The sequence below is a fragment of the Lepisosteus platostomus genome, chromosome 24 (genome assembly GCF_059453375.1).
Source record: "Lepisosteus platostomus isolate fLepPlt1 chromosome 24, fLepPlt1.hap1, whole genome shotgun sequence".
Lineage (NCBI taxonomy): Eukaryota > Metazoa > Chordata > Actinopteri > Semionotiformes > Lepisosteidae > Lepisosteus > Lepisosteus platostomus.
The window spans coordinates 11,301,091-11,589,448 of record NC_142634.1 but is presented as its reverse complement, the minus strand read 5'-3'; the positions used below and the strand labels follow the sequence as shown (position 1 = coordinate 11,589,448).

The following is a 288,358-nucleotide window of genomic DNA, read 5'->3' as shown; positions in this document are numbered from 1 at the left end:
TTATGTTCTCAGCAGGAAACAATTTGTTACTCTCACATTAACAATCTGGTTTGCTGTTCTCGTTGAGGAGAAAGAGTTGTTTTTTGTAGGCTTATTTACACAAAAAAAAACACAGAAAAAGCACTGGAGTTTGAAGACCTGTGGCGTTCAAATACCAAATAACGAAGCAAAAATCATTTAAATAAAATAAATAAATAAAACTGCATTTGAATGAATGTGTATATCGATACATCTGTCATATATCTAAATGTGTTCTGTTTACAACTGTTCTGTGACATTGAGTTCAGTAATACTTAACACATGCTGTATTCTGATGTGGTTGCTTCAAGAGATGAAGTATACCAGTGTTTAGTAGATGCATTAAATGTAGATCGGTCTTGCTTGTTCTCTAGAACAGCATAGCACTGGGTCAATGAATTTCTGAGCTGCAATTTATTCTTCTAGTAAATAGAAACCTTGAAATCCTTTGATGCACTGAGGCCCTGTACTGCAGCTTACAGCTCTGCCATTAGTTGACCCTCCTCCTTTGAATTATACGAGAAGACCACAGAGCAAACAATAGAAGAATTAGCAGAAAACATAGAAGAAAGAAAAGGCAAAGACTGCTAAGAATGTGTTTAATCGCCTACTGAAAACAGGAATCCCAATCATTTTAGACTTGAGCTTGCAGACTCATGACTGTTGGCTTCAGTTCCTCACCATTACTGGATAATTGGCATGGGTGCCAGCGAGCTTCACTCTGGCTCTGTTTGATAACAGGTGACAGCTGAACAAAAATAAGGTAAACGGTGTGTTGTGAAAAATGCTAGTTTACTCAGAGAAAGGAGTTTTTTTTTATAACGATTGCTTTTTTTCCTCATATAAAAGAATAGATTAATGTTCTGCTATCAGCCCTCAAGACAAAGTGCTGTAAAAATAGCATGTCAAGAACGCACATTGTTGAATATTGTTCTTATTTCTTGTTTATCCTGTGATTCAATGGGGAAAAGGGTATTTCTGTTTTTATGTTGTTTTTTCTTGTTACTTTATTCACCTGGCACATGGTATCCCACAGTTTCTGGCGAATGGTCTCTAGGCTGAGACACAGGCAGTGTTCTTTCCTCTGGACCTCTGTAATCTCATTCCAGGCTGGGCAATGGCAGCATATATCCAAACACATACCGAGCCTCCTGGAATTTAGTACCTGTCCATGCTGACATTAACCAAGGCCTCCAACCACCCAGTTCAACCGTCTTTAATTGCAAACTAGATTTGTTATAAGGAATCGCTAATAAATGGTTTGGGGAGAAAGAGGAAAAGAGGTTAAAGGACATGAAACCAGGGTTTTAACAGTTGCACACACTGTGAGATTAATATAACTCCCATTAACAGGATTGATTAAATGCTGTAATGTCTTTATTTTCCGATGTTCCTTATTAGTCATTATATCACCACGGGTGGTCTGGTGGCTCTGTGGCTGAGGATCTGCGCCTGTGGCTGGAAGGTTGCCGGTTCGTATCCTGGGGCCCGCAGAGAAATCCTGCTCCACTGGGCCCCTGAGCAAGGCCCTTAACCCCAGCTGCTCCAGGGGTATAAATGGCTGACCCTGCGCTCTGACCCCAAGCTTCTCTCCCCGTCTGTGTGTCTCATGGAGAGCAAGCTGGGGTCTGCAAAAATACAAGAAATTGTATATGGCCAATAAAGTGATCTTATTTTATTTGCAGTAGTAGTCATAGTGATCCTGGGCAATAGAAGCATATTTGAACTAAGACCTGATATGTGTTCACAAATAATACTTGTATCTTGTTCACATAACATAAGAATCATTGCTATCTTGGTTTAGGCATGTTCGTCATTCACATTGATTGATGGGGAATTTTTTTAGTGTATAAATTTACTCCAGTAATATTTTAAGCACTTCATAGAATTCCTATGAATAAACGCTATAACATTGAATAAATATTTTAACATTTGACGGGAATTATGCAATCTAGATAATGCTGCCATTCCATTACTTTTTTTTAAATGTAGCCTCCTTTCAGGAACTTAAGTAAATTGAATGACCTCATATCACTCTGTCCGCCTTGTCTTTCTCTTTAAACCTACACACATGATGAATGGATGGTATAGTATTACAGTGGCCTAAATGTTTTAGGACTGTGGCGGGCTTGGAGAAAGCACTTCAGCTCATCCTTAAAAGTTAATGAGTATTGAAAAGGTAGGACCATGTCTGTTGCCTGTAGCTGTGTGAGCAATGACTCCACCAGGAAAGCTCCAGGCTTTATTCCACTCTCCCCAAGCTGTGTGATGGATATCAACAGGGAAGCACCATTGTGCGTTAAGGTAATTTCACAGTTCTCTTCCCATTTCAGCTCTGTCACCAGATGTACTAGAAATTGAAACAAAGCACTAGCAGACTTAAAAGAAATGGTCAGTTGGATACACACATTATTAATGGGCCTAGGTCAGCAGAAAACGGAGTACCTCTACTACAGTGGCAAAACCTCATTCTGCATCAAATAACGCATTAGCCACCCTTTTGCCAAAAGTCAATTAACACTCTAATACAAACATAGGTTTGTAATGTGATATAGCTAATAGTGCTGCCATTCATTTTTGCAGCAAACATCAGAAAAGACAAGCAAGACATTGATCAAGACAAATAATACAGTTTTATCTAATATTAGGATATTTTTACTTTAAAAATGCTTCTCTCCGAGTTCGTTTCCAATACAGATTTTCTCTCGGAGTGTCTGTTTTTAAATTGCATGCAGTTGCATTTCTGCTCATTTGCACAGTTCGAAGACCTGAATGGTGTAAATGCAACATAATAAACTCCAAAATTATCTAAACTATCTAAATTGCTAAACATAGCATCAGATTTATTAAAATGAACATTAACTGGTTTCTGATGTGCATCAACATGTAATACTGTATGTTGGGGCTTTTTAGGTTTCAAGTCTAAAACCTTTCAGCTGTTGTCTGTAAGCTGACAAATTGTATGACTTCAGGAATGCATGAGGTGGGGGGTTATATCTAGGTACATAAATAAATCTTGAAGCATGCAGCTCAGACTTGTCTATTTAATCAACAGGACATTGAATTAAAGGAGGTCATAGTGGCATTCATTCCCAAAATTGAATGAGTTGTAACACTAGAAAGAATAAAAATATGGTTCAGGCAAACCTGTCCCCGTGCATTTAAATACTATCTTGACAAAAAAAACAGTCCCACAATCCCATATTATTTGTGATGTCCTTTTTTTTATTCCAGATGTGGAGACTAACATATTAACTTATTAGTGAGGGATTTCTATTGTGTATATATATGACCCTCTCCAGGACAAGCTAACAGAAAATTGACAATTGGAGCTACAAGCTTTATGGACACGTGTAAGTCTTTGATTTTGGGTGTTTTCTCTGTTATTAATTATAATGTAGCTCTGAAAGATGGTGCTGGGTAAGAAAATGCACATAGTGTGTATTGTTGTCACAGTTATTCTTACAAGGTACTGTATATCCTCCCTAACATTTTAACATGCTTTCATTTAACATTTTATTGCTGAAATCAATTAAATACCAAAGACCCTTTCAGATTTAGATTGTCATTTATGTAGCATTGCATGAATGATGTGTTTTGGACAGGATAGCAGATCTGTGTCAAATTACTGAAGGAGAGTTAAGTTATCCAGATGTACAATTTGCTGTCTTACTGTATAATGGCTATTCTGTTGTGTTACAGTTTTATCAGCGCATCAGGTACTCCTGTATGTGTGGTTTATGTGAATAAAAAGTAGGAAGGACTAAGAAACCTCATTCACTTCCAGCTGCCAGCACGCTCAGGGCAGGTCTATTATCCTAAAGGATGACACTCAGTCCCTGTGTAATTCCCAAGAGACAGGATTGTACTGTAATCGCTCTGAAGGAGAGCTGCAGCCGATATGCTCCACTTCAGTTAACTTCAGAATGTCACCTGGTTCTTGAAAAGATTCCACTAGCACTAATTTCCCACCCCCACTCTCAGACTTATCTGCAACTCTCCCACAGTGACTAACCTGGGTTTATTACACCTGCCAGGGTGCCACAAGACAGGCAAAACCACTGTGTCGTTTTTCATCCTCGCTGTAGGCCTGACCTTGTCTGGAGTCTTATTTTTATTCATGGGATGTCTGTGTAGCCAGCTCCACTATTGTACTATCACATCCAGGAAAATGTGTGCAACAATTTTTTACGTTCCCTGCATGTAATGTAGAATGTCCTCAATGCAGAACATATAATATCTGATCTTGGATTTATAATTTCCTTTCCTGTTCTCAATTGTTGAAAAGGGAATCAGGGATTTAAGCAAAGCAATGCTGTCTGATGTATGGTATAGCTTTAACAGTTCTCAATGGTGGTCCTAGACTATTTATGTTTATATTCCCCTATGCATTGCTGCTGAACAATGCAATTGCAGAATACCGTTTCTGCGCTGGCAGAGAAACACGACTACATACATCAGTCATAGTCCCTTAAAGTGTTTCTGTGGCCCATTGCCATATAGAGGAGTAATTAGTAATTCCAGTAGGAAATAAAATCTCAAGTTTTATGTGAGGATGTTCAAAGTGCAGTTTAAGGGCCATGGGTTGCTGGAGACTCTTGGTCAAATCACAACTCTTGACCACTATGTGGAACTACAGTTCCATTCAGAAGACCAGCGTGAAGGGACAAACACACCGAGTACACAAGGGCGTAGTAAATCTTACACGTGTTTTGGAGGGTGACCTTGCAGTTCTGGGTTCAGTTCCAGACCTGGGGTGCTATCTGCGTGGAGTTTGTATGGTCTCTCCATGCTCGTGTGGGATTCCCCTGCCTGCTCTGGATTTCTCCCTCAGTCTAAAAACATACTGGAAGGTTAATTGGATTCTGGAAAACTTAGTCCTGGAGTTTGTGTGAGTCTGCCCTGTGATGGACTGGTGTTCTGTCTAGAGTGTATCCTGCCTTGCACCCATTGCTTGCTGGGATAGGCTCTGGCTCCAGTTTGACCCTGAATTGAATGAAGAGTTTTAAAAAATGGATGGATGGACATGTTTTGGTGAGGTGTATCCATGATATAAAGTACAACAGGATGACTTCCACAGACTGCTTTGCAAGACAGTACATCCCACACAATCTGATCCATTGTCGGTAGGTAGAGTAAAATGGGCAGTAACTATAAATGTAAGTATTGTCTATTAATTAATATCTTATTTTTCAGATGAAAGAGTGAGGAGTCCTCAATTGTCTCATTTGTGTTGCAGCTTTTAACCATAACCTTTAATTGCAGATGAAAGTCAGTGTTGGCACAGTGTACTGTGTATCCCAGATAAATACAGAAAGCTTGTTGCACAGATACCCTCTTGACATGTGCTATGAGGATTGTTGAGGGTGCACAGTATAATATGAGGTTTGCTGCCCTCATGTTTAATTATTATTATTATTATTATCATGTGAGGAAATCCATAACATGCGTAAAACTAGTTACCATCAGTTTCTATAGTCAGCATTATTTAAAAATAAATCCTGTTGGATAGGAAAATGCTGCAATGGTTTATTATGTGCTGCTATCTGCTCCTAAATATCTGCCCCTTTTTAAAGAAATGCTTCAATCAGCATAGCGAGTGTGTGTTCTCCGTGCTATCTGCATGACTGTGCTGTAGGTAAGAGAAATGAGACAGCTGTCGGCAGAAAGTCCTCCCTATCCTCATCACCTAAGTCTCTTTTTGTACTTCAGTTGTAGGACAGATGCTGTAGCAGCTCTGGAAGTAACCATAGTTTTTTTGTTATAAAATGTTAACCTTTATTCTCATCAAAATGATGTTTGAAGAAAACCGAAATGAAACAGAAGGAGGGTGGTGGCTTCAAAGAGCAAAAAAACAAAAATGCAAAAACACAATGCACAGTGAAAGCTTGTTTTGGCTCTGAGGCTGGTAGACACCGACCTGTGATTTTTCAAGTAAAGGTCAAAGACATTTAGCAAAGAACCGGCACGGAGTGACACATCAGAGATGAACACATTGCTCTGGCTCTCTGACAAATCATGTCTTTAGACAGAGGGCTCTAAGTGGTCTGTGTGATTCACTGACTGTTCCCACTCACAGCCTCTTACGGCTTTTTAAAGAAACAAGTGGCTGCTTAACACTGTATGGTATGCTGGAAAAAATGAAATGGAGATGTAATATAAGTCTGGTTAGTACTAGAAACGATCTGATCACCTGTTCACAAATACTAAGCTCTTTATACAGTATATGCAGACAAAGGAAAATAAAAGAAGCAAGGAAAAAAATGAAAATTGGGATGTGTACTTGTTTTGTAAAGATTAGGGCTTATGTAAACTAGCTCTTACAAAATATTATTTAAATTGCTTGTGATGTGTGCACACAATTTTTTGAAAAATATAATAACTATATTTTCACTACTTAAATTATTGCAGATGAACACAGTCAGGAGAAGGAGATGCTTGGCAGAGGTTTATAACATCTGCGAGGCTTGCTAAGGATTTTCTGATGTAATGGTGAAAGGTGCTTTAATGAACACTTAGTCGGGTTTTCCACCACGTGCAGGAAAAAAAGAAAACCTCCGATGATTGGTTTCACTCTGGCAGGCTTGTTGACTTGAACTCCCTCACTGGAAATTGCAGCCAAGCTGTCTCTTCTTCTCACCCTCCCTATACGAGATGTATAGGCATGACACCCTCATTCTCCTGATCCTTCATATGACTGTCTGGACAAACCAAACATGCTGAAAACCTGACAGCATTTTGGTCTTTTTTATTGCTAGGGAATTAGACAGATCAGCCAGAAGCTTGTTAGCGATGTCTGATCTGGCCAGCAACAAACGCATTCAAAATAGTGCCATGGTTTGCAGCTCTTTGTGTCTAAAGTTGATTATTTCATGCTAATTTAAAGGGCCTAAATGAGGACTCTGATGTCAGCATTATGATGAAAGATGAGCAAATCTGTTTTGTTTGTACCAGGGATTAGTTTTCTCCCAGTCTGCACAGAACACTACCTTATCTTAAATGAAATGCTTCATTTTAGGTGACTACATGTTTTAAGTTAATAGGGCTGTGTCCATCAATCTTGGCTCAAGAGCCTCTGCCGGCTCACGCATTTGAGAATAAATACTATACTTTGTCCCATTTCAGTATGATCATCTCCCCAAATTTCACATTTGGCAACCGGGAGAGTTTGAAAGCTTAGAATGGTGAAACTTCAGACAAGGTTCTGCAGACTTTCTCTGTTCAAACTTTCATTCCATTGGGTGATTCATGATTTTGTTCTCCGGAGCTAGCAAATGTCTTTGGCATCCTGTGTGGTATGAGTAATGAACTTCAATCCCATACTGCCATTATTCATCCATTGGCAAACTGTTTGCATTTTCCAATAGAAGGCTCTTTATAAGTGACTGTTTTCATCATCAAATTGTAGAATAATCCTGAAATTTAGATCGATCTCACTTCAATTCTGTAGGCATCAAGTGACATTTGCATTTGCATAGGTCCTTAATATCCTTGAAGATAAAATCTTTGGGTGATAGCTATGTCATGGGAGATGATACAGGAAACACCATACTGGATAACAACCTCAGTAAGAGATAAACTATATTTAATTAGAAACAACCAACACACACCAGTTTTTTTCAGAGAGGTCCAGGTCCCTGTGTTCAAACTAGAAAATGGCATCTATTGCCATAGATACTCTCTAGATTATCTAGATACTTGTCCAGATACTCTCTTTTAAGACGTTTACTGACTTGAGGAGCTCTTACAGGTGTGTAGTGAAAGAAAAAAAAATCTGCTGTTGCTCTGTTATAAATCAGAGGGATCTAACTACAGCTCTGTAAACCCATCTGAAAATGAAATTACTTTCAATTGTTCCTGGCAGTAGTGACATGGAAACTGTTGAGTGTTAGAAATGAGGAGGCAGATGTCACAGCCAGCAACGCAAACTACTGATTCATGTGTCACCGATCCATGCTTTCATCGGTCTGTCATAAATGACTTTGTAAATGACAAATCTCAATGCAATGGTGCTGTGCACTGTGCAGTGTGTTGGTGGAATTAATTTAACACATTAGAGGGTTTTTATTTGGTGCTTCTAGTCAGAAAAACATACCTTGACAAGCTAACTGTCTGGGTGCTTTTTTAGGAGTAAGTTAGCAGTGTTAAAAATCCCTGAAAGAGACTTCTGAGTTTCTCTCACCTTCTGGTTATGTAGGAGCATAAGAATGCCTACAAACAAGAAGACACCACTGTTAGGAAGCAATTTCAAGGACCTCATCTAATCATTCAAATAATGTTCAGGACAGTCTTGATGCCTTTACTTTGTACCACATTACACTAATGCGGTAAATCGAGCACTCTGTGGGAACAGTGTCTTTCTGGATTTGCACTGTTGCAGATAATAAATTTGCTGTGTCTTGTCCTTAATCCAGTCAGTGGATTGTGCTAAAGCACTAAAAGCTCAGTGTCTGCTCAAAAGTGTCTTTTATCATGAAACAGTGCAGCTTGTGTCCACCTGCTCATTGTTAGGAATAGAAGCTGTTATTAGTGTAAGTGCCATTTACCCATAAAGTCTAACACTCAGTCATTATCTTCAGTTATGTTTAGTAAATTGCAAAGGCCAAATAAATAGTTTCACCCAATTGCCCTCATGTGTTGTTCTAGCATTCCTTCTGAGAAAATAATGAGATTTGCAGTAGAGACACATGCGTTTTGGATCACTAGAATTTTGTCTGCCAGACCAGACCGTACTGTAGATATATACAGTTATGTCGAACAAAAAGGTATGAGCTCTCATTATAGCTGCTGAAATTAAGACTTTGTTTGATAATTAGTCATAAATAATGAGAACAAAATGCCTGTAATGCTTTGTTCCTGTTTCTTTTTTTACTTGATCTCTCCCAAGTGATTTTGAGACTAATTTTCTCTTTGGGCAAGTTTTGAGAAAATTGCCAGTTTTACTCCTTTAGATCGGTCAGTTTGCCTGCAGGAAAAAATAATGATCATGAAGTTATCTAAAAGGGATAATTATATTTTATGGATATTCTACACTTACTGGAAAGCTATTAAGAGCCAGAAGGTTAGACCATGTTACCATTAATAATTAACATTGTGCATCCTATTTTCAAATAACTGTCAGTAATGAATGTTTAAGAATTTCGGTTAATAATAAGATCATTTTTTAATTTTACATTTTGTGAATGGCACATAGAAAATTCTTCTGGTATAAAAAGTGCACCATATGTTTTGAAATTCAAATACGCCACCTGAAGATGAAGGCAAATAAATGACTGGTATGTGAGTTGAACAATGTTTAAGTGTTTATTTTGATCGACTCCCCTGCCCCTTCTTTTGAAGACGGCGAAAGGATCAATCTTAGTGCAACACTTTGAAAGGTGTTCTGAAACAAATTTGTGAGAGCCAGCATCAGTGGGGGAAGTCTGGGCCTTCTCAACAAAGCCTTCAGGCATGTAGCTGAAAAAGACAGCCTAACGCTTCCCAATGGGATACTGTAGCCCAGGCAGAGAAAGAAAAGAAACACAAATGTCAGCAGAGAAGCCTTCAGATGGAAATGGAGGGGGACAGGAATTGGTCTAGCAGACAAGTCTCATCTTTTTGAGCTTTCTCTCCTGTAGACAGATTTAATCAACAGCATTTTTAAGTGTAGCTGCTTCTCTGCAGGACATTATTTATTGGTGTGTTGGAGCCTAGGCCCTCATTTACTGCCATCGATTTTTTTTTCCCCCTGATGTACCCAGGCCCCCATCTCTGCACAGTGTTAATCACTCAGCTCCACCACAGCCCTGCTCCACGCATCAGGTGGGGGGCTTGAAAGGTTGTGGCGTTGAGTAATATTTCCTGACACTTGACAAGACAAGGGGGCCTAGTTCAAAATGCCTTTCTCACCAAGCCTGATGTTAACCCTTGAAATGCTGGAGAGCCTTTTGTGTGGATTAAAGGTTGCCCAGCCTCAGTAAGTCACAGCGGCTGGATGTACTGTAGATATCTGAGGAAGCCAAGGGGCAATTGATCTGTTTTGAGCAGTGTCCTCCTACATTCACTACCTCAACAACTAATGCCGCTTTTTTCTGTGAGATGAAAACACAAAATGTTGGGAATCACGCACTTCAAAAGCAGGCAGCATCTCCTTGATCCAGCTACCCATTAAAACGGTCAAAAGAAACTTCACATTTCCTCAGAGAACCACTGAATAACACTTAATTAATAAGAATAAGCTCACTCAACTTACGTTTATCCGACTGAAGACAAGCCCAGGGAGCTGTACACTGTGCAGACTATACTGAAACTGCTAAACAAAAAAATCAGCCCAATTTTTTCCCTAGAACACATTGAACTCAAACAATGAGAACCCCCTTTCTTAAACCTGATTGTCTTTCTTTGATGTCGACTTATTACTTTTAGGTCATTTACCATCTTGGTATTCTGTTATCAGTTAAGGTAATCAAACTGGGCTGAAAACAAAGCCTTGGAGTGACAGAATGTCTCCCCTGCACGCAAAGGCAGTAACAAAACAGCTCTTCAACCACTTTATTCTGCTGACAGTGTGTTAGTCAAGTTAAGCAGTTGCAGTGAAATTATACGTTTTTTATGGGCTTTTTTGAAAACTTAGTGATGATCCTCTTTTTTGTAGTAATTTATGAAAGATAATGTCTCCTAACATCATTGAATAATGTGATCAAAAGTAGCCACAGAAATCTAAGCTTTGGTATTTCATGGCTGCAATATGTGAGTGTATACTCATTTAAAATTCCAGCAGTCTGAACTCCCCTGGGAATATAAGATACAGCAACCACTGTTGCGAAATAAATAAAAACATTTCATCTTTCGAATTGCATTAATGAAATTTCACATCCATAGAAGGGCAGCATATGGTAATGTAAAGTTAAACCAAATGTCAGTATTTATTTGTACAGAAATACGATCCTTTCCTGCCCCATATTCTGAATGATAAATGTTTTATAAAACATGCAGTGATGCGTGGAATGTGCGAGATCTGATGAGAAACAGGTGTGTCTCCTCCTGAGGTCAACAATGCTTTTGTAGAGTATGTGGTAAACCAGTCCCCGGCCTGATAAGGATTTCACACACAATCTAAAACAGTATGGCTTCAGCAATGCTTTCTAAAGAAAAGGGCGCAAAACATATTTCGCAAAGACCTTTCTTTTGGAGGCGTTATTGAAATAGTGTGCTTCAATGATGTAAAACAATCAGAGTCCCCTAAAAGCACAGGCTTTTATTTTTTTCATTTTTAACCGGTTGCAAAGATGTCCAACCGACTGGTTGCGATTGAAACCTGTTTGTTTATTTCTTTTTTCTTTTATTTTGAAACACTCAACAATGATGTCCATGTCTTAAAAAAAAAAAAAAGTTTTTGTATTTCTACCATTCTTTAAGTGATTTTATTGACCAGCTTATCTTGTCAAGTTTAGCAATCGAATATCTTAACAAGTCTTAGTACAGGAAACACCATGGTATCTTTTTTTTTTCTGCTGACTGCGATAAGATCCTAACTTTTAACATCCTAAAGATCACCTTGGTTGACATCTCAATATATTACCTTTAAGTACTGACTCAGAGGAGAGCAAAATGGAAGCTATTAATCAAGAGGCTACTCTCCTGTTCTAAAAGCACAGATAAATCTCTTTGTGGGAGTTATATACAGCTCTAAACTAATTTCAGACTGCGGTATAAAGGAAGTAACACAAGGGGATCACATAATTTAGTCATGGATCTCTAAATGTAATGTGATTTCTTTCTGTTTTTTCCCTTTCTGACTCAATAAAAGTACCTGGCTTCAAAGGAGGCTTGAAAATTAATCAGTAAAATCAAATTAAGAGAGTGGGACAGAGAAAGCAGGAAAGGAATTCAGCTTAGAACTCACATTCGAATATCAGTCCTGCACTTAATATCTCTCAATCAGTTTCTGCTGCCAAAGTAATACTTCGAAATATGAAAGCCAGATCCCACAGATATGACAAACACATCTTTTTTTGGTTGCTAAATCTGTTTCGAATTAAAATACACTGCAACAGAAATATTTTCATGCTGCTGTAGGTTGCTGGGATTTAGCTTTCATTGTTCGACTAAAATATCATTAATAATTTAAATCGTATTTCATGACAAAAAATGTTTCTAAAGGCAATCATTTTGTTCAAATGTATGCTATTTGTTCAGAACTGTAATACGTATGGTCATAGGCCTTGCTGCTCGAAGTGTTTTGTCTGAAGCCATCAAAACCAGTTGAGAATAATAACACACAAACCAGAGACAGTGGTCAGTGGCTAGAGGAATTTTATCCAGGCAAGTTTCTCTTTGTTGTTCAATGTGGGATGAGAAACAAATGACAAACCCCAAGGCTTGACATCAGGCATATGGGGTCTGCCCTCGTCCCGTTGCATTCAATTACCAGTCGGTAGGGTAGGTAATTTCCATATTCAAGCCACAATGGCGCATTGGGCCAGAGCTTAAACTGGTTTCCATGGCGGTAAGTGAAACAGAGGACACAAAACAGAGGACTCCAGTCAACCACAGGGCCATCCTCCAGGAAATGCTGATCCCCGTTCATGCAGTTCACTTAACTGTACAGAATGTACAGTACTGTGCCGCTGCATGGTAATTACATTTAGATATGGTAATTAAATTGAGGAAATACATACTGTAATAATCTTTGCAGTAAAGGTCTCGTATCTGGCAGGAACTGGTCAGGGTGACAAGTAGGAATGGCATTTGGATGTTTACTTAAAGTCTGTGCTCTTCATGTACGTTACTACTATACCAATAGAGGGCTGCATTTGTGATTTCTATTCTTCCCATGTTGGCCACATCAGTACAGGAACCACATACCTAGGCACTTTTAATTTTTGCTGGGCAGTGGGCACAAGGTAGTGTTGAGCCTCCCACAATAGTCTCCTGTAAACCAACCCTGGTCCTGGAGAGCCCTGATCCAGTGAGCCTTATAGGTCACCAGTTTTTAGAAATCTGCAACACCTGTAAGCTGTTGATGATTCAACCAAGTAATCTGTTTAATTTAGAGAACTCCAGTTCTTGAGGGTCCAAGAGTAGTCATAGATTTTAGTTGTAGTTCATCTCTAAATGAATTAATTTAAGAAATCACCTGTTTAATTGATCACAAATTTCTCCAGTTCTTTACTACTGAACTAGTGCTGAGCTGGGGTCTCTCCTGGACCTGGCTGGGAGATCTCTGCTCTGAAGGGTCATTCTGTCACCATGTGCTCTTACCAGACAGACTGACCACAGTGTGTACAGCTCAGTAACAGTGTTGTGTCCCTCTCTTGTGTCCTTATTTTTAGATTTATTCTGCTATTTGTCTTCTAAAGCAGGCTATCTATAGGGGGAATCATTTACTGTTTATGGAAAAGGGAGACACAGCACTTTTACTAGATATGGAGAACTGTAAACCTTCACTTCTTGTAAAGCAAGGAACCAGTCATGCATAGGAGCTGCTTTTATCTTCCCCAAATGTACATAATGTATTCTCTTTGAGTCATAGAAGTATTAATGGACTTAACCATGAAGGTTCAGAAAGACCTCACTGTCACCTCAGCAGCCTTAATTCATCATCATTCCTGATGTCATTTCCTAAATAAAAAATAAAAATACCATACGTAAGGCTTTTCTCCTTTGTGTGAATCTCTTGTATCCCTCCTCCACCCCATCTCCACCAATCTACCCATTGGTTAGCTCCTCAGTCCACCTGTGGGATCCAGCCTCCTCTTCATACAGCCCGGTTGTTCGCTATCAGCCAGGCGGGTTCAGTCAGATCTCACTATGGGTAAACACTCAAACACTTCTCAATACATTTCGTTCTTGGGTGGTGTTTATCCCTCCCAAATTGCAGCTCGTCTTACCTGGATATCTTTTGCCTCTTGAAAGCAGATCCCCAAACCCACTTTCATGCCCATGAGAAAATCTTCTGAAACAAATTGTGACGCCCACTGTACTTCAGAAATAGGTGGAATTTGAGTTTAAAATCGTGTGCATTAAGATATTGATATGACTGAGTTTCAACATATCAGCAAATAAATAATGGTATAGGATTCATTTTAAACCACAGGTCTGCTCAAGTCAGACAGTTATACAGTGCTTTTAATATTATCTGAGAAATTAGTTTTTCTTTGTTGGTTGCCTGCATTAATTGGACCATTTTCTATTTTTCATGAATGCAGGAGCATGGAGGTTTTATGTGGCCAGGGAATTTAAAAATAGGTTCCAGAATGATACACAATTACAGGACATACCTGTGAATTATTTATTGAATATCTCTTCACGATGCTGGCTGAATGTGGCATTAAAGACAATATGTCTCACAGCAGCTGTTGTAATTTTTTTTCAGAGCTAGATGCTAATGATAGTTCTCTAAAAAGAAAACAGCTCACAGCACACAATGAAGTATTGTGGCAGTACTATTATCTGCAGTGTGAATGCATAATACCAGGTTTCTGTAGTTTTTAATCAAAAGCATAAGAAGGTAATCAGGGCTGCTGAAAAGAAAGCCCTTTGCAAAGTGAAAGGCATTAGCAGTAATTATCATGAATGCTATGAATGATTTTGCCAGGTACCTAAGAAGCACATACTGTATAGGCCATCTTTATATTCAAAGTATAGTGTCTTTTTTCTTGGTGTTACAGCATGTTCTTATGCAAGTCTTAGGTTTCGTGCTGTTTCCAAAAGCATAAGACAGCTGTTTTGAAGCCTTGATGATGGGGGAAAAAAACGTTTTATCTTAAAAGCTGTGCTGCTTCTAAGACTGAACCCCATTGTACAATGGGATAATAGTATGCTACATTAAGATGCAATGATGGATTATGTTTATGCCATAGTGCAATATGAGTATTCAGTAATGGATTGTAGGTATGGTATAATGGATTATTAGTACACTAATGAAATGTTGGTGTTAGTATTATTTTTGACATTGTGCATTTAGAAGAAGCAGTAATGGTGGTGGGAGGAAGAGGAGTTGACATGAAATTTGAGGTAACTTGAGGCTGGTACAGAGCTCTTGCAGACCCTCTTAGAGGCTTTCAAAAATGTTTTTGTATTTGGAATGTTTCTCTGCCCTTTTATCTGAGAGGATTCACTGACATTGCCAGGTTTAGTCTCCTTAACAGCTAGTAAAATATTGAAGAGCTTGTCATCAGATGCTTTTAATCTTCATCCAATTGTGAGCAATAAGGAAAGCGAGGAGCACTAGCCAACCTGGGGCCACATGCTTTGAAAGTGGAGACATGGTAAGCAAGTAGAGACCATTTGATTCCCACCATGTCCATATAAATGAACATGGACATAGTGCCATTTAGCCCTTTTTTTGAAGAATGCAATGTACACTCTCTGGACAAAATATTAAGAACCCTCTATACTCTTTGAATGGCTGGTAATGTTTGAGGAGCATGAGACTTTTTCATATTTACAGTATGTCCCCTTTCCAGGACAATACCTAGCTCTCAATCTCTTTGAAATGTAGTGAAACAATGTACAGTTCAGTGACACATACTGTACCATTGTGTAAGAAAGGTTAAAGATTGAGAGGAATTCACTCACCCATCTATCTTGTTTAGTTGCAAGTAACCAATAATCCAAGATCTCTTCGAACCTCTTGAAAAAATTAAGAAGTATCATATTTACAACATGACTGGGTAGCTTATTCCAGACTCCCACTGCCATTCAGCAATAGCTTCCTGTTCCCAGTTTACACCTGTGTGCTCTGGTGTGCGTTTTGTTTATGATTCTGGAGAAGGCCATTGTCTCTGTAAATGTCTTTAAGGATTTTAAATATTTGAATAAGGTTCCCTTGTAGTTTTCTCTGCTCAGAATTAAAAATGTTCTTTTAGCCTGGCAGTGTAGAACATTCCTTTCAGATAAGGAATCTGGTTGCTTTTCTCTGGCATTTGTCCTGTTGTAAATTACATCTCTTTTTAAGTTTTGTTGAAGACAACGTCTTCTGTGTTTTTACCATCCCTCTTATTTTGGTATAATTTGAAAACATGACAAGTATAATAACTATTCCCCAATCTAGATCATGTATATGTAATATGTAATATAAATTAGGAAGAGTAGTGGTCCTACAGTAACACAACTTCCTGTAATGTTCCACTAATGACATCACCCCGATTTTAAAATGCGTTTCTTATCTGTAACTATCCAATAGCCATTTCTTTATCCAAATATATGCATTATCTTGGATGTCTACAGTCTTCAATTTAAAAAATACCCTTTTATGTGGAACTATATCAAGTATATTGTCAACTATATTGTCAGTTTCTACATTGGTAAACACTTTAAACATTTAATACCTTTCCCATTTCATCTGCTCAAATGTTCCCTTTATTTTCTCTGAGACACTTCAATTCATCCTTCACTGTTCTTTTGCTGTCATCGTATGGGGAAAATTAAATTTTTATTATTTATTTCAAAAACTCCGGTGCAATGTTCTCTTTTTTGTCTCTCATGTTTCCGATATATTACCTGGGTTTGCAATTTATTATACTCATTCCATTCTTGGATCTTTTAATCATTTTATAAAGCTTTCTCCTTGCATTGTTTCTTAGTTGATTTGTCAAATCGGTTCGGTCTCTGCTTTGATGACCTACTCTTGGGGTGACTCTGCCATCCATTCTGTCCTGCCTCAGAAGCTATTTTACTATTCTCATTTTAGCCTCAGCTGAATGAAATATTACCACAAAACCGGCTTTGGCTTACAAATATTTCAAAACTTTGTTGAATATGAACCATATTCTATTGAAGTTGTTTTTTAATGTTTTGGTATGGGGTTCCAAAATATGTTGACTAGTAAAGTTTATAGACGGCTAAAACCCTGGAATATTTTTGGAGCCATTTTAGAAGACATCCTATTAGTTGGTTACATAAAAATTATGTAATAGGTGTAAACACAGACTTTCTTCCTGCATAAATAAAAATGATATTTTATTTTAGCCTTGGGTTGAAAAAAAAAACTTAAATAAATGCAAAACAATGCTGAGTTCAGTAACTGAAATCCTAAAAGGGAATCAAGATGATAGTCTTTATTTGATGTGTTTTTCTACTGTTGCAGTCATTAATTGAGCTGTAGTCATTAAACTAAGGTTTTGAGTAAAAAGTAGATATGAGATTTGTTCCTGGGCATTGCGTTTGTCTGGGGAAATCAAGAGAGCTGCTGCTTAGTTCTGCTATTGATCTGATGAGCCGTGCCAATGCAGCTTAATTTGCCAATCTGTTGCATGTGTTTTTGCATGACTTAGGAAATTCTTTTTAACTCAAAATCTTTGCGATGTCAAGACTGCCAAAACCAGCAGGAATTGTCCCTCTCCTCACCACTTAAAGAAAGGCAAAGTGCCGAGTTTTGATGTGTGCTGATATGAATTTCGAAGCGTGTAGAGTTTAAAGTGAAGGAAAAAGGAAAACTTTGCAATTTGTGTTTTTTCTACACCTTGTCCTCCAGGCACAGATTTACAGTCCTAATGTTAACAGAGTAACTTCCAGCTTCAAGGGGCTGAGATGTAAAAAAAACCCACTTTGCTGCTAGCTACTGGTTCCCCCAACATAAATAGAAGTTTTGATATTCATATTATTGCAAATCCCATAGTGGATTCCAGCCTTTGCAAAGTGACACGGTTAATAGCTGAGATACAGTATGTGTGTTGGCATGTATTACTATGAAACTGGAGGCAAGTTTTAAGAAAATATCCCCACAGGGATCGTAAGTATCTCTTGACAGACAACAGGAGGACGTTATCACACATCTAAATGACTTTTCATCAAATGGTTTCTTCTCATATGACACTTCATTGGAGTGGAATCTAGAGTAGTAAATGAATAGAAAAAGAATGGGAGTCAATGGGAAATCCCCCAAAATATAAGAAGGCAAACAAGTGTGTGGTTACTGAACGGTGGTGAGAAACAGTGTTTGATCATTTAGAATGTGTTTAAGAAGAACAGAAGAAAACTGGCAAACATGAAGAGGCCATTATACCACTAACTGTACACTATCTTGGGTCCCTCTGCCTTTTAATGTGTGAATCAAGCTTTTGTCTTAACAAAAAGGATTTCTGGAAAACTATATCATGTGATATACTGTAGTATTATCTGTTGTCATTTTCGCTCTCTAAAATGTAGATAACCCTGTCCTTCCTTTTAAAAATTCATGTTGGCTGTCTCTTAAAATGTCATTGTTTTGTAAGTATTCTTATAATTCAAATCTAAGAACTGTTTCTGTAATTTCACCTGTCAGAGAAGTAGGACTGATTGGTCTATAAATTCCTGGTTCAGCTTTATCTTTAGGTAATGCTCCCAATTATAAGTACTGTATAAGCCAAAATATCCTAGCTAGTACATAATATAGAATTATAGGAGTAACAAAATAACAATCCTCACTTCCTTAAGTATAACGAGTAAAATACCCAGTGATTTATTCATTTTTTGGTGCCATAACCTTTGTGCGAGCTCAGTGTCAATTATGCTAAGAAGACTTACAGTAATATTGCTGGAATGTGTTCCATTACATGGGTCATTTTATTGATGTCTGTTATAAGAACATGAATTATTCATAATAGTATGTTTACTGTATTATTATAATCTTATATTATTAATCCTCTACTACCTTGTAAACATTCTGCTTCCATTTATACAGGTCTTTAACTGTTCTGGTACGATGAAATGTTTCCCTCTTTTGCAATATAAGCTTGGTATACTTTTCTATGTTCTATCTTCAGAGTCTTAGGCTCTGTTATATATTCCATAGAGAGCTGTTTCCTTCTTTTCTTTGTTTTTCCTGTTTACATCCTGAAAAAATGATGAAGGAAAATCAACCTAGTTAAACAAAATTTCTAAGGTCCCTACAGGCAAGCAAAACGTGTTCTAGGAGAAAAACAGTTTAAGTTTTGCCTAAAATAAAGAAAATTGCTCCACTAAACATAGTTAAGTTGTGATAAACCATGTTTCTTCTACCATTTACTCCCTGTCTGTTCTACATCCATGTAGATCCCACTAGAAAGAAAGTCTCCACTGCACAGCAAAGTCGAATTGCTCTTCTTTAAGTGCAAGAAGTCCAAAGCTAAAATAAAGCCTTAATAAACAGGGCAGGAGAACTGAGGCTACCAATAGGTCAGATGGAGTTTTATATTTTCTTAAAGGTTTGGGGAGGAGGGATTTTCAGACTGCAGTACCATTCATTGTGTGTGGGTACATGTGGTCTCAGTTTCTTGGTTGTGAGGTACTCAAGGTTTGAGCCTTATCAGATGGTTGACTGCTCTTCCTTTGTAGAACATGTGAACCATCCACCAACCCCTGTGGTGATCTGCATGAAGATCCATCAGTGAGGGCCTGATTAGTTCCTGGGCTCCAGCAGAGAACTGGCACTAACTGATCAATCATCAATGATGGCCTGACACTCCCTCTTCTCTGTCATTTGGCAGAACCACAGAGGTCACTAACATACCATTGGGAGCCATTGACAGTGGGCCAAGAATTGAGCAAAAATCTTAACTGTAGTACTGTATGTAGCACTAGTACTGTTAAATTGATGTTTGACAAAATGTTTTTTTTTAGTTCTGACATGTTAAAATCATGCTAGAGAGTCTGATGATTATTATGTAGGGAAAAACAGGACTTCATGAAGCAATTCTTATGTTATTGATACATCTAGGTTTCACCTTTGTTCACACAAATCCCTGGAAAAACAGGCAAACCGGGATGGTTTTATGACTTGTAAATAGACTGGTTTATTAGATTTATTTGGTTCAACCCCTTAAGTGTGTCTCCTTCATTAAGTTGTCTTGAGCCATGAAATTACTGCTTTCTTGGTTACTGGTTAGTGCATCTTAAAAAAATCTGGGCTAGACAGGGAATGAGGCATTAAATAATGCGCTGACATTTCCAGAAGATTATTGTAATATAGCGTAATAATATAAGAGATTTTCTTAAAAACATACAGTATCTATTCGGTTATACTATATTTAAGAGACAAGTAAACTTCAATTTCCTGTTCTCCTTACGAGCTTCACAACCCATCACTTGACATGGTTGCTAATCCGTGATGAATCATTCCACATTATTGTTAGTAATATTCAAAGCCATGTCTGCCGGTTGCATTTTCTAGCAACAGTAATTATGAAATGATTGTGCTGGCCAACAAAGTCACGAGTTACATAAAAGGCTTGATAAAATCTACATTTTATCGCTGTTCACTTATAGTAGTTTACTTACGTGTAAGGCTGTTAGTTATCTTTTGTTTAGTGAGAAATGAGTTGTCATTCTATCTTAATTAAGGTCTTTAAGAGAAAGTTGATTAATTTTCTCAAATGCAATTAGAGAACAGTGCTACATTTGAAAGCTTGTGAATTCCATGCCATCTAAGGTTAAAACCATACCTTTGATGAAAGCTTTCAATAAGAATTATTTGAAATTGAAAGAGCAAAAAAGAAGTATGATTAATACTCACTTCCAAAAACAAAGTCACATCCTGTATTAGCAATGTACTGTATTTCTTATCCTATGTGTGCTCCACTGTACAGTATATGTACTATTACTATTACAATTGCTTGTATACTTCAAGGGGCAGGCCATCAGAGTGCAGAGTGAAGAGAGCTGTGGTGAAGTCACAGTGCTATTTCTGTGAAAGAAGGGCTCTTCTGTACCATTTCTCATTACTCTTTGCGTTATAAGCCCTTGAAAGATAATTTGATTACCTTGGTTTTTCTTGACAACTCGATTACGCTTGCAGAATGAGTCCTGTCTATTTAGGATTATGTTTTTTTTAAAGGCTACATGAAACGAAAGTTGGTATATATATATATTCTCATGTGCCCCTTTATCTTCGTGCTCTTCAATAAACAAAGACTGGTGAATTAGCACACCTGTCATATTTCTACTCACAAACAATATACTGTATGTCTCTTTTGTTCATAGATGCCTGAAGCACACCTCTGTGGCATCACACAATGTCCTGCTGATTTTATGTTTTGGTGAAATCTACTACATTTCTAGTAAAAAGTACATTTTTAGGTCTTTTTCCTGATTGATTTTTTTCAGTTATTGTTGTTATACAACCACACACTTTGGATTTACCAATTGTGTATTTTCCGTTTTTTCTATTTTTCAAATGAATTGTTCCATTCTATGCAGAAAAAAAAACTTTTATCCCTGTTTTTAAACAATTTGGCTGGCCTTCTTACAAATGAACAATTAAAACACAAGCCTAAAACCCTGAAAAATGGCCAATTCATAATTAACAGTTCTTGCTTTCAGTTGAAAGTCAGCAGAGACTTAAAAGTGGTCAGTGTAGCAAAGGGTTAACCTTCACACATTAGCAGCACTGTGTCATGCTGACTTCTTACTTTGCCTTTTTTATTTTTGTAAAGAACATCATTAATTAACGTGCCATTGTTGAGCCTGAATGCTGGCGAGCCTGAGATTAATGTTCCGAGGAACTGCTTCTGGGCTAAAGGTCGCATCCTGTGTGTTAATCACCAATGACCTTTGCCTCTCTGAGGAAATGCCTGAGAATGGGCATATTATTGCCACCAGACTTGGCACCAATTATTAACATAATAAAACAAAAAAAGAAGCTGGAGACCAGTGAAAGAAGGGAAGCAGACATTAGAGAAAGACCAGTCCAATCCTTCTCAATCGGCAGCTCAAGAGATTCCAGCCCTCATTCAGAGCTGGGGACTAATGCACTAGGAGACAAATATCAAACACAGGGTCAGACACCAGCCCCAATCCCTGCCTCTCCTGTGTGATGGCCGTAAATATGACAATATATTTTCTATTCCTGAGAGATTCTGATGGACGAAACACCTGTTTCTTATTATTTTAAAGCTTGGGTCGTCAAATAGGACTGGGTTTATAACATCTCAGTCTGGCATCCAAAGATGCAAAGCTTTACAGGGTGCAGAAGAAAGGCTCTGCTTCTCCTGAACTGCAGTGTGGTTTTGGGGATGCTCGATGGCTCCACTCCACTTGAGTGAAGAAGGGATCAGGGAGAAACATAGTAAACAAAATGACAGGTTGATGCGATCTGATTCACAATCTGTAGAGCTGCCTCCACAGCTGTTCGTTTGGGGCTTCAAACTTTACTGCCAAGTAAAAGAAACCATTGCCTAATATGGCCAAAACTGGAATCACTACTAGCTCCCTTTTATTTTATGAGAGATTATCAATGTTTCACGACACTCTAATAAGAAATGATGTTCTGTAGGGAAAGCTCAAATCATTTCTGTCGTGTTATTGCAATTAGGCTGCAAATTTTCGGCCAAGATTCAAACAAATGTAGGAAAAACAAAAATCAGGAGATTTAAAAATGTATCGGTCACTCCATCATTGGCCTTAAAGACATTAAAGCAAAATGCGATCATTTTGCCTTTTAGATCCTTTTCAAAAGATGAAGTCAACAAGTCAAATAAAGCACATGATAGTCAGGAAATTCCCAGTAAAAATCAACTGAAAATGTGATTTTGACTTAATAAAATTGATAAAAAAATAATAAAAACAATCATACAAGACAAACTGTACTGTAAACTGTCAAGCATAAGTCTTAACATAATGGTGAGTTCTAAGTTTAGATTTAAAAACAGTCAAAGAATGTGTTTCTGGAAGGCAATGAGATCTCAAAGGGAAAGAAAGCTTTGTAAATAAGCAGAGGAGACACCCTATCAGTAAGGCTAAAAAGGAAAGGATGGCATTAACGATCATGTATAGAAAATAAAACAGTTTGATTCTATAGAACGTTAAAGGCATCCAGATTTAAGTTAATTTCTCGCTGTAAGGAAGAAACACAGTAGGAATATGAAGAGATTTTTTTTTCCGATCCCTACTAGACTTATTCATGGGGCAGTGACCCTCAGGATGGTGTGAATGGACAGACACAGCTGAATATAACAGTTTTTTCCCCTTCCTTCCCCTATGACAACATGGGAATTATTAGCAATTACAACCTGTCAGTCTCAGGAAAGTGTATTTCCTTTCAATATCCTCTCACAAAAGCGAGAGTTATTATTTCTTTATGTGACTCATCTTACCTATTTGTGTCTATTTTCTGGTTAAAGTGCCAGGCTCAGAGAAACGAGCCTTGAAATAGCTACCCTGATCATATGTTCAGATGTGGACACAAAAGAGAGGGGAACATTTGCTGTCATCAAGAAAGATGTGTGGGAAGTCAAGATTTGAGGAACAATTTTATGTCTTTTACTGTTAATTTCTTGAGACGTGTTCATTTGCACATGCCGTACATTTGTTTTAAATAACTAAATCCTGTTGACAAAGGTTGAAACAAATTACACTTGCTATGCTCATTATTTAACTAATTTTTACATTATCAAATCACAATACCAAAAGAAACTAAATCTGCTGACACTGAGTTAGCCTTGCATATTTCGTTTTTCATACTATGGGATGAGGTTTTCACCTTTAAAAGAAAGGAAACCAATAAAGTTGACATTTTTATGTGCGGACAGTATCAATTTCCAGCATATAATAGATGCAGTGAATACGCATAAAAAGAGTACTGAGGATTTAGGAAGATTACATTTCTCTTAAAAATATGATGTACACTGAACAGATAGATATAAACCACCAAGGGAAATTTTCAGTTTCCAATTAATATTTTATAAATCATCGTCTTCAAGCTGGGGCTTCAGGCTTCAGAAACTGGAGTCCTGTTTTCACTCAGGTGAGACATGAGTTGATTTTCAGATTGATTGGTTATGGGGGAACAATATGTATCCACCTGGATTCAGGCCGGTACTTTACCTTGTTGCTGGTTTATTTCTTGTCTCCGGCCATAAAATCATCTCCTGATTAGATGCAAAACACCGCTGGTCATATGTTCTTCCCACTGCACCACAGAGAGTCCTTGAAATCAGTGTTTCAGTGCAACTAGAGCATTAGAACATCTTCTCAGTGAGTTTATCTGGGGGGACTGTCTTTAATGCTCTCCACTTCATTAGTCAGAATACCTCTTGGAGATGTCAGAGGCACTAATGGAGGGCTTATTGACCTTTATAGCTTGGTATTAACACAGATGTGTGGTCAAAGCTTTTCCCTCCATCTTCGTTTTCACTGCTCCTTAAGGTTAAAACGCTCAGAAATGAGGGGCATGACGAAGGCTCCTCAGACACAGTATGGATCCCAGCCTCCCTTGTTAAAGTAAAGACGAGGAGTGGTTTTCTCGTTTGCCTCATAATGAGAACACACCTATTGAATGCCTTTTCATTTAATCTGTTTTGAAAATCTCAAACAGCTCAGAAACCAGAAGCTGAATGTACTGTTAGTATTGTACTCTGGGCATTCCTCTTATCATATCTATTAAATCCCCAGATTATTGCGATGAGCAACAGTACATCAACAGCAGGCATTGTCCTAAAGTTGCAAGGTGTTTTATCACAAGAAATGCTTCCGTGTTTCTGTATTAAGACACACCATTTTACAGTGGTGGCCAAGACACCTCATGCAGGGTATTTTTTGTAATTTTCATACACTCATCTGTGCCGAACTTGGAAAAATCACAGCCAGCAAGTGCAGTAATTACAGTATTGAAAACTAGAGTGAAATGGAAACGAGGAACTCCCGTGGTTCTCCAGAATCTCACACCGAATGGATATGTGAGGCAAATTTTAAGTGTTTACATTTCTCCAAACAACAGAGCAATTTTTGATCAACTGTTTTCCTTGCATTTGAGGCTATAAAAAGGGTTAGAGGATTTTTTTGTGCTGTGGACCTCAATGGTGACCTGTGAGATACTGTAAAGAAATAGTTTGGTATTTTCAAACACACGTGATCATTCATTTTGGAACGTCCTTATATCTGAAATCAGAATATAGATATACCGTTGAACCTTAACAAAAACGTCTGTTCTTTATTTTCCAAAGTTTGCTGTAAAATTTGGAAGATACTGCAAAATAACACATTTTCTTGACAGAACCACAAGGATGGTGTAGACAACGAGACTACCTAGACAAATGGAAAAGGACATCTTGTAAAACTCAGCTGGAAGCAGTCACTTTTGAGAACTGGAAGTGAAGTCTAAGAGACAACAACAATGCGTTATGTTCTTCAGTTTTAGGAAAAAGCAGACACTGAACTATTGCAGCAATGGTGACTTTGTGTGACTTCCCAGCGGATGTACACCTTCACTGAATGCTATCTGTTTAGAGAGAACTCTCCATCCATTATCTGTAAACCACTCACCCTAGTGAAGGTACTGGAGCCTGTTCTGGAAGCACAAGGTACTGGGCTGGATTGAGAGCACGTGACCACCCTCCCCATGAGCAGGATGCCAACCCTTAGCAATAAAAATAACTAGTTTTCATCATAAAGCAATCATTTAGGTTCCTGCTTAATTCTCAAAATTTATTCTGTGCAATATTTTTATTAGTCATACTGTACGTACTTACAGTCTTACCTGTAGTACCCACAGACATATAGCGTCAAAAGTAAATTCCCAGATGTTAGCCCCATATGAAATAACTCAGGTGTAATGCCTTTTAAATTGGAAGCGGATAGGGCTGATTATTATTAATGTATTTATTTATGCTAAAATATGTATCCACTGTGAAAGCATTGAGACGTAGCATCACATTAGCAGGCTTGACCTGTCAGAATAGTAGAAATAATAAAGCTTGGAGGAAATGTGCAGAGTGAATATGCAAATTACACCGGAACTGTACATGTAAATGCATAATATCAATGAGCATTACCATAAAAACAATATGCATATGAACTCCAGCGTGACTTTTTTCATTTCAAAGAAGCAGGGCTGGCTTCTGAGTGTTTACTGCTCTTTTATTATGATTATATTGACATTTAGGGATAATATCTTTTAGAAGGTGAAATGCTTCAAAATGTAAAAAAAAAAACAAAGAAAGCAAAACAGGGGAAAATATCTAAGGCCTTCTCCTTGCTTCCTCCTTATAAATATTTCACCATTATTTTGCAGTTTTAAAATTCTTACATAATACACTTGCTCTTGTTTTTCCATCTTTTCCTGTGGTGGTAGATACTAGGAGAGGTTTATTTACACATCAAACTGTGCTTTCATCCTAATTTGACTGCAGCTTACTCCGTTGTGAGTCTGCTATGGCTTTGGAAAGCTTCTGTGTACTGTTACAAGTGTTTCGCCCACAAAAATCAAGGGAGAACAAGAATCGTACATGGATTCAGTTTTTAAAGCAGGAAGAAGCTTTTTTTTTTTACGAGAACATCAGGACCCATCTAGTGCTCCCTGCACAACAAATTCTGTCATTGGAATTCCAAATCCCCAAACAAATCGGGGTGCAGTGTGTTCTACCATTTCACCCAGACGGTAGCTGGTCCTTGGGAAATTACTGACACAGTAGAAAATGCTTTTCAGAACCCTCAAAGAATGTCCTTCAGGAACAGAGTGCTGGGATCTCTGTAGCCTCCTTGAAGAGCTGGCTCCTCTGTCTGAGGGCTGTGTGCACGACAACAGTGAGTCGTGTTAGCCAAGGACCAAAGCCTCCATCAGACTGTTAAAGATCGTTAAAGGAGATTGTTAAAGGAGCAGAGCTATAGAAAAAAACCGTGACATACAACAAGCACCTAGAAGTCATTTAGGGAAGCGCCGTGTTATCTTATGTTATCTTAATGCTTATTGTTGTATTTTAAGTATCCCTGATATTTTGTAATATCTGTTGAAAACAGTACTTTATTTTTATGACATCATTATTATTTATTGGCTAAGCAATCGTCTGTGTCTAAGGCATCTAAAAAAGCAAATACATAATACACTATTGTAGATGTCGGCTTCATAGACATCTAACCTTGAAATCCTACTGTAGTCTACATTTAAAATTGTCTGTAGCAGGTAATGCCAGAGCTATTATTTATTCATAAACAATACCTTTTCAAGCATAGCAATGATTTTTTGTGCTTTGGTGGTTGCTATTGATTTTTGGACCTTGTTTGTGAGTGTTTTTCCCATTCAAAGTAGAACTTTAACATTTTAGATGTGTTAAGGAATTATAAGTATCTGTTCATAGAGAACCACACACCAAGGGAGGTTAAACTTTTAGCCACTTATTTTCAGTTTTCAGAATGTTGACCTTCGTGCATTGTACACATCACTACCATACAAGGCCCTACCATAAGCGAAGCATGTTACTGATTTGCAAAAATGGCAGATATTCATTGTAAAATAAAACTTTCTTTTAAAAAAGCATATATTAAATGATTCTGAAATTGAATGTTGCTAGATTTCATTTTGGCTTCTGAGACCTTCTTGTCTCAATGCACAGATAAAGTTTATTCTCTGTAATTCATGCAGCCATGTCCTCAAAGCCTGTTCTCCTGTCTCCTAAACGATCGCCTGACCTTTGTTTTTCGAAAAGTAAGCAAAAGCTATTGAAAATCAAAAGCATCTGAGCTACTAATGAGTCAGAATGTTCACCCAGCCATAACAAACCTGTCACTTCATGATTCTAAGTACGAAACTGCTACGGGCAGGCAGTCAAGCATGATGTGCCTCTAACCAGAAAGCTTCCAGCTCCTAGAATAGCCCCAATAGCACTCCATCCCCATTCACACAAAAGTAGCTTGCAGTCTAGAAGACTGAATTAAGTTAAGTTTATGAATTTGCCCCTGATGCGAGGTTACTGCAATGGACAAGCAACTTCAAGGGGTTCACTTATTTACTGTATTTGAACCTATCACTTATTTGTTGTAAACTGAAAATTGGACTGAAAGATACCTCTTTTCTCTATTCAGGAAAACACACTGATGGGACAACGAACATGCAAATGGTTAACATGCTAAAGAGGTAAACAATGCCAGGATTACAATGCAAAGAACATTAAAGATTAAATATTTATAGGAATGTGTTATTTCATTAAACAATGATAGCTGGTGGTATCTGCTCTTTGGTTAGGTCTTTCAAAAATCTAGCTGCTCCTATAAAAATCATCACTGTTTGTTGCCACTGAAATTATATACACACGTGTACTGTAAGTAAGGCTTAGTGATATGTTGATTATCAAGGCATAAAATAAATAAACCCTTCCCTGTAAATATGTATTTTGTCTTACTGAAATGGTCCTTTTTCTGCAAATAGGAGAAGATCTGCTTACATTCACTTACAAAGCATTCACTATTTCCTTTATTGTTTTCACAGCTGCAGAAAAGCACCTTTCAATTATCTGTTTGCTGCTAAAAATACCGTAACTGTCCTATTATAAAAGATTCTCTCCCTTTTATGTGTTTCTAAATTTAATGTGTGCTGTAGACAATAATTACAAACTACGTGGCATTATGAATCATTTAGGCTTTAAAACTAAAAGCTGGTCTGTAAGGTAATCAATTGTGCTTTATTATTTAAAGGAACATGTGCTCAGAATAGAAAAGATGTGGGTGAGTACCAGGTGGATTTGCATTGTGCTGTCCTTGTGAGTGAGTGGCCACAGCCTTTTCATCAGAACATGTAGGAGACATCCAGAGTCTCCCTTGTTTGCTAAGGTCATTTTTTATTATTGAGCTGTAATGAGCAAGCCATGTTTGATCTAATATTGAAAGTATTTTTTCCTCCTATCTCATTTTTATATAGTCATAGATGACGCAGGGAGGGATATTTCAAACAAATGAAAAAAACTACTTAAACTTCATAATATAAATATTGGTGACTTATTTCACTTATATTCGAATTATTTCAATCATGTTGAAAGGTATATTCCTTAATAATGTGGACTTTGTTAAATAAAAATATATATTTGTATATCTGGGCATACTGTATGACCTAGACCTCAGTGGGGAAAAGAAACATCTTGCTACATTCAGCATCTTTAGTCCCTTTATGCCCTTCCATGGACTATTTTGGAGCTATGAAGCAGTCCAAGGTCTGATTAAAGAAATTTGTCAAGTTTAACAGAAGATGGTTATTTCATAATTGTACTACAACACATTTAAAAAACAATGGAAGGTTTGAAATAAATTTGAAATTCCTTGAGTGGACAGTAGATATTAGGACGGTTAGTAGTTACTTTTTAAACATTGGTGAAAAACAATTTTCACCAACAATTGTAAGTTCACACCTTGTTGAAGCTCATGAATTCGTCGACGGTGTTTGTCACAAGTGCAAGCACTTGGTGGTGAAAAACTCCAAAAAGTAATTGCTTAGACTATTAGGCAACTAAGACTGGTGTCTTAGTACTTAAGGAATTGATGTCTCCAAGGCTGCAGGGGTAAAGCCCAGGGCTACAGTTAGCAGAGAGAAGATAATATGTAAGGCTGGCTACAGTACAAGTTCAAGATATGGGCAGGCTCCGAGACATTCTCATACTGCCAGGCACAATGAGGGAGATTTGTCTAAGGCTGAAATACTCCGTACCATTTTTCTGGGAAAACAGATAAACAAGCACGCACAGAAACAGAGAGTGTGTGTAAGAGGGCAAACTGAAAACGGAACATCTCGGTTTTTGTAAGGGTGGTCACCAGGGAATGCTTGTGTAAGCAAGGGAAGATGGAATGTAATTTCACTGGAAGACACCAGAGCACAAGGGAAAGGGACCCATGCAGTTTCAGGCCAAAAACATAGAAATCCTTTTGATCTTTTTGCCAAAAATATGTTGAGATGTGAAGTTGTTTGTCTCTTCATGCTCTCCCGGACCTCTGTGTGTAGTTTTAAAGATGCAGCCGTCAGCTTGTATCATATTCTCTTCATGCGCTGCTCATAATGGGAGTGAAGCTGTTCTAGTTTCCCTGATGTTTAACACCCACACATTCCCACCATGGTAGGTTCACATCTTCAGAACTGTCCTACATCGCCTTTTACTGTTTACATGAATGGGCTGGTTAATTGAACTTTAAACTGAAAGTCAAAAAAGTTCGTCTGAGTTTAAAAGCACTGCATTTCTGTAAGCTTATAGATTTATCCTCCCCTTGGAGTACAAGTGGAAACGTCTTATCTCTGCGTTGTTGTCAGATTGCACACAATCATCTGGGGACTGGTAAATCTCGGTAAACTGAAGTTGCCTCATGTTGTCTCCCCCCTTGAAATGGGCTGGATTTGTGGGACATGAGTTCTGTCTCCCCTGTGGTTCAGTAGAGCACTTCTTCCCAAACAAGGTTAATGTGATTTAAAAGATGTTTCAGGCAAGACACCAGGTTTAACATTAATGTTATTTTAAAACTTAAAGTAATGATTAAAGCCACTTCCTCTTGCAGCTTTTTTCAGCCGGCTATTGCAATAATTAGCGCAACGACTCTACAACGCTGTCAGGGAAAGAAAGTGTAAACTCTTCCTGCAGCTGATGACCATGCTGGCTGCCCATGTCACTGTGGAGTGGTGGTGAGGGAAGTGCACTTATTGATCATCAACTATTCTGTTAGAAAAATGGGCCCCAGGATGATTTGAGTAATTTTGTCTGGACACTGCCCCATTGTACCTCCTTGTGCTCTGAATCTCAGATTTATAAGGATAAGCAGTGGTTTCAGTGCTTGACCTACCTGTACTACTTCTACAGCACCACGTTGTATAGACAGTTTTTTTATTTCTCCATTGTCCTTATTTCATTCTCATTTTTCACACAACAGTTTAGTTTCCCTTCTTGCCATCAAATGGTTGTCCAGCCAGAGGGCTCGGGAAACTGATTTTGATATGTAGATATATAGTTTTTCTTTGTTTTTTTTTAACTGTCACACATACTGGAGTTTGCATAAGTAAGGGATCGAAATCCTATTTTTAAGTTTCCCAAGTCACACAAATGACCTTTCAGTTTTGTTTTTTTTATGTGAGGAGCACAACTATAACCTTTAAGGATCTGAGCCAGACATCTAGACACGAAGGCATAAAGTGATGTCATACACTCCAAAGAAGCCCAAGTTATAAAATAAGACAAAACACAGAACTCCATTATTCTTTTCAGATTTTTTTTTAAAAAGAGGAAATACTATACCACCTCCAAATTCCCTCCTACCTGTGAGAAGTGAGACCTAACTCTTACTAAACCCAGTTGGGTGGATTAATCTGGCTTCGGTCCCATTATATAATATTCTTTAAAGAGGTTTCATGTTGTTTTCCAGGAGAGCCACGCCTTTGTTATTGATGATCTTTGAAATGGATCTCCTTACTAGTTTTACAAAGAGTGAACATAAATCAGCCCCCCAAGATGGTCCGTGGGCATGAATTCAACCTCTCTCTGTAAATGAATACCCATTTCATTATGGTTATTTATGGGAGTTTGGCCTGCTTTTCCCTTTTTCAGTGCCTCTCAACGGTCTCACAGCAGGTGCCAAGTCTTGAGGGGATGATTTCTTCTGTCGCATGCTTTTAAGAAAATCTCTGAGCAGGATGCGGTGACTGTGCTATGTAATGTGTTAAAAATAAGAAAAGACCTGAGCATATAATACAACTAAAGAAGCAAAAGTCACATCTTTACTCAAATCACCTTGTACGGGTACAACTAACCTACCTTCTCATGAACTCCTGGTATAAAAAGGCTGCCAGCCTACACACAGTGCTTTTAAATGCTACGCAGCATAAATGAGTAACTGCACATGAGGGTTCTGATAAACCGGAGCGTTTTACAAGTGCACATTACTGTTATGTTGAGAACTAAATCAGTTCTTACCAAAGATCTCTGTCCTGTCCCCGAACTGTTTCCCCGAACTTCTTTGGTTTCTGAACCACACTCACTACTTTCCTTTGCAGCCGTTTCTTTGTCCAGTTGGCCCCAGTGCGTCTCAGCCCAGGTCCTCATCACCCTGGTGATGGCTAGTTTTCCGTCTAGCTGAGCTCTTGTTTGTTCAGTCATATACCTAATTGAACAAATGATTTCATTGAATCAGGTGGCACAGTGGTGCAGTGGATAGCAGTGCTGCCTCACGGGAATCAGTTAGTTCAATTCTGGACCTGGGGGGCTGTCTGCATGGAGTTTGTATGCTCTTCCCATATTCATGTGGGTTTCCTCTGGGTGCTCTGGTTTCCTCCCATAGTCCAAAGGCATACTGGTAGGTTAATTGGATTCTGGGTAAATTGGCCCTGGTGTGAGCGTGGGTTTGTGTCTGTGGCCTGTAATGAACTGAACTGAATTAACCCTGTCCAGGGTGTATCCCGCGTTGTTCCCTTTGCTTCCCGTTATGGCTCCCCAGCAACCCTGTACTGGATTAAGCCGTTAGACAAAAGAGGGATGGGTTTGATGGAATCGAGCTCTTTCATTGTTTCCAGCGAATAGAGCCTCCTGTCCTTGAGGGTCGCAGTTTCTCCATTTTTCTCTCCACCTCTCATTTTACCACTTCTCTGTGTGATCTCTGGTAATACTTTGTGTATACAAACCTCAAAGGCATGAGGGATACAATGATTTGTGTATTTTTTAAAAGAAAAGCATATGCAAAACACCCACTTCTTTCTCTGAGGCCCTGCGTTTCTCCTTTAAATTTGAATTTAACAGGATAATTTCAAATAACTGTTGATTGAGTTGATTTGAACACATCACAGTAATGGTAAAACCCAGATGAGTTCTTTCAGGAAACTGCACTATGATTAGTTAACATATTTTAGTTATTAAATGAACCAGTTTACTGCCCTTGTAAAAGCTAATTTAAAGCCACATTTTTGTTTCTTGTTTTGTTTGGGATGGAGGGGGCAGTTGATAGCATATTAGAAGACTTTATGTTTTTGTTGCTTGAAAAATCACAAAGGCACATGACAGAAACCTTTCATGATATTGTTGTCAACATTGCAGCAAAGGGGTTAATGCCTCATTGACCATTTGTGTTATTTCTCTAACGTGTTGAAACAACAGCTGCCATCTCCAAAGTATTCCTTAAGGAATTCCCAAATGTGGTTGTACTAAGCTGACCCATGCTCTGTTTATAAGTATCCCCCTTGGTGATTGATTACTGCATGAAAAATGTCATTTGTCTGGTATTTACGGAGAGATTCACCCTGTGACTCATCAAAGTGTCCCATAAAAAGAAATAACAAACAGCCCTGGGTCTTCTTGTAGTCACTTGGTGTGCTGGTGATAAAGTATATGAAGATTAAACAGCCAGAACAAATGAGCCGTGGAGTGAACTTGGCATAATTACACTTGATGGAATTTCTAGGAAAATATCACTTCCCTTGGTGAAGTGAAATTTGGTGCCAGATTTTCAATGTATGATTCACTTGTAAGCGTTTTGTCCTTGTTAGATTTCCATAAACTGTTAAAAGGCTGAAGCAAGCTTTCACTTGAGTGAGGAACGTAAATCTCCTTCAAGTTTCAACAAGCTTGAACTTTCTCTGTAATCTTCTTTGCCTGAGATGGGCACCTGCAGACTTGGAAGTCTGTTGGCCTGGTTTTGAGCACCACTGTTTCTAGATTTTTGGTCGTGTGTAAAGAACCTCTGCTGTTAGTGTTTCTGATTTTCCTTCCACTGCAGTAATTGTTGGACAAATCGGAAGAAAAAAACATCTTTGTTTTTGTATTTGATTAAATGTTTTCCTGTTTTCTTTTCATCTTTTGACACCCTGCAAGTTTCTCTATGACATAGCATTGACTGTAGGAATGGAAGAGTCCTACTCTGTCATTACTACCAGCTCGTAAGAGACAATGCATTTGCAGGGTTGATGTGTTGTTGAAAGATGAATGAGCCCTCGCCAGCTAAAGTAATGCCAACTCTAATCCCAGTATCACATTAGTTCCCACGACAGCTCCAATTCCATTGCATGCTGCCTCTTGAGCAAACTGCCTTCCCAGTCGGCCAGTGGTGTGACACGGGCTCATGGCATCTGGACCTCGGAGCTGTGTGTTTACTTTGAGCAAGGGCCTTTACTGGTTGAGCCACCTGGGAGATACTGAAAGACACTAGAATAGTGTTTCCCAGGATCTTCTTAAGGGAGCAACATTTGTTGGCCAGCTAATTTGACCCAGAGTAAAAAGAATAGAAACTCACAAACACAATCCAGACTTTAATACTAAAACAGCAAATTTGTAATGTGACTATATAATAAGAACCCCCTCCTGATCAAAGAACCCCTAGAGTGGAATTTTATTTAACCAAAGCTGTCAAGACTAGTTTACTCTCAGGTTTATTGCCAGCTTTGTTAAATTTAGTGCAGTCACAGTGACAACAGATTCACATGTGAAACATTTATTTTGTTAAGATTCCCTTTCAGTTGCGAGTTTGCACAATCCATGAGGTAGGTCCTACTAAAAGTGACACACCAAAGTGGAATAAATAAGGTAACTCAGAAAACTGTTTAAATTATTGGTTACATATCGGATAGTTCAAACACGAGTGAAGATGTTTTAAATGGTTTATGTGGTTAGAACTGAGCCCTGCTATTTGGTTTGTTTGTGTCCATTAAGGGCATTTACACATTCAAAAGTCTCAACAGAGCAGAGCAAGGCATGTTTAGAGGAGAGCAAAACATCAGATTACCTCAGCTGCTCCAACGTCAGTTGAGACACTACCTAGCGACTCTTCTTTTGACAAAGTCAAAGTCAGCAGTACCACTTTAAGAGATGAAAGTCAGCCAGAAGAAGGCATTGAACAGGCTGTGTTTGATTTGGCTCAGCCTTTCTATACCTCCGTTGTTTTTACTTGGCAAAGCAGACAGCTTAAGAAGACGGAGCCAGAACAATAACCCTGAGAAAGATTAAAACAAGAAAGTTGGACAGGCAGTGCAGCCAGGTATCAAATTTGTACAGAAAGTCTTCTAAGCAAGAAAATTGAATTCTCTCATGTATTCAATGAACTGAACCAAATGTTTGTGGTCACACAACAGTGTATTTGTTAATCTGTGTAAATCTTCTTGAGTAATTGTATTTTTTTCATATAGTGGTTCCAACTGTGTTTGACAGTGTTTCCTAGTAAAGAGGTGTGGTAGAGGAACAGTATAATTAAAAAGTGCCAGAGTTGTGATGCTGTGTTTCTTTATCCACTCTGAGCCATTGAAAGAAAAGTACTAATCTATTGGCCTGTAACTAGCTTGAATCTATTTTAAGAGATCCACATTGAGGTCTGGTGCTTGGTCATGTAAATAGTGCTTACTTGATAAGCCCAGGGGAAAAATTCAGATTCCTTTCATTATCAAACACGTGCAAACACATCTCCCTTTCCACCTCTGCTGAGGCAGAAACAACAGCAAACCTTCCTGCCGTGCTAGAAAATGCTTCTCCTCCACTGCCAATCTTCAGTTGCTCTTCATTTAAGTGAAAGGAGAAGGCCTTGTTTCCTGTAATTAAAACTGTGGGTGGTGGGAACATGTCGATGTACACTGAATGAGGTTTTACATCCTACATCTTCTGGATGGAAAACAATTTTTTATCTATCTGCTTATGACAGCTGTCTTGGAAGATATTCACGCAATGAGCCTCCTTTATGCTTAGATAAAAGTAAAAAACAATGGTAGCTAGTTCGTTCTTTTCCTAAGACTGTACCAAAGCGGGTTTTGTAGTTATTGTTTGCATTTTCCTTTTGTTAAGTGAAGGTCACCAATTTTTCCACACTGTCTCTTTCAATTTTGAGTTCTGAATTACAATGTTTGATGGCGCAGTGGTTAGTGGTTACCCTGTTTCCATCCAGCGGTGTTATGGTACCTGTATATTCTTCCCTTGTTTGCATGGGTTTCCTGCAGGCGCCCCGGTTTCCTCCGAAAGTCAAAAGACATACTAGTAGGTTAACTGGGTTCTGTAAATTGGCCCTGGTGAGAGTGTGTGCGCGTTTGTGTTTGTGGCTGTGTGCCCTGCGATAGATTGGCGTCCCATACAGGGTGTAGCCTGCTTTGCACCCAAAGCTGCCTGGGATAGGCTCCAGGCCACCATGACCCTGTTTTGGGTCAGCAGTTATTGAAAGTAATTTGATGATGATGTGAATTCCAGTGTTACTTCAATATTTATATCCTGCTGATCAGCTGCAGTCTGATCAACCACAGTAGTGATAATACAATGATTTGCTTGCATCCCCTAACATAAAGCATTCGCTCCTAACCTTTGAAGTGGAGATCCTTACTCATGGTCATGGGGAGTCATAGGATATTTTGCAATTCATTCTTAAATAACACAAGTGGGCCAATAACTGGCTAAAGGCGTCTTTATTAGAATTGCTTCCAGGTCTGTAGTCATTAAGGAGTGTGAGTTCCTTGTAAAACCTGCAGAGTTATAACTTGTCAAGCATATGAGAAAAGAGCACTACTGCAAAACCTAAAATAACCTTTTTTTTGTCAAACCCTGAAACCTCTAAGGCCTTAATGACCACCACAGCAGTGCTCCAGCTTTTTGTGTGTAGTTGAGCCTTCCTATTGTTTTGTTTTTGTTTAACTTGGATGTGCAAAGCAGAGACCCAGAGAGCAACAAGGCTACGATTATGAGGGAGAATAATAAATATACAAGGAACTGCGTTATGTTGCTGGTGCTTGAGCCAATAAATGTCTTTGCTCACATTGGGGCTTTGGGGTGGCTTATGACTCAGAAGAAAGCTAGGAGCTCCTTGGCTTCACTGCATTTTCTTCTACTATCCTATGAACCCAGATCTGAAGGGAAGACAGTGTTGTGTCCCTGTTTAATTACACACTACAATAGGAATCTTTACACAAAAACTGACTTTTCTACAGAGTGAAAAGGACCAACTCAGAAAGGAGATGATTTGAAATGGGATTTTAAAAACACATGTACTGTAGATCTAGACTGATGTATTTTGTGAGGGGGTTCAATAAATAAAAAGCTTGACATGTTAGCTCTCCTCTCTAGCTCATTTAGTATCACACACATAATTGTTCACTGTCACAAGTACGCACTTTCAATGGCTGTACCTAAATTCTTAGTGTAGGAGCAATTACCGAAGTATTTTAATCACCTAATCATCCTTTACATTTTATTAACAGTATCCATATTCTGAATGCATTAGTTTGTATATATTATTGTATTATATAGTATATTTTTATGTATTATGTTAATAGCAAGAGATTGAGTGAAATATATACCTATGAAATGATTGTTTTTCTTCCATCCACATCAAGTTGAGCACTGCATGAGTCATGTACCGTGAGCACAGTGCCCAAGGATTGAATTTAATAATATAATGTGTAAGTGCTGAGCTTAGCTTTCTTCAGAAAAGAAATTGCCCTTCAATTATATATTTAAAGGGTGGTTATATGGGTTTATCATTTCATCTAGGTTCTTTAGCTTTCATTTCCCTTTCTCCGTGTCATCTTTGCTATTTGAATACTCTGATTATTAACAGTTATAATATCTCTATTTTATTTATACTTTATTTCTATGTTTTCAATTGCATTCCAATATGGGTTATCTGAGTCTGTATTATTTCCTGGAGTGTGAAGAACTGTATTTGCCTGTTGTTTACAGTTTGAAATGCTGATTGTTTTATATATGATTTATTTAAAAGAAATGCTGGTTCTTTGAAATACAGATAAAATGCCATCTATTTGAGTCACAACAAGTTAAAAGACAAATTGTGAAATTACACTTCATTGTCTGCTTTGCTGGATGTGCACACGAAGAGAAATGACATGTCAGAAGAAAGGAGAAAAGAAAAGAAAGAGGGACGTATTGATTTGTATCATTTCTGTGCGTCTGGAAGAGATTGGAAGGGCGTCACGTAGGAACACAGCTGCAGGTGGGTAATGATCTGAAATGCTCCTCTGAGTGTAGTGATCTTGAAAGATCAGTCATGCTTCTCGCCTTTGTCCTTGTCCCCAGGAATGAGGGTCAGTAGAGTGGGCTGATGTTCTTTGACTCTGGTTCTGTTGAGAGGCATCATAAGCAACATGAGAAGTCACGTTTCCATGAAATAGTGAAACTGCACAGGTTGCACAGTGGCTCGGTGTTAAGCAGTGCTGCCTCACAGCACTGGGGCACTGGGTTCAGTTCTGGACCTGGGCTGCTTTCTGAGCGGAGTTTGTATGGTCTCCCCGTGTTTATGTGGGTTTCCTCGGGGAGCTCCTCTTTCCTCCCACATCCCAAAACATGCTGGTAGGTTAACTGGCATCTGTGAAAAGTGGCTCCGGCGTAAGTGTGAGTCTGCTTCTGTGTGTCTGCCCTGCAATAGACTGCCACCCCGTCCAGGGTGTGTCCTGCTTTGTGCCCATTACTTGCTGGGAAAGGCTCTGGCACCTTCTGTATGTGAGCCTGCATTGGAAGAAGCAGAAGGGAATGGATGCATGAAAGAATGGTGAAACTGCACCTCTCATTTTGGCATCTGTCACCACATTTTATTTATCTAGGCAGTAGTACTGTATACTACACATCATGGAGAAAAGGGAAAAAACAATTAAAACAATGGCATCTCTCCTGGGGAGAGTACTTTCTTTTTTAGTGTGTTGACAGTCTTTGAAAACCAAGTTTTGGAATGAAACTCCTATATCAAGACTCATTTCAGAAACATCGGCGGTTATGTAAAGCACATTCAAAAGTGGTGATCTGAGACATAATAGAAAGCGCTACTGTATTTTCACCTCAGCATGAGGTATACAGAACGCAACTGAGAAAACCTGAAGATCTGGAGCATCAACACTTTTTCAGGCTGCATTCTGGATTGGAATTAACTCTAATCATTTTACTGGTAATTTTGTTGCCCCTAAGTGTATTCTTGCATAAACAGTCCTTGTTTAAGAGAACAAGCTCTTTACCTTATCAAACAAGTGGTGACCCATGAAGCACAAAACCCATATGGCTGACAGGAGGGGAAATGAGACATTGTTTTACCGATTGAATAAAGAGTGAAATTAACGATAGCCAGATTGGTCAAGCCAGGAGTGGAATTTAGGCAGGACAGCAGAGTTATCATCTCTACTCAAAAAAAACCTCTAACAAGAGAGCAGAGAGCTGGTCCATGGCGGCCACCGACAGGCCAGAATCTGCATTGTTTCTCCTAAACCTGAAATTTAACAGGTGATTGGAAACATTCTGATATTGGCACTGGGAGGGAGGCTGAGGAGTGTGATCCTAATACAGCGGGAACATATCTTCTGGTCCTATTCTTTAAAGACGGGAACCACTGCACCAGTTTGCCAGTCCAGAGCTAAAGTACCCACTTCAGCACTTTGCATCATTTCTTCCAAGGAGCTTGCTGCTGTTGCCTTGCCTTGCATGTTCCGATGAACCCCCATACATGTGTCACCTGTGGCCTAGTGCTCTTGGAAGGGTTTCTGTTGCCCAAAAGGTATGAGGCAAGAGCTGGAGTTTGTTGAACAGCTCTGCAGGTGTGCTGTCTTGTACCGAAGGAATCTGAAGCTTTATGGTTGTATCATCAGACCTTTGGCCCTGTGCTCTGGGTACTCCGATAAAGAGAGGGACAGAGCTGTGAGCTGATCACCGCTTGCCCATGTGATGGTTTGAGGAAAATTACATCAGTCAAGTAGATGACACTATGTGCCTTGAACGCCCTCCTATGCAGGAACTCTTATTGTATCCCAGGACAGGTTTTGTACTTTAAACCTGATGGGCCATGTTTAGGTGTCCTATACTATTTAAAACTACTTTCAATTTTGAATTCTTAAAAATTCATATTTAATAGTGTAATTTCTTTTTCATTCTATGTGGCTAATTGCAGACCTCGTGACATAATCCGTTCCAAGTCATCAGTGCTACTTAGTTATATTTTTCCTAATTAAATTCTGTCATGAATAAAATGAAACTAATGATCTACCCTACTACCTCACTGTGTGACTTATTCATGGGCTTTACATAATCACTTTTACATGCTACCATTTTTTTCAAGATTCATACGAATTCTTGAAATGAAACAGAAATGAAATCCACGAATAGAAGCCAAACATGAAAAAATAAGCTTTAATTCTCCCAGTTGGTCTACTCACTGTAGTAGAAGCTCATATTAAAACCGCACTGAATTAGATCATCTCTTTTGGAAGAAAAATAACACATGCAGTTAATAAAAAGTGCCAAACATGTCCACAGTAAGGCAGGGAGCAGAACTGGAGTTTAGCTAATGTAGCCTATCAAAACGTAAGGCTGTGCAGAGATCTGTGATTCTGAGAATTCTGATTCTGAGAGATTCTTTTCTTGTGCGCAGGGCCGTTGCATGCACACCATTGATTCATTAAGGTGGTGTAGTGCTGTTCTTTAATGCAGGATGGGGCTATTCTCTCCTCCCTGGACCGTGCTTCAGACAAGAGAGAGAGAACTGTTGTGTCTCTTACCCGTATTTGCTGTTTTAATGTGGAGGCTCATGCTCCTGTTCAAGGAGTCTGATGTTGCTTTGAATCCTATATAGAAAGGGGGCCGACTGGGGAAAGGACGAGGAGGAAACTCCATATCATGTCAAGAAAAGGAAATGTAATACAGCCTACCCAGGCACATAGCCTTCCAGATGGTACATTTCGTTATCATGCGGTATTTATGTTGTTATAAGAAAAGTGTCATTCCAGAAATGTTAAGAGCAAATTTTAGAAATAAATTAAGGAATAAAAATAAAGATTGAATCAGGACAGACAGCAGCTGGGTTGGCTTGCACTTGGAAAAAATACATGTACCCTGTAGTCCGATGCTTAGACATTCAGTATTGCTCCGCTCTTTTAACATAATGCTTTTCTTGATTTATTCAGAAACACACTGGTATGGTGATCACTCAGTGAAATTTTAGCCTTTTTTTAGCTAACAGTTAATCCAGATAGATTTGTATTTTGTAGTATGAGTAGCCTTCTACTGTACCTTGATTAATTCGCAGAAAGGAGCACATTATGTTAATTACAATGAACAGCTGACCAGAGTCAACTTACCATTAATGGAGTTTATAACAAAAGTTCGGGAGGGATGACAATCAGACACAGCTGTCAGTAATTAGCAATCACTCCTAACAGTCCATTCCTCTCCCAAACGCTATAAATACCTACGAGATCCTTATCTCTCTCTCTTGCACCATCTCTTGCATCCCATCTCCACCTCTCCAGCTGCCCCTCGGTCACCCTGCATGGGGGTCCTGGTCTCCTTGTCCTGTGGCCGGGAAGCCAGCCCTCAGCCAAGCGGGTTAAGCCACAATTTTTCTCCATGACACTTTCATCTTGGGTGTTTGTCATTCTGCGTGAAGATTTGATTGGTAAAAGTGACAACACTTCATCTTGGCTATTTTTTCTTTAATTGTTGTGATCACGTCTTTGAGTAATCTGAGTTTAAGATTGTTTCATGACAAGCTTGAATTTATCTTATCTTAAGTATACAGTATAAATAACAAATATCTATTAAATAGTAGAGAACACTTGTGGAAGTTTTGTGTAAATTGTTGCTTCCCTTAACATACATACTACTTTTGCACAACAGCGTAATTAATAAATTCCACTTGGACTTTTCAGTTTTCACCTTTTTTATCATTTTATTTTTTCCCCCTTTTTCGTCTTCTCGTAATGGCAAGATTTTCTTCTGGTATGACAGATGGAATCAATTTAAAGTGTATTATTTCTATAGATCTGGAGCTTTGGTTTTGTTGGAGACGTCAAAAGGCATTTGTGTTAGGATTGGCATCTGGGACCACAATCCTAGGTTTCAGAACTCCTAAACACACCATTTGTATCCAACATGCAGAGTGTGAGCACTTTACTCACCAGATTTAATTACTTAATTGTTTTGAAGGGAGAAACGATGAGAACTAAGTGGATTGGATCACTACTGAGTGGCCTGTTTGGACAAAATACAAGGTGACAGTGTAATGTAGCTGCGTAAAAGAGTTTTGGTTTATTTTGCTCCAGCTTCAGTGATAAATGCACACATCTTTCACAACCACTCTCACACAGCCTTTGTAGACGATGGATCGTGACTAATGCAACAAGGTGAGAATTCTTTTTTTATTCATCTCCACAGCACAAAGGCGAACAGGGCTGAGCTTGGTAACCACAAGAATGCTTTTAAAAAGTCGGAAACTCTCACAATCACTTTGGAAGAGGTGAGAAAGCCTTTTGACAAACACTGAATTATAAGTGAAAGGGTACATAATTATATGGCTCCTTGCCAACACCTCCTGTGTTTAACATGGTATATTAGGTGGTCATCAGTTTCTATTTTAATTTAAAAGGATGCTTTTAAATCTTTCAGCAATTGACAACACACACAAACTCCTGATGAAGTTTTATGGTTTTTTTTTAGGTTGGGCAACAACTAACTTTTTAACCCATGGTGATTATTGCCATTAAAAAAGCATCATTTTCAGTCTATTTTGTTTTTGCCCTGCAATAAACCTGGTTCCCATTTCACACTTTCCCAGACAGAAATAGATTGAAGACAACACTAATTTGTTGTTGATCTCTTTTTGCTAATAAAACCAATTCTACTAGTGTCAGAAATTCATAAACTAAAAAGGATTCGGGGTAACCAAATGGTGCTTTTTTCTAGAAAACAAAACCATTTCTTTTTCATTGTTTTGACATTATTCCGGTCTTCTTATACCAACTTTGTGAGTAACAGCCTTTCACGTAGGTTATGAGAACATGTGGGGAAAATATCCAGAAGTACTGTAAAAAAGTTGATTCATTTTATTTTAAAAGCCACAAGCACAGTTAACTGAATGGTCTGTTCTCAACACTCGGGCTGTGATGTGCACTCTCCTACAGATCTTGCACTAGATGAAAAATCAGGCCCACTCCTGGCAAAGCAATTTAGAGTTTACAGTGCATGGGAAACAGCACAGGACATCAGGGAAAAGCCAAAGCCACAGACTCACTAAACCTAAGACCTTAAGTAGATGCACACAAGAGGATTGTGGCAGAAGAAAGACTGGACACCGACCAGTCCAGCCCGTAGGGTATTCTAGTTGATGAATACAAGGCGCAGGAATGTAAAATAACTTCGCTTTACAATTTTCATATGAGACATATGGTTGTAATAAGGCTATCATGGCGACTAAATTATTCTTCTAGAACATCACTGTGGTCAAGATGGTGCTTAGGTATCTACTGCCAGTTGCTATGGTGGTGACGTCCGTCAAGGTCAAAAGCAGTGGCAAGGATTCATAACTACTGCTGAGTTTGGCAGCATCCTGCTAACACCTGGATTTATTAAGTTTCCCTCTTCTTTAATACTCATGTGCAGTTGCCATAACACACTTATTTTATGAGTTCCTGCTGCTGTCACCTAGCTTATTTTAAATGAACTTGTGTGGCTGGGCTGAAGAAATTTAGTGGACTGGAATATACCCAAAATACTTCCATGCAGTCTCTTATCAATGCAAACGTAAATGGTAATTTTTTTGTATAGTTCTGCCTTCTCACTTAAATAAAATTTAGCCAAAACTGTGACGGCGCACACAGCGCTCGAGAACCAAGAGGAATACCTTCTTCTGTCACCACTGCCTCCCAGAGCTCTGTTAATTAGAACCGCCGTGCAGAGAGGAGATTTATGGGGGGGATGAGACGTAGAAAAATGACTTCCTGGGAGATTAAAGTGCTCTTCTTGAATGTTGGTGACATTGTGATGCGCTCTGGTAGCCTGATGAATGAGGAATACTGGATTGTTTGCCTTCCGTCTGAGATGAAAACCCCCAGCTGCTGGAGCAGCTCTGCTGTCGCTCTGAGGTGGATGGGACAGGCTGGCATATTGATACACTGCAGACAAAATAGAACCTGTAAGTGTGTGCAGTTTCCATTCTCTTTGTTTACATTATTCGTTGGGCATGACGGATGAAGGCAGAGCGTGCTTTTCCACCAGGATTAGAGGTAGGTACAGAGAGTGAGCTGCCTCAGCAGGGTGTTCGCAACACCTTTCTCGTTTCAGGAATGTGTGTGTTTTTATATATACATTAAGGCAACATGTTTGACCACCACTATCAAGACCTATGAAAGGGGCGAAATCCATCTCAAAGTTTTTCTTTGTTGTCCTTGTTTGAATTTTCTTACTATTGAGAATATCTTCATAAAAATATAAATTAAAGGACTAGGTAATTTTGAGCCTTTTCTTTTTAAAATACAGGCTATTTCGTGTGTCAGATATTGTGACATATTTATGTGATAGTTGTCTGGATAAAAACATTCATTCTAACTTACTGTACATGCCCAGTCTTGCATTGCCAATCCAGAACATGCTGAGCCTTTTTCAGCCCAGTGGTCTTGCCTTTCTATACCTAGTGGAAACTGGAGAAGATACAGACACATGCAGCTGCCCCAGAGGCCAGAGTCAAACCCAGGAGCCCAGTGAGGTGTGTTTCAACAGCACAAACCGTAACTCTGCTCTGAAACAGCAGCAGAGGTTCAGAAATCTGAAGCCCCATCTTTATTAACCACTGTTTCTCTGGACCATGTGCTGTTCTTCCGTAATTCTGTGCAGAACATATCATAACACTCACTCCCTGTTTTTTCACTTCAAATAGCAATATAATGACATCCGCCCCCTCATTTTCTTGCCTTGGATCAATGAAAAAAACAAAAACAACAGCCACTATTTAGTTACATTTTCATTTGTCGTTGCTGCGGATTGCAGCTGTCACCCCCCACAGCATCTGCCTGTGCTCACAAGGGAATCGGCGTGGCCGCATTTCTCAGAACACATTTAAGTCCTAACTCTTGATAGCTGCGCCTTTTCAACATGCACTGTCTACACATAATGACCCCTGGTACCACTTTCTCCCTTACAGGCATCACTTCAATCTAATTAGCTCTGTTTACACTTAACCAACATCAGGCACTTAATTACATATAATTTCAAATCAGCAATAAACCAATAATCCAGTAAACAAGGGAATTCATTGCTCTTTTCTAAATTCTTGCCCTGTAGCAGAGCCGCTTTTTGTATGTAGGAAAATAAAACATCCTTGTGATTTTCCTCATTTCTAATTTTACTTAAGAAAAGTGTTTTTTCCCAGCTCATCTCACAGACACACTTACTCCTGTTTTCTTAATTAATAGGTTGGCAGATGATATGGACTCGGATTTGTCAACCTTATTGTGAAATGGCTGAAAAAAAAGAAGACTCGGATAAATCACATAGATTAAATATTTAAAAAAATTAAAAAACAAGTTGTTTTTTTCCTCGTTCAAGAAAACAAGGAAATGTTCTTGAATTCTTTTCTTCTATTTGGCTATTCCACTGCAAATGTGTTTCCCATATTTTAATTACTTTATTCGTTGTGCTCTTTTAGCTATGTACTTACAGTAGAGGCCATGCTCAAAGTCACTCTTGATACTTCAGTAAAAAAAAAATGTTTCGACTTTTATGTCATCGGCCATACAGTAATTGCGTCTGCAAGTTTTATCATTCTGATTAACCAAAATCTAGGCGGTAACCTGCTCGAAACTGACTCAAGCCTTAATAGAAATGTGATTTTTTATGTTTTAGGTACTGTTTATTCAATGCATAGATAATCCTGACTGTGGTTCCTTGTCACAAAGAAGGTATCGCTACTCTGGATTCCGTCCAGACGAACAACCAAATATATTATTAGGCTTAAGGAAATGTTCTACACTGAAAAACCGAGAGTTGTGGGAGTCTAGAACAAGCTACCCAGTCATATTGTCAAAGCTTACACCCCAGCTCATTTCATTAAATGACTGGATGATCTCCTTGAATCAATCTGTTACGAGTTGCCAAATGAGTTTAATGCCTCCTCTTTTTTTTGCCGCCTGTTTTATATTCTTTTGTTAGCTTGGCCTGGATTCTGTATATCCAGTCTTTGCATACAGAAACCCATTTTTTTTGGCTTGAGTCCCCTAGGAGATGTGTATTCCTAGAGCAATTGGAAAAGACTGAGTGGTAATTATCTGATATGTGCACTGAGATCTGGAAGGCGGTGTGAGAAAGAAAGCCTGGTGAGTAATGCACGCTTTTTTGCAGAAATAAGTAAAACAACAGGAGCTAGAGACAGATCATTTTTTGTGTGAGTGTGATTCTTTGCTTTACAAAGCAAACTCATTTCTTTCCATTGAGCTGGTCTAATACAATAACATGATGATGCCGGCTTGTTGTTTTTTAAAATCTTTTTTCTTCATCGTTTTACAGTAATCACAGTTTTTTTTTATGTCTTTAAACTCATGTTGTGGAAATACATACCCTATTTCACCTCCTTAGTCCTATAAGGATAAATTATTCTGCTTATTATTGGAACTTGAATGCAAGAATATTGAACAAACTCTTCCAAGGAAAAGGCCCCAAATCCATCCAAGGCCTGTGGGTCAGGTTGAATACAACCAACACATATTGACTCAATCCTGACTCAGAACAAGTCATATAAATGGAAATTGCAGCAAAACAAACAAGAATCCCATCTTCCTTTTATCTATGAAAATGTCACAGGTTTAACATACTTTGGATACTATTGGAGCATACTATGGACTGACAGAGGGTGAACCATCCGTGTACAGTATGTGTGAAATCACAATACAAATACTTTCCCAGTCTTTCCTAAAAAAAAGACTTCTTTCCTATGGCTAGGGCTTTGGCCAAAACTAACTCTGAGGTGTTGTAAATGGATTCCCTTTGCTTGAGAAACTAATTCTTTAAAAAAAAAAAAAAACACACACTGTCAAGTTTCATGGTTCCCAGAAGGAGCAACAGCTTAATGGAGAAGGCACAGGCTGTGTTGCTGTTGTTATCTGGCAGGCTGGGGACGTTCTAATGCCACAGCATAGCTCTTTCAAGACTGGTCATTTATGAGTCAGTTCTGAATTTCTCAAGAGAGAATGACTTAGAATTGTTTAGTTTTGAACAGGAACAATAGCTTCATTTTTCCAACACACCTCAAAAGCCTGTTACAGTATATGTGAGTATATTATACAAATATAGAGTAAGCTGTATGCAGTTTATCTACGTTTATCATATTTAAGAGAGTACATGTGTGTCAATATACATATGGTGGTCATTGTATGATATTTACAGTATATACTGTACCTGTATGTATTAAGTGCTATATACAATATATAAAAAACTATAGCTATAATTGGCATTTTTGAGTACAGATAAAAAACAAGGTAGAAGTAGTGCTGGTGTTATAGATCTACTGCATTAAGAAAAGACTTGTATAGCTACATTTCTATAACTGTTCGTCATATTTAATTTATTGTTCTCTGGTTTTAGATTACTGAATTCAGAACATTGCCACCTCAGACTTTTCTAACCACAGAGGTAAAAATATACCTTACTAAATCAGAGCTGTAAATGCAACATTCATGCGCCGTTAGGGGATTTACTTTGTAGAAATGTGTTTCTAAATGAATAACTTTGTCAAATACAAGTTAATTCCAGCTCTGAATCTTAAATGACTGACAGCTACACTGAGCCATGTCCAGTAACACTTATTACCTGGGGTCCTGGTACTGAAGGAAGGTAATAAATTTGGGGAGAGGGACTGGCATGGCCCACTGGCTGATGGATTTCATGAGCAGGAATTGGCAGCAGCTTTAGCTTTAATTGCTTTAAATGTTTTTAACATATTTCCAAAACCTCTGTCGGCCCTGACTTTGGAGCCTTTAAACGAAAGGGAAATAGCTGTGTGCTGGCTGGGGGTCAAAGGAGCCCCATTTATTTGGTTCATACCTCTGAGGCACAAAGTGCTCTCCCTCCCACTGACTTAACCACATGGACCAGCCTCCTTTCAATTACCTTTGAAACTGTAGATAGAGTGTGAGGCCTGTGTTAACATTTGCTCTACTGTAAGCAGTGGATCTGTGCAGCGTTCCTGCTTCAGCACTTTTCCGATATTTCTTTCTCTAGTATACCCTTGCTCATTCTTGCTGCTTATTACAATTTCTGAAGTTACCTCTTAAATATTTTTTCCAATTAACGGTAGTACTTGATTTCCAAAGGAAATCTGTGGAATTGTAAAATAACTGCGTGCATTTTTTTTTATTTGGAAATTGTTTACACTTTGTAGTCTTTGGCTCAATATTGAATCTATCTGTGCCTTGTGAGTATTAACCCTTCTGAATTCTCCATTGGTGCACATTTTGCCAGTGAAAGAGAAAAATGACATTTTGTGATTATATAATTTATCAGGAGGAGAGAGAATGACCAAGCTTGTATACCATTTTGATTTGTAAGATTCTTTCACTGTACTAACGCAGGATGTACACATTAGACTCATTTCTCAAGCTACAAATGAGGCTAGATAGATTGAATGGTCTTCCCTCATTGGTAATGTAACAACAGAATTGAAATATTAAAAAGAAAGCGACAAGAACCAGAACCCATTGGGTTTGTGCACAGAAACAGGCATGGTATATTGACCAGACTTATAGAAACAAAATATCTGATTGGGGGCAAAAGAAAAAAATCACACTGCTTGCCAACACTCTACAGTAGGTCATCGCTATATCAACAGTATATGCCATCTATCAGATAAATGAATAAAACCAGACAGCGAGGATTTTTCACCTTCTTCACAATTGCAGCTGAAATTCTCATTTGAACCCAGGTTATGAAAGATCGATGATATCAGTAAGTCTAGACTGGAGGATTACCAGAGACATTTAACCAGCAGCCATATCACCCTGCAACTCACAACTGGCAACCCACTAAAGCTAAGCAGGTGTGAGCCTGGTCAGTACCTGGATGGGAGACCTCCTGGGAAAAACTAAGGTTGCTGCTGGAAGAGGTGTTAGTGGGGCCAGCAGGGGGCGCTCACCCTGCGGTCCATGTGGGTCCTAATGCCCCAGTATAGTGACGGGGACACTATACTGTAAACAGGCGCCGTCCTTCGGATGAGACGTAAAACCGAGGTCCTGACTCTCTGTGGTCATTAAAAATCCCAGGGCGCTTCTCGAAAAGAGTAGGGGTGTAACCCCGGTGTCCTGGCCAAATTTCCAATTGGCCCTTACTAATCATGGCCTCCTAATAATCCCCCTCTATGAATTGGCTACATTACTCTGCTCTCCTCCCCACTGATAGCTGATGTGTGGTGAGCGTTCTGGCGCACTATGGCTGCCGTCGCATCATCCAGGTGGATGCTGCACATTGGTGGTGGTGGAGGGGAGTCCCCATTACCTGTAAAGCGCTTTGAGTGGAGTGTCCAGAAAAGCGCTATATAAGTGTAAGCAATTATTATTATTATTATTATTATTATTTACATGAACACTCACGTAACACTCATTCACAAGGAAAACTCCTGGGTCTAAAAGAAAAAAAAACACATTTAAAAGTCAAACTGTTGACAGGTGTGACTGTGGCAAAGCAGGTGACTATTATTCTATATTTTTCATGTAAAGCCAGAATACTGTATGCTTCGCTGATATGAGTTACTTTTCTTCTTGGGCCCCAGATATATTGTACACTGCAACTAGTAAAGGCAATCACCTCAACACATGCTAAGCTCAACAAACATGGGTTCGAGCCTCAGTCATGGCACTAGCTGACTGCGAATGTGATTCTCAAGCAGCAGAGAACAATTGGTTGAGGTTTACTGAGGGCAGGCTGTGATTAATACAACCCATGTGGACTCCAGGCAGCTTCCATTCATACAGGACTGTTGGTGAGAGACACGCCTCTCCTCCAATGAGATCTGAGCCTGCGGTAAGGAGGGCTGTACTGCCTGTGACAAGTGGCATGGAGGCGGCCTCATTCTCCCCTGTGTGCGGTCACGGGGTTTGTAAGCTGCAAGCAAAGCAGAGACCTGAAAAAGACACATCGACTGTTCTAAATTAGATACCTTAAAATAACTGATCATTCTAAAAGAAAAATCAGTACACACCTACTAAACAAAACTACTATTGGTTTTGTTTGTCATCTGCACTCACTGATCAAAATGTTAAGAATCTTCCATAGACGTGACCCAGCACAGCCTGGATCAAAACAAGCAGGTGTTATAAATCACCCTTATGTCACCGATTCTTGAAATCCAAGTCTTGGAACATATCTGAGTTTTAATCAGTTTACTAAGTTAATTGGTCTAGTTAAGTCAAGATTGGAAGTCGTTGAGAGCTACAAGATTTTGTTTTTGCCAAGTCAATTGGTCTGTAAACTGCCCAATACTTTTTTAAGGAAATTAAATTTTAAAACGCTAAAAGAAAGTGGTACTCCAAATGATAAAATCAGTTTTAGTATGATGAATTTCCACAGAACCGCAAAAATTCCACATCTACCAACTGACTAGATTGCAAATTGTAGTCAGATCTGAGTCACAGTGAGAAAACAGTCCAATGATACAACCCACAGAAATGTTACTGTGAAATATTTTGTTCTGCCTAGGCATTATTTTGGTTTGATAAAATCATCTATTCAGTAAATTTTAATTAAAAAGATGCCCAGTCATTTTATGTCATTCAAAATAGCCTGTAAAAGAAAAACAGATTTTAACTATGTCTGCAAGATATTGGAACAAGGATATTCCCTTCAAATGAACTTACCAAAGGGCCTCATTTCAAACTTAAAATAAAAAGAGAAACACAGACAATTCAGACGTGGGGATTATGTAATTTCTGATTTCACTTTGAAACTAAGCAAACAGAAGCGTGTAGAAATGCAGTAGAAGTTTAATTGTGGAGTTTCAGTTCTTAAAGAAAAACATGTGGAACTGATCCGTCAGCCAGTGTCTATATTACTGTCAGCCAGCCTTTGCATTATTTATGGACTCAGTGGGCTGGGAAGGGCAATACCCTCCATGGACTCTAAATCTTTCTGAAGTAACTCATACTTATCAAAATGTGTATTTAAAATAAAGCCAGCTTCCCAGAATTGCGGAGTCCTTTTCCAGATGAACATTGTGTCCGACAACGAACAGACAGTTCTAAAGAAGGCGGGCCAATGTCTCTGTGATGTATCTGAATTGATTAACTGGAGAGGCAAGGACACACACAAACGCACCTTTCAGTAAGACTAATCATTATATTAATAAGGGCAGAGAGTCTCTAAGATAAACACAGTCAAACAAACCTCCTTGAAACTTTCATAAGAAAAATGTGACATGCATTCCTTTTTGAAAAGCTTTGCTATATCTTCTGACATACATTTTGTTCTCTATTTTTTTCCGTTTTCCTCACATTTGCAGTATAAATATAGAACTCCTGGAAATGAAAAACAAAAAAAAAGAATCTTGTACTCGGAACACATAAGAAATGCTCACCTCTTGGTTAACGGCTTATAAAAAGAGCCAACCCCAAGATTAAGCATCTGTTTTACTTGACTTTTCAAAGGTTACGGAAGAGTAATTTGTTTTGCTTGCCAGTTGAAGGTTAGAGAGGAGCTCCACTATGTTTAATGTCAGTGTGCAAATCCAGAGAGCACATGAAATGGCTTTTGACATATTAAAGTTCACTTTTTACCATGCCAGCCTGAATTACTGCTGCTGACTATAGTGCTGAAGCACCATGCCTGTTGACTGAGGTTACAGTGTGATCATCCTTTTACTTTAGTATATTACACAGCAATATAATATAAAATATAATATCATAATTTCAGTAGGTCTAATTCAACTACCAAAGCCACTGGCTTTATTTTCAGTATAAATTAACTATTGTTAGTTTTCGAGTGGGTTCAGAGAGTGAGAATGACTTCTCAGACATCAGCACAAGATATGATGAGTTAAATAAAAAAAAAACATTTTTAATGTCAGTTGATTTGTCAAACATTTCCAATATCTGTAATATGCATGGTATGCACCCGTACCATCAGGTGCTTAAACATGATAAAACAAATAAGCCACTCTTTCACGGTCATAAGTAGGAAACGTTAGGAAAGTTTTGGCCACAGAATGTCCAACTAATTAGAAAAGGGTCAATTGATGATGATCCCATCGGGATTCATTTACTGAAGGTGGAAAAAAAACTGATCCATGCTGGAAATGTCTGACTGCCTGTCTCACATGGAAGCCTTAGGTACCTTGTGCAGTTGGCCTTAATTTCCCACACAATTACTCAGCTAAATGATTTGAGTGATTTGTCTGCAACCACAGGGCTTGTGTACTTATGGGCACCCCTGTATGCTCACATGTAGGTGTGAGGAGCTCATAGTGGGGGAGTATGAATTTCTCTGCATGAGAGGGTAAAGGTTTCAGATCATTAAAGGGGCAAAGCCTGGACATACTTCATTTGCCAAGACCACAGCATGAGATGCTGTGATCTTCCAAGTGCTATCCTTCAGATTAGACACTACACTGAAATTCTGTCTGCTGTCTCAACTTCAAAGGCCCCAGGGCAGATGTAGCAAGACGAGAGAGTGGTTACGCACAATCCCTGGTCAAATGTCTCCCAAGACCGATTATTTCCTGTGCCTGAAAAAGAGAAGTTGGAATCGTATTGTTAAGCCCACAAGAGCATCGCCTGCTCCAAAAGTATTGTAAAGGTGGTTCAATCATTTCTGAATTCTGAAAAATGGTGGCCCATTCCCCTCTATGTCCTGAAAAGTGACCTACTGTAACTATCATTGTTTAGAGAGTTACTTCCTTTGTTGTAGTTGTGCTCTAGACTCCAGTCCAACAATGTGCAAAACATTCTAACAGAACCTGACTGGACCCTGTCAATTCTAAAGCAAAATGTGTACAGATTGCATCAATTCAAGTATAAATCATTCCCTTCTGGAGCAGCTATGCTCAGAAAGTGGTGTGCAAAAGAGAAGAGCTCGCTGTAACTATCTAGGTACAGTATGTGTAGACAGATTGGTATTCTGCTGCTGTATGATATTTACTTTCTTGGGAATGTATATTTTTTAACCTCTGTATAATTAGAGTGGCTGAGTCTGTGCAAGATCACATTCTAGATCAGAATTTGGTACTTTCAGGAAGAGCAATAGTCTACAGCCCACCAAAACAACAAACACATTTACATTTTTAAATTATTTAAAATTGGGCTCCAGATTGCAAACTTTTGGACATCTGAATCAGATTTAAATAATCTGTGAATCCTGACAATTTTAAAACAAATATTTCATTTTATATTAATAGATGTATAACTGTTCATTAAATATTAGGGTCTATGAGTAAAATAATTTCTGGAAGAATTTAGTCTGAAAACATAGAAATGTAACTGTAAATTAATTTACTGTTATTTAACTGTGCTTTTAATTTCTCAAACAAATAATTTAATTGCATTTTTTAAATCAAAGTATACAGAAGATTGCAGACATGGTGGAATTCACTTGATTAAAATAACTGTAGGAAGATACTGTAAATATAAAATCACATTTTATATTTATACTGTATATATAATAATAACACATTTTAAATAAAATTAAACTTTAAAAACTTTTTCGTAACTTACATTGGATATCGGTTTACAGGAAATACATCATTTATTTGCTTTGAGGTATTATTGCATAACTCACCAGAAACAGCAAATAATTGATCTATTGTATTTCTAGGCTGCACAGATAGTCAGTTGTTTCTTTTGCCAGAGCTGCATAACGCTTTTATGTTTAAGCTTTGTGAAGAGTATGTCTAGCGATATCATTTACAATACGCAGTTTCCATTATGAAATCCACTGTGGTTCTCTAGTTTTCAAAAACCAAATTACAGCTGTTTTTGCTATAAGTAAAGAAATGTACTCTTGTATTTGTTTTTCTGTACAGCTATGTCTGTTTTTTGTACTATGGAAAAAATATAACGACATTAGAAGTTTGGAAGAAAGCCCAAGATTGTTTTTTTTTTTCCGATTTCATATAAAGGTTCTATCAGTCTAAATCTCCAGACTTCATTATTTTTCATCCACGCGTTACTAGAAAGCTGCCCATACCCGGTAAAAATCAAGCTGAAGTCTATCCTGGAAGGGTGATTTGGAAACAGACTTTAACAGAAATCAGCCAGCGTGTCTTTGGAAGGTGGGAGGAAACCACAGCACCCGGAGAAAAACGGCACAGACTCTGGGAGAACATGCAGGGTCCACCCAGAAGGTTCTGTGTGCAAAAAATTAACCCAGCGCCCAAACCAATGTGAGGTTGTACTCTGCCTCCACCATAGCACAGCGCAGCTCTGAGACCGATCAAACTCTGTGTGAAACATTTTAACTGGTCTGATTGTTTTCATGATGCGTTCTTACTGGTCCCACAGTTCTTCAACTTCATTCGCCTTTCACCTTTACATACCATCATACAACTTCATGAGGGGTAGCCCAGGCAGAAGAAAGGTCTTCAGTGCACGTGGGAATCCAGGACACAGAATTTCACGCTTAGCTTTGCGAACACAGTATTTTTTTTTATGGTAATCTAGGTAATGTAAATTCCAGTTTTTGGTAATCTAGGGAAAAAAACAGTCCTCAAACACTGATATAGCTATCTAACCCAGAGTTGTGGGGAAGCCTGCACCTATACTGGCCAGCAATGAGCAAAAGGCAGGGCACACACAGACACAGACACAAACACACACGCACTCACACCCGGCTCGATTTTCCCAGAAGCCAATTAACCTACCAGTATGTTTTTGGACTGTGGGAGTAAACCAGACGACCCAGAGGACACCCACGTAAACACAAGTGAGCACGTACAAACTCCATGCAGAGAGTAGCACCCCAAGTCTGGACTTGAACCCAGAGCCCCAGCACTGTGAGGTAGCAATGCTATCCCTAGGCGTGTCTGTCTGTCCTCGGATGGACTGGTGTCTTGTCTAGGGTGTACTCTGCCTCCACTCACTGCTTGTCATGGCTGGTGCCAGTTCCCCTGCTACCATAAATTGGATAAAGTAGTTTGAAGACTGATGGATAAACTTTTGAAATCAGCAGAACGTTGCTTTTACTATACATCATATGGAAATTCAGCATTTTAAAGAGTTTTCCTTATTGAGGAAATGTAAAATCCTTTACTGACTACTGTACACACAGAAACGAGTGTTGATTTGCAAAGCGGCTGACATGATACACAGTGTGTTGCCCCGGGCTGCATGATAAATGAAACAGAAAACGCCTCTCCTGCATGAACAGAAGATGTGGCAATATCCGTAAATCTGGGGTGTGCTGTCCCTTTAAGGGAGGAGTGAACACGGCTACGTCTTGAGTGGTGGTGCTGTTTTGCTAACAGTATTGGACCAGAGCCTTCAACCCCTTCACTGAATCTTAGACGAGGGGCTTGCAGACTTAAAAAAAAACGACCATAAAGTTATTCGACTGCCTGTCTGAGTGAGTGGGAAGAGGGAACGAGAGAGAGAGAGAGAAACAGCAGGAACAGCCGAGAGAGAGAAAGAGAGAGAGAGGCGCACATTCAAGGCACAGACCAGACACGACATTTTCAGCAAGTGGGAGAAAACAGAGCAGGCTGCAAAGAAAACACTCGGATCCGTGGATTACTGTAAAATAATAGTGCAAAAAAACAGATTCGCGAGAGACAAGAATCGTCCGCGGAACAATCGTGGTGGACGAGCGCTTACGGATTTTTGAAAACAAAAACCCAAACGCAACCAAACAGACCACAGAAGCCGGGATTCAAAAATGAGAAGGTCTCCTAATCGGATTTAGTAGAAGGTAAGGCGGAAACGAGGCGCTTTTAAAGGGCGAGTGAGCCTTTTTACCCCTCCCCTGTCGGATAAGTCGCGGATCAAGACACTATTTACAGAGCCACTACACTTGTTTTCTGCACTAATTGTAATCGAAGGATGCTGTGCGGTCTACAGTAACTGGAGAAAGTAGAAGCAATAACCAGTCCCGTGAGTTCAGCGTACAATAGCTTGCATACTTTCCCGTCTTGGCTAATGCCTCTTTATGGGTTTTTTTTTTCCTTCCTTGATGTAAAAATCGCATATAATCCAGATATTCCGACTAGTGTCACTGATTTAAAGCAAGCAAGCGGATTTCGTGCAGACTAAGCGCATGGTTTTAATCGAGGTAGCCTAGATTATTATGAAATCAAACACCACTAGCTTCACTCAGACGGTTTCTGTTGTGTGAAAAGTTGGCGTTTGGGGGGGGGGGTGGGAGGAGATGGTAGTTAAGAGCTCTGTTCCTGAGAACTATGCCCGTCTGAGTGCAGTTGATTTCTCCCTGCTCATCTTTGATACGGGGTTGATCCATCCATTACGGTTGAATGACGGTAAATATCGCGTCTAACCCCTATGGTGTTGGCCGTAAAAGTCCTGTAGCTAACCGCCCCGTCCTGTGTGCAGGTGATTGAGTTTAGAATAAGGGGGACTTCCCGTCGGTGTGCTGAGCCTGGTGTTGTCGGCGCAATATTGTTTCTCGTTTGCTTTGATGGAATTTCATTGTGTGACGTGCGCGTAGTGCTCACCGCACCGGCGGCGTTGTCGCCAGAATAAACAAGGTATGGGGGTTTCTAACTAAACGCCTAATAAACCCGACTCTTGAAAGTTTTCTTTTACTAACTTGAATTAAAAGAAAGCGGTATTTCGTGGGGCGTTTTTTCCCCCCCACTGACGTTTTACTTTTTAAAATCTAGCTAGTGGTGTAGTTTTCAGTTGTAAATGGTAGGGCCTTCATGCGATGATAATATTAAGTTTAATCAAGTATTTACAGTAAGGATTGATTTATATGTTGACTAATGAAACGGTTTGATAGCGCCATCTCCGATGGGGGTAATTGCTCTCATCTGTATTTACGTACCAGCCTGCAGATTTGGTAATATTACATCATTTTTGGGGATGTGCTTCGTAATACTGGGCCATCTGAGAATGTTTTAAAAATTATGAAAAATGGTGCTCTTAATTAAAACATACCAGTTTGTTCACAAAATTGGACTGGTTCCTAAACCATCACAGACAAACTTCACCGCTTCAGCTAAACCGATATGATGAGAAGACCTGATTATTCGTTTTACATGTCTGTTCGATATAAAGAGGCATATCGCTTTTTTAAATGAAGTTAAGACATGCGTGTTTTCACAATAGAATGCAATGCATGGATTCAAATCAATGATCAGGTAACTCTTTACCACTGCTTTTACAGACCGCATTTGGCACTAATTGTGGCCCAACTAATGTTATTTCTAGTTAACAGTCCTAGGGCTATAACTATTTCAGTCGTTACATTGCCATTACTTTCTGCTCCACGTTGTAAAAGATAAAACTTGCTTGAGAGCAGTGATTTATGTTAATGCCAATACTGGACCTCCTGTAGTGCACTGATCTAGGACCGAAGAAGTGCTTCCCTAAACAACTTTGCAGTCTATGCAGAAGGCCCTGGAATGTCAGTATGACCTATTCTCCTTTTGTATCTGTATCAAATGTGTAAGGGGGGAAAAAAAAGCTGACCCATCGCTTTTCGTGCAAGAGATCATTGCTGCTTTTGAATTTAATCTCCCGGACGCTTATTTTTTTCTTAATTAACGAAAGGGGCTGCACAGCATGACACATCTGGCTGGTTTTCTGCCCAGATCCCGTAGCTCCAGGTCTTCTTCTTCTGCGCAGTCAACTGTGTGGTCGATTTCTAAAGCCTGTCTGCTGCAATTACTGTCGATCTTGTAAATATCAGATGTCTGCTTTGTGGCAGGCCTCGCAAAATAAAATCTTATGACCGTGCGCGAAAACATTCCATTTGCCAATCAGGGTTCAGCCTGATTGAACTATTGTGCTGTTCCTCAGTTCCAGACGGCAAAAAAAAAAAAGACATTTGCATTTGGTCCAAAGAATAAGCAGTACAGACTTTAAACTCTTTGATACAATCTACAATCAAAGCTGATTTTTTCTCCCTGTTAAGACATATTGATCTGAAAGCCATCAGTGATATATCCGTTTGTAGTGTTTTAACTGCTGACAGGTGTGTCTGTAGTAAATCCTTGTCTTGGAGTTAGTTAGGCGCTGAATGATGGCTAGATACAACTGCTGTTGCAGCTAGCGACTTTAGAACTCTAAAACAAAGCCGTTTTTGTTTTGTTTTTCCTTGCATTGTGTTTAAAGAATGTTTCTGAGTTATTGTTTATGTTGAGAAATTTGTATTGAAGGTTGTAGTGTTATTTGTTTTTAAGGTGGTAGTTATGTTATTAAACAAATGTATGTTGTTTCCTGTTCGCTCAGGAAAGCTCAAGTAGCTTTTTAAAACAAAAACAAAAACAAAAGCAATACCATAAAACACAGATTTTTGGGGTATTGTGGATTTTAGGAATACCAATTGATCGGCTAAATAAAGGTCTGTCCCTTGAAAACAGAAAAAAATGGTCAATTTAATTGCTAGTGGCAAGAAATTGCTTAAATCAGAGTTTGTAATGACCGAAAAAATGGAATGATGGGTTCTTTTTGGTTTAAGAATGGTCTGGTTTTTCACTTGGTACTGACTTACAAAGAGCTTATATGATCACTTTTAAAGTGTAGCCAAGACACCCCAGTCAATTGGACTTTAAGAGTCTAAATTAGCATTTAACTCCAGAACTTGCCATCAGTGAGTTTTGTGCATCTCTATGACTTGTTAAATTTTAAATATTTCTTTAACATATTGGTTGTGTACAGCACAGTATGTTCTTCATGTTAAAGATATTATAGACCATATCTAAATGCTGTGCTTGGGCTTTATATTCTTTTTCCAATATTCTTTTTCTTTGTATGCATTTCTGTATTTTTCTTAGGTTCTTGTTATGCAGCCAAAACAAATCAAAAACGTTTGAAGATAAATAAATTGTGTAAAATAGTCTGAATCCTAGAACAATGAATGAGTTAAACTACTAAACTATAACTGAATGACCGGTTTAATCCATGTTTAATTTCACCCTTATTTTAAACATAGACAGGGATTCTCCTTGTTCAAATAATGACAAACACTCAAGCCAACAGCAATTAATTTAGACTTAGTGAAAATCTGATCCATAAATAACTGCTCGGGAAGTAAAATCCCTTCTGATCAGATAAGTGGACTTACTAGGCATACACTTTTACTTTTTGAGCATTTAATTTTGTGCCCTATGCTGTATGTGTCCTTTAAATACAGAATAGGTGTCTGTAATGGCCCGATAGATGCCATATTTGCATAAAGAAGTCAGATGGGATAACAGCTGCTAACAAGGGTGGAGAACCCAGTCTACTGTCTACAGAAATTCTGAAATGCATGTAACCACAGAGTAACAGCCTTGGCAAGCACTCACTCTGTGCAAGGCTGTGCTTGTAAGGTAAACTGGTTTAGAAATTGCATTCCTCCTGTGTCACTGTGAACGCAGAGATGTATCCTATGCTGTACTTGGCAGACAGTGTTGGCAAACACTGTTTTCATTATATGTTTCTAAACCTTACAGCCTTTGGCAGTTACAGGAAAACCATTATTATACTGACCTTCACTGACCACCTATTCTTCTGCTGAATTGCCAAGAAGCAAAACCTGAAGATATAGAATTGTAGACATGACAAAGTGCCCTTCTTTTCAAAGTGTCTTTCTACATATCTCTCCTATCCTTGAGGGACATATTAACAGCCTCTTGAGACTGTCAAGAATGTTATGAAAGTGTGCAGTACAGTGTGATGCAAGCAATTATATTGCCTTAAAGCACGACAGCCTTGTGGCTCCTGCTTAGAATTGGTGGATAGTACTCTACTGATGATGACACCCGATTCTAGACAGCCCCAAAGGTTCTATTGGGGAGTTCCAGCTGAATTCCCTGTGGCACTATTCTCTACTTCTGGAATCCATAATGGAGCACACAGGCACTTCTGCACTGAAATCTAGCAATATGGGTGCCCAACAAGGCTGTCTTCCTTCTAAGAACAGATGAACAGCACAGCCCAGCTTTTTTTATTTCCAATCTTGGCTGCTTAACCAAAATACAGCCTGTCATCTGCAGGAGGGTGAATACATTTGTAATTTCACCTGGACACCGGGCCAAAGCCTTCTGAAGTTCAGCCGTCATCACATTGAAGTCGCGTTTAAAAAATGGTTCGCACCCCAACTGTGTATGTGTGATTATCCCACATTGGTGATATTCTGAGAGGTGATACATGCCCACTGCTACAAAAACTGAATTAATGGGGAAGCCAAGCTTGTAAAAAAAAAAAAAAATCTATTTGCTATTAGCCGATTGGAAATCGGGCATAGTGTGTGTATCATGAGAGGTCTTTGAAGGAGGGAAAGGCCGGAGTCTGTTAAGCAGCCGCTGCAGTCTTGTTGGTTAATGTAATGGAAAGTTAAATTACTGCACTTGTCAGTGTGGGTAATTGTACTTAGAACTGAACGCAGCCTTTACATAATTTATATATAGGACAATCCTACTCCTACACTGTTTTTTTTTTCTTGGCTGAAATTAAAATCCTTAATTGAGGTGATGTGGGTAGAGCTTCTCTTCGGGGGGGAGTGGAGGAGGGAGAGGAAATAGTGGGCCTGTGGGGGGTGCTGATTTTTCTGTAAAGGGTGAATTACTGTGGCGGGCAGCAGCCTAAATGGCCTGTCTTATTAATGTGCCATGTGCCGTTTCGCTCAGGCTGAGGATTGTGATGAGGAGCATGTGTTGTCCCTCGGGGAAGTGGGCTCCCCCCCTCTCTTACTGCTCAGCCAGGCTGAAAAGTTCCATTACAGCTACAGTGGGCTTCACTGGGGCTTCGCATCTCGTTAGCAGGCGGGACCCCTGACATTTGTGACGAATATTTTCGGGTGTGCTGTAGGGGGGAGGGAAAAAAAAACTAAGCTTTTTAACATTAGACCTTTGTTACTGCTACAATAAAAAACACCCAATCAATGGCTTAAAAACAGGGAAGTTCCCTTCGTGGTTGTCTAAAATACCATATTTGTGTTTGCTGTTGTTTTGTTCAGTGAACACTCGATAATAGATGAAAACATATTAGTTGGTGATGTGTTTATTTACATTCTTTACTGTGAAGCCATCTTTTACTTTCGGATTTTTTCCAATCTAATAGACATCTTTTTTGTGTGTGTCTCGGTATTGCTGCCTGTATATCCCCTCCCTGAGAAATGAGTGCTAGAATTCAATTAAAAAAATCAACTGGAAAAAAACAACATCTTTTATAAAGAATAGTGGAAGGGTGAAGTGGTGTATCACTGTGTATTTGGGTTTCATTCTGACCTGGCCTAAGCTCTGTGGAGTTTGCATGTTTGTGTTGTATTGCTCCAGGTACTCCAGTCTCGTTCTGCTTCCCACAGACATGCTTGCTGGGTAACCTGGTGTGGCTAAGCATGTGTGAGTGAGGCCTGCCTTGAACTAGTGCCCAGTCCATGGGGAAACCCGACCTTGTGTCCTGTGGTTGCGGGATAGACGCTGGCTTCTCCCAACCCTTATCAGGAATGGAATAGGTAGAACAGTTAGGTAAGCCAGCAGCCATATCGCCATGCACTCACAACTGGCAACCCACTGGAGCTCAGCAGGTGTGAGTCTGGTCAGTACCTGGATGGGAGACCTCCTGGGGAAGCTACGCTTGTTGCTGGAAGAGGTATTAGTGGGGCCAGTACGGAGCGCTCACCCTGCTGTCTGTGTGGGTCCTACTGCCCAGTATAGTGACGATCAATATATACCAATCATGGCCTCCTAATAATCCCTTTCTATGAACTGGCTTCATCACTCTGTTCTCCTCTCCACTGAAAACTGGTGTTTGGGGAGTGTACACTATGGCTGCATTTGCATTATCCAGGTGGATGCTGCACATTGGTGGTGGTAGAGGGGATTCTCCATTACCTGTAAAGCGCTTTGAGTGGAATGTCCAGAAAAATACAGCTATATAACTTTAAGGAATTATTATTATTAGGATTGATGTCGGTCCTTAAGATTCTAAAACAGAAATGCTGGTAGCTGGTAATGCCTTAAAATTGAATTGGGCTTTCTTTTTTAATATACAAATAAAATTTATTTTCTTTGTTCAGAAATAACCATAAGAGGTGTATTAGACGTATTTTCCTTATAAGGTTTATCTCATGAGTTGAATGTATTTGTGTATGATGGGTAAGGATTGTGAGAGTGTGGAACAAACTACCCAGCCATGTCTTTAAAGCAGATACTCTGGGTTCGTTCACGAAACGAGTGGATGGGATCCTCAGATAAATGAGCCCAAAGTGACCCCCTCTCTTTTGTCATTTTTTTTATGTTCTTATGGTGCTCTTCCTGTAGTCTAGTTGTTTCTTTGTCAGCACCTCTGAAATATGCTGGTTCCATAGTATATTGGTTCCAATCATCTGGTGTGTTCTTATTGCCATTCAGTGTGTATGTACTACTATATTCACATCAAGTCCTTTATATTTCTGTGGTTCAGGTACTATAAAGTAATGCACCACTGTAATGAATGAGACCTGTATGTGTCTGGAATGGAGAGACGTGTTGATATGCAAATGCCACTCTATTGATCCCATAATTAGCTGGCAGCATTAGCCCTGCTTCAGATTCATGACTGCTTAGGTTCTACATATTAATTAACCAAAACGAATCCCTTCATGCCTCTATAATCGTCCGCCTCTGGAGGATAAGGAATCTTTTCATCTTCACTTCTCAGACTGCGCTGGCTTTTGACGGATTAGATTGGACTTGGAACATGACAGTTTCCTGATGCTGTGGGAGCCTCTTACTGAATGTACTGCCACTTTCCATGTTTAAATTCTTTTTTTTTTGTTTGCTCTGACAAAATATCCAAAATAATAACGTTGCTTCATTTAGAACGTCCTGGGAAGAATCCCATACCCTTGATTCAACACAGCGTTCATCATGGGAGGATGGGTGATAAGCGCACGTCTGTTTAGCCTATTTCTTTATTTTAAAAAAAGGTATTTTGCTCAAGTCAGCTTAAGTGTAGTAGAATTTCAGGGTGCAGGAGCTTCCTAGTCGTTGCTCTCCTATTTTCCAACCTTGTAACTTCCCACTAATCTTCCTCATACAAGCATTACAGCTGGAGATTTCTGAGGTTTCCATCAAACAACTGTATAGTTGTGGTCTGTGTTACCTTGAGGTAAGAATGACCTGGAATACCAAGCAGGTTGTTAGTAGGATCTGTATTTGATTCCCTTCCAGTCGCAATTCCCTAAAAAAACACATCTATTTGTAAACTGAAGTGCATGTTTCATCATGTTTAGCCCTATCACAGGGTTATACGTGCATGCTTATGGGGCTGAAAGGGTTAATTAATTAAAAGACGCGAGCTGTGCGATTTTGCAGGTGGCTCATGGGAAGGACGGGGTTTCTTCTTGTGTTGTCGGAAAGTTTGCGAGAGGAAATTCCCTTTCCTCTGTCATTCCAGTGGCTGGTCAGAGTCAGGAAATGTCAAAAATGAAGCAAGTGGCCCAGAAGGAGTGGTGTTAATGGGATTCCTCTGGTGGTTCAGCTAAGCCCTGGGTGTGACGTCCCTACCGCACACAGACCATGTCAGAGCTGAGCTTTGATGCCTGGAGTGCGAGCATGCGGTGGCCTTCTCCCTAGTGCCAGCTTGTGCTCAGTAATCAAAGCAGTAGACTGGTAATCCTGTGTGGTGCTTGGTGCCAGGGGTTGGGTTTCTGGTTTACTCTTGCATTATGAAACCTGAAGCTGTTATGAAACAGGCTTAGGAATGCTTCACTGCGCACTGTATATGTAATTGTTCACATTTTAAATAAACTGTCGGACATTAGACATTGTCCTGGCTGAAATGCAATCCTTCATGCTTAATAAGAATAATGCTTTTGCCATTTTCCATGAATACAGTTCTTTTTTTTATTTGAAATGTCATTTAACAAAGGTATTGATGGTGTATAATCTGTTCTGTAACATCACATGCATTTCTGTCCAGTAATGCACTCCAAGACGAACCAGAGTCGCCGTCGGAATGTGTTTGTTAAAACTCCGTCTTTGTACTGTTGCCCTTTGAAATTGGTTGTCTTAACAATGGGATGTATTGTTCGGTGAAGAAAGAAAGGGGGCCTGCGTGTGTTGTCTGCACGAGTAGGAGTTTTCAGTTATCTACTGGCAATTGTTGAAGAGACGTTAAAGGAATATAAAAAATACTCCAGTGTTAACCTTAAACCCTGAGCTGTTTCCCTAATGAGCACAAAGCACAGACCCGGATGACATCGACAAACGAATCCCAGAATCCACTTGGAAGTCGTAGCCAAACTGAGAGAGGAGCTGATATTATTATTTTTTTTGTTTTAGTCAGACAAAACAAAAAGACGAGGAGGCCTAAACCTTCTCTTTGGTCACCTAGACCGTTGTGTGTGGTGACTTAAGGGGTAGCTGCAACTTCACAAAGCTTGTTCTCACTTTGGCCTCCAGTGTTTCAGGAGTAAAATGTGTGGCTGTACAGGACTGCTGTAGCATGACTCATGTTACCTGCGGGTGAAAGTAATTTCCCTCTAGATAGCAATTCATGCAGTATTTATCGCCTCCTGCTGCTCTTTATGTGGCTAAAAATGATTCCACTGTGGCTTTCAAAATCCACATGGCGTCTCAGTTTGCTGAAGGGTAATTTACCTCTGTTCTTTCCTCCTTTTGTTTGATGACCATGTCAGTTTGTGTATGGGGACAAACTTCTTTGAGTTAAAATGAAAACCGACAAATAGGGATGCTGTTCTTGGAGTGTCTCAGTTGGAATATTTATTTCATTACAGTAAAAGGGTTTTCACTCCTAAACCTGTGATTGTTACCCTCCATTTTTGTGGTGAAGGGCATAAAAGATGCAAGAAATCCTTCAATGAAAAGCATTTCTACCTACCCTTTTTTTAACTTTAAACACAACTTGGTCTTGTCAGAACCTGAAACTTATTTTTCTGTGTTTTTTTATTTCCTTAGTTCTAACTTCTAAAGGATGGGAAAGCAGTCTCTGTTGTCATTAAAAATGCTTCTAACTTAAACTGGTCCTCTCTACCCTGTCTCACTCCAGTTCAAAACAGAAACAATGTTGCAGCTCATCTGGGATATAGAAAGCATTATATAACCGATTCAGCAGAATTACTTGGGTATTGCCCATTTGAACCACAACAGCAGACAAAAAGAAACAAACAGAAGCAAAGCTTAGCAAGCAATTATTTTTGACAAAGAGCTGTCATCACTCACACATGAGTTAACTTTCCCGTTTAATTTGTTTTGCATCCAGGACGCCCAAATGTGCCATTTGCCTGGAGGTGCATTAAGTGTGTGAGAGGTTACTTGGGCTTGGGGATCTGGCTAAAAGTAACAATGTGCTGATGCATGCTGTGGACAAGGGTGTGTCTGCAGCCTTTCATTTCCTCTTGGCTTGTAATCAGGTCATAACTGGCTTAATTTGACTCTTTTACCAACTTTTCCCTGCTCTTCTTAGGATTCTTCTGCTGTGTTTCAGACCCTCAAGGACCACAGTTGGTCCACCCTGCTGTGGACAGGAGTACACCAGATTTTCTGTCAGCTCTTTGGCCACTAATGTAACGGCAGTGAAGCTTTGAAACCCTTCCTTCTTGGTTATGAAGTTTTAGAGATTGCAGTCGCATTTAGGATAAGTGCATATCAGACATGAATCAGCCTGTACTTTGTGTTTAATCATCTGATTTAAAATTGTGATAGATCAAAGCATGTTGTTCTTGGTTTTAATGGTCTAGAAATTGAGTTTACTTGAATTTGCTGTTGAAGGGGCATGCTTGAAAGAGTCCTAGCCTTTCAGCGCTAAATTGAGTTTTTCAGTATTTGTTCCAACTGCCTACCTCCCATTAATTAGTAATTAGCCATTGGGTCTTCACTAAACCCTATTTTAGTAACAGATATGTGTTGCCTTCTAAGTTTAGGTTGATTTTCTAATCTTATTAGCCAGAATGCTTTTAAATCTTGTATTTATGATAATTATGCACCACACAGAGAACATTTATCTGAACGTGTCATTTCACTGCTGGCAAAAATGAGCTTGCAACCATAAAAAACGCTTGAGGCTCAACTGTGAAAGTGTAGGTCTGAAATGCAAGACAAACAGGCCCTGAGAGTAGGGAGCAGCATTACCTGTGAGCTCTGTGTGAAGACGTGATGAGGCAGAGCACTCAGAAGCTGTTAAGAGAAAAGTATCTCCTCTTGTTTCGTAGGGCTTTTTGTGTTACCTGGGAATCAGAATTGGCTAATGGTAAAGTTCAAGGCATGTCACCTGATTAAAAATAAACGCCTTGAGTGGAGTTAGTAGTGGGATGGACTGCAACTCAGTGCAAATAAGAACTGTGGCACAGAGCCATCCAGGAACAATCAGCATGAGATGTCTGTGTGTATCCTGAAGGCCAGGCTGCATTTCTCCAAATGGGTGTTGTAACTGCTGCCAAGTTGACAGTTGGCGATTTCGTAGGGAGGAAAAGAATAATAGTCTTGTTCCTTTCCATAAGGTACAACAAAAAGATGTGTAATAAAGTCATTCCAGCTACTTGCTTGGATTGCTTTACAGCATTTTACTTAAAGGATGTTTGATTCTGTTCACTGAACTGGGGTTCATAGCCACATCAAAGCTTCAGAAAGCTGATTTGTATGAAATGCTGACACTTTCCAGGTTTGCTCTCAGAATGGTTCTGAATGACAGAGAAATGAGGCGCATAGATAAGCATGGTCTAGTAAATCTCACAGACTGAAGTGTATGTATTAGTGCTGTCTGCAGGCAATTTGTTTCTTTTTGTTACCTTTCTGAAGAACAGGCCTGCGCTTAGCATCTACTCTTTATTATTTATTTAAAAAAACTTAAAGAAAGAGGGTCTCAGCGCGGCTATGAATTCATTTATCTTGCTGATTAAAGAAACTGCAGTGACACACATTTTAGAGCATGCTGTAAACAGCACAGTTTAGGAGACAGAATAAGTTGCATTTCAAGGTAGCGAAGAAGATGCAGTTTTGAAAAAGCAATGGCAACTGCGATTAACAGAAATAATATTTGTGGTTCGTCCAGCATGTGTGTAGGCTGGTGGTGGGGGAAATGCCACTTGTACTATAGCCTTCAATGCCCTGGAAAAGATCTCATTTAGGTACCACTTTGTTTTGTTGTCTGTATAGCTGCTTTAATTATGCCTTTCAGAATAAGACGACATGAAAGTTAAGTAAGATGTCTGCTTCAGCTTTCTGACTGTTTTTCACCAGTTTGGACATCTCTGTGAAGTGGTAATAGAAGGCCAAAAATAGGGCCGTCTTTGATTTTGAAGGTGACGCTTTGCTTTTTGTGGTTAGACCCATGCTGGGAAATTCACTTCCCTTTTTCAGTTCCACATATGAAATATTTCTCAGGTGCAGGTATATGTGCTACAGGGTCTTGACCTTCTCTTAGGTGTAGCTGAATTTGGCGTTCATTTGCACCGAGTGAGCTTAGGGGAAATACGACACGAAAGATGGCATTTAGAATTGCTGAGTTCTTCCAGCCAAACCAAGGCCTTTCTGACCAGTTCACTTACCAGGCAAAGCTCTGGACCTGAGCACACATCTCCTCCATTTGAAAATATTTAATTCCACTCCTGTCAGAGACACTTCGTTGCTTATACTCTTTAACGTCGTGTGCGGTATTGGGCATGTATGGAATATTAGACATTGCCCCCTGTACATTGCATCCTAAGGATGAAAAGCTTGAAAGATGAAATGTTCACAGCCTCAGAGGTGATCCTCTGTGTCCTGGAGAGCCGCAGGATCCTCGGATTTTCATTCAGCCTCTGTGGTGATCCTCCATTAGACGCTGGGTATTCAGGGTTTTTGTCTAGCCTGACTTCAGTGAATCAACTAGTGACTTTACCTCAGGCCTCATGAGAAATCCTAAACGAGACGAACCGCTGTGCTGAACCTTCTGCAGTTGGTACTTCTGTCTTTTCCTCTCTGATGGTGTTCAGAAGCAAAGGGTAACAGGATAGTGAATGGTCTTGACGGGTCCACGGTAGGAGCTGGGGCAGAAGCTGAGCGGTCCATGTCAGTCGCCTTGTAGCAAAGTCTGCGTGAGCACATCCACACTTCTCCTTCGCCTGCGGGAGGGGATATTCTGACACAGGCAGGCGGGAGGGGTGCTGGCTCTTAACCTGACGTGACCTTGATGTGAACAAACATGTTGAACAGGAGAAGGTGTTCACAGAATTCCTAAGTCACTTCTGCTCCCCTGAGGGGCCAGACAGAGGTGAACAATAGGCTGTTTCCATTTGATATTTTTTAAAAATGGAAAACAAACGTATGGTTTTAACTGTAGGGTAAGTGACCTCGGTTTGTGCAAGACTGTAGCTGTAGCTTTGGTCCAGCTTTGTAAATATGTAAATATGTCAGCTATTGTGTCTTCTGGTGGAATGAGCTGATCCACTCTTTCCTGTAGGGAAATGAGCAAAACCCTTGTCTGATTTCCTGCTAAGTAGAAATTCCAATTCCTTTTAAGGGATTTGATGAATGTATTGTACCATGAGGACCTAATAAAAATGAACATCAAGTTAAGTTCAAAGTTTTTAATTTTCCTATCCAAATGCCTTTGTAAAATTCGTGAACTGATGAAAATATATATTTTTTTGCTTTTGGTTGGGAGCTAAATAAGTTTGTGTTATACATGTGCCTCTTTTTTTTTTTTTTCAGCCTGAAATGGATGGTCTTGACCCCCACCCTGTACAGTGATGAACTGTCAGTGGAGGTGAGCTGGGTTAGGGCGTGTGATGAGCTAGCAGTGAAAGAGCTGTGTCAGTCTGAGAAAGAAAGACCTTTTTTTTTCTTTTCTTTTTTTTTAGTCCTTTAACAGGATGAATCAAGCGAGAACAGGTCTCCGTTTACAGTGACGATCTCGAGCTTGCCCATTCACTGGCGCGGTAGGAATAAAGTACCTTGCTCAAGGATATAACCGCTACGCCCCACAGGGGAATTGAACTGGAAAAAGTGGCTTATTAAAGGGGCTCCAACCCGTGTCAGGCTTTTTTTTTTTCTTTTTTAGCCGTTATCCCACCAAATCCTTTGTTACATATGTTCCCCTATCCTCCTTGACTTGCGTGCCACACTTTGTGTGCATTGTTTCGGGAAGCACAATTTTGAGTGGCTTAAAAGTATGCCAACTAGACAGCCTTTTCAAACATCTCTTTGAACTCGGGGTGCTGTCATTTCCTTTTTCAAGTAGTGTGCTGTCCAGATATATGGGAGGGTTTTTTGGTAGACGACTGGGGACCCTCGAATAAAGGATTCCCAGAAGCTCGGTAAGAGATTCAGAACATATGGTGTATTTTTTATATAACATATGGTGTATATTTTGTGTATGTATGGACATAATTCAGTAGGGGTTCACCAGGCTCAAATAGTGAAAATTGAATGGGACTGCCTTCAGTTCTTCAGCTTGTCCTCCCTTTCTGGTTTGTCCTGGGAAGCCCTAAAAAACAAACTGGCTTCACACATTTGTCCCACACCCTTTTGATTTAGCCATCTTAATAGCAAGAGCAAGGCACCGCTAATCGGAACGCTGTTTGAGGCTAACAAACACTGTCAGATCTCCTTCATAGATGCTTCACAACACAATTTAATCAACATGCAGAAAAACCAGGTAGGGTACAGAGGTATTTTGCACATCTGGGCCACATTGGCTCATCGGGACAGAGTTTATCCCTAATTTCCGTGGTGTCAAGTGGTCAGGAAAGCACGTAATTTTCCCTCCACCTCAGACACCAGCCCACTCAGGAGCAACTAGGGTGAAGCACTTTGCCGAACAACAGAAGTGTCTGTAGCAGGGAATCAAACCCATAAGCCACTGTCTAGTAGACATTGCTGTACATACCCCCGGTTTCAAAGAAACCTTTCAGGACCATTGTTACTGAGCTGGATTTTAACAAAAGCCCTTGCTTGTCCAGAAGTTCGTCGTGGTGACTTTCATTATTTTCACTTCTCTCTATCTGGAGTTCTGCTCATAGCTAATAGCCGAAACTGTAATGATTCGTTACAATCACTCGTGCGCCTTTAATGACGTTGCTGTTATACTGAAATGTATGGTGTTGGCGGAGGGGCGTTAGCTTCACTACAGTACCGTGTTACCATTTGAACTTTCTGCTTTAACAGTCACTTCCTTCTGCAAAACCCAGCATGGCCTCCTTCCTCCTGCCTGGGATAACTGTAGTGGAACTGAACATTTGTTCATTGTGCTATCGGAGATGATTAAAAACGGCTCTGTCAGATAAGAGGGAGCAGGGTCTTATCCCCTCTGCGATCTGCCAGCATGCTTTCTTCTTGTTGCAATAACAGGACAGGGTGCGCTGCTGGAATTCTTACGGTTAGGTGCTGGGGGGCTCTTTTCTTCATCTGATGATCACGGCCGATGTGATAATAACACTTTTTTTTATCGTTGTATGCAGAAAGGGAAGAGGATTATATTTAAATGCTATTAGGATTAACGAAGCCCTCTAATTTTGGGGATGGGCTGCCCAAGTAAAGTAGCTGCAGATAACTGACCCGACAGAGTTTTGCACATTGTCTTAATGTGTTTAAAGGCTATTAGGCATAATTTAGGGTTTAGTTTTCCCTTCCCCTTTTTTTCAGAAGTTAATTACAGTTTTCAGTAGCACAGCAATAAAGGAGTTGTAAAATTAGAAGCCCTGTGAACGTTTGCCAGCATTTAGATATTACTAAATAAAAGTGCATTTTCTCATAGACGATGGGATATCGTCATGATAGCCTATTTTATAAAATAAAAAGATTAAAATTAGGAAAGAGTAATTCAGCCCATCGTGTGATCATGTGCAGATCAGACTTTGAGTCTGTTGATCTGAAAGTCCCAGTGTTTGGTCATCTGCTATAGGAAAATCATCGTGATGCCATGGCAGAACAATAGATCAGAAGGCTTACAAAACTGTAATTCAGGTTGGCTTTGTAAGCCAAAGAAAATCCTCTTTCTTTTTTCCTCAAGGCTTTGTTTTGTGGGCTGTGGACCACAGGAGTCAAAAGCAGATCATTTTATACTCTTAAGGCTTCTTCTTTTTTTTTTTCCCCCGTCTTCGGTGAGGAGGAATCTATTCTGTTGGCCTCCATCGGTTGATTTTTTCAGAGCGGGTTGGCGGGTATCGCCACAAAATGAGCAATCTGTTTGGTGCAAACGGAGTGGATTGGAGAACTGGCTGGCCTGTGTAATTGTTCACATCTATAATAGCCTGAGTGTTCGCAGATATACGTTGCTGCTGAATTCAAAATGGAGCCCTCGTTAATTGTTAGATATAGCGCTGCAGAGTGCATTAATGTCCCGTGGCTTCTCTCCTGGCTCTTGGGCTTCATGCTGAACTGTTTCAAAGCACATTAGTGAAACGGCGAATGTGTGGTTCCCTCCTGTGTGTCTGCTAGCTTTTAGCAGCACAGAGAAAAGACCTGCTGGGACTCACAGTAAATATTGACTGTCTGAGGTCTCCCTTAGCCGTTCTCTGGAGCCTCCCTACTAATGATACAGAGAAGGAGGTGTGGGGGAAGGGGCTGGTAGTTATTGCAGGACCCTTTCCTCCCCTGCTAGACTAACCTGTCTCGAATGCATTTCATCTTAAGCTCCTAGCAGCCAAGAGATTTATTGTCCAATTGTGGAACTCATTAAAGAACTGGGGGATGGGGTGTTGGAGGGGGAAGGGAGCAAGAGAGGGTGGGAGGTTGGACGACAGCCTGCACTCTTTCAATGAATAGTCTCTGACCCAGGGGTTAATGGAGTCTGATGGCAAGACAGACCTGCAACCTTGTTTATTCTTGGGGCTTCATAGCGCAGATGACACTCTGGCCGAATGGATTTATAGGTTGTGGGCGTTCTCATCAAACGGCAGGGGTGGAAGCAGGGGAGTTCCAGGGAGGCAGGGGTAAGAGTGGGGCGAAACTATCCGTGTAAAGCGTGAGCGGTCCACCAGAGTGTCTCGTGCCAAATGACCAGGGGCCGATGAAGAGAGCAGTGCAGACTTTTGTGTGTGTGGGGTGGGGTGTCTCCATTCTGAGACCTTTCCGTTGGGGTGTGGAAGTCTGGGACCCAGCCAGTTATTTTAAAGCTGACACCCAGGATTCTTTCAAGGAGCAGCTGGATGAGATCCTTGGATGAATTAACTATTAACAACTAAACATGCTAGGTGGGCCATCTCTTCCCTTTGGTAACTGTCCTTATAATTCCATGCTTAGTTGTGGATCCAAAGGAAGTAAATGATATCTGGGGGTGGCACAGTGCTGTACCAAGACGCAGATGATTGTCGGGGTTTACTTGGATTCCTGGGCAAATGGCTGTTTTTTTTCTGTCCTTCGTTGTGCGGCTTCATCCTCTGTGCCGTTCGTGAGGTGCTATCTGAGGCAGTTGCTCCTTGCTGTTTCTTAGCCCACAGACAGGTCTCGCACCTTTCCTTCGCCCTTGAAGTCTGTTCCCTTGCGATTGTTTTTTTTCTTCTTTGCAGCTTCATTATCAGAAATGTCAACTGCTTCCTGTTTGTTCTTGCTCAGGGAAGGTAGGGGAGGGGGCGTAGCAGTAGGGGTTTCTCAAGCGAGTGTATTTCCAGTAATTTAGTCAGCGGGGTCGATACGCTTCACCGACTGTTATTGCTCTACATGTAGATCTCCAGATAATAAGTAAGACTGCAGTGGAGGCAGGAAGCCTTATTTAGATAGCAGTTAGGTCAGGGTGACTTGACTAAAAATTAGTATTAGTGTGGGTAAGCCCACTCCACTTCTGTATTTCTCTCTGCTCCTGGCCTGTTAACGTGTTTTGTAACAGGTTTTTCTCTGCTGGGATTGATGAAGTATTGTTCCTCATCTGGTGGCTACCGAGCACTACTTATAAGTTTCTTCAGCCTGTGCCTTAAGCCTAATGAGACACATGTGAGCTTGGGCACTTTTTCCCTCCCCCCCTCCTTGTATGCTCTCTGCCGGTGCTTAAACCCAGGTGCGTCAAATGAAGCACAAACAAAAATCGGCCATAGTTTCAGCTGCTTTCCTTTGTCAACCCTGTCTTTCAGTTTCCCCGTGATCTAGAGTTTGCAGGCAGGCGTGCAACATTTGGACAAAGGTGCATGACATGTATTTGCTTGCTCGTTGGTAGCTTAAGACCTGGAATTTGCTTTGATATTTTGTGCTCTTTGGAATCCACTGTGCTGAGAAGGGGGTGTGCTCTTTGCCTTTTGCCCAGTGGACCAAGAGTCGATGCAGTGAGGCATGTGTGACATAACGCTAAGGCACTGTGGCCTTCTGCAGTGAAATACGTTGGGTCATTCCATGTCAAGTCAACCAAATCCAGGAAAATTCCCACTGAAAGCTTTTGATTTTATTAATCTTTTACGTAGTGGGAGATAGAGGTCTGGTGTGAAACAAGGCCAAACATTTAAGATCACTTTTCTTTTTTAGGGGGGTTGTATAATGGTCACATGCTTGACTGGGCGATTTTGAGGATCAAATTGCATCTAGAATGCCAGCAGCCCTATGAATGTTTTGTACAGACTTCAAAAAACACAGGTGTCATGACTTTGTCTGAGGCTAGAGAACCAAGGTGTGCTTCCAATTTAAAATAATTTCTTTATGCCACCCTGCTATTGTGTACTTTAGCTGTCAAGTTTTGGGACCACACAAAACAATGTTCAAAGTATTGGGATGGGTCCCATCTTTGAAGGTGTTAAACATTTTGTGGGACATAAGTTAACAAAGCAATTGAAAACATATATGCTGTGAATCAATCTGCAAAACAACAAAAACAGCAATAAAATGCAAGTAACTCTTGTATCCAGGTAGTTTATCATGGCTACAGATATGTTCTCTTCAGAGATACTGTCTTAAAAAATAGGTCATTCTTGGACAGATGAAACACGTGTTGTGCCACTGCCTGTGTTTCATCATGTTCTTTCAGAGTACTTATCTGGCTGTGTGCCTCCTGAACAACGTTTCTGACCATACATGTGAATAAAACATTCTTACACTCTGTGGTAGGCTAGGAGCCATTCATTTATCCTTGAACTTTTTGAATGTGGAAACCACACTAGGTACTGTGTAGCCCTGTAAAGTTTTGTATAGGAATTACAGGAGTTGTTTGGTTTGATCTTCAGATAAGATGCCATTTCTGCATGGTGCAGTGGTAATAATATTTTTTTCAAAGTTTAGTCTTCTTTATAGACAGTAGTAATCTTGTTCTTTTCCAGAAGCTTCTAAAAACCCTCTGGGGATTTATAGAACTGCTAGATGACTTAAAAGCGTTAGATTAATACGCCACTCCTTTTGCTTAGTTTGAGATTCTTCAGTTTCCTTTTGGATAAACGCAACAAAAAGATGAAGTAATCAATGGATCTGCATAAAAAGGAGGAGAAGGAAGAAAGAACCACACATTCACATGGTATGAATACATTTGGAAATTATGCATTTAGAAAAATGTGAATTTTAAGGCTCTATCATATTACATTCCTCTTACATTTTAATTGGTGTTGATTTGCACCAATATTTGTTTTCTCAAATACGCCTTCAGTTACAATTTATAAAGGGTATAAATAAACGTGTAGGATACTGTTGCAGCATGCACAGTGGAGGTGGTTGGCATGGATGTCGGAGGTGATGTTTACTCACCTTAATCCATAGTAGAGCCCAGAGAGGGCTAGCAGTGATTATGGCTGTTCCTGTGGTAAATCGCCTGGGAACTGTTGAGTAATGGGGAAGCTGTCAGGTGAGGTTGTGGAAATTGGTATGGCAGGGTATGAGGCACTACACACGTGTTCTGCATGAGAGCTTTTTGAAGAGGCACTGGCTGTAGTCTCTTTCTCTCAGTCTCCCCACGGCAAGAACTGCAGCCTCAGCGTTGCCCTATTTTGTTTATACCAAGACAGCTTTTTTTGAGGGCCTTTTACATTTCTCTGGTACCACACGCTTCTGTTGATTTGTTTCAGCCCGTTTTGGTGGTCAGCTAGCTGTTTTCTTCCATGCCATACAGTGTTGTCCTGCAGTAATTAATCAAGAAATTTCCCATACTGTGTTTGCTGTGCTGATGGTTTCTGCAGTGTGTGTAATACCAGGATGGGTAAACAGTTGCCTTTTATTTACTCATCACACAACACAGTCATGGTAAGTGCCCATGCAGAGAAAGTGCATTATAATTGTGGGAATGTAGTACTAAGCCGCTCAAATCCATCCATCCACCTCTTCCAATTCAGGGTCGCGGGGGACCTGGAGCCTCTCTCAGTAAGCAAGGGGTACAAGGCAGTGTACAGCCTGGGCAGGAGCACCAGTCCATCGCAGGACACAAACACACACACACACACACACACACACACACCCTTAAAGACAATTTTCCCAGATGCCAGTTAACCCACCGGTCTGTGTTTGGACAGTGGGAGGAAACCGGAGTGCCCAAGGAAACCCACCTGACGTACAAACTCCACGCCGATAGCACACCAGGATCGGGGTTGAACCCAGGGCCCCAGTGCTGTGAAGTGGCAATGCTCACCACTGTGCTTCCACTATGTCGTCCTCTGTTCAAATCATTTAACCAAAATATCCTGTTTAAAATGTGTTTTTTTTTTCTAATCTCTTTTCCTATCTTCTGTGTGGCTACCATCTGTAGAGGCTGTGCTCTTTTTTATGATTTGTTAAACCTAAACGCATTTTTCTGTGATGCGCCAGTATAAGAACCTGCTTTAAAATTTTCCAGCAGGCTTGAGTGGTAACGGTATTTCCTCTTTGACTTCAAAAAAAAATGCAGGAGAAGGATCTGTTTTTTTTCAGGAATGCAGAGTGTCAAATAAAGGAAGGAAATGGTTAAAGAAAACAGAGGATATTAGTCTGTTGCCCAGGAGATAGCTGTTCATATTGAGAAGTTGCTGAGCAGAGCTGTAAAAGGGCCCAAGTGATAGATTTCAGCTCTTGTAGTGTCTGCTGGCAGTGCTCCAATGCCGCCATGGTTACCAGGAATTATTACTCACTGCCAGCACTGAGAATAAAAGCATATACTCTTGGCTTCTGAGCTGGAGGAGTGGGTTTATGTAATCCACACAGTTTACAGGCTGTGGAGGCTCAGAGAAACAGTGAGAAAATTATTAAAAGCTCTGGTGCCCACATCACAGGCTAGAGCCGGTAGGTCTCTGTCCTTTGTTGAGAGTCTTGTTTGTGATTCATATCCGGCTAATCTATTTTCTTTCCATTGTGCGTTTGTATTCCTGTGTTTTATTTGTGTCTCGTGTTTCCTCGTGGATTAAAAGGTAAGGCCGGCCTCTTCTTTGAAAATGGCTGGGTTGTGAGGAGTGAATCGGGTGAGAGCACCACACTGTCCCCGTGTTGGGACTTCTCCTTTTTCTTTTTCTTTTTTTTTGGGGGGGGTTTTGTTTTGTTCTCTCGAAAGGGCACACACAGGGAATCACCCTGACAGGACTTCGGGCTTGGCAAGTAGTTGAGATGTTACGAGCTTCAGAGCTGAAGAGAGGGAGAGTTGGCGGGGGGGACTCTTCTGAAGGGGAAGTTCTTTAGTTAGGGGGAGTTTTGTGCCACGCTGCAAGTTTTGAATACACAATTGCGATCATATTTCAATATTTCTATGTTAAATCTAGGAGACTTTTTTTTTTCCCCACCTGGTTCCACACTTCTTTAGTCTCATTTTAAATTGTTGTTCATTGCACTTCTTGCTCTGAGGTCGGGGCTTCTGACCACAGTTGGTGTTGATGCCCCGGTGGTTCAGTCTTGTGCTCGGTGAGCCTGGCAGTCTGCGCCCGTGTTGAGGCATGTGGGGTCGCTGGTATTTCCCTGGCAGCAACTCCTGGTTACCCCCATGGTTTCCCTGTCCCGCTGTGCCCGGACAGTGCTTTCGTTTCGCTCGCTGGGCTGCGTCTCAGCCCTGTCTCATAACCTTTCTTTCTCCTACTTCGTGTTCGTGTTGCCTTTCCCTCCTGCCCCTTATGTCCACTGTCTCCTAATGTTTGGGTTCACAGCTGAAGTGCATGTCCCCTAACCACTGAAGAGGGATCGTTTGTGATTGTGATCATTTTTTTTGAGCGATTTTGTGTTTTTAAGGAATTTTTTTTTCACAGTTTTCCTTCATTTTCTGTTGAATTAGGTTGCTATTCAGATGTGCTAATACCAGAGTTATTCCGGCAGTTTCGGTGATGATCTAGAACTGTTGTAGTTATTTTATAGATTATTGGACTCAAAATAGGTGAAAGAATAGATATTAGATCTTAGGCTTTAAGATGGAATGGAATTCCTTTTGTAAACTAAATTCTACATAGATTTCCTGTAGATGCTAGATTACATTTGTACACCAAATAAAGTTGTGAATATGCCAGATGTGATTATACTTAACAGCAGGCAGCCAAATGAAGGACTTCTTTAATGCATCTGCCCTTTTATCTCTATTCTGTTCAAGGTTTTTTATTCAGGTCGCCTCAAAGGGGCTTATAACATAATGAAAGACGAGCCTGTCTACGTTTTTGTGTAACGCACTGATCGACCCAAGCGTACACAAGTTGATTTAAGATACTTTAAAAATAAAATGCACCTAAACTTTGAGGTCATTAAAAAAGCTCCTCTTGGCAGAAAATGTCATGATCCACCAGGATATCGCACCGGTGCCTTTATTAGTTCGAAAAGAATTTAGGTATACATTTTATTTTTACGTAGTAGATGTCGGCCTCAAAGCAGTCGAAAGACAAAGTGTGATTGTATCTTAAGGTATCAAACCATGCAATCGCAGGGGAGTTACATAGTACTGTAGGTGATTGATACACAGTGTGAGGCTGCAGACTGCTTATTCAGAAGTATATAGTGTAGGGATAAAAGCTTCTCTGAATTGCTGCCACAGCTGTTATGTCAATCATTTTAGTTCCTAATTGACACCATCCTCTCTGCTGCTAGAGCAGGCAAGCTAGATTTCCCATGGCCTATTACTCTCTGGGTTGGTTTGGAAAGACCTTTTCATTGCTTTTTATCCCTTGTGAGTGTCGGCGGGTTACTACAGAACACTGAAAAACACGTAACCTCTACACTTGACTTGCGCTTGTAGCTAAGCCAATCTGTGCTGTTTGTTCTGCAGTGTGTGTTATGCCCATGTAGCCTCTTCAAGGCTGTTCAAATATTGAGATAATGTTGATTAACCTGCCAGCAAAAATCTGACCATCTGGTTTGACAGATTGTAACGGTGTTGTAACTCCCCCAGCCCCCTCCTTCAAAATACACACACGCTCCTGAGAGAGAGTTACTGGTTTTGCATTGTAGCATAGAGGTGGATGTGGGTGGTAGAGTGTAGGTTTCATTCACTGTCAGCGCGAGTGTCTAAGGTTGTTGATTACGTGAGGAGCATCGTCTTTGTGGGAGATGAACTGGCATCTGTTGACACGTTCTGGATTCAGTCATTCTGGCCAGGCTGGCATGTTCTTGTTTCCACATATTGTCATTCTCTCCACCTGCTGACTTTCACCTCGGCTTAAACTGCCAGTCCAGTCCAGTCCAGGCCAGTCCAGTCCTGGTTGGCTGGTGTCTCTGCAGGTTTGCTAGGTCTTTTTCAACCCGAAGCAGATGGAGAGTTGGGAGAAGCAGTTAAATTAGTCCGTTTTGAGCCAGTAATCAGCCCATTTCCCTTGTGAAGAGCTCAACCGGAATGAAATCCTACCAACACGCCAGCCCTCCAGGACCCAGACTGGAGAGTCGTGGTAGTGAGGCGAGGAAGCGGCGCAGCCAGTGACTGTGAAGTAGCGACTTGGCAATTGCTTGATAAAATCTGATTTTTTTTTTTAGGGTGTCGACTAAAAAAAACAAACAATTTTTGTTCCTTTTATTATTGTCAGAAACCAAGGTTTTGCTATCTCTGAGGCATAACTTCTTAAGCCAGTGATTGGTTTTCAAGCAGCTCTGTGTTGGGAGTGTCACAGGGGTTCCACTGCAGCAAACGTTTTCCAGATGTAAACAGTTAGTCGTTTCCCTTGGCTGGCAGGCCCTTTATGAAACATTGTATCTTCTTTTTCCACCATTATTTGATTGGGGCTTCCTGGTTGCCTTTTCCAGAGATGCTTTCTTTGTTTGGTCAGTTTAATGACAAAAAGCAAAAAATGTGGATTCTTGGTGTAAATGGTGACGGCTTTGAAACCTTTGGCTTTTGATTTTGGGACCTCACAAGGCATTCCTGGACTGTATTTTTTCTTTCAGGAAGCAAAAATAGGACAATTGGCACAAGGAGTGGAGCAAGCTTTCTGAACCTTCAGTGGAGGCTGTTATGCAGAGAGCAAAGCACTGGAAATGTGAGCTCAGTGAAACAGGATTATCAAATCGCCCTACATTTTCCTGGCTGGTACAGCTGTGTCCTGAAGGATGCTGAGGCATATTAGTATCTGCAGAGTTTCTTCCAGCTGGATCTTATGCTGGAAAGTAATCTGCAAAAACCCACCCCCCTGCTATCTTCAAATCTTTCACAACAAGCAAGAGAAGTCTGATAAGCCTGTTGTGGCTTAGATTATTATCAGTGAAGCCTGTGTCACAATTTACAGACTCCCGGTGGTGACGGGAGCTGTGATATCGGCAGGTTTTTAAACAATGGTTACGATGTACTGAGCCCAGAAGAATTGGGGGCGGGTTGTGCGTAATCTCTCGGTGAGTTTACCCTTGCATTGGTGCATTGGGGTTTTGGGTCATTTTTGTGCTTCTGTGCAAAAAAAACTCCTCTGCAAGTGTCTCTTGTCATGAAGAGTATGGGCATGGCTACTTTGGACTATTATATAAAAGATTTGCGGACGCTCAATTATGTGGGTCACTCCACGTGCTGAAAACAAACATAACAGACACCATTCCAAAGTTGGGATAAAGAATAACGAATATAGGTATAAAAATAGAAGTTCAACATTATTTCAATGTGCAACAGCCACCTTTTCCATGTTGCCTTCTTGTTTTCCGTCACAGATTGCATTATGGGAAGGGGTCAGTTTCCAGTTTCTGAAATTTTGAGCAAATGTGTAGTTGCAGATTAACCCCATGCCAGTAGCCTATAACAAGTAAAGTGCACATGGCTGAGCAGTCTGAGTCCAGTCTCTTGGACACTTGTATCAGAGTGGAATTTTGTGAACTTTCCAGGGTCCCTGTGCAGGTTTCTGCCATGAAAGCTCGTATGAAACAAGACACATCTTGATCAGGCCACCCTGTGGTTAATAATTTAAAATATTTAAAAATTCAGATAGGGTGTCGGTTTAGGATTGCATGTAAGCTGTAGAGGATTCGTGTTTATGTAGAGGGCTGAGGTTAATTACAGCTGCAGTTGCTCACATTTCTGAAGCAATTCTTTTCCATTACAACTGCCAAAAATCTGGGAAAAAGGTGTGACAGCAAAGGGTCTGTGTTTTCTTTATCTTAAGGTCATCCCATTGGTGTTTTGAACAAAATAAGTTGACATCGAGTCAAGACTTGAGTATCCCATGCTTCTCCAGATTGTGAAGTTTGTCTAATGCCAGAAAACTGCAATTTTAGTTTTTATTTTTAACAGTGTTATTTCCTCTGACGATGACCTTGCATTACCTTGATAACCTCTAGTAACCTTTCTCCTAATGAAGGAAATTTTGCAATATAACATGGCTTTAGTGTTTCAGTAGAGCAGCAGTTTTCACATCCCAGTTTCTAACAGCCAAGTGATATGGCACACTGAAAGATTTCGCAAGAAAAGGCGCAAGTTTCAAGTTCATTTTATCTGAAAAGTTGCTTCAAGGAAAAAAAAACACTGCTGGTGTCTGTGGCTAAATTTACTGTTCCAGACACCATTAGAGCCAGATGACTTCAGATAAACTGGCAAAGATGTGGGGAATTCTTTTTTTCTTTACATTTTCAGCAGCAGTTGTAACCTTAAGAGTTTGTGGATATAGGACTATACAATACACCAAACTCTGTTCAATGATACACCTGCAGAAAATCCAGTTATTTCTGATGCACCATGGGAAAAACAATTAGCCCAGCTAAATATGCAGCATCTATCATTTTAAAAATAGCATTTGTCTCTTAGTTGCAAGAAGTGCTTTGATTTGTTGTTTCCCGTTTTGAGGAGAAACAGAGTTAAACAGCTATTTACAAAGAAAACCGAGTGGGTTTAATGAGAATTTCATGCACTGCAGTAGCAGTAGTTCCTAGGGCGATGCTACTGTAGGATGGAAGAATGCAACAGTTCTGTTATAAAAAATGTTATTCCTCCAGTGTTTCCAAAGCATATTAGCCCTGTGAGTGATTGATTGGCTTAATGTAAATATATGTTAAAAATAAAAACAGTGTCAGCGTAGTTAATGTAGTGGTGGCTTGAAGTCAGTCAAAATCAGTCTCATCTTGCCTGCGATAAAAGGTGTGGAAAAGAGAAATATCGATGCTCCCAGATCCTGATGGAGAGCTTGGGGAACATCATGTTGGCATTGCACCCCACTTTCTCGTATGCAAAACGAGAAACGTTCCACAGAACATTTCTCCCCCCCCCACAAGGTGTTTTTCCACTTTTTACAGTTCCTCTTACTCCTGGAGCAGGTCTCTCCGAGCGTGTCTGACCGCTTTCTCAGGTTGTGTTAATCATGGCACAGGGAACGTGCTGTGTGCGAGCACCACATGCTTGCAGATAGACAGCCTTGCTGGGCAGGTCTTAGGAACCTACCTAACAGTCTTTAAAGTGGAGTCATGCTCCACTCTGGGTGACTGGGGGCTCGTGGAGACGAACACTTTGCCTTCACCCTGTATCGAGTGTTTTGAATCCGTTACTATTTGACATTCCTTGTTTCAGTGTTTTATCAACTTTATCAGCGACTTCAATTGCTGCCTCCCATCGTGAAAGTTAGTGCAAGCTGCCAAGCAGTACAGTAACTGGAGGACACTGGCAGCCACCATTACTGATGACGCTATAGGGTTTTCAATTGCCCAGTTGTCCATGGAGGTCAGGGTTACACAACAAGCATAGGACACCCTGGCCAAGTCTCACATCAACCCACTCGGCCAGCTCTTCACTGCTGCCCAGCAAATCCCTGTGGCACTGGGCTCATTGGACTGGGCCGGTCCAGATCACAACCAGCCATTTCTTGAATTGTGGAACCTTAGCTACCAGGCAATCAGCAGACTTTTGACACCATTGTTTTAAGTTTTTCCTAGTGGTCTTGCTGCTTTTCATGTTTCACAATGGCACATTATTTCTTTAATTCCTGTTTTTTTTTTCAGTGCAAAACGCAGGCGTGACCTTCAGCCAGGCTGGAAAATGTGACTCGACACTGGCGAGTTTCTCGTATTGTGTTTTTAATTATTCGTGCTCCTTGATCATGTCGGGGTTTTTTGTTTTACACAAAATAGCGTTGTAAGCCAGCCAATACCAGTGCAGGGAAGGGCAAGCTGTCAAAAATGAATCTCTGCTCTAGATAAGTGGTGAACTCTGTGAACTTACACAGAACAGCTGGTTACACTTGTTTCCTGTTTTTTTTTAAACAATTAGTAGAAGACGCTAATCTGGCAGTGTATTATGCTCATGCAAGTGCCTTTTAAAAGCCTGTGGTGCTTTTGTGCTCTCCTGTCATTAAAGAGGTGTAGATTCCCGGAGAAGTACAAAATTGTTTGTCAGGCAGGTTAAAGACCGAGTTGCACCCCTAAAGTGGATTCATTCTAATGGTCTTCCGCCATCACAGTTTCCAAGATAGGGTTCCTGTGCTGTGTAGCTCTGTGTAAGTAGCATGGTAAATACTGCTATAGGTTAAATATTGCTTCTGGGACCGTATGATGCAGAGTTTAGCCTGCAATGTTTACTAGTTCAAAAGCATTTTCTCAAGGTTTTCTTGTTTGATGCTCCTGCTTTTTCCCCAGTGGCAGCTTAGCGATGGCTATTTAATGGAGTCATTTTGGAAAGTCTTCTCATTTTCCCCGGGCCTTTAGAACGACTGTTTGAGGGTTGGAATAGTTTGCTGGAAGTGTTCGCCCCACTGCACCCGCTCGCTGGTTACAGTATAAGATTAGAATTACTATTGCTTTCATCTCCTGTGGAAAATGGAAATCATCTGTAATATGAGGTCAACTGTTCTTTCTTTTACTCATAAAGTTCATTTCAGCAGAAATGGTTGTCTATAGGTGACTGACCTTCCAAATGACTCTTTTAGTTGTGCTGGATAGATGAATTTTTGGGTGTCAGCCAGTGGATCTTAGTGTTCATATAAGATGTGCAATGCAAAGCAATCTTTGGTAGGTCAACCTTGAAGCACCACTGATAACATGTTCAGCCAGCCCTAGCCCTCTGGAATGAAGGTCTTTCAGAAGACTTCATGCATTTTCATGGGGTGCTACATTCTTGTTTGACAAGATAAGGTTCAAGCCCTCACAGCGAGAATGTTCTTTTATAGGTTGGGGGTGGAATGAAAGTGGGGAGGCTGAAAAACAGTGAAGCGATTCTATTTTTTCAAAATGAATAGGATACCCCCACCGCCCCAACAACTGCCTCAATTTTTAATGATGTAACTTCCAGCAGCTGCTGTTGCCATATGTCTAGGTTATGAAACCCAGGCTGCTACTGTACTATGAGTGTTGTTGCCAGTATTGTAGTTCTTTGTCTCCGTTTCGGTGACGTTGCACACGCCACTTTGCTGCTAAAACGTTAATTACAAACTCGACGAGGAATTGTAAAAGCACAAATGTGCAGGCCTTGAAAAAATATCTATAAACAGCCTGATCCTAGTTCTTCTTGAAAACAGGGCATGACGAGCCTTTTCTAGGCCTAGCGTGTACTTTGCAGAAAATCACAGGAGAAAAACAGGAAGTTGAACGTTTTCTTCACTATATTAGTCTCTCCAGCCCCATATTTGAGGTGATGGTAAAACTGGCAGTGGTTGTGGGGGCCTGTAGCAAGGGTGAAGGTAGTGAAGTTATCCATTAGCAGTGCTGGAGTGGACTCTGTCTCTGTTACCTTTACTGTGCATAAGGTACTGTGTCACAGAGGTGCATGGAACCAGAAACATACAATACTTTTTAGTTAAGAAGCTAATCATTACCTTTTTTTAAGCCCTGCACAATGTCATTTATACATCAACTTGGTCATTCATCCCTGTGCACCCTATATAAGGATATAAAAGTAACTGGAATAAGTGTTCTATGTTAAATGACATTCACGTGTATATGAAGTCTTGCAATGGAGTACTTGAGAAAAAAGAAATTGTGTATAATTTGTGTGTTTTTAGACACTTTTTTTTCTTAGGCTGTCCATAAGATTGGGTATTTTCATAAACCTGTGACAAATCCATGTTATACTGTGCCATGGTAACAAGAAAGTGGGCTGCTTTGTTTTATTCTGTAATCCGTCATCTCCTGTTAGGTGTTAATTAGAAGGATGAATTTAAACGGTAATTCGGTGTGAATTGTCATGTTTCTATATATATATAAAATGCGACCTCAATAAAAAGAAGCTTTAAAGCTTTCATGAAGTCTGGCTCGCAGTGGCTGTGCCAGCAGGAATTCTGTAATCTGTTTGCCTCACTGGTAACCTTTTCTCTTCTACATCCACACTGGTTTCTCCTCCCTTTAAATGTTCCTGCTCCACCCTGTATTGGATTTTAATCACTGAGGTAGTAAGTTCGAGGTAGAGGCTGTTGGTTAACCCTGGTGACCTCCAGTACTTCACAAGCACTTCCTTGAATTTTTTATTTGCATTATATTAACAGGTTAGTATTTTATTTTTTGTTTTTGCTAGACTGACAGTTTTCTTTTCTTTTTTCATTTTCTTGCTCCAGGAAAGGAGACAGGAAAGGATTTTTCTGTGACCACGTAACTTCTGGGAGTGTTCCTCAGAATACTACAACCTGCACAGTTATTGCCTCAGTATAGGTGTTGTTTTGCAGATAGCCATAGTTGGAGAACAAGGAATCTGTCTGGAGTTGCCAAGTTCTCAGCGGGGAAACTGAATAAAGCAAGTGAAAAAGTTGCACCTGTAAAAATGTACCGTGCATTTGTAGGATGAAGATGAAGTTTTCTGTACCCGGTGCTGCTCTTGAAATCAAGTTTGCTGGGCACAGGGTGTTTTTTTGCCGTTATCTCAGTACTACGTTGCTCCTGACGCCCCAGTGCTGCTGTTGTGACCCACAATATTTTTCTGTGGAACATTACCTCTTTGCCTGTGGCAGTACTCTGAAACGATGTTTAACTGGTACGATGCCTCCTTAGGCCTATACCTTCCCCTTACATCTTATTTAACTTTGTGGGCTACACCGGCTATCGGTCTTTACCTGGAAGTCCCCATAAAACAGTACCATGTTTTTCAAAAACCCAGGAAACATTCTTCTGAAAATTTTATCTGGAACTCCCTGCCCTTTTTAATGGTACAACTGGACATAAAAATGGAGTGTACGTACCATATGCCGTAAAATGTGCATTCTGTTCTGTGAAATCTGAGTAGTTCAACATGTTTCTGTCCACAGGTAACCCTAATATTATGAAACTACTTGCTTTTCAACCATAGGACAGCAAAAGTGTGGTGAGGTATGGTGCTGAGTAAGGCATTGGCTTTCTTTTCCACACTGTGATTTCTGCAGTGCATTGGGCAATGTTTGTGATTGTGCAAAGCTTTCTCAATGTAGGAGAGCTTTTGCGCACCAAGTTGAAACTATATCGCTTTAATTATAGTACAATCGCGTGTTTTTGAGCTTCTCCGTCGCGCCAGACCATAGATGCCTTGCCTTGATCTGGGGTGAATGAGTGCGTGTTCATTCTGCTTTGCCAGGTTTCCATGTGCTTGCTTGAGCACAATGTTTAGCTTTATTTGGCTGGGCAAGCTGTTTGCCCTAGTGGATTTGATCGTTTTTGTGTTCTTAAGGAATCCCGGCACCAGGTTAGCCACTTTCTATGAGCACACACTTTTTTCTGTGACAAAGATCCTCTGGCCATTGATAACCATCTAAATATTGTGAAATGCTTGAGTAAACTGAGACGTGTTTGGGGGGGGGAAGCTCGTGCATTCACTCAAGTGTAATGTGATCTGACTCGGTATTTAATATTTTAAATCCGGCTCCGTTCATAATTAAAGTTATTACATATCTAATTACTTTTCTCATGCCCTTACTCTGACAAGTTATACCAAAGGGAAGATATATACTAGACATTCGGTTCATTCGTGTAGTAGGACATCATTATATTGCTGAACAGTATTTTGTCAGAAGTGTGACTCAGTGGGGGAAGGAAGGAAGTGTAAGATTCCTGTACACTAGCTTTCATTTCAGGTGTATTCTTTAGTCCATAGTCACTCATGTTTCTCTGCTTTGTGTCTTTGAGGTGCTGTTTTCTTCTGTCTGCATTCTGCCTTTTGAGAAGAGTGCCATAGGCACATATGAAGCGGATAGGAATAGGGGAAGGAAGAGTCTTTATGGTGAGCTGTAGAAATTCAGAGAGGAAAAGAGCAGTTTTGGGATCCAAGAAGAAACCCTGAGCACTGAAAATCAAGAGTAGGATAAGAAGAATGCTGTGCCCTGGCCTCCTTTTATTTCTCCAGTGTTTTTCAGGGGAGAGCTAATTCCTCCACAGCAGCCTTGGCCTAAATGGCCATCTGAACTGCGTGAGTGTGCTTGTGTATTGGTAACGGGCAGGAAAGCATGTTTTTGTGAGAGCCCAGTTGGAATGATTCACTCATTTCCTTTGTGAGGCCGTGCTGAGTGCAAAACAGTGAACCTCTAACCACTGACACTTCAGACTTAACGTTCTTATCCCCGGCTCAACTCCACCTGCAGGTTTAATTTTAATACTCGGATGAAGACAGCTGACAGTTTAGTCCTCATTTTTCTCTGGATTAGACCCCGTGGGTTTGTGTTGCAAGGCTTTGATTAGAAAGCCACAACTCATCCGCACTCTGTTCCTCAGAGACTGACAGACGGAGATTCCCAGACTGTCGTAGCTTGGGGATAAGGGATTGAAACTGGACACACTGCGGAAGGAATAGTGATGATTCCCAGAAGCGCTGAAGCTGAGGTAGTGGTTCCTACTACAGTGTCTGAGCCTGTTGGACTTGTGTTTGGCGCCGGTCTCAGGAGAACTACATGAGAACCTGGCCTGCTAATTCTAGCTCTTGCGTTACTGTGAAAGTTGGCCTTGTTAGTCTGTAGTGGTATCTCTGGTTTGCTATTACAATGCAGCTTCCTTTCCTCTGTTGATTTTGAAAATCAGGCGCTGTGTTTTGTGTTTGTTTAGTTGGCGCTTATTTGCACAGTGGGGTTTCCAGATCGCTTTCACACTTTCTGTTATGAGCAGACTTGTTACCGTGCTTGGGCTTCTTCTGAGCCGCAACAGACCTGTTCATATACAGTGATGCAGTGTGTCATGCGTGTTCCAAGACAACTGAAGAGATTAAACATTTTTACATTGAGAAAACCCTGACAAGAGGGACAGTTCCCCTTCATTTGCGTTCCCTGTTTCCTGTACAGATAAGATATCGAAGTGGATTTTTAAAAATCAAACATCTACCTCATTTGCTTTCATTTGGTGGAGTCATTCGCTTTCATTTTGAGTGTCATTGGCTAGTACGTATTGAACATATTGAGATGGCAGTCAGTTGGGGTTCAGTGGCTCATGTTGTGTAATTGCTTCTTTCATTAGTGATACGCAATAAAAGAGATTGCCATTTGGTGAGTTTCCAATTTAAAAAGAATTACAAGCACACTCAGCAGTCATTAATAAAGAAGTTTGGTTTTAGATTTATAGTTATAATACAAGGAGAACCAAATTAATAAGCAAATAAAAAAAAAATGTTTCCTTCCCACAGTCTGCTACAGGCCATCGAACACAGATGAGGGAGTGCATTGTTATACGGTATGCAAATTTGGTTTAAACGCACTACAGGATTTTACGTAATTAGAGACCTATTCATGCTTTGTTCAGCTCCCAAGCAAGTTATTGGAACACACTTGAAGAAGCTCAGCACCAGAATGTTTTTTTCATTTGATCATTCAGCATGGAATTAATCTCCGCTTGTTCCCTAGCGGCTTGCACTCTGATGCAGCTTTCTATTAATCTATTTATTGCATCTATAAAGTTCTTCTCTTCCAAAAGGCCCCTAAACCCACTGCATGTATGAAAGGGTCTACTGCAGCACACACCTGGGTGACGCACTGCTGGCATTCTGAGCCAGCGGATCAGGTAGAGAAGTGAGCAGCTACTCTATCAGTTGGATGGATTAAGGTGGGCTTCTAGGGCATGCCAGGTTTTGCAGGCCCGAGTGGATTTTAGCCAGGGCACTTGAGTTAAGAGCCCATACTCTGTCAAATGACCGAGGAGTCAGGAGCAGGTTTTGATGGAAGACAGTGCCTCCTACATGTACTGTTTAGTATCCCTGCTTAAAATACGGTGGTGGTGTTTGGAAAATATGCCTCTTTGTACTATTCTGGGATCTGCTTGAAGTCTGTGAGATTATCCACGATCTGCTCATTTCTCTGGGAAGAGAAGACGGCAGTGTCTGGAGAACTGTAATGGCTTCCAGCCACCACTCCTTGCAGAGTCGCATTGGCACAACAGGCAGGTTGGCAGCTGACGGGGCATTTTGAAGTCTCATCCTCCACTGTGCCTCCCCAGGGGCTGGCAGAACCTGAAGAGGAGTTATTAGAGGACAGTGGGCTGGCTGAGTGAGACCACAGTGTTGAGATCCACAATTTCTAGATTTTTTAGAAAAACTAATTCTTTCTGACTCCAGCTCATTTTTTTAAACTTGAGATGAAGGTAAAATATTTTTTTACCAGAAGTGTCTAGCTTAATTTTTTCAAGTTTTTAAATGAACAAAATGAGGAGTGCGTTTCGTGCTCATTTGGGGGGGGAATTGTGATGTACACTGGTCACAGCGGGGTCCGGCTGGAGACTGAAATAGCTGAAATTTCTATTCACAAGCAGTTGTCGGTCAGTCGCCTTTGGACAGGCGTGGACAGTGCTGTTGGGGGATGAATGGAATTGGGAAGGGTACATCTAAAACAGAAGCGATGATGTGTATCACAAGGTTACGCACTTTCTCTGGCGGTCCTGGGATCTGCTCCATTCAAGTGCGCTACGGAAATGATTCAGCGTCACGAATGTGAACGCTTTCATCCTTTTTGCAACTGCTGTGAACTCGAGACCCGAAATCGTGCCTGAGTCAGCAGATATCCACCTTATGTTGCTTGTCAGATAATAAATGGCGGAACTGCATCTTACAGTTGAAAGAGGCACTTTCTGCACGGTGAAAAGGACATAGTGACTCATCATACAGATAGGGATATTAAATAGGGGAGGTTCTGACCCAGTCTGAGTTCTTATTAATGCAGTCAAAGTAAGTGATAGGACCTCAAGAGTTAGCTGAAACTTAGACCAGGGGCAAGGGAGAAGGACTGCACAGTAGCTTCCACAGTAGCCACAAAGTGTGTAAGGTTTTTCTTGACCCTTGGTAGCATCGGCACTTTAAGGACTCTTATTCCCCAGGAATGTTGACATTTGTGTAGATCCTGAACGGTCTTATTGTTTCTCAATATGTTGCTTGTGGTTAGTGGGAGAATGTTGATAGTGGATGGTCGTCTTTGCTTTTTGGAGTACAAAGCTCAGCTGTGGCCCTGGTATAGAAACTGACCACTAGCTCATGCAGCCAAAATAAGGAAAAACGTTTTTTATTCTGTTCAGAGTGATCTATCCGGCCAGAGCTGAGGCAGTTTTGTTCTTTTTATTCACCTCTTCCCACAGGGGCTAATAGGAAACCAACAGCTGTTCTTTCACCGAAAGTGCCAGGTTAGCATTTCGGAGACAGCTCAGCCTGAAATACCACCCTATTTTGCCGCTTCAGACGCGATTTGGGAAAATAACGCCTCTACCAGCTGCAGGAGCTCAGTGAGCAGCCAGTGATGCTCGGTTCTCTCTCCAATCTCTTTCAGGTTGACCATGAGCATCGCATGCAGTGACTCCAAGCCCACTTGCCACCTGTAGAGGGACTCGTGCCGTCCCCGACATGTCCGGACACTCCCAGCCTGTGCCCCAGAGCAGGCGGCCGGTGGAGAGCCGTCATCTGGCCAATCCCCCTGTGCTCCCACTTCAGCTGGCCAGAGCCCACCCGGTAAGCTAAGCGCGGTGCGCCGCACCTGTCCGCGACTTCCGCGTTTTTGGAGAGGTCATCTGTTCTTGCTTTTGTTAACAAAGCACTCCATCACTGCTCACTGCAGGCAGACCCTCACTCCTGCCTGCCAGTTCCCCCTCTGTAGCAAGAATAACAGTTATCTAATGGGGCAGCTATGTCACATGTTTCGTGCGGGATTACTAAACATACGTAAGCTGATATTGTAGCACTTGCCTGAACTCTGTACAGCTATGGGAATGCAGGCAGGGTGAAATTATTTACAGATCAGATTATTTAGCTGCTTTACACAGGTTAAGCAAATGGGTTCGCTCCTCAGTCGAATAGCACACTTACTTTCATGAGAGTTCATGCTTGTATATTTATAGTTATGTGATTTTTCAGTGGCACTAGTGTTGATGGCTTAATAGCACAGGGCCAGAACACTTAGGGATTTGTAAGGAAAAGGGCAGCGTGGATCATCTTGCCTGAACGTGAGAGCATGTGTCCATTTAACTGTCCTCACTCTGACACTTAAAAGCAATGAACCCCTATTGGTCTTATTGCTGTTTACAATAGCGGCAAAAGATTCTTTTTATAGCCACGTTAGAATGTGTTGCATCTTGATGCTGTTTAAGTGTAAGTATGCAATTATGTTCCAAAAACAACATCAAAGGTGAAACAGTCCAATTTCCCCCATGTGGTTTATATTTCAATCTTCTGCACAACTGATTGCATCTGCAACAGGCTTTGCATGGTGTCTAAGGGCAAGATAACAGACCTAGCTGAGCTTTATGTTGTTTTATACCCAGTGCTGTGCCTGCCTCATCTCAAGGCTATGCAATATAACATTAAATGAAGATCTGTTACCTAATAGTGGTTAAGGAGATACAGTGATGTTGACACTTACATAAACTTTTATTTTCCTGCTCAGATTGTTAAACTCTGAAATGTTATCTGCCTGATAAAGGCTAACGTTAAGAATGCAATACTTATTTTTTTCCACTGTTGTTCCTTCGACCTGCTCTTCATTCTTCCCAGTTGTCTCTTGATGTCTGCTTCCTCTGTTACAAGCCAGATGCCACAACTTTCCACCTCTGAGTGTGTGGCTGATTTTTCTGTTTTTATTGCACATCAGTTCCAGAAATAGCCATGCTGAGGTTATGGTCTTTATTGATTGATTCCAGTGCTGTAAAAACCATTTCAATGCTGCTAGTGAGGGACAGGATATAAGCAGAGACACCAAGGGCACCTGAAACCATCCAGGCAGTGTGGACTGTTTATCTAGCAGTAATTGGTGAATGTGAAGTAACTTTTCAGTGTTATGAACATACGTGATATGGAGGGCACTCTTCAGCATGGTGCATTCTGTACTGGTTGGTGTCCTGTTGTCATGTTGCACAAGTAGTCTTTTTATAATGAAATATATTTTTTGATTCATTCGTGTGACAAGAACTTCTCTGCCTCAATTTTTTTAGACCCATCTGTAATATTTGTGGAGAGATGGCAAGTTGACAAGCAGCTGAGGTCTTGGTATATTATTCACAAACAGGCCATCTCATTGATGTACTGTGGAGTGGGCGATTTGCCCACAAGTGGGAAAAATAAGGACTAAAGTATTTTTTCCTGTGCTTTTAAAGACAAATGCAAGCACTAAATACTCATGTCTGCCAGCAAATCAGATTCTAGACTAAGTATTCCTTCATAGTACAAGCAATAGCTCTGAGAACCGATGTCGTAAGAGACCACACAGAGGCCTCTATAGAAGATCTCCAGGGGTGCACCTGAGAGAACTCTGAAAGCTTTAGTGTGGCAGGTGGTACACTGTCTGTGCAAGTCTGGCCTTGGAATAAAGACCACGCTCGTTTAGCAAGAGCGATACGGAGAATATTTATTTTCAAAAATATAAGAATATTTAATTCTTTAGAATATTCTCCAAATATTTTGAAGGATTGCACCGGATGAGCGCTCATTTTTGGGGAAATAAAACAAGTGTGTGAGATAAAGGCCTGTGGGTCTCAGGATTTTGGCAGAAACCCATTCTTGGATCAATCAGCTACTATATACAAAATGTGCTAGATTGGCTCACTGGTCTCCTCTTTTTTGTAAATGTTCTTATGTGTGAACATTGTGCTTATTGTAGATTAAAGCGAGGCAGTGCTTGCAAAGAAAACTCCCTTGTGTCCTCTATCACTCTTTACACGAGAGGGTGAGCCATAAAGAGTCTAGCTGCAGTGACCAGCATCCCCAACTGTCACTTGGTTTAAATAATTGAATAAATGACTGGATTAAGCCCAGTCTGTCTTGGTGAGCCCTCGGAAAACTGTGTTTTAAAGGCGTCACATGGCACTCGCTCTGTCACAGTTCACTCCCATCAACAATTAAAGGACACAGAAATACCTCCCTGGATCAGCACAGCTGTGTTTTGGTTTGTTTTTCCTCTCATTTTCTTCTCGTCTTTCCAGGCCTGTGATAATAGGAGATGGCAGTTGTGCGACATGCAGTTAAACCACAGCACAGTGTTTTGCACTTTGTAAATTGCTGTTCTCATTATTGTGTAGTGTTATTACAATTCAGTAACTTTGCATCATTTGCTTAATTTATGACTCAACAGTTGTAGCCCTAGGACTGTTCCGATGAACGCATCTGTGAAGCATAGGCATTACACCAATAATTGACTCGTGAGACCATGTTACCAGAAGGAAGGTCTCTGTCTTGGGTCTTGACTTAATTGTTTTCACCGGATTTTATTGCATCTGCAATATGAATATTTCTTTGAGAGAGGTAGAGGCAAAAATCAAGGCCTCTGTTGTCAGCCTTAGCTTAATACCGTATTATTGCAGCTAAGCTTGGAAAGCAAGCTTACAATTTTCTTTCCTCCTGCCCCCCTGTCATTTTTCTGTGCTTCCTATGCTGACAGCCGCCGAAGAAACACTTCCTTCGGTAAATGCACAGAGACGCAAAAGGAGGCTGACGCAGCCTGATGCGATTCGAGCGCATCTTTCTAAACGTTTGTAAAAGTGCATTTCTAAACGTTTTGGGATTTTGCCTTTTCTAGGACGTCGGGATCCCCGAGTACCATGCTCATTCTCGGGACTACAACTCCCACATCGCCCATGGAGGACTGCCTCCGCCTCATCGCCGCAGGCCTTCCCTGCTGTCCGAGTTCCAGCCCGGAAGTGAAAGGTATGCGCTTCCTGTCTGATTTGGATGACCCCGCTAAATACCCTAAACATGGCCCTATGTGTGCCTGGGATTGACTCTCCTCGCTGATGAGCCACGTCAGTGTTTTTGTCTCAAGTCCATTCGAAAAGCTGTCAGCTGGCTGCTCCTCACTTCACTTAAAAGGTTTGCAGCTACGGTACATATTGTGTGAACTGAAGAGAGAAGGTGGTTGACTCTTGAGCTTTTTTGTAAGAATTTTCCATGCATCCTGAATTCAGCACTGAGGACATTGCTCTCTTTCAGCTTTGCTATGTGCTCGATTGCCTTTGACAGTTCCGTTAAGTCTCTGTGCTTTTACAAGCTTAGCGAAAGGACGAAAACAGATCTTGGATGCTGGATCCCAGGTGCAGCTGACAGGTTTAAGTGCGAGGCTTCCTCTTGTTCTCCCTCTGTGATAGCTGGGGCCTTGCAGATACATTTAGTTTTCTGCAAACATCTGTTACCAGGGGATATAAATTATTTGTGGGCATCATATAAATTTTGCATGGAGGGGAAGAGGCTGCTGCCAGCTTTCAGAATATTGTAAGCATCGGGCTGACATAAGAGCATTTGTGAAAGGTAGGATTTAGACATGGTGCTGTTGGAAGGTATTTAGGATTCTAGCCTAGAGGTTCTTTTGTTTCTGCCCCACGTTTTGTATAAAACAAACAAGAATGTTGCTCTAAGAGGGAGGTTTCTTCTACTGCAGGCTCCCAGAAATCAACATTGGATCCATAAGGGTCAATCAACTGAAAATTGGTGTGGAGTGGCCTCAAATCAGTCTTATTAAACCGAAACTATTTGGGGACGGTTTGGACACACGCAACCCCCCCCGTTTGGCACCGTCCACCGTCCACCAGACGTCTACACCATTTTGTGTAGAATATTTGTCCCTTATTTACGTCGGACGACGAATTCCAGGATGTCCTAGAACGGTAGCACGGTTTTGAGTACTTTTTACTGGTATTGTGGTGTAATCGGGCCGTCGTCTTCACATTTAAGATTTTCAACAGGTGTGTAAAAAGACAACATGTCATTTAAGGAGAAAGTCCCTGATATTATAGGATGTAAAGAACTTGCATTGTAAGAAAAGAAAGCTGAGCTTCAAGTTGCATACAAATGAGCACAGGTACTGTGGCTTAATGTGCAGGTGAAAAGCCCAGGATTTCAGACAACCCATCTCTTTGTTGCTGCGAAAGACGCCTTCAGAAAAAAAGACTGTATTGACGTGCTGCCAGGCTAATGAATAGGCAGTGGCACGGCTTCAGAAATGCTAATCAGTGTCCTTCAGTTTCTTTAAAGGTTTGAAATAATACGGCTCTTTTCATGGCGATACAATAATGACAAGTCAGGGTTTCCATTGATCAAACACCTCTCTCTTCTGGGGCAGACTACCGTGATTTAAGAACAGCCTTATAAAATTACTCTCGCTGGTGCTTCTAAACTTGAACTATCATTTTCCCTGAATCCCTCTTTTGTTTGGCTTTGGTTTTCTTTTTTCATCTGTTGTCTACTTTGGAATGATTGTCTTTTACTCCCCCCACTTTCCACGTATAGTGTGTTGTGAGATCATTGTTCAGTCGTCTTAAGTGATCACTCCTCCTTCCTCTATCAAGGGTCTGGTTGTATTTAGGAAGTAGAATATAAATAACATCCTTGTGTTTTTCTAATGTGAAAAAAAATGAATAAGTTATTTCATAACTGAGCAGTAGCAAAAGGATTTCCCCTTGTTCGGTGGCAGTCTCATGATGCCCACGGGCAGATCGACTTTTTTTTATCTCCCTATCACAGATCTTTGGAAATGAGTGCCTTTCAAAGTCTGTCTTTTCTTCTGTATTTGAGAGCTGTGCCCTTAGTTTATTGCTTTCTATGTGCGAATCATGCAAATGTCCATCAGTTTTTTGGAAAATCAAGACAAATTCTTGCACAGGTGTCCTCCTCTTTAAGCTTTCTTGGTGATAGGCCTGGTGTAATGATGAAGACCGTCAAGGACAGCACCTGTTCTGAAACTGAGGAGGATCTTTTACGATTTCAGTGCTGTAGTGGTTTTTGTTTCTGTTTTGCCGATTTCGGACGTGCAGACACCTAAAATTTGTGTTCAGTATTTACTGGAGATTGGTAGGGACTACAGCAGAAGCAGCTGTATGTGGAATAAATTATCAGGGAAGACTGTGGCTAGGAGGGATTTTAGTAACAGCACACAGAACAGAGCAAAATCCAAGTGTACTGGGGTACCAGGGCCAATGAAAGCTTTTACAGCTCCGTTAAAAGCAATAATCTGAGTGCCTTTGGATTGGAATTGGAAACAGCGCAATTGATTTTCTGATGATATACATTCTGATGATGTATAAACAGTGATAGGAACGTATATGTAAAATATCCAGATTAGATACATTCCAACAAGAAGGAGCTACACAGTAAAACTTGGTGCCAGTGGTGGTAAATGCAGATCCTGTAGAATAAAGGACTTGATGAGCTGGAATCATAATAAGCTCTCTCCCATGTGGGGAGAGACAGAAGATGATGTGGAATGAGTGACTTGTGCCAAAGTTATTTGGCCTCTTCAGTAAATTAAAGGTCCAGCTCAGGTTGTAACATTTATATTAGTCTCTCTTCATGAAGCTTGGGGGTAAGGGAAGTCTAATATTAAAATTGCATCAATGATTTTAGGAAGCTGGCCTCTGCTTTGTGTAATAAAGTATAATAAGTGGTATGTCTTCCTTGATGGGCCCTTAAGATTAATCTGGGCACCTTGCATTGGTTGCTGTAAGTATTTCTTGAAAATGCCATGATATGAAAGTAAATGAATCATTGAGGAAACTTCAGAGACAATCTGGCATGATAAGACTGGTATGTTGCATCTCTTCAAATTTATCAGCAATAGAGGAAAAGACGGTCACCCTTTATTAAGGACTCCTGGCAGACGACTATAGCAGTTACCCAACAAGTGAACATCATTATAAGGACCATGTACTGGATATTTGCCAATTCTGCGCAGCACAGGTGATTGAACTCCCTGAGATCCCAGCCCACACAGCCCCAACAAGAGACAGACCCACTTTGCCAGCCCTTGGCTAGGAAGAGTATGAATACACATACACATAGCATCCTAATGGGATTCATCTTACCCAATACTATTAGTCCTGTCATTGCTTCATTACTGGTTCATTACTCTAAAATACTTGGCTGATCTTAAAGAGTGAAGATTTTAGAGAAACCAAAGGCACATTACATGTTCCTTGGCCTGATATCAAGAACAGTCCCATCAGTGGGCTGCTACGTTTGTTTCTGAAGCCAAATAAAGCTGCGATTAAAAAACAAACAAACACCGCAAACAGCTTTTCCTCCAGTCATTTAGTGTTTATAGTGTGGCAATAACAGCTCTGATGCGTTTGTGATCTTTGATTTATTTTGAGTATTCCAAGATCATAGGAATGTTACTGTTATGACATTGCTACCACCGTCTGCATCACTGGGAGAAAATCCATTGTGACTCTTAAGTGTCTCACTGGACCATGCCTTTTAGTTTCCACCTGGACCTCCTTCTGATGCATGGGCAGATTAGCAGCCTTGCTACCCAGCAATCAGGCGGCCGAGAGCTTTTTACTGTAAGGCTGTTAAACCCACTTTCCATGTGTGCAAAGTGGTGTTTGAGGTTGCAACAGTTCATCTGAGCTTAATCTGCTGCATGGTAATCTGCTAACAATGGCGGCTCCCCCTGGCCAAGCAGATGCCCTACTTTGTACTGTGATGGCAGTGGGAGGGGAGCAAGCGAGGCAGCCTGGCACACGCTTCAGCTAGGGAACCCCCAGCGAAGGAGGGATGGTGGACAGTGCTCCGGAGTACTGCAAGTGGGTGCATTAAAACTCAGTCACATTCTTGTAATCATTCCTGAAGACGGGGCGATGGATCTTTTAAAGGTCATCAGAGGAATGCAATAGGTTTTGAGGCTACAGATAGCCATTTTGACATGTAACTGAACCCAGGTAGAGAATGAAGCTTCCATCAGGAGTCAAAGTTGTTAGTGAGTGACCACTGTGTGGCCCACAAATTGAGCTGTTTTGCATCGGCTGCAAAAGTTTGCCATGAAAAGAAAGTTTAAACTGTTGAATAACAGAGTGCCTTTAACATTATTCATGGTTGTTTTTACTTGGTGAATGTACTTTTTATAACAGTGGGAAAAAGATTAAGTGAATCTCTTGGAGACGGATGTTATGAACAAAGCCTGTGGTTATGATGTAAGGCTATGAATGTTAAATGCGTGTTGAAAAGGCTGTTTCTGTTTCACTTTGATAATGCAGAATGATGTTTTTTTTAACTTCATTTTCTTTGACAAGACAATTCATAGTTTGCTATTGGCTAAAATAAAAAAAACACATGTTTAAGCTGTAATACATTATTTCCCTTTTATACTAAATCTTGATTGCAGAGAGTTTTTAGTTTGACATTCTGTTCCAAACATTTAAGGTGGTATTTCTTTGGGAGGCTCTTCATCCTTGCCAAGACGTCTACTGTAGCTTTTACCATGTGCTTGAAACCTTGTTTCCAAAATCCTTTAAGAACACCTTAAATCAAGAAAATGAGTTGGGGTTTTTTTGTGAAACTGTGGGGGAAATTAGTGAGTTCTCATTTTAATCTTACAGTATGTCTGTAGGAAGCATCTTGTGACTCTTAACTGCTGATATCACATGCAGGATGATGACGTCTGCTCTGGTTTGGTTAGCGTTATCCTTCTGAAGAGGGTGTTGTGGGACTTGGGGAACAAGAGTCACTCGGTGCTTTCTCGGTGAAAAATAACCTTTTTAGTCATGTTGTATCTTAACATCGTTCCTAATGATGGTTAGAGGGCTCGTTTTATTTGTCCTATCAAGATCAGTTATCTTTAAGACTAAAAAAGAGAAACCCTTTTTTTAGTCTAGTCACCCCCACCTTCTTTTAATAAAATCATACATTTTTGATTGCTACACACTAGTTTGTTTAAGTACATAAACAGCTTGAGCACTGAAATTCCTCATTCAACACGGTATGTACACTGCATACGCTGTTTACAAGCAGTGATTTTCTTTCCTTTTGTTAAAGTCAACGTACATAAGATATCCTGATGTTCTTTTTTTTCTCTTGATGTATGATAATATGACAATCGTCTCTCCTTTCCAAACAGTATTTTAGACCATGACACATACCAAGGGAAGGAAAATAAAAGAAAGTGACTTTGGTTAGGGTGACACTTTGGTTAGGGTACCTAGGAAAATGTGTCTGCAGTGGCTGTTTGATCACAAAAAAAGAGAGCAGACAGCAAAGTAGGGTAGAGTGAGATCTTCCTTTCGTCTCACAATCACATGGCACCATATAGTTCTTCTAAACTTCTTGAACATTTAATGACTTGCATTTAATGCCATCTAGTCATTCAGGCACCCAAGGAGTTCTTGAGCTGCCATTATTATTAATAGAACCTTCTTAGAGTGCTTTGGAAATATGTGATCTGGTTAACTCTTTGTTTGCAGGGATTTTTCAGCTGTAAAGCAATTTCACTTTTTTGATTGTTTTTTAGAGGGGATACCGTTTAGTGACAAGAGACAAGAGAGCCCATCGAAGTGCAGGGCTCACCTGGGTGACAGCAGGCCAGGTGAAATGAGAAGAAACAAGGTCAGGTTATTGAAACCAAGCCTGGTGTTTTGTCAGTCCACTGGGGTTAACACCCTTGCTAACACCAGGTTTCCAAATATAGCCAATACTCTTAATCTGAGGCTGATGCTATACAGTGCAGTTGGATCTACATTGCCAAGTAGACAGGACCTCATCTTAGTGTGTCACACGCATGATAGAGAAAGACACAACTTCATCACCCCAGAACAATCCTTTCTGTCTCTGTGTCTCAGTTGCATTTGGAATAGCTTCTTGCCTTGTCTGGTTCGCATGGAGCGCATGGAATTGGCCAAGCAGTTAATGCCTGCAGTGAGATAGGAACCGTCATAATGACGCTCCCAACACATTTCAGCTGTGGAAACCAGGTTAAATTTGGGAATGAGCCGCTTTCAGTTAGAGGAAAGGGAGCAGGTGAGAGGGAGTTTCGGGCCAGGTGCAGGTCCTACCATATTCCGAATGTTTGGTGGTCTGAGAGGTGCAGCTGGGACTATCGCTCCATCTCGAAGCCAGGCCTGTTGTGCTGGATCAATTCGTACTCGTTTCTGCGGATTTGTGCCACGGGCATTGGGATAACACAATGTGTTATTGCAGTGCCAATCTCAACCGGTAATCTGCCCTTAATGTGATGGCAAATCTAGGGTAGAAAAGAGCTGGCTGTTGTGTGTCAGGGATGAGATTATTGTATTATTGTGTGTGCTCGTGCATGACAGCTTATTTTAGGAGGAGAAAAAAAAAAGATGACCTGATGGTGTGATTGTGAAAGCCGGTAAGACAACATTGTAGAAAAACTGCTAGATGCGAGGAAGGATGACCTTTACAATCAAGGAAAACTCACCTTGACCACCATCTCTGCCTGGAGTTATTTTTTTTTACAATTTCTATTTGTTCATTAACTATTACATCTTAGAATGTCCTCACCTTTTGGAGTTGGGAATTTAGCAAGGTAGATTTTATTTAAACACTACAACATTATTTTTTTTCTGTGTTGTTAATGATGGAAGAACTGTGCATTTCACGTGTTCGGTATTAGAGGAAAGCTCATCGTCTAGCCCTGTGTACCAGGCACTTACAGTATGCCGCTCGGTAAAGTACAGTACTGGATGGATTTCTTTCTTAGAAGAAGCCTCCCCCCACGCACACCCACAAACCAGATGTTTTCAGTGCTGCTTGGTGCTGTTTTAACAGCTATCCTGACTTCTCCGAAGTGCTTTGTTTTCTACGGTAGCCGGGCAGTGGCACCCATAGTGCTTTTCCATGAATAAACATCTTCTTGGCAGCTGAGGTACAAGGAAGTGTGGGAAAGCCATAAGGAAAGATAAAAAGACAACTATTTGTATGTCATCACTGTGCTGTAGTACACTTCATGCTCTCAGTTAATAGCTTTTGGGCAAGACGTGTTGGAATTGCTCTCGGGTTCTGGAATATGAATTCTGAGAGTAAAAATAATCAGCGTTAACAAAAGCAAACAGCTTTGTTTTTCCACATTTTGCATCCGGTGTACCGAAGGGATTTTCCAACGTTCTGCGAATACAGAACTGAAATGCAGCATCCCCTCAAGATGTAGCTTGAACAACCAGAAATTAACAACTTGACAGCTCAAGAAATAAGTTTCTGTGCTGTTAATTCCACATTTTAAGCTTAAATTGCAGTCATGCCTGCATGATAAGAAGAGAGGAATGGCCTGGTGACGTTTCTCAGACTGTTCTTAAGGTTACGTTAGGCTGAGGTGGCTGTTTCCAATGCCAACCTCCCAAAATAACTAAAACCAGTCAATGAAAGAAAACAAGTGTCAGCTGATGTACTTTTTATTGACTTCTCCTCTCTGACTGGAAGCTCAGTTTCACAGTGGCATTGAAAGACACTGTAATGTGCTAAAGGGAGTTTTTTTAATTCCTCTTGTCTAAATCCTTCATTTTACGTTTCTGTAGAGTCGCTTTTGGAGCCTGTAACGCATGTCAGGGGGTAAAGAGTAGAATCCAGGGGTTTTGTATAAAATCTAAAACAGCAGATTTGTATATTTATGTCCAGTTTTAAAAATGCCTTATTTTTTCCAGCTGTTGCTATTTAAATTGGATAATTTGTTCTTGAACTTAGCTCTTTGTGAAACGTTCCAAGATATGCATTGGGCGGCACCATGGAGCAGTGGTTAGCGTTACTGCCTCGCTGCGCCGGGGCCCTGGATTAAGTTCCGGACTTCGTGCTGTCTACACGGAGTTTGTTTTTTCTCCCTGTGTTTGCTTGGGTCTCCTGCCACAGCCGTGTGAAGCTTGGGGTCTTTTACGTGTCTGTGAAAGGATTGGATTGCAATGTAGAACCCTAGATAGAGCACAGAAAATACTATTTCGAAGAGTATTTAACAAGAACTTGTGCAAAGTATACAGCATGCCCATATCCACACTGTGTTAATATGCACAGCCGCCTGACCCTGACCTGTTAATCTGACACAGGATATACTAACTGTTGTGTGGATGTGGTTGTAGTATGTATTATTTGGTTTAAATGATAAACTCTGGGTTTTACTTTTGAGGGTTTCCCGTGGTGTGTGTGGATTTAAAAAACTCCATCTCACAAACGGGAGCTGAAAATAAGTAAAACGAGAAGAAAACAAATAGACACAACCATACTTTTTACAAACTTCATGGCAGTGTGTTTTCAGAAAATCCAGTGTAGAAGGCCTTTCTCAAGGTTTCTTTTTTTGAATTGGATACATGGATTTGATTCAGAAATGTGTCTTGAAACCCGCCCAGCCTTGTTTCCCCCCCCTATCTTTGGCATAAAGAGAGTTAAGTGCGAACAGGACAGCTGGAGCTGAGTCAAATCTGCATTGTGTCATGAAATCCATAACTGAGTATTGTGTTCCCTGGCTGCAGTTAACCTGTGTCCTGAAGCGGACATGTGGAGTTGCGTCATTTCCAAAGTATAACATTCTAACTGAGGAAAGCGACCGTTAAATACCGCATGTTCAGTAAATGCCATAATCCAAGGATAGTGTTACAAAAAATGTTATTTCTTTAGCTTGAGAGCGATGGAGAAATAATGGGGATTGCCTTGCGACCGAGTGGATAGTTTTGTCTAATTTCCTTGAAACCCAAATAACTGTGATTTAAACTTCCTGAATATCGTTTTCGATATTAAACATTTCGGAAACGGTTTTGATTCAGTTGATTTTTTTTTGATTTGCAGGTTTTAAAACGGCCTCCGGTCACACAGCAGCATATTCACTTTTAGTTTCTTAAAACTGCAATTTCCAATCTGGGCGGGGTTGGTGTGCGTCACACGTGGGTTTTCAATCCCAGGTTCGGACCGGGGTTCTGCTGTTGTCCATTTCCTCTAGGCGTGCGAGGGATTGGAAATGCGTACAGAGTTACCAGTGACGGAGGCAGGTGAACTGGTCACACCTAGACCAGCCCAAAGCCACTCAAAACCAGCTGCTTTGTTGTGAATTGCCACACCCATTCTGGGCTAGTGGAATCTCCCATACTCACCTTACTCAACGATTACCCTTCGCCCAAACAAGTCTTTTTTTACAGACAGGCTTGTTGGGAGCCTCTTCAAAATGAAATTCAAAGGTGGACTAAGACTACACCCAAATATCCCAGTGTAGGTACGTCATATATAAATATATAAATCTGTAATAAGCCTTTTACTCTCCCTAGATCAGACTGGTGTGGAGAACAGAGCAGGGTAGCGTGGATAGGAATGGGGATTGGGGTTATTTAAGGTAGGCTTCTCAGAAGGAATTGCCAAAGAAGCTCATTAAGTCAAGAAGGAAGGTATTTATATGCAGTTCAAATCTGTGATTATCTCAGCAGAGAAGAGAAATCCCCCCAGGAGACCGACCTCTGAGTTTATTTCCTCCTTTCCCTTCCAAGATTCTCTGAAGAGACAGGAAAGATGGGTTTTGGTTTTTATTTGCTTATGTATGGGAGTATGGATGAATGGGTGGATGAATGAATGCTTTTTTCTTTATTTTCTGGGTGAGAATCATTATTGTTGGGGCTGGACCACTATTTGCACAGGAAGAGACAGGCGCTTACCACTAAACTGTAATTTTGTGGTTGAAACCACAACACCAGTCTTTTTGCTGCAACGGCTACATCTAGCAGAGCTGATGTGAGCTCCATGGTCAAAAACAGCCGCAGGTCTGATTTGTTTTTTCTGTGTTTGTCAACTGCTTTCCTTAAACAGCACAAAGTGATCACAGACATTTTTAAGTTTCATTTAAGTTCTGGCCAGCAGCAGGACAAAGTGGCAGGTATCAGAATAGGGATAATATGACTGCTGGTGATAAGACTTTTTTCTTGAGATAACCTGCAGTAAATCAAGTGATAAATCATGTGTGCTGCTGTATTCAAAAGATACTTCATCCTTACAATTGAGCACCAGATCTAGGTTGCCCTGAACTATATGTGATGCGCGACTTATGGTAATTAAAGAGAGTCATGCCAATTGATGTAACCTGACTTTCTATTAAACAAGTGCAATCTATCCATTCTTTGTTTACCAAGCTCTTATCTACAGAGAGCTGCAATAGTGAATGTAGAAAGGATGTTAGCTTTCTAAGCCAACAGGCACATAATAATGGTCAGACCTGTATATTAGGAAGTTCATGCTTCTGCAAAATTAAGATCCCTTTCAGTTCGCGTCTGGAAGTTTAAAAAGCTCCATCCCAAGTGGCATGTAGGCAAAGCTAGGTCAAGTTAGATGCCTGGAATCATGGGTAATAAGTGACATCCTAGAGAAAGGGGATGAGCAGGAGTTGTGTGGGAGCTGTGCTGAAAAGCAGGAATGACAGCTTTGTGGATGAGAGGCTTATTCCTGGATCAATTTACCAGTTTTTTCCTTCATCACCCCCGATAAAAGAAGACCCTTCACTGTCCAGCTCTACCCCCTCTCCCAGGATGCGAGTGTTATCCCTCTTCAGAGGAGCAGAGAAGGTCGTGTGGCAGGAAGATATTTTGAGCTCAGATAGGATCAAGGATCAGTAGCCCAGGGATCTGAACAGGTATGCGCCAGGGAGGCTGCATTATTGTACAGCTTTGGTCTGATGTCTTTGCATTGTTATCTACAAAACATATGATCAGGCAGATGCTGTTCGGGATTTCTTTCACAGGACGTTTCAAGAATTCGGTGCCCCAGATTTCTTACAGGATGCCTGTTCTCATTACACTTGGGCGTCCTCCTCAGTGCAATGGATTTTTGTTCTTAGTTCTGTAGCGGCTTGTCTGGTTGCACATGTATGCTCAGTGATGACGGTTGTGTAACTGGTTGTCCGCAGAGTTTATTAGATTGCTGCAAGAATTGATCTTGATGGCTGGCTGACTGCAGGAACACAGGAGCTGGAATTAATGGCCTGCACATGTTTCTTTCGTGCGCATCTGTATGTGCAACAGACAGAAGGTCCGAGCAAGGTTGAGACTGGTATTTTTTGGTGTCTAAATCAGCTGCCAGCTCTGGTTTACACGAGCGCACACACAGATGCAGGCCTGCGGTCCTGTCAGGTCTGCAATGTTCTGAGCTGATGGGATGTGAGGCTTCCAAGGTTATTTTTAATTCTTATCTCATCATGCTAATAAGCGCAAAAAGCCTTTTCATTAGAAATGAAGGGGAAGGCTTTTTTTTTCCCCCCCAAAAGATTACTTTCAGCATCTGTCAAAATGAGTCAGGAGTTTGGCACCAAACCCGAAGGCTCTCTTTGAAGGGTGCTGTGCTGTGGTTTTTGGCCTGGGATAAAAAGGAGCAATTCTGAAGACTGAGAGATAACTTTCTCTTCATGTCTTTCTCCTCTTCTTTTTTTTTCTGCTACAGCCTTTGCCACCTGAATACTAGTGTTACGTACACATCCCAGATTTTGCCTTCTGTTCTTTTTATTTTGGGAATTGCTAAGCGGCTGAAACGTAATGTATTGATACAGTGTATGTAAGACCTACTAAATATATATAAACCATCTCTCAGATGCTGTCCATGTTTTCATTTTTTTTTAGGTTTATGTTGCATTTTCTTTTTTTCCTTTTTTCCCTAATTATGTGTACGTACAGGGGATCTGCTACTGATGTACATACCAGCCACTTTCCAGAGACCTCACTTTAATTGATCCCTTGTACCATATAAAGCAGGTGACCAGTATATAGGTTTGGATTCAGTTAGATCCAAGTACAATGGAGGTGTTCAAAAACTTTGTTCCCAATGACTGTTGTTGTCTGACAGATGGACACTCATATTTATGGAGAAGACTTTTTCTCCTGTGTCTGTGATTCTGTTAGTCAGTGCTTTTGATGAGGGTTTTTCGTGTCAGTAAAGGTCAGACTGTCAGCTAGGTTGGCATTTCCTATCAGACCTGAGACTGTCTTGTGGTTCACAGATCTGTTTTGATATCTCACATGGACTCACTGTATAATGTGTGCTGCATTTGTGTTCAGGAAAGCACTAATGTTGATTAACTTGGAGTGTTAATGTATAGTAGCAGATCAGTTTTAAACCACCAGTCCGTAAGTCCAGGGGTGGTCACAGGAGTCATACAAATTACAGGACATCCAAAAGGAAAGTGTCAGTCTACTAGAAGAGCTGCACTGGTACTAGACGAAAAAGTACAAAACAGGAAGATAAACATTCAACAAAAATAAAAATCTGCAGTTTCCTACTACAAGTTTCAAAACAACAGGCTTTCACTCACCCAGGCTGTGTAACAGCACACAGAAAAGGATACTTTGCAAAACTAAGATGAGACTGACTTGCCACACAATAAGTCCCAAGTTAAATACCCTGAACTCCACCCCTGGTACCACCCCTGGTACCTCTTGGAAGGACAGGTGAGCCTCCATTTACACCAGAGGCAAGCCAGGGTCTGTCTTCTGACACATAATGATGGAACAGACAAGGGACAACAATGTGGTCATTAGGTCATTTTGTGTGGGATTACTTGCATGTAGGAATGGATTCAGAACATGTTCTGATCGTAAAGACACTTCTCACAACTTATTTAGATGGTTTTTGGCATGTTGAAAAACAGACCCTTTAAGTGGACGGTCTTATCAAAGATACCCGGTACTTTGAGCAGTCAGGGTCATACTTATTTCATTATATTTACAGTAGATTATTTGTAGGAATAGGCTCCGGCTTTCCCGTGACACTGTATTGGATAACGTGATTAGAGAGTGGATGGATGGGTATTTGTGGAACCATTTAGTTAGGAATTTTGTATTTGTGTGTCGCAGGGAGACGTGGGTAATTGTAATCCTTCATCTGTACTGTATGACTTGTGGATGCAGCCTACAGAGGGCAGTTTGTTGGCCTGACCACCGAAGGGAGTGGATATCGGGTTATTAGCAGATTAAAATAAGTTCCTTACACTCAGTGGAGCATAGCTAGAATGGATCTTCCATATACTTTTTTTGGGACGCTATCAGATTTGACATCCTACTTAAATCCTGCTATTCCTCGTTTTGCATTTGAGATCCGTAAAAACAGTGTCACGTGCTTTGACGCCTCATGTGGTCCATCAGCTTTAAAATTGCTTCCCGTCTCTTTAAAGTGTTGCCAAATAATAAACCAGAGACAGGCAAGCTGTTGGGAGCTTGCATATATAATTAATAATTAATCTTTATGTATATATAGGGCTGTTAATATAACAAAATAAAAGCCTGTTTGCTCCAAATATCCTGCCCCATATAAAGATGAAGCCCAGCCACTACTTGGGTAAAAAGCCAGGGTCTCCCAGTCCTTGTCCCGTTTTTTTTATTCCAGCCAAGCTGTCGGTTACACAATTGAGCCCTTAATTGACTTAATAATAGGATTAATGTAAACTGATTGACAGTGTTCAACTTCCAACGTGTTCGGGACAAAACAGAAAAAAAAACGGGTGCATGCATCACTCAACGATACTTGTTAGTTCAATTAGAGCTTCAATTAGGTCATTAAGATTTGGCTTAATGAAAATCCACAGACATTGTGAGCCTCCAAGAGGAGCAGTCAAAGGAAAAAGCAGTGCGTGACCATCAGAAGGACCATTCAGACAGCCTTCCCTGAAGAGCATTATGAGCTTTCACTACGTCTTCAGTTGTCACTTTAAGGGGCCAAATGATGTTTCCATGCTAGGAGACTAAATGATATCTGTAACCATGACATCTGTGTGGCGGTGTGCTCTTAGTGATTTTAGCTTGTAAGAACCAAGAGAAAGTGAGCACGAAAGTGAAATAAAGAGAGACAGTACACCATCGTAAAATGCATTTGCTGTTTTTTAAAAGTGCCACTTCAGGAATTTTTAAGAGGAAAAAGCATATTAGAACAGAAGATAGTTTGCTGAACCTCTTAGTTGTTCTTAAAATGTAGGTTAATGGTTTTAATTCTAAATGTGTTAATGTAATGGTCTTGTGGCACTTATAACCCTGAATTAAATACCCTCCAGTCTGCTAGTGTTTTGTATCCACTCCAGCTGTATATGCTAGCTATTGTTTAGGTATTTACTCTACTGCATCTTTATGTGATCTTATGGTTGAATTACACTTTAGCCACATTGTGGTGCTTGTCATTACTGTAATTTTAGTGCAAGAATACAGTAACAATTCATTCTGTTGATTGTTTCTGTTTGTCTCCATCCTTAAAAACGTAAGTGAAAAACAAAACACTGCAAGTCCTTGTAGAGAAGGTCCTTATTATAACCAAATTCCAACTGAGCAGCTCTGCAAAAACTGTACATTTTCAGAGATTTGTATATGTGCTCATTTGGGGTTAGAAAGTCTTTTCAGAATTTCTTGCAGTAAACTAGATATATTTCTCAGGCATATGGCAGCACAAATGCCCCTATTTATATGCTGAAGCAGCAACAAAAAATACTGGAGATATATTTTCAGATACAGTTCTTGTGTTAAGTACAATCATCTGCAGCTGCCTAATTAGACAGTCTACTGGGGGCAAGGTTAGAATCCATTCCATTGAAAGGGCAATGTTTGGAAATACCTCAGTGGCTGTCATTTCTCTTTCTGTCCTGTTGGTTACATGTGAAACCCCCTCTATTAGGTTTCTAGAAAAATTAATTATCTGTATTACATTGGCTGTTTAAAATCAGGCTATTTCCAAGGGCTAAATATGACAAAATCAAAGATCTTGAGAGAATTACTCTGACGTTAGAGGTTGGGTTGCAGATACGTGCTCTAGAGGTTCTGAGCTTTGAGAAAGTGTACCATAAACATTCAAGCCCTTTAGCAGCCCAGATAGCAATGTTTACCCAATAATACAAAGATAAAAGTTAACACAAGGCCATGCATATATGAAAAACACTGTAAAACAGGCCTTTCACAATCAACCTGTTTGTCTATGGGTAAGGTCTAAGTTGGTTCCCATGGTTACAATGGATTCCCATTAAGCTTCAATTACTGTGCCCCACGCTCCCTTGTTCCCATGTTGGCCAGTGCTGAAATGTGGTCTCTTGCCTGAGAAATGGTTTTAAATGGCACTTTCTCACCGGAGCAGGAGTGGGAAGGCCTTTCTTGCAGCGCTCTGTCCTGCTCGCTCCGCGGCCCAGAGGGGCAAGAACGAGGCAGAGGCTGACAAAAAATGTCTGTCTCCTCTGTGTGGGGGAGCCGGGCACCCCCCCCACGACTGGGTTTGGTTGTTGAAATTGAAAGACCACTGCTAGGGTTCAAGATAAAGGCTCTCTGTGCGGCATGAAGAGGTTTTTGAGGTGAGGGACCTTGACCTGGTTTTCCCGCCGTTTTTCAAGAGCACAGGCAAGCGGAGGAACGCTCTCCGCCGGACAGGAGGGCGACAGCTGTCCACCTGATAGGTGAAGTGGAGGCTTGCTTGCACTCGAGTGCTCTTTATCTTGTTCACTTTGTTTCTCTCGCAAAATGAATCCTAATTGGTCGTTTAGCAAGCTAAACGATGCGTTATTAAAAAAAAAAACCTCAGGGTTTGTATACGGACATGCGGGCACTTTTGGAGAGGTATGTGAAGGTTTGGAAAACGGTTGCGAAGATCTCGGACCTCCTTATAGCTGTTGCTTACTTAATGAGAGAGTAAGGCAGTGGGTCAAACAGCAGCCTGGCTAGTCTTGCCACATGAAGTCGGATAACTGTACATCGATGGGGCAGTTATGTTTGCATGTTTTATTGCTCAAATTGGCATTTTAAATTTTTACCCATTCAATTTGGGTTTTTCCAGGTATTCGGTAACACAAAAAGGATTTATGAAGCAAAGGGAAAAGCTTCCGTATCCGTTTTGAAATGTTTCGAACGAGAGGTGTCCATCATCCAGACGTTTCTGGAAATCCAGCCTGGGTCAGTTTTCACAGCAGGGCTGGGACGTTTGTTCTGGGTTCCCATAATCCTTAGTGTAAAGAATAGTTGCTGTTCCCAGTTTTCAATACACCAGTGGAATATTTTTATTAGATGTATTAACTGCACAGAACAACTGCTTGTAAAGTAAGGGAACAAGTAATATGTTTATTCCATGCTGAAAAAAAGAAGAAAGGAACACAACGTTTCGGCCGTGGAGCCTTCTTCAGGTGTGAGAGAGCCAGGACAGTAGGCAAAGGTAAAGTAGGAGCAGGGGACAGAAAGAGAGGGCAATCAAGAGGTGTGAAGTCAGAATGGGTGCAGAGAGGTGTAAAGCTTGTAAAGGTGTAAATGCTTATAAAGTATGCAAGGCAGGGTGACAGGGGTTATTTTGTGCTTTGACAGTGCAAGATGCCTGTACTGCAAAAAAACGCCACCACTTGAACATTAATACATTCTGTGCATCACCCAGCAATGCCAGCGTTACGTGCTGATAGGAGTATACCAAGTGCCCACAGAAGTTCTGAAAAGTTGGCCACTTCTCCGTGCTCTCAGTTCAAGTCAGAAACACCTGTGAAATACAGTAGTGGTTAATGATGTCAATGATGTCAGTGAAACAGTTAAGCATTCTCCATGTAAATTAAGCTTCTGAATGATATTATTGAACTGAAATATTGCTGTGTAAACAATCCTTCTACTTATTCATAGAAATTTCATATAACAAAAAGGTCCACCAATAAAACCATTGGAATAAAGCACAAAATGGGGGGATGGAAAAAGTGTGTGTTTTGTGTGCTCTTATGAGACAATGAAGAAATGTAACATGGCTAATCATTACAGTACAAGAAATCTCAAAGTGACTTAAATTAAGAATTGGTAAAAAAAAAAATCTGTTGAAATGATAAAGGTACAGTTCATATTTTAAGGGCAATAGAGGTTTGTTTGCAACTGTGAGATGAATGTGGCAATCATTTTTTTTGTAACCTTATTATTTGTATGTTTTCCCCTCAGAGGTCAAGACTCCCATATACGCTATGAACACATTTACATGCAGGAGCCCAGCAGCCAGTCCGAAGTGGAGTACGCAGAGGCCAAGCGGCCCAGACTGGACCTGGGGGCGGAGTCACTGATACGACACCCCACTCACCTGACCCCAGCTCAGATGGGCGGAGCCGAGGACATGTCAAAGGTCAGTAGGGCGTTTCTCTCAAAGACCCGACATAGGAGATGGGTTGCTGGCAGAGTTTTCATGGGGAATGATATTTAAAAAGAAAACCTTTTTTTCTTTACTCTATTTGATTGGTAGAGAGAAGTTCTTCTTCTGGTGCTTTATATGAGGAAAAAAATGCATTTTCATTAAAAAACAAAATGTGTAAGAAAAATAACACCAGCATTTGACTTTTACAAAGTGAAGTTTTCACATTTTGGTTTATGCTATATGTGTAGTGATCTTGGATCAGTTTCTGTGAACTCATAGATAAAGACTCAACCATTTTTAATTTTTGCTCATATATAGAATATATACAGTATTGCAGTTTTTTGTATAAGGTCTTAATTTTATTGAACTCTAAAGAATTATTCAATTTGCCCTGATAGAGAAAAAAATGGGGTGGCACTCTGGCACAGTGCTGGGACCGTGGCACCTTAGGTGCTGTCTGAGTGGAGTTTGTATGTTTTCCCTGCGTGTACTGTACATGGCTTTCTTCTGGGTGCTTCAGTTTCCTCTCACAGTCCAAAGACGGACTGTTTACGTTATTTGGCATTCAGGAAAAGTAGTCCTGCAGTGAGTATATATGAGAATGTTCTTATATATTGTTAGATATGTTATTTGTGGAACTGTAAATTAATCTGTGAAAATGTTCTTAAAATAATTTGGTTGCTGTAGGGGAAGTTGTGGGAAAGTAGAGGTTGTTATTAGAATAATGGTCTTTGATTCTTTTACTTTCAAATATCTGCTGGGCACTTCTTGCATTTTTATATCTACTGTATTAACTATACCTCCTTTTTGAAAACCCTCTGCAATATGAGCTCTTTGAATCAACATTTCAGTTATTTATCATATTATACAAGTGTGGTTGTATTTGGAACTGTGGCAGGCAAACCAGGAACAGGTGGTGTATTTAATAAGTTAATCACTTGTAGAAATCAATTAACTTCAAAGTGTACAATGTAATATGTTTAGACAGTGCAATGTTTAAAATTAATGGCAGCAAGCAATGACACGGCAAAGATCTCTGATTTATTCCGAAGGACAGGTTTAGAATGAGTGTGTGGTTGGTTATAATGCAGTTTGCTAGATTTAACACAGGAATTAAACTGTCCACACCTACACCAGAAAGTTAATTAAAGATATGCATCAGCAAAAAGGTAATACGATATGTCAGAAAGTACTTGAAACACAGTTTGGTAAAGAGTTCCAAACAAAGCATCCTTCTGTAGAATCCTGAAATATTAGTTCTCATAAGAGCACATTTTTGTAAAGTAGTGTGTACCCTTTCTAAATGAGGTCTTATTAGCATATGTTACAGTATTTACACAACATCCATTGATTCAGTTCAGCCCATAACTACGTTCCTCAACACTTTTCTTTTTGCTCACATTGTAGGCGATGAAAATATTGTGGTCACATAGACACCTACCCTTTTCTACATAGCCCATATATTTTCCACTCTGTAGGTTAGTTTTGGATGATTTGTATTTTTTTTTTAATCTTGAGAGCCTCAACCGGGAAAGGCCGAACGCGATTCCGTACGGTGGGATTACTCGCGTGTCCTGGGCTCCTCTGCATCGCATCGCTATGTGAGCGCGCCTCTGCTGCCAGGATTAACCTTTGCCGAGTTTTCCAGTGGGCTGGGTCAGGCAGCGATTAGCGGAGCCGGCAGTGACAAAGATGGGACTTGGCGTCCATCCGAGTGGGCTGGGAGTTTTCGCAGCGTCTCGGCGCTCAGTTTCTAATTGAGTGATCCTGCGCCCCTGTGCCGCGGGCTCAGGAATCATTGGAGCTGTTTGCAGTGGAGAGAAAAAACATCAACAAGGCTAACCACCCCACCCCCCACCCCCCCACCCCCCCACCTCCCCCTCTGCCAGCTCTCTGCACTCATGCAATTACAGGTGAGGTGACCTTGTTTGCTCTGCCTGATTTTTTTTTTCCCCCCTCGCTTAGCATCTTATTAGATTTTGTTATGGACTGCACTTGTATCGCCACTTTATTTTAAATTCCGATTTCAGTTGCTCTGAGACGTGGGCCGAGTCTGCCTACACATATACACCTTAACTCGCTCTGAATGTCCCCAGAACCTACTGGAATATATGCCACCTGTCTAATCTCTCTCTGAAGTAAATACATTTCTACTGATCTGTCTGTATGTCGTCCTAAGTAAGAAGAGCTATTTAACTGCTAATTGGAGAAATCTGTGGGGGGGTTTTTTCTGCGAGTCCAGTGTTGGACAGTCATTAGTGAGTCTGGAGTAGTGGAAGGGTCCTGATACATGGCCACTGTCTGTGGATGTATTATCCTTTTTGTTACAATTGGCTGGGCTGAGACTCCCAGTGCAGCCTAAGTGAGAGCAGAGCTTTCAGAATGCATGATGTAATGTTGCAAAGATCAGCAGGATAATTCCATTCATTTAGAATGCAGAGTAGATCATGATTGCTATAATGGCTCCTCTGTCTTTTTTTTTGTGTAGATAGAGCTCTAGGAATCTTGCGGTTTCAAATGCCATGACAACTGTTTTGTTCTCCTTCGGCTGTGCGCTGAGTCTCGGCTCTCACTGCCATTACACGGGAAAAACCTTATAAAGGGAAGAACAATGTTCACGCTGGATCCAGGACAGTAGATGCTCTGAGCTAGGCAGTTATGTAGGGAGGGGGCGTAGAGAAGAGATGTTTATATTACAATAAGTGGAGTCTTTTGCTTTTTATTTAATATCTCACGTCTGCAAGCCTTTTGTGAAGACTGGCCTCATGAGCCCATTCCCATCCCATCCTCCCATGGTGACACCAGTCTTGCTGCTGCTTTGTAGAGTTGTGTGGATGGCCCAGTCCACCACTGGGAAGTGGTCTGGAATTATTACGGTCTTTAGAGCATTTTTGGTTTTTCCATTAGGAAAGGAATCTGGATGGGCTGCAGCTGCCTTCTCTCTGCAGGTTGAGCGGAACTTGCTTCTAGGTGACGCAGTTGTGGAACTGAAAGCCAGCAGTCTACTGGTCCGCGAAGAGTCTTGTTAGCATAAAGGTACATTTGTTAGCAGTACTGGAAACACACTCCCCACCTCTCCTTCCTTCCAGGGTTGGGTTCTTGCAAGCCTGTGGGTTATTAACTGCTACCCCCCTTATCGATTCTGGGGATGTCCCCAGCACCAAGGGGTTCCCCATGAAGAGGGTGGTACTCGTGCTTTAAAAAAATCAGGGCATTAGGAAATGCTGATCCTGTAAACCTGATTTCGGAGACTTGTGCTGTGAAACACTTGAAACCACTTTCACCAGCATGCTGTGTGCCTTTTCATCAGAATTCTAGACTCAGGATCCTCCTTCTCCTTGGTGTACTGTATTGCGCAAATGTGAATTTGAAGAGCAGACACATCTGGGCACATGAAGATTGCCTCTCAAGTTCAGTCCTCTAGAGACTTCAGTAGTAACAAGACAGAAGTAGGAGAAGCGGTGGCGATGCATACCCTAGACAGCTATAGTTTCTTCACACTTGCGTATAAATATTTATTGATCCAGGTTAAGTGTAGCAAAGTCATGTATTTTTACAGTGTAATTATGATAACCTATTCATAAATTAGAAACTCTTGAACAGGCTCGAACGGTATGGCCTACATGAAGATCCACTTTAATTCAACTGGTGAAGCAGTTTCTCTCTCCTTCACCTGATCTGGTGTGTCGATCCCGTTTTGTATTTGGAGTGTTTCCCTGCCTGCGTGTAATATTCTTCACTTGTCTAATATAAACATCTTCTGCCAGGTGTTTGCCCCTTCTTGAATCGCATCTAGATCTTTTTGAAATGCATTGGCTTCTTTCCTCTGAAGCTGAAGCTGTTGTCGAGCTGCTGGTGCCTGCAGGCTGCTGCACATCCCCGGTGGATGCCGCACTTTCTCAGTGACGCCCTCTTATATGTGCAAAGCGGTTTGGGGGCGCAAGCGTTATGTAAATGCGAGGGATTATTATTAAGTCTCTATTTTTAAATTTTGCCAAGAGGATTTTCTCCTCTGGCCCAGGAGATTCGCGGCATTGGCCATGAGGCTCCGCTCTCTTCTCTCATGCAAACTGCTTTCCAGTGAGTTTGTCTCTTCCAGTCAGTGTTTCAGAGCATCCTCTTGGACATGTCTAGAACCCTTGAGAGGCTGAAGAATCGCATCGATGCCCCTTTTTAATATTATCTCCACTCCCGATGAAGCTTTGGGATTTCATGCAGAGTACAAACTGTGGCGCATTATTCACTTTGTGGTGGATATGTATGATTAAATCCCTTTAACTGTGATCGTCTCCATTAAAGGTGGTAATTCAATAAATAACATGGCAGATTTGATTCAATTGCTTAGATGAACCAACAGGTAAAAGGGATTCCATATGGAAGCAGTTTCTGCAGGGACAGCACCTAAGTGTGTCATTATGATTTCAGTCTCTGATGAGGGCAGAGCTGGTTGTGAATGTTGGCTGTGCATGCAGAAAGTTTTTTTTTAGCAGTGCACTTTCTCATATCACATTCCTATGATCTGCCAGGTGAGCTATGAGGAGAGCCCATTGGTTGCTGTAAAGATGTTCTGAGGTCTGGGGTTTGATTTGTTTGTATAGGCGTATATTCTATGCACACTCTGACTTGTTGCACTTATACAGCTACTCATGCGTTTGCATGCATGTACAAACTGGTATTGTCTTTTGTGTATAATTGTTCTGTTTGGGCTTGTTCTACCGTTTGGAGAACTAAAGATTACACTAGAAATTATTGTTGCCTGCAGCAGTGTGGAGGAGTAGTTAATGCGTTGGACTTGTAACTGGGTCCGTACCCTCAGTGGGTGATTGCTTTTGTTGTGTTGAGCTGGGTGTCTTACCCAGACTTGTGAATGCCCCTGTTTTATCAGTGGGTATCTTCAGGTCAGCATTGTAAAGAAGATTCTGTTCTCAATTGACTTATCTGATTACATAAAGGTTTATTATAATTCAATTATGTGCATGGCTGCCTGAAAGCTTGCATGGCATGGGTTTGATTCTCGACTGGAATGCCTTCTGTGCAGAGGATGTCTGTTCTCCTGTTTGCATGGGCTCTCACTGGGTGTTTTTAAACGGTCTGAGTGTGTGTTTGTGGTCCCTCCATCTGCTCTTTGCCTCCAGGATAGGCTCCAGATTACCCTGGGCCTTCCCAGAATGCTCAGCTTTCTGATCGTGGATGTGTGGATAGGCTGTAATTATATAAATGAAACTAAATGATCTTGCTTGATTCTGTTCTTATCTGAATTCATGTAAATAAATCTATTGAAAATTCACGTTCTGATGCATGTCATTAATCATACACGTCTTTTGGACAGCTCCACCACACCAGGACTTGCAACGGCCTGGCTCTGAGTCATTAATTGTGAATGACATAAGAAACACCCTAAGGGTATCATGGCTTTTTTTAAACTGGCTGTAGAGTGGTATTGTTGAATTTGTATTTCCCATAGCCTGGACAGAGTGTGTGAGACCCTGAAATGACTGCAGAGCCTTAAACATCTTTAGAGCACTTTGTATTAGATTATTGTCAGCAGAGGTGTGGGAAATAGGACCGAGTGCTAGTTTCAGCTCCTGAGGTAAAATCACCGTGGCATACAAGTGTCTCTTGCTGGGATCCTGTGAAGCGTACATTATTAAAAGGATACAGCAGGCTGCTTGAATCGCTGCTCTCTCTCGGCATTCACTGATTGCATCTGACAGGTCTTATATAACAAGGTTACTGCCTTCAAAGTGCAAACGGAATAGCTTGCATTTCCTAAAGATTGCACTGCTTCTGAAGCAAAGCTTGCTCTGCATTTCCATTTTTTGTTTGTATTTTTCTGCCACTGCTGATTTAATAATGCTGTTTTGGAAAACTTTGTTGAAGGCAGCTGGCCAAATTTCATAGTATGTATAGGAAGCAGCTGTATCACAGTTTTGAGTTGCTTATCATGAAGATCATTTCAAATTTAGGTCATTTCTTATTTGTTATTTTGTCATGCTAGTTCTAAAGATAAGATGGGGCTGCTCAAAACAGCTACTAATTACAATGTGCAGCAGTTCTTAAAAATTACATGATAGAACTAATCTTGTCAAAGTGATGCACCCTGTAGTGTAATTAAAAGAAGCTTTTATGGTGAAGTACTAAATGAAAGGGATGATGGATTTTGGAGAGTGACTCACGAAGTAGCAAAAAGATAACTAAGGGGCTTGCAAGGTGTTGTAAAATCACCAGATGCAGAAGGCTACACATGTAAACCAAAAGAGACATTGCATATGTTCCTGCTTACCATGCTTTCAAATTCAGGATTGTGTTTGGACGTCAGGTGAATGCGCCTGGAGAGATTTGTTTGACCTAGTTTGTATCTGTTAGGTGTATCAGCAGTCTCTCTGTCTAGCCCTGAGCCTGTCTGCTCTCTGTCAGTGTTTACTGGAGACGGGGGTGGGGGGGGGGTTGATCAGGAGCGACAGCTTTTTATTGCACACCTTGTTGTGAGAGTTGTGAGCATTTCACGTGTTTGTTTTTTTTAACAGTGCATGTCTTCTCTGTGAATTCCTGTTAATGAGAAGGAAAATGGTTTATACCTTTCTTTAAGAATATACAAGAGTGTTACATTCCCATTTGCTCTCTAAGGTTCTTTGTGGTAATGTGTGCAGAGCTGACCAGACATTTTCCCTCCTGTTGTGGAAGTTTCAGATGTATATTAGGTGCTCTGAGACCAAGAGGTACTGTAGTTCTTGGTACTTTAGCAGACCCTTTTGAATCTCAGATCACACTCGCACGTGCACATGTTGAATTTATGGATGCTCCTCATCACAGAAACAGAGTTATCAATTGATAGAGTGGTGATGTAGTTTTACGGTGATTTGGCAGTAGAGTCAATGATCCAGTGATCTTGGCAGCAGTGTTACCATATTGTAGCCTGATCTTATCAGATCTTGGAACCTATGCAGGGCTAAACCTAGTCAGCACTAGAGTGGGGAAAATTCTCAGGAATTCCAGGTTGCCTCTGTAGTTGCTGGTGGTAGACCAATAGATGGAACTCATCCCTCTGAGCTGGAATACCACTGTGAAGTAGGAGGCCCTGTCTTTTGAATGAGACTTTAAATTGAGCATCTGAGTATTAAAGTTCCTGTGGTGGTGTCGTTAACATAAGAACACTTGCAAATGAAAGGAGGCAGTTTGGACTGTCTAGCCCCTTCAGTAGTCAGTAGCTAATGGATCTGAAGACCTCATCCAGCTGTTTCTTGAAAGAAGCGAGTCTGTCAGCTTCAAACACACTTCAAAAAACACACCTGGGTAGTCTGTTTCATGCTCTCTCGACCCTTTGCACACAGAAATTATTCCTGTTCGTGGTTTTACATGCAATAAATTTCCATGTGGCTAGATCTTGTGTGCACTGGTTGTGTTGCGCTGCTTGTTCTGAAGACGTCCACTGGATTCAGCCTGTCAGCGTAGTGAAGTGTAGGACAGTCCCCAGGATTTGAGTCCCTGGCAAGTCCCTGACTCATTCCACAGTTTCAATGCCTTTCACAGTGACCAACATCGTATGCAGTGCTCTAAATGAGGTTTTAGTAGTGCGCAGTCCAATTCCTTGACTTTCCTTTTAACTACATTTCCTTCTATTGTATGTCTTTTTTTTATTACTTCCCCATATTGTCCAGAAGATGTAAATGCTATGTAAGACGCACCTTTTTTGTGAACGGCCTCTGCCAGCTCAGCATTACCCCATTTTGTATTTTTAGTTTTTCGCTGCGGTCATATAATACTCTCCCCTTGTCAGCATTAACCATCTGCCAGGTGTTTGGCCGGTCTTGACTTCTAAATAGAACTTCTTGACTGACTCAATATGTTTTAATTTCGATTTCTTCTTTTATAGAGTTTGCTGATCCTCATATTTTGGTGTCATCTGCAAACCTGACTTGCTGACTAAAAAGGTTGAGAGAGTAGAGGTTTTAACACCCATGTCCTGGACTTGTAAATCTGTCCTCTCTAAAGTTCTTCTTTAATTTAACTGGTGAAGAAATGTTCTCACTTCTCCTCTTAATCCGTGACTGAAGTGCAGCCCCCACCTGGGAGATACATAGCCTTTGTGCACCAGTAGACTCATTGCACAGCAAATCCAAGTGATCTCCTTTTCTTTGTGTGAAATGCAGTGGCAGCCTTTGAGATAAAAATACTGTATAAATGAAGGTGATCTTTGTCACTTCTAGGGTCCCACGTCAGAAGACACTGGATTTTAAATGTTCTGGCCCTGTGAGGCACTAGGTTTTGTGGCAAAAAGAGATAATCCAGTTTGAATAAAAAAGAAACCTCCAGCATTTACCTACTGCAGAGACATGTAGTTCACCTACTGTTGGTCAATCAACATAGCAGCCAAAAAAAACAGTGTTCTGCAAAAGAGTGTAAAGTTGCCAATATATTTTAAATATTTTTGTCCATTATATATTTTTTATTTTATGGAGGGCAGAGTAAGAGCAAAGCAGGGCCAGGTACGTACTGTACATGACCTAGTCATAATGTGTAAAACAGAAATATAAACGACTGCACTGAATACACAGACCTCTTAAACCACAGACAGGCCTCTTGATGTAGACTGCTTTTTATATTTCAAGCTGGGGTGCTAAAACAAGGCTGTTGCTCAGCCTCAAGTATGCCTTACGGTTTCTGGGGTGCATTGCATTCTGCCTTCCTGCACAAAATCCTGCTCTGCACGGTCTGCATGAAGAGAGAGGGGTGTTCTGCAGCCTCTGCTCTGTCCCTGCAGCTGTGGGTCTCCAGCTCCTGTTGCAGCCTTGTTACTGTGCAGCTGTTACGATCCACCATGTGCCCTTGACTGGAAACCCCCAGTGGCTTTTTGCATATATACTGTAGCACAAAAAAAGGGAGGGGGAGGACAAAACCGAAAACAACCTGGTGGTAAAACGTGCTGAATAGCAAGAGATCTTTATCAGCTGCCTAAGGAGACTGGAGCTGAGAGCTGAGCCCTGCAAATAGATTGTTACACACTGAGGCAGGATGTTTTCTTTCTTCTGTGCTGAATTCATAGACAGTTCCATTCATCCTGCGATGAGATGGTGAAGGAAATATCCGCTCGTAAAATCCCCTCCAGATCATTTCCAGCATGGAGGATTACGAGTGTGCTGCGAGAAGATTTATTTTTTTATTCTAACAGTTTGATTATTCAAACTTTTGAGTCCCAATATGACACATTAATTTTGCCGTTTTAAGAATTTGTTTTGGTGGTACTTTGGGGAAAATGACAGTTACAGTCCTTTTTCCCCCCCTTGTAGTACTAAACATCAGTAACGACTACAAAGTAAGACTCATGCATTCGATTTCTAAATGGAGGAGGTCAGGAGCTGGATCAGGGAAATGGATGAATACACCATGCTCTCACTAAAGAGGGGTGACTTGTCTCCTTCAGATGGTCGTGTGTATTCGCCAGGCTCTTTCTGTGCTAGTGTGAAGATTCGTGCTCTGGGGATAGGTTCAGGAGTTGGCTAAAAGAGGCGACTTTGTGGTCACACCTCTGTGACTCAGTCTCCCGTGGGCGATGGTCTGTTTCGTGTCTCACTTCTCACAGTTTGAAGATTGGGAAATGTTTTAATTTGCCACCTAGCAGATGGAGGGATTTCTGCCGGTCAACATCGAGTCAGAATCCTGCAACAGTATTTTAGCCAATTCACACTGCAATGTTCCAGTATCATATAACACTGAAACCCCCCTTTGTTTTCTGTCTCTCAGGTCGATGTGAAAAGCTTCTGACACCAGCTCTCATCTTCCATGCTCTCCTGCCTATAGAAACGATTAAAAAAAACACAAGTACTTTCAAACAAGTACTTAAAAAAAACTTTTCTTGGTTCTGGTGTTCTTTTGAATGAATGTGTCTGTCAGGCTTCACAGTCAGTTAATTTCACTGTACTGTGGACTACAACAGACACCGGTTCGAGGAGAATTTTGAGTGGGTGCGCCTCGCTCTGTTTCTCAGGTCTTGTGTTCTGACAGGAAGCAGTGGTTTCCAGTGCTGGTCCTGGACCACTCTGCGGTTGATTTTTGTTTTTTGTTTTTCCCCAGCCGAGCTCTCATTTGCACAAGTAATTAATAAGTATTAATTGACTTAATTCTAGAGTTAATAGGAACTGTTCGACTGTTTTCAGCTCTTGAATTTGTTTGACATTACCTTTTAACGATTGTAAACGTAAAATAAGATCCCAATGGCAAATAGTCCATTCAAGCCACTTGTAGTTCGATTTAAGGTTTTGATTAAATATTAAAGCTGGGCTGAAATGAAAAGGACCAGGATTAAGAACCCCTGCTCTAGGTGTTGCCTTTGCTGCTGAGGATGCTATGTTAAAAGTTAGATTAATTTAATGTTTAGCAGTGCTAGCTTCCCAGCTCCCCTCTGCCCACAATGTGCTTTCATTCCCCCCAGCCGTAGGTGTTGGACAATCTTGGTGTGGAAGCCTCCAGACCTGACTTTTTTCACAGAAGGAGAGGGGGATCTGCTCACCTGTCAGGGGAGACTCCTCTCTCCAGAGGAGCGGTATGCAGCTTTTGACTTCGCCGTCTAACTTGAAGATGGTTCATCAGGTTGGCCAGTTTGCTCTCCTGCTGCAGCCCAGTAAAAAAACCCAGTGTGTGCTCTTGAGGAGAAGGCAGCTTAGAAACAAAACCTGCTGCTTCTGCTGTGTGGCTTTGTCATTTGTTAGGGCTCTTGTCTGTTGTCACCAGCTCCCCTGACAAATAGGTAACTCGGTTTTCTGATGAATGTAAGTAATTTGGGAGAATTGGGATTTTTGTATGACCTAGATATTGCTGCGAAAGGCTTAAAACTGCATGAATCAATACGTTAATGAATCATACATGAAATTTGTCTCTTTTTGTGAGCCATTCTCTTGACCCTGTTAAAAATGTATCACTCCAGTGCAGTAGTATTCCTCGAGAGTGATGGAAGGAGAAATACAGAGGTATGATACTGCACCCCAGATACTCCGCTACAGCACTTCACAGTTAAAGATAAGAGGCATCTTTTTCATGGAATGATTTATACAGTGTGAGCTGTCGTTGAAGTACAGTCCTGATGGTTTGTCAGTTTGAACTGCGATTCACATCGTACAGCCCGAATGGTGTCTACTGGGTGCGGCTGAGAGAGATACAGATGTAGTCGATTTCCGTGGATCAAATTGCCCTTTTCTTGCTGACAGTGTAAGCGTGTTCAAAACTCCGTCAAGGTGCCTTATCTGTGCTTGTTGTTCGCTCACTCTTGTGTGTCAAGCTTGTGTTTCTGCCATTCCTTGATTGCTGCAGACTGGAAGTGCTTTCAGGGTTTTTTTTTTGGGGGGGGGGGGGTAGAAAAATACATGTGTTCCAACATATCTCCACTTCTAAAGTCAACCTCTGTGTTTATTTTGTGTGTAACTTCAGGGTTTTATTCAGCCTAGCAGTGGCGAGCCTGAGCAAAACAAGCCTGGAAGTGCTGGGGCTTGATACCAGATGCTCAGTCTGGTGTGTGGAGCCACGAGAGCCACAGAGAAGATTTATGACCTTCATAAAAACACACCCTGGCAGGCACTTGTGTTGTAGAAACGCCCAGTTCATCAGCATTGTCTTTCTCTGTGCCATGATGCAATTGCAAGCAGCCTTCTTTGTACAGACGGCCTCTGTAGGTTCCCAGTGTTCCAGGTTGTTTTCTTCATGAAGGGCTGTGAAGGAGGAGGATGTGCTGTCATACAGCATACAGGGAAGATGTCTGTTATGCTTGGCATTAGCATTGGAAATTTGAAACTTATTGCAAGGCCAGATTCTGAATCCATGGGCTGGTGATACACACACGTTTGTGTTTTCCCTCTGAGCTCGGGTAGTGTTCAACTACAATGCAGGAAAATCACAAAGCCTTAGTAATACTGTATGCCAGTATTCAATAAGTACATTTTCTTGGACGTTTTTCTTCAATGTGCTCTTATAGAATGCAGAACCAGTATTGGCAGTCATCACCAGTAGTTCTTTAAACCCTTCTTGCATCACCACTGGAGGTGCTGTTTATTTCACACAGAGCTCTCTTCGCTATTTGGAAATATGATGGACACGCTTTCTACAGACTGCAGTGGACACAAACTAATGCATCATGTAAACTGAGTGTGGATGGCATGTTTGTTTTTTGTAATGTCTGGTGGCCATATTTTGCTTGATCATTATTTGAGGATCAGATAAGCCTGTATGTGGCCTGTCTCCTGACTTTACTTATTTTTGGTTACAGATTGAGTCCTGCCACTACTGCCACACTCCTAGTAAAGGAGCAGTGAACACTTTCAGCTTGTATAAACAATGCCTTTTGTGATAAAACCCATCAGAACAAGAAACTATGTACAGTAAAGGCTCCTCATCATGTTAGAACTGCTGTCTTTTTCTGTTTCAGAAAGAAATCAAAACAAGATAGGAACTATTATGGACTTGCAGATCCGTTCTTAAATGCTGTTTATTCTTTGCATTGGCCTTTTAAAAAGTAATCTGATGTTCCAATACAGCATTTTTCAAAGACACTCAACAGCAGTTTAATGTAATTCACACAGAATGCTCTGGGCGGTTACTAGCCAAACAAATGGATATAAAGCTTAAGCATGCAAAAAAAAACTCCACAGCCTGCAAGAGCATACAAATATCGTGCCTAAATCTTGGATACATAACTGCTTCAGAGGAATTGGCATCAGGAAAAAGCTGTTGACACAGAGTGAAATTAGTGGGAGGTCTAGACACTGAAGGATCATCTGAGTCCCGAGAGAATTCTCTGGTAGAAGAAGCAGTTCCACTTCCCTTTATATACTGGCAGACACGACTACAGTGTTATCTTTGAAATGTTTAAACCTTGCATTGCTGGAGTATGTGTGTGCCTTGGTCTTTTATTTTTTTCAATCTTGCCGTGTATCGGGTTGCTCTGGATTTGCCAATCGCAACAAGGATGAGAGTTTATTTTCGTTTACCTTTGCTGACTGTAATAACAGTTTTCCTGTGTCTGGCAAAGATTGAAACGTAACACTGGAAACGGAGTGGGGTTCGAGGACCAACTTCCTGCTCTCCTGGAAGCCTTGGGGATATAACCACAGGGGTCCTCCTTGTCTTGGGAAAGATCTGTTATTGAGGCTTAAACAAACACAAAAAATAACCAAGTTATATCATCAGGCCCACATCCAGCTAAGGGAGGGAAACATGACATATCCATCAAAAAGAGCTGGATAAAGCCAGCAGCATGGTTCCTTCAAACAAAAGATGTTGAAAATATTTCCTCTGTAAGAGGAGTCTGGAATAAAAGAGTTTCCTGTGTATAGAAAGAGCTTGCCGTTCAGACTATATATATATAAAAAAGGCCTTATGAAGCTTGTGTTCCATTCCGTTTATCTTCATGTTGAACAGATTTTGGTTTTTACTACAGAGCTACAGCACATTAAGTGATTTGTTTGGAATAAATTGTTTTTGGTGAATGTGTCTCAAGAGGGCTGTCTTGTCATTCTGATTACTGAGCCATACAGTTTTTAAAAGGACATTTTTTAAATAAAGACCTGCTAAGGGTATTTTGTGGTAGTTTGTAAATTAAAGCAGTAGTGCTTTGCTTTCCAACCCCAATGTATAATCAATGGCAGTGCTGCCATACTGTAAAAACAAAAGCACTGAAAAGTCAATACAAATCAAAAATGATTCCAATCAGCATGATGGCCTGTTTGTTCCTGACAGGAGTCTAGCAATCAAGACTGCGGTTCCCTGTCTGCCATTCTGGTTTCATCAGGGACTACTGAGCTGCCTGAAACATCAGGGATTTTGATCTTTGATCGCATTGACAATCACTTGATATTTTTTGGATTTGTTATTATAAGCAAGGCATGTGAAATACGCGTTTCCTTTTCTTGCCCAGCTTCTGAAAATCACTAACAAGGATAATAATTTAATTCCCCTTTTCTGTCTCAGCTCCTCCCACTCCTACCCTCCTTTCTTCTTGGTAGCCAGTCATACAGTATATATATATCTAGGGGAACGACACTGCTGGGGAAACATAAATAAAGATCATTGTCAGAGGTCTGGATTCGGTCAGCTTAATCTTGTTTGGCACATGAGAGCACTGCAGCGCAATTAACAGAAAAAACGACAGTCCGTGAGAGTGATGGGTAGGCTGTTTTCTCAGTTCCTTAACAGAGCCAGATTCTCTATATTCTGGCATCTGATAATAAGGTTTTTTTTCTTCCGTAACATTTCTATATGCCGCTGACGTATGAATGATTCTACCATGAGAGACAGGGCTGAATTATACACATTACTAGCAACTATAATTTAAAAAAATCCCTCTAACCACAGAAGGGGCCCACAGCACTGTACATATAAAACGATTTTGGCAAAGCATTCACTAAATGCTTATCTCTTGAAAACCAATACTACAAAGAATCAAGTTTAAGAAAAACACCAGGCCTTAATTGCCTGGCACCGGTGTAATTAAGGAAGAGCTTCATGGCTGATACAGAAGGGACTGCAGCTCAGTGGTCCAGTTGTAAAAAATCAGTATCAGGTTGTTTTTTTGTGGGAGTAGGAGAAATTAATTACCACTTAGTTTCCAGGACATTTTTAGCACAGTGCTTCTGATGAAGAGCCCCAAATCACCAAGAGCTCTCTATTCATTTTAGTCAAACAAGGTGTCCTCCGGGTTTATCTACCCTTATCTAATACACCGGAACATGGCTAAATTTGAACATTTAATCACTCATTTAGTAATTAAATTTTTGTTTTTTTGTCAACAGTCATAACCACACAAATGTCAGATTGCCTACATGTGATTGGATAAGGCTTTGCCTGTAACTTTCTGAAGGTTGCAAGTGAGTGGCAGTGTCCTTGGGCCTTTTCTTGAAGTTAGACATGTGACAGGCTTGCTGCTCCTCTGAGACACTCTCTCTGTGTTTATCATCTTTGCTCTGGCTCTGGGCAAGCATGCACATTAACTAGGTTACTCCACAGATAAAGGAGAGCTCGAGCCTTTAAAGAAATAAAAAAAAATGCAATTAAAACTGCCCTTATTTTTCAGACTTTGTGAAGCCTCATGAAAACTGTGTGAGCTTTAATTTCAATACTTTTTAACGTGGAACTGTTAGTATTTTTTTGAAAGCCGGAATGTATAACCTTGACATGATCCTGCATAGTTTGTCCTCCTCTGTATAACTGGGATTTGTCCACATTGAGAAATGAAAGCAGTATTGGAGAGTAGGAATTCTGATGCTGGAGTTTGGAACAGGCTACTCAGCTGTGTTGTTGAAGTTGATGCCCTGGTTTCCTTCAAGAAACAGTTTGATGAGATTCTGAGATCAACTGGCTATAAAATACCAAACAGGCTGGTCTGTTCTCGTTTGTAACCTTTCTTATATTCTTAAAGGTCTCTTAAAGTGACAACCTTTGAACACCCCCTAACACTGGCCCTTCAGCCCTGACATTTTAAAACCAGTACAATTAAAATTATACATGCACATACAGTAGATGAGTCCTGATATACAATGATCTTTTCGCTGTTTAATATAAAAAATGTACCAATTGCGATATTACATTGCTGAGATCTTGCAAACCAGTTGGTTTTTGAAAGTGTAATTATTTACCTCTGAAAGCCCTTGTGTTGTTTTTTTTCACGCAAGACGAGCATTTATAACATGAATTCCAGAAATGAAGTGTGGTTTGTTTCCCCAAAATGTACAGTGTGTACACTAAAAGTATTTTTTGTTGAAATACATAAATCTAGATAATATACACTCTGTGTGTGTGAGATTACCCAAAAAACCTGGAGAAGTTCTGCCTGGAGGAATCCTTCCTCAGATGTGCCAGAATGTGTAATCCCTGCCAGGGGAAGATTTACAAAACACTAACTACAGGGGCGTGAATGTGATCCTCGTGTTTTCTGGACTTTAATCGTGATGAATGTGCTTTTGCTTTGTGTAATGGTTTGACGATCACAGTACAACATTTTTTTAATTGTTTTAATCAAATCACACAATCTAATCTGTTAATCCTTCCATTATATAGTTTTTTTCTTTTTCTATAGTTTCATCAGGGTTAAGGAATTTACTTTATGTAATGTGTATGTGCACAGTAAATCCTGCATCCTGGAAATGTGTAAGTAATGTAAGCTTTTATAGCACAGAAGGATCCAGTGAAACTTTATATAGGTAACTTGGTAATGTTTTTAGCTGTTAGAAACGTAATATGAAGCATAGCTTAACCGGGTCACAGTTATACTGTAAAACTGTCTCTCTTCTTGTGCTTAATGGACACGTAGGTTTTCACAGACCACGGTCTGTGCTTTGACCTACTGCGTGTCCTTCAACAAGTTTCTCCGAGTACAGGCCATTAATGCTGCATGACAGGGCTTGGGCTTTTTGTAAAAGACAGGCGATACTTGCACACCCTTCTGTCTCTGTTATTGGCATAAAATGACTTTCCCCTTGACATTTAGAGGATAGGCTTCCTGTGGGGCTAGAATTACCACAGCATGCTCCTGATTCCCCCCCCAAAAAAACTATTCACCTCGCACCTAACTGGACTTCAGTTAAGGTCAGCAAACGCAACTTGTGTCAAACTTTTACCCCTAAAGATACAGGGGGGAAGCATGGGCAGGCAGGAGCTGTTTTGAATTTAATCAGAATTTAAATGTATCCTATTTTTGTTTTTGAGTCTGAAGCACATCCATTAAAATGCAGGCTTTTGTTGACCATCATAGCTTGTGGAAAATGGCGTCGAAATTTGAAACGTGATGCTTTTCAACCGGCTCCGCTGTGAGAGCCGGGCAGGCTTCGGTGGTGCGTTTGTGGGGCGGTACAACAGTGTAGGGAGCTGCAGTGTGATTCTGGGTGAGTCGAGAAGAGGCTCTGAGAGAAAGGGGTGCGTTCCTGGGCCACAGCCTGCAGAAGGAAGTGAATGACAGTGCCCACCTAGCACACCCCCACTGGGAGAGATCCGCAGAGCCCTGGTTTCTTGGGGTGGGTAAGCCTGCCTTTGAATTCAAGCCAGGGATTGTTTTCCTGATTTGAGAGGTTTTACACTGCTTGTGCTGTTCTGCTGTATGTTTTCAGGTCTCAGATACTGTAGTAATATTGTAAGCATTCTGGTTCCTTTAACGACATACAGTCTGACCTTGCTGCAGTACAGTAGGAGCCACAGGTTCAGACATGTGGTGTCTGTGCTTGCTTCAGGATCTAAACTTAATCGCCTCCAAGTCAGAAGGAATATGTGCTTGCTCAGTGCTAGCATTTCATCTGATGATTGAGCTGCATGCAGACATGGAAGCTTTTATTTAATTTAAGTAAATTTGCATGAATTTAATTAACAAGTTGTCATAAATTTTCTTTGCTCATTTGATGTGGTCTGGACCACAATATGGAATCAAGGGTTTGTGTTGATTCATGCAATTTTTTGTTAGGCCTGCTTGACCTACAGTGAAGCACCTTCCAACAAAATTTTATTTGTGTGTTTTATCAACATTTATTTGATTTATATGCGTCTGCGCTTGTATTTGGGTGCATATGAAGGCATCTCCTTTGCTGGAGTTAATTATAGTAGGCATACATGTACAAAGAAAATAATACTTTTTATGCAAAATCGAATAAGTGGTACAGCTATAACATGTTTAATTATTAGTCAAAGTGAATTAAAGCTGAATATTTGTTGTTCGCAAAAGTGTATACAGTGCCTCATGAAAGCTGTCCTTGAACATTGTGAAGAAATGTCTCGCTCGGGCACAGTTGGAGGATTTATTGATTCATATGTGAATTTTGTTGAGTGATCACTGTCATTAGCCTGCCCTTGTCCTGAAGCTCTGATCTTTATTGTATGTTTGTCTGTAGGGAAGAACAGCTTTCAGTCATGGTTCTCCATTCGGGAACAGTGGTATCTTGCTAACCTAAGAAATGTTTGACGAAAGCTCGTCCTAGAGTTCTGTTTCGGGTTGGTGGCCATCATGTAAAAGATTTATATTTATAGAAGGTGTCACAGGGGAAAACAACCCAACAGCCATAAGGAAACCGTTTACTCTTGCTCTTGCTTTTGCTGGGGGTTGATTCCTTTTTGTTTTTGAAGAGTCGTCTCTAGTATTTCTAACCTCTTCTTACAAGAAGCTTCTCTTTGCCATAATAATGTCTTTGTCCTGTTTTGCAATTGGGAGAAGCAGTCTGCAATGCATCCAAGGTTTGGTTGCACAAGTACCATGTGCTGCGTAATCATTTTCACAACCTCTGGTAGTTTACTGTGCTGTAGGCAGCCTCACAGGCTTGCTGAGCAATGACTGTGAATCTCTGAAGTTTCCAATCAACCTTTTTTTGTTGTTTTCTAGGAGAGGAACAGTACAATTGGGAAACTGGAGCCCATCTCCCCTGTGAGTCCAGCCCAGATGGACGGTGAACTTGATCTGGTACCAGCCAGATTCTCCAAGGAGGAGCTGATCCAAAACATGGACCGAGTGGATCGAGAGATCACTATGGTGGAGCAGCAGATCTGCAAACTTAGAAAAAAACAGGTTGGTGCTATAGTGCAGTTCCATTTCCTAGAACGTCCCTACTTTCTGTTCCCTGGTTAATTCCCTGTCTTTCTTCTATACTGTAGTTTATTCTAACATGCCGACTGTGTAGAGGTTACGAACAAAACGAAGCAGTTCAGCCCATATGGCCAATTTGGTAATAAGTTAATTAAATCAGGGATTTCATTCAGCCCTTTTATCTGGGCTGTTCTAGGTTTCAAATGCACCTCCCCATGCGTTTGACTTGTGCCTTCTGGTTTGTTTCACTATTCATCCTGAAGAAATCCTCTGGGTCGACTTTGTCAATGCCTTTGAGGATTTTAAATACTTGAATTGGGTCCCATCGTAATCTTCTTTTGAAGACTGAAAAGGTTCAATTTCTTCTGCCTGTTAGTGTACAAAATTCCATTTAGCCACATAATGTACTGTATCTGGTTGTTATTTGGACTGATTCCAGGGCAGCAATATTTTCTCTATAGTGTAGTCACCATAATAGTACACATTATTCTAAAAGATGCCTTGCTTGTGTGTTTATGCAGTTTTAACATAACATCCCTAGATTTAAATTCCACTCTTTAAATATATGTATATTTTGTTTGCCCTTTTAATTGCCTCCCCACATTGTTTAAAAGATGTAAACAGTGTCTCAACTTAAACACACAAGTCTTTTTCATAGGTAGCCTCTTTTAACTTGGCTTCTCCCACATTGTATTTGTTTTTGCTATCTGTGTGCAAAACCCTGCACGTATCTACATTAACTGTCATCTACCAAGTGTTTTCCAAGTCTTGAATCTCATCTAAATCTTTAAGTAGTTGCTTTTTTGGTGTTTGATAATTCCTCTAATTTGGTATGATCTTCAAACCTAGTTTCTTGACTATTACATAATCTAGATTATTGATCTAAATTTAAAAAAGCAGTGGTCCTAGTAGAGATCCTTGGTGTACTCCACTTTTTACATCACCTCAATAAATCTCATCTTATCCCAAGTCATGCTGAGATGGATTCAGATAGAACTTAAATAGCAGTAGAAGAGTTGTAATGAGAGCCAAACGAGTGTTTTAGTGTTCCATGCTGTAAATTGGAAGAAGCTCACAAGTCTTTAAGATTACAAGCGATTACAAAGAACAGCATTTTATAGGCAACACAATTTTTAAGCAAGTTTACCAAAGAAATTACATTCTAGTACAAAAATGCAGGCACAAAGGAGGCTGTTATGCAAGAACAAATATGAGAGTTTGACAGTTGTAGTTGTATAAAAGACACAAGATTTGAAAGTAAAAGGAATTCTCTTGGATAGAAGCTAGCATATTGTCCACTAGCAAGTTTTATTAGCCCTGCTTTCAGTCAGAACAGCACCTGTGTTACAAATGGTCCAGGTGGGTGCTGCACAGCTCTTGTATTCAGTTACAGTTTTATTCTGTGGAGAGGTAGGGCTATTAGCAACCTCCAAAAACACCAGGTGCATTCTCCCCCGTCACCCTGACAGACCTGCTCTGCTTCCTGTGAATCTGTGGGCCACATGTGCTGTTGACTTGATTTGCACATCAGGCTGTGGAAGTGCTGTAAGTCAGAATTTAAATCTGGCTCCTTGCACCTAGTTGTGCAAGTACCTTAGAGGCGCTTGGATAAACAGACGTACTGTGGAGCAATCGGGAAGATTTGGAACCTGCCGAGACTTGGGTTAACACTGCCACGTTTACTTCCCTTGCCAGCAGTTCAGAAAACACTCCCGGGAGCTGAGGCTAATAGTTCTTGAAAAGTATAATTTTCTTTGGCTTTCCGTCTTGAAGTGTGTGAATTTCGGCGTGAGCCGCTGCATTGCGGTAATGTGATTTGGAATAATAGCTCTTTTCCCTGCTCGAGACGCATCTGTGCACTGCCTCTGAACACGACAATTAAAGTGACTTTTAAAAACTAGGTTAAAAATGTATAACTCCATAAATAAAACCTTCCCAGAAGAGCAAGAGATTACGACTGAGGTTTTTTTCTGTGCCTGTTAAACCACTCAAATTCTTTCCTAACTGACTCCCCGTTGGCTGTGTGCCATGTCATGTTTTATAAAACAGCATTCCGCAGCAACTTTCTTATTAATGGGCTTTTTTCTTCCCAGTGGTGTATACGGCCTGACTCCCATTCCTCCTTCCCACACTTGGCAGCAATTCACTGCACAGTTTCATAAATCAAAGACACCTGTATTTTGTACAGAAGGAGATGGGGGGGGGGGGGAAGGGAGAAGTGGGGCTTAGCAAGGGATTTCGGAGAAGACTGTGGCACCATATAAAATAAAACAACTTCTTTTTTTAAGCTGCGTTTACCTTCTTCCCCCCCCTGCTTCCTCAAGCTTTAAAACATCTGGAGCAATTAAGAAGTGTGGTAAAGCTTTATTTTAATAGTTCTGGGAGAGAGGCCTGGATTTAGGTTACAGCGCGGCTGTATTTTGCCGATGCGGAGATACGACTTTGACTGCCGTGTTTTCTCTTTTCTTATGTGTTTGAGGGATGGGAGAGGACAGTGCTTTGCCGACCGCTTTTAGCTCACACATCCGAAATCACAAACATGAACCAGAGGATGCAAGTGGAAACGATGTGGAAGGGCATTTAAAACCAAGGCTAGGGAACATTTCTTTACCCAAAGAGTTTTGGGAGTGTGGAACAAGCTATCCAACCATGTGGTTGAAGCTGATACTTGGGATTCCTTCAAGAAATGGCTGTGTGAGATCTTCGCATCCTTAATTCCGCACGACCAAATGAACCTGATGGGACGATTGGTTTCCCATCGTGTGCGTCCTTCCTTATGTTTTTATACACACCGTAATGGGACGGTATGCTTGATGACGAGAAAAGCAGATAACTAGGAAGTTCCCTGCTGTGTAAAGGAGTATGCAGGTCTTCGTTGTAAATGAAAATTGACTTGCCTGATTAATAATAGGTTTGACCCCGTTTCTGCAGCTACTTTGAAATGGCGTCTCGAACTGCAATGTTTCAGCTGCCTCCCAAATGACAATCAGAGGTGTAGCATGCCGGAATCAGGGTATACCAACGAGTACACCTTTTTTAATACAAGGTCATGTTTTGACATTGTAATGAGGTATTCTACCCCCTGTAATGTCAGAGAGAGAATTGCAGGTCCCTTGGTGTGTAATAAAACTATTGCATTAGTGTAACTCCCTGCAAGAGTTCCCACAGCTGTACACACAACACACACTGTCTCTACCACATCTTTCAAATATTTCCTGAAACCTGGTGTGGTATGCAAAACAAATATTAATATGCAGATATACCTGACTCAGCCATGAAGTCTAAATCGGGGGTTCTCCGTTTCTTCTCACTCTGAATGTTTTGAGGCCTGTTGCTGTTATATTGTTAGGTAGAGGAGACGTGGTGAAGTTCTAAACAAAACATTTGTTTAACAATCACTTATTAAATCTGTTGCGGTGCTCCACACAGAATATCTTTGGTTCGTTTCTTTTCAAAGATATTTAATCTCGCACAAATATCTGTATCATTAAGAATTAAACTTACGTACTGTGGTTACTCCTGGTAGCCACATTGCCGTTTTTTTTGTATTGATTATAGTCAATGGAATACACAGAGTAACTGAATTTGTCTTTTTTTCCCCATCGCAAATTTAATTTCATAATTCTTAAGCAACTCACACCGTTATGCATTTATATAAATGAGCTTCTGTCCCCTGCAGCCTCAAACTATGGTTGCAGGTATTTTTATATTTGCCCATTTCGAACTTTTTACTCTCCCCGTTAGTTTGTTTCATATAGTGTTAATGGTTTATTTCATTTGATTGTGTTATTTGCAAAAAAGGTGGGTGTATATACTTAAATATATACACTTAAATATAGTATAGTCTAGCTCATGCAATGTGTGGGTGAATTCAGTGCATACCATGGAGAATATTTCTGGTGGTACCCCTGACGCCCAAGTCCTTCAAGAGTGTCCATGCTCTTTCAAGAACATGTTCTGGTGTATAGGAAGGACTTAGACATAATGGGGTACAATTCATAATATTCTACACCCCCCAGTCAGCATATTACTGTGTTCAGATGCTCTGTCCTTGATCTCCAAGCTCTTGGTATTGGCAATCAAAATGTATAAACGTGATATAAATCTGGAATTAAATTATGTTGCCCGGATTGATCTCTGAGCTCTGAGCTCTAGTCCTTAGTCACACACGTAAAAATCTGTCAACTAAAAAGTGACTCTGAAATCCCTGAGCTCTGAAATGTATGGTCTTACAGTTGTTTTGTTTTGCACGAGTTAGCTTTCGACATATTACTGTTCTGTAGTGTCTAAAAAAAGTACACGTGAATGTAGCTAAACACAGAAATTAGTTAATTTATAAATGGAAAATCATTGGCCTCAGACGGGACAGGCGAACAGCGAACAACTGTGCTTCAGGAAACCGACAGGAGTTTCCTTACGAGCTGTGTACGCATTTTTATGACAGAAGGGGTGATGGGAATCTGAAGCAAATTCATGTTGTACTGATGGAAACTTCAGGATGTGTAATGGACACAGTATGTTTAAACCAACAAATAAGTATTGCCCCTGGCTCAAATTAAATTTCCTTGAGGTGTTTCTATTACTGAGTTAATTAGTAAAAACAAAAAAAATAATGACGTCTCCCAAATTAACGTGTATGAAGACTGTATGTTATGCTTCCTTTTTTTATGCAAACAATGTATTTTTTTTTCCCTGGGTAGTAGATAACAGGAGAGGATTGCTTGCGCCCTGTGTGTCGATACCTGGTCAAAGGCCATTCCTATTGTGTAAGCATTGTGTCCAGTCCACAAAAATGAATGTTTTATTCGGCAGTGAAGCGACTACCAGCTTATAGTATATATACAGGCTTTGGGAGCAGAAACACAGCTTACTTGCCTCGGGATCTCCAGTCGTTGGCTGCCCTTTGAGGATATCTCGTAGCTGAGCAAAATTGTGTCCATTCCTTACATTCCAGTGCTTTTTACCAGCTGTTCTTTGTGCCTGAAGCTGTGTTCAGGAGCACACGGTTTCAAAGACTCAGCCCAGAGTTTCGGGACTGGGCAGCTAAATGGATGTGTTGTCCAGTGCAGGACCAGTGAGGGGAATCCTTTCCACAAACTCTTAATGTTTTATTATCATTTTAAGGTCATATACTCTGTAACTTTCCATAAATACATTTCCCAGAAAGTTGTGGCATTTTTCTTTTCAATAACGTATTAATGGAGTCTTTTCTACATCAAGTTGAATTAACCCCCCACTGTAGAGAATTTAGCACTAGTATGTATTTTCTTGCCTGGAATTAATATTTAAATGATTTTGTGACTGTGTAATGTACATTTTTATGATTTTGTAAAATTAGTGAACGTCCTCCTAGCTGTGGATCATGAATTGGATAGCTGCCCGCAGCAGTGAGCCAAACAATTAAATTTAACATAAAACCATCAACATAAAATTTGTTGGATTTTGGCATCTGAGCACTGTGTTCATATCCTTGCCTGGCATTTTCTTAGTAGTCATAAAACACTAGTCAATTCTTAAAGCTGGGCTTTTTTATAAGAGTCCTGAGGGGTTGGTTAAATGGTTTTTAAATGGTTTTGCAGATAATACTGTACTATAGATGAGTATGGCAAAAAAAAGTTTTGTAGTGGATGTTTTAAAAGACTGATCGTGACCAGGGTGTGTGCTACTGTACATGCATCATCTACCTGTTGGATGTTATTAATCGTTCTGATTCAGTACTGTTTTCCAGCTTCTCACAAATGCCTGCAGTTCGCGGCAGGTTAGCACATCACTTATTTAATCCAAGCAAGTTGAGGTGGTGTTGCCTGCATGATCGTGCTCGCTGCGCATGGAGTGGGAGGGTGCCTTTGTGAGGCCTTACTCAGGAAGCATCTGCCATCTGTTCCTGGGCAGGCAATGCATGTGGTGGATTCAAGCACATGGAGAAGGGGCAGGAGTTCGAGAAGTCAGCTCACGGCTTAGGCCTTGACTAACGGTGTTCTAATCGGTATACCTTGAGTCTGCATAGAAGCTTCTTTGGAAAAGCAGGATTTGTACATTTTTGATACTTTTAAACCTCAGGAAACAGCAAGTGCTTCAGGTGGAGCTTTAATCCATGTCTGAACTTTGCTAGCCCAAGCCGAAAGACCAGGAGTTCTCTTTAAGTCCCAGTTTCCCTTGTCCCGGTGTCTTTGACAGTGTGTGTTGGCATAGAAGGGCTGCCACATCCTCCCCCTGGAGGCCAAAGGAGTGAGGTGCTCAGCTATTTGGCAGGGGTAAAGTTGTGATGCACCATGGGAAAGAAATGTACATTTATTCAGGAGTGCATTCGAGAGATTGCAGCTGTTCAGTATGTTAAAATAAATCCCTAACCAGGTCTGTTCTTTCACTTCTGGCCTGGAGACCATGGGGGATGGTGGGTACTGCCTTGCTTAGATTTTATGATGTCTGCACTAATTTCTTAAAGTCTCGTGAATAGCTCAGGTGCTAATTACCTGATTAATAAAATGGGCTGAAAGACCAGGATTATTAAACTTTCTTTTTTTCGTGTCAATGTTTTTTACACGTGTTGAATCTAAGAGCCTGCTTTCCATAGATATGAGCCACAGATGGTGGGCTTTTACCAGAGCTGAGTGCATATACAGTACAGTATGTGGGTGCAGTCCTTGACAACAACATGGAAAGCATTGGAACACAGCAGCAGAGATGAGGAAACCAGTAGATTCCAAAGCTCATCCAAAAGCTCAGCTGCACCTTTCCAGATGCACAGTGGTTCTTCTGCTCCACTGACTACAGTGTAATTGCAGATGCGAAGAGATTGCCATGCAGTGTAGAATGGAGAAAGACCTTTTTGCATCTATATGCAAAAAACATAGCATCTTGCACATAGTCAAAACCATCAGACTTGGCCATTGCAAATATTACTTTTTTGCATTTAGTACACATCTTGTCATTGCAGGAATGTGTCAGTGGAAAGCATGTGCTACGAGTTAGGCAAAAAAGCCCTGTTTTTAAATCCCTTTTATTTTCATCCTCATAATGAAAGTGAAGCCCTTCATTTTGCCTTCATTCATTAGATACTGAGATGTGGTTTATTCTCAGGGCTACACTGCAGTCCGGTTTGTCATTATAAAGAGGAGAAGGTGTCCTTTGATGTAGAGTTCATATTTCATGTGACTTCTGAGTTGGAAAACGCTCAGTAATTTTTAATTGGAGGCTATTACACCATGAGATTTAAGCCCTATTAAACCTTGTTACATTGCGTCACTGCAGAAGATAGCTATTGGAAGTTCCCCCTCTTTTAATGATGTGTAATTTATTATCAATTTGTTTAATTATTAATGCTTATTCACACTACTTGCTTTTTTTCCCCTCAAAGGCGCAGTTGCTTACTATAGTGAAGACTGGCTGATGAAATAAAAAGAGCTCAAATTTATCAGTTAGAAAGCAGATACTACAGTGTCCTAGACTGCTTTATTTGGAAAGATAGAAGCAATATAATTGAATATACTTTAGGTTAATTCCTAAACTGTGTGGATAATCCGTGGTATTATACAGTAGGTGGTGTTTCATGATATTGCAAGAAATAGGTTCTTTTTGATTCTCTATCTGTTGTGTAGTCAATTTATATAAAGTTCTTTTGCTTATAATTTGCATATAAAATGGAATTCATTTTGATTCCTTTTCCGGAGTCTGAAGTGTGGATTTTTCGAAAGTATTTTGATACTACATTTTAGTTGTTGTAGATGGAAACAGACATGACAATGTTCAGTATAAATGTCCTTGAAGAAGTCATTTGCAATATGAGGCACTTTACCATTTAATTATTTTCACACCATTTCTTAAATTAATGAAAAGAAACTAACGATGTAGTGGCTAAAAATGTCCAAATTGAAGAATAAAGCAATGCTTATTAAGGTCTTTGACTTCTTGAATTTCTTCGGGAATGTTAATTCCCCCAAAATGGGATAAAATACTAAAAAAGCAGAATGAATCTGTATGCATTGTTCAGTGCAGTAATAAGGAATGATTAAGGCTTAAAGAATTGCCCTTTGTTTAAAACAATATTCATTATTTCTAGACATTAATTTTCATTTAGCAAAAATGTGCTCACCATGCAACACCAGGCTCACGCAAGGCAATCTCAGATATTTGTCACTAAAGCTTGTTTATATAATGCCATGGAAACCCTTTAATTAATGGAGCCCTGTGGAATTAAGAGCAATTTAAAATAATTAAATTTTTTGCCTTTTATCACTTCTCAGCCGGCATCTCTGCTGACAAGGAGGTTTAAGCAGTGGCTGAAAACGAGGGGTTTCCTTGGAAACGTTCTCGAAGCAGAGCAAATTCGTGTTTCTTTCCAGAAAAATGTTGTGACTTGTATGGAAGAGGCCCTTCATGTATTGTGTAATGTTGGACCTGGGATAAGAAAGGCTTCTGGAAATAGTCTGTGTCCAATTAGTGGAATGGTGAATGGTGATTCAAGAGCTGTTGTAGCTTACTATAATATAGTTAATATATTAATATCTGGAAACGTTTTAAAAAAACAAAGCCCATTAGCATGTTACCATATCTCCTTGCATTGCCTCTGTAAAGACTTTTCTCTGTAGATTCCAAAGCAATCAGCTCATTAAGCTCCATTGATTACCTTCCTTTGCAAGATAATACAGAAGAAAAAAACTGAATGCCAACACTTCCAGGGCGGAGTTCATAGCGCAGCAGACAGCATGTGGACAAAATGGACTGAAGGAACTTCAATAACGTTGCTGTTCTGCTATGCTCTTATCATTTTTTCTAACAGCAACAGCTGGAGGAGGAAGCTGCCAAACCGCAGGAGCCGGAAAGGCCTCTCTCCCCTCCGCCCAGCGAGGCCAAGCACCGGAGCTTGGTCCAGATCATCTACGACGAGAACCGGGTGAGCACACCTCTGGGCGGCCCGGTCTGATCCGTACCTGCACAGCGCTGGACTTTTAGAATGGCAAAGGGGGGGGAAACCTGGAAAAATTAGGGGGAAATTTGACACTTAAAAACAGGCACAAAGAATTCTGGTCAGCCAAGGGGCTTTTGAAAACGCTCTCCGTATTAGAAGAAGGGGAGGGAAAACTCATCCGAAAATCAAGGCCAACACCTGAATGCATGGAAATCTTTCCCTGTATCAGCGCTGGGTTAAAGACTGCTCTTTGTGATGCAAACTAAGTTATCTGACCTCATCGCATGGCCTCTGGAGGTTTTGCTTTGCCAGTTAAACCTCTTGATGTTAAAATGCATCACTGGCGGCAAGGTGAAGGAGCCTTCCCATTCAGGGTCTGAACAGCAGTCTGTTTCGCATGCATGGGGTGGTTTGAGCACAGCACAGTGCAGCCACTGTTCCACGTCAGCTGCCCCCAAGTTCCGTGCCAGTGCGGGCCTGTCATCAGTGCCATCATTGCAAACGCAAGGGGATGTCCCCTTATGAGTTTGGCTGGCCTTCATCGTGCTATGTTAAACAGAGTTGCTGCAGTTACATTAGACTCTTTGATTAAAACCTAGTAGGAAGGGGAGCAGGTCCGAGACCCGAGGAGGATCAGTGCAGTCTGTTTCATGTTAAACTGGTGTGAAGACATAAGCTGGCTGTAGCCAGGATCCTGAAGTACCGACATGCCAAAGGGCATGGGCTGGCAGGGTTGGGCTGTTGGGGGTCAGCCAGCATGCCATCATAGCATCATGAGCTTGCTGCATAACTACACAGTATCGGATACCGATAAACCTGAGGCCCTGAGCGTGACCTTCCTGCTCTCTCCAGTGCAATGCTCCTCTTAGCAATGCTAACATTGTGGGTTACAGGGGAGATGAAATGGATGGCCACGCGTTGCACACTTTGAATGGTGCGTGCGTAATGATGCCTCAGTTAACTGAAGTGTCACTAATGAAATTAAGGTCAAATGTGCCTGAAGTCTTCACTTTGTATGAATGGTTTAAAGTGGTTTTTATATATAGAATGCGCTAACCCAAATGAACAAGCTACTTCACTTTCCCGCCTTTACCTGCCTTATGATCTGTATTGTTTTTTGGTGGTTTGGGTGACATAATGGGGTGATAAAATTACTGGAGTGCTGTCAAACACAGGATAAAATACATGCTCCTTTCTGAGGAGCTTGAGTAAGAGTGACAGCCGACTGGCAAACCTCATGCCTGACGGGGGCAGACATGGTAGCCTTACGCTCCCTCTTCGCTGATTTGCTTCTGATAGCGTAAGGGAACCCCAAGTGGTTGTGTTCGCGAGGCGGAGTTACCTCGGAAACCCTTCACGCAATTTCTGAATGTGTTTTTTTCCCAAAATCAATCGGTTTAATGATAATGGAGTTTCATTCCCAGAGGATATGATAACTGAGGTATTGCAGCATATTGTCGTTCACCTTTCTGTGCTAAGCTGGGAATTAGAGAGAAAACGCTAATGAGTGATTAAAAAAGGTAATGTGTGATAATGTATATTGTGCTGGGCTGCTGGAAGTGGTTAATTGCTCTTATAAGGGACTCTAATTACCAAATGCCTTTGAATAGAAGCAGCTGCAGAGTTGAGTTTTATGGGGGACAGGTTTTGGGATCATTGCACACACAGTCTTTTCCAAGACAGGTAGCTTCACATATGCAGCTGTACATCTCGTCTTGTGTGGGTGGCATCATGGAGATCGTGGGGCAGGTTGGGCAAAACAAGGAGGCAGAAACGGAGGGTGGTGGAGGTTTGGGACATTGACTTCAGCTGAGGCGTTGGAAGCAGAAGCAGGGGGGTCAGGTGGCTTTGGTGGCCCTTCCTGAACGGCGGTCTGGGGAGGCAAAGGTGTTGAAGACGGATGGCTGTTGTCGAGGGACCGCGGCACAGGCGCTGGTGCGGCGAGAAAAACGGACCTGCCCGGGCCTTCCCCCGGTCCTGGAGATCCGCGCGTCCCCCTTGGCCGACCCTCGCCTCTCTGCCAGCTCCGCTCTCGTGTCAAGCCGTTTCCACACTTCTATAAATAAAACCAGGCCAGACAGGGTTCAGCCCGGCGCAGCTTCTGGGAGTATTTGCAGAACGGCGCTGGAGGCTTTCCAGGGAATAGTGCTGCCGTTTGCCTCTGGCTGTCTTCGATCTGCAGAGCCCTTGTTTTTATTTTTCTTGAGGGGAGGGTGGCTGTTTCAAGACATGCACGCTATTTTAAGGAAGCATCTTGCCCGACTCTTCTGATTCATTGTTTTTTTTTTCCTGTTTCTCTGAAATAGCCAGTCTGCATGCCCTGCTCCCCCAACAAGTGTGGTTATGTATAGGTACAGGGTCTCAATTCATTGTGAGCTTCTGTTCTGTTACTATTTTTTTTATGAGGGGGCACAGGTGTGTTGTGGTGTGCCTGTTTCTGTGCGCCGGGGTGTCACATAAGTCATAAGGTGCCCTAGCAGGCGATGACTGATCTGGACCTACTGTAGGCTCAACTTTTCTCATTCATTGGATGCTGAGGGGATGATGAGGATAGGTGTTGATCTTCTTTAAATAGTGGGACAGTTCCCTGACCAGTCCAAATTCTTGTTCTCCATTTATATCAGTGTAGTTCAGTATGTTGAGTTACACCTTAATAATAACAATGATTATGACGAGTGCTCATCAGCTGTTGGTCTTATTCAGAGTGACTTGGCCAGACTAGGATTTGAACAACACATGTACTACATCTGTTTTGAAGTAACTGAGTAAAAAAGCCTCTTCAAGCAGTCCCTTAGCTTCCCAAAATCATGAAAACTTGTTACTTTTTTTATCTTATGTAATACTTTTAGAGAATTAAATACAGAAAGTGCAATGGTGTGATTCATTATTCAATATTCAGCTTTACTTGCATTAACCCTACACAATCTGCATTAGATGCACAAAAACCACAGATGATCCTGAATTCAAACCACAACCCACTCTTAGAAAAAGCAGGCCAAAGTCTATGTTCTCTAAACAGCATTATGTGACTTCATTAGAATACTTGTATTTTGTTATACATTAGTTACCTTTTCTTAAGTTGAGTATGATGATTGTATTTCTTTAATACTTTTTTACATGCTGATCGTAGATTCTCTCCTCTGAGGCTGACAAGCAGCCTTTAGAATGTTAGTCACCAAAAAAAAAATCAGCTGTAGTAGTAAGAGCATTTCTGGCCACAAGGGGGCCACGCTATCACTTCTATGTCTTAAACAGTTTTTTTGGCATGGGCTGTTTACTGAAATGCATGCACATCAAGCTTACGACCAGGGTTCATTTACATCAGCGTTATTGTGGAGTTGATTATAGCTGCCTCCTCTGTTTTTTTAAGCTGATGTTTGTGCATTACATTTTGCACTGTGGCTAAAGCTATTTTTTCACCAGCAAACTGGCCTTTGTTAAATCGTTGTAACGGGCTTTGCAGTAGAGCGCTGGTATCAACAGTCTTGGAGACTTGTGCTATAATTTGCGTGGTTTGTGTGGTTTTGAATAAATGTCTGAGCTGGTGCTTGATGTGTTGCAGTCAGGTGTCTATACGGTCTGTGTGTATTTATATTGTAAATACCAAGCAGAAACATCCTCTGTTTGAGTTTGAATGAGCTTGAATTAGATTAGAGGTTGGAGAAGGATTCAGCAGCTGCAGAACTTGCATTGAAGAACTGCTGAAACAGATGAGAAAGAGACTTGTTACTGTAAGGCTGGAACTTTTATGATGTCCTTAAAACTGAAAATATTTTCTATTATGGGAATGTGATACCGTGCAAATTCCTGCCTCTTTGTTGCTTGGCAAAACATTACCAGGGTGTTGCTTCCGTCGCTGAATTTGACAGTTTTTCAAACGGGTAACTTCCAACTTCTCTATGAAGATTTGTGTGGTTTTGAATAAATGTCCAAACTGGTGCTTTGTGGTTCCAGTCAGGTGTGTATACTGTCTGTGTGTATTTGTATTGTAAATAATAAGCGAAAGCCTTTCTAAAGTAACATGACGTAGCCTTCTCCATCCTGCATGGCAGTAATAAGACACTGTGTGTATTGAGCTCTTAATTCAGTTTTTTCACATGGGGTTTAAAAGACAGGTGAGCAATGAGCATAACAACGGCTGATGGTTGAATGTAGAAGTGAATTACTGTGTATCTCTCCAGCTTTTCCAGCTGACATTTGCTGTAAAATTTCAGTTTTGTCGCCATTTAGCTACAAGAAATGTTAATGTCGGGCATCACGCATCGAGAGAAGTGAGAAAGGCAGGGGATCAGAGGGGGAAGAGGTTTTAACCTAAATCGGAGTATCTTCTCCATAGAACTGAAGACCAAGTTTGTGAGTAATCTGACCAAGAGGAAGAATATAAGTGATAAAAAGCAGTGGCCCCAAGACAGAACCAGTGGCATGCAGCGATTGACATCATGATTGATTGAATGTAAAGAGCAATGGACAATCCATGTTTTCCCGGGATTTTTCCCATCCTAATCAAATGCACTTTTTGGTACGGTGCTGAACTACGCCTGTCTGGGCACTGCCATGCTTTTACCCTCCTGTCTATCCCTGTAACTTTACCCGACCTTGATCATACCAGAGTTAAAATGTATAAGAGATTCTTTTAAAAAAAAAAGGTCTTCCTCTTTTTCCCTGACCTTAAAGTGCAGCGATGTGTTGTTGGGCTGGAAGGAGAAAAGGGAAGAGGCTGTCCTATTTCTAGCACACAAAAAAAAGCTGGGTTGTTAAAAAAAACCCCACCAGAAATCATCTTTTATTCAGAATAACTCCAGCGATGACCCTGTGTAGGCTGCGCTGGCACTGATTAGTAACCGTGGTTCTGTCTGTGACACTTGCTCTTGTTTGTCTCCAGAGCTCAAGGTGTTCTGAGCAGCGAGGAGGGACCTAGCACTTGAACCAAAACCACATGGGGTAGTGGCTGATGAAAAATAGAAAAGGGCATTTCTCTCTCACTCGCTTGCTCAATCTGCACTCCCCCCACTCTTCTCTCGAACGGGCTCTCCAGCTATCTCTCTCACTCTGTCTGATACTGCTGAGGTAATTGAAGGAAATGAAGTGGGATGGAAAGTGAAAGAGAATTCAGCTGTCGCTGAGGGGAGGCGACTGAATGAATGAACAGAGTGGTGGCGAGGGAGAGACAGTACCAGGCTGTGGGAGCTGAAATAAAAAAAAAAGACACAGGAGAAGGTGCTGGTAGTACCGTATGTGATGCTCGTTCGTTCAGATCTGGCGCGAGAGAGTTTTTGACCTGCGGAAACACTGTAAAGCACAAAGGGAAAACGAGGGCTTCTCCTCTGTCCTCCTCGCTGACGGTGTTGTCAGCAGGTCTGTACCGGATGAGGCTGTAAATTACAGTGCTGTCTCGTCTCAGTACTCACTCTGAAGGTGACGAGTCTTTTCTCTGCATTAGGCTGTGTGTGTAGAGGGGTGCTTTCTGTTAAAAGCTATAATCATAATACACAGTAGCCCTGATTAAGGTGAAATTATTAGCGGCATTTAACGTCCAGGATTATGTTCTTAATGCCACAGTACTACCACTGTGCGAATGGGGAGAAGTAGTGATAACTGTCTGATTCTGGTCTTTTTTTTCTCTTCATTCTGGGCAGAAAAAGGCAGAAGAAGCCCATCGCATCCTGGAAGGCTTGGGTCCCCGCGTGGAGCTGGTGAGTTGCGCGTCTCTTTCAGTGGGAGAAAGTGCTGGACACTCGCCCGGCCTCCTGTTTCACTCTGACTCCCGTCTCGCTGAGATGAGCACAAGTTGCTGTGTGTAGAGAGGAGGAAGTTACTCTGTGGGTTTAGAGTCTCAAAATAAAAAAAAACCCTCTGAAAACTCTTGTGCTGGAACAGTCTGGCAGGGGAAGGGCTACTGAGGTGTTGAGGTTGATGAAATAAGATTGAGCTGTCCAGAGGAAGGCTTTGTCATTTTTTCTGATTGATGTACAACTTCTGGTTTGTTGTGCCAGGACAGTGGTTTGCACGGTGTGTGGCACTTGATTGTTGCTTAATTGGGAGTATTATGACAATGATGATTGATATGCTGGTGCTGGTCTCCAAGAACTAATTATGGCCTCTGACATTAGAGCTATAAAGATGTTATCTTAAAAAAGGAAGAGCTTTTTGAGGTTGGTATATCTTTCTTTAACAGTGCAATACCCCAAAAAGTATATTATTCATTTAGCTTTTTTCACGTTGGTCAGACATGGTACAGTATATTTGAGCAGATTGCCAACTTGAGAGGTTTAGATTGTTTTGTCCCACTGTACTATAGCCACACTGGAGCTTCATAAACTGTGGCCATGTGGGGCCGTTTGAACAGGCGGAGATTGCTGAAGTGTAAGTAGCTAGGCTGGTGATATTGCTTGTGGTTAGACCCGTGACTTGCAAGATAACACACTGAGGGGTAAGCCAGATGAATGCATGGTTGCCCTGCTCTGCCCTGGATCACATGCCTCGCGCTTTCCCATTCTTTACTGAGCCTGTGTGAACATATCTAGCATGTAAAATAGCACTCGGCCAGTCTGTGTGTTTATCCAGATGTGGGAATCCACAATGACTTTGTGTATCCCCAGCATGTTTGCAGGGGACAGTTCTTCCCATATCCTTTTATAGCTGTCTTTAGAAGCAACCCTAGAAGTAGGGCTATCAGTATCGGTTTTTATGTTATTATTTTCAAGCCACTAAGAAATGAGCAGTAGTGATTATGCTCCACAGTGGTCAGTGATATCTCGGGAAGTTTCACAGCATTCGGAGTCTGACTGGGAAGTTATCTTTTGTACCTTTGAGGTGGGAGCAACACCTCAGTAGTGGGCAACATGGATCTTTCCTCTCCCATGGGAACCTTTTGGGTTAAAAATAAAGTCCAAATGCAAGAGGGAAAAAGAACTATCAGTACTCTCAAAACAAACCTTTCCAGAAGGTGAATTGAATTCGGAAGAAATCAGATTTGTAAATTGACCTTTTTCCTTTGTTTTTAGAAAAGAATCTTTAGAAACTCTTAATGATTCACAGAGGTACCATTGTCATTGACTTGTAAACTGCATAGAAGAGTTTGGAACGCAGTTGTAAAAAAAAAAAAAAACAAATTTGGGGCTGTGTTAAATGGAACAAAACCCCAAACCAGAAAAAAAGGTTTTATCTTCACAAGTTAGGCTGTTGAATCGAAGATCTCGTTGACTTGAGCAGCTGCCTGCAACAGAAAAGCAGTTCACTTACAAATGTGACAATTCTGCACACTGACATAAAATTTTATGGTTGCAGTAATTGTCCATTGTTTTACTTTTATAAAAATCAATTAAAACTTAAGGTCCACAGTAGATTTTAAAGCTGAGGTTATGCATGCTGCAGGAGGGGCTGTTCTTCATACGAGATGTTAAGCCTTGGTCCATATTACACGGTCTTTAAAGATCCCATTAACCCGGTTTGAGAAAGGAGGGCTGTTAAGTCTAACATTTTGATAACGTCATACAGTAGGTAGTCTCTGTCCTCTGTGAGGTTCTCTCAACTGGCGAAGTGATTTCTCACTCATAATGATTAATAATGCTTCCTCACATTCATGTACTGTAGCGCGTTCCTTCCTTGAGCCTTAATTCCATCTGCAAGTTGGCTGCTGGGACAGCGCCCCAGTGGTGGACAAAGTGGAACTCTCCTTCCACATGGAAGGAGAAAAACACTATACAGACCCAAGGAGGAAGATGAACAGGAAATTCTAGTAGGCTGCTACAGAGCTCTCTGTATTGGGGACATAATGACAGTCGAGAGAAGTAGCTGTGAAATGTGAGTCATGTTAGTGTATATTTTGTTTTGCAAAGGAAACTGGCTCATATCACAGCCAGATATGGTGGTTATAGGGTGACTTATTTTTATCAAGTTTGTATGAACTACTCCTTTTTTTTCTTAATGTCTAGATTCAATTTCAGAGAAATATTTTTCGTTTCCTGTTGGCGTACAGGCCACGCTCCCAGAATGATACTCATTGTTCCCCCAAAGGAGCGGTCTCCAGTGTCTTGTGATGCTTTGTAATGATTTCTTGGAAAGCCGTTGAAGTCTGAAGTCTTTCCAGACTGAATTATAGTGACAGAGCTTTTTTCTCCCCAAGGATATCTCTCAGTTGATCATCCAAAAACCACAAACAAGGAATTTAAATCTATTAACAGCATTCAGTTCATTGCGCTATAGTTTTATATTTGCTGAAGTAGACTAGATTTAAATTAAAAAAGATGAATGAGCACACAAATAGATTGATAGTTGGGTAGGAAGGATAGACATTTAATACAAATGTCAATTCTCGTTAAGAGAAACTAACATTTTTGGGAACAGATGCGTCCCAACCTTCTTGTGATGAAAACAAACTTTCTTCTTTCAGATCCATAGAGTATGCCCTTTGAAATGTCTGACTGTTCTGTTCATGCTTTCATCTTTTCATTTTTTCCAGCCACTCTACAACCAGCCTTCAGACACCAAGCAGTACCATGAAAACATAAAAATGTAAGTACTGTATGTGGTGATAATCCACAATGTCAGGTTAGGGGTCAGCTTGATGTACGCAGAAAATGTTGGCTCTTTGATTTCTCATCTTCTAAAGCTGAACTAGAATCCTGTCTTTTAAGCAGATGCTTCTAAAAATACCCGAAATGCCCACTGCACAGTACCTTTTTTTTACTGTTTTGGGTGTAATTATTTTTCAATAAACGAAAGCACTTGCTGTGATTCAGCTTGACTTTTTTGTACAGTCCTTCTGAAAGCCAAAATGCTCTTAGAGTTCTGTTGTATGTGTCCAGATTACAAAATTAATTTTTAATGTATTCTGAGGCACCACAGCATTTCAAACCACATAAATAATTGCTTATTGAGGTTTGTTTTACTTAGCCAAGGGGTCAGTTGTGCTTAAATTAGCTTGTGGTAAACCCTTTTCTTGTAATAGAGAAGGAAAACATCTTTAATGATTCCAGTTTTAGAGTTTTGATTTTCCAGCTTTCAAGGGTGGGTTGGCAAATCCATAAACCACTTTTTTTCAGGTTATCATGTCTGTATTGCAACTATTTTGTACTTTAGTAGTAGATTTGTTTAATTAAAAGTATTTTGGATTTTGGAGATGGGAGGAAAAATGCTACGTTATAGAACCCAGCATTTCTGCTGATTTATATGCAAGTGTATGCTAATTGGATTGTTAATTCAGTAATGCTTCTTGACTGCGTTGTGCAAGATTGGTCGTGATAAATGTGAGAAGATTTAAACTAAGTGTCTTTAACACGGGTGTCATATTAAATTATGCTAACGCAAGCAAACTGGGGTAAGGTTATGTGTGAAATTACAGTAGTTTATTTGATACGGTATAAAAGTGTGATTAATGCTGTTACATAAGTTTGGGTATCTGCAGCTTATTTACATGCAATTTATAAAACTTAGATGATAAATCCCTAAAATAAGGGACATTATTTTTCACATTTTCAAAACTCAACCTGCGGCAACAATATTGGATTTGTTTTGTATAACCCTGAATTAACCCTGAACAATAGGTACTGTTGGTTCCTAATCTAGAAAGAGAAAAAATGCAAAGCACTGAAAACTCTGAAAGGGTTCCGCTTCTGGGATGATCCAGTTTGAAAAGTGTGTGATGTGAGGCTGAGCATGATAGGTCATTGCAAAGGGCAGTGTTTTCTTCTGTGTGCATAAGGGCGCATACAATCACACGCACATTTTGAATGAGAATCTGAGACTTCTTTTGCATGGATGTGTTGCATGACTCATAGTCATCTTGAGTGTAATGGTTCACCATGTGTTTTAAGGCATTATAGGTGTCAGCTGTGGTTGCAAAGCAGGAGATCAAAGCAAAGTTGATCCTGCCTGTCTGGCACAGCTGAATTTGGAAGAAGTGAGAATTATCGCACTTAGGCACAAAATGCTTGGCTGCCTTTTGAGTTTGTAGCAAGTCGCCAAGGTCGAGACAATTTCAGGCTGCTGAACACCAGAGTCCATATTTGTTTGACGAGTGCCGTGTACCGAGTATGTTTCCCGAAGTCTTCCAGCTCCTTCTGTGAACATTGTTTTGATAAGGTCCTGCATAGGGTTAAAGGTTTTTCTTTGTTTGATGACAATTGTAGATTTTGTACACATTGTAAAATTGTGACACATTGGTTGTTGTTTTTTTAGCCCCAAGACACTAGTACCACTCTTTCCCCGAGTCTCGTCAAACCTAGTGCCACCAGGGGTGGCCCTTAGCACTCTGCAGAAGCAGTGCTTGATCATCCAACTGGACCGGTGGTCAGCACCGCCACCCAGTCTTTCTCTCTGCTGTTCCAATACAGATGCCCTTGTCTCTAAAGATCCATTGTGACATTTGGGTTGAAGAGGAAAAGCCACTGTTACCCAAATCTGTTGGTCTATTTAGGAGAAGAGATTAATTAACGACTGGTCAAGTGCCAACTCGTTGGCTTTTACCCTCAACTTTTTTCTTTGCTCCAGCCCTTTGATCTTCATGCTTATTGGGTCTAAGCAGTTTCTATGAAGGCCTCTGTTACTAAATACCTCAGCTGGGCTTTGATCACCGAACAGGCAGAGCTTTGTCCACCCATTTTTCTTGGCACCATCTCCCGACATGTAAGAGGAGTAGCAGGACCCTGCAGTTCTTTGCTTCCCAGTCATGGCTGCTTCCTTCCTTCCTTCCAAAAACCTTAAGGCTCACGAGGCGAAAGTCATGAGCACAGAGCAGGTGAACATGGGAATGGAAGAGTATTGGAGGTCCTAGACTTATGGTGCTTCAAGAGGCAACAACAGGGCTCTTCTTGACATCTCTAAATAAGCAGAAATGTACTCCCTGGAGGTGAATATGTGGTGTTACCTTTTTCGTTTCTGGGCCTTGACATACGGATGTAAACTCAAATAGTTTTAACTCTAAACTACAGAATAGGTGCAGCATCACTGAAAAGCCTCTTACATAAAATAGGCAGTACTATGTGTAATGTGCCGTCTCATTCCTTATTGATAAAATTCTGTTGCTCAACCATGAGTCTCTTCCAGACACTTGCTGGACGAGGCTGCTCTATCTCTTTTGCTGTTTTTCTCAGCTATCTCCTCGCCTCAAACCATGCTTTCCAAATCCAAACCCACAAGGATTTGGGTTCAGCTCATGTGGTCGTGTGATGCTGATATCCGTCAGGTTTTCCATTCATCTCTTTAGAGGCAAACACAGCTTTGCAGGTTATGGCCACATTATTGAAGTAATTAATGTGGACTAAGATTCCATTAATCAGGTAGAACTTGACCTTACCGCTGACAACAGAGATTAAGTGTCAAAAAATCCATTTTACGCCAAGCCTGAGACGAATGACTCCTTATAAGCTGATTACTTCTGTGACCTTTAATTGAAAATTTGAGCTTTAAGTGCAGGCTGTTTTACCCCGGGTTTGCAGTTTTTCTGAGCTATTTTAATTTCATCCACTTTGTGCTGTCACAAATGTCTGGGGATTGGCAGAGGTTCAGAGGCCTTTACTACAGTAGAAAACAAGGAGTTTCTACAGTTTCTATCTACGCTATGACGATCGAGCAGTTGTCCTTTGGGGTATGTGCTGTAGGGAGTGGCAGGGGGTGTTCCACGTGGAGAGGAGCAATTTAAAATGTGGTTAGAAGCTTTCATTTAAGTGAATGTTTAAGAAATGACCTTGTTTTTTTAGAGCTTTAGAGCAATAGTAACAATGTTCCTAATAGCTTTTTCTTAACATGATCATTATTAATATTGTATTTTTATTTTTATAACCATAGACAAAGGCAATGTCAGAGAGTCTCCATCTGCGGGGGAGTGTAGGGTAGTGTAAACTATATGTCTACACACTACAAAGTTCAGCCTCCTGGGGAGCAAATGAGGAATAAGAATTGTTTCTGCATTCCTTCATTTGAATTGATATTTGTGCTTATTGGTTTTCAGTGCGTTTTTTTTCTACATCCTTCTAAGCATAAGCTTAGAAAAATACAATCGGCAATGCAATCAGCTTAAATGTTTAAAATTCATTAGGTGCGTAAAGATGCAGCAGTTGAAAGTTGAGATGCAAGAAGTTCTCTCCTTCCAGCCTCTGTTTCCAGTCCACGTGCTTTTGCTGTGCTTTACTAGAGTCTCACCAGGAGATCAGAGCGAGATTTCTAATCGCTTCACTTAGATTTTCCACGCAGTGTTAAACAGAGCGCAATAAGAATAGACAAAGGTGTTTACTTATTGACAGTTACATTGAGCTTACATATGTTTTCCTTCATTGGCTCAAGCTTTTGCAGCTCACATTTTCATTTCAGCATTTCATGCAAAATGGGAAATGCTGAGTTAGAAGAGGCTACTACTGAAAAGGACTGAGGTGAGAGTCTGGGGAAGCTTAATTGCTTAAATGCTCAAAGGCAAATAAAAGATTAGGATGTATATAGTTTAATGTGTAGAATTTGAATCAAGGAATGTTATGTTAAATTTGTGTAAAGCGCTAGTAAGGTCTCAATTAGAGTATATCATTTTGCTCACCTGATCCAAGAAATGTTATTGCTGCTCTGGAATCTGTCCAGAGAGGCACAACCAGATACCTTCTGAGGTTTAAGGGAATGTCCTACACTGACAAAAAATGAATATTTTTAGCCTTGAATTGAGAATATTGTAAGGCGACCTAATACAGGTTTTCAGCATCTTCAAACCCAGTGAACTTTTTCAGAATGAACAGAGAAACATGAATCATAAGGAATGCAGTGTTAGAGGGTAAAAAATGGTGTTGTGAGAGTCTGGAATAGGCTGCCCAGCCATGTTGTTGAAGCCGGTACACTGGCTTTTAAGAAACAGCTGGAAGAGATCCTTGGATCAATTAGCTATTAACTATATCAAACAGCCTAGCAAATTGCTCCCTCTTGATTGTAACTGTTCTTATCTTCATATATTGTTTCATTTCCTGGTCAGTTATTACTTCAGAAACTGTGAGACACCTGCCGATAAGTATCTAAAAATAGGACATGCTGCTCTGTTTTTGTTGTTCAATGTCATTCCTAATCAGTTGTGAAGGTCCAAGATGAGAGAAATCTCAGTTGCTTTGTGCTGAGAAATTAATTGTTGTAACTCATAGGAAAATAAGTGAAGCAAGTGTTTGAATCTTCTTAGGACAGGAGTGTCACACTCCTGTTCATGGCGAGCCTAGGATCTTCTGGATTTAGTTTCAAACTCAGTTGTCAATTAAGCAAGCAAATTATTTTTTTCTTATAAGAAAATGTGAGATGTTTCTTAAGGTCCGTAACTCAAAACATTCACGTCATTAAAGAGTATAGTTACAGAAATTCCAATATAACAATATATATAGTTGGCATAGAGTTTTTATTTGACCCTTCTTTTTAGCCTTGCAAAATGGTTTCCAAGTGTGTTCTTCTCTATTGATCTGTATTAAACAAAGGGCCATTCTATAACCTAGGATGCAGTAACAATTCTCTTCTTTTTATTTTATCATTGATGAGGAGCAAAATATCTTTGCCGTTTGTCCCTTTCTCGCTCTTCCAAGTCAAAGGAAGCTCAGTTCATTGCTTTCTAAAAATTCTTTCAAGCCTGTTGACGTATTTCAGGCAGCGGATACATGACATTGATTTTTTTTTTCTTCTCCTAGAAACCAGGCAATGCGGAAGAAGCTAATTCTGTACTTCAAAAGAAGAAACCATGCTCGTAAGCAGTGGGTGAGTGTCAACAGCACAGCAGAAAAAACACAAACGGAGGGGAAAAAATTTCAAACTAGCTCTTTAAACACAGATTATGCTCAACATATTGTTATTGGTGTAGATAGAGGTCGTAAAAACCAGAAGTCTAGTTCTACTGCATTAGGTAATCTGTCCTTCTGAGTTTGGGTGGTGATTGTAAATGTTGATCAATTTTTCTTAAATCTAAGTCTGTCTAAAAATCAGTGTGGTTTTATCTCTGTTTTATGGCCTCAGGATTTAAAATCCTAAACAAAAGGGTAAGCCCCCCTGTGAGTTTTTGTCTTTTACAGCCACGATCAGCTGATTTCCATCTTTTGGAAAACAGATACTTGATTAGAGACAAAGAACTGCTGGGCTCTTGTAGTCCTCTCACATGTGCTCATTTTATCACTTCTGTATTTCTGAGAAAAAACCTGGAGCTGACCGCATGCCAAACTTCCATAAATCACAAATATTTGTGTTTCTAATTCTGGAGAGCCCACTTAAGAAATCATTAGAGGGGAATGTTCCGAGATGGTGTTGCTGGCAAAAGTGCTCTTGGAGTGACTGTCAGATAGTCGAGTTCTCTGCTCGTCTTCGGCTGTGGGGTCATATTCATGATCTGCTGCTGATGTGGCCTCCAGGACTCTGTTAGGTGGTGGAAGTCAAGGTTTCTGAACTTTCACTTAAATAGAGCTTCCTCTTCTATGACTCTTGTGGCGGTCAGAGCCCTCCCCCTTTTTAAACATGAGACTGCACTCACGGTGCTTTGTCTTGGTTGCCCTTCCTTTAAGACAGAAAGAATTGTGGTAAGTTTGCTAAACACCAGACTGGGTCTTGAGCACATCATGTGAAATTCACTCTGAGTCAGAAGCAGCCCTGATTTAGGCCAGACAGAATAAACAAGGACTTCATCAGAATGGTGTTCTTGGTAAGACTTTATTTATTCTAAAATGCATTTTAAATTGCTTTTTAAAATAAAATGATCAAACAAATCAATTTTAGCTGTACTAAGAACATAGAAGAGTGATTATGACTTACTAGTGCTATTAGTAGACTACAGTATGGCTCATGCCTTTAGACCTTGAGTGTGCCTGTGACAAAAAAAGCTGTGGTTAATGGGCTATAAATACAGCAGAGATTGATTGTCCAAATCCGATACAAAAACAGACACACAGAAATCTTAAATGCAGCGGTTCTTGACAGAAAATCCATAGGGCTGTCAATTATTTCTTTCTCTGACTTGAGTTTGAAGGAAAAGGAGATAGAGAAAAGCATGTGGTCAGCACTTTCAATTAGAGCAGTGTTTGGAGAAGGAGGTTTCCCTAGAAAAAAAAAACAGTTTCTTCCTAATTTCTTCCCTTTTTTTGAGTCTTTTTCTAAAGAAACTGAAGTTGGCAAGGAGCTGTGTGGACAAGGACAACTGGACAGGGATGTCATAAGCATATTTTTCTATAAGAACAAATTCAAATAAAGCAAGAGCAAGTTACAATGTACTGTCAGTCATACAATTTGATATCCAAATACTGTAGTTACCCAGGACAACTCCTAGCTTGTATATCAGGTCAATTCTGAGCAATATCATTTTTTCTTTATTTCCTTGGGTTAATGATCTGCCTTTTTACACACTGTTGCATGGCTTCTACCTGAGTCAGATCAGATCTGTTGCTTGTAATCTGCTGCTATGTCCTGCTGACCTGGTGTTGGCACACTGTGCAAGTGTTCGTCTTTGGAAAATAGTATCTTTCTAACTGTGACAGTTAAAAGGGAATGGCTGTGAATAACTGAATATATCTTCATGGCCTGGACACTTGAGCTGCTCTTCTGTAAAGACTGGATCAGGCAGTTGTTTATATATTACATACCCCCTTCACTTTGTACTGGCACGACTCAAACGTAGTATGTACTGTAAGTTGGCGCATAAATATTCTCAGCCATTGAGAGGAAAGGTTAATTATTTCAATTTCTTAATTTTTCATTCATAGCGTTACTTGTTATTTTTACCGTAGTTTTGTTCTCCTGACCTAGAAAGCGGACTGATTTTGTCTAATGCTCTGACTCATTTGGATATTTTTACTTCGTCTTCTCTGGACGGAATTGATTTTGCAATTTTAATTTCCGTGATGAGTATTTCACCTTCTGCCCAAGGGAGTTTTCGCGGTTTTTTTTTACGGGGCATTTACGGGGCCTTGTGGCAGTGTTTTCGACCCACCTGCTCGTGCCTGGGCATTTTTGACTCTGCAGAGCAGCAGAGAGTCGTGCGAGAGGAGCAGTGAGGGAAGTCGAGAGCAGTCTGTCTGAGGTGAAACTGGCACTTCTGTCCCGAGCTGAACTCCTCGCAGAAAAGGGAACCTACCGTTTCGTTCCGGTGTCTCGGGGACAGGATTCGACACACCACAGGAGGGGCACTTCAGCTTTCAGTCTTCTTTAAAGGGAAACTGATAATTAGGCCACATCTGGGGGATGTACCAGAACAGTGTTAATATTATTGCTGCGTTTTTTAATAAGGTCTTACCGCAAAACTGTGAGATTAACAGTCTTTTTCTGTTACCATAAAGAATTCTACCTAAATAAGGAAACGAGATTTAATTTCATCAACACCTGGAAATGCTGTGAAATACATTATTCCACACCATTTTTCTGAAGCAGTTTAGTAAAGGACAAGAGGTTTTCTTTTTCATTGGTCTGGAACATCCCCTGGAAACACCATATATAATACATATATACTTCATTTCAGCTGTTGGCTAAATTTGTAGGGAAAAGTGAAGGTGAATTCCACACTGAGATATACAAAGGAAAAAACACATTTTGGCTGAAGATCCTCCTGTGTTTTTTTTTTCAGGGTGGAATTAACCTCAACCTCAAAACTGTAACTTCATTAAAATTCAGAAATGCCTGTGGAAAATTATTATTGTAGATGATAATGGACAGTTATTCTTTAAAAACCGAAGTAAGTTTGTGGGTTTTCTCTCACGGTCCAGAAACATGCTAGTAAGTTAATAGGCTTCTGGGAAAACTGGGGGGCGTCCCGTCCAGGGTGTACCCCACCTTGCACCTGTTGCTTGCTGGTATAGGCTCCAGTTCCCTCGCGAACCCCGAATTGGATGCAGTGGTTAGAGGCTGGGTGGGTGGATTTGGGGGCGTGGCGCCCGAGAATCCTGACCTCACCCCCAGCCCACGTTTGCCTCTGAGCAGGAGCAGAAGTTCTGCCAGCGCTACGACCAGCTGATGGAAGCCTGGGAGAAGAAAGTGGAGCGCATCGAGAGCAACCCCCGCCGCCGCGCCAAGGAGAGCAAAGTGCGCGAGTACTACGAGAAGCAGTTCCCCGAGATCCGCAAGCAGAGGGAGCTCCAGGAGCGCATGCAGAGGTGAGTGGCGGGGCGTGGCAGTCGAGCGGTGGGGTGGGTGGGGGGGACCCCAATCAGCCGACCTTTCAGAAGCTTGCCGCGGTAGCAATGGTATTATCCCTGCGTCGTGTAGAAAAGCACGGTGAAGGCGTGCTGACCTTGACCTATCTGTTGAGAATAAAATGGGGAAATGTGTCTTTCGGAGCACTGTGAAAGCACAGGTGGACGTGTGGCATGCTTGGGGCTCATGCGGTAGGGTAGAAGGTGAAGTTCCCATGCTGATTTGCTGTACGTGAACTTCTGTGAAGGCCACCGTAGGAAGCAAACGGGCCCTGAAATAATGCAAGTTTATGCAAGAGTTTGTTTAATTTCTTAAAGGCTTGTTTGTTGCAAAGAAACCTTTTTTTTTTAATAGGGCATTTGTTACACTATGTTTGTGTTCTGTACCTTTACAAAGGTGTATTTGTATTGTTCCTTTCAGAAATAACTTTTTTAGTCTTTAGAGGTGCAGACTGATTTAAAAATTAAAAATGCTATCATTCGGAAAGTCTTTTCAGAAGCTCACATTACCTTCTGCATCTGAAACCCACTATGGGCTGGAGACAAAGTATTCTTAACTGGCACAGTGGCAGGAATACATTAAGGGCTATTAACTGTCTTCTGATCATGAAAAAGCCATGTTTCTTCTCTTGTGACAGTTTGAGTAAGAGGTCATTACAGTGATTGAGCCTAGGAGTCATTAATGCTTTCTCTGGATTGCCATTATTAAAACCTCTTACCTCTGCATGTAATCAGACTGGACTTTTGGGTGTTTTTCACATTAATAAATAACTCTTCAAGCTGTTTGTGGGGATTTTAATGTCTGCTTTATTCTAATATGAATACCAAAGTAAAAATAAAACATTCATTATCTCTATGGATTGTCTAGTAACAAGTTACTGTTCTGTATGGATTATATTTTTCCCTCTTCCTACATTGAAAAGCTGGTATCATAATTTGTAATGGGTCTTTTCATCTGGGCTGAAGACTGTCTTAGCTGTACCTCTGGCTCGTTTGTTTGAAGTCAAGCGGCAGTAGCCAACCAAGACTGGGTAGCCTCAGACCTGCCTATGCTAAACGCCAGCACTGGTTGTATAAATATGGCCCAGTTCTACTCAGCACATATGTGGGGTTGAGCAATGCTGTGCATTCATTGTTGCTAGAAGTAAGTTGTACTCTTGCACGTGTGTACAAATACAATATGTGGGTTTTGGGGGGTACCCTCTCAAGGTTCTTTGGGTGTGGACCACTGTGTGGCGTTGTGGTATGAATTGAGGTGGCTGTCTATCAGCAGGGTCGGACAGAGGAGTGGGGCCCTGTCGTCATCAGCAGCAAGGAGCGAGCACGAGGTGTCAGAAATCATCGATGGCATCTCAGAGCAAGAGGTGAGAGACGACTGCTCTCCAAATCTGTCTGTACGTGCTTCTTCAACCAAAGGGGAAAAAAATCACCTTGACGTCGTCTTTCCCTCCTGAAAACGCCAAACAAATCTCTGACTCTGAATGAAGTCAGCCCACGCCAGAGCAAACTGTCAGACAGATTGCTTCCTTGAGTGAATAAATGTGGGATGAAACTTTCTCTAGTTTAGAGAATCAGTGTGCCATCACTGTTATTGTGTGACGTGCTGTATGTGGAAAAAAATGACTTGTAAAATTCCTCCTAGTTTGTTCAAGTATTCTCAGTAGTTTTCATGTCTTGTATATACAGTATGTGTGTGAGTTGAGTTCTTTGTTACAAGCTACATGTGACAAAATTGCAAGCCCTCTTATGCAACAGTAGCACACCGCAGTCTGGAAACCACCAACGTGTGGAATAAATAAATCGCACACCCTTCAGTCAGTGCCCGGGCACTAGCTTCACTGGGTGTAGTAAAGAAACCGTTTTTTTTTTTTAAAAACAAGAATAATGGAAAAGAAAAACAACATGTGCAGGCTTCTTTCTGTCAAGAGTTCAAACCATCCAACTGTGAGAAGTGCTGTCAGGAGCCGTTTCGAGTTCTTTATTGTCTTACCCCTCCTCCCACAGGCTTCCTCAGCTGCTGTACGTCAGGTTAGCAGTAAGCAATTTGTTTCTGCTGTATTACTCTGCAGGCTTCTGGGTGATGCAGACTGGCACTGTGAATTAACACCTTTAACTGATGTCTTTAACCTCCTGGTTCTGTTCCATCATTTGACTGTTTTAACTAAGCATAAGGAACGTGTTTATAAAGGTCTTGTTATTCAATTCGTTTAGCTGCAATATACTAAAAAAAGTTTCTTGTTTTAAATTATTCTTAATGCTTGATAAACACTCATTGTAGGTGTAGAGGCGATGTTAGGTTTTATGTTTGCTTTGTTTGTTTTAGGTTTTGTATTTGCCTTGTAATTTAGGCACTGAAAACAAAACCTTTGTTTAAGATTAAACTCTTTACTACACCTTTGAGAAAGGTGGATAACAGAAAATGGAAATCCCTTCTAGGAATAGTATTTCTCAGAGATACACTGGCAAGTAAATGAAATGAAATCAAAATGAAAGTCCTGTGCAGCATGTTACAGGTCATTTCTTGAAAGGCCAAAATGATTCCTTTTTGTTTTAAGTTTCACCTTCACACACGAGCAGTGAGCAATTGTGGAAGACGCTGTGCCACCTTATCATCCAGCCACAGCCTCTTTTTCACCAGGTCTCATTGCCTGACTGGGCTCATGATGGCCGTGCCAGACGGTGACCGTGCTGTGTGCTCCCCGTGTCTGGAGCACTTGGCTTTAGTGCAAGGAGCAAATGTTCCTTTTCGTCGTCAGCCTTAGCGACTTCTTTTCATCTTGTGTCAATCGCATCAAATTTAGCTTTTCAGAGCTGCCGGTGACCTTAATTTTCTCATCGTTACGGAACGGGGGAGCTGAGAAATATAAACCTGACCGGTACAGTTTATAGACAGCAGGTTTTTGAAAGGGCTATGTTTCTGAAGTCGATGGGGGCAGTGACTCACAAATAGACTAGCTGAAAAGGTTGAAAAGGCAGTGGGGTGAAGGACAGCCAGGCGTTACTGCTTTTATACTCTTTTGCCGCCTCAGTTCCCAGGGCGGTGCAGTCAGTGCATTAACGGTTTCAGATGCACGAGCAGCAAGGCTTGGTGTGAGGTTGTTTGCTAGCCTGGTGTGATACCTCAGCAGAGTCAGGTATACCTTTGTTGGCGAGCTTCTCTGCAATTATTTATGATCGCGACTACAGATGGCCCCCAGGCGCACTTACTGTCCCTCTGACTGTGTCCTACCTCTCTCCTCACATCCACTTTTGCTCTTCTGTGCTTTGTCAGCCTGGCGGTGGAGACCCATTACCAAGGGCTTCTGAATCTTACATGTGCTGTCATCGGGGCTTTGGGATTTTTCGCTGTGGCTGGAAACGGCTGTTTTTCGATAACGCTTGTGAGCAGCAGGCGTGCCATGCCACACAATGGGCTTTCTTTAAGCATGAAAACTGCTGGCATTGCTTAATAATAAATAACCAACTTCTCTAGCAATTGCTAATTGTGTGACATCTTGAATGAGCAGTTCAGATCCTTTTGAGGGTTGTTGCTTTTTGTGTAGAAGCGGTTTTGTTTCACAGGGGGCATTTTCTGAACAGCACTATTGAATTGAATTAACCTTTATTGTCCCTAAGGGAATTTGTCCTGCTCATAAACATATAACATGTATGACCATAATACAATGCAACAACAGTACAAAACTAAAATACAAAACAACCTTTAACAGCATCACTCAGTCAGAACTCTTCCAGCAGCATAATATTAAAAACAATTAGCTGGTAAAGCGTCTAAACCATCAATAAAAAGAATCGTACCTGCAAACAATCACAGTTTTTCTTCTGCAAGCATTTTATATGCATTTCTCAAACAAATTGGGGGGGATTTAATTTTGCAGATTTGCAACTGGAATTTCCAAAGCTATTTCGGTGCAGCCGTCACATTGTTCTCTTCCTGTTCTCCTCCTTCGGTCACTTAAACGGGCCTCTTGGTTGTAGAACTCCGAGAAGCAGATGCGCCAGCTCGCCGTCATCCCCCCGATGCTGTTTGATGCCGAGCAGCAGAGGATCAAGTTCATCAACATGAACGGGCTGATGGACGACCCCATGAAGGTCTACAAGGACCGGCAGGTCATGAACATGTGGAGCGAGCAGGAGAAGGACACGTTCCGCGAGAAGTAAGTGACCGCGCTGGGGCGGGAGCGCTGGGTTAAAGAAAGAAGTGAAGGGTCCTGCCCTGTGGGCTGAGTCCGCCCCCCTTCGGGGTTGAAGGAGATGGAGGCCCTGGCTGAGCTTCGCCCTCCACTTGTGCCTGTTTGTGCTTCACGAGGCGAGGTTGCTCTCTCTCATGGTTATCCCGCTGCTTGCTGCCTGATGAAATGTGTTCTTTAAACTGATCGCTAGCGCTCTCTCTGTGTCGAGGATGTTTTTGCACTAGTTTTGTGTGCCGAGGAGGACAATGATAGTGAATTCAATTTTAATGTAAGGCACATCGCACCGATGCACTTTGTAAGGTCACAGAGGAATTGTGAAATGCAGATAAATGCATAATAATGCAAATAATAAGTGTAAAAATATTTTCATATGTTTTGTGAAGGAAAGATTTTCAAACAAGGCTTTTTCAACTCTGAATACTTTATAGCCTCCTCGGGAGCAAATATACCTCAGAAAAGGCTGCACTGATACAACTTTGTCTCTTGCTGCAGAACTTTCACTTTTGCCTGCATGTTGTTGTTTAATAATTCAGTTCAGTTCGATTTTTGGTTGGTGTAATGTCCTTTCCAATAAACTGCCACAGAGTGATTTCATAATCAATAATAGGTACATCGTGCAAAGGCATACACCAGAATGGACAGAACAACCACTAGTCACGGAGGGGAGGATAATGAGTAGCTCATGGATGTGTGCGGGGATTTCTAAAGGGTTGGAGCGCTTGTGCCTAAGCTGTAGAAATCATGGGCTCCAAAATCTCAGATCCAGCATTCTGGGTTAAACATTACTTGGGTCCATTTTCCTGGACCATCAGTTCAGAGAGTGGAAGAGCGTTGCTTAGCGTCAGTCTGCTGTAAAGACGAGAGAGAGCAGAATATACCTTTAGTACAGGTAGGAAAAAAAGTATTGTGAACATACCCAAGTCCGCTGTCTCCTAGGTTATTCACAAAGAAAAGGTTGAGGCATTGGCATTATTCAGGATTAAGAATATGGGTATTCAAGAAGAGTAAAGAAAAGCTTCAACTTTGTTTGATTTTGCCTTGGCTTGATTTAAGCTCCATCTGGGATGGATTTTCTCACAACCAGTAAGACATTTGGGTGCCACAGAGGTGTGGAGGTTAGCACTGCTGACTCACCTCTTTTGGGTTCAGGGTTCGATTCAGGGTCTGAGGTGCCTTCTGTGTGGAGTTTTGTAACACGTGTTCCGGTTTCCTCCCATCCTCCAAAGACAATCTGATTCATTAAAAGGGATGGCAGCCCATAAAGCAATTTTTCCCCCAACTTTGCATCCTGTGTTTCTGTGGTAGCCTCCAGATTTCCTCGACCCTTACCAGGAATTAGAGATTTTCTAATAATGGATGGATGGAATCAAATTTGCCGACCATAAACAGTGCCTATTAAGGCATGGATGTAATGATATGAGTATAGACATATAAATTATGATAAATAAAAATGATCCCCACAGGCTGATCAGTGTGAATATGCAAATAATCACTGTGTTGCAGCCAACTAGAAGTTTAATTTGCAGCCTAATTTGCAGTTTTAATTAAACTTTGCAGCTTTGCAGACATGAGAAATACAGGCTCAGTTCTCTTTATAATCAACCCACAAGTGAGTCCAATATGCATTCCTGGATATATTGCACTGCCTGACTGGTATTTTCCATAAAACATACTCGTATGCTTCAGTGTTATAGAACATATGCTAAGCTTCAATGCTCAATCTATAGATAAGTGCTATAAATAGTGGTCAACGCCACCATCCTGTAAATGCAATTAGTCAGTGACACCATCACACGCTGAAGCTGAGCAAATATGACAGTACTATCTAGCAGGTTTGTGTACATGAAGTAAGCTGCAGAAATTGTTTTCACGGGTCTGCAGTTTCAAAAAGAAGTAAAGGTAGCAAAGACAAATGATTGTAGAAGTTGAATAATGAGCTATGAGCACTTGGGGTCCCAAACGTTGTCATATCAGTCACTTAATTAATGATCCAGCCCGTAACCCCTGAAGCTGTAAAAAATATTCTTGTTGCTTGCCAGGCAGATCAGTGGACAGCTAAGCTTTGCACTGGTATCAATGTTGTGACCTCCTCTTCTTTTTCCTAAAAAATGAACTCAATCTCTCTTGGATGATGCACTGCATCACTTAGGATGCACGCAGGAACCCTGAGTATTATCTAGGCTGTTAGTACCACTTTCTGAACAGAAAAAAGCAGCAGGTTAAAATTTCCCTTAAAGGGAAAATGGTGCCAATTTTCTTCAGATGCAGAGCCTTATTAAATCTGGCCTTCATTGTGTGCTCTCCCTTGTCACTTTGAAATAGCCTTGGCTAAGATTACAGAGTGCGGGGAGGTGGGGGATAAATGCTGCCAGCGATAGATATATCAGTTGCGATCGGTAACAAAATTGCATTAGTTGTTAAACGGATGCAGCAACTAAGTGCTTTATCTTCATTGAGTTTTAACCTAATATGTGCCTCTGCCCTATGAAGAAACCTGAAAGCAGCTGAAGGTGTTATGGCGAATATCCTTTCAGAGATTTCTGTATCCAGCTTGAATTAGCCTTTAGTTACATTAAGACTCATTGGCTTATTCTCGGGAGTATACCAGACTTGATCCTGCCATAAATACAGAGGGACGTGTGTCCAGTTCCTCTTATCACCTCTGTATCCCTTCTTGATGTGACTGAGGAGGTGAAAAATAAACAGTAAAGACTCTGGGTTGCAGAACTCAACATAAAAAAGGAACATGTGAAACGGGTGAGCTCACACACAAAAAGAAAAAGGAGGGGCTAATTAAATGTGTTTAAGATAAGAAGAGTAGTTTGGCCAGCAAAATGTTGCCTAGATGTACTTCTTCCTGTTAGAGCATTTTCTGCAAATGAGTGATAACCAACTGTGATCTGACGATGTACTGCATCACTGTCTACCCAACCCTGCAAGATATATTTTTATAGATTTTTCTTTAGAATAACCCTTTATAAAATAAGGTTTTGTCTTTTTAAATTACCAGGTTACTTTAAAAACAGTTTAGTGCCATTTCAAATGAGTTATCATAAGAGAAAGCTGATGTGATCCCTGGCGAGGTGGCAGTCCTGTGCTCTGACACCTCTCTTTCCTGATATTTCTCTGAAGGGCGTTGGGAATACTCAGGGGTACAGGGGTGTATGCACAGAAACAAAAGACCAGGAAATAAATAAGCTTGGCTAAATCTAAGGTCTAGTTTTAGGTTTGAATGCACGCAAACATCTAGAGTTTATTTGAACAAGGGTTGGCATTATAAGAACATCCTAGACAACTGTCCATTTTGGTCACTGGACTGATGAATCCCCTTACCAGATTTTTAATTATCTTGCCAAAAACTGACCTTATATTTCCTTGCCCATATGGACCTGAAAATTACTTCAAACAACATTTATACACGGTTGTATTTTGCTTGTTTTTTTTTCCGGTTGAATTCCTTGGCATTTCTCTGTTGCTCAAATGCCTTCTGAGAAAGAAGAATGAAACTGAGGCCAAGTTTAATGTAATTTTCCTTCAGGAAAATGGTTTATAGGAGTGGCTTTGGAAGACTTTAGTTGGCATGCAGTCTCAAAGCTAACCACATTTAAAAAAAATATAGAATTGAATGAGGTCAGCTGTCACTTTTTTGGTGCACCATTGGTTTCAACCAAAATGTCCACATCAAGCAAGTTCATCTTCAGTTAGAACTTTTAAAGCCAAAGTATTGCGCCTTAAGGATTTGGCAGAAATAGATTTAGAAACAGCTATGATAGTTTTCCTTTTCTCTTTTCACCCTGATTTTGAAAATTGATCAAGACTGTGAGCAATATTAAAATGACTTCCGAAACAGATGGCTGTTTTGATTGAGAAACTTAAGTCGGCTTGACTTTTTTTTTTAGTTTGTTTGTAAAAGACTATAAAAAAACTACAGTCTGTTTCTGCAATAAAATAAAAAAAATGAAAATGGTGTCTTTCAGTGAAGCATTGTTAAAGTATTCCTGGTGTTGGAGTGAGGCTATGAATGTTAAATATCTCGAGGTCAGCCATGCCATGAGTAGATAATATCTTGCAGTACAAGCCCTGTATTGAAGACTTGAGGCTGTGTGATGTGAAGTCCTGGCCTGCTTATTTCAGTTTTAACCTCTGCCTCATGGGACTCGCAGTGTTAAGATATGTCTGTAAGATTGTGAAAGGAAATTGATAACTTTGTCTGGAGGTTGTCGATACTTCTTTTTTCAGAAGCTGCTGTCTTCTCGCCAAGAACAATGAATCCAAATTCGTTTTTAAACTAGTGAATTATTTCTGTTGCTCTTTAATTCTGAATGTTCTCATGTGCAGAATTTGTAAAGACATTGCTTTTCATTCTTAGAAATGTTGCCAGGCTACATACTGTGGTTTCTGTCTGTAGTGGGGAAAAGTGGTCCATGTGTTTGTCTTTTCAAAAATCATTTTTTTAAAGCCCTACTTGTAAGAGTTTATAAAACTACCTTAAAATTGTAGCATGCTCAGAATTCGACAGCTAGACTTCGACTCACAGAAGTGATCACAGTAAAAGAGCGGTGAAGAATCCAAGATAGTGTACTAAGTTCATTTTTGGTTTTGTGCAGTACTTGCATTGTATTTCATTTGCATTATTGTAAAGTACTTACCTTTACTGAAGTTTTGTTTTTCCTAATTTTACTTAAACATATACCTTTACTTTATGTTCAAGTAAACTTGCACTGAATGTTTACATTTTCAAATGTAATGCCCTATTCTGGGTGTGTGCTAATCATATTAATAATTCACTAAAACTGTATAGTGGTGCAGTTACAGATAAAATGTATTGTTATGGTTTAAAGTTTAAACTGCCATGTTCTAATTGAACAGGTTTGTATTCAGGAATATAATTTACTTTAACTTCCAGCTAATGTTACTGTCTGTTCCAGACAGTCAGTCTTGGTCCCACTTCTTTCAGATTATAATCACGTCAAACTATTGAAGGGGAGATTTTCTCTTCTGTTTTGAGCTGGTTTCATACAAATACACGTGTTATTTCCATGCAGCACAATACATGCCACATGGGTAGTGCAAAAAAAGCTGTTTAAGTAAGAAAGAAAGTCCCGAGACTTTTATATTACAGCGTTCACTGCCAGCCCAGAATGTGTGCCAGTACTTCTGTTTACATGATAGAAAAGGAGTCTGTCTGGCTTCTTTTGCTGTGGGCCTCAGTACAAAGAGGGTGTTGGTCTCGTTGGAACTGAAGTGAAATCGTGACATTTTTGCAGGTCTGTATTAAGAAAGAAATGTCCTTCCAGAGAATTTGCCTGTACTGTAATTTCTAATTTCTCGTGGCTGTCCGCAGACCTACTGTATATTCGAAAATAAGCGAAGAGTTCCAGCTGAGTCCATCGATCCTGTTTGGTAGTAGTTAATTGAACAAAGTATCTTATCAAGGCTTTCCTTGAAAGAAGGCAGTGTATGGGTTTTAAAGGGGAGCTGCAATGCTATTTTTATATTTCGGGGTTAGAAAGAATCAGCGCTGATGAGCGCATTGCAAACCACATTAAAAGTTAAATGTACACAGTAAGAGGTGAGTGAATACTATAACCTAGTAAGACATTTACTCAAATGTTCAACTTATTTCAACTCATGGAGCGTTTTTTCTTCTTAAAAAGTGTGATAGGTTTGCTGTAACAGACATAATCTTTGAATAAATACTGATGATGCCTTATTAAGACCTATGTGCACTAAATATAATAATAGAGGCCATTATCTATTGTGAAGCTTTTTTGAACAGCAAAATAAAATAGCTTGGTTTTGTCTTACTGCCCCTAAATCATACTGTTGCTAGAAATTTGAAACCATTTGTTACATAATGTTTAGGTATTGACAACATCTGTGTTTATTGGGCTTGGCAGTCAAGTTTAAGAAGGTTTTGTTATCCATCCTTTACAGAGGACTCCTGATATATGTGTACTGGTGGGCGTGTGGTGGTTGGGATGGGTGTATGTATTCACTTACCAAAGCAATTGACCCTTCCTACAGAGAAGAATGATGCTAACAGCTCTGGTCAGCACAACACTGGAGCTCTGATGTGTTCTGCAGGTCAGGTGGGGATAGCACTTCAGGCACAGACGTGTATGTAGACGTATCCACAGATTTCTAATTAACAGGTCTCTCTCGGAGATCAAGCCCTAGGTCAAGGGAGACGGGACCTGGTCCAGTTTCTAAACTGAGCTTGGCCGAGGCACAGCTCACCGGCATCACTGGGGTCAGGAATAAACAATTCATATGTCCGAACAGCCCGATTTTTGTTTTGTTTTTTAATTCGCTCTGTTTTCTTTCTTGGGTCAACAGGTTCATTCAGCACCCGAAGAACTTTGGTCTAATTGCTTCTTTTCTGGAGAGAAAGGTGAGAGCCCTTCCTTATAACTGAGACTATACTGAGAAACTGCACACTGTGGGTTAGAAACAATCTTCCTGTGATGTGCTTTTATTCAGCTGTGCAAAGAAGCTTCGGTATTGATATCAGATTAATAGAAGCTAAAGTTGGAAGGAGGCAGATCCTAATGAGTCAGCTTTTAATGCCTAAGCAGAAGTGTCTTCTAAAGTTAGAGTGTGTATTCACATTAGTGCACACATGTGTATATATACAGTAAGAATTATTTATTTCTCTGTGTGTTTGATCAACTTATAGCTCTATGTTTTACCTTTTAACTAAAACAAATTGAACATGATTTAAAACCTTTCTGTTTCCTTTTACAAAAAACAATGTCCTTATTATAGTATTATAGTAGTAGATTATTTTGGTTTGTGCCCTTTAACAACACACCTACCACGTGTCTGTCAACGTGCTTCTTGCAACATCTTGGTGAATTTAATGCTTCATTTCCTTAATCTGATAGCTGGGAATCTGACGTGAAATACTTAAGTGTTTCTTGTGTTCAAAATCAAACCCTTTGACTTCATTATGCAAAGCGTTTCATCTTGCTCTGGAGGAAGGATGTTTTCTGTCTCTTGCCAAATGAAAACAAAAGCAGTAGGGTGAAAATTAGAAGCTTGAACATGTAATAAAAGAGAGGAAATTAAATGGTGGACAAATTTCAAAAGGGCCACAAAGGTCTGTAAATGATTGTTTTTCGGGATGTCACTGTCCTTGCCCTTGAAAAAAAAATCTTATAAGAATAATATTCTTAGTACTAGTTCCACTACGGTTATTAATTTATTGCTGGTATTCTGCACTATGGCTGTAAGATGGAAAGATAACAAAGAAAACAAACAGAAAGCTAATTAATTTCTTGGATAATGAGGCAAAGACTGGAATTAGAGCTCTAAATAATGTATGTGTAATCTTTTAACACCTCAATAGTCAATTAAGGGGAAAGTGTTATAAAAGAAGAGGTTTTCATTCTGGGTATCAGGAGCTATTAATTAGACTCACATTGATGGCGATAACACACACTGAGTCTCTTCCCTCATTTACCTCAGAATTAGAAGACCCTCGGCTGAGGTAACAGGCACTGCTAATGCTCCTCAGGTCCTTATTAACAGTTGCTCGTCAACCTTAACGAGGAGCTTTGTGTGATGGTCTTTAGATTTATTTTCTTGTTTAATAACCTCTGATGTCCTGTCAGAATGAAGAGCTTTTATGCTTCAGTTACTCTACCAAGTTGTTTTATCTTCCCAGTGTCAGACTCCAAAACTCTGCATTTCAAGGCGTCTGAATCCTTTCGTTGTCACCCGAACACCTGTCTGTTGCCTGTACACACCGGAATGCCGCAATAAAGCAGAGCAAGTGTTCCACTAATTAGATTCTCGGTTTGGCAGGGTTCTGGAAATGGCTTAATTTGTTCCTTGAAGGATAATTGTGCATTTGAAAGTTCATTCCTCCCCTCTGTTTCATCTGATCGCTCTGGAATCCCAGCCAGATGCATGTCACTGTGTTTGTTTAGTTACATTAAAGTGCAGCATCGTGCCCCAGTGAAAGCGTCCAGGTGTGGTGGGTGAGCGCAGAGAGTTCGATGAACCTGTGTTGTGTTGTTTCAGACTGTGGCCGACTGCGTCTTGTTTTACTACCTGACAAAGAAAAATGAAAACTACAAAAACATTGTCCGAAGGAATTATCGCCGCCGTGGAAGAAGCCAGGTAAGTGTGTTCTCTTTTGCTCCCTTTTTCTTTCATATCACCCATGATAGTTCATATTTCATGATGTTCTAGTCACCTGCTAAAGTGTTTTTGTTTTGCTGTTCTTGGTTTACAGATATTGACTTATCTCAGAAGCTTATCCAAAATGAACAGTACTTCTTAAATTTGCGGTTCTGGAAAAGAACTTGTTTCTTGCCTTATTTCTTAGCTTTAGCGAAACGCTGGAAAGCATTTGTGTGCTAGTAATTTTGCCACTTACAGCATGGCATACATAAATGTTTAAACAGCAGCTTCAAACAAAAATGAATATGGTACAGTATGTATTCCTAAGAGTAGTGGAATAAATAGGTCAGTCCTGAAAATATAAACTCATCCCTCATTAAAAGAGCACTTTTCAGAGTAGTATTTGCTAAAACAAGAATGCATATCCATACCTATTTTTTTTATATCCGTTAACTTTACTCAATTATACGAACTCCAGGTGTTTCACTCATTCTTCCATTTTTACTTTCTACTCCTGTCTTAACATAAAATGTAAAAGTGTTAAAGCCAACAAAGGCTGGGAGAGAGGAGGAGTGAGAGGCGGGAGCACGGGACAGAAAGAGAGGCCAATCAAGAGGTGTGAAGTCAGAATAGGTGTAGAGAGGTGTGAAATGAAACCTCCAATGAATGGAGAAAATTTGGAAGGAAAGTAGTCTGTCGTTAAGAGAAGGGAGAAGGTGTGATCCTAGTTGCAGGATAATTTTGGTTTCTGTAGTCTTTTTGATGTATGAGTTCAGAAAACCGTCTTTGAGAACACAAAGGAGAGATTAGAGTGGTCATGGCCGTCAGAGGTGAAATGGAAAACAATGGGCTTGGAGAGATCTTTAATCTTCACAGCCCTGACGTGTTCTCTGAAGCGGTCTCCGAGTCTCCTTCCTGTTTCTCCAATGTAGATGGCTGGGCATTTACTGCAAGAGATACAGTAAATAAGGTTGCTGGAGGTACAAGATGCCATCTGGGTGATCCGGAATTGTCCTGAGGGGCCTTGAATGAGTGTGGTAGTAGATGTGTACTTGCAGGTGAAACAGCGAGCTCTGTTGCAAGGGAAAGTGCCTGGTGTGGATGGTTGCTGAGGGCGGTCAAGGGAGCTGTGAACAAGAAGGTTGCGCAGATTAGGTGGTCGGCGATATGAGATGATGGGGCGGTCAGAAAAGAGGGCCCCAATGGAGGGATCATCCTGTAGGATGGAAAAGTTGTCGTTAATAGTCCTGGGGATAGGATGTGTGTTGGGGTGGTAGGGAATGTGGTTGTTAAGGTGGGGGTTCCTGCTGTTGATGGTCCGAGGGGTGTTTTTGGCTCGGGCAAGGGCCCTGTCAGTAACACTGCTGGGGTATCCTCTGTTGATGAAAAAGCTACCCACCTAAACTACTGAACTCCTAATGGGAATTTGTCAGTTTTTCACCTACACAATCAAATTTTGAAATCAATTGTGCTCATATGGCAAGAGATGAGTGTACTATAAAATATTCACTGTATTTAGTTTTGACAGTGTATTATCATCAAGTTAATGTATTTGGTCCACACAGGGCTCTTGATATGTGGTCATTATTAAATGGTGAATCATTATGTTTTCTCTGTGCCGGGCTTAAGTAAAAAGAAGTGTAAATTATTGTAAGCTGTAGTTTTCCCTTAGCTTTGCATTGCCTGTACAACACTCACTCTCATTACCATCCTGTCTTCCAGTGCTAAGCACCTTAGTTTCTTTAATCAGGAACACGTTAGCAGAAGGTGATGTTAATAGCGTCTAATATAGAACCTGGGTGAAGAGTAACAGCCTTATGTGAATGAAAGTGAAGATTGCAATAAAGAGCTGGATAATGAGTCTGAAGTCTAAATGGATTTTTTTTTAATAGCAACATTGACCTCATAGAATCGTTAAATATCAACGGTCTTAACGAGCAGGCTATCGATCTGTTTAGGTGCAGAACGCAAAGCAGCAAAAAATTGGGTGATTATCAAGAGCTGATTAGAGTGATTCTTTTTTTTTTTAGTTCTGAGATTTTTAGCTTGTAGCTTTTGGTGGTGTGTCTTCATGACGGGCCCTCGGTTTATCAGTTACAAGATGTCTCAATTCAGAATGTGCCTTCAGAAATGTTTCTAGCAAGGGAACAAAACATAAAACTAAACCGGTACAGTAGATATGAACTAGATAAAATTTGTCAGTCCTGTAAGGAAGTGTAGCATAATACTATGGGCCTATTTTCTTGTAATATAGAATTTACAGAAGTAGTACCTTATTCACAAAGATAAGGTAAAAAATTACAAAAGACCCGTGTAAGCAGTGCCTGTTTTGACTTGTGTGATAACTGTAACGTCATACTTTATTCACTTATGTAAGTGCCCCTTATGAAGACTAGACAGTGGAAGTCATAGACAGCTGCACACATGTAGATGTGTGTGTATCTTAAGTACAGGTCATATGAAATTGTTTCAATACGAAGATGCTTGTAAAGATAATGGACAACTACAGTAAGTGTTATGACGATGAATGTAAGCATCACTAACTGTAAGGAACAGAGACTTATTGTGTGTTCAAAGGTGTGGAAGGAGCAGTGTGTGGAGGAAGTAGGTTTTTTTTGGAGAATATGAAAATGATCTGAAGTATTTAACATAATATTCTGAGTAATACTGTCCATTTTCCACTCTTCATTGATAACGGCACCTCTCAATGTGCGCTAGGAGTGCCTTTGTGTTCAGATAAATCACTTGTGCGGCAACGAGGCCTGACATTTCCATCGCAGCTGGATTTTAAGTGCAGTGTTGCACCCCCCCCCTTGTCGGAGCTACCTGGCTTGTGTTCTGTCGTTACCCCATCCTCTGGATGTGTGGGGGCTTCTGTGGAAACCTCATTAGCAAAATCAGTCATTTGGTTTCTCTCCACATATTGAAGCCTTCAGTGGATCTACAAGAGTGCATGTTTGCTGAACAAAGTCTGGGCCTAATAACTGGTAAGCTTAGTCACATCAACGAGTGGCATTTTGTTTCCTTCGATAAGACCCTGCAGGAAGCTGGTGGCGGGTTCTGTCAAAGACAGTGTGGCAATCTGAGGCAGTAGATAAGTCCCTTCAGAGATAAGTCCTGAGGTGCAGCTCAGTTGATAATCATGATTTGTTTCAACACTCGCTCGAGCGCAGATGCACTGTAAGATAACCATAGGAGATCTTCATCTTGTACCAGCTCGTTTATAGATGCCCACCTCACACCTTGCACCAGTCTTCGGCCAGATTCAGTGAAAACTAGGGCCCTGGTGCCAACTGACAATTACAAAGCCACCTCTTTGGAACATTCCTGGATTTAAGAATGGGCAGGTGGGCCATAGTTCATATGCTCTAGACAGGTTCTGGACAGATTGTACCTGCAGTTGTGGGCCTGTACCTGGGGAGTTGCCTGCTATTTGAAGAGTTTCAGAGACCACCAGGCCAGAGGGCTAGATTTTAAGCATGTAGCCATGTGCCTGTTCTTCTTGGTTTAAATCCACTGTTTCTCCACTGGGATTATTTTAAGTGATGGAAACATGTGTGTTGTGTGGTTTACTTTTCCTTTGCAACGGCCTAAGAAAATCAAACAGATTTGAAAAAAACGTTCCCCAGTGGAGGTGTTCGTAGGCTAGCATGCGAAGGAAAGGGAAGTCATTTTGGGGTGCTTTTAATAGTCGCCTGAGGCAGGTGCTCCAAATGAGAACCTGCCAGTTTTAAAAATCAGAAATGTGTGTCAGTCACTGATTTTCAATTAACAAGGAGTAATGTAGAACAACTCTTTAAGTGATAAGATTTACTGTAGGAACATAATTTTTTAATCTTTCGGAAGAAGGTTTGGTTTTCTAATTTGTAAAAAAAGCTAAGGCGTTTTACTGTCCAGATAATGAGTAGTGAGAGGGTGGAGCTGGGTAACTAAGGTGGGTAACCTTAGTTTTCTTTGTGACAGGATTTTATAATGAGTCATAATTGCATTTTGCTCGTTGGCTTGTAGGATGCTTGTGTGTGTGCTGTATTCTTGTGAGTGTGAGTGTAACTTTCTGGGATGTCTGTGTGTTTGGAGGGGCTGGGAGTGTGGGGTGCACAGGTAAGAAGCTCGGCTCCCATTTTCTGCAGATGTCTCCCTCTGTCTGAAAGTGCAGAATAAAAGAAGAGTGCTGCGCTGCTCTTCAGAATCGGTGTCCCTGAGGATTAATCACCACTGCCGAGCAGCCCTGTGGTTTGGGTTGCACCACTTGTGGTTTTTTTAGATTATGAATCATAGGCCAGGCTCTGAGCTACTCCAGTATTCCAGTAAATTGCAAAATCATAACTGGAATGCTGTGGTTAGTTGACAGGCTCAGTATGCAAAGTAACGAAAAGAAAAAAAAAACGGAAAGGGAGAGAAAAGCAGTTAGTTTAGCATGACGAGAGAGGGAGAGAGGGAGCTGTTAGCAGGGGCTCAGATCAGAGGCTTCACTGAGTCAGTGCTCAGCTGCGATGAGGAGCTCGGGGCTGCTGTCAGCTTGCTGTGACCCAGCGGAACAGAAGGTGGGTTTTGAGAAAAAAAAATGTCAGGCTATTTTGGCTTGTGCTGTCGTGCGTTTCTTAACCCCCGCGTGGCTGGTGCTTTCGGTAGGAGGCTTCCTGCTGATAACAGCGCAGGGATGTCCAGTCCTGTGGGCGGCAGCCTGTAGAGATTCAGATCAGCTGAGACAGGAGAGGGACGGTTTCAGAAGGAACGCCTCCTTGGTGTCTAGCAAAGACTTGTGCGGGCTTGTCAGGTAGTGTGGTGTGGCCTAGCGGCTGACTGACTGTTTATCTCTCTCAGCTGGCCTGGGATAAACTCCCTGAAACAAGAGACACGTGTCAGCTCTCTTCTACTGCTGGGCGTGTGTGCCTGTGTTTGCAGAAGCAAATTTGTCACACTTTTTGTTTTCAGATTTCAGAGTGGATCTGTTTATGATGTGGTGGTTTTAACTCATTTGAGTCAGAAGACAATGGCGCACCGGCAGGGATTTTAATAAAGAGATCTGTTGTGTATGCCTACATAGATCTAATTAATTAATGTGATACATATACAAAATTATTAATGTATTGTTTTTTATCATTCAGATTACATCTGGGTGAGCCTCTGTCTTTTGCGGCATTAAACATTTCAAATTATTATCCTTATCCTAAGACACCTTATTGTCTTCCTCATAACGGAAATGTCCTGTAGGTTTTCCGTTATTTCTCATTATAGTGCGGTGTGCCTGTACAGTACAGCACCAGATGAGAATGGCTGTAGCTCAAGTGTGGACAACTTCGGTCAGTGGGAGCCAAAATAAGTTATTTAGAGGCACCTTCTTTCAGTAACCAACTGATCAGGAGCACATTTGAGTTCCTACGCAAATAATTAGGTCAATTAAAAAAGTTTAACTTTGGAATGAAATCTGGAGGGCTTAAGTCTGTTGTCCTTTAGGAATGGATCTGTCCTCCGTGGCTTTAGCAGTTACACTAAATGCAGGGCCCACAGCAGGTTTTAGCTGTTGATATTGCTGAAGCCAGGAGTATCTGTCCCTGTTCCTAGAGATCCGCATTCCTCTCTCCAGCAGCGAGGAAGTTGCACCAAAGCCAGGAACATGGGAGTGAGGGAGAGGGGGAGGGAGCAAAGAAAAAAAAAGTTTCCTTCCAGTCATAGAGACCAGAAGTGTGAAAGTCTGGCGAAGGAAAGATTCTCGCTGGCTGGCCTCAAATGTCACATGTTGTGAAGGGTAGGTCTTGGTGTAGTGAAAAAAATCACTGAGGCTGGATAAACAGGTTGTGTTTTGTCTTGACTGGGTTGGAAACGGGTATTTCACTAAAAGGAAAGGACCTTCATCATTTCCCTTAGAGGTGTCTAGGATAAGTGTTCAGGCAGGTGGGGTATTAATGGAGCTCTCTCGCTTAGTTGATTGGTTTCGCTCCTTCTGAGCTGTTGATATCATACATAGTAATGGTTGGTCTTAATGAGTCTTTTCACACAATGTTCTCATGTGTCATTACAAACCTTTATGAACAGTATATAGAGGGTGTCAAAGCCTATCTTTAATCTCTTGTTTAAATTAGCTGTAAACAGTTACTGGCTCAGAGGGACAAATTTAATATTTTTCCAGGGTCTTCTCAACGTGAAGATATAGGGCCATGCCAAGATGAGTGGTGGGATCCCTCATCCGTCCCATCCCCTCCACTGGAAACCAAATTTGGCCCCATGGTTTTCATACCCCATGCTAACAAAACCATGCAAAACTATTTTAAAAAACAGCCGCCCCAGTGTAAAAACTGGTGCCTTTTAACAATTTTGTTGAGCTCAATTGAGTGCGAGCTGGCTGTTTCGGAACATGACATTTGGTTCATTGCTTGCAGCTCCACGTCTCAAGCTGCTCCTCGAAAGAGTCCAAGGAGTCTGCTTCAGCAGTCTGGCTGGCTATCTTGTTGCAGACACCCACCAGCCTATGCGGTCTCTCTCCTCTGCGTGCTTTCTTTAAGTTTCTCTCTCCGGTCACCAGAACGTCATATTAACGTCTTGGTCTTGTGTTACAGCAGCAGCAGCAGCAACAGCAGCAGCAACAACAACAGCAGCAGCAGCAGCAACAACAGCAGCAGCAGCAGCAGCAAGTGAATCGGAGCAGCCAGGAAGACAAGGATGAGAAAGACAAGGAGAAGGAGGGAGAGAAGGAGGAGGAGAAGCCTGAGACGGAGAACGACAAGGAAGAGGGCTTGAAGTGAGTCACCCCCTTCTCTTTCTCTCTCCTCACTCATTCGTTGCACCAAACTCTTTGGAGAATCTGGATAGGCACAGTTCCCGCTGGTTAAGCAATGGCAAAATGCAGTGCAAATTCCTCCTAACACAAACATACAAAAAGCTAACCATCTAAAACGAACATTTTGGTCAATCGCATGTCTGTCTGTATCACATGTGACACTACAGATCAGTCTTTTACATCATTAACCTGGTTAGCGGTCCTTGGTAGGATTCCATGGCGAATGTTAAAAATGTTGGACAAATTCCAGTGGTTTCTTAGTTTTTGAGACGTTAATCTCGGCAAAGGACATTTTCCCTTAGTGTTTCAAAAGCAATTTAAGCTCCTGGCTTCTCTGTGAATACTGTTGTCATAATCGTATTGCAGTCTTCTTTACAAATTTTGTCTGGGTGAGACTTTCAGTGGGGTGAAGTTCCACATCTCATTAGTTTGTCATTGTAAGAGGTTTTTTCCCCCCATAATCTTTGTACGGGTCAGGGTTCACAACAAAAGGATTTTGCTTTACGTGCCTTAATTCCATGTGGTCTTTATGATTTGGAACTCAGCGCAAAAAGCTTTTTTAACAAGGGGATCTCTTTCTTGAGACTTCATTTTTAATTGATCTTACCAATTGAAATGTGAAACCAAATTGAAATGTGCAATTATGAGAAAGCAAATCCACTTTTAATGATAAAGCTATATCCTAAGTGGAGTGAAGCATCAACACATCCATCTGAGGCTTTCTCAGAGCATACTCTTTTACACACTGCGTGAAGATTGGAAGTTTATTTCCTGTCAACAACTGTGTTCAAGTACGATCAGGTCAGTTTAACCGGCTGCAGGTCTCCAGAATCGGATTACATACAGTACTGTGGGTGACGGTGTCTTCTCCGTCTCTGCTCCCTGCTCATAGAGAACAGCCTCCCCAGTCTTCTCAGACAAGAAGCTTCAACTGAGATCATGAATATGTTCTCAACCAGCAGGCTTTTCAACTTCCAGTACTATAAACTGTCTGATCTCCTTTGTTCTTCTTGGTGATTTTTAAGTCCCTTGACTTCTCCTTTTAATGTGAAGCACATTGACATTCACTGTAATGAAATGCGCAATATAAATTAAAGTGGGTAGCTGCGTCAGCATGCGTAGGCTGCAAAGGAACAAGTAATAGGTTTATTCCACGCTGAAAAAAAAGAAGAAAGAGAACACAACGTTTCGGCCGTGGAGCCTTCTTCAGGTGTCAAGCCTGAAGAAGAACCTGAAGAAGGCTCCACAGCCGAAACGTTGTGTTCTCTTTCTTCTTTTTTCCAGCATGGAATAAACCTATTACTTGTTCCTTTGCAATATAAATTAAATGTATTAATTACTGGGAAGTAACTTCCATTCGAAGGAAGCCTTGAATTGTTTTGTTCTTTTGGTCAGACATAACGATGCAGGGATTCTGTCCAGGAAACTGAATTTGCTTTGTGTGAATGTGAGGTATGACTCCTTCCTCCCTCCCTTTATTAAATCACAGCCCAGAATATCTTTATCACCAATGCCTTTCTCCTGGAAATGCCTATCCAGTGATTAATTTTCTTCCTTTTGTTTTTTCCATGCTTGGAATGCCTCATTTCTAACAAATTCTGAAAGTTTCTCTGCAAATCCAACCAAATTAAGCATGTTGGCAGCAGTTCTGGGCGTTCAGGTTATTGATTGCCTCTCTTCATGGATTCCTCACAAGTTATTTTCAGCCAGAGCATTCCAGAAGTGTCTGTGCCAGCCAGTTCAGTGCTAACCACATGAAGAAAGCGAAGGAAAAGAACAAGAACAAAGAACTGAGACATATACCAAACAGCACAGCTGATGGTTAAAATAAATCATAATTAGGCAATGGTGCTGGAGTTTAAAATGATGAGATCAAGGTTTTGGTTTATAATCATGGCTTTTGTTTTAATGGAATCCTTTAACACACAAAAAATCTTGCTTTATTTCCCTGTTGGAGGTGCTTTGTATCAAATGTATTGGCTCAGCTTCAGTTTTATTTTAGCAGATGCATTAAGAAAGAAGATCAGTGTGTAAAAGTCCTTTTTGATTGGTATTGGGTCTTGGGGCATTACCATATTGAGTTCACATCAGTACGCCTCCTGTTTAGAGCACAGCTCTCCACGTTTTGTAAGTGCAGATTTTTTTATGACAGATTTCCGTGCCATTTTCACAACTGCTATTCTGCCCAGCATGAAGGTTTAGAAAACAGCAATTTTTTTTTCACTTAATGCTTCCTATGCTTGTACGCAGATTGAACCGGTTGCTAAAAGGCTTTTTGTGGGACTTGGGGTCGAGTGTGGTGTGATCATTCTGCCTCTTCCCCTGGGCAACTTGGGAAAAATTGGAACAGGTCGGATTAGTCTGTGTTAGTGCAGTCTGAGTCACAGTCATTTTTCCTCTCCGTCCTGATGAACACAAAGATTTGTTTTAAATCTTTATTGCTGCAAATTTCTGAAACATCCGATTGACTCAACACAGCGTCTCCTCGGGTCTCTTTCTATTTCTTCAGTTACACGACACGTTCCACAACCACTCAGCACCAGTGGTCACAGTTGTATTCCATTACAGCGACTGGTAATTGCAACTGTGAAACTTTAGTTTCTTAAAATTTCACATCGACACTGTGGTCTCCGTGTTGCTTGTGATGTTCATGCTTTGCGAAATGTAAAAATGTATATAAAAATAGTATGAAGTTCAACTGCGCTTCTTCTGCTGTGAGTATTCAAAACCATTTTAAAGTAGAGGTCCTGTACATTTGCTTTTCAAGGATAGACGTATCTGGATTCAGCTGAGCGTTTTTCTGTGATTGAAAGCTTATTAAACAGTAGAGTACTGATACAGTATGTGACAGAAATGTTTGTTGTAGTCTAGGTTTGTAGGTTTTGAGCCTTCAGGTGCTCCTGATTGACGCTGGAATGGTGACCTAGTCTAAGAAGTACTGGACGTGCTGGAGTTGTTGCTCATTGCTTTGGAACCACAGTAGTAAACTTGTGGCGAAGATGCGGAGCTGGTTAAATATAGGGCATGGTGCGCAGGAGAGAGGTATTTTTTTCACCCTGAAATCTCGAACGGGGGGAGACAGAGGGCCCACTCTCTCACCCAGCTGCAACCAGAGGGAACATCTGGCTGTCCTATATTTAGTGCAGCCTGAAGTTCAGCAGCAGGTTTCTTTCAGGAAGATTAATTAGGAGCCAGGAATGATGAATTCAGAAAGGCCACTTTGCAAATAGCTTACTGTCAGCTTGCCGATTGTGCTGATGCTGGAAATGCAAGCTTGTGCGAAAGCTATTTGAAGGTCCTTTCAGTGCGAGCCTGTTTTTTTCTTCTTTTTGCACAGTGCTTCACTTTATTGTTGAAACAAATGACTGGTTCATAAAGGACGCTGAAGGAGATTTCTGGAGCTCGTAAAAGCCAGCTTTACAGATGAAATTACCTTATTCCCAGTTTAAGACCTATATTTGTGGCTCATCTCCCTGGATGAACCGTTTTCTGGGGAGTCTTTTTTTTTTTCTTGCTTCTTTCAAAAATTATTTTGTGTGTATATGGACGCACTCGAGCCACGTTTTTTCTTTGTCACCAAGTAAATCCTGCTTTTCAGAAAGTAGAAACTAATATGGAGATAGAAATGGTGTTATCCTTGACTTCTGTCTCTGATTAAAAAGTGTTCTGAACTGAGCTATTTTGCTCTTTTAAAACAACAATCATGTTTGAAATATTATACTGATATTTTATATTCTACTTATTTTAGTATTTTTATATTATTAATATCCAGTACTCTACTGAGATGGTAATTTGTAGAAAACTCTGTGTCAAAATATATTACACAACTCGCTGTGGCAAAGAGTGGATGAATGTGATACACCAAGCCAGTTACTGGACTTAGTGCATCGCCTACAGTAGAGACTTTACAGTCCAGCAGGGCAGAGGCAGCTGCTGTGCGCCACAGCACCTCTGCATCAGGACGTGGTCCCATGTGCAGGGGGGGGGGGCGACTTCATTTAAACACTGTCCAGGTTCATCCAAACAGAATTGGCTCCAGCTGTTTCTACACACCAGTGGCCCCCGAGGATCACAGGGCTTGAGGAAAACCACCCCAGGCCTTTGCCCACGCCTCTCCTGTCCTCTCTCTCCCTCTCGCAGGGACGACACCTCCGGGGAGGACGGGGAGGACAAGGAGCCAGCGGTTGCCTTCAGGGGCCGCCGCACTGCCAACAGCCAGGGCCGCCGCAAGGGCCGCATCACCCGCTCCATGGCCAACGAGACCGAGGAGGCCGCGGCCCTGCCGCTCAGCAACGAGCTGGGTGAGGTTCCTCGCCTGCTGTGTGCTTTGGTGTGCCAAGCTGCGACTGCCTCAGCCAGCCCCGCTTAGAAGCTCGGAGATGCAGGCGGCAGGCCAGGTTACAATGTGGCTGAATTAAAGTCGGGCAGCGTGGTGTCGCAGTGGTTTCATTGTGTGTTCAGTTTTCCGGGCTTCTATCTGTGTGGAGTTTGAGTGTTCTCTTCCCTGTTTGCATGGGTTTCCTCTGGATGCTCCTGTCTCCTCTTACAGTCCGCAGTCACACTATAGCAGGTTCATTGGCTTCTGGGAAAACGGCCCCTGCTGTGATTGGGAGCACGTCTGTGTCGGTCTCCCTGCCCTGCGTCCTGTCCAGGGGATATATATCCCCCATGAACCCTGTACTGGATAAAGCCCTTAGAAAATGGAGAGATGGATGTATACATGTCTAAGACTGTCTGTCCTCTGATCAATTTACTCTGACAGTCTCTGCGAAGTGTGTAGTTTGTAGCTTGCACAATTTGTCAAGGTATTACGAAACTAATAGTGGGGAAACTGTTGAGCCTGTACTTTTATGTATAGACTCAGAAGAGGAAGTTGCCAGTCTGCCCTCTCTGCCCTTTTTTACAGACAGGGGTCGTTTGTTCCGTATTTAATAGCTTCATGTGCAGCGGAAGTATTTTTTGCATCTAAATTACTCCACACCTAGCCGAGACAGAGCGGCACAAGGAGCTCATGCCAGTCATGCCGAGGAGAGTTGAGTTGACCACTGCTCTTTTGCATCCCCGTGCTCTGGATACTCTGTGCGCCCTGGAGTGCTGCATGATGGGAAGGCAGTGTGACGGGCCAGTGCAGCTGCAGGCTCCCCTACAGCTGAGCGTCTGACAAAGCCAGTCTTTTTATAGGCAGTGTCGTAGTCAGGCAGCTGTGTCAGGAACTTGTCCAGGACTAATCTGCCCTCCTGATTGCCTGGAAGAGAATGATCCCTTTGTCTGATGGTGTCACGAAGCTGGAATGGAACCAGGCTGGTCCTAGTGATTGCTGCCATTCCCAAACCTGTCATCCCCAGGGGTGTCGGCCTGTACGCTGGCTTCATAGTGACCTTCACAGAGACCCTGAGCTTGATGGGAGGCTAATGGTGCAGCACCCCAGAGCAGATTACAGTGCCTGTGGGAAATAAATTGCCTTTATTTCTCTGGTCCCAGAGAGAGCAAGAGAAGTTTTTAAAGGGCTAGTAAAGATGAATTTTAAAGCTCATCCGCCCAAAAATATTTTAAGTTCAAAATTTTAAAGGATCGTTACAATGACATAGCTGATTTTCCATAGAATCTGGATATGTTGTTTTACTGTTCTGTTATCCTACTGATTGTGTTTGATCAAGTTTGCACAGCTCATCATGTAAGGATTAAACCATACTTAGAAATCCTCCAGATTTTGGTCTCTCAGAGACCGCATTTGGACACTTATTCAGTTAAATCTTTAATGAAGCTTTAAAAACGTTTTGTTTGTTAGGGACATCATCATCAGGGACAAACATGCCCGCTTATTATAAAATGATTTATACACCTTGGATTTTTTACAGGTTTTGATCGGATAGCGTTCAGTACATGTGGCAATAGGTAACTGACTTGTATGGACTGTCTTTTTTGATACTATACAGAAGGGCTGGATCTTTTTCCCGAGTCTCATCGCATAAAAGTAACGTGCTAGAAAATAAAGAAATGATAAGGACAGTGTGGGGCTTTCTTTTCAGATGAGCCACCTAAAGCTGGTGAAGCTCAAGTTTTTATTTTTGGGTTAATTATTTTCCGCCCATGCATTCATTCTGACACTCTTGATGGATGATGGAAAAATTCAACATGACATCATATGTCCACTAGAGGGAGCCAGTGTCCACCCATAGACTTGTCCCCGTAACTGTCAGAAAAGCTGGCTTTTGGTACTGTACATACATGTATGGCACATTATGTCATGTAGAAAATTACAAATAAATCATATCCATCAAATAAAATTACATTAGAATAATTATTTTGAGGAACTCTGAAAGAAGATCATATTTCTTTTACTATCGTATCAATTTTGAATGAGTGTCTCCTACAACTAAGGACTAGGATTTTAAAAAGTGCACTTCTTTTTCCAAGAAAATAGTCGGACATTCAGATTGTGTAAAATATGGTGATTCGTATGGGTTCCTTCTGTATTGTAGTAGTGTTACACGTAAAAGCCCAGCAGATCTATTTGATCTCTGAGGGAAAACTTAAGCCTGTTTGAAACAAAATGGTTCCTTTGAGGTAACGTCTGGTCTGATGTTCTTGTGGTTTTATAATAGTTTACAACAGCCCCTCTCAGCAGTGCACACAAACTCACACCTCTGTATTTTGCATTGAATACTGCCTGTGGAGGATGGGGTTGTGGGTGATTTGGCCTTAGCCTTGTTCTGCTTCAAGCAGGGGACTACAGAGGTAAGAGAGAAAAACATGGTAGTAATAACTGTAATGATTAACTGAATTTTATGTGGGCTTCCTGCTTCCTAGTTGATTAAACAAACTGGGTTGAAAGGCAGACTGAGCACACTAACACTGCCTGCTCTCTGCACATTCTCACCGTAAATAAATACTTGCTTTGCAGCTAATCTAGAGATGAACGAGAGCTCTCGCTGGACAGAGGAGGAGATGGAAACCGCCAAAAAAGGTGAGTGCAAGTTTTATTTTTCCCTCCTCAGGATTTCGTGGTTCCCTCAGCTGTGAATGAAGTCTGCCGAAGGCTTCCTTCTTCGTACAGTGCAGCCACTGCGGAGTGGAAGCTGGCTGGCGGCAGGAAGTTTGACATCTTTTGTCGTCTGCTTGAGTCCTCTGCTCTTTGACCCCTCTGCGCCTTTGTTTTTGTACCGAGGGGCTTTTTCACTTGCTGTTGCCAGAAGCTTTGTACTGCGACGATGAAGGTTAGCGTACTCTTGTGAGGTTTCGCTGAGTGCCAGCGTTCATTCCCAGATGTTTTAAGCGCTCTCGGAAATGGCACTTTAGTGCTCCCAAACGTTGGTGAGTGCCGCACATCTCTACAGATCTCTTTCGAACCCGGTCATCTGTTCACAATGAAAAATGAGCTCTGAGATAGCAACATCTAATCGGTGCTCGGGTTAGGTTTATCTGTGCTTTATTTCTTATCCAGTAAACTGTGCCTGTGTGTAATTGTTTGCTAAGTTTTCTAGGAATGTTTTATGGTCTTTTTAATGATATGTTGATTTGCATCTGCTGTATATCGTGCGTATACAGGCAAACAAAAACTCTTGGTTCTTTTTTATACTGGGTCGGTAAAGTGGGAGATATTCCAAACTAAGCTGTGCTTTTTTTCACAAATGTTTTTAGATGCAATGAGCAAAACCCTTTGACTGCAGGCCTTCATCTCTGAGTGTGATGCATGGTCTTTTAAATTAAAAACACAGCAATACAGTGCTTTACAGTTTACTCCTAGCGTGAACGTTATTGCCAAAGCATCCTAGAACATAACAGTACATAGAGGCATGATTCCAAAATCAGCTGCAAGAATACACATTCAGACAAATATGTTTCAGACCAGACCCTGGAACTGACTATCCAGACATCCTTGTGGGATTCTTGTGGGATGAGGCTCCAGTCCAAGTGTTTTATCCTGAAAGCTAAAAGAAACGAGCTGGTAGCTTTCATCTTGTAATAGCATCAAGGGAAAAAGTCACCACTTTTATTACTTGTTAGTTCCCCGCAGTTCTGACATTTTCAAGTTTTTTTTTTCTTGTAAATAATATAATTAATAGTGGTTAGTATATCGGTAACATTTTAGCCTTGTCTAGTTGTGTACGTCCTGAAATCTGTCTTTGAAGAGGGTCATGGTGGCTGTACTTGTATCTTCCTCGATTTTCTCAGCCAAATTGGGGACAGTTAGATACTTGGCCATTCCTTTCATTCATTCACCACAAATGTTGGAGCGAAAGGAACCCACACATGCGTGCTCAGAAATAGTAGCATGCAAGCAGACATGAGGGTTTTATCTGTATGCACAGCAGTGCATGGCAGCATAACCCAAAATTGTACGCTGAAGGTTGTCCGTTTAATACTGTTGAGCATGTGCTGTAATGCTGGCCACTTTGACTTAACAAATGACAATGTCAGATTTTCAAATCCTTTCAAGGTGGGTTTACCATTAGGTTTCAAACCCTGTTCGAGGATAAATAATGGTACACTGGTGATCTTAAAGATGCATCCTTATATTGATAATTTAATTGGTACTTCTGCATATTGTAACTGTAGATACGACATCAGGAGGCAGGATTTCCATTGAAGACTCATTACTTCTTATTTTCTTTCACTATAGGAAAAAAGGCAAAAACAACTCTGTCTAATGACTATTGTTTAGCTCTCGGTAAACACCATCAGCTCCCTGTGTGTATGTGGTAGTGAAAGAGCCCTAAGATAATGAACAGGTAAAGTTAGCCAGATCACAGATAAAATCTAGACAGAAAATTAAAAAAAATGATGGGGTGAGCCTCTGTGTTCACTCTTCCGGCTCTGTGTTCAGTATTGTGTTTTCTCTACTCAGTCGTGTGTGCGGTAGTGGTAAAGGCTCTGGAATCCAGACCCCAGAGGTTTACGGGTTCAAATCCCAATGGGGTACAGCTGTTGTACTTTTCAGCAAGATGCTCATATATGCCCTGGCAGCACACTGTGTTTTGAAAATGGGTATTGTTGTAAATGAACATTCATACCCAACTGACTTAACAAATGACTAAAACAAAACTAAAATTTGGCTTCTCCCCGACACCCCTCTATGTCTGTGACTTTGTCCGAATGAACAAACAGCCCCCAAGGGCTCCACGTACCCTGAAATCTTGCTTTCTGTGCTCAGTCTACAGTGAGATGGCAGTGGTGTGCTGCCTCTACCCTGACAGCTATGTCCAGTAATCCCATCTGAGGCGTCAGAAAGCTGGGCAGCCCAGCATCTTCCAACATGGCGTTTGTGCCCTGGCCCTCAGAGTGCAGAAGTGGCCATCACCAACACCTCCATTTCACTTGACTGGGTGATCCCACCCTGGGCTGACTGCTCTGGAGCGCGTCCTCGTAATCTAACCTAATGTTTTGAGTTCCAATCCACTGCGGGGAGATGAGCAGACATCGTTGTCCTCGAGGCTGTGTGAGCCTTACTCGCAGGGCGCACATGAACTAGATACTTACAAAAGGTTTATGTAACTAAGAGGTGGGGGGTGGGGCAGAGCTGGTATAAATAGGATCTGCTGGATTTTAAGATGATTTCTGTAACTTCCATTAAGAAAAAAAGGATAAGCGTTTTGGAATGCAGACGGAAATGTGAAGTGTCTCTCGTTTAGAGCTTTTTTGGTTTGATTTTATAGCATTTTTATGTAGCACTATATAGTGAGATGTGCCTAACTTAGCCAAATGAGGTATTACTGTAAAAGGTTTATCCCTCTTTCCTATAAAACCCTCAATACTAGAATCTGTAGTTCCTGGCTTAATGATCAGATGCCTGTTAAATTTAATGAAAAGGGTTACTGCTGTCAGGCAGGTGTTTTTTTTGTATTATTCGCTCAAAACTCCAGTCCAAAAAATTAGACACCCAAACTGCCTTGTCAGAGGATAAAGCAGCTACATTCTCTAGCCTATAGAGAGGAATTTGGTGTTACAGACTTACATACACTTTAATATACTCTGTTGTACAGTATGTCTACAGGATCTACATCCGCTGCACATTATGTGGTGTTCTTGCAGGTCTGGTAATGATAAAAGGCTTGTGAAGGATTGTATTGTGACCCACAGGGCTAAGGGCTTTGTGTAGTAGGACAAGGCTTGCAGTTTGTACTGTAGTCTTCACTCTGCCCCTGGGGTCTGGTTACTGAGGGCTTCAGTCTCAGTTTAAGACCTGTGAAGTTGAATTGTCTAATCAGGACTATTAAACCTTCTCTACTGGCTTAAACTGTTGACAGTCTAGAGATCTAAAAAGCCGGCTGGGTTGTATTGTAGGTGCCCTTGAGGCCCATATTCGGGAGCACCTGCCGTTTCCCGCAGGGCGCATATGTGCAGTATCGGTCTTTGTCGTCTTTCCTCTTACGGTTTTGTTTGTCGCTCGGAAAGGTGAAGCAAAGTGTCGACTCCAGGGAACACGGTGCTCAGAGTAATGGCATCCGTGCCTCATTCCCTGCTCCGTCACAGGTCTGCCAGTGAGTTTTCCATTGTGCGCCTTGGAAAACAAAGGAATCCTGCCAAAAAAAATTTTTCCGCACTATTATTTTCACAAGGGATGACAGGTCTTCAAAAGGAAACATGTCTGTGTCTGAGTTCCTGCTGAATGTACACCCCTCCTGTTTCTGGGCTTGACTCCGTATCGAAACGAACAGAGAGGCAGATTAAAAAAAACAACTCGAAGAAAAAATGTAGCAAACCCTGCTGCACTTTGGGTCACTTTTTATGTAAGGCTCCTAATCTGTCAAGCTGTTCCTTCAGCGTGTACAGCCAGATAATCGCCTCCTGCCTTGCTCTAGAAAAACTAACGGAGCTTCAGCGCACTTCAGTGAATCCCGCTGTGTGGAGCAGACTGGAAAGCTTTTGTTTGGCCCCCCCAAACCTACATCCCCCCCTCGCCTGGCCTTGCTGACAACCAGAATGCGTGCTGTACGTTTAAGGCAGTGGGAAAAGGAGAGAGGGAGAGAGCGAGCGAGCGAGAGAAAAGAGAGTAGTAGGGGCCAAGTCTTCCACAGCCTCTGCCAGCCCGGGCCTACTGCCACTTTTTTTTTTTTGCCTCTGGTTATTAAAGCGCAGTCTGGAGGTCACATTCAGACGAGCTGAGATGCGGGTCAGCCAGGGGAAAGATTAGACCTGCTTTACGACTCCTCCTCATAGCAACGGCATCAATCCTTCTCGCCAGTGGCCGGCTCTTTGCTGTGCTGCCAGGCTGCCATCCTTTTCTGTCCCACACTCCCCTCCCCGCCCTCCCCCTCCGTTCCGCCTCCCTTTCCCCACCATCCCTCTCTGTTTACTTGGCAGAGCCGAGGCTGTGGAGAGGACTCCTCTGGCATTCACTCGTGTCATCGGCTCTGTGGCAGGGAAAGGATTGGTAAGAGGACCCGGGATGCCTAGAGGGGATCAGATACGAGTTCCAGGCGCTCCGACAGTTCTCCGTCAGCTGCGCCACTAGAGGCGTCTTGCCCCTCTGCCCCGGCAGCTTCGCCCCGAGGGGCCGCAGCACGTGGCGTCGCCGAGTCTCGGGTGTCAGCGGGGGGGAAGGAGGGCGCCAGACGGTTCGCCCAGGGGGGCTCCGTTCACCTCTGAACCTCTGGGACTGCTGCCTTGGAGCCCCGCTAGCGCCGCCGCGTCAGACCGGAGGAGCGCGGAGGGCACTGGGAGAGAGAGTAGCTGCTTTAGGGACCTCTGTTCCGTCAAGGGATACGGGCGACAGGAGCGGAAAATATGTGAGCCGAAGCCGGCGAGTCCGGAAAAGGAGGTCACGGGGCAAAAAGCTGTCACGGGAAAGCACCTGTTTTATTTTTTTTAAAACATTTTTTCATTTGACCTCAAGCACCTGGGTGGGAGTTGAAGCTCTTTTTATTTTCCTTCTCTGGCAACGTCCTGTGTCAGTAGTGTATGGTTTTAAATATCCTGAGCTCCATGCCACAGCGGATATTCTTGGAAAACGGGGTCGTTTATATGAAAGTTGGAAACACAAGTGGCGCGTATAAACATGGAAACCAACAAGGGGCACCTGGATTATGCAGTGTCAAATTTGCGTGAGGTGAGGAAGATAGCATTTCTTATAAAAGTAAAAAAAAATCCTTTCATGGATTGCTATTCAAACAGTTTACAGATTATGGCTTAGTGGCATTATGCAGCTGTGGGACATTCTTTATCAAAATGATTTATCACGGGCATATTTAAATGTTCACTGGCTACCAAAGGTTAACAGTTTTGTATTTTAGGTTCAGCTTGCAGCCTTTATCACCTCGCAGATTCCAGATTCTTTACTGTTGGTGTCATCCTAAGAATGCAGCACATTCCTGGTCTCGATTGTTTGTTGTGAATTTTTCAGAAGAACACTCGGGATCCTGACCGTAATATGAGTTTTGCTTCCACAGTGTCCTCTAGACTTCGCTGGGAGTTTTCCTTGTTGTTGATTGCTGGGAGAGAAAACCTTCAAAGATCACAACAGAGGTTGCAATTGAGAGGTGGCCTTTCTGTGACTCTGGCTCGTTTGGTTGCTAGTTCTTGATCGATTGCAGAACTGTTGACGCATCTTACTTGGAGGCACCTTCTGTAAATTTGTTTTGTCCTCAGTTAATTTACAGCAGGTGCAAAAGTTCTGTAATGATCATTAAAGCACCTGCCAAGACAAGTCCTTTTCACATGTAGGATGTGTTGACATTATCAAAGCAATCAGTCGTTACCATTGTTAAGGTAAACAGGTACAGGTCATTGCCCTACTGCCTCAGTTAGGAATTGAAATCAAATTCTTCACCTTTGAACCCAGTACAGCAGTGTCTCTGAAAGAAGGATGCATTTCAGAGAGAGGAGCATTGTGGGAGTTTGCACTCATCCAGGCAGTTGTAGCCTGAGTTCAATGAGGATGTGTTCCTAGGAGAGCTATTTCTTACATATGAGCAATATGCAAGAGCTTTATTGGGGTACCGGTACTAGTATTATGGGTATTTTTCCCACAGAATATAATGGGGTGTCAATGTTCTCCAGACAGGAGTTTTGTCGAATCCAAATCTTTAAATTGTAGTTGTAGAAGAAATAGAGTATACTGTATCGAATGTGGCTGTGTAACACTGCATTCATCAGAGTTTGTGTAGATTAACTGCCCTCTGCCTTCACTCCTCCCGCTTGGCAGCAGTGGGAGACTGATGGGAGGGGTCACATCTGCCAGGATGGATCTTCCGAGACTTCTGTTTAATTAAGCGAGTTGTGAGAGTTCCTTTTCCCGTGCAGCTTATAATTAAACTGCTGGCTCTACAATAAACTTGTATCATCCCACAGTTGCATTGGCGGAGAGCTTGTGTGCGTTTTCCCAGATAGAAGGACGCACGACCTACGGCCTGGTGTGCTCAAGGTGCTTCCACCCTGTCCATAGGTGCATTACAGGCAAAATATACTTTCTGCTTTTATGCAGGTGTGATGGGAGTAATTAAAATACTTGCCAGAGCAGAGAATGCTATGGTGAAGGCAAGGCATTGCTGGACTCATTGAATCAGGTACAGGGATGTCCAAAAAGCATGGTTCATGTTTTGCAGTTAGAAACTAAACAGCATTTCACCGTTTGCCTGATGGCCACAGTCTTTAAAAGTTTTGCGTTGTCATGTCATTTACCAAAACCAGTTTATACCATACGGTATCGCGGTAAGCCGGAGCCTACCCGGCAAGCAACGAGCGCAAGGCAGGGTACACCCTGGACGGGGAGCCAGTCCATCGCAGGGCACGTGCAAGCCAGTCATACACGGGGACGGTTTGGAGGCCACAGTAAAGGCCGAGGGGTGGTAATTTGCCCCAGACACCAGGATAACTTCCTACTCTTATCGAGAAATGCCCGGGGATCTTTAATGACCTCTGTTTAACATCTCATCCGCCCACTATAGTATAGTGTCCCTGCCACTATACTGGGGCATTAGGACCCACACAGACTGCAGGGTGGCGCTCCCTGCTGGTCCCACTAACACCACTTCCAGCAGCAACCATAGCTTCCCAGGAGTCCTCCCATCCAGGTACTGACCAGGCTTAACCCTGCTGGGCTTCAGTGGATAGCTGGCTGAGAGCTGCAGGGTGATACAGCTGCTTTAGTTTTGCGTTGTAAGATCTTTAATAAAGTGGATCAGAGTTATTGCTTTGTTTGAGATGCAGTTATTTTTATGTGCAATTTAGAGACTTTGCCTAGAGCTACAGTATGACCTGTTTTATTCCATTTTGACTGGTCTCACAGGTCCCAGTGGAAAACAGAAACATTCCTACTTTGTAAAGAAAACTAAAACTACCCTCTCCTCCTCACTCATCTTCTTTTCCTCATGGTACAGAGACTGAAACGTAATCTCATTTCAACCTGCAACTTTACCTGGGGAAGCAAATTAGTACTCTGGTTGCAGAGCAATACAATTCATTTCAGATTTTAGCGGTTGCTCACTCTTGCACGCATAGTGATGAAACACAAGAAAACTAGTTATAATAGTTAAAAACTATTAAAAGTGTTTTTAATATTAATGTTACTTACCTGTCTGTTGAGGTTGACTCGCAATAAGGTGCTAAATTTTATAGCCCAGTGTTGGACTTTGGAATAAGTTGTATACGATCCTGCAGTCTGTCCAGCTTGCTGTCTAGTTCAATTAGGAATTGTCTCTCGGCTCCTTCTCTGATGTACTCGAATTTTCATTTTTTCAGGGCTGCTTCAGTATGGAAGAAACTGGTCATCTATTGCTAAGATGGTGGGCTCCAAAACAGTGTCCCAGTGCAAGAACTTCTACTTTAATTACAAGAAGAGGCAGAAACTGGATGAAATTCTGCAGCAGCACAAAATGAAATCGGTAAGGCAAAACCAGCATTGTCACAGCATCAGACAGATTGCGGTCTGAGAAAGCCACAGTTACACACACACACTAGAGCAAGAGAAAGGCCTCCACTCTTCCATCGCCTTTTGCTAAATCTTTAGTGACACATTTTCACCTTTGAAGCTAAAGGTGATGTAATGAAGAATCCCTGTGTAACAGAGTGACTTGACAGGAGTATTGTCAGGTTTCGTTCCCAACTTGGGCTAAATACATAAATCGGAGGTAATAGTAGGTTTTACATTTTATGACATTTTTGGAGTTTTTTTCTTTTTCTGTAATACTAATTAATACTAATAAAGTGTTTTTTTTTTATTTAAATCTTAACTCAAATATCAGCATTTATAGAGAAACACTGTTGACATATTTTTGGAGAAAGGCCTAAGAGTTGTCTTGCAGATGCTGAAAGATAATGTTTGACTTTCCCCAAGCCTGTAGAAAGGAATCTATAATTTCACAGAAGCGTTTCCCTCAGACGCGAAAGAACTGTACTGAACGTTTGGGCTGTTCCTGCTTATTTTGAGGAGACTCTGAACTGGTGGTCTTTTCCCACAACTCCCACCCCCAACCCCCTCCCCGCCTCACGACAGGAGAAAGAGAGGAAGGCCCGCAGGAAAAAGAAGGCAGCGCAGAACGAGGAGGCCAGCGCCCCCGAGGAGGAGATGGAGGGGTCGGGGGCCAGCGGCAACGAGGAGGAGATGGCCGAGGATGGAGAGAGTATGTTCCTGTTTGCCACATCCGAGCCGGCCGATTGCTTCGGAGGCAGAAAATGCTGAAGGAGACCGTTTTGTGTATAAGAACATAAAGAATGGTTGAAAAGGAGAATCTGGTCCATCTAGCTTGTTTAGTAGTGGCTTTTGGGTATTGGCTTCAACATTATGGCTGGGCGGCTTGTTCCACACTCCCACCACCTTTTGTGTAAAGAAGGGCCTCTTGTTCTCGGTTTAATATGCACTTGCACTTGCACTGCACGTAGGTTCCACTTGTGGCCCCTATCATGATTTTCAGGCAGATTTTATTGGGAGGGACACTGCAGCTCTTTAGTCTTGTGGGTAAAGTCACAGGATATAGATTTCCAGGCCAAAAGTTTGTAGAAAAGTTAAATATCCTGGAAAAGTTGTGAAATACAATGAGAAAGTTTGTATTAACAGAATGGCTTCATGTGTGGATTGTAGGTTACTAGGTAGCACCATGGCTAGTAAATATTTACCTTGGACAGCTGAGGGTTTCAAAGCATGTGATAAACTGAAAAAGTTGGTTGCCGATTGGAGAGTTCTGGGGGTTGATGAGAGAGCTTGAATGCTGTTGAATAAATTATAGACCTTTTCTGGAAACCTATCCTTGAGGGACTTGAGGTGCCCTGTATTTGCACTACTTCTGTATCTGAATTACCAGATACCACGTTTTTCAGTTTGTGTATCGGGCTTCTGAAGGACTCACTGTATGCTGCTTTATTTAAAAAAAAAAGCTGTTTTCTTTTTAAGTCAAAGCCTAGGAGATTTTTAGTAGGCAAATCATCAGAGCCTTAGATTATCAACACTCAACAACAGCATCTTATGTAGAGTTCTGTCGGTTTTATTAATCTTTTTCAGACACTGAATGAATAAACTTAAATGTAATGTGCCGCCATATTTATACATCTAATATGTACTTGTTCTGTGTCCCCTTCCGTTACATTTTTCCCTTTCAAGCTGCAGCTAATAATAGCTCAGACACAGAGAGTCTCCCCTCTCCCAGATCTTCGGAAGACAGCAAAACCAAAGAGAACAGCGAGAACAGCAGGCCCAAGTCTGAAACGGAGAACAGCTCAGGAGCCAGCGCCAGCATGGAGGACCCTGCCTCGGGAGACTCCCAGAAGAGTGCGGAAGAGGAGCCCCGTCCTCCCGGCCTTAAGCCTGACAAGGAGCAGAAGGAGGTCAAAATGGACTCTGGGGAAAGTCTCACCGAGGACACGGTTAAGCGTGAGGCTGTGAGTGAGGACGCAGAGCAGCACATGGACTGCAGTGACAAGAAACCCCCAGCTGACACCGAGGCGGAGAAGAGCGCGGGGAAGGGTGCCAAAAAGACCGGTTCCCATGTCGATAGCGACTCCAGCGCCACATGCAGCGCAGATGAAGTGGAAGAGCCCGACACCTCTGACAAGAATAGGTGAGTCCCCTGGCCTCACTCCGTGAGAGAGGGACACAACACTGAAAGTCTAAGGCGTCAGATGTGTTTCACAGAGTTGTATTGTTCAAACCTTTTTTTTTCTTTTAATTTCCTTTTTCGAGTGTCTTATCGGTACAACAACACGACTCATTTGGTCTATTTACCAGAGTTTTTAATTATCTCAAAGAGCATTTTTTTCCCCCCGACTGTCCCACACTGGTAATAGTTGAGCCAAGTCTGCCTTCATACTTCTTGATTTTGTTCTTTATTAATCTTGTGGGGGATTCTCCGGCCATCCAGTATTTATTCGACAAGCCCTTATTCCTTGTGAAATGTTGTGGCAATGTAGACTTGAACATGGGACACGGACCTACACACTAAAGCGCACAGGAACAGTCTAGAGACAGTTGTTATTGTTCCTCCTTTGGACAGGAAATTCAGTATGGAGAACTCCCTAGCTCGGGATCAATATGATTTAAGAAGGAATCTATAGGGTTGCTAAGCTACTGTATACTGGATAACTACAGTCTGCTTTGACACTCCAGTGTTTTGTGCTGTATTCCATCACTTAACGTCGCTGTTCAAACAAAACTGTTCATTTTCTTTTTGCTGTTATTGGCGCAGAATTGCCAAGAGTACCTTAGCTCAGGTAGTCATGCCAGTTGCTCCTTGCCTGCCTGCCTTACTCGGTTATGTGCCGTCCAGTTCCGCCGCCAGGTTCTCCCCCTTCTCTACCTCCGTCATCCGTGAATCTCATGGTGTTTTAAAGGCTTCTGGGCTCCATGTGGGCAGGAACTCTGGGGCGGAGCCTCTGCGCTGATTCTATAAGGCTCCCCTCCTCTCAGGGAACTGGAACCTGCACTCTTTACTCCTGCCAGACCTGGAAACCTCTGAGTTTACCCCTGTTTGTTGTCCTTTTGCGACAGAGGAATGAGTTGACTGTACCTCCCCTTTGGACCCCTTCCTTTCCCAGCCAGGGCCGGGTTTGGAAAATTCCCATCAGACCCCTTTTCACACCTGCGTCTTGTGCTCCACACCTGCGCTGCATTTTCCCGTGCGAGTAATGACTGCTTGGCCGAGGTCACACGTAACTCTGTGCAGCCCGGAACGCCCTCTCAGAAAGTTCTGGGTTGCCAGAAACTTGAGGAAGGGGGTACATAAGAGGTGAAGCAGGCTTAAAAAGCAGCAGTGCTTCCACAAGATGATAGTGATGCGTTTTGACAGGGCAGGGGAAGAGTTACGCTGTGGTCTAAGGTTGGCAGTCGGCCAGGTGGGCCCAGGAGTATCTAGCTCAATTTGCAGGCTGATATTTCAGCTCGCATGCAGGGGCCAGCAAGCCAGGGGCAATTAGGAATGTTGTTTGTTTCATTTTCACTTTGCCTGTCCAGTCTCTGAATTAGTGGGCCCCCTTGTGGAATAATGGACGGGAGCTTTGGAGCATTAGGGGGAGCTGTTTCACTGTTGCAAGATGTGCCCTTAACAGGCTGAGCAATATAATAATAATAGTAATAATAATTGCTTACACTTATATAGCACTTTTCTTGACGTTCCACTCAAAGCGTTTTAGGTAATGGGGATCCCCTCCACCACCACCAGTGTGCAGCCTCACCTGGATGATGTGAAGGCAGCAATAGTGCACTAGTGTGTTCACCACACACCAGCTATCGGTGGGGAGGAGAGCAGAGTAATGAAGCCTGTTCAGAGATGGGGATTATTAGGAGGCCATGATTGGTAAAGGCCAATGGGAAATTTGCCCAGGACGCTGGGGAAGCACCCCTACTCTTTAAAAAAAAAATTCCCTGTGATTTTTAATGAGTCAGGGCCTCGGTTTTACATCTCAACCGAAGGATGGCGCCTGCTTACAGTATAGTGTCCCCGTCACTTTACTGGGGCATTAGGACCGCAGGGTGAGCGCCCCCTACTGGCCCCACTAACACTTGTCTCCTATCCAGGTACTGGCCAGGCTCACACCTGCTGAACTTCAGTGGGTTGCTAGTTGTGAGTCGCAGGGTGATATGGCTGCTGGCAGTATGTTGTTAACAGCTTTTTTGTTTAGTTATGAAACTCCCTAAGTAAGACATCTACTACCTTGCATGCCCTTTCAGATGCAGATGGTCCATTTTACATTTTAGCGTTTGTGTACTGTTTGAAGAGCCTGTTGGTCATTTAGATTGTATTAAAATAAGTAGCTCTGACAAATGCCCCTCAGGCCTTGAAGACATTAAGGAGTGTCATAATTTCCGGTACTGTCTGAAATAAATAAGGCATGGAACTGGGGTAACATTGCCCCTCATAGTTAGGTGAGAGTAACAGTGGTGAAAGAAAAATTGAATTTCTCTTTTACAGCCATTGTCACAATGTAGCTTCATCAGGATGCAGGGCATTTCTTGCGAAGTACATAAAAATCCTTGCTAAATTAGCAGCGTTTTGCCATGGAGTTCAGCGAGTGCGGTATTACCGTAATGGTGACCATGTTATTGTTTTAGTCATTATTGGCAGAACTGACTTCACTTTGTCCACTTGTGCAGACCTCTCGCCATATTCATTATGTCTTTGAAATCCCTTGTAATGGCGCAAGGGATCAATAAAGATGGCACAGCACTGCTGCCCTGTTGTCTGGGAAGGACCCGGGGTACAGAGTGATTAAGTGGTGCTTGTGCCTGCAGAATGACCTCGCCCAGGATGAGCTTGCTGAACTACTCCCATGACAGTGTCATCAGCTCTCCGCTTCAGAAACCCATGGACCTCAAACAGCTGAAACACAGGGCGGCTGCCATTCCACCAATTGTAAGTGTGGTTTCGTTTTTTTTTTTCCCGTTTAAAATACTACCATCACAAAGCTTTGCGTTCAGATAACAGCTGACAGAACTGGTCAAAGGCTATTTGGGCACATGTGGAAACTGTTAAATAAGGATGTTGTATACCAAGGTGCAAGGTTTTGTTCATAAATAAGAATTTTAATCAAGCACATTGTGGTGTCCCATGACCATTTTTAGGCAGTTTGACTTCATTATCTTAGTGACATAGTTGAGATTCAAAAGTAAGAGAGCTATGTTGATCAAGTGACGTGCTAGAGCAATTGGTTTGTATGCTGCCAGTGTTTGTTTCATAGTCTTGTAATTCCTAGAAGACTCCTTTAAAAGTGCATTGCAGGGTTCTTTCTTGTCTTTAGCAGGACTCTTTGTGCTTTCCCTCCTACGAAAGTGCACAGGATAATATGCAAAATGTTGTTGGTATGAAGCATGATTTTGCAAGTTAGCAGCCTGTCAGTGTTTGGAGTGTGATTTCTTACTCAGCTTTTGCTACTTCATATTGACCAAGTTATTATTACAAGACCATATTTCCTTATAGCATGTGCCCCTCACCAGGGCAACTTGAACAATCTACAATAATACATTAAGTAATTGCTTGTATTACTGTATGGTAAGTTAATGCAAGTACATTAACAAGCAAGTGATATTCCAAAAGTCTGTCAGTTGGTGTTTATGTGAAGGGCCTTTGTAAGCAGATGAGGTAAACAGTTCCTTGGATAATTAGGAGTATTGTGGGAAGATCAAATGGTTGGACTTTTACTTGCCAAGTGCAAAATTGTTTCCTTGTTTCCACATGCATTCCTTTAACTGGCCACTCGAAAGTTGAAGGCTTTATTTTATATGTGAAAAGCAGCCAATCCCACTGGCTTTTTCTTGGGGGGTATTTACATCTGTGCGTAATTCTTTTCTTCCTTGAAGTAGAAGAGTCAGTTGACACTTCAGGAAGTGAAGCCAAGTCTACCCTGTGATTGTTCTTCTTCAGTAAACTTGAAATCCTCGGTGATCGTTATCAGCAGGCACAGGAGATGGCTTTCCAAGTTAAAGACCTTAGCGCCTGGTGGGGAAAGGGGCTGTAATTTAGTTCACCAAACGGAAAGCTTTATAGTTGTTCATGCTTACCGCTGTCTTTTTTGTTTTTGTTTTTGTTTTGGCCCGCCCTTCCCGTGCCGTTGTGAAATGCTGCGTTTGTCTTTGCCCCTCACTACGCTGCCACCCAGGCCGGTCGTATTTCACAAAGAGCGGGCCGGGCTCCTGCCCCTGGGTATCCCCTTGCCTGTGCGCTGTGGGAGTCGCTCCAGACGGTCTCATCTGAGCTGTTTACTCCGGAGAAACCTGCGGTGAAGCCACGTGTGGGGCTGGCGGCATTAGTGGCAATTAAATCTAGAGATTAGGGCTGTTCTTGTTCCAGTGGGATTAAGTGGGCCTGCTAGGTGTAGAGTGACTGCAGATAACGATGCTGGTAAATAATTAAGTTCAAGGAGAGAGGGGTGTGTGGTGGCGGGAGCTCTGTGCCCACTGCCCTGTTTATACCACCCATGCGCCACCAGGAGAAGGTTTTCTATGTCTGTCTGTGTTCTCGGGACGCAGGAGATGGCCTCGCAGGGAGGCGGGCGAAATGGACCCCATGCCTTGGCACTCTACCAGCACGAGATCACTATGGCAGTTGAGTTGTGCCAAGAGGGCTCGCCGGTCTCCAAGCAGCAGCAGCAGCAGCAGCAACAACAACAACAGCTACAGCAACAGCAGCACCCAACACAGCAGCAACAGCAGCACGCAACACAGCAGCAACAGCAGCACGCAACACAGCAGCAGCAGCAGCAGCAGCAGCAGCATCATCAGCATCAGCAACAACAGCAGCAACAGCATCAACAGCAACAGCAGCAGCAGGCTGAAAGAGAGCAGCAGAGGACAAGGAGTCCTCTCATCAAAACCAGGAGCCCTGCCACCACCTGCGACAGAGAAGGTAGGGTCCCATTTTCTTCTTCCCTCCTTAGCAGTACTCGGTAGTACTTGTCTACGCCTCCTCTGGCCAGGTTAACACTAAGCAGATAGTGGTTTGTCAAGGGGATTCAGTTGCAGAAATTTCGGAAGAAGCAAAACTCTCTTAACTAAAACTTACGGGTCCGAATGTGTATTAATTCACTCAGTTGCTGTTTTTTCACTTTTTGCAAGTGGTATGTTTTTGGGAGAAACAGTTGGATAAAAAAAGAAATCGAGGCAGAATGCATTTTCTTCTAAAAGAAATGGAACCAAACTGCGTATCAGACATTGAGTGATGCCTTACAGCATTTATAAATGGGTCGGTTTCTTTAAAAATTTATTAATTTTCTATTCATAGCTCGAACTTGAATTAAGATCAAGCAAAGTGAGACTGAACATACTGTATATACACGTTGATATGTGGATTTGTTTCCTTTCAGAGGAGAACTGGAGTAGTCTTCAAAAATTCCACTATCGTAATTTTGTAAACAACAGCATCATGTGTCTCCTCTTCTCTGTAGAGTCTGTGCTTCCTAAAGGCTTTTCTCCTTGTAAATGACTGGGGCACACAGGTCTGTCTCCTGGCTTCGTGCCCTTTTCCTTACCAGGTGTAACTCGGTGGAACCTTTAGCTTTAGATAGCCTGATTATTTCTTATTATATGGAGCAGCAGCAGGAGAACTCTTGTGTGTCATCAACTTATCTGTGCTCCATGTGCAGTATGTCCCACCATAGCAAGAAAAATCAAGCAGTCTGCTATTTTTTTTTAAAGGAGATGTCTTAACTGTAAATACACAGAAACAGTTGCCACCTTTTTCTATAAAACATCTCTTATTGCTCCTTTTTTTTGCTTTTTTATAAAGTAAAAATCGGATTATGTATGGAAGAAATTGGGCCACATATGTTTAATGATGGAAAAAGAAAAATCTCAATATCTTGCCCAACACTAATCAAGGTTGACTCTGTTCCTGGGGCATTTTGTGTTAATTACGCTGTTAGAGTAGCAGCATGAGGTGTCCTTTCTAGGATAGTAACCAGGAGAGTACAGAGTTACAGGTGCATCTGATCAGCGATAGCAGTCTGTCATTGTAGATGCTTGCTGAGAGCTCAGGACATTTTCTCACCTCTGTGTGGCCATGTGCTCATGTTAAAACCATAGACGTTGTATTCTCCAAACTCCTTTTTCCTAATGCAGGATTCCAGGTTCTGCAAGGTAAAATACTTTCTCACGTTTTTTTGGCTGAAACGCTCAGTATGCCTGGGTTTTACCGAACTCATGGAATTAAAAGGCGCTGGCCGCCACACAGTGGCAGCCATGGAGACAGAAGTGCACTGAATGCCAAAATAGCTGTAGCATCCCACTGTGCTGTTACATGAGCTCCACAGCATGTACAGGTGAACTGGGAAACCTGGTGGCGATTTTGGAGGAAGAGCCAAGTTTTCTAATTCTGGTTTAGTTTTGTTGCTCATTACAGCTCAGTGTTAGAGCCTCCCAGAAAGAGCTTTGCTGAAAGACAGCACGGGCACTTTCACTTCTCTGGATCATCGTTCTGAGATTGGGAGGCCCAGTTTGTTTTTCCTGCCCTTGTGGCAGCTTGAGGGAGAGCTGCACATACTGTACACTTCCTTCTTGCTCAATCTAAACACACTTCAACAAAGCGGATGGTTGGCAAATAATAAAAAGGCATTTTGGAGCATATTTCAACAGCCCTTGCTTTGCCAGGTCTTATTTTGTTGGGTCCCGTCAAAAGGCCGTTTTTTTTTCTTATCTTTTATATGTCACGTTTTCCCTAAACCCAGTGTACTGTCTTTCGTTTTCAATCTAAAAGTGCTCCCTGAGCATTGCGGTTGTGCATTGAGTAATACCACTCCAGAGCTGTTTGTGTAGTTTTGGGTGCGTTGCTCTCATAATCATAAACAACTTTGTTTCCTTTTTTTAGAACATGTTACCCCCCTTTTCTAGAAATGCCGGGCGGAAAGATTGCAGTGCCATTATTAGCACAAATGAAACTAATGTTGAGGGCCTGGGGCTGGGTTCATCAAAGATCTGAGCTTAAATTTCCCTTTAATTTAAGTGTTTGTCACACAAAACATCTGAAGATGTGGATGTTGATTCTCCTGAATTAATAAGGGCAAAGGTATCCATCCAGTTAACTAGTTAATTCTTAAGCTGTTTTATGATGTTTTAAGCAGAGGATGCTTTGGCCCATCTGTCTGAGTTCTCAAAATTGTGTGACCAAACAGTTGTTGTTTCCAGTTCAGTGGGAAACACACCAGCACCAGGCGTGAGAAAGTTATGCATGTGCTCCCCCCTTCACTCACACACACACTTTACAGCTTTGTTTCACTGTGCTGTACCTAAGACATGCAGTTTAAGAAAACATGTTTGCAGCAGACAGCCATACAACACTATGTGGGGTTGTTGGGATGTTTCTTTAAGAAGCTCCAATAAAAAAAAAATTATGCTCAGGGCTCTTTTTCTCCAGGCTGGTCTTAATTCCGCCCCCTTAACTCACATGCCCCTCACCCTGTGTTCCTACAAATTCGATTGTTATTGAGATGTTTGCTGGTTTTGTGTTTTTTTTTGTGCAGTCGTGGTGTTTTTCAGTCCAACTGATGTCCTCTGTGCACGGCAGGAAGTCTGGCACAGTCTGTTCTCGCTGCACTGAAATGACATGCGATGTCATGTGGCGTGTCCCTTCAAATGGACTGAAGGAGACGGGAGTGCTAACTAGGCTGTTTGACAGGGGAACTGGAAACTGGCACATGGTGGCTTGGCACATCGGCTTCAGCAACTTCATGTTATGTTTTTGCAGTTAGCAAAGCAAGTGTCATCTGTTTTCAATAGCGGTGTGGCATTTGACACACTACGATGATGGGAATTGCTGTAGTTTAGGTGCCCGTATGTCATGACTTAAAGAGTAAACCATCAAAGACGATGCTTGTCTTAGTCATTACCATGAAAGAATACGGTTTTTTTGTAGTGGATGTGTGTGAAGGCTTTTTCATATTCAAGAGAAGGATATGTATCTGTGTCCCAACAGAAATCGATGATAACGAGAGATGGCTGCAGACTCTTCTACATGGATTACGTAGGTTATTCATTTACCACCTTTATGTGTAGAGAATGTAGCACTTTTCTTTTCTCTAGATTAAGTTTAAAGAAATAAAAAAACTACGTGTTGTTTTCATTTAATTGTTAACCTTTAAAATTGTGTTATTGTATGCACGTGTTGCAAGTTCATGCGTGGTCACCTTCCAACCAGTTTCCTGCTATCGCAAGGCAGAGCATGGGTAAAGAGGGGCACATTGCATTCAGTGACTGGCACGTTGTGTAACTCAGCTTGGGAGGAAACTGACCAGCACATCTGGAGGAAACTCCTCTTTCACTTTGAAAATGGAACCGTTTAGCATATCCTCAGCACTTTGCCAATGTGTGGGTGATGGATCTTCTTATCCTTTCTGTATGTAATAGGTTCTCCGGATTTTCCACCCCTTGAACTTCAGTGTGGGTGTGGGCTTTCAGTGAACTCTTCATCACCACGGTTCTCTTGGACACTACAAAAGTCTCAACTTGTCCTGTTCCACTTTCTGTATTTGGCTGGGAACTTTTCAAGGGAGCTGGCTGAGAAACTGAAAGATTGGCAATAGATGTTCTTCAAGCTGGCTAGTTACTTCAACACAGCGCATCGCCTGTTACAGAACTATTCAGATGCAAAATTAAGGAGTGGTCCTTACTTTCACTTTGAACAATCTGTTGACAAACTCCCCACGCCGGAGTAAACAAAATGGATGGGCGGCTTGCTGGGAAAACTGGAAATACTGGGTTTTAAATTTTAAATCATGGAAATAATTGAAAACATTAATGAAAAAGACAACACGAAGAGGGATACAGGATCTAGTGATGGCTTAGCATTAAGTCAAGGGAAGTAACATTTACAAATCATATCCGATCATCATTGCTATGTGAAGTAAAATCATTAGCTCCCTTGATAAATGAGAGCACAGTGTTTGGGCCCAGAGGCCTTCTGTAACGCTCTTTAGCTCTTTCTGGTGTCCAGCCGTAAACATTAAACACAAACACTACCTCAACTTAATGCATCATCTGAAGGTGGAACGTGAAATGCTTCTTTAACGACTTACCTCTTCAGTTCCTCCAGGCATCCTATTTTACTTTTTTGCTTTTGCATAGTTAGTTTTCTCGAAGGGGTCATTGCATCAACAGAAAAGCAAATCCTCAAGATAACACTGAAGAAGACAGATGTGGAAACGTCTGTTCTTCTCCATTTTCCTTCTCCTTTTTCTGTGGATTTGGTCTCCAGTGAGATGAGTCATTTCAAGGTCCTGCTGTTACAGGGGGCCTTCTGAGTATTCAGTTTGCCAGCTGCAGTGACTCAGATCACTTCAACAGATGTTAAACATTATTTATTTTCTGTTCCTGGTTCTGTTTGGTAATTTTCATACCAGCTTTGGTAAGAAAAAATAGCTTCATTGCTCTAAACGGATCTCTTCTCATATGTTGATGTTTAAACAGTTACTTGGGAGCTCTTGAGAGTGAGTGATCTTGAACTGCTGCTCCTCCTCTTCTAGATAAACCCCGGTCCTTCTCTCCTCATGCCGAAGGGAAGCGACAGGTTGCAGAGCCGGATTTCAGGCCTACGAACCTGAGCAGGCCCTCGCTGTCACCGTTCCAGCACTCCCCTAGGGAAATGGCCAAGCTCTCCTCTCACCTCGAACCACACTTATTGCACTATAACCCAGGTGAGTCGCCTTTCCTATAAAGTGCATCTCCTCCCTCTGCTCCTGTCTCTCCCTCTCCCCTCTCTGGTTCTCTATTTTTCTGCTTCTCCATCTTTCTGCCTCTTTCTCTTCCTTCGTGGTCTCCATCCTCGCCTTCTTCATTTCCCCCTTCTCTCCCTGCCTCCTCCTCCTCTCCCAGTTTCTCCTTCTGTCCTTCTCCTCTTCCTCCTCTCTGTTCTTCCTTTTCCCTAAGGTGTCAGTTTGTCATGGCCACCGGCCTGTGTGTTGTGTTTGCAGGTTTCCCGTCGTCTCCTCACCCGGCCATGCCCTCGAACCCGCAGCAGGAGAGCGGGCGGCTAGCAGCCATCAGGCCCCTCCACATCCCCGAGCCCCCCCCACTCATCTCCTCCGGCAAGTCTGGGGGCTCCATCACAGAGGTAACCTGTCCACCTGCACACACTTTCCACTGCTGTCTAAGGTTAGAACCAAGCAGTGGATATTCACTATCTCATACACAGAATGTAATACGGTCAGCAGCTTTATAACGCTGCCACTCACAACTGCCAGCCCACTGGAGCTCAGCAGGTCTGAGCCTGGTCAGTACCTGGATGGGAGACCTCCTGGGAAAGCTGAGGGTGCTGAGGGAAGAGGTGTTAGGGGAACCAGTAGAGGGTAGCTTGCCCTGCAGTCTGTGTGGGTCCTAATGCTCCAGTACAGCAATATAGTGATAAAAATCCCAGGGTGTTCCCAGAGTGTAACAAGTGTAAGGATTGTTATTAAGTGCTCATGTATTGTAGAAATGCTCGCTTCAAAATATTTTCAGTAAGGGGTGAAGCACATTTTGTGTAGTATACATCATACTTGACAGAGGAAGCATGCTTGAATTTAGTTTGCAAAGACAACATTACATTGACTTCCTAGAGTAAGTGTTTCATGGCTGTGTAAGAATTAACTAAACACCTGACACCACTGATAGGTCTACATATATACTCGCACTGTTAAATAAACAGTGTAAACAATGACTGTTGACACAGAGCTCTTGAATGCGTAGGATATGCAGTATATTCTTCACAATGCTTCTTGTGGTTTTAGGGTACTCCTGTGCAGCTCTACAGCTCGGCATACAGGTCTGAGCTTGGGAAAGTTCCTGCTGGAGCACTGCCAATGGGGATACCCAGGATTGACCCCAAAAAACTGGGTGAGATATCCAGTATGTTTAAACAGGCATGTGTGGCTCAGCTAGATGTCATAGGATAAAGTCAGCTGTACTGTTTTTCTTTTCTCTCTTTCTTTGTCACCCCTTTTGCTCCCCTTCACACAATCTTTGCTCATTTGATTCTGGTTCACTATGTGTTCCTGCTGTCATGTCTGCCCTTGTGCTGCTCTGCCTCAAATCTTGCGCTCACCATCCCAAAAGAACTCTGGGCCGTAGTCACGCATGGTGCTTTTCCTTCTCGCCTGAAAATGGACTCTTCTAAATTTGTTCTATCGGTGCCATTCTGTTTTTGTCGTTGTTGTTACCGTTTTACGTTCTGTAAAGCGAGATGTGAGGCTGGTGTTTAAGGACGCGGTGTAAAAGGTGGGTTTTGTTGTCTCATTTTCCTTTCTCTTTTTTTTGGGATGCTATGTCCTTCCTCTTGCAGCCGTGCCCTTCCCGCTGGTGAAGCAGGAGCAGCTCTCTCCACGCAGCCAGACGAGCCAAGCGGAAAACCTCAGCACCACGGGCTCAGCGCACGAAGTCTCCATCATGAGAGGTACGACACTGCTTCTCTTCCATCTCCTCTGCTCCTTGTGCATCTAAAACGAGCTTTGGGCTCAGAAATCTCTCACTGCTTTAGAGTTTCCTCACCAGCCTTCCGTGCAAGAAAGAGGCAGTCACCTGGAGGCAAGTTGGTGAAATCCCTCCTTACAGCCGCCAGAGGTATAACTGTGCTCTTTAATGTCATGACTCTGAGAAACGTCCAAGAAGAACCTCTCTGTGAAAATAAAAATGAACAACACATTAGTTGCAGTGAGGGAGGGATGCCATGGCCTGTGTTTGAACCTGCAGCCTGTGTGCTGTAATATTTCCCCTGCACGGCTCTGAGCCAAGGCTTTTCCCAGAGAAACCACTCTGGAGCCCGAGGGATGGGCTCGTGTGTCAGTACAGATCACAAGCTAAGGAGACACTGGGCAGGGAGGAAGTTCGCCTTCAGCTTTGTTGGGTGTTTAAATCTCTTAAATGAAAATTAAAAAGGAAGGGACAGAGTATCACCACCACTGCCTGCCCTCCCCCCCAGAAAAATAAAGGCGGCACGTTGCCGTGTTGCCACGAGCTGTGAAAGACACGCACGCGGATGGCAGGGGCCATGCGTGAATCGCAGTAGAATCCCTTCTGAGATTGGAATCTCTTCTGTGTTTTTATTATGCCTCCCGAACCTTCTTGGAATTAATGGAGCAGGTTAAATCAGCAGCAATGTTAAACTCTGGTTTCCTTCCAGAGGATTACCTGGACATTTTAGATGCCCAAGTTGCCCTGTTTTGAACCAAAACATACAGGTTGATTTTTTTTAAAAAAAATTTAATTAAAAACGAAAGCGGTGGTGTTGACTTGGTCCGTTCTCTCAGTGTTGCTGAACCCCATTTGAGTTTCTTTTTCACTGGAGCCATTGTTGAAATTAGCTTTAAAATGCCTTGTTCCTGACAGCAGTGTTTCAGAAGGAAAGGTGGGGCCTGGTCACGAATGAGACAGGAGACCAGGAAGGGAAACCACTTGTGTAAAATGGCTGGTGTAAAATGTTTTTGGTGGACCAGTAGATGACACTCTTCCCCCCGGGACCACATCATTTCAAACCAGTGCACCAGTATGGTGACCGGGAGACTGGTGGCCTTCCTTTAGATGAGACATTAACCCATTGACTTGAATATCTGAACATTGAAGATCCCGTGGTTTTGTTCATAAGAGTAGGAATGTCCTGGGTATTTTCCTTCTTGGGCTTAGGCAATTCTCAATTTCTCACTTCTCCATTGGTGTAGTTGGTCTACCAGTCTCACCTGGTATCACCAGATGGGGCTGAAGTGGGCGCCTTCTTGTAATGTATATATTGCTCTTTGGGGATGAAAAGTGCTGTAGAAATTTGTGTCATTGATTATTTTTCAACGGCAACGGCAGCATTATGTATGTTACTCTAGCTACGTGACAACATGAAGTTTTTCTTTGTCCTTAGTAACAGGAAGAAAAGCTCAAAAGAGACTTGTGAGCCGACAAGCTGTTGGGGATGCAACCTGGCTAGGTATTGTGTTAGCCATACACTGTAAACGATTGCTTGAGAATGGGAATAATACTGGATACCAGAGAAAGCCTGTTGCGCCACCTGGCCTCTTGCTGACGGACTCATCCACGGGCTGTTGTTCCAGGTTCTGCCATCCTGGCAATGCAGGGGGGAAGCATCACCAAAGGCATTCCGGGCACTCGAATCCATCAGGAAGCTCCCATCACGTGCAGAGGAGGATCCATCACTCAGGTAAGGTGCAAGGAGACCGTGGGCTCAATGAACGTAAATGACGTTCGGCATGGCCGTGGGGCACCTGGTCTCTCCGTTCATCTCCTCTGTAGTAAAACGCCGTGTTGGCACTCTGATTAGGGGGGTAACGTGTCTGGGGCCCAGGGGTTCACTCCATTTTGTCACAGGAACCACAGACTCCCGAAGAGGAGATCAAAGCCGACTTGCCTTCTGTGCTTCTGAAAGTGTTTTCCCATCCCATTCCCACTCCCATCACTATCACACACTCAAACAATAATTCTATGCACTAGACTGAATGAAGCAAAATTATTCCTTTAATTTAACCTTTAAACCTAAGCTAAGTGCTGAGTGGCTCCGAGGTTTTCGGAAATCCAATCCTAAAACCGGGAGATAATTGAAATCCGCATTGAGCTTTTCAAAAGTTTTTGGTACAGGTCATGGTTTTATGTACATGATACCTGCCTGATGATGTCTAGTGATTGTAAATTCAACTGCTTCTCTGTACTGTTCATGTTTTTTAAAGGTTAAATTAAAGGAATCATTTTGCTTCATTCCGTCTAGTGCATAGAATTATTGTTTGAGTGTGTGATAGTGATGGGAGTGGGAAGGGGATGGGAAAACAGTTCATGGCAAACGTCGTCGTGTTGAAAAGGGGCTTGGAGCGATGCGTCGGGAGAGCGTTTGGAGGCAGGCACTGCGACACGTGGGAGTGAAAAACAGCTGCTTGACCTTAGCCAGCTTGGATGGCATAACCACGCAATCACACCGTATCCCCGTCCCCATGGCAACGGAGAGATCCTGCCTGACTCGGCCCCCTTTTCATCCCAGCCCAGAGGCCGATGTGCGCCGAGAGTGCGTTTTGGAAGAAAGCTCCCTGCGTCACAGCTGCGCGATGAGGGGGTGGAGGCACTTTTCTACCCAAACGGGCAGTTAGGCAAAAGAAAACACATTTGCTTGGGGGGGGAAGGCAAATCACGTGGTCATTTTGTTATTTGACTTAATCTCTGGTGATTTCAGTGCGCGGTGATACGGGCTTAAGTAGAGATAAGCTACATGAGATGTTTCTTACGTCCTTGTTAATACCCCTGAAAGGAGATAGAGAGGAGGCTCAGAGTCCAGGCAGCGGAAACAGTATGTCTTGGGTGTATGGGCCCAGGCTGAAGCCAGTTGAGTCTGACATTGTTACTTGCAGGCAGGCTAATCTCTCCTACCTCAGGGAAGTATTTTAATCAAACCTAAAGGCACGTGATATCTGGAGATGTGTGGGACTCAAGGAGGAAAAAAGGCAATGCTGTAATATGTTTACAGCAGTTTGGGAAAATGAGGACCGGGTAATCAGGCCTGGTAGAGCATGTCTCTGCAGCTCTGTTCACCCAGTCATACAGTCTAAAATGACCTCGGAGGTAGCACCAGCCTGATCCTCAAAAGTCATAAATGATTTAACAAGCAGCTGTTACTTTTGTTTTGTAAAGCTTGGTCTTTTCCTTCTGTATGTACTAATATGAGGGAAAGAAACAAAACTGAAGATTAAGAATGTGAGCATTCCACTCTGCACTTGCATTTAGCATATAAATATCCACTTAATTGATTTAGATATCTAATTTGTCCCCACAAAACTTACACCACAGGCGATACCCTTTGTCTGACTTTTTGACATTGGGATTCCTTGACCTCAGATGTGCAGTACCTTGTTTAATATTTGAAAGTGACATCAGAAATGGTTATAGAATGTGTGGCTCTATGTTTTGTCACTTTTTCTGAAGCAGAAAGTTGTAGTATGACTCCAGTGCAGACAAACACTTAAAATAAGACTCTTCTCCAGTATTTTCATCAAAATTCCGTTTTTTGCTGTAATGACAGAGTTCCTTGAATAACAGCGCCTGAGGTTTGTATCTTAGGTAAGGTTCTACATGGTGTAAAGAAAAGATGTTTGAATTGCTTAAGTGTTTTGTTTTGTTTAACTTGAAGGGGACTCCAGCTGAGGTTTTGTATAAAAGCACGATTACGAGGCTGATAGAAGACAGCCCCAGCAGAGCTGAGCGTGCCAGGGAGGAGGCCTTGTCCAAAGGGCACGTCATCTACGAAGGCATCAGTGGCCATATCCTCTCGTATGATGGTGAGTGAGTGGTCAGGCAACTGCTGGGATTATAACAGAACATTCGCCAGAGTCCATACTCTACACCTGGATTAAAATTAGAGATCCATATTGCAGATGGCACCTAGAGGAGAATTCTGCAATTATATGGTAGCAGCCAACTGTCCTTTTGTCTGAAAATCTTAAATTTAAAACGGAAAAGCCTGTTGTTGTTTTTTGTTTGCAAATTAAATGAGGTTCTTCCGCTGTTAAAGTTAGGTGTTTACAGTTCAGTTTAGCACAATGTGTGTGTCGGGTGATGCTGCACAGAGCTGTGATCTGTAGATTAAAGAGAAAGCCCTGCAGGCCTTGTACTGTATTTCTGAATGACTTTCCCTCACTTTGTTTTACACTTTGCACAGTGCCGGGCTTCAAAGGGACTTTACAGCAGCTCAGCAGTCCCGTCCTGTGGGAGTTCTTATTCTGACACAGCAGAAATTGGTCTGCTATGGCTTTCCCTTCCCTTTGAATCTCGTTCATTAGTCATCACAAAATTCCCCGCCATTACCAAGACGCAGAGACACACTCCAGTTGTCGAGGAGCGTTTGTCAGTTCTATATTAAGACATATTTCACGCAGGTCTGCTCATCATCTGCGTCTCAGCGAAAGCTGACTGTAATGCTGCATCCTTTCCTGCTGTTCTCCAGCTGTAGCCACCCCTGGTCAGTCGTCCAATCACAAGGCTGCGTTTGCCCCCTCAGTGTTGTGATTGGCTTGTGTCTCTCTGCAGGGGCTCCTGGGCAGAACTCTAAAGAAGAAGGCAGGGGTTCCGGAACGCCGGGCGAGATCCCTGGGCTGAAGCGGCCCTATGACGTAATGGAAGGGGGAATCGCCCGGGGGCTGCCCATCCGGGACGCCATGGCTGCTGTTAACTGTGAAGGTACAAGAGGGCCTCGGCTCACACACAGAGCAATCTGTAGCCCAAGCACACAACCCTTTTAGATTTAATTGGACAGTATCTGGTGTGAAATAATCCGTGAAATTATAACATCCTATGTCAAAAGAGCGCATCTGATTGTGCTTCTTGTGAAAGCCGCAGAACAATATCCCATTTTTAATATTTAAGTCAAATGGTCTTTCCCACCCATGTTGTGCTTGGGCTAGATGAGCGTCCAGAGATGGGCGTTTCGTTCTCTTGAGAAACAAGTAAAGGTTTATTCCGTGCTGAAAAGAAAAGAGATGCAAGGTGTTGGAAACATTGTGTCTCTTTTCTTTGCCTTTCAGCAGGGAATAAACCTTAACTTGTTCCTTTGCAGCCTGCACATGCTGGCGGAGCTCCCTACTTGAATTGTATTCTTGTGTGTTTTGATGGCTTGGCTTGGGGAAGTGTCAATGGCTCTTCTTGCTGTGTTGATCAGGTCTTATTGGGAGAGCCCTGCCGCAGGACCGGCACAGCCCACACCCCTTCAAGGACACCCATCTTATTCCAGGCTCCATCTCGCAAGGTCAGCAACTAACAGCACTCGCCGTCCCCCACGCCACTGTCCACCCTGCACGCACCCCTCTTGTAACGCACACCCCTCTCGGTACTGTATTGATCCTGGTCATCTGTGCAATCAGAAGAAGCAGAAGGCAGAAAACTCAAGTTCGGGTGCAATCTGGACTAATTGACTTGTGCACAAAATCTTCTGTCAATCCATTTGACCAAAAAATAGTCTAGTGTTCTCAAAAAACAAAGAACAAAATTAAATTTAAATGTGCCACCGACCTAACATTAACATCCTCATGCGGTGGGTGATGGAGGGTTAGAATTAAATTTAAAAATGGAGTTGAAAAGGACTAGCAGCCCTCAGCTGAGCCTCGTGGATTCACTGCTAATTTCACTGCTGTTCATGAGCAAACCGGCAGCTACAGAAACTAAAGCGACAGCATTGTCCACGGTCGCCTATCACGCTCGCGTCTGGTGTCCCCGGTTGAATTCCTCCTTGAGCAGCGGCTGACGGGCGCCGTGTTTCCCCAGGGGTACCTCGTCACATGGAGCCCCCAGAGGAGTACATGCGGAGAGAGGCCAAGCAGCTGAAGCGCGAGAGCTCCCCGCCGCGGGGCCCGCCGCCCGACGCCCTGAAGGGCCGCGCCCACGACGGCCTCGCGGCCCTCAAGCTCCCGGGAGGGCCGCACGAGGGCCTCATGGCTACGGTGAAGGAGCCCGGGAGGTCCATCCACGAGATCCCGCGGGAAGAGCTGCGGCAGATCCCGGAGGTATCGGCGAAGCCTGCCAAGGAGGGATCCATTACGCAGGTGCGCCTGGGTCGCCCACGGCCGCTGGAGTCGCATTCGCAGCTCGTTACCCAGCTTCTCGTAAGTCGACAAACCGACCATCGAGATGAAGCCCCAGGCAGTAACGCATTCCTGTTTAACCTCTCAGGGAAAGGTGCCCCGGAGCCCGCGCTTTGTATCGGACATGTTTTGTTCGTGTTGGGTGGCTGCAGGGCGTCTCGTTTTTGCAGCCCTGGGCGTGACGCCGGCGCCTTGTTTTCCCAGGGCACGCCGATGAAGCACGAGGGCGGGGGCAAGCGGCACGACGTGCGTTCCATCATCGGGTCGTCCTCGCGCTCCTACCCGGCCCTCCAGCACCACGCCGAGCGGGCCCGCTACGAGGAGGGCCTCAAGGGGCGGCCCGGCTCGGGCGTGGGCTCGGCCGGCTCCATCAGCCGCGGGTCGCCGGTCATCATCGGCGAGCCGGGGAAGGCCCACAGCAGCCCCCTCGCCTACGAGGACCACAAGGGGTCCCTGCGCACCGCCTTCTCCGGGCACGCGCACCGCGGCTCGCCCGTCTCTTCCAGGGACTCCGCCTCGCGCCAGCACGACGGTAGGGGCCCTGCTGCTTTTCCCGCCTTTCCTTTAGTGTGCTCGCTTGCTCAGAGGTTGTTCCCACTTGTTTTTCTTTTCCTCAGTTGTGTCGGTTAAGGGTTTTTCTCTTCCCAGCCACAGGCCATGATTTGTGCAACAGGTTCTTGGTTAGTTAGGAAGTAAAGTGATAGAAGACACAACAATTGCTGCAATTCCTGTAGTGCTCGCCCACAAACGTTTATTTATTTATACTCACAAAAAAGTTTTTATTTGCCTTCTCTCTGTGTCACCTTGTTAGACTGCATCCGTTTCTTTATTCCATTTTCTGCGAGGGTTAATAGTAAGATACCCTTGGAAAAAGCTTTTTCCAGTGGGTGAGGCAATTAGTGAGTTTGTGTTTTTAATCGTTTGTTTCCCTTGATCATGGCAGTGTATGTACAGTATCGTTACCTGCAGTCCCTAAGAATTAGAATCATTCTATCAATGCCTTAAGAATTATCCCTGGATAGATCAGATACACACTTCTAAATACTGGAAAACCTCTTCTGCTAAAAGAAAAAAGCATTTAATAAAGCTGCTGTGTAATTTAATAATATGGGATTTTTTGCCCATAAGCAGGTGGGAATTGCTAATGCTCTTTAGGATGTGTAATGCTGCAGTGTAACCTTTCTGACGGACTTGTCCGCTGGCCGCTGTTCTTTCCCCACAGGCGGCGGGATGGGCTCAGGAAAGGCTCCACCCCAGGAGAGAAAGGCCACGCCCACTCCGCGAGAGATGAGCTCCACCAAGTCCCCACTGACAGGGGTCCAGGAGCACCACGCCTCCCTGGCCTCCTATGAGCGGCTACTACAGGGCGCAGGGGCAGCAGACATCTACCGTGGGCAGATCCCCCTGACCTTTGACCCTGCGACGCTGCCTAGGGGCATCCCCATTGACCCAGGTACGATTTAGATTGATAGCAGAAGCATTCAAACAGTAAACGCTTTGAGAAGCCACCTTTAAAGGCACTATATAAAATAAAGTTTATTATTATTATTATTAAACCTTCGTCAAAATTTCCTATTAATGCAAGTTTCTTTAAGAATTGAAAAGACATTAAGACCTGTTAAATAGGTGACTACTACCATCATTGGGCATTTGCCCTACAACATCATTTGGCCGAGAAAGCAACTTTTTTTTTTAATCAGCGCACAGTTCTCTTCAGTGCTCCTCATCTGTGTAGTGTCGTCACTTAAAATAAAATCGTGCTTTTGTGTTTATTGTCGCAAAAAAAACAAGAACTTTTCATCGACTGGAGCCGTTAAAAGGAACCAGCTTTGTAAATCGCAAATGAAAAGACAGGTCCAGATGGATAAATGTGTCTTTAGGGGAAAGAGAGATGAAAACAGGAATGGACAGCCCAGTAAGCTACGCTGGTCAGTGCAGGTGTGGGGTTAGTGTAGTTCTGTTGGAAACCACTGCGTGTGTCCCAGCCTGAGCCCTCCTTGTCGCCTTCTTGTAACCAGCTGCCTATTACCTGCCACGGCACCTCGCCCCGGGCCCCGGCTACGCTCATCCATACCCCCCTTATCTGATCCGGGGGTTCCCCGAGACGGCCGCCCTGGAGAACAGGCAGACCATCCTGAACGACTACATCACCTCCCAGCAGATGCACCACGCCGCTGCCGCCATGGCCCAGCGGGCGGACCTGCTGCGGGGCCTGTCGCCGCGGGAACAGGCCCTGGCCCTCAGCTACTCGGCAGCGCCCCGGGGTAGGGAATGCCCCCCCAACCCCCCTCCTGGGGCAGATTGGATCCTGCGCTAAAATACCAGCGCGAGGCGTGGAGTCTGGAGTCTAGGGAGGGGTCACAAGAGATTTAAAAAGTGTATTCTTAAATTGAAATTGCATCTTCAGGCAATGATAAGGTGTGCGTTTCGTTAGTGAGGCTTCTTAGCTTTCCTTCATTTTCTGTTTTGTATTGTACGCGTCTGCTTTCTTTATAGTGAGAGAAATTAAATTAAAACAGATGAGTACTGGAACCAGCAGTGTTTTTAATCTCAGGATAATTATTATATAGTGTGATTATTATACTGTACATTATCTCCGTAAGAGTTCTTCTCTTTCGTGCAGTGTCCTTTGTCCTTTATACTTCAGGATTAAATACATGTTAAATTACTGTTTTGTCAATGTAACACTGTAACTGTTTCACAGCCCGCATTGGCAGCTCAGATTGTGTACAGTAGGTCTCTTAACGTTGCTGTCCTGCTGTTAAGGGATGCACTCGAACACTGTAAAGTTCTGTGCGTTTCTGTCTGCAGGCATCATCGATTTGTCTCAGGTACCACATCTGCCTGTGCTGGTCCCGCCTTCTGCTGGAGCGTCCAGTTCCCCTATGGATCGCATCACCTACATCCCAGGAGCCCCAAGTCCCTTTGCAAGCCGGACCTACGCTACCCCACCCATCTCTCCAGGTAGGGGCCCCAGCCGGACATTCTGACACTCAAATTAAGAGACCGCGAGGGCTAGACTGCTTGGGTGGAATACTGTAAAAACAGATCAGGGACATCCAGCTTTGTGACTTTCTCCAAATGAAAACGGTTACCTTTCAAAACAAAGAAAAAACAGAGAGAACAGTTTCTAAATCCTTTTATTTCTATGCGTTCATGAGGAGAACAGCACCGTGGTCTGTCTCTGCTCGTGGTTGTTCTTCACTGCTGCTTTGTAAAATCCTGTGTGTGCTGCGTGTTTGGACACATAGGGCCCTTAGTTACAGGTGGCATTTTGTTACCGTCTCAAACAGTCCGGTTGGTTACATGATGCGGTGCCTTTTTTTAAGTTTCAGGCGGGCCGTCTCACATGGCCAAAATTCCCGGGACTCCGTCTTCAGAGCGAGAGAGGGACCGGGAGCGCGAGAGAGAGCGAGAACGGGACAGGGAAAAGACACCTGCGAATGTGGAGCACGCACCCATCTGGAGACCTGGTGAGAGCTCGGCTCCCTGGCACCTCAGCAGAGGTGAAACATTTTTGGATGAGATGCACCCGTTTGACCCAGTTGGAAATATTGTGGTAACCCTGAAGTGCCCGGCAGCACAAACTGGGAGCGCTGTTCCATGCACCTATGTATCCATATGTAAAAAATAAACACATCCCGTTTACCATTGCCTTCGCTCTCGCCTTGGTGTTTCCAGGCCACATTTTGTGACAAAGCTTTACAGGAAGCAGGCTGTGAATCTTACTAAATATTCGCAAATCTCCTGTTTTCAGCCTCTTAAGGTCAAAACCCAAGTTATGTAAATGAGTAAAGGAGTGGAGGAGTACAGCAGATGACACAGGGCGACAGACGGTGCCACACCAATGTAGGTGGTGCAAGAGAGGACACCTTTCTTGCTCACTTGGCTGTTGGTAACCTAGCAGCAATTTAGTCTAAGGATCACGCCTCTCTCGTGAGATCTCGTAGAAGCCGCTTCATCGATGTGTCGTGCAGTTTGGCGGCATGAAAGGGGTGTAGAATGAAGTGCTTCCTGCCTGCACTGTCATATCCTGGACGAGTCGGCAGCAGGCACCGCTCTTGCCCGACAGGCGTGTGTCTGCTCTGTTCTCTCCATGTGAGGCTCGTTTTATGGGGGGCAGGGGTTCTGTGAATGAAGTCTGTAAAAATGCCCTGGGACATGTCCGCGGGCAAGCACTTTGTCAGCAGAGGCCTACAGCAGCCTGGGCTCAGCTCGTCTCCCCCTGTCTTTCCCCTCGCAGGCACAGAGCAAAGCAGCAGCAGCAGCGGCGCTCGTCCTTCCGCACAGAACTACCAGCACTCCCCCGTGTCCCCTCGCACCCAGGACAACGTGCAGCAGAGGCCCAGCGTGCTGCACAACACCGCCGGCAAGACGCTGACCGTGGCGGGAGGGGACGCCAACAACCCCTCTGTCCTCAGGTAAGATTACTGAGAGCGAGGAGGAGGGGTGGGGTGGGGTTCGGAGTTCGTTCCTTTCGCGTAGTTTTATTCATCGTGTTGGTTGGGGTTTAACACGGGGGGGGGGTTGCGCAAATGCAGACTAAGTGCTTCACAGATTCGGGCAGAGAACGTAGTTGAATTAAAATGTCGAGGCAATGATTGTGAGGAAGTGAATCGGCTGATGAATAGTGGGGCCAGGAGGGACAAAATAAAGAAACATGGCCCCTACAGCGTTCTGACCCTTTTGAACGACTGCTGAAGAAGAACGGAAGGGTCGTAGCTCAGACGTTGGTTCGTTCCTCTGCTACTCCACTCGTCCCACTGCTGCCACTCCTTGTTTCGTTTTGTTTCTGTGGTCGCAGGCCGTTGTCCTCCGCGGGCTCCTCCTCCTCCTCCCGCTACCCAGGGTACAGCCCTCACCTCCAGAGGGCGGGCCCCTCGGCAGAGCCGTACCCCGCTGGCCTGGACGCCAGCTGCGCCAAGGACCTGGCCCGGGGCCAAGAGGGCAGCAAGTCCGAGCGCGCCCACGGCAGGGCGGGAAGCGGCGCCGGGCCGAAGCCCCTCCAGGAACACGCCGCCGCCGCCTCCTCCAAAGGCGAGCCCAAGCCGGCGGGCGCTGGCCCGGGCGCGGCGGCCTATTACCCCACTCCCCACGGGCCTCAGGGCAGAAACCTGCCGCCTCTGCCCCCCCAGCACGCGCCGGCCCCCTCCCTGGACCCGCCCGCCCACGAGCAGCCGCCCAGTAGGGAAAAGACTCAAAACAAACCGGTTTCCCTGCAGGAGCAGGAGCTCCGAGCTCTCGGTAAGACCACCATGACAGCGGCCAACTTCATAAACGCGATTATCATGCGTCAAATTTCTTGTGATACGGGGAAGCTAGACAGAGGCTCGCTCGCTGCCGACTCCACTTGTGATGGTAAGATGCCCGGGATCGAGCGGTCCCCATTTGTGACCTATTGCACGCTGTGGTGGTTGGCATCATCAAATCGGTATTAGAGCAAATGTATGGAAATACTTCTGGATTTTTAATACAATCATTGATGTGGGGTTTTTGTTTAATTAAATGCAAAGAAAGGGGAGATGGGCGTGATCCTTCTCCTCGGCTTTTAGATTTCACTGAAGATCTCAGCTTTAGTGGTGGCCTCTTGGTGTTTTTTCTAATCTACAAGTTAGAATAAGGCATTCAAACCAGCGTTAATCTTCCTGACGGCTCTAGAGATTTTATTTTATGAGAGAGTTCAGAAAAGTCTTAATCTCGCATTAGTGTAGCAGTTATGTTTCCTTATATCACACCTGTAACACAAATTTAATCTTACCATTATTTGACTTTTAGGTTTTAGATGTGTACCACAGTACAGTTTCTTTTCCTTGTGTGAGGTGTGGTCTATGCTGTATAAACATGATCCCTTGCATTTATCAGTTATTAGCTAGAGTCATTTGTCTTACTCCATCTGCCCTGAAGGATGCATTAATGTAATCCAAATTAATGAAACGTACAGTATTCCATATTTTAACTTTAGGCCCCTCTATAAAGCCCCTTTCTCTGAGGGTCTTAAGTATAGATGGTTCTGTTGTGTGGCTAAGATAACACAGTGTTGTAATCCATTCTGTTATCAGAGTGCCCTATTGCCCATAAAAACCTCCTGGAATAAAGATACAAAACCTCAATAAATAAAGATAAGAATACACAGAGGTTCTCACTTAATGCTGATGGGTTAGGATTAGAGATAGATGAATGTTTGAGAACTAACATTTGTTATCTAATGTGCCCTCCTCCCTACAAACAATGCATGTACTTTACATTGAAGTCGTTTATGCATTTAAGAATACCAGGACCAGGCTAGAATTAGATTGCCACCTCTTTGTCAGTCAGGTTCACAGTGGGATCCAAAATGCAGAAAGTCCAGCTTTAAAGATCTCTACAAATACACTAGTGTGAGTAGTCTAAATTGTCTGAGCCTTAATTCAAGCATTTGCACAGTGTGCTGCTCTATGATTTGTATGTTGAATGGACTTTGCAAAGTTCTGTCACAGGCAGTCCTTTTTGTCTCCAATAAATACAAAACATGGTGCTGGAGCTTAAGAGCTGCCCATGAAGCTGGTCCAAGCTTTCATGAACTTCAATGCAGGGTTCTTGGCAGTTGTGTAAATCTGACCTTTTACTCTAAAACTTCATTAGAAAGAAGTTGTGTTTAAAATGTAATGAAATGATGCAGTAACCTGTTAATGCTGTAATAGTGAGTTAGGCGAAACAGATGCAGTAGTTGTGGTGAAACTGTTAAAGGTATATTTCAGAAGAGACCACTGTTAAAACTGAAATATTCTCCAGGGTTGTCTTTGGTCCAGGTGACCTACTGTAGCAAGCACAGATGTTGCCTTTTTGGCTTCTCACCACTGAGCTCCATGCTCCTGTGCTTGGGATGGCACTGCAGCTTCTTGCCTTGTCCCATGCATGACCAATGTTTTTTTTTGTGTTCTTTTCTTGTTTATTTTAACAGTGCCTGACTAGAATCAGATTTCCTGAGATCCCCTTCCCAGTGCTTTGATTTAACACCTCCCTTTTGTTTTTTGGGGTCGGCACATCGCTGTTTATTACATGCTCACGTGGGGTGGAATACATACTGTACAGATTGGCAGGGGCTCAGTGATTAAGCAGCGAGAGTGGAAGAGACTACATTTGCAACCACCACATGTCTCAAACCAAGATCTCTCAGGGTGTTGAATGACATAGGATAGTTGGATGTTTCCATGCCTATTGGGTAAAATAAACTGAAAGGCTGGGTCAGTAATTCATATTAATTGATTAAATTCTATTGCAACATTTCTATGGTTATATGCAGTTATTGCGCTAGGTAAAGTGAGTCCTGGGATTTTAGAGTCTACAAACACTGTCAGCAGTACCTAATATAGCAGTACCTCTTCCTGAGTGTCACGTAAATGAGGCGGCAGTGTAGGGTTTCAATAATATTTGAGAACAGTATGATCTGTGCAGGACTTAAACAGTGCAGTGTCTCTTAAAACCATAGTAGTTAATGGGGATCTGGCTTTAGAGATGCTCATGTTTTCCTTGCATTAAAGAACCTGGAGTAGTAATCAGAACCCAGTGATTATTAGTTTCTCAAGGGATGCAATTCTCTTCATTCTGGTTATTTTAATGATTGGAAACGACAGATTTTCCGGAAGGACTGTAAGAGTTTGTTTAACACTGTCACATTGAAAAATGCAGTGAAGGGAAGCTGTTTTACAATAATAATAATAATAATAATAATAATAGCTTACACTTATATAGCGCTTTTCTGGACACTCCACTCAAAGCGCTTTACAGGTAATGGGGACTCCCCTCCACCACCACCAATGTGTAGCATCCACCTGGATGATGCGACGGCAGCCATAGTGCGCCGGAACGCTCACCACACATCAGCTATCAGTGGGGAGGAGAGCAGAGTAATGTAGCCAATTCATAGATGGGGATTATTAGGAGGCCATGATTGGTAAGGGCCAATTGGAAATTTGGCCAGGACACCGGGGTTACACCCCTACTCTTTTCGAGAAGCGCCCTGGGATTTTTAATGACCACAGAGAGTCAGGACCTCGGTTTTACGTCTCATCCGAAGGACGGCGCCTGTTTACAGTATAGTGTCCCCATCACTATACTGGGGCATTAGGACCCACATGGACCACAGGGTGAGCACCCCCTGCTGGCCCCACTAACACCTCTTCCAGCAGCAACCTTAGTTTTTCCCAGGAGGTCTCCCATCCAGGTACTGACCAGGCTCACACCTGCTTCGCTTCTATTACATAACAATGGTCATGTAAATTCTTTTTTTATGGTTTTAGCTGTCATGGCCTGTAGTATCTAGTTCTGTTCTGAGCTAACTCTATTTCTGTTTTGATCTTTGCTATACTGTAAGTGTATACTGTAAATCAAAGACGATTTAGCTAGACTAGATGTCTGACTGCAGTTAAGAGCTGTGTGCAACCATATTGGATGACCTTATATGGCACTATAATAAGAGATTAAGTATGATACTTCCAAATGTGTGGCAATGTTTTTTAGTACAATAACAGCTTAATGTTTTCAAAGTGCAAATGCATACATGTTAATATTTTTATGCATTAACAAACTGAGGTAACTGAACATTTCCTAGGTTTACTGAATTTGGAATACGGTATGTGTGTAATGCATATATCTATATCTATTTATATATCTATATATGTATTAAGTACCTACTTTTCATGTTTTTATAGTGTCTTTAGCTTGTTTAAAGAAAACTATTTTAAATTTTATATTGAGGGGGTCTTCCAAATGATATTGAGGAGATTATTGAGCATGTAATAAACACAAAAGAGCTTTGCACATTGTGTTACCTGATCATCTTTGTAGTACAATATGATTGTTCTGAACTTGAATATATCAAGCTTAATAGAGTTCAGGTTCCCTTGGGACTGAACAAATTCCCTTGGTTTTAGTAAAGAGAACATCAACTACTAAACTGTACTTACAGTATATACAAATGATTGCAGTTTTTAATCTTCCTGTGGTATGGCTCATGATGAAGGTGTCTTGAGCCTGTATGGTGTGTCCAAGCAGGACTGTTTTTTCAGTTCTTTTGTTCTGTGCCCCAGTGTCTTGAACATACTCCTGCAGCTCCTCTTCTGTATTTGAGCAACCTTTCAGCTATAGGCCCGCCCTCCTGATGCAGGGGGTTGCCCTTTGCAAAGGGGATTCACACTGCACAATGCCTTGTGATCCCTTTTTCATTTGGAAGTGGTCATACAGTATAATCTACCCCGGCCTCTTCCTGGCTCAGCTTATTGACTTGGGAATCATGAAGTACAGAAACATCTGTCACATTGGCAACAAATCCCCCCAGCCATAGAGAGGGGACTTAAACAATGCATGAAGCGTCTTTGAGGAAACAAAAGAAAGCTCATAAACCACAGGAGAGTTAAAAATTCTGAACACATTGCTGGAATCTAGATTTTTGTTGGGTTGGGATTGTTCCAAACCCTTTTTATTTGAAAGAAAAACAAGTACTAGTCCACTGATGTGTAGCGATTTATATCAGAGCGTCATCTAATACATTGGTGGTTCTTTCTAAGCCTAATTTTATGTGTATCGCAATGTGAAAACAACAGTGCTGCATTGCCTTGTTTTAATGCTCTATTTCGATTTTTAACAGGTCCAGCCGGCGGCTATAACTCAAATAGTTCGGATGGGATTGAGGCAATAAGTCCAGCTAATTCGCCCGTACAGCTCAATGAGAAAGGCCGCAAACAGAACCACCAAGCTGACAAAGGGCATAATGTTATAGACAAGAGGCACAGACCACAAGGTCAGGCTTTAAGAGTGCAGTGTGCTTGGCTAGTTAGGTCCCATTCACAAAGACCTGAAAAAAGCCTTTTTTAAAAAAAAAAAGCTCAGGAGACATTGTAAAAAGAAACAGTGCAGTATAAAAGCTGACAGAACTAGAGAAAAAAGCTAACGTGCTGTGCTACAGATAAGGAGACTAGCTCTAGGGGCGCACATCTCCAGTCCTGGAGGGCCAGAGGGTTTTAGCAGTTGCTTTACCTGAGCCATTGATGACCTAATTCAGGGATTCCCTGTCTTGGTCCCGAGACCCACACACCTCCTGGTTTTTGTTCCAGCCAAGTTTTCAGTTAAACCGTTGGATTTGTAATCGACCTACTCACAGGGTAAATTTGAACTGTATGACTGTTATCAGATTTTAAACCTCCTGGAGGTCGCCTTTTAACTCTCCTAGTTAAAATCAAATCCGAAACTCTTGAGTCAGAAAAAACGACTTGCACATGTTCCAGCTAAGGGTCTTATTAATTCAGTTTAGGCTTCAGTTAGGTAATTAAACTGGAATGAAAACCTCCTCTGTGCCTCCAGAACCAGGATGGGAATCCCTGAACTCATTATTTGCTTTATTGGACAAATTGAAGCCTTTACTTGTTCTTAAGGAGCTGGAGATCCTCAGGCCCGGAGCTGGGGTCTGCTAGTTTAGATGACACAAATTAGCTACCTGAAAACCTCAATGGTTGCTATGTAACAGGCTTCCCATAATTAAAATGTGTCCACGGAGTTGCTTGGTCCTAGCTTGACCCTTTTCATCTGTTGTCGTCCCTAAAAAAAAGTTGCTATCAAAAAAAAATCTCACTTTAGTTTTAAAACATCTAAACTCATATTCGGAGATTTTAACCAGCAGGGGATTATTTCAGATTTCCACTACTCCCACTGCTGAAAAGCTAATGATTTCCGATTGCTTCTGAGAGTTTTATCTCAAGTTTTATCCATCTTCTTATAGATGTAGTAGACTTCTATTAACCGAATCCGGCTGTTGCCTTTACTGCAGTTTAATACTGATAGTAACTGACTTAAGTAAACAAAACTTAAGGAGAATGTTCATTTGCTGGTGTCACTAGCAGAACACAGTTCACTGAATTAAATAAACTAAGTGAAAAAATAAATAATTTGCTTCTCGAAATGTATAAATTAACATGCAGTAATTGGCATGATGATTAATAATGTCAGCGTTACAACAGAAATGATGTTAGTTTTATTTCTAAGCCCTTTTCGAGAAACTCTTGGTACCGTGAAAATTAACCCTTAAAGCTTTAGTGAAGTGCTAGGGCTTTAAACCTGTCGCCTTTGCTTTTGAAAGTGTTGACACTCACAGAGCCTCTAATGGATATGGGTGATTTGGAGGTGCTGTCCATGAGAAGAATCAGCAGACCCTGGATTAAGACTATTCTCATGCAGAAAGTCCTTACGATAGCCTTGAAAATGACATTCAGCAGATGAAGAAATTCTGAGCATTCGGTTCTGCCATTTCAATCATCATCAAATTGATACTGCACTGTTTAAATCAGTTTTATTTCTCCATTTCAGAACTATTAAAATACTCCTTTTTTGCATCATGGGGTTTGACGTTCTTACCAAAGATCATGTTCAGACTAAAATGAGTGGACCTCCTCATAGGTCAGGCACTGATATCTCGGAGTCCAGTTGTTATCCATGACGTGACCCCTAGATCAGCGAACTTGCTCAGCACTCTCAGCTTAGTGTTGCCTAGTCTGAGAACTGGCGGATTGCAGTGACCAAACTCGTTTTTCTCTGCGTTTTTGTTTCCGTCCTCCAGCTCAACAGAAGCTGTCCTCTCAAGAACCACACCACCCTCATTTACGGCAGGCACCCGAAGGTGGCCAGTCCCCAAGTCACTCTTCCCAGCCCTACAAAGGCAATCAGAGAGTTGTCACTTTGGCACAGCACATCAGCGTAAGTGTCCCCTGAGCTGGTAGGAAAAAACAGTACATTAGGAGGCATCAGTGTTGGAATAGCATTTATTGGGTTATGTGTTCTGGGAAAGAAAGTACTCTTTGGTGGGTGAGGGTCACACACACCTGCACACAACTTTTGGGATGCAAATTCCATTTGTGAAGTCTTTATTTCCTGTAATCAATTAACAGTGTGTCAGTATCCTGGTAGGAACTGACCTGTATTAATTGAGTTTCCTACCAAAACCCAGATGCTTTATTAAGGCAAGATGGAGCAGTAGTTAAGGAGCTTATTCATTACCGATTGCTGAATTGTCATTTCCTGAAGTCAAGTCTTAGCTTTGCATTGTTTCCTCCTGTATACCTCTTAGTTTTAGATGGGTCATGTTGTAAAAGAGGTTTTGCTGATATTTAATTTGACATCAAAGTAATAATTAAGGTTACTTATTGCATTACAAGCTCCTGTGACTGATTAATTACCAAGGATCTGTAAATAGCATTGTTTGCATTGATGAGTTTGCGTATTACCAAATTATTAGGTGTGTCACCGCAGATCTGGACTTTCTCTTTTTCCTGTCATAACAGGAAGTGATCACGAAAGATTACACACGGCAGTACCAGCTCAACTCCCAGCCCCAGCAGCAGGGCTACCCCTACCAGAGCTCCTCAGTATTGGACCTGACCCGCCCCCCCAGCAACCCACACTCCCAACCGCAAATGCAGCCTCAAGACTCCAACCCCAGCGCTCGCTACACTCCTGAGGGGGCTTCTGGAGACAGGGGCCGAGATAGGTATGTCTGTCTTTCAGCCTTTCGCCCATTCCGTGCTGGAATGAGAGCCGCCTACTCTGAAATATGAATTAGCGGGACTCCCCAAGTTCTGGTCGCCTCAAATCATACTGTCCCCACGGATTGCCCATGACCATGTGTGTAACCCTGATCAGGGAGGACAGCATTTTGCTTTGTTTTATATTGCTCATGGGCTGAAGAAGACTTTGTAGAAATAATGGAACTAACTCTTTGTTGAAATGACAATGCGAAAGTCTAGTTATCATCTAGGGATGAGTTGCTTCTTTGTAGTTTGACCTGTATGGCAAGGAACAATGTGCTTGATCTCTGTCCCGTTCTACTCTGGTGTTGCTTACACTAATCTGGGTGGATATGTCAGTCAATCAATCATTCAAAAAATTTTTAATCAAATGCACAACAATACAGCGTGCAGCAGTAATTGCTGGCAATGAAATATCTTCAAGATGGGGAAATTTGACGGTCTGAAAGATGGGGAAACTTGACGGTTTGTGTGGACGAATGAGAAGGAAGAAAAAGACAAGCGCATTGCGTTTTGTGTTTAGGTCTCCACAGCAGAACAAAGCATCTCAGATGTGCCTGTCTGGAGATGGTATTGAGCCGGTGTCTCCAGCAGGGGGCATATCTGAGCCAGCGTCACATGGAGCGACCTTCCCCGCAGAGCAGGCCGATCAGGGGTAAGGCCAGCTGCCCTCTCTCCTCGGGCCGCCACTCCTCACCTGCGTGTGGGTAGGTGGTTCACGCTTGGGCTGTCCCCATCTTGCAGGGCGAACTCCCGGTTGTCCCCCAGCAACTCCCAGCCCCCGGCCTTCTTCAGCAAGCTGACGGAGAGCAACTCCGCCATTGTCAAGTCCAAGAAGCAGGAGATGATCAAGAAGATGACCGTCAGTGGGAGCGAGCCTGACTTCAGTGAGTTCCTCGGCGCAGCTCTGTTAATTCAATGGTGGAGCAACAATGTTGGGAGTGTCCATGTGATCCAAGACCTTTACCCTTCAAAAAGGTTTGACTTGATTAAGAAAACATCTTTCATTCTTCTCGTTGCAGACCCAGGACAACCAGGGACTGAAATATTCAACATGCCGGCTTCCACGACTGCAGGTAAACCTGCAGTAGTGTCCTTTTTGACAGCACAATCATCTCCTCCTAACAAAGCTGTAACTGACCGGTAGTGTCGTTTGGAACAAGTCACAACTTGGGGGCAGGTGCTCCGATTGATGGATCTGCCATTGCTGGAGAGTCTGGTCACCAGCCAAATCAGCCTGCAGGCGATCTGCTGAGTCTGAGTGGTTCTGAGGGTCGGTCCTTCAGATAAGCTGGGTGTGTCTGAGCTAACCACTCCCCACACCAGAAAGCTCCCCACACAGCTCTCAGTGGGGAGGAGAACAGAGTGATTAAGCCAGTTCATAGATTGAGATTATTAGGAGGCCATTATTGGTAAAGGCCAATGGGAAATTTGGCCCAGACACCTGGGTTACTCTTTTCAAGAAACTCCCTGGGATTTTTAATGACCACGGAGGCTTGGTTTTATGTCTCATCCGAAGGACCGCACCTTTTTTCAGTATAGTATATCATCACTATACTGGGGCATTAAGACCCAACAGACTGCAGGGTGAGCACCCCTTCTGGGGGCAGCAGTACCTCTTCCAGCAGCAGCCTAAGCTTTCCCAGGAGGTCTCCCATCCAGGCACTGGCCAGGCTCTCACCTGCTGAGCTCCAGTGGGCTGCCAGCTGTGAGCTGCAAGGTTCTAGAGCTGCTGGCTATATGCGGGCAGCTCTTGGTCCCACCAATCAGATGCAGGGTTTGCTGTTTTTCACTGAAGCATCAGTCTGGATGGTATCTAGTAAGACTGGGATTTCCTATAGATTCTACTGATTCTGTGGCTTTGCCATATGCTACTGCTGTACTTGCAGTGCCAAGCTACTCTTGCAAGTCCCAGGCTGTGCACAGCCAAGACCCCTTCGGATTGTCAATACAGCTCATTACCTCAGCTCAAGCAGCAAAGCAATTTTGTTGTTATTAATATTGTTATGGCTGGTCTGTAGGAGGCTCCCCACATGTACTGTATTGCTTGCATGTATAAAGTTAGCCCTTTACAGATTGTTAAAAGTTTCAGCCAGGTGCAATTACACCACCACTTGATTTTCAGCTTTTTGCTTGGGCTGGTCCATCTGCCTCCTTAGACATTTTGAGCCATTGGGGGGGGGGGGGGGTGAGTCCAAGTGATGTCACTGGGTATCAGCCGTTTCCTTCAACTAATTGTGAGATTCTGTTATTTCGGCAGTACTCCTTAGCTTAATCCCTTTCTTCTTTTCATTTATGGTTTAGAATAGATGCATCTAGACAGAGGTGCTGCATTTCGTGAAACAAGTGTCCCTTCCTCTTTGCATGAGGGCAGTAATAGTAAGGAGTTATGTACTCCAAATCCATGGATCTGTGATGTGATGGCCAGCAGAAAGGCTGGGATGGGCACAGAAAATCAGCATGCTTTTTGGTTGCAGATCTGTCCAGTGTGTTTCACTGTACTTTATAAAAACCCCATCTCCAAATCCAGGTTTTTGGGTTTCTAAAATTCATCCACAGCCTATAATACAGTTGCATACACCCGTGAAGACAAGTTAAATTGGAACAATTTAATCATTGTCCTCATTTCTGAAACATAAGCGCTTCCCAAAGTAGGTCCTTATGACTCTTGTTTCTGCTGAACTTGATTTACCTAAATTGAAACCCAGATTTAGCTATTACATTGCTAATTAGACAAATAATTCTGAATTGTGTTCAGTTCTCAAACTGCCAGGCTTTATCACATATACATATTCATACATAACTTGAAAATGGCCATTTCTGGGATGCACGCAGTTACATTTTTAGTCCAGATAAGGGCAAAACTAAACTTCCTAGAGTCCACTAAGAGTTAAGACCACTAGATAATTAATGTCACAAGAACCAGAACTAAATAAAATCTGCACCCATATTGGGGACCCAAAATGATAAGAAACAGCTTGCTCTATGTGATGCATTTAAGGCGAGGAGGCCCTAACAACGTCTAGTTCTGAAGCTATTTTGGACACCATGCTATTCCAGGGGACACAGCTGTAGTGAGCACAGATAAATTGCAGGACGTTCTTGCAAGCATGCGATACAAAATTATCGCTTAATGGGTATTAATTTTCAATCGAGCATGATGTCTGTTTGACATTTTTTGAGCATCTATGGACATATTTAAAAGCCAGTAATTTATAACTCAGTATGCTGTTGCCTTGCGCCAGATGGCTTCACTCTGCCCGCTTCAGAAACCATCTGGACTTCGTTTGCAACAGGACTGCCTTGTGTTCCTCAGCCTGAGAGCTCATACAGTGTGCTGGAAATCCATCGCCTCTCTTCCGTTCAGAACAGAGACTGAGAAACACTCGAACAGCACCATTCTTTAACAGCTTCTGCATGCCAGTTTCTAGTGGAATGTTTTGAAGCTGATACGTTATAACGTGGGCACTGTGATTTAATTTTTGAAATGTAAGCCAGGGACAAGAATGTAAAGAAGATTTCGGAGTTTCCACCTTTCAGATTGCACTTTTTATGGGGGGATTCCAATGTAATTGTACAATTGGTAGTACCTTATTTAGGAAACAGGTTCATTGGTTTCTGTCAGCATTTTCTTGTTTGTTTTTAAGCTGCGCTACTTGCATTATAGCTTCTGTAGTGAAATAACCTTGCCGAGCTGTGCTTTTGGCTGCTGTGTATTTTCAACACAAAGGCATGCATACACGTACAGGACCAAATGTGTTAAAAATTCCCCCCCACCCCTTTTTGTTTGCTTCGTTTCTTACTTTTCCTGTCTGGTACCGAAGGGCGGGTGAGGTGTAAAGTGATATCATCTCCATGGGCTTTCTAGGAAACCTAACCCACTCACTTGCACTGACAACAGATGTGACAAAAGTTTTTTTGCTGGCTAAGAATGTGCTGACAGTTTTGTTCTTCCCTTCTCTCTCTCTCTCTCTCTCTCTCCCTCTCTCTCTGTATCTCTCTCTCATTCTTTTATTTCTTCTCCTGTCCCCCTACCTCACCTCACCTCACTCGATAACTTTTCCCGTTTCCTGTTGGTACCCTATTCCTCACCAACCCCCCCTCCCCCCTCCCAGGGCCGATCAGTACTAGAAGCCACACCACTCCAGAAACTTCCGGTAACAACATAGGCTTGGAAGCAATTATTAGGAAGGCCCTAATGGGTAAATATGATGACCAGGGGGAAGAACGCTCATCTCTCAGTGCCAATGCTATTAACCCTCTGGCTGCCAGTGCAAGCGTGGCTACTGCTATCCCCATTGCTCCTGCTGACGGACGGACTGAGGACACTTATTCTTTGGCAGGTCTGCATTCCCCTTTCCGGACTACTCACGTTTTTGTCTTTTGGTAGTCTTTTGTTCATTTGTTTTTGCTTCTTGCCCCCCCAACCCATCCTACCCCCCCACCCCACCCCCACCCAATCCCATCCTACCCCCATACAACCTTCTTTCCTTTAAAACTCCCGCAAAAAAGGCTTCAAGCTTCATTTTATTTTAATAATGATAATCTTCTTTTTTTTTTTTTCTTAATGTCTACATCTGCTGCTACCACCCTTAAACAGTAATGCCGTCGTTCGCTCAGCTACTACAGCTTATAAACTTATTGCATAGTAGCGTCCCTCGCCTTAGCATGGCAGAGTACAGGGTTAGGAACACTGGTGCAAAGGCTGAGAAAACCAAAACACTGCCACATGTTTTGTCTATCTTGGAGGTTTCAAGATCAAACTTTACTTCTGAGTAAGTTCAATTTAAATATTTTTTTTCCACAGCCTTCCCAGATATCTTTTTTTAGACTCATACCATATTAAAACAAGCTAGGATCTATTTGTTAGCTTGACAGAGGTCAGTGTCTGTTTTGAGTGTGCGTAACTGGTCTTGCTTTAGTTTTGCACGTTTATAGTCTTTTTTCCCCCCCCGCACTGAAGCGTTGCTCAGAAGCTTAGGGGAGGCATAACTTTAGGATGGCCCAGCTCCGCAGTGCATGTCGAAATATGTCCTGTCCTGTCGTGTCATGCCTTCAGACCGTTGAGGGAAATGAGCGCAGCAGAAGCCGTGGCAAATGTTAAATCTAAAAGGCAAACGCGTCTTGTGCTGGCAGGTAGTGGAAAGCCCAAAGGCAGTGGGAGATCGCACGGGCGTAAAGCGAAGTCCCCCGGGCCGGGCCAAGCAGGAGGAGAGAGGCCCTCCTCCGTGTCGTCGGTCCATTCGGATGGTGACTGTAACCGGCGCACCCCGCTGACCAACCGTGTCTGGGAGGACAGGCCCTCGTCCACAGGTACGCCGAGCGTGAAAGTTTTTTTTTTTCCCCTCCACCTAACTGCTTAGACTGCGCCAATCTGTGCGTCTGCTTTATTTCACACGTGTGTTTGTTTTTTGTTTCGGTCACGTACAGGTTCGACTCCTTTCCCCTGCAACCCACTGACGATGCGCTACCCCTCAGGCCTGGTCCCCGCCCCGTCCTCCATGCAGCAGGGGGCGCCCGGCGCTCAGAGCCGAGCCTGGGAAGAGGAGTCTAAGCCGCTGCTGTGCTCCCAGTACGAGACGCTGTCAGACAGCGAGTGAGCTGGGAGCGAGAGAGAGAGAGCACGCTGGAGAACCATCGCCCCCTACCAACCACCCCATCTCTGCTGCTGAATTGTTCAAACAGCCTCCCCTCCTCCCAGGCTGCTGAACACTCATGGAGTCCTGGCATGGCGGAAGATGACCTTCGACCTGCGCCACGGCACATTAACCAGTTTTCTTTTTTCAGGATTGCTGCTGGTTGTCCCCTGGCTTACACCCTGGCTTCTTCTGGGGAGTATCCAGTTTGTGTTTTTTCTTGACAGCCTTATAATGGGGGAAGAAAACATTCGTTGACAGTTTTTTTTACTTTGCTCTCTCTCTGACCTTGAAAAGGACTGCCAAGACTCCTAGTCAAATGCCAGTAACAAAGTAACAGTATGCAAAGGTTCTTGTCATACAGTAACAAAGCCCCAGTCCACGTCATGGGTGTGAAGGCTTTCCTGATAGTCCAGTGAGCTCAGCTGGACCAGCCCTTGTACAGACTGTGACAGGGGAGAACCGTACAGCACTGCTGAGCTTGTAGAGATCCTGGAAGAGAAACGTCCCGTCAGACTGCTGGATGGGCAGGATTAAGGTCTTCAAAAGTGCTAATGAATGAGCTGAGCAGGGTCTGAGGAACATAGGGAAAAACAACTGAAGCCGTCAGAACATAGTGATTTATTTTGTTTCCTTTTTGTTCAAATAGTCTTAATCAGATGTATTTTGGTTTTGTTTTTGTAATTTTGTTTTTGAATGATCAGGTTAACTGAATGTGAAGGTTGCTCATTTAAGACTGGTTTACAAACACCTTGGGGGAAAAAAAGGAAATATTTTATATATATACATTTACACACACATAGTGGTCTTCTCACTGAAACAATGTTCTGGCCTTATCCCATAAACAAACGAAATGGATCGAAATGGAACAAGTGCACCAGGGCCAAGTACAATTTGAAATAACCCTTCATGGCATCATTCTCCTCTACAGGCAGAAGTGTCCTTGTGTCCTTGTAGACCTTTCAGGATCCATTGTCTGTCTGTTTAGACGTGTGTGCCCAGGGACATGTCTATGGAGTGGCACAGAGTGATTCTGGGAAGAGTTCATTGTATATGCACCATAACTGAATGTACCCATTGTTTGCTCTGTTTTCATTGTTTGTATACTGGCTTTGGAACTGATTTACCAAAGGGGCAGCTTGTTTCTTCATTTTTCCTCTTCCCTTGCTTGTTTTAACTGATACTTCAAACCAACGCAGTCCATTTTTAGAACTGAGATGTCCCTCAGCAGTGAGCTTCTCTTGAAAAGGATAGGGTTTTTTTCTAGTGGCAATATTATTTTAAGATCCATGTTCTTGGTCCACAGGGTAAATGTGATATACACCCTTGGTGTTGTCATGTCTTGAGAGGTTTTTTGTCTTAGGATGGATGGAGCCATATTTTAAAATGTTTTTCTTATACCTGAAGTAGAAAGATGTAGTTGGAGAAACCTGTTTGGTGTGGATTAACAACCAGGAAGCAATTTTCTATCAGCTTGTTTCCTTTTAATTACTACTATTATAAAAATTTATGATATTGACAGTATTGAAGCTGTTTTGGATATCAGTCACTTTGTCATAAATCTTTATTCATTGTTTTGTGAAAGTCCAGATTAGTCAGGTAAAAATACATTTGGGTTTAGAGTTACTGAGTTTTGGATTCATACTGGCACAGATTTCTGGGACTTTGTGTTATGATGCCATCTGAAGATGAAGACATACAGTATGCTGCTCATAAGTTGTTTTGATCAGCAGTTAACAGAAGCTCATGTCAGCTACTTCCGGTTTAACGGTTTAGAAACATTTCTACATCCCAGTTTAGGTTTGCTCATACAGGTGTGTATATATTGCAAATTTTGTAAGAGTTACTGTATATTGTTTCGGAAATGTATATGGTCATGTAACCACTTTGGAAATGACCTCTCATATTACCACTTTGATGGAACCAGATTTCTAGTTCACATCCTGACATTTTGCGCCTTATAGCCGTTACAGCATATCGGACAGTTATAGCATTATCGGATTTTGCTGCCATCAGAGCCCACTGTGGTCTTTTACTGACGGTGATATTCTTAGTTTGAGAGATGGGGGTCTTGCCTTGTACACCCTCCATTTTTCTGCAACATGTCCACATCTGTCTAGCGCTGTTGGAGTACATACAGAGATTTAGAATACTGTAGAGCAACAGAGGACTTCCTTTGGTATATCTCTGATTTACTCAAGACTGCACTTCAGTAAAGCATAAATCCAGTGGGAGATCACACTGTGTTGGCAGTAGATGAAAAGTGTCTGCATCTTGGTTGCATAAGCATTTCTCATAATATCCAGTGATATGATGCTGCAATGGATGTGCAAAAACTCTAAAAATGATCAAGTATAAGGTAACTGGTTAAGAACATGGTGAATGCACTCAAACGATAACACTTATTGCCAAGTTACTGACATTGCTAAGGCTGTGCCTAACCTTGCAGGCTCTCCCAACTCCCAACTGCTGGATACATGCATGTTAAACACAGACCTCATGGTTGTAGCATCTTGTCAGTCGGAATAGCTGCCCAAGGGTCCTTTTTTTTCCAGTCTTAATCATTTGTATTTAGTTGTTACAGACAGAACCTGTTCTCCGTGTTGGGTGGAGTACGTTTTTTTTTGTACAGTTAAGTATTTCTAGTGTTAAAGTGCCATTTCTTTAGTAGACAGAACTGGTGTTACCAAGTGACTACGCACAAGTGTTTGAGCTGCCAAGTTGTACATGTTTGATATACATGATCATCCCTCTTTGTGAAAGGATCTGATCATCTTCATAGCTGGAACTGCAAAAAAGGAATGATAACAACACTTTTCCATCTTTAAATGTTTCGGTATCAGACACCACCCAGGATCCTTCTTCTAGCCTTTTTGTAAGCAGAGACAAAAGCATCAACACTGTTTAATGCAAATTCTGTTGTATGTGATGTCGCCAAATTCAAAACCATGCTGGGCTGATCTAAAGATTTTTGCAAGTTAAAATATACTCAATATTACAGGGATAAAGTCCATATACCAATGTGCTGTTTACACTTCCTTTCTTAAATGCTTTATCGAAACAGACTTAAAAAAAAACGGTTTTACACATGGAGTGGTTTCTGTATGTGTGTACAGGGAAAGGCACAAGAAGAGATTACTAGCCTTTACTAAACTACCAGCTCATTACTTTGTCCTCACTCCCCCCTGTGGCAAACCATTATCTATACACTTGGGAAAAATACATAGTTTATGGGGGTTTTGTGTTTTAAAATCCATCTTGATACTGTAGTAATTAGGACATGTAGAAGGCGAGCTGTACTAATGATGTCTAACGCAGCCCTTTGTGGGTTTAATTTCCTTTTTCTCATTGCACTTAATCACAGCAAAAGCTGCTGAATTCGAACATGACTTGTCCGAATTAAGCTGTTTACCCACGCTTCTGTTAGTGGAAATATTTGATTTGTGCATTCTTTATCCAGTGATTTTATCCCTATTGTAGGAGGGAAGGAAGACGGGCTACTACACCACTACAGATTGAAGAATGCACAACTCAGTGTTACAGTGTGGTATCAAATGTTACTTGTGAAAGTGTCATTTCTGTTGATTTCCAGTAAGGCAGCTCCAGTCTTTTGGTCCTATGCTGCTGATTTTGCATTAACACACATTTAGTGTAATTTAGAGAGTATTTGTTCTTGCTTTGGATTAGATCAGATCTTTGCCCCCTTCTGGTTCAAAAGGGGGGGAAACATGCAGAGCCCAACTATTTCCTGCAGAGTGGAGGGAGCGCTAGGGTGAAGAATCAGGAAAACAAGTTATTTGCAAATTCCTTTGCACCTGACAAGGTGAGCTTCTATAACAGCCACCACAAAATAGTTGCCCAAAATCCAGGTGAAGTCATGCCAAGAATATCAGCAACTCAGACCTGTTTATATTGTCTTCTGGTTTCTGGTTTCTCAGTCAAGAAAGGGTCAGTAAAAAAAAAAACTATGATTGGAACAGAAGCTCATTATTGTAGTTCTGGAAAGATAATGTTTGAAACAAAAATCCTCCTGTGGTATTGTACTTACTCTTTATACTGTTCCCTTCATATTGCTGTACAATACCCTTTTTGTCTTAATACACCTGTGCCTGTTGGTTTAGAACTCTGAACCACAGTACTAACAACTGTGGAGTTTTAGTCTAAAACTGAAAATAGCCAGGAATGAGACTTACAAATCAGGACTATTCAAATTTTAACACTTACAAAAAAGAAACTTTGTTCTTTTTACAATGTCTGCTTTTTGTTATTGTTGTTCATTTCTTTGGCGGAATGTGTCTTTTTGTGCTACCTGCTCTGATATCAGTTGACTGTGCAATCAGGAGAACGTTTTTACTCTGAAAGCAACAAAGGATGTTAGTGTTATTTCTTTTGTAATTAAAAAGGAACAAGAAAGGCCAATCTTGTCACAAATGTACAATGGGAAGAAAAAAACGTATATTTTGTACAACCATATTGTGCATAATGATTTTTTTTCGAACCCTGTGTATAATAGAAAGGTTTGTATATAGAACTGAAGAGATGTAAATATTTATGTTGCTTGCTGCAAGATTGGTTTCTTCTACAGAAGAAGATTTTGTTCACTTGTTTTATTCAATATGCCCACCAGCAAGCATTGTGGATAGCAGTGTAAAAACACTGCCTTAAATGTTTAAATAAAAAAGCTTATTGCCATTAAAGATGCTCTTTTTGGTGTTGTCCAGATTCTAGACAAAATAGCTAACACTGGCAGAATTTCAGTTAGCATACACATGTGTAGTGGATTCCTGGCTTTTCATTTGAAAACGGTGCAGTCACATTAGAAGGACACCTATGAAATCAGTTTAATTTCATTTACCAAGGTCACTCCAGGTTTTAACGACATTGATCTTTGAAGATAAGCGCAGTTCGAGAGAGGCAGAGGCAAATGGACAAGAGAAGACACATAAATGGAAGAACAAGGATCAGGCGCCAACACAATGGAAGAGCATTACTGTTATCAAGGGGAAAAAAATCCGAAATTGTACACTTGTCAACTGCGATCAATGTAAATCTGAGTGAAAATGAGGGGTGTTTACTACGTCTTCTCGTTAAGAGGGTAGATAAATCGAGGTAGAAAAAGGCTATTACCCTTAAGATCCACTAGGGGTCACTATTTATTCTGGATTAACTCATCTAAAACCCTTAAAAATGTCTTCACAATCTGCAGTGTCAAGATCAGGCTGTAATAATTTGCCAATGTTTCTGTAGCAGTTTTGCTGTTAAAATGTTTGACCTTATCTGGAGAAGTTTGTAGTATAAGTTGGGAGAAGTAAGAATCACAGGGATAAGCAATTTGTTTTCCCGATTAAACCATAAATATCTCATTCTTTTTGAGCTGAAACAACTATTTTCATGATTTACATTATTTTATCTAAACTGTTCTTTTTTTTTGCTTTTTGTTATAAAAAAAATCTAAGGTTTCAGAAGTCAGTCTTAACTTTGACTTGTTTAGAGGAGACCTTCATGTTTCTAAGGCAGAAATCTGAGTGAACAGGTTAAACACATCGATAAATTCCATAGGCACACGTGTTTTTAACTTTTGGGTTCCTATCCGGCATATAATATGTCATGTTTTTAATTACTTCTGTAATTCACATCTAAAATGTCACCTCTAGTCGCGACTAAAGAAAGTCGCCTCTCACGGCATCAGGGCAGTCCTGTTTCATTATAACGGGTTACTGTGCGATGAAGTTTCAACTGCGTTTCCACCATCTGAAATGCCCAAGATGTGTATTGGACCGTTTCCCTCAAAGGCGTTCACCAAAGTAACAAATTCACGAGATGCATTTATATTTCATATCATTTACTTAGGAAAAACAGGTTTTGTCTGGGCTCGCATGCCGCCATTTTGTGACGATTCTTGTCTCACCTGCGAAGGTAAGGCCAAAGTTGGCATAAAGCAGTAGTGGCCCTAGCGGTTGGGGAAAATGAGCACAAACGAAGCAGGCTGCATGTAGCTCTTCACTGCTAATACATCTTTGTATGTTTTATATCAAAGTATTTGACTATCATTTAAAAGAAAAATCTGTTGTGCCCTGTAAATCTTTTTAATCCAATCACGGAGTCGGGTGGAACTTTATCAATGCAATATTTAAAATCCTTAGTTTTAACAAAATCAACCCATGAGCACAAGGGAAAACAAGAGGTACGGAACATACTCTATCAAGCTACTTTACTGAAAAAAGTCCCAATAACCCAGACTCTAGTAAGCAGCTGAACCAGAAAATCCTTCAACTTACATGCTCTTGTTAAATATACTGTACGTAATTGCCATTTCAGCGGTGTACAATGGGGAATAATGTGATTAGGGATATTTATAATTATTAACGAGGAAAATGAATCCAGAAAGCAGTCTTCGGAGAAGGACACTGAAGGATTTAACAGATACAAAGATTGGTTTTTAAACTCCCTCCAACCGGTTTGCAACTGCGCCGTTAACTTTTTCACATCAAACCCAAAAAGACCCAGGATTAACTCTGCTCTTATGGCTCATTTGCTGTATCTTACTAAATTCCAAACTTCGTGACCTTTAAAAGGAAAATTCAAAACCTCGTTACTACATACAGTAGGGAAAACAACAGGTGTATAATCTACATTTCAGGTGTACTAGTTTCTTGCATAAGTTGCGAACCGAACCACCAATTAATGCAAAACGACACCGAGTCGAACTGCAAACGTTTATTTCAAAATTTGACCAGTCTGTTCTTGCCAAGGGAAAAAAAACCACAAAATGCGCAGCTGAAGGTTGATTTTCATTTCACCGGATGCTACCACTACTGAAAGGAAGCTCCGTTCCAGGTAAGGCATTAGAAAAATTGTTTACCGCTGTTTTCTGTGAATGCTAACACTTCTGAACATCAATGTCTGATATTGCCATAGATAAGACAGTTTTTCATGTGTTTCTGTGGGTGCTTCATATTGGTGGGTGTACACAATATGTTGTTTTATGCGGTTGCGTTTGGGGTGTCCTGTAAGTGCAGTTTGGAAGTAAAGGTCCACGTGGATAACTGCCTTTATGCTGTAAGTAGGATGTTCAAAATTTGAATTATAATTTAGTATCTGATTATAGAGTGGTCCATCTTCTCTGAGACGTGTTTATTCAGGCCTAAGCCCGGATTTTGGCAAAGACCCGTCTTCATACAATGGGAAGAAGAACCTTGTCCTTTCCTGTCCTTCATGTCCAACACAACGTCTATGTAGGTGCTCATATCCTAGTTTAGACAGTGCAACTGGAGACATTTTCAAAGCTCGCTCAAAGACCTTTCACTTAAGTAATGATAATTAATTTCAGTCTTGGTTTCACGAAGGCAGTGTGCAGCGCCTTTCATTCTGCTTCTATTGTGTATTAGAACATTTTATTGGGGAGGGGCGTATTTCCTTTGTTTGAAAAACAAACAAACACGAGTGGCTAGTGTCCTAAATGAATTCCCAGAGCAGGAAGATATGTGATTGTGTGCTAGCCTTTCTGAAGTGGGCGTATTTCCTTTGTTTAAAAAACAAGCAAGAGAATCTAGTGTCCTGAATTCATTGTCAGGGCAGGAAAAGTCTACTTTTTAAGCAGCCAAAGCTAAGCCTCTCTCCCAGACACCACACAGATATTAAACAGGTCGTCAGTGCTCGTTCTCTGACCTATAAAAGGGATTGTGTTTCGTGTAGGTGGCCAGGCTGGCTGGTGTTTACAGCGAGCAGAGTGGGAAGTGGATAGCTGTTTTTTTGGCTGGTGAAGAACGTGCATCAGGCAGGGTCCAGGATTTCCATCTGAGCTGAACTGAAGCACTTCTCTCAGACATCTGTCGCCCACTGTCTGTCTGTCTGTCCCAGCACGTACCTCATGGTTCCTCAGGATGCAGTATGACTGTGGCTGCTTTGAGTCCAGCATTTGCGCTTTTAGGCGGTGCACACACTTCAAACCTTCTTAACTGACACCCTATAATGGTACAGTATGATCTTACCTCTTCAGAAACCAGCCTGGCATAAAGGCCACTGCCACCCTTTAGATTATAAATGCTTTTAAATTGCGAAAGTGTCCATATTGTGATTTATGAAATAATACACTCGCAATACAGAACATGAGGTGTTATTGTGGTAACATTTACTGAATAGACCATTTATCAGTACCCATTTGTCAGAGAGCACAGTATACAGTATGTAAAGAGAAAAAGCTCTTAAATTTCATAGAATGCGTTTCTGATCTGAGTTACATGCAATTTTCATAAAACAATGTGATGTTTTTTTTATTTAAAAAAATCAAAAGAAGAGCAGTTTGTTACCTTTGCTGGTTTGCAAGTCTGAGATTTATGTATTCTGTTGTTGTTATTATTATTATCACGTAATGTTACATTAAAGCTTACACTTTTCTGGTTGTGTATACTGAAGATCCAGTACACTCCTTGAGGGCCTTTAAGTGCTGTAGCTCCAGAACTTGTGAAGTTGATAAACTGCTAGACTATCAAAAAAACATTGCTGCATTTGGTATATGGGGCTACTGAATGCTTCAGAGCAATAAATCTTTATTCTGAAGTCCCTTGCATAGCCTTTCTATATTGGTTGGGTTAAGTTACCAATAAAAGCAGATAGTGATATAAGCTTACATGCATCAGAACCCACAGAACACATTAGATGTATCTCGTATTTTAAAATTCAGCAGTGTTTGTTTAGTGCCTCATGTTAAAAATGTATTACTTGTGTAAAGAAGAATCAGGACCACATTATTTACCTTTAAACGGAAGCTAGAATGAAATACTCCCTCAGCTTATTGCAGACTTTGAAGACAGTGATAATTTACATTACATTACATAAATGTGATATTTTTAGGTTATTTATGTTAGCCTTGGTTCATTCCTGACCCATACTTAAGAGAACAATAAAAGTGTATATTCATTACATATAATATCGGTTTCTGCCTTTACGCTCACAGAAGACAGTTGCATTTTGTTTTCAAAATCATTTGTTTTCCAGTAAATGTTGAAACAGACTGCAGTTATTGTATTTTTCACATGTGAATTTTGAGATGAAGGCAGCAATAGTAATGTCATTCGATGTAAATCACACAAATTGTTCTTTTTAAAAAATATTTTCCCAAATCATTTTTTTTACCTTTTCCCTATCCCAAACATGCTGACATTTTCACAGTTTATTTACTTAGTGTGACAGTATGCATGTTCTAAAGAAGTGTTCTTGAGAAAATATTAATACTCAAAATAGTTCTACTCAAAACCTCTAGATCTTGATTTTAATCATCATTCAGTCCCTCCTCCCTCATTCCTGCGCCACTCCATCAGGGTTACTGCAGAACAGATAGAAGCAATGCCATTAATTAAATCACAGATGTGTGATAACCTAATCCCTTACAAGTAAATGACTCTGCATACTGTATGAATAATGGCAAGTGTTGTTTAGAGTCGGAGTGATTTCCCCAAGTTCTGGGTCCGTGGTCCGAACACATTCTGGCAGGTTAATTGGCCATGGTGTGCGCGTTTGTGGACTGGCAAGTCGTCCAGAGTGTATCCTGCCCTGGACCCGTTGCTTGCCAGAACAGACTGGCTTCCCCAGCGATCCTGTACAAGATAAAGAGGTTAGAAAATGGTGAATGGATGAATAATGGTAAAATAAATATTCAAGGGTTTGATATTGCTCACTGTTGAAAGACAAAGTGAATTATAATCTCATGCAGCCCCAGAGAACAGAAGGATCTTTTTCCTGTTCTTCACTGAATGGGTTGAAACTGAGGTCATTCTGTCTGTGGCACCAGAGACTTGGGGTAACATGTTGATTTTTCATTTGCATGCACTTCTTTCTGATTGTCTTGAAAAGTAGTATGCCTCTCCTTCCTTTTAAGTAAGAAATATTCCTTCCCAAAAGGTCTGCACTGCTGGAATTGGATGGCTTGTTTATCACATGGGCTTTACTTTCATCTACATTTCCAATGCCTGTTGCTAGCAGAAGGAGTTGTAGTCTCTGGCAATGTAGCTACTTCATTATTACTCTTGGTGTATTACTTGATTGATAAAGTATGTGGAGATTTACATATTAGAACACTGAAATAAATTAATAAAAACAGACGCATGCTAAAATCTCAGTCAGACACCTTCCCCCCCTCCCCCCCATCTCTTCTAGTGGGTTATAGCACAAGCAATTCAAAGCAATTTAGCATTTTCTTATGTTTTCATTTTAAAAAACTATCAGCTTACACTCTGATGAAAATCATGTAAATAAAAAATAAAATACAGCAACGGTCCAGATCTTAGTAATGTTTGAAACAAGCCTTTTGAATTAGTATGTCTTTTTCACTTTTCAAGGGATACCAAAGCATTTTACAATAGAATGTTTACAAAGGGTAAGGTGGCAATTCAGGTCCTTTTCCAATGGTTTCGGATGCTCCTTCTGTTTTATAGTAACCATTTTGCTGTGAAAGCGCAACACTCAACCATTATTGTAAAGAAGTGATTAAGTAAATGGCAGTATGCATGTTTAGGTTTGACTGATGAAACCTGATTTGGAATTGAGCCAGGAAAGCCTAATACAACAGCTTATAGTGTCTTGACAACAGTATTGACCAGATGTTTTACGATGTAACTTTGGAAGTGCAAAGTGCAGAATATTGGCCATTATTATGAGCTTACTATCTTCAGTTGGCTTAATTAGTTTCTAAATAAAGTACAATAAATGCTGCAAAGTCTCAGAGTGTAGAGAGAAGAATGACTTCCTTCTGCATGTTGTTTCAGTCATTTTCCATTTCACGAAAGCCACCTCTTCCCTAAGATTTTATTTGGGTCTGTGCTGTGTAACATGCAGCCAACTAAAATTTCTCAAGTGAAACACATTTCCTGTCCTTAAATATGAAAAAAGCCAACAGCATTTGCTTCTTGTTAAATTTTGACACGGCCATCTATAATGTACTGTATTTACATGCGCAGCTACACATGTACGTACAGTTTACCTAAAGTGGAAGTAGTGCTTGTGAACACTGGAGGCGATGTGTTTTTGTGACAATATCCATGTAACTGGGGACATTAAGCTGTCAGGGACCGGTTCCTTCTACAAGACTGTAAAATACTATTTTAAGGTGTTGTATAATGATCATTTTTTATTTGCTGTGATGTGTAGTGGAATTAAACCCTGGAGTGCCTTTTGTTTGGGAATGACCTAAAAGATCGCAACATCTGGACACAGAAGGGAGAGATTCCCTGGAGTCAAACAGCTATCAACCTTACTCCCTTCTCACAAACTTCTTGAAACACATCTCTGCCATTTTCTCATAGCAGAATTTCTCAGCATAGTTTCCACCAGCCTTTCAAACATCATCCCTTTGTATGAGCATCTGCATCAGGTCCTGCGGGTGGCAAAATGCCATCACCTGCTGCACCTTGTGTTCGGGTCACTGTTATGCTGTAATCTCTGATTTTCCTAAATCCTTTATCTTCTTCCAGGTGCATCAGATTTCATTGAAGCTCTCATCCCAGAGTAAGAAGTGACTGATATTACATCATACAGTACATGATATGTGAGTTCACTCGTATAAACGTACTGTACATACAGTATATGTACAGTATTGTTCCCGTCATGGTGTCCCACAGCATTTAAGCAAATGTGATCTTGTTAAGATTAGGCTCCATTTTGCTTAAACTACTGTTAGGAACTTTTCCTTCGGAGTCTTCTACCCAGAATGGCTCAGGACTTTGTCTGGCTTGGAGGGCTTTCTGCTGTGTGTTCTGGGTGAACCTGATACCACTCCAAAGGTGATATTCAAAGGTTCTTGGCATTATTTTAAGAGAACAAGTAAAGGTTTATTCCATGCTGGAAAGAGAAGAAAAGAAATACAACCTTTTGGCTGTGGAGCCCTCTTCAGGTCATGTTATTTTAAGATATGTGACTTTCTGTTCATCACTAGGAACATCTATGTAAATTGGTATATAGGATTACTGTAATTGCTAATATTCAACTTGCTTGTAACTGTTTTTTAACTGTAAGTGTGAAAACTGTATTGTGTTAGTTGTTCCACTGTACATCTGAAGCAGTCAAGGAGTTCAAGTAAATTCATAGACATACCCTCAGAGCTACTGATGGAAGGTTTGCACATTGGCCTGAAGGGTCAAAGGCTGAAGGACTTTTTTCCATTGACTTTTTACAAGGGGATGTTATATGATTCCTTTAAACATCCAGCTAGAATATTGTTGAATCGGTGGGCATTTTTCTTTGAAAAGTTTTAGAAATATGGTTCTTTTATACATGTAGACAGATGAAGCGTGCATTTTTCTCTGTACTATCTGCTTTCTGACACTCTGCTTAATAATGTCCCAACTGATAATATCTGTCTGCAATACAGTTACATGTAGAGGAAGGACTGTTGAATGGTTCTTGCTTTTCTGTTTTATACGCAAAACATTAAAGCTTTCAGTTTTGCAAAATAATTCTCAAAATAATGTGCATTTTTCAGTACGTTAAGGACTTTTCTCCTGCTGCATAGATACACTAAGTGACCTCCTTCTCAAGAGCATCGCAGGAAAAAATAAGAAGTCTCCACCTTAAAATAAATATGCATGTGAAAAGAACGGATGAAGTCTTTGTGGGCTATGGTGACAGATTTAAAGAGTGAAGTCTGATGCTGCTGGTACTCTAATGAGAAAGGGATCTGACTCCAGTGTAGAGCTGGAGATCACGATACTCACTTCAAAGGGACTGTTTCTGAAGTGTTAGGGCCGATTTTTCAGTTTTATTAGCTGGCCACATTAATTGTATGACCTTTTCCACGAGTCCCATGGATGTCTGGAGAATTTCCTTCTTTCTGAGCACGACAAATTAAATGCCTTTTCTTGGTAATGAGCTTTGAAAGAAAATAGTGCATTCTGATGAATGATTGTGGTGTTGTGATGAGTTTTTTATTCCTTTCCATTTTCCTATGATTGAAGACTTAAGCACTGCTGTGAATTTCTGCTTTTACACTGAAATATCGGAGCACCTTTTATGAGTAACATTTAAAAATAAGTGTAGTACTGGCATTTTTGTTAAGGTGAAAATGCACACTTCAGTTTTTCGATGCGTTGGTACAGTACGTACAGTAGTGATTTTGCATCAACACTGGTAAATAGCCACAAATTAGCAATTTAGTATCTCCTCTTTATTCCTCTTTATGTTCCTCATTATTCTGCCATAAAGAATCAGATTATACAGTATATACTATAACACATTGACACAGCTAATTAATATGACATGTAGGGGAAAACAGATTGAAAACACATGGCATGGGGTTTTTATAAAGTTTTATTATGATACACATTTGTCTCTTTAAATTATCTTCTTATCCATCATTGAAAAAGAGCATATTTGGGGAAAGATACAAAAATATAAAGGAAATTATGAAGTGCCTTATTGCCACATATACAACATGAAAAGTATTTTACAAGCACATAAAATGTCAAGATGTTAAGAAAAAAAATCAAAATCCATTAATAAAATCTAGTACAATTTTACGCCTTAAGAGTCTTAGAACCTCATCCGTCTCTTCCTCTATCCCTGTTTTCAACTCTACGCAAACCATCAGTAACTTCCTCAGCCATTGGAAAAGCACAGGTCTGGGCACAGTGAAATTAAATTTTTCTGAAGGTAAAAGACATTCAGAAAAAATCCTGAATTTGTATCCAGAGAGAACCCCAGAAGTGAGACCAGTATCTCTTCTTCTGGGATGTCCAATAACTTTTTATTGAATGACCACTTACAGTGTACAGTAAGAATAGGTACAATACAAATGATCAATAAACTATCTTGTCATTTTCAAAGGGTTTCTCTGGAGTCCAAGAAGTTTTTAAAGTTTAAAATAAATATCTTGAAAATCTTGCATTACAAGATTGCAAGATGTTTAAAGAGTTACACAGCCACATTGCTCTTGCTTGTTGCTAATGGATGTAACAATATAACCCATAACATCAGATTTCTAATGATTGCTTTAATCAGTTAATGCTAAAGATCCCCATTAATCTCTCACCATATACAACAGCTAAAACGTTTATCATTATTGCAGCACTCGTAAAATGTCTTCATCATAAGAACATTGTTTCCCAACAATGTTAAGGCTGTAATTATGGCTTTGATACAAGCTACAGAGCTTTAGTCTTTAAAATCTGCATCCTCCCTTAAATCACTCTAAACTACTAATACGACAAACATCCTTGTGAAACCACATTTCTGCTTAGTAGAAGTATAAAAAAGTGTTTTACTGTCGGTTTTAATAGCCGACGACTTTTTTACTTATTTGGAAATGAAAATGAGAAGACCCTTTTTTTACACTTACATCATTAGAGTACGTCCATCTTTACCAGAATATATATTATTTTTTAGTAATTCCCAGGGCATGTTCAGCTTCTTACTGTACAGCATAAGCATAAACATAAACCATGTTAGTTAAAACCATTCATGCATTTTAATCCAGTGCCAGGTTCACAATTTAGGATTTTGTCTTGTCTTTATATACAGTATGGCAGGCAATATACTATATATATGTGTACTGCACATATTATTGAGTTAATGCAAATGTATATAGAACTTCAATCTTAATCAATTGAGGAAAATAAAGGAAAGAAGTTCAGATACCAAATACTTCATTACCTGCTGCATTCAGTCGCATAATTTGTGATCTGTGAAAGTTTTGCTCCATGTTGAAGTGTTTCTAAATACATAGTAATTACAGTACTATATTTATAAAAAGCATAATTATTAGATTAGTCTTGAAATATACTAAGGCTGACATGAGCCTAGAAGTAAAGCTGAGCCATTGCCAAATTCCTAACCCAATTATAAATGTTGGGACTGTATAGTGAAGTCATGGGTTTCTCCAATGGAAAGCCACTATCAAGTACTGGGGTTGGAATTTGCCGTTGATGGGTCATAATTCTAACCCAGGCCATAGTGGGTGTTAACACAGCATGGCCTGTAGAGATCTTAATTTTCCCTAAGACTGCGATGAAGGCATTTCAGACGTGTAAAGCACCTATGACTTTCTGAAAATCAAGAAGGCTGATTTATAGACTGTGCTATACACCAAACGATTCATGCAGTCCCTGAATACGTTGTTCCTCATGGTAATTAGCGTCATTCATCCTAAATTTGTACTGTTCGGAAAGTTGTTGTTTTTTCCCATTATATTTTAGCCACGTTGCAGTGAAGCTACAGCAGCGATATGACTGCTGTAGGAGGAGGGTGTTACTTTATTGCTAACAGGCCCTGAGGTTAATTGATAGGTTATGATAATGGGGATGAAGCCAGTTGGATTTGACAGTTTAGGAGAATTTCACTTGGCAATGTATTTTTTAATATTGGCTGAAAAAAAGTACTACAAAGTTTCTTACAAACAAGAAAACATTAGTGGACCATGAAATGTGAAACCTGGCAAGAGTTCAGCTCGAATAAAACTGGCACCAGTCATTCTATAATGTAAAAAAGGGCTTTTTTTAAACAAATTGCTTGTGAATGTGTGCTCCCCTGTCCTCCTGGCACTAGATGGTTGCAGTACTTGAACCTGCAGCAAAAAGACTGCTTTTGGAATCTCTCTAGCTGCACCTCCTTCTGCTATAAAGTAAGTTTCTTACATATTTATTAAAATATCTTACAGTAGCTGCTGGGACTTAAGCCTGACCCACCTACATAAAGAGGATGTGTTATAGACATTCTGCCACATTTCTTTCCAGTTCAGTTTCCAACCTGAATCGCAGGACCTCATCCCTACTCCCAGTTGCTGCACCAGAGACAATGAGGAAAGTTATTTAAAATTATCCCAAGAGGAACAACATCTTGTACAGATCTGCCCTGTTAATTTAAAAACTCTTTTGGTCTGGTTACCTAGCAAGACCAGTTATCATTCCTAGGTAAGCTTTATGTCTGAAAGATGTCCCAGCTTGCACAGCAAACAAAAAGGAAAAATTACAACAATTACTCTTGATTTCTTCTGCTTTACACTGCCTCTTGACTCCAGTCGCCTTTGAAATTAGTCTGTATTTATCTATAACAATCTTGTGTTGAGAGGTGAGCTCTATGTCACAGTACTGTATGTTACGTAGGAAGTTTCTGTGGCTTGTGAGCAACTGAGTGAAATAAGAAATAATTGGTAAGTTAGTTGATAGATTTTCTTAAGGAATTTTCGTAAGGAAGACCCTAACGGTGAACTCTACTAAACAACTTTTAACTTGAAATAACTAATTATAACTGTTATATCTGAGACTCCTTAGATTCAAGTAGGAACATGAATCTGGGCAGGACAGGCAGTGCTGCTGCACTGTTTTGTTTAGTTTAAAATTCTTCTGCAGTATTTATAAACACTGTTGACATGTTGTAAAAATCAGATTTATTATTTGTTGTAGTTCCTGCTTCATGCCCCACTTCTTGGGCCAAGCCAGTGTACCAGGCTTGTAAAATCTCAAAGCAGGGGCTCGCTAAAGGGATTTCCTATCTGTTTTATTTTCTGTCCCACAAAAACCAAATTGTGTGACTCGGCCTCCTAACACACCAAACTCTGGCCCTGGTGCCAGGGGTGCAATTAAAACAACAACAACATCAAAAGGTTGGTCACAATTCCTGCTGAATGAAGAGTAGTTCAGCCCCTGTAGAAGCCCATCTGAATTAGGGGTGGAAAACAGCCCTTTCTGTACAAACACTGCACCTGTGTGTCCAAGCACTCAGCAATGAGGGAAAAGTAAATTATGGCTGTGTGTTTTAGTGTTGGCCAATTTATATTTTTTGTAATGACAGATTTATAGAAAAAGAGTTCTAATTTCACTATAAATACCCTTTAACCACGCTTTTTGGTTTTACACTAGTCTTTTAGCAGTGATACAACAGCTAGTTCTACATAAAAAGGACTACAAAGAACTTGCAGAAGGTAAATGAAGCAAAACCCAGTCAAAAGCTCTTTATAACTGAGGTGTGAGCTGTGCCCTACCACATAGTTTTCTAATAGTGCTAACCCATTGCTTAATAGACAAGGTCTTTTTAAAAGAAAAAAAGTTGAAAAACTTTGAAGAGTATAATATTAGTCTTTGCAAAATTTTTCCATAATTATTCAGAAGAATAATTTATGATGTGATTATGAAGTGTTTCAATTATGATGAAATAAAACATGACAAATATTCAGACACAATCAGACTAATAAGACTATGTTCACCTGATCACACTGCACAGACTAATGCATGTACAGTACAGTGTGACAGAAGCACAAAATGAGTTAATGGATTTTATTGCATTATTAAATACTTGGTCCTGCCTTAAAAGTGATAGATACTTCAAATTCTCTTTGTCAGAAGAATGTGTATATGTTTTAAAACATTTTAAAGAAATATAATCAAAGCATTAAACTGTATTTTATGACTAATTATCATATTACATACTACACAGCAATAATCAGTTGTAGCACATACTTGTCTGACCTTATTAATCTTCATAAATACATTCTCCTTTGAATTCTTTATGCAGTATATGACATTTTCTAGGCAGTATGTTCACAGAATAATGTATAGTGACCTTTTATCTGCAACAGATGTTAACGTAATAGTTTAAATAAAACTACAGATTTTTGTGTTAGTGATGCCTCCTTTATGTTAACTGAACACTCACCTTTTTCCTAGAACATACAAAAGCTGTTCAGGAAACACATTTTCATTGCCTAGTCTTGATTCTGGCATATCTCTCTTTGTTTATTTAAACAGATATAAAATTGCTAAAGTTGGTTTTCTTTCAGAAACTCTAAATATACTTTCTGGCGATCAGCAATGCTAAATAGGATAAAATCATCTCAGAATGTAAATATTTAAGGTTATATCCTGGCATTTTGAGTTTTTCGCCAATGGAGTTCCGACAGTTCTGACATGTAACAACTATTTTTCTGTAGCTGATATGCAGTTTTCATGTGGCTGAAAACATTTAAAATATTAATTACAATAATATATCAAAAACCTTTACTAACATGGGACATAACTGCTGACAAAATTACACACTAATCCCATGGTTTCTACTGTCCAAGTAGTTTCCAATTTTTTTATTCTTTCCATATCCATTTTTAATATTTTTTCTGCAGTTTAATCACTTTTTTAAAGTTGAAAATGAAAGCAGAGATCCCTCCTGATTCTTTCTGTTAAATACATGTTCTCCAGTTGTTTTGGCGCAGGGGCCAAATCCTGAGTCCCCCTGTCTCAAGGTTCATGTGGGAGATCCCTCGCTTGCTTTTATCACGCTGTCCTGCTAAAGAACGCCACACATGGGCCACTGACCGCCAGAGCAGAAGTGCCCTGCTGTAGGAATGAAGGAAAAGCATCTCCAGATCTGGTCAAACTCAGAAGCTTCTACAAGCGAAAGGAGAGCCGTACTGCAGAAATCAGCAGCAAACAGAATTGCAGCAAAGGCAAAAAACCACAAAAGAGTGTTTCCCTATACCACCTGGACTTAAGCAATAATTTAAAGGAAAAAGAAAGCTATATAATTTCAGATTCCTGTTTGTGGCAACACATGCAGAGACAGACGCAGACACACAGGCACTCATTCGGAACTTTCATGTCCTGCCATTGAGTTTTCAAGTACCTATTCACCGATAGCAAAGAGCCCTCTAACGCAGCATGTCAAGTGTCTCTCTCTCTCTTTCCTCTTCTCGCTCACTGAAGCGTGTTGCCAATCTACACAAGGAGGTGGCGGTGGGGAACTCAGAGGTTCTCGGTGTAGATTATACAGGGGCTGGCATCCTCGCTGGATTCCAGCTGAACGCGGGAGACAAACCACCTGTCGGCGCTGGAGCCGTTGTAGTTGAGGGTGGTCCTGTAAATGTTCTTGGCGTGCTTGGGGAAGATGATGGTCGTGCTTTGGAACCGCAGAGGTTTCTGCCGGGGCTCGAACTGCAGTTCCGTCTTGTAGTTCCGCCACGTGCAGTTAGGGGCCGCTATGACGGTCTCGCTGTAGGAGGTTACGGTGGGAACTGGGGCGCAGTACACATTGTCCCTGTAGTGTTTGTCCGAGTCATACTTCACCTCTGAGTTGCACCTGTCATTTCCAGCACAAAAAAGAAATAAGGCAGGTAAATGAAAACTTTTGCCTCACCCTTGTTCCTGCTTTTACACCTTTGTTTGCTTTTAATTATATAATGATAGTAAATTATATATTAATTGTATATTATTTTATATAATACATTATTTTATATATTTGTTATATTGGATATATTCTATATAGAAGTTAGGTAGAAGAAGAGGTAAAATTAGCACAATTAAAAACAAGGGCTTAGAATGCAGATTAAGGTGCAAGGAGCAGACAAGGAACTAATTAAGTAAAAGACTTTCTGAAGAAGTAGGTTTTGAGTCTGGATATGCGCTCAGGAAACACGACTCTTTGATATCCTTGGGGAAAGAAATCCAGAGCTCTGGGGTGTAGCAAGAGAAGGCCCTATTGCCCATAGAGTGTCAGAGGTGCCCAGCAATGAAGAGACTTATAGGTGAGCTTGAGGATTTTGAAGTCAACACAAAACCTGATAGGAAGCCAATGCAAGGACTCCAGGACAGGAGTAAAGTGATCACCTGCATGGCACCTGGTCAGGATTCTGGCTGCCGAATTTGAACTAAAACCTGTTTAATTAGCTCCACTTTTCCTTTTTTCTGTTTTCATGCAAGTTCCCGCTAAGAACCACTCTCTGAGCATTTGGTGATTAAAGAAAGTGATTAGTTTTGTTATTGATCTGAATCGATTTAATAAGTCTAGCACAGCTTAAATGAAATAGGGTCGATAAAAGTATAACCCACTCTGAAAAGATTCTTTAATCTGAGCTGTTTTCATCCCAAAAAAACTGAAATTCAAGGTCTGAGCAACAAAAATTGGGCAAAGGGAATAATAATTACAGATATTGTCACTAGATGGCACTGTACCCAACTGAATTTCTGAGAACCACTGAGCCCTATTTACAGTATGCTATGTACTGTATAAACCTACTTCATAAAATGATCAAGTCAGCCATTGTACATGGTGGGAAAATGCCATAATTTAATGCTTTATGGCTAGGTTATTTAATTATTCAAAAGCAAATACTTCCACTGATCAAATCCCTTAATGTACAGTATGTGTTTCATTGCTGGTCAGTATCTACAGTACTTAATCCTTCTGAGACTAAATGAAAACTTTTAAAGAACACAACTAATTCATCAGATACTAAAGTTCTATATAGGAATAGAGGTTTGGACAAATGTACACTTTCATCACAAGTAAAGTGGAATTATTGCTAATATTTTGAATCTCACAATATTGGTGAAATGCTAGAAAATCACTGAATGACAATTAACAAAATATGCATTCACTTTTTAAACGAGTCTTACAAATGCAATGCACAATTCCATGCTTCTTTTGGAAAGATGTATATCTAAAATTCTCTCACCTGACTTCACGCTTCGGCTTTGGGCAGACCTCAATGCTCTCCCCAAAGAACACTGGGTACATCCTCGATTTCATCTCCGTCCCAGAGGAGTTCAGCAGCAGGTAAGGCAACTGGGGATAAAAGGCAAGAAAAACTGACTGTTTAAAAGATTCTGCACAACAGGGAATGACACATTCTGACCCAGAAAAAAAAACAGTACAAAAATACCCAATTATTGTGAATGTCGTGGCTTTTGGAAGTTATATTCTACTGCTTAAGTGGCCAAAACACTCTGAGAGCAACATTATTATAGATGCATTTGAGGTGTGATAAATGTCTGTCAGCCCAAAGTTCCTATTTTCTGTCTGCATCCATTTTTCATTGATATCCAGATCTATAAACTGTTTCTGCTCTGATGCCTAGGAAACCACCTTTTCATCGTGCTTCTTTGCAACCAGAAACTGAAACAGAAACCGGACAGCTTGTAGTCAGGCATTAAGGAAAGCAGTAGTGAAGTTTTCACTAATGGAATCGGCAGCAACTGTGAAAGTCTGTGTGAGGACAAATGGTTTTCCTTAATTTTTGACAGGAACACCCAGCATTCACATTAACAGTCAACGGCAAGGACAAAATAATGCTGCTAATCCAAGGTTTCTGTAATCACAAGTTCAGATATAGCAGGTGGCTTTTAAGAATACCCTTGTTGTCTATTTTTTATGTCAAATCCTTCCATAGGATAAAGGTGCAGTGACTCTTTTTGTAAGAGAGTGTTGTTTTAAAATGGGTGGGCTGCCAAAAGTACTTGCAACGTACAGAGTGCTACTACTTTATTAAATTACAAAAAGCACAATCACTGCTTCAATAATAATAATGGGATTTATATTTTCAAAATGCTGTCACAGTTGTAATTGCTTGAGTCTTACTCTTGTCTTTTGTTGTTATACAGTACATCTTGCTGCATGTACTGTTTGCAATATTCAGATAGCGTTTAATACAGTTTCTGCTTTTAAACCTAATGTGAGAGCAGGTTTTCGGCTAGTGACTTTTATTTTCATTAGTAAATATAATTTAAGATACGATGCGTGTTACCCTTTCATGGGTCTTTTATTCACTGGAGCTGAAAGTTCTTTCGCTGAACTAAGCAGAAACGTGAGAACAATATTCCTTTTGTAATTCAGTTGGGTTTAATGTTCAATCCCTCTGTCTAGCCCTGCAGTGGAGCCAGAGATTTGCTTGACGAAGCACATGTCAGATCAGGTCTTTTGTCATTTAACTGCAAAGCGTTTTATAACTTAGTAAGCCATGCCAATGTTCAGTAACTAAAAGGCAGTTCGTTAGTCTCCTAGTAAACTTTATATTTAAATTAATAATTTGGCACATACAGCATACTTAATATGTACTTTAACCTTTTAAACATATAGGATTTATTTTTACCTTTTGACATGATCTTAGAAGATTGGGGGGAAATTGCGATAGAGTATTAACGATTCTACAATGTTAACGTATTAACGATTAACTGTAAAAGGCAAAAAGAGATGAATTTGCAGTTTTTCGTCAGTGTCCTCTTTTCCTTTCTGTTCCGTAATTTTTGAGATGAGACTACATTATGCAAATGATTGGGTATTTTTCCAGCAAACCTCAAATTAGAATTCAAGAAATAACTGAGATTCCCACTTAAGAATATGCTACTGGACATTCCACCAGAGAAGCAGTGTTCAGCATTGTGCTGCACTATACTTATCAGCTAGGAATGGTGACATTTATCTCCCTGCTGACATCAAAGGTTTTGGGTTTAGATTTCCATAAATTACAGACAGACAGACTGCCCTGCAGTGTAGGACCATGGGAGTCCACAACTGCTGTTATAGTGTGGGACGTTCCAGTCAGTTATCTTCACTCTTGCTTACAATGCACAACTAGCAGGGAGGGAACCAGCATATAAAACTGTCTTCTTAGGTCAACACCCTAAAAACAGAACATATTTTAGGTCCCACCTGTAATAACCACACCATAAAGACTTAATAGATGCCCTATAGCAGCAGGGTGGTTGTGTGGAATCCTTTAATCTGCAGCCACAAAGACAATATATCTAATAAAAAACAACTAAAATCTAATGTGACAATGTTGTAACTCATAATGTTACAACACTAGGGAAAAACTGAAACCTTCCTGTCCATTATTGACACCACAAATGATTAAGAATTGGGCCTTTTCGATACGTATTTAAAAATGCAATAAGTCACACTGGTAGTACTATTAAAACAAAGCACTGTAGCCCATTGGTATTTTAAGTTTTAATATTTTAAAATAATGATTTCAAGTACTGCAAATAAGTGTTTTGCTTAAGATGAGAGACTCAGTTCAGAATATTTGACACAAATGGGTAGTAAACGAAAAGCTCCCCTGTCTGTTTTTGTTGTAGCTGGAGGAGCAGGAATCTGTTCTTCCTAGTCTCCCCCATTAGGGCACCAGTTTCAGTCCACCTGTTCAAACCATCAGCACACATCAATAAATTACTATAATACTGTTTACAAGTTAGAGCGCGTTCCAGTCGCTGGAGAGGCTGGCTAGCTTGCCAAAAGAGTTATCTGCACTTTTATTTCCAACTAGCTTTGAAAATTGTGTAATGACATCAGAGAGGTTTCTCACAAACTCTTGTCGTTTGTGAGAAACCCCGTGCACTTTGGGTGGGAGAAAGGTATATTTGAGTTCTCTATGTTTTCTGCAATATGTGGCCCTATTAGGTAGTGCTTCTCTGTCTGCTTTCACCTTCAAACTATTGTGTGCAGAAAGAACACCACTTTGAAATCTTAAGCGTAGACAGCCTCATCTTTTTTTGAATCCAGTCGGGGACACTAATCTTTACTTTTTCACATTGTCCTGCATTTATGCAGAAGATGCACAAAACATAAAGTCCCTAATCTAACAGTTCTTCCTATAACTTCCCTAAAACTGTCAAAGCAGCATTTACAGTATTTCATCATTCATGTTCAGTTTACAATACTGACATCAAAGCCAGGCTTTTTACTGTACTCCTGAATATAGCTGATATCTGGAGGCCATATACATATCATTTTAATTATTTTATGATTCTGCACACAACACAGAGGGAACTATAAGCTCCGATGTTATAATGCAAGCCAGCTTGTGGCTTGTGAAAAGCGAGAACAGCAAAACGTCCTGCCACTTCACCCATTTTCCTGCAAGCCCGAGGAGAATAAAAGTAGAATTAAGGATTCCTGAATTATCAAAGCAATGGTCAAAATGTCAAGACAGCAGTCTATTATTCCTACTTGCTTTCTCTTCCTCATGCTGGTTTTTATCCTTCTACTTGTTCCAAATAACACTACTGCGCCAAACCATGGTCCAGCATGTTATTGTGTTTCTTATGACTGTGCCTTATTTAGGTGTGGCACTACAGTACATTTCTTTGACACTGCTGTATATCTAAGTGGGCGATGGAGTGGATTGATCAAAAAAACAAAACCGGTTTAATCAAACCATGGCGCCTTTTCCAACATAAACATTTCCATATCTTTCCAAACGCTGCAAAATTTGCTTTTCCGGTTACCTTTAACCTCTGCTCCCTGCACATGAACCTTTAGCTGAGATTAAAGAAAACAAAGAGAGCCGTTTGAACAAATAACACTGTCAGCATTTTCCTCAAAAGGCTGAGTTCAGGAGATGAAGATTTACTGGCAGCAACCTAAGAAAAACATGTGTGATACAGAGTGCAGAATATTCAGCAGGAAATACAATGCATTATGTAACTCCTGTGTTCTCTACTGCTAATTTTCTAAGTGCAATACAAAAAATATTTACCTACTTTATGATTTTGCCTTTATATGGGCTGAAGTGAACCAAACATTTGTTAAGACTGTGCCAACATGCTGTAAATCTACGGCGAAAACTTGTGCACAACTTGTGTGAAAGGTGCTATATAAAAATGAATTGAATTGAAATTGAATTGAACAAAACATAAATAATAAGCCTGATTCCATGTTCTGTTTAATAAAAAAACATTATCCCAAGCTGTCTATTATTTCCAATAGTCATTAATAAAATGATTAACCTTGTGTGGCTTATAACACCAGCTGACTCAATCGAAGCAAAAAAGAGAGAGCTCTATTATTTAAACATGCAGCTGCAGCTGACAGTGCAAAATTAATCAGTCCTTTCATGTGCTGCCAGCAGCTGTTTCTCCCTGCAGTTCCTGTTGTCCTTCAGTCTTACTGCCACTAGTATGAACAGGCTCTTAGGCTGGGGAGTACAAATGCAGGCTATTCCTCAAAAAATGTGCCGACTACAGGGTAGATCGGGGACACCACAGAGACGGTGGGTGGGGGGTGCAGGAGGGGTCATTGTGGATATTGGCATGGTTGACTGCAAAATACAAATTGTGACCTACTCCCCCTCCACATCACTTTCCCAAAACCAGGCTGCGGAAGACGACTCCTCAAGCTTCAGCTTTTGACTCTGGTTATTTTCCATATCCTGACTTTGAATCTGTAAAATGAATAAAGGCACTCTGTCTGAATGTCTGATGGAGCCTGAAGACACCATGAGCAACACTTTTTTATCAGCTCATAAGATGTGCAACCCTTTAATTTATTGAAGGACGCTCAGAAGGTTGGACTTGTCATTGATCATATGAAATTAAAATGTGGCCATAACACAGAACGTTTTACAGTTTGCCCTGGAGTAGCCGTAAAAAGGTATTCCTTACTCCTACACCTGTCTTTGAGTGTTGTACTGTATGTTCCAGGTGCGTTACAGTATTTTCAAGTTGAGCATTATTTGATGATTCAAAATATGAGGGGAATTATTTCAGTAATTATATTTGTTCTCTAAATATACAGTACAACCAAGTGAAGTATTTGAAAACAGACCTTTGCTTCCAGTCAATCCAGAACAATAACAGGGAGAACTACAAGCATTAAGTCATGTGCATCTTCTCGAGAAAAATGTCTATGTATACAATTACTGTAGCATCTCGTACTGCAAAATGTAAAAATAAGCGGTCTTTTAATCATTTTCTCGCATCACACTTACAGTAGTTTCTGACAGTCATGCAGAAACAGGAGTACGATATCTACTTATGACAGCCTGGCACAATATAATAAGTATTTGCAAAAGCTTGCATTTCAAAACCAGAAATTCCAGGTCCTTACTCTTCTCCAAAGTGCTGTTAGCCTTTAAAGCCATTAATTACCCCAGAAGTGATACTCCACCCTCATCAAAAACTTGTCTTTTCTTTTTCTTGCCATAAATACAGCTTGGTTGTTTATACCCACAAATGTCTTGGCCTAGTTTTAAAGCATAAACACTTCAGAATGGTAGGTGGGCCTTGGGTGCTGTAGACACCCTAGTCCTCTCATGGGCTACATTTAAGACACACATAAGGAGCTGACTGCTGAAGAATCAGTGCTGCTGAATTTGGCTGCCCCACAGTATCTGACTGTAACTGCGCAGTTAAATGCAACCCCAATCTAAAGCTGAAACTAAGCCACCGTTTTCATTACATGACGTCTCAAATGAACACCGCACTGAAAGTTTATCTCAGGTAAGGCAGGCTGGTTTCCTAGTCTCCCTGGAAAAGAAAATAGTGTATATTGTTTACTTGAGTGTATCCAGCCAGTGCATTCTGACTTTCTCTCTATGGCTAAGAAACACATCTGGGAATTTAACTTTGACAAATGCGGCTAAGCCTATTGGAACCGCTGTAAATCAGAACTGAAAAATAAACCAGAGTGGAAAAAAGATAACACTTCATAAGCTTAACTGCCTTAGCAGTGTTTATTGACCTTCCTTCCAGTGCTCGCTACTGGTCCACATGCTGCCTCCATATTAACCCTTATCCCACTGGAAGCCAGTGTGTTTTTCTGCCGTTTATGAAGAGAAACTGTGTTATGGTATTTCAGGGGGTGGACTGCAACCAGTTCACAGTGGAGTCGTAAAAACTACAGTATACAACCTTTGTATAAAAATACCGGTTGCCTCATTTTCAAAACGTAAAACTAGAAAGTAGATTAAGTACAAAGCTTTTACTTTTGCATATATTGAAGCATCACATTCTTAATTCCAATGACGAAGTCAAAACACAATGTGCTTTGCTCCAGCATTTTTTTTTAAACACAGAATCTCACTTGTGTTCAGAAACCGGTCAACCTTTGAGGAAACTAAGGCATGTTTTCACCTACCTGAAACTTTTTGAATAACCTGAATCACAATATCTTGCATACAAATGTTAAATAAAACAAGAAATTGTAAATGAAGATAAATTGTATTCCACATAGCATAACTTAGCATCTTGGCACAAAGTGTCTTTCAGTATTCATACAATAACGTACCTGTACATTAGTTTTATCAGAGAATAATATCATTCTCAAAAATGTCTTAATTCTATTCCAAGACAGGAAGACGTGCCTTGAAGTTCTAAAAGCAAAATCAGGAATTTCAATACCCTCTTCCTAGAGAGTATGTATTCTAAATGTTTGTTTTGCTAGTATTGCAGTACTACTTCTGGTAAAAGCCTGGAAATGGGTTTTCACTTCAGTCATTGCTAAACCCTGTACCAATATGCAAGTAAAACTACTGTTCCTTAACACACTATAAAAGGTTACAGTGTGCTGAGCCAAACATCAATTATCAAAGCACCTATTATCCAGAAAAACCACAGAGCACAGGAGTTAACAGCCAGTGACATACAAGGGATTTGCGAAAGATCCCTAATTTTGGGGTTAAAAGCAACCAAATCACACAACTGTAATCTCAGGAAATTAGCTAAGAGCTTCTCAAAATCTCTTAGTTCGCCCCTCAAGATGAAGATTTTAAAACCAAGCAAATTTTTTTAATGGAAAATTAAAGCTTTGTTGTCTTGTTTTTAAAAGCTTTTTTAAAACACTTTTCCTGTAAGTGCTGAATGAATATACAGTGCTGCATTCTTAAAAATAAAAGCCAGACTGATAAAAATAATTTTGGACCTGATGTGAAAACTGCACTACTTTTTTAACTGAATAACACTCTTCTGTTGCGTATTATTGTGAAATTTGGCGTGAAAGTATAAGCCACCTTGTGAACAGCGCTTCGCTAAGAGAGGAAATGAGAGTTGCCAATTGGGTCATTTTTTTACCTTTTATTCCAACTAAATGTCAGTGTTTGTGCTAGTGATAAGTTAATAGCCCTGTTTACATTTTATGGTTACTTTTCAAGTCTAAATAAAAGCCATAAGCCTTTATGTACATTTTAGTGCTTTACACATGACAGTGAGGCTTTTTATCCTAGTGCATTCCATTGTACTGGCAATTTAAGTGACATAATTTCAATCTTAAACTCAAATTAATTAATTCTTTCATCTGTATTTAGTTCATATCTTCTTCCTACAGTACTAACGTGTTTATGTGGTGTATTTGTGTGTTGATCATGAAGCCAATTAGCAGAAACATTAATAAGACATGCTGCAGAGTGGCTCTTGTGATACAAAAAATCAGTGGACATGCAAAGGTGCAGTGTCAGTACCCTTTCAGAGTCTTGCTCGCAACGAAGCAAGCAAACCAAGGCCCCAGCTGCCCAGGTGTACTCAGCTTTATCAGCGCACAATTCTTTTAATACATGTGCAACTATTAGGCTGTTTCTCAAACAAAGGAGTACCAGCAGTAGACAACTAATAGGATAATTCTTGCATTTCTAACCCCTCAAGAAATTCAACTCAGTACTTCACGAATGCTACGATAAGTGTTTCCTCAGTCCTAAAACAAATAACATGAGAAATTCTGAATTACAAAATTTGGCCTGAAACTACACGTTGTTCAGAGTTGACCAGACTCCCTGCTGCAGTGAAATGTAGATGTGTGGGAGAATAGCTGAACTCATTCGGCAACAGGAGCTGTCCCTCCGAGCTCCTGATTGACAGCCTGCCTCGTCTCGCGTGTCAGCCTGCTGTTCGGAAAGTGCAGGCATGTGGTGGACTTCAGCAAAGTAATCAGTGCATTTTCACAGCTACTAGTAGGGTGCTAATTGGTAGACATTAGCTGCACCTTTAATGTCATAAGTCCAAAATTAATGGGATTACTATAGCTTGTTAATCAAATGTATTGCATTCTGCAAGCTAACATTAGTTAATGCAGAGCATATTCATTTTTTAGTCTGTTAATAGATTGTGTGCTATTATAACATTGATTTAAACTGTTCCTGTAGGAATCAGGTAACAGCTTACAGAGCTTTTAAAATAATATCTAGAGCTTGCAAAACAATGTATGTTGGAACTGGATTTTTGTGCAAATATGTTGGTGAAGAGAGCACGTCGATGCGTTTACAATGACAGAAAAGGTAGCACTTCTCAGTGAAACATTTAAATTTGAAAATAATCTTAAATGCAAAACTTTAAGCAAATGATATCACAAGATTTGGTTTAGCTAATACCACATCCTGTTTAAAAAATGCTTTAGAAGGTTTCAAGAGGTTCTAATACTTTAGCTACGATTCCTTATTTCTAATGAGCCATTCTTCTTAGTACTGATGAAGCTTAACTTTTAACTCAAACTAAAACCCCACTGCCTTATTGATTGTAATCTCTACAGTACAAAATAATTAATCCATACAAGACACAAACTGGAAAAAGAATACCTAACATTTTAAAATAATCAAAAGATTTTTGTTTTGATGGTCAGTAAACACCTTTCAGATTTATGTTTGTTATGGTTTACTTAAGTTACAGTACATAATAGGAAATTGAGCTCAGTTGGGGCTCCTTATAAACATAGAATTGATTCCTAGGTTGGCCATTACTATTTCAGATATACAGAAACAATTTCCAAAAATTAAGGCTCTTCCAAAGTAAATGGAATAGCATTGTGCTTCTCAGATCGAAATAGTTCCATGCTGTAATTAAGTGCATGCACATTTCTGTTTCAGCGATTCTTACCAGACTCTTCAGTAAACATAAAATAGTAATAGCCAGGTGCAGAACAGTCAAAAATTCCACCTGCAGTAAATTCACATACAGCAAGTCCTAGAGACAACACTTTGCCTGTGTATGAGGGGGTTGGGGTTGGAGAATATGGTTTGATACTGGCCCGTTTTGAGAGGAATTTGATTTGTTTCATCTCCTTGGTTTGGGCATGCAAACTTACTGTAAACTCACTAGTTTACAGGCTAAACCTTTTTCTCCATGTACGAGCTACTCTCTTAAAAGACGTGTTGCATTCTATGTACAGTCTTTAGAAACATGATATTCATTACAGATTTTAAGGAAAATGAATTATCACAAATTCTTAAACCTACATATTTAGGTTTTAGGGTGACGTATTTAGATTTACAAAGTACATTTTTAAAAGTGACATAGCTGATAATAAACACAGAAATATGTCATTGTGATTGCATGACTGAAATACAGTCTTGAATCTAATTTGTCTAACTGCAGTAGAAACTATTTTTGCTCCAACATATAGTAAATAATATAGTATATAAAATTTTATATATAAAAATGTTAACACATGTTCCAGATTTCCAGATTGGCTTTTTTGCAGTTATCTGTGATCTATAAAGAACTGTACAGACAAATCTAATTAATTTTTAATGATGTGAGAACACATTACAGTTTTGTGATACATTACTGCTTGCTTGGTCAGTAAAACTGCATTTGATCATTAAATGCTCTTTGCGAAGAACATTGTATAGGTCTGCTTTGCTAAGACTGTGCAGTGCATAAAAGATCACTTGAAAGTCATCTATTTATTTCCCTGCTAAATATGGTTTGGTAGGATACAAAGATGTTAAATTAAGTATATTGTTTTGCTACAGCCAACCTTTATTTTCGGAAGCTGGGTCTGAAACTTGACAGTGTTTGCTTTAGGCAGTCCAAAATTAAGCAAATAACTGTAACAGAATGGTTTCCATTCTAGTTAAACGTTAGCTGCAGGACCCTGTTGTCAACTTATGACTTGAATGGCATAAACAGATTGATGATCTGTGTAGGTGACCCAGGTGCATAATATAATGTGGATGGTTCTGAATCACAGCCACCACCACTATCCTGAAAGTGAGGCTTTATTGTGTTGTGCGTGGATAACCTACTCAAGAATGTGAGGATTTTAGCTAGTTCTGACCGTGAGCTTGCAGAAAGATGTCGAGCACTTTTCTGAACCTGTCAAATAAGATTTAACTATTCCAAAGCACGCCTTTGCTTTTAACCATGTCATTTCAGCTAGCTGCCTAATCACTTTTAGCATTTTCTTTCTTGGTACTTTACATTTACTGAAGTAACTTTTGAACATTTCCGAACTGGTCGATTTGAAATACTGTACACGTTTCAGCGGTGGTAATATCGCCGTCGTTATCAGCTTGGATCTCCTTACCAGTTTGCCCTCTTTGCTCTCCTTTCTGTAGCTGAATCCCTGCTGCTCCATAGGCGTAGTGCTTCCCCCGGCTCTGCTCTCCAGGATGGCCGGAGACAGGGAGTAAAAAGGTGGACTGGGGCTCGGCGGGAGCCCGGAATCCGGACTGTCAAGCAACCCCTCGCGGGTCTTTCCTTTCAGGCTCTCATCCATCGCTTGCAAGTGTAGATGCCCCACCATTTCTGGGTAAAAACGCACTACAAAACTGAAGGAAACTCACTCCCGGCTTTGCTTTCCGTGTCAAGTCCTAGTGCAACCTGTTATTTATGAAAGACAAGTGTCGGAAAATCCCAAACAAAAGAGAGGGTAAATCCCTGGAGAATTCTCCTGCCGAAAAATAAAATAAAATGCGTTACTTTTTTTGTTTGAACAATAAATCCTGTAATTTGATACATATGTATACACTGAACAGCTACAGCTTGGATACTCATAAATATTACACTCACGGTAAGTACAGTAGCTGTCATTATACTGTTAAACGCTTACAAACCGGACAGCGCAATTAAAGATCATACTGTATCTATATGCCATGATTCTTGATAGATAAAAAATACGTCCAGTGGAAATACGATTGTAACATCTGTCCAAAAACCGTAACTATGCATCTGCAATGAAGAAGAGTAATTACATTTTAATATTTGCGCGTAAACGGACGAATCTGCAGATCAAAGCAATTTTCCTTACCTTCTGGTTAACAACTGCATAGGATCAACGTCTTTAAATAGAGTGTCGCTTTTCCCAAGTACTTTTTAGATCATTGGAAAAGGCAAATCATCCATTAACTTGCAAGACGTTCGCGTATGAAGTGTCGTCCATAGAATCGCGTTAGAGCTACTGTATTGCACGTTATTCCACTTTACACAACAAAGGAAAACCTTTAAATAACTGACATAGTCGTATTGAGAATTCTCATAAAGTTCGTTTCTCTTTATAGTAGTGGGAGCCTTTGCGCTGACTCCCTTCCACTGAAGTGAGCAGCCGGATCTCTGAGAGGTTTCTCTTAATGAGAGTGCCAGCTCTTTTTTTTCGTACCTGGAGCAAATCCAGCCCAGCGACTGGCTGGAACGATTCCAGATCTGGCCAGCAGGGTGAGCTCTCATATACATATACTGTACTTTTGCAGAGAAGCGCACTTCTGTTTTCAAACTTTTATTGAACATTTGAAACGCACTTGAAACTGAGCCCGTCTCTAGTTGCAGAACAGCATAGCTGGTAATTAATGCAAATGGTCTTTTCCACATTTTATTTCATGTTTATATTTCAAAGGCAGTGATATTCATTAAAGTTTTGAAAGACATGCATGTTACGGAGTGCAACAGGGTACTTTTGTCTTTTGATGCCTCCCTATTAAAGCTTTGTTTTGAATTTTTACATGTAAATTTACATTGCAGAGTTAAGGTCCTAAAGGAATGCAGCCTTGGCTACTATTTTTGGAGTGAAAGGCATGGCAGAATAATGTGTGCTGCTTTGCCTGGGAAAGTGTGCTGTCTGCGAGACCCCAGACCCCACTGCCGTCCCCCAGGGGTCCCAGGGCCACGGTCCGTCAGCTTCTTCTTTAGAGCAGGGGTCCTCAATCCCAGTTCTGCAGGACCACACACCTGCTGGTTCTCATTACAGCCCATCTTAACAACCTGATTGAAGCCTTAATTCAGCCAGCAAGCTGCTTGACTGGAATGTCTGCAGGTTTTCTTGGGCTCCGAAATTTGGGATTGCATTTTGCTAGTGAAATACAATAGTCAAAAGGCAACCTTCAACATGTTTAGGAGCTGAAAACTGTCAAACAGAGTTCAAATTAATCCTATTATTAAGTCAATTAAGAGTTCAGTTGTGTAACCGAGAGCTTGGATGGAACAAAAACCAGCAGGTGTGTGGTCCAGCACCAGAACTGGGAGCCCTGCTTTAGAATACACATGGAAAATTAGAGTCGAGTTCGAAAATGCAGAAATATGCGACCTGAAGTAGCAAACATTTCAAGTACATCACTCTTCAGTCCTGAACTTATTTTTCAAGTCCATTTTTTTTAACTCTGCCAAAAGAAAACCTGAGTCATCATAAATGTGCATTGCTTTCTCACCAGCCTGACGCAGACCTGAACAAGAAGAGTCTTTGTGAAGCGCATTTGAAATAACCCTGTGTTAGGGGTTCGAAAAGAAATATGTACCTGAACCGGGAGGAGAAGAGCGAAAAGTTCTTCTGGTCTTGGCTGCAAGCCATGTTTTGGACAATCACTACAGTATGAGAAGACTTTTCTTGAGTCCAGTGGTACATGAGTTTTTAAAAGAGGCCATACCTTATGTGTTGTAGTCAATTATGTTTGAAACAAGTCAAGGGAAGTCTTGTCAGGGTCATAGAATTTCTGTATTCTTTAAATTTCTATTTTTCTGTAAAATACTTTGTGATTTCATAGATCCATGTGCAGTTGCTCATTAAAAGATAAAAGAAAAGATAGATAAATGTTAGCTATTTGCTATCCTGACAGGACAGGTCTTATCATGGCAAGCAGTGGGGGCAAGGCAGGGTACACACAGTGACAGACCCTCACACCAGTGCCAGATACCTAGAAATATGTCTTTGGATTGTAGGAGGAATCCCATACAAACTCCACCACAGGAATTGAACCCAGGGCCCCAGCACTGGGAGATAGTAATGCTAACCACTGTGCCACCGTGCCTCCCAGATGCATAATCCTCAGATCCAAATGTTTCTTTGATGTGAAGAAGAGGTTTTAAGTGACAAGATTTCAGAGCTGTGTCTGCACTCTTGAGTACAAAGAGAGTTTTTTGGAGTGTAGTCTCTGCCCCTGATTAAGACTAATGTGGGTTTTCCTCCCCTTAATAAAAGCAAGGGATCCAGACTGTATAATCTTATCTGGGATTGTGAAAATCTGTCAAGCATTTGATTAAGGCAGTTTTTGACATTTGCCTCTTCAGAAGAACATTTGGAAAAGGTTTTGGCCAAGCTCCTCTTGGTTTCCTTCTTTATTGCACTTTTGCTACACGGGGTCGCGGACGCACGCCGCTGAACAAACCATCAATCCTTGCAGGTTGTTTCCATAAGCGCGGCACGGATAAACGGTGACGGCTCAGCGCGGGGGTCTGTCTTTGTTTTCCAAGTCCTGAGCCCTCACCCAGCAGGGGAACCGAGGCAGGAGCTGAGGGGAGCACGCCTTGCGTCTGGTCAGGCCTCCGAGTCGAGGTCCGCACACTGCTCTGCACGGTGTAACCCCACGTTCTTTCCACTGTCCCCCTCCCCGGATTGCCCACACCTGCTCATTCCAGTGTATCTGTGCCGCTTCCTGCAGACGTCAAGTCAAGGAGATCCACTCTCCTTCCCAAAAAGGGGTTCAGAGTGCTAGCTGGTACTGTATGTGGTCTGCTTTTGTGTTTTTATATGCTGTGTACAGTATGTATATAACAATGCAAAGACAGACAACATGTCACATTGAAGCTGAAGCTCAGCAGGCTTGGGCCTGGCCAATAGCAAGGAGAATGCTGGAAGAGACGTGAGTGGGATCAGTAGGGGGCATCATCCAGGTGGGGCTTCACATTGGTGGTGGTAGAGGGGAGTCCCCATGACCTGTAAAGTGTTTTAAGTGAAGAGTCTGGAACAGCGCTGTAGAAGTGTAATTATTATTATCTTCTTGTTTGCTTCCCTGCATCAGCAACCCACTCTACCTAGTTAATCCGAAACCACCAAGCACTTGTTATTTGCAGCCCCTTGCTCGTCCGTCTTGGTGCTGCAGCTCCACTTCTGTATACTCTTTACTCACTTACTGTGTCTGTCTCCGCTCCTCTCTGATTTAAGATCATTCTGCTCCCCGTTTCCCGTTCCTTGTCTCTCCTTATATCGCTTCTCATTTTGTCCTGTATGTCCATTTTGTACAGGCTGCCTTCCATTCTCTCCCGCTGTTGGCTTAGTTATTGATATCTTCACACTGCAGTCTGTTGTGCTGCTCCTACTCTTCGCCTGCACCTCTTTAGTGGACCTAGATTGTCAGGAGCATCAAGACTAATCGATTTCTGACCAGCTTCCCAGGCCACCTCAAGACCTACAGTACTTATACAGACTGTATTTCTGGCTCAATAGGGGCAACAAGAATGGAAATATTTCAAGGGCGGAAAGGAGCAGAAATGTGGTAGGAAAACCTGTGGCAATTTTAAGGAAGGCTTTAATAGCTAGAAGTATACTAAAAAAATGCCCAACTGTGAGAAGGTGTCAAGAAGAAGTTGTGTTATTAATGTAGGTGCTTTGAGGTGGAGATTCAAGAGCTGGTGACAGTCTTGTCAGTGGCAGTGTTGTTTTTTTAGGGTTGTGGGAATGGTATGCCTGTTGTTAGCAAATTTCTGTTCTGTGTTAAAGTGGAGAAAATATTAATTATACCATTAAACATGGGCAAGCATCCCAGATTTGGATTAAGTGGGTGAGTGTGTATTTATTTCACAAAAATCCCGCTTTGGCAGAGAAGCAGCAAGATATTGGGCAGCATTGGCTTTATAGGATGATTAGTATCCAGATGTTGAAGAATAAGATTGATGTTAGAAAACAATTTTTAGGTTGAAAAAAATTGTATAGTACAGAAATCCAGATAAATCTTGTTTTTAAGTGTTGTCGGTCTATGCCATAATCAATCCATATTCTCAAAGAATCAAATTATTCTCTCACGTTAAAAAAAATCACCACAGTGATTGAAGGGGTCTAGTGTTTTTTTGCATAAAAACAATGCATGTAATCCAGCAGCTCCTGTAAATGCTAAAATGGCTTATTGAGAATAAAAAATCTGTTGGCCCAGGGCCCTAACTCTAGATTACTGATAAAAGTCGTCTGAGATCTTTTTCTCATTGGTGTATTCAGTTGCAATAACAGTGGGAAAGCAGACTGGTCACTGGCTTGCCACAGCAAATGTGCACCAGCATAACCCTTTCAGTGACCTTCTCATTGTGTCTGGGAGGATTCGTAGAGGACCACAGCAAAACACAACTTCAGCTGCCAGGCCTGAGGTTAAAAACCTTCTGAATGTGTGGTGGCGCAGTTCTTCCTGTGCTTCACATTGCTTTAACTTCAGCAGGTTTCCAAAAACAATGGTATTCCATTTCAGTAACTGAAAGCAGGAAGCAAGCAATGCCGTTTCAAAAAGATCCAGATAAACAGCCTTTTGACAGGAGGCATTGCAAATTGCTAATGCTTTAAAAAAAGACCGGTTTAGCCATGTAAAATTCCAGGATCCTTGCAGACTATTGAGTATGACAATGCCGAAAAACTGTTTCAACTTGACTGACTGTGATAAGTTCGAAGGAAAAAAAAAGAAACCAGCCAACTGGAAAATGAGATGGGCTGGACTTTAATTGAGTCTGTCTGGTGTGCTGACAGAACCCAGTAGTTCAGTTTTTTTTTCCACCCATTGGTGTTTAAAATCAAAATAATACTGCAAAACACAAATAAGGATATTTCGTCTGGTGCTCTCTTCCACAATATCTTTTTTTCTCCTTCTATTTTCATAGCCTTTTTTTCCATCTTTGGGGACTTGTGGGCTATAATCCCGAAGAATGTTAAGTGAAGTCTGGCTGTTGGACAGCTGTGTGTCAATAAAAGAGTTAGCCATCAAGTAAGTAGTCTAATAGTCAAACAGTTCAGACGAAGGAGACTAGACTGATGGTACAACTGTTTCCACAACCGAGGGACCTTAAGCAAGAAGACTCAATATAATGTTAATTCAAGTCTAAAGGGAAATTGAACCACGCAGTTTGTTTGCTTGGTTTTCTTCACAGAAAATAACCTTGCAGGTGCTTATATTTTTTGTTTAAGATACTACTCCTTCCAAGATAACCTGTGGACTGTGCATTTTGTCCTCACGACAGAATGGGCTAATCGTGTAGGGGATTTCATATGCAGTTACATTCTTTTACTAGTCAAAAGTACTGCACTAAGCCAAACTAAATTAGAAATGTCTCCTGTGTTTTCATAATGAGCTTACTCACAGTTGCTGCAAAGGGTTTTGAGACTGCTTTTGAGAGTAGTTGTTAGCGTCTTTACAAATTCAGATGCAATACAAAGTAAATTATAGTTTTAAAAAAAAGCAGCGGATGGTCTACTCCAAGGTGCCAACGGTTGAAATGTGGCTTTCTCAGGTAGCTACATTTTTGCCTCTAGAAAAACATATGATCCCCATTCGAGACCTGAGCATTTTTGGAAGATCTGGTCACCCCTTTGGACTTACACTGAAAATCACCAATTCTAATGTATTTTTTTTTCCCAGTAGTATTTTGGAATTGGGGGGCTATACAGTGCTGTCCCCATATGCTATATTCCATTATTTTGTCATCTGTTTTTCTTTGTATCGCTGGACAGGATGCTGCCTTACTGGCTATCTGATTGTTAATGATCGGTATGCTGTAAACCGAATTGTTGTTATTGATATTATAAAAAACAAATACAAATAATATTTTAAAACAGGCAGCAGGAATGGCATGGTGATGCAGTGTTGTGCATTGCCTTGCTGCCTTGCAGTGCTAGGGCCTGGGGTTCAATTCCAGACCTGGGGTACTATCTGCATGGAGTTTCGGCGTTCTCCCCATGTTGTTGTGGTTTTTTCTCCAAGTGCTCCAGTTTCCTCCCATAGTCTCAAGACATGCAGTACTGGTTGGTTAATTGACTTTCTGGGAAAACTGGCCCCGGTGTGTGTGTGTGTGTGTGTGTGTGTGTGTGTGTGTGTGTGTGTGTGTGTGTGTGTGTGTGTGTGTGTGTGTGTGTGTGCCCTGTGATGGACTGGCATCCCATCAAGGGTGTACCCAGCTTTGCACCTATTGCTAGCTGGGATAGGCTCTGACTTCCCTAATACCCTGAGGTGGAAGAAGCAGGTAAAGCATGGATGGTTGGAAAAAAAGAAACAAAGTAGTGAACCCTTGACTAAAGAGTCCCCTGTAACTTTTATCTACTGGGTATTCACCAGTAAAATCTGAGTTGTAGTAAGCTCAAAGGCACTTTTAATAATAGCAGTTCTGAGTTTACAGCAACAGAAAATTAATATCAATACGAGTATCACTCAGCTGTAGTTGATTGTATCTTTGATGGTTCAGCAGTTTTCTGTGGTGATTACAGCAAATTGCTAAGAATTGATGCATAACTACCCCAATCCCTTTCTTCCTCTGAGATGAAAACTGAAAATAGTTCATCTTCTGAATGAATTTGTTTCAAGCACTGTCATTACCAGCCTTTTATAAGGACTTATTGTGTATTAATATGAATGGATTACGTGTCTTTTTTCTGTAATGGGTTAATTTGTAGCCCATAAAAAACTATTAATTGGAAGCACATTGTAGTCAGTAGCCTGGCTGGCCTTTCTGAATAATGAGAAGTTTAAAAATGTTTCTCTTGCCCCCTGGAGTTTAAGCAACGTGGTGTGAGTGAAACAGACGATCATGTTCTTTCTGCTACTTCTCCTGAAGTTCTGTTACATCTCTGGCAGGCTTCAGCACTTCAGCAAAGACTGTCAAGAACTGAGCAGCACATTATGTAACACACCAATGGAAAATATCCCCCACCGTAGGTCTTGTACGCACTGATCTTAAATGGACTCTTTAGTGTTCCCAAACTTGAACTCGCAATCCATACTTACAGATTTTTAACGTTGTCTTTTTTCTGCATTTCCCAGTTAGGTCTCTCACAAAAGGAAAAAAAAAGAAAGTCTGTGTGAACTCTAACCATGTTTTATTCCCAGTGCGAAGCTGGTCTGCGTTCTCTGGCCTGCGGATTTCTGATGGGGCTCTCCAGAGCCCATACAAAGAACCCAGTGTGTGTGTGTGTGCGTACACCAGTCTGCCTTCTCCGGCCTTTCTCTGCTTGCCAGCTTGGTTTGCACAGCTGCTGTTCGAAAGCAAATGTGTGCGTTGGGCTGACCTGTGCCAGTGGTGCTCTCCTGGTATTAAACCTGAGCCTTTCCAGATGTGGACCCCAACATTGCTCATTCTGCAGATGTTGATCCCCCAGGTTGAGTGAATTTGAGGCCGAGTTCTAGTATTTTTACCCTTTGTTCCAAATGCATTTTACTATTTGAAATAATATTGTTGTATATTCCCATTCAAATGCTCTTTTCTTATTTCACTTCATTCATTTGAACTAAAATGTACTTTCTCTTAATTAGATAAAAATTCGAAATAATGCTGATTTCAAAAGGCAAATATAAAGTGTGTCAGGTATAGTTTTAGCTGCTGCAGTTTCTCTATCGCTCCCTTTTACCTCCTACACCTTTCACGTACATGTAATAGTCAATTTAACAATTTAAAATACCTCATAAAACTAAAAGCTTAGAATAACAAAACAAAAGCCTGTTTTGAAATAGTTTTAGAACAGTGGAGCAATTTTTCAACCATTGGAAGTAAAAATTCATACAGTATGTTCACTGATAACGTATATAAAATGATTTCACTGCATTATAGTAGATTTGTAGATGTATAGGTGGTCATTTGGAGTATAGAAGACATTTTATTTTGTGGGACCATCAAAATGATTAAGTACATGGTAATAGTTGAAGGCACAAGCATGAATACTGGCTTTGATCACAGCCCAGAAGATCAGATGACTTCCTTTGTGTACACTCGGAGTGTCAGCCTCACAGCTGTGCAACAGCATCTACCAGGCTAGAAATACTGTATGGATGCACTTATACTGGCCCTGTCACGTGGGCTGTTTAAGTTATTCTGGACTTTGTCTTCTGACTTATTGAGGGTTACATGAAGAAGCCAGTGCATTCTGATCGTCTTGTTTGTTGATCTCTAAATCATTCCTCTCATTTCAAAAGTTCCCACTAGGTTAATTTTTTCTACTTTCTTCTGATGCCCACAATGTTAATTATAGCAAGTAAGCTTTAACAGCTGTTTTTAAAACATTTAGTGTAGAAGTTGTGTTTGCTGCAAACAAATCAAATGGCTTTAAAGGGGTCTTTCCCAGTTCCCAGTTTTCCCAGATAGTGGGGTTCAGTTAGTGGAGTGGTCACATTTGATTCCTTAACAGGAGTAATATACAGTGTCTGTAGAAAGTATACAGAGTAGAGTAGGAGTTTGGTCTGAGCTAGGGTTAGATTATAAAAACCATAAGGCTGAGAGAAAAAGTGGTGCTAAGGTAAATGTCCCAGCCTGCATCCAATCGGAACATTTGTGGAATGACTTGAAGATGACTGTCCATCAACACTCCCCAAGAGCTTGATGCAGCTTGAACACAAGCGTGTAAAGAAGAATGGTCAAATATTGTAAAATCTAGGAGTGACCTGTCCCAACAGACACACGGCTGTAAGTGCTCCCACAGGTGCCTCCACTAGGTATTAACTCAGGGCAGTGGAGACTTAAACAATTGTGATATTTCAGTAATATGTAATGTTTTGCCCTTAAAAGTATGGAGTGGAATTTGGTTAAAGAAAGATTTCTTTCCTCTTACATGAATTAAACTCTTGAGGCACTGACACAAAATGTTGAAGATTTTTGTAAAGGGTATAGACTTTCAATAGGAACTATTTCAACCTGTCAGCCTGAAGAAAGAGGGCATTCTTTTTTCTTCATTTAGGCCGTCGACTACTCTGGATTTCTTTCAGACAAAGTCCTCTTTCAAGAGCCAGCTGTTCACTTCTGCTCTGCACCTTGCTTAGTGACAAGTGTGGAAAATCCCTAGCAGTGTTGTAGGTTCATTAATCTAAGTACTGTGGGTGATGATTAAACATATGAACAGAAAAATTAACAAGGACCTCAATCACCCCACTTTTACTTCTTAAATTTTATGTACTGTACACTACAACAAATACAGTATGTCAACAATTTGACTGTCAGTACTTTTTCCCCTCTTCTTAAGTCTCCACATATGGAGCAGCCAAAATTCACCCGTTTATGCTTACAGTATATAACAATATTTTTCATCTTTAAAATTGAAACAGTCTCTTTCAGGATACGCAAGTCTTTCAAAAATCTTTCTGTTGCTAACACTTAATCATATGCTGCTGCCCTCTTATCTCAATTTTCAATCATAATCCAAAAGAAAAGATAAGGAATTCGACATTTTAGCACTTCAAAGCATCTGATTATCTTTTCCTTGTCGAAGGGTGCAAGTTATTTTTGTCTGGTGTAAGTCAGAACGTGAAGTGTGATGGGTGTGCGTGAGTATATCAGCAGTCTGATTCAATACCTGGGAGCAAGCTTAAGCCAAAACTCTTATTTTATCACATATCATGGAGCCTGAAAGTCTGTGTTTTATGTAAATTTATAATAGTTAATCAAATTGACATGAAGGACAAACAGGGAGCTGCAGCATTATTTATCATCTGTCGGTAATGCTAGTCTCGTGCCAAACCGTGATACTCGATCCCTGGTTCCTGACTGTTTTGCACCCCAGCCACTTAGCGTGGGATACTCAATCAGTTGTCTTTGAGTGATTCACATTTAAACCAGACAGGAAGGTCTGAAATAAGGCATGAGTATGATTCATTTCTGTGTCTGTGGCCATGCCAGCAGGTAATCATTCACATCCTGTGTACATTTTAGATCTTTTGTGCACACATTCCATTGCAGTAATTCTGAGGTTGCAGCTACGTGATGCAAAAACCCTGCCCATGCTGATCTCCTAAGTCTGTAATAACCAGCTGTGAAGGGGCAGCACAGGTGTGTGCTGGGCATTCTCTGGTGAAGATTTCCATAAACCGCAGTTACCTGGCTATACTTCTCTTTGTGACTCAGAGCAGGTTTCAGAACAAAGCAATTTCATAGACTGTAGACATTGCTTCATCCAGTATAATAAGGTAAAGAGTTTTCTGTTTGTGTAAGATCAAGTAAGAAAAAATACTTATTATATTGATTGGCTCATCTAGGCAATTACAATCTCCATGAATTCCAAAAAATGTTTTTCTTAGGTTCTACATAGCATATTCAGTAGGTGATGAATCAGTTGCGTAAACATACCACTTGAGTTATACAAGTCATAACGTAGTTGAATCTGGATCGACCTATGTGACTGGGTCTTTTGCCAAAAAAATGCTTCAGGTTTTTATGTGCCTTATTTATTTATCCTATCCCTGTAACATGTTGAGTGTGATATAATATTTTCCCCATAATGATGGTTACCTGTTACTTGTGCTGCTTATCAATGGGAAAAAAAGCTTTCAACAGAGCCTAGCACTGAGAAATGCTTCGCTTTTCCGAAGAACATTAATTCTGTTTTTACTCACTACATCTGTCTTGATAAGAAAAGTTGGAATTAGCATTAATTTTGCACCGCAAGTTAACCTAGACTCCCAGTCAGGCTTGTATTCAATGACATTGCAGTGAAAACAATATCTTTGCAAATCCACTGCTCTCTCACACATTGCTCCAGATGCTGTGAGTTGGCACAGTGACTGGTTTTGCTGACAGTGGATGATATATAGCTTAAGATTTAATATATTTTTGACAGCACCACTTTTAAACCCAGCTCTTCCATCACTCAACTGGTAAAGAATAAAAACTGAGATAGGCCTGTTTATTGCCTTTAGGTGTGGTGTAGGATGCATTTACTAATTTGAGTTTTTAAAAAGAAAACTTAAAGGAGGCTGAATGAGACTTTGAAGCCAAGAGTATTAAACCTTCTTGCTGAAAAGCCATGCATGTCAAGCTAACATTCAGAAAAGTTTTAAATGTTTCACCCTTGTTATTTTAACATTTTTTTAGTTAATCAGTATGAATTAAGTTCCACCATTTTCAGTTGGCATCGTAAATTAATTTGATATTTAATATACAAGTTATTGCTTATTTTAAAGTTTCTGGAAAGATTCAGAAAGTGCTACAACATAGAAGAGAGAATGTGCTTGAACCACTTTGGAAAGCTAACACCTTTTTGAACAATATTAATGTTTTAAAACTGACTAAGCGTGTCCAGAAAAATAAAGTGTTAGTAACGAAAACATTACAGCAAATGATGTCTAGAGAGATCAAACATAAGGGAAAGTGATTTAATTTTATCCATCATCAGATCGGAGAAGTGCTCCCTTAACTCACAGATGTGTAATAACAAAGGATCAAAACACCTCTGACTTTTCCAGAATGGTGATGCAGGAAGTGTGCATAGTAGATCATATTCAGCCTTACCTGTGGAAATCATGGTGTTCCGAAAATGCATTTTAAATTGAATCCGATCAATACAAGATAAATATTTTAATGGCCTGGGATACATGTGTATTCCTACGTGTGCAATTCTTCAGGCAGGGAAGGAAAGGTGATAATTTGTTCAAAAGGACAGAAGTACAAAAGGGCACCTGTTTTACTGGAGGTTTCAGTGAGGAGGCTCTTTGTTAAAGGGAAATGAAAGAAGATAAGAGCTGTTTGCTGGAGCAGTGAGCTCCCATCCCAGTCTCCTCCCACAGCTCAAACAGACCTTTAAAGGCCTGCTATGGAAACCAGCCTCCCCTGGAAGGTCCATGATGAGGAAGAGGCAATGGAACGTTTGCAGTGCTTGTTTGTTTAGAGTGTTTGCACAAGTTGGGCATTTTTGTTGCTCAGGAGGCTCTGTGCAGTGGAAATCGATTATTCCCATCAGGTGTGCAACCAAACAACCCATGACTTCACCAGCTTTAATTAATTTATAATAATTGCTTACACTTATATAGCGCTTTTCTGGACAATCCACTCAAAGCGCTTTACAGGTAATGGGGACTCCCCTCCACCACCACCAATGTGCAGCATCCACCTGGATGATGCGACGGCAGCCATAGTGCGCCAGAACGCTCACCACACATCAGCTATCAGTGGGGAGGAGAGCAGAGTAATGTAGCCAATTCATACAGGGGGATTATTAGGAGGCCATGATTAGTAAGGGCCAATTGGAAATTTGGCCAGGACACCGGGGTACACCCCTACTCTTTTCGAGAAGAGCCCTGGGATTTTTAATGACCACAGAGAGTCAGGACCTCGGTTTTACGTCTCATCCGAAGGACGGCGCCTGTTTACAGTATAGTGTCCCCATCACTATACTGGGGCATTAGGACCCACATGGACCACAGGGTGAGCGCCCCCTGCTGGCCCCACTAACACCTCTTCCAGCAGCAACCTTAGTTTTTTCCCAGGAGGTCTCCCATCCAGGTACTGACCAGGCTCACACCTGCTGAGCTTCAGTGGGTTGCCAGTTGTGAGTTGCAGGGTGATATGGCTGCTGGCTGCTATAGCTTTGTTTTTATTTTTTAAAAATGGTCTATTTGAATGAGTGCAGCCTTTGCATAAGCCCAAAGTGTGTTTTTAAGCGCATGCAAAAAGAAAAACAGAGCAGAAGCACTGACACATAGGCATGGCTTTCATTTTCCCGTTTAATATTGTAAAAGAAGATAAAATACGAGCTAAGCCTACAGAATTTTTCTTTATTCTGATCTCTAACTCATTTTTCCAAGTATTCACACCTGCAAAACAGACACTGAGAAAATGCAGATAAATGCAGAATAAGCAATATATCGACTAGCATTTCTCAGTGCCGTAATCTCTGGGGAGTTATTATGATGATGCTCAGCACTGAGTAAAATTAAGCAACGTTTAACTGAACCATAAGGTTGGCAAATGTGGACCATTTCCCCCAGCTGCCTGGGAATGGAAAGGTTAATTTGGAGAAGCAAGACACTGGGAAACAAAAGGAAAAAAAGGCCTATTTTTTTTCCCCGTGTAAAAGCCCTTGAGAGCACAGAGGGGAAGGGGTTGTTTCTCATTATCTTTGCAGAAATAAATATGGCCATATTTCAGAAACGGCTTTTGTTTCTGCTTTCGCCTATGGGCAGAGAGTGAAGAGTTTAGACCACCCATGCTCGCTATTCATTGTGGTTTTTACTGAAATGTTTTTTGGGAGAAATTCCCATTGTTGTGAGAAAGCAGCTGATGGCACGGTTATCTCAAGGCCTGGTGGGGTGTTTCTGAGGGCAGGTCAGGTGAGCCGCATCCCTGGCTTGACCGACCTCACTCAGCCTGAACTGGGGATCCAGCTGCCCTGCCAATCGCTCTTGGAAATGCCGTGAAAAAAAAAACAGAAAAGCTCTGAGCTGAAGCAGAGCACTTCATTTGCTAAAAAGGTTGCTGTACTTTCACATTTGAAATACTTGTGCAACACTGCATGTCTGGTGATAAGAACTGAATGGATCACAAACCGGAATGATTTGGAAATATTTCCTATTTGTAACCATGGGATTACTGAACTACTGATTCTGTTTTTATGTGTATTGAACCACTTATGAGCACTGGCACCACAAGGAAAATGATTCTTTATTTTGTAATAGTAACTACGCCTGACATACACCTGTTTACGTTGTGACATATGTACTGTATGTATGCAAAGACATTAATTACTGATTAAATTCTGATAACTATATTGGACTGCCTTTTTCCTAACATGGTTAGTGATAACAGAAATACTGTATCTTCTATCCATTACTTTTCACTACAGTCTCAAAAATCTCCCATTACTAAGAAACTCCAAGTTCCATTCTGATTTTATTTTTAATTTCTACACATGGGATTTATTTCCTAATTTACAGTTACTTTTAATTAATTGGTCTTAAGTAGTTGCTCATGAGATGTTTTAATGGTGGAATACTATTATTTTTTTAGTCCAACAAAGGCTTACCAAGGGATCATGAAATCAGTAAGTAAACCCTGATCTTTCCCATGGATTTAGGACTCACTTCGTAATCTTACTGGCATTCTGTTGCCAATAGTGTCATTTCTTTCTGTCACTAGAGTTAATTCATTTTAGCGCAGATTTTATCTCTTCAGTGCTCTGTGTTTTATTTGTGATTTCTCTAGAGGTTAATCTTTTTTATAGGCTAGAACATTGGTTGGTGGTAATGTGTGGGTTTTTTTCAATGTGTTTGAATCGTTGAATGTATTATGTATTACAAACAGGGCAACGCTACACAAACAGTGCCATCATTCCAAGTCAAACACTGTGTTAAACCTTGACCCACTGAGTCCACAAAATGTACTTTTTGCAATATGCCAAAGTCAAACTGCCTTTATCATTTATTTATTGGTAACCCACAAGTTTGTTCTGAACCAACTTGTGGATTTTGAATAAATAAAAGAAAAATAGAAGGTAAGTTCTCCTATGTTCTCTTTTGTTACTTAAGTCATTTATACATTTTTTCAATGTACAATGTCTCTGTGGTTTGAGACTAGAAAGTTTAGTGTCCTGATCATGTAACGCACACTAATCACATAGCTATGAAAATTGAAGAAAAGTCTGTTCAGAGCCTTCGGTGGTCTGTTATAGGCCTGTAAGCTTATAAAATCAAATATAAAGTAGCTTTATTTAGATAGCAAATATTGTAGAAATGCCAACAAAGGTGTAAATATGCCACACAGATCCCAAAAAAGTATTTTCATCATTGTTTAGAATAAATATCTCTTCTAACGGGACATCCTATTATTGTGATCTTCTTATTTGTTATGAATCAAGGGCACATTTGCAATGTTGCAATCACAAAGCTGTTTAGAAATACTAATAGACTAGAATTTTCAGGGATCAAAACAAACTCAACTCAATTTTTATACATGAGCCGAAAGCTGATTATGTTCCAAGAATTCTTTGATACACATTTATTTAGATTAGAGCTTGGCTCTTTTTATGACCCCACGAACATATGATAGGTCTCCTGTGGGCTCAAAGACCTCAAGCTGAGACCTCCAGGGCTCAGAAACCTGTTGCATTAAGTGTTAATAAAAGAAAATAGCCTGAGTCTGGTGAGATTCCACAGGGCCGTGCAATCCAATGGAAACTTACACTCTTTACAGACAGCCTTCAGAGTCTGTGTACTTTTCCAAAGGTTGAACTTTCATGTAAGTGCAAGTTACCTTTATTTTATGTTTTGTTGCCTGTTTAACTTCATGTTACTATATGTACTGACTTGTCTCGTCTGTGAGGATTTATTTTGCCTGCAATCAAGCAGGTGCTGGCTTGGAAGCTCCACTAGACCCAGGGTCTTTACTGGCACATAGAACTAGATGTGCCTATGAAAGCTCTACCAAGTCAGCACATGAATGAGAGGCAAATTCTTTACATTTTTCCCTTCACATTGACAAAATGATAGACTGTGGGACTTGCTGCTAAAATTGACTACACAGATCTTAAAGCATTTTGAGGTGTTAAAGGATGTTTCTTGCAGCCTTTCTAATTTTATGCTATTATCAGTAGAACACATGCATCAATTTATTACATCTTCTTGAATGAATGGAGACTATATGTGTTCTGCTTAACATGATGCTGCTATCCTATATAACAGCTGTGATGTTACTTTTTGTGAGGAGGATTTACATTGACAAAATATTCATTTTTAGCTTCATTATGTAATAATGAGAAAACTACTGTCAGAAGAACTGGGGATTAGAGAGTATCTTTATAGTGTCCACTGTTTACTAAGTGTACTTAATACCACTCCTGTGTATTTCTAGGTATTGATTAGACCTGTAGAATCCCGTTGTTTGTTTTGGGGGACAGACATGTTACAAACAAAGAAAAATCCAAACCAGAGTAAGCAGCCATGTGAAATTGTACTAATGCCGTTGTCAGTACCATGACCAGACTTTGATGGTGTAGTTTTCCATTGCTTAAAATTGACGTGGAACTTCCCTTTAGTCATGGTTTGTTCCAAAATGTAAAGAATATGTGGACTGTGCCCAATAACTGGATAACTACAGTATATACAGAACAAATGTTGACCCTATCTAATATGCTATTATATACAGAGCCTATACTATGGAAGGTCTACACCACCTTTCCAAAGCAACAGATGTTGTGGCCTAGCAGCCTGACCATTCATATCCACAGTACCTTGGGAGTATGACACTGGTTTGACACTGGCACTGAGCACGAGCACATAGAAATCCTATAGGCTTGTTTTTCTTTACTCAGTCAATGACAGTCTGATGTCTCACACAGTCACAAACAGGGTAGAAACAAACATGCGAATAGAACAACAAAATAGTGCTCTATAATAATAATGTGGACAAGTAGGGTTGTTTTCTGAAAATGACCCTGAGGGTATTCAAACCAGGATGCAATTAAAATCACATCTGTTGACATCCCCACATCATTGCACAAGCCCTGTTCTGAGTAAACAGTCTGTGTTTTGTTGTTGCCCCGTGAAGTGGGCGTATGGATTGCTCACCATCATGCAGTCCTGTCCCGACCTGCAGAACCCCTCGGATATCTCTGACAGCTGCACCAGAAACATGCACCTGTCTTTCCTCCCTGCTCCCTCTCTGTTGTCTCCCAGGTGACCCTGGACAAGAAGCACGGTGTGCCTTTAGTTTGGTTACAGAGGGACATTGCAAAGGTCAGAGTGGTCACCTGACTGTGGGCAATCCAAGTCAGGCGCTGTTGCTGGTGCTGACGCTATGGCATAACTAGCAAGCTATTGACCATTAACAGCATTTTGGTTTTGGATTCTACATTTAGCCAACAGCTACAGTACAATGTGTTGCTCCTCGTTCGAGACAGAAAGTTGTGTTTGAAGAACATGCCTTAGACTAGGGGTCTCCAACTCTGGACCTGGAAATCTCCAGTCCAGTAGGTTTTCAAGGTCACCCTTAACTTCTTCCTATACATTGGTAACACTTTAATTTTTCAAATAAGCAAGTAATTGCTTCAATTAAGATAGCTCTTGTCCTTAAGCAATAAAGGTTTCTGTTCTAAATGATCTGAAAATTATTTCATAATAATTAATAATTCACTTGTATTAGGTCACAAAAATTCATCTAAGCCTTTAGAAATGAGCAGTTTAATAGTTACTAATACTTTATTCCTGCAGAATTTGGGCTCTGAATTCCAATGCCAGCTATATTTTTAATGCACGGATAACATAACACATAATGAGAGGGATAAAAGCGGTAAAAATGAAGGATTCCTGCCTATTCATAACACAGTCAAAAGATAAATCCAGTGAAAATGTGTAAAAGCTCACTTCAGTTTCTTCAATTGCAGCCGATAAATTCAGATACATATAATAATTATCTTGTTCACAAGGCCATTAATCTTGCAGTGTTTAACAATAGTTTATTTCTAAAGCATTCCAACACAGCTGTGAACACACATCAGCCTGAAGAGAGACACTGAAAGATTTGTTGTGAAAGTTTACCTTAGCATTACCCAGAATTTAGACTCGAGAGCCATATAAGCCCCAGGACACGACATGAGTATTAAGGGAAGGTTTTCTATTATCCCGATTAATACAAATCTCTGAATTCAACAACTTGTCTCTTTAAGAAATATTTCTATTTATAATAGAAATTATTTAAGATTTTTTTTTTCAATTTTCAGTAAGTTACAGTAAACAGTCTTCCTGGTCACTGCTGCTGATCTTCCTTCAAGAGCAGTTTATTTTTACAGCCAGTAGTATTGCTTAAAACATCTTTTCCAGATATGGTATCATCACTTTTAATTGTCAAAGAATGTGGTACAGCACACTGAGAGAATGAATTGATCATGGAATTATATATACTGACACCTTTTGACTTGTTTTTTTGTGATTTACTGTACTACATCTGATTTTAATTGCTGTGATTTTGATTACTGTTTTATTGGGCATGTAAGGCTTTGCATATTGCATGGGTTCATAAAAGTGCTTAACTAGAGAGTGATAAAATAATTTTCCTGCCCGCATGGTGTCCTTCTTCTGTTTTTGGCATGTGCACCTGATTTAAAGATGAAAATCTTGGATGAAAAAACCTGCCCAATTTAGCTCTTTCCAAATTACAAGTCACACTACTCACATGCTTGGTCTTCAAGTCACAGTTATCACCACCTGCAATCTGCCACAAGTATGTCTCTTGATCCATTCAAACTTATATGTGTCTATAAAATCATTCCCACGGACAAATTAACTAGTTGTAGCCTGTTAATAGTCTTCTCTTTAAAATGTTTCCCAGTGATTTTAAATGTCTCTATATTCTCTTAAGTGTTTACCCTCCTGGCAGTGTGTCAGTCCAGTGCTATCGGTTACAGAAAAGCAGACAATTAAAATTAAAATGTGGTAGATGTGCTCTCCTTCCTTTGAGCTCGTTCCTTATTTGGTTTGGATGGGCTTTTCTTGGCTTTCTTCACTGCCATTTTTCCCCATCCTTCCCTTTCCTTTTTTAGAGCCATGTATTGTCCCTTGAATACACAGCACAAAGGAGCACATTCCAGATTTCACACTCTGCTGAACTGAAGATGTCATTTAGATGCATTATACACTGGAGACATCTGGTTAATTTATGTTCTGTGTGCATAGGTTACAGTATGCATTTAAATATTTGTATTATTAACAATGCTAATATTGCTAGAAATCAGCAAATGTCAAATGATGGCGCCCTTGTATTTATCTTCTCTAATCTGCATTTTGAACACAAAACATCTTTTCCTCACGTTTCCTCATGTGACATTTCCTCACTGTTTCAAAATTTAGATTTGATGAAAGAAGCGTTGGTTTCAGTTTTGGATTAATGATTGAATTTACACGAGATATTAAGAATGAAGTTTCTGTTATTTTTTTATACCATACAGTATATAGTAACTGGATGTTCATCAGACAGAGAGTATTCTTAATTCTGCTGTGAAGAGTGTTGATTAAGATACAGATGTTACTTTTTTTGTTTAGTTATCTGATACTGATCTTAATGGATAGCTGTTACTTCACAGAAAGCAAAGTAGCTATATTTTAAAAAGTAACTAGATATATTCTATTTAGGCTGTACTTTGGGGTTGATTATTAAGGATTTAACAAATTTAGTTATACTATAGCTCTCACTGCTAAATTTAAAGTAGCCAAAGCTCTCATAATTGTGCTTTGGTGCTAGGTTTGTTTGAAAAAGAAACTCAAAGTAATATTTGAAAACATGAAGGGATTTAATAATAGATTATAAAAAGACATTGAAAAAATATCTTGCTGTTGAAAATAGTTAACATCTTCTGTGATGAAAGCCACTTGCTGGAAGTACCAAATATTGAAAATTTAATGACACTTTTTTCACATCAAGAGTAAATTATACCTCCCTTAAGAGTAATCTGTTACTCAGAAATGTACTGTAAAAAAACAGAGCCAAGTTATTTTTAGCCTAACCATGCAATTACAGTATTAGTCTGCTGTGATTTTACTTACCTGTACCAATACATAATTTAAAAGGGTTCAATTCTTGCTCTGGAAATCATTTGAAATTCATTTTTTATGAAAGGTTTGCATTTGTAAAGCTTCATTTTACCTTATAATAGATGATGAATGGACTTCCGATGTCTAAACTTTCAGAATTGAAAATGTTAGCACTAAAACATAATGTGCTATTTTCTGTAACTGAAAAATGAATTACTGTATAATGAATATAAATATAAATATACATTTCTCCATATAATTAAAAAAATGCATTAAAGTCTAGTGTTGAGTATGCTTGTTCTGAATATGATTGTGGAGTAATTGATTCGGTTCACTCCACTTCTGAGATATTATCACCATATTTTTATTTTACCCCTTTCATATTTGAGTGATTTTGTTAACTAGTCTCGGCAGATTTCTCAAATTTCTAGGTACTGTGGGTTCATTGAAAGGTTAAACCTTCTAGATGTGAGCCACGTTTTTCGGATGCGATAGGAAAGTCAGTTAGCCCTCTGTCCACTGCATAGCTAACCCAAGATTCTGCTTCTAAGCTGTGTTTAAGCTGAGCTCCGTTTAGGACTGCAATCTTATCTTGGGCAGGCTTTCAGCTCCTCAAAGCCACAATTACCGTGAGCCCTCTGGAAATGAAATGAAAAGCAAAACAAAGTGAGGTGGTCTGTAGGCAATTTCCTGCAGAGTTGGAGAAACAGATGAAAATTAAAGTCTATTGCTTTTTAATGCCCTTTTTTATTTCATTTTTAAGTTGTTTCTGCATGTCACTTGTGGACACGGCTAAATAATCATTAAAAGGGGCACCTCAGCAGAGCAACTGAGTTCGGAAGGGCCTGTGATGGAGGATGAAAGGATGGAGGGTTTATTTTAGCTCATTTTCAGAATGAGAAATGGGTTTTTGTTTCAGTACTGCAACGTCAAAACACTTGACTTCTAGTGCTGTGTTAAATCATAACCTCGCTACATCTGAAACAGTCCTCTAAAGAATACAGCACTTCTTTCGTGACATTGGTGACATTTCTGGCTCCTATCATTCCGAATCAAGGTTAAACTTCAGTCCTCTTCAATAAGCAGGCTGTGCTAGCTGCATTAACTTCTGATTTTTATCTTAGAAGGCCTTTTCACGTTTCACAACTGTTCATTGACTTAGTACAGACACTGCATGGGAGTGCAGTTTCCCATGAAGGTGATTGTTTAGTCGGATCTGGTATTCAGTTTTAAATAATTAAACCTTATTAACCAGTTTGCTAAAACGTAAAAACAAAACAGTTAAATTCCTTTTACAGAAAAAACTCTAAATCTTTTAGATATAGACGATATACTGTGAGACGTTAATGAAGCACAAATGTCTATTGAAACCCATGGGATTGAAGAAACAAGTTTTTTAGTGTGACTTCAGGACTGATAGTGCTATGATTATTTATCAAATGGGAAGATAATGTACCTCCCTTAAAATGTTCTTTTAGTGCAACTAGATTGTGCTTAGTGTAAAATAAAAGCTAATTTCTGCATTTACAGTAATTACACCATCGATGTTGTCTGTGGATTAAACCTGAACAAAGGAGAAAAGATTAAATTGGGGAGATCAGAACTGCCACAGGTCCTCCCCACTGACATATGTTGTTTCTGGTAGAACAATATTGTACCAATACCAAGAGAGGGTAATAGCCCAGAGACACACCAGCAGGAGAATCTTTTACTTGGGACTCATCAGGTGGAGTTGGCCTGTCTGGCTGTCACAAGTGCCCAAGCTAAGGCTGCTCTACACCCCTTGCTAGAATTATAGTATGTGGTAGTCTGTGTGAAGGAGGGTACAAGGGCCCCAGGACACTGTTTAGAATAAAGATCTCCTCTAGTCGAAACTGATGTAGAAGGGTTAAAAGTTGGTTACTAGGAAGTATCAGAGAATTTGAAAAAACAGGCCCCTCACTGGAGATTCTTTTTGCACAAGTTGATGACAAAAAGATTGGTTCTGAATTTCTCAAAGGGGGTGAATATATTTTAATGCATGAAATTCCATATTTTGCAGAGGGGAATGGAAATCGTCTTGTGGTTTAATTTAAATAGAGAGCCACTAAATAGAGAGTCTTTATTGTGCCAAAGGGAAAATGTTCTCCAGAGCTGGAAGAGACCAACTAATCCCTTTTAAAGTTAATCATGCATGCAATTTAAATTGGGTAATAGTTGTATAAATGTTTTGTATGTTTAAAATGTTTATAATATGTTATGTTTCAGATGTTATGTATGCAGTAAATAAGAAATTTCAAGATTGCCATTTTTGTACTTATCATGAGATGCAGCAACCTCCACAGTGTGCTCTTAAGGGAGGAGCTTGAGGTATAAAATAGGGTGTTTTTTAAGAGAGAAGAGCAAGAAGTTTAACAGCAACTTCTTTGTTTCAGTTTTTTGTTATTTTTCACTATTGCACTTTTAACATTTTTGCACTAAAGTGCTGCTATAGTACATGCTTGCCTTCATCAGAACTGACATATTTTCTTTTCTGATTCTATTTTGGTTTGAGATACAGTAACCACACCAAAGTGCTGGTGCAACAAGGAGATTAGGCTGTTGGAAAGTGTTTTCAGTAGATATGTCACTATAGCATTTTATTCCTTTAGCTGTGTTTCAAATGTAGGAGAAGTAGCTGGTTATATAGAAGATTAAAAAGAGTTTACAGATTTGTGGAGGCGTTCTGTTTAAGTTTTTTAGGCCAATACCCACTGATACAGTACTGTATATTTAATAGAAACAGTGCAGTATATAATATATAATGTATAATGTATAGAGCAAAATAAATTTCAATTCAAATGCACTGTGTACTAAACATATACAAAAGAAAACAGAACTCTTTGCAGCCACCTTGGCAAATCTTGTAATGGAGAAATATTGATTGTAAAAACACAGATTGGTACTTGAGCTTGTCTTTAGCAGACTGATGAAGGTGATCTTGTGCTGCCAAGGCTTTCCTAGAGCGGAGGATTAACTGTCCTGCATTTGTAGTTGTCAGCGTATCTCGCTGTGTCCTCTTGCTCACTGTGCCAGACCTCTTATTGAAAGGTGAAGAGGTGGCTCTAGTAGGGGCTGGCTACCTAAATAAATAACAAGGGAAGATGTGAAACCTACATCTTCCAAAGTGTCACTGATGTTGGTTTTTGAGGTTTTTTTCATCTGAAAGAATAGCACCATTTAAGTAATAGTCATAATTTAAATTCTTCACAAAGCACTATATACCACCCTAAGGATTATGTGTGGTTTGTTTTCATTTAATATGGTTAACATTTGCAACAATTACACCTCTGAGTCAGATCTTAGTACTTCCCCGAGCCCTGGTTTATGAGAGTCCAACATGAAGTAACAACCCTCATTTAGTTCTTGTTTCTTCAACTGCAAAAATCCTGCAAAGACTCTGTATTAAATAATGTGGAATGTTCTCCAATAACAAGACCCCCAGTTAGCTCTATTTTTTCACTGGATGCTTTGTGTTTCTATGAGCTTATTCTTTTAAAGGAATAAAACACTTTCTGTAGTTCTCTGGCCTTCTCTGGGACTTACTTAGATATTTCTGTTCATCTTTGAAGCTAGATTCTTTAGTTCTCCTCCATATTACAGAAATGACAGTCAGGTCAGCAGTGAGAAGAGAAGGGATAATACTAATTGCCATTTGTGCCTTCTTCTTCAGGATGCAGTCGTTGTTTTTCAAGTGATCTCCTTCATTTGAGTCAAAGTAGGCACTGAAGGTGTAGGATCTAGGTCCCTGGGGATGTTAATTGACCAGGAAAGCTCATCCAAGCCCATGTTCTGGTTCACAGATTTTTAGCAGGTATCTACTTTAAATTGGTAGTCCACTGCTAAAATACTAGTAACTTAGAAAGAAAACATCATCAGTTGAATTAAATCACAGCCTGGGGTTGGTGCAGCTGTCTCATTTAATTTTTATGTCGTTTTTAAGATTCCCACACTAGTTTATTATAATTAAAACAGGCTATTTTTAATTAGATAACCAGATGCAACACTAGCACCTCAGTTACAGAAATAAAAAAAAAAACTTGTTTGCACATACATATTTCAATAACGAAAATAATTCCAGTTGAAATTGTTTGTTGGCAAGTGTGAAAAAGTGCTTACCCCCTTTGTTTTGCAATGCGGTTATTAACAACTGAAGCAAGCATGTGATCATTTACAGTTTCATGCAATTAGTTACCATGTGTTTCTTTCTGTGTTTCACTCTAAATATTATAAATAAAACAGCTAAAGGAGGAATAAAATTGCTTCCATGCTTCGAGACAAAGTAATGAAATGTTATAATAAAGCAGTCTGTGTGCATTCTACAGTCTTTTCTTCTGTGTTTACCACTTCAATTCCCTTGGTCCTCAAACCACAAAGAAAGCACAAAAGCAAATGTAATTTGTTGTATTGCAAATTTCCATACCGTATTCCCCAGGTGTTTTTATAGTGGAATTATATATCGTTGATTTAGCAGGAAACCCTCAGCAAAAATGTAAAAAAATGTAAATATACATTTACAACAGTGCATGTTAATGTATGTCTTATAAGCAGTGTGGTTTGAGAAAGAAGATTATACCTTATATAGTCTCATGTCTTTTCTTTAGTCAGATGACTTCTCTGAACTTGCCTATTGATGGAATGTTTTTTTGTTCTGATTTCTGTTTCTTTCTTAAGAGCAATTAAATTCAACCTCTCCATGAATTCAAAGTGATATTGAAGATGATGTTACAGCTCACTGGTTTTTGAGTAAAATAATAGTGCACACAAATAAAGTTTCCTTTTCTAAACTGTCGAAAAACATTTAAACATCTGTAGACATTTTAAGTTTTTCATTGAATGCTGCTGTTTAATTGTCATTAGATGTGTGTCTTGGTTTATGTATGTGGCTGACTGTGGTAACTACTTTAGCATAGAAAGAAGTATTCCTATAGGTTTGGAAAAAGGGTGGTGAACATTTAAGGGGCCAGAAAAATGCTTTTCTTCTCAGAACTCAATTTTATTTTACCAATTGTGTTTATCTACGCAATCAAAATAATTTAGGGTGTACAGGCACAAACAGCACAATTAAGTCTAAAAGAGTATAGGCATTGAGCTTTTGTCTCTAGTGCTCCTGATCTTTGTTCTGATTTTAGTCAATAGAGTGATTTTAGTGATAAAAAGCAGAAACAGAAATTTCTAAGAAGCTTCCTAAGAAGCTCATAAAATAAATCCTAGTAATGTTCTCAATGTATAGAGCAGTTTGTTTCAGCCATTCTAATGTCTTATGCCATGCCAAAAGAAATTTTAGTCAAGTGGTTTGAAAAAGATACACCTGAAACGTCTTGAAAATAGGACACATGTATTTAACATTTCTTAACCAGAAGGAAGCTCAGTATGTCAGTGTGTGTCAGTTGAAACATTATCTTGGTGAATGTAATTGATATTTTAACGCTACATGAGTCTTGTGTCTGTGTCTGAGTCCCCACTGTGCCCAAATGCTGGATTTGATGGATGGAATGAGGGATGTGAAAATAAATAGTGCAGTAAAAATTCTTATTTTTCTACACAAACAAAAGTGCATCCTAATGATTGGTCGCTCAGTGTGCCCTAGGTTGTCACCATGTTTTCTTTCATATACCATCTTTCCTTGGTGAGATTTCCCTTTCGTAAGGCAGACCCCAATCACATGCTGAAATCTTCTTTGCCCAAAGAGTTGTGGGAGTGTGGAACAAGCTGACCGGCCATATTGTTGAAGCCCATTCCTTGGCTTCCTTTAAGGAATGGGCTGATGAGATCCGTGGATCAAAGAGCTCTTCACTGCCAAATGACCTCTTCTCATTTGCAGTCTGTCCCTTCCTGGCTCTCATTTGTTATTTAAATGGAACAGAGAGTATTCAGTGTACAGAGAAGACATTAGAAAATAGGACATTCTAAATAAAATGGCAGACCTAGCTCAAACCCTGGTGCAGTTTTGATGAGTTGTAACATTTTCTGCATCCATGGTGGAGAACCTGGGTGTCTTCACTCTTACAGCCTTCAAGCCTCGGCAAGCAAGCTGACTTTCGGGGTGGCGGTAGTGATTTGAATGGGCGGTTGACCACCCCCTCCCCCCCAGCTCTGGTAAACAGAGTGAGACGAAACAGGACGAGGCGGAGCCCTGCTGGCGCTGTGAATCATGGTTCAAGTTCACACGTGCACTTCCCACATCCACACAGCGCCTTGTCAGGGCGATCGGTCACTGAGCTCACTCCAGACTGCCACACAGTGCAGTGAGTTACTTTCCCAAGGCAGGACCGCAGCCCTGGGGGTGGCGAGGCTGAATATAACTCCTAGTGCATCGAATTGAAGCGGTCCCATTACATTTCTTTTCAAATTCTTTACTGGATCATTCATGTGTTCCTGAAATTATGAAACTTTTTATTTTGGACTCAACCTGCACAAAGGCTTAAAAGCTGCCTAATAGTTCTCTCACCCATGTTTTCTTTGTTCTGGTATAATTGTTAGAAAGTGCTGGATCAATACAAGCACTCGCTCTCTCTGGGAGGTGCCCTGTCAAATGATATGAAAGCAGGCATGAGCCATGTCTACAATTTCACTTTCAGCTGCTGACAGCTGCCTTTTGTTAGGAGAAGCAATTGGATTTGATTTCCTTTGAACACCTGACACCAGCTTTTCTCCATCAGCTTCTCTTGGTTGTTCTTTCAAACCTTTGAGGTCCATGGATGTGGCAGTTACCACATCCTCCTCCTCGTGCTGCATAAATCACCGTTTTAACATTTATAGACATTTGAACAGCAACAGTGTCTTTGCTGTAAAACAATGTCTTATCTCTCAGAAATCTCCTCTCGCATGGTTTGGAGCTTCTCCCTCTAAGAGCATGAGTATAAATCATTTTGATGTCCTAATTGCAGTATACATGGCACTATTATAAGGATGTAGTAGTTAATTCCACAACTGTATATATTGGCAGAGTGAGGAATTCCAACAATTGTTTCCATAAATAAAGAATAAAAATCCTCTTTAAAACTACAACATTCCTGTGTTCTGAATCAGTCATTTTGTCTTGGGGGGGGATGGCAGAGCAGTTGTTTTGAGATACACCTTTAGATGCAGTGTGAGACAGCCACAGCCACTCTCTGCCAGTACCCCGCAGGTGTTAAAGGTTGCTCTTGTCTGTGGTAGCTGTGAGTAGCTGGGAACGAACTGCTGAACTTTTCTTGACCTGAACTAAAGGTCACACATATCAGTCTTCCTCTTAGTGTTCGGCCACTCTCTTCCCTGTCTCTCTTGTTTATTGTATCTCTACGATAAACAGCAGAAGAGGAGTATACAGGTATATAAATATCACAATCGTTTAACATTATTCTGTCGACATACAGAAATCATAAAAAAGAATAGCAAGGCATATTACATTAAGCAGTTGTTGCTGGTATTAATTATGGGGCTTTTATTTTTTTATTTTTCCCCCGTTTTGATGATGATGAACTGTTACAAGATGTTCTTAAAATGTAGTGTCTGAAACATTTTGGAGAAAATTGGTATCGTATGTAGTCAGTAGCTCAAAATATGAAGTGGTGAGTTTATTTCCAAGAAGCAGTAAAGAGACGTGACTCCTGGAATAATCCCATCCTCAATCTCTGCCTTTATCTTTTTCATATACAGTATACATTTAATTTTTGTTGTTGTTTTCAAAACTATTAAAAATATGTCGTGTTGAGCTTTGTTTAAGTTTTAAACCATTAGTAGCTGTTGGAATTCGTACTAAAAGCTGCAATGAGCCATTCTAGCTAAGTTACTGGACTTATATCAGTATATAGTATATTTATATCAAATACTCCTTGTTAGTAAAAATCCACTGGTTCTTTGCCTCTGCTATTTCTAACCATTATTGGTTCAGCAAGAGAATAGGAATCGAGGCAGGTGTAAGTCAAATAATTTTATTACCTAACAGAAAATGAAAGCCTTTAAAAAGTTGCTGGTTATGGTCTGTCTCTGCGGGATATATCCTGACGTGAATTTCAGGGCCTCTTGTTCAGACACTGTCCTGCCTGTTCGGACTCTCCACGTAGATATACAGAGGAAGGATTAGGATTTATGAGGCGCTGTCGGGAGGTTTTCCCACATGGCAATTGCTGAATAGGTGAAATTTAGTAAATAATGTAAACATGTGGTGTGTGTGGGACTGAGGGCCATATCATTTATGAGTGACACCTGATAAAACATGGAGCCACTGTTAGACTCAACCATAGTAAACAGTCATAAAAAGCAAAGGCTTAAGTTACACAAATAGCAGGCTATTCATGACACTAATCAGCTGCCAGAAATCAGGCAACTACAGTTTGTGAGGAGCTTCATGAATACAGTGTGGTCACTCCTTGAGTAATGAATGTTGCTGTGTAAATGTTGTGAGGTTGGGATAGTATCACAGGGGACCCTTCGGTGTTGCATACTCTGCTTTCTGCTCATTGTTTTCTTTAACATACCAGAAAAAAAATGTAACTAAACCTTGGATAAAAAGAAACCTGTCCATACCACATCATCCAGAATCTGCCAAACCTGCTAAAACCTTTGTTTAAAAAAAACGTGGTTCGGAAGGAATTTCTAAATGTTGTTTTGGTCAGAGTCTTGCAATGACAGACTGAACACGAAAGGGGGTTACAAGATTAGTACTGCAAACATGCAGTTTCATGTCTTCCACTTGCATTTCTCTCCACTTGTTTCTTTCTTGTTTTGCTTCTTTGTTACGTTTTTACTGGTTTGCGGCTCAAGTTTCTTTGAAAGATGGTGATTGTCAGCACAACGATGGGAGGAATATTTAGGATCTGACTGTTTTATTGTATGACAGAGAAATGTGAACATCTGATTTATACAAAGAATGTTTTGGTTAAGCATGCAGAGCAATCAATCACTGTTATTCTAAAGCTGTGGGTTTTTTTAAACGGAAAAACCACCTTTTAAAGGCAGTTTTCAAAAGTAAACAAAACATATACCACATATGTTTTGTTTACTTTTGAAAACTGCCTTTAACAGACAGGGCAGCCTTTCGTCTTAAATCCCTGCTGCACAAGTCTTTCCACAAGGTAATGTTAAGCAGGGAATAAAGTTTAGGGTGTAGCCTATGATTAAATGGGAGACACTTTAAATATATGAGGAAAACTTAAAAACATACCAATGATTCTGAAATATTAATTTTTTCCCTGTTTTGGATCTGTTATTCATTACACAGTTGGGAGAGGCTTATAAAGAATTGCTAAACAAAAAAATTAAAAATGAACAGCAGTTGCTTTTTAAACATTGTCGTTAAAACAGCTCAGTTGCCATCAGAAATAAATACCATAAGATCATCATATGAATAAGGGTATAGATTAATATATTTGCTAATTGACAATTACCTATCTACTATATAGTAAAGCAGTTACATTTGTGAATTATACAGATAGAAAAATGTGGACATATCTCCAAATTTATTTATAAAGGCATGTGTAAAGAAACAACAAGTGCTTTCATTTTTATAAGATGTTAAGATTTTTTTTAAAAGCAGGCTCTCTAAAATTAAAAGAGAAAGTATAGTATTGCTCCGTGTTTATTTTGGCTTCATATGTAATCCAGAAAACTTTAATTTAGCCCTGGTTTCTGAGAAATGTTTCTTGTTTCTCTTTTTTTACATTAAACCACTAACCGAATTAGGCTTAACACGGTGCATTTCAGCTATCGCTTTTCCATTCTGTCTGGCATGGCAAATGTTAATTGTTTGTTTGGATTTGTAGTTTATTCTTGTCTTTGGAGCGAGTTGTTCAAGTGATGTTGAACCTTTAACAAGACAGAGCAAGCAGTAACAGCCCTCGCAGGGCTGCTCATGGTGAAAGAGCTTTGATGTGGCTGATGTGCCTTCTTTTTTTCTTTCCTTGTCTGAACTCATCACATTTCACAAGCTGCTGTGAGGCACCACACCCAGAATCCGAGCATTGGTTTTTCCATTTTATACCAATAGTGTACAGATTTGTCATTCCAAATCGTTTGTGTTTAAAAGTACAGCACGTTACAGCACAGGGAATGAATCCCTGCATAATCCTCCATGATACACGGAAGATGTGTCCAACCATGTCTCTGCCCATATTCACTCTTCCTAAGTGATTTATGCCATTTATTGCTCTTATAGTAAGGACAGTCGCTATTTTCTATTTGATGTATTTTCTATTTGAGTTAGATTTTGTTTTATTTTTACACTGGTCAGTATTCCTCTTGGACATTTGTCTTTTGTGATATTTTCCCCAGTGACATACTGTCTGGCTGCATATGAGTTGTGCTGGAGTTGGTAAAACACACAGGGAGGGGAGACTTCTTTTTTGCTAGCTGGTACGTTTAACATAAAGTCACATGGCAAGGGTTGGGATTGTGCTCAGTTATTTCTTCCAGAAAGCCATAATCAGCTGGTTGGGGGAGGGGTGAAATTGTTTCCAAACATTATTTTTTCCATAGCTTTTAAAAGTGGCTTGACAAACACAATTAGCATCTGTTTTACATCATGCAATGCTTTCCAAAAAAACAGCACAGTCATAATTTGTATTTCATACAAATAACAGAGCCTTTTCAAGCTTGCCGGAATTTGTTTAGCACAGGGGATGTCGAATTCCGAATAAGGCAAGTTTGCCCCTTGTGCGTGTCGTTATTTAAACTGTGAATAATAACTAATCTGTTCTTTCATTGCAGAACAGGCAGCCTTGGTTATGGGATCTATCTTTTTTTAGCTTTGTGGTAAAATCATTTTTTTTCCAAAAAATTCAGATCATATTCACAACTAATTCTTGTGAAATCGTTACCTGTCTTGGTGAGGGAAGATGTGTTCTTCAGGTGTGTTTATTGATCTTTCCAGTGCTCCTGGAAAATCAGTTATATAAAGATAATATTGATGATTCTGGTTTCCTGATGACTATGCTCAATTTAGGGGAGGCAGCAAAGTGCAGCATACAGTTGTTAAACAGTTGAGGAACAAGTAAAGGTTTACTCCATGCCGAAAAGAGAAGAAAGGAAACATAACATGGCTGCAAAGGAAGAAATAAAGGTTTATTCCAATGCTGGAAAGAGAAGAAAAACACAACATTTCGACTGTGAAGCCTTCTACCTTTGCAGTTGTATCGTTGAAGACCCCTTCACTTGCTTCTTTCAAGTAACGGCTGGATGAGATGAACTACTAACTACAAACTGGAGCAGATGGACCTCCAGTGACCTCCCGTCAGGCTCTGTGCAGTTTGTGTCAAATGTCACATGGCTGTGACAAGAGAGGGCCTTGGAGGAGCACGTCTGCGGGTC

The 288,358-nt window shown here is 41.1% G+C and overlaps 2 protein-coding genes across 26 annotated transcripts; one reads left to right on the top strand and one right to left on the bottom strand.

Moving 5' to 3' along the window:
• Window positions 1–54,799: 54,799 nt before the first annotated feature.
• Window positions 54,800–230,849, top strand: ncor2 (nuclear receptor corepressor 2). Of its 25 annotated transcripts, none has more exons than XM_088618459.1 (49): window positions 54,800–55,286; window positions 89,373–89,551; window positions 92,607–92,734; window positions 109,681–109,858; window positions 128,208–128,390; window positions 137,188–137,301; window positions 142,953–143,009; window positions 145,778–145,830; window positions 150,957–151,023; window positions 154,219–154,391; window positions 155,704–155,794; window positions 156,435–156,458; window positions 158,406–158,584; window positions 164,960–165,014; window positions 166,649–166,753; window positions 173,308–173,489; window positions 177,669–177,829; window positions 180,433–180,495; window positions 188,208–188,350; window positions 188,899–189,088; window positions 190,063–190,519; window positions 193,186–193,306; window positions 194,920–195,295; window positions 198,356–198,403; window positions 199,902–200,072; window positions 200,349–200,488; window positions 201,144–201,249; window positions 201,695–201,805; window positions 203,448–203,554; window positions 205,523–205,670; window positions 206,419–206,568; window positions 207,047–207,133; window positions 207,649–207,986; window positions 208,170–208,497; window positions 209,188–209,418; window positions 209,984–210,229; window positions 210,777–210,929; window positions 211,295–211,438; window positions 212,209–212,386; window positions 212,770–213,323; window positions 217,591–217,743; window positions 219,553–219,689; window positions 220,274–220,479; window positions 221,040–221,171; window positions 221,261–221,403; window positions 221,539–221,592; window positions 224,632–224,859; window positions 225,653–225,829; window positions 225,947–230,849. In XM_088618459.1, the coding sequence occupies exons 2-49, from the start codon at window positions 89,447–89,449 to the stop codon at window positions 226,114–226,116; spliced, it is 7,845 nt and encodes a 2,614-aa protein (XP_088474585.1). In that variant the 5' UTR covers window positions 54,800–55,286; window positions 89,373–89,446; the 3' UTR covers window positions 226,117–230,849. The 25 variants fall into 25 exon arrangements, with proteins under 25 accessions (XP_088474585.1, XP_088474590.1, XP_088474589.1 ...); XM_088618464.1 differs by having other exon boundaries at window positions 155,701–155,794; window positions 166,649–166,747; window positions 173,320–173,489; XM_088618463.1 differs by having other exon boundaries at window positions 155,701–155,794; window positions 166,649–166,747; window positions 173,317–173,489.
• Window positions 230,850–239,433: 8,584 nt separating this feature from the next.
• Window positions 239,434–257,957, bottom strand: rflna (refilin A). The gene is made up of 4 exons (XM_088618062.1): window positions 257,635–257,957; window positions 256,912–257,277; window positions 246,578–246,687; window positions 239,434–245,202 (listed from the first exon to the last, which is right to left on the bottom strand). Exons 2-4 carry the CDS (start codon window positions 257,128–257,130, stop codon window positions 244,869–244,871), a joined length of 663 nt encoding a protein of 220 aa, XP_088474188.1. The 5' UTR covers window positions 257,131–257,277; window positions 257,635–257,957; the 3' UTR covers window positions 239,434–244,868.
• Between the last annotated feature and the right edge of the window lie 30,401 nt (window positions 257,958–288,358).

What these genes read in the sequence shown, in the direction of transcription:
- ncor2 (XM_088618453.1), top strand. Translation starts at nt 89,447, where the DNA reads ATGTCCGGACACTCCCAGCCTGTGCCCCAGAGCAGGCGGCCGGTGGAG. An exon ending in GATTGACCCCAAAAAACTGG is followed by an intron (nt 201,250 to 201,694) that starts GTGAGATATCCA and finishes TTCCTCTTGCAG; the next exon opens with CCGTGCCCTTCCCGCTGGTG. An exon ending in GCAGAGCAGGCCGATCAGGG is followed by an intron (nt 221,172 to 221,260) that starts GTAAGGCCAGCT and finishes CCCATCTTGCAG; the next exon opens with GGCGAACTCCCGGTTGTCCC.
- rflna (XM_088618062.1), bottom strand. Translation starts at nt 257,130, where the DNA reads ATGGTGGGGCATCTACACTTGCAAGCGATGGATGAGAGCCTGAAAGGA. An exon ending in AGAGCAAAGAGGGCAAACTG is followed by an intron (nt 246,688 to 256,911) that starts GTAAGGAGATCC and finishes TTTTATCCCCAG; the next exon opens with TTGCCTTACCTGCTGCTGAA. An exon ending in AAGCCGAAGCGTGAAGTCAG is followed by an intron (nt 245,203 to 246,577) that starts GTGAGAGAATTT and finishes TGGAAATGACAG; the next exon opens with GTGCAACTCAGAGGTGAAGT.